The sequence below is a fragment of the Callospermophilus lateralis genome, chromosome 5 (genome assembly GCF_048772815.1).
Source record: "Callospermophilus lateralis isolate mCalLat2 chromosome 5, mCalLat2.hap1, whole genome shotgun sequence".
Lineage (NCBI taxonomy): Eukaryota > Metazoa > Chordata > Mammalia > Rodentia > Sciuridae > Callospermophilus > Callospermophilus lateralis.
Genome location: NC_135309.1, coordinates 21,851,074 through 22,139,431, shown reverse-complemented (window position 1 = coordinate 22,139,431; position 288,358 = coordinate 21,851,074).

The window sequence follows — 288,358 nt, the reverse complement described above, 5'->3', positions numbered from 1 at the left end:
AGATTAATACTTGATACTTTGTTCCCTAAACAAGAGCTATGGAGATGGAAATGTGATTCCTGGTGTTGGTGATCACAGCCAGATCTACTCTGCTTTCTCTCAGGGTGGTTTTCACTGCTTCAGGGCACACTGATGGCTCTTCCCAACAGGTACCTGAAGCTTTCCACATATAGCCTTTCTTTGGCCTCCTGAGGTCTAACTCTGGAGGGTGAGCAAGTTCATGACTCTGCAGGAAGCATCTTCAGCCAGTGATGAAAGGGAACAAGAGGGTAAATATTTCTATACATAAGTGATGAATCCACTGAAAGAGAAATTAGGAAAACTACCCCATTCAAAATAGTCTCAAAAAGTATAAAATACTTGGGAATCAACGAAAGAGTTTTCAATCTACAATGAAAACTACAGAACAATAAAGAAGGAAATTGAAGAAGACCTTAGAAATCGAAAGATCTCCCATGCTCTTGGATGGGCAGAGTTAATATTGTCAAAATGACCATACTACCAAAACTGTTATACAGATTTAATGCAATTCCTATTAAAATCCCAATGACATTCTTTATAGAACTAGAAAAAGCAATCATTAAATTAATTTGGAAAAATAAGAGACCCAGAATAGCCATCGCAATCCTTAGCACAAAATTGAAGCAGGAGGCATCACAATACCAGAACTTAAACTATACTACAGAGCAATAGAAACAGAAGTAGCATGGTATTGGCACCAAAATAGACTTGTAGACCAATGGTACAGAATAGAAGATACAGAAATCAAACTATTATCTCATACTAGACAAAAGTGCCAAAAACATACACTGGAGAAAGGATAGCCCCTTCAACAAATGGTGTTGGGAAAACTGGAAATCCATATGTAGCAAAATGAAATTAAGCCCCTGTCTCTCACCATGTACAAAACTCAACTCAAAGTGTATTAAGAACTTAGGAATTAGACCAGAGAATCTACACCTAATAGAAAAAAAAAAAAAAAAAGTAGGCCCCAATCATATCACGTTTGATTAGGCCCTAACTTCTTTAACAAAACCTCTAAAATGCAAGAAATAAAATCAAGAATCAATGAATGAATGGATTCAAACTAAAAAGCTTCAGCTTCTGAACTCATTAGGTGGGACAGTGGAGACATCCTAGAGATGGTCAGCAGGCTCCCGCAGTCCAGCTGCAGCAAACTAACCGGGAGGTGACGAACAACTTGTGTAGCTTGATACAGCAGGAGTAGGAGCCGTTTATTGTAGGACAGGAGTGTTATTTATACATTCCACACAGCTTATCTAATTAACATAAACTAAATATAGCAGTCAACCAATAAGGAATCTCCACACTTAATGGCTTGGTGGAGTTACTTCACAAACCTCTCCCTCTGGCATTTTGCCAGGTGCCATCCTGACTTGTTTACAGACTCTAACAGCAGGCTGAGGCTCAGCTGTCAGCAACTGAACAATCATCCCTTAATCTTCCTCTCTGGTTGTCTTCCTCTCTGTGTCTTACTTTCTCACTCCCCTCGGTTTGATCCTGAGATCACCTCTTAAACAAACTTCTTGAACTCAACTCCTTCCTGGCCGCTGGATCTGATTCTGTCACAGTATGGGTATCCAAAACTAAACAGTGGAGGGTGAACATAATAGGGCAAAAACAATAAAGAAAATTCTTTGTAAGAAAAGCATGAAAACAACAAAATTTAAATTGGGAAGGTCAGAATGAGGTCCACATCTAGGTGATCTGGGATTTAATGAAAATGCCTATTGATAAGGACTTGTGGCAAACACCTGATCTGTAATGTAACACATTTTATTAATTTGTTTTATGTATTTTTAAAAATTACTTATTTGTTCTAATTTGTTATACATGACAGCAGAATGCATTTCAATTCATAGCACACATATAGAGCACAATTTTTTCATGTCTCTGGTTGTATACAAAGTAGAGTCACACTATTTGTATCTTCATACATGTACTTCGGGTAATGATGTCCATCTCATTCCATCACCTTTCCTAGTCCCCTGCTCCCTTCCTTCCTCTCCTACCCCTTTTCCCTTTCTAAGGTTTCTTCATTCCTCCCATCCTCCCCCAACCCCCATTGTGGGTCAGCATCCTCATATCAGAGAAAACATTCAGTATTTCGTGTTTTGGGATTGGCTTACTTAGCAAAATATTCTCCAACTCCACCCATTTACCTGAAAATGCCATGATTTTATTCTCTTTTAATACTGAGTAATATTCCATTTTGTGTGTGTGTGTGTGTGTGTGTGTGTGTGTGTGTGTATCTATATATATATACCACATTTTCTTTATCTACTGAAGGACATCTAGGTTGGTTTCACAATTTAGCTAATGTGAATTGCTTGCACCAATTTGCAGTTCCATCAGCAATGTATGAATGTGCCTCTTTCCCCACTTCCTTGCCAACTCTTACTGTTGTTTGTATTTTTAATAGCTACCATTATGAATGGAGTGAGATGAAATATTAGAGTAGTTTTGACTTACATTTCACAATTGCTAGAGATGTTGAGCATTTTTTCATATATTTGTTGATTGATTGTATATCATCTACAGAGAAGTGTCTGTTTACTTCCTTGGGCCCATTTATTGATTAGTTATCTTATTATTATTATTTGATGTTAAGATTTTGAGTTCTTTAAATATTCTAGAAATTAGTGCCCTATCTGTGTGCATGTGGTAAAAATTTGCTCCCATTCTGTAGGCTCTCCATTCATCTCACTGATTGCTTCTTTTACTGAGAAGAAATGTTTTAGTTTGAATCCATCCCATTCATTGATTCTTGATTTTATTACTTGTGCTATAGGCCTCTTATTAAGAAAATTGGGGTCTAATCCGACATGATGAAGATTTAGACCTACTTTTTCTTCTGTTAGGTGCAGGGTCTCTGGTTTAATTCCTAGGTCCTTGACCCATTTTGAGTTGATTTTTTCACATTGTGAGAGATAGGGCTTAATTTCATTTATCTGCATATGGATTTCCACTTTTCCCAGCATTTGTTGAAAAGGCTATCTTTTCTCCAATATGTTTTTAGGACCTTTGTGTAATATGAAATAATTGTATTTATGTGGGTTGGTCTCTGTGTCTTCTATTCTGTACCATTGGTCTACCGTCTATTTTGTAGCAATGCCATGCTATTTTTGTTAGTATTGCTCTGAGTATAGTTTAAGGTTTCATATAGTGGTGCCACCAGCTTCACTCTTCCTGCTAAGGATTGCTTTAGTTATTCTGGATCTTTTTATTTTTCCAGATAAATTTCATCACTGTTTTTTCTATTTCTATAAGGAATGTTACTAGGATTTTGATTGGAATTGCATTAAATCTGTATAGTGATTTTGGCAGTATGGTCATTTTGACAATATTAATTCTGCCTATCTAAGGACAAGGAAGATCTTTCCATCTTCTAAAGTCTTCTTTAGTTTCTTTCTTTAGAATTCTGCAGTTTTCATTGTATAAGTCTTTCATTAAGTTAATTCCCAAGTATTTTATATTTTTGAGGCTATTTTAAATGGGATAGTTTTTCTAGTTTCTTTTTCAGAGGATTTGTCACTGATCACTGATGTACATAAATGCCTTTGATTAATGGGTGTTGATTTTATATCCTGCTACTTTGCTGAATTAATTTATTAATTTTAGAGGTTTTCTGGTGAAAATTTTTGGATCTCCTAGGTATAGAATCATATTCTCAGCAAATAGTTATAGTTTCAGTTCTTCTTTTCCTATCTGTACCACTTTAATTCTTTCATCTGTCTAATTGCTCTGGCTAGACTTCCAAGAACTATGTTAAATAGAAGTGGTGAAAGAGGGTGTCCCTTTTTTCAGATTTTAGAGGGAATGCCTTCAATTTTTCTCCATTTAAAATGATGTTGGCATTGGATTAGCAAAGATAGCTTTTACAATGTTGAGATGTGTTCCTGTTATCCCTAGTTCTTTACTGTTTTGAACATGAAAGGGTGCAGTATTTTTTCAAATGCCTTTTCTACATCTATTGAGGTGATCATATGATTCTAATTTTTAAGTTTATTGATATGATGAGTTGCATTTATTGATTACCATATGTTGAGCCAACCTTGAATCCTGGGATGAACCCCACTTGATTATGATGCACTATCTTTTTGATATGTTTTTGTATTTGATTTGCCAGAATTTTATTGAGAATTTTTGCATCGATGTTCATTAGACATATTGGTCTGAAGTTTTCTTTCTTTGATGTATCTTTGTCTTGTTTTGGAATCAGGGTGATATTGGCCTCATAGAATGAGTTTGGAATTGCTCCTTCTTTTTTATTTCATAAAATAATTTGAGGAGTATTGGTGTTAGTGCTTCTTTAAAGGTCTTGTAGAACTCAGCTATGTATCCATCTGGTCCTGGGCTTTTCTTGGTTGGTAGGCTTCTGATGGCATCTTTTATTTCATTGCTTGAAATTGACCTGTTTAACTTGTATGTATCATACTGACTCAGTTTGGGAAAATCATATGGCTCCAGAAATTTGTCAATGCCTTTGATATTTTCTATTTTATTGGAGTACAAATTTTCAAAATAATTTTTAATTATCTTCTGTATTTCTGTAGTGTCTTTCATGATATTTCCTTCTTCATCATGGATGTTAGTAATTTGAATTTCCTCTGTCCTTGTCTTCATTAGCATGGTTAAGGGTTTATCAATTTTATTTATTTTTCCCAAAACCCAACTTTTTGTTTAGTCAATTTTTTCAATTGTTTCTTTTGTTTCAATTTCATTGATTTCAGTTCTGATTTAAATTATTTCCTGTCTTCCACTGCTTTTGGTATTGATTTGTTTTTGTTTTTATAGGGATATGAGATGCAATGGTAGGTCATTTATTTGTTGACTTTTTCTTCTTTTAAGGAATGAATTCCATGCAATGAACTTTCCTCTTAGTATTGTCTTCACAGTGTCACAGAAATTTCAATATGTTGTATCAGTGTTCTCATGTACCTGTAAGTATTTTTTAATCTCCTCTTTGATGTCTTTCACAACCAATTGTTCATTCAATAGCATATTGTTTATTTTCCAGGTGTTGGAGTAGCTTCTATTTCATATTTTATCATTGATTTCTAATTTCATTCCATGAAGATCTGATAGAATTCAAGGTAGAATCTCTACTTTTTTTGTATTTGCTGAGAATTGTTTGGTGGCATAACATATGGTCTACTTTAGAGAAGTACCCATGTTCTTCTGAGAAGAAAGTGTATTCACTCATAGATGGATGAAATATTCTATGTATTTTATCCCATAGAATATATCTGTTAAGTCTAAATTACTGATTGTATTATTAAGTTCTATAGTTTTTTGTTTAGCTTTTGTTTGGAAGATCTATCCAGGGGTGAAAGAGGTGTGTTAAAGTCACCCAGAATTATTCTGTTGTGGTCTATTTGACTCCTGAACTTAAGAAGAGTTTGTTGAATGCAGATGCTCCATTGTTTGGGGAACATGTATTTATAACTGTTATGTCTTGTTGATTTACGATTCTCTTAAACAGTATGAAATGTGCTTCTTTCTCCCTTTTGATTAACTTTAGCTTGAAGTCCACTTTATTTGATATGAGGATAGAAACCCCTGCTTTTTCCATAGTCCATGTGAATGGTGTGTTTTTTCCCAATTTTTCACCTTCAGTCTGTGGCTATATTTTCCTATGAGATGAGTCTCTTGAAGGCAGCATATAGTTGGGTCTTTTTTTTTTTTTTAATCCAATCAGCTATGTCTTTTGATTGGTGAGTTTAGGCCATTAACATTCAGCGTTATTATTGACACATGATTTGTATTTCTGGTCATTTTTGTTTATTTTTGGTATTTAACTTGACTTGGTTTCTGCTTTGATTAGTATTTCCTTTAGTGTTATATCTCCTTCTGCTTATTTTCGTTACTGTTTCCTATTTCATCCTCATGGAATATTTTGCTGAGGATGTTCTGTAGTACAGGCTTTCTAGTTGCAAATTCTTTTAACTTTCGTTTATCATGAAAGGTTTTTACTTCATCATCAAATCTAAAGCTTAATTTTGCTGGATATGATTCTTGGTTGGTTTTCTTTCAGAGCTTGGTATATGTTGTTCCACGATCTTCTAGCTTTCAGGGTCTGGGTTGAAAAATCTTCAGATATCCTAGTTGGTTTTCCCCTATATGTAATTTGATTCCTTGTTCTTGTAGCTTTTATAATTCTCTCCTTATTCTGTATGTTAGGCATTTTCATTATAATGTGCCTTGCTATGGATCTTTTGTGAATTTGTACATTTGTTATCCTATATGCCTCTTGTATTTGATTTTGCAATTCATTCTTCATGTTTGGAATATTTTTGATATTATTTCATTGAATAGATTCTTCATTCCTTTGATTTGTAACTCTATGCCTTCTTGTATCCCAATAATTATTAAATTTGGTCTTTTTATGTTAGCCCATAATTCTTGAATGTTCTGCTCATGGTTTCTTACCATCTTCACTGTGTGGTCAACTTTACTTTTAAGATTATATATTTTGTCTTCATTTCCTGAGATTCTCTCTTCCAGGTGACCTAATCTGTTGGTTGTTCTTTATATTATGTTTCTAATTTGGTTTATTATTTTCTTCATTTCAAGGATTTCTTGTTTTTTTTTTTCAGAATGTCTATCTCCTTATTGAAGTAATCTTTTGCTTCTATATTTGCTTATGTAGCTCTTTGTCAAAATGATCTTTTGCTGCCTGTATTTGCTCTCTTATATTATCCTTTAGTTCACAAAACATTTTAACTATGTACTTCCTGAATTCCTGCTCTATCATTTCTTCTGTTGGTTCTGGCCATAGATTCTAATAGTGTAGTATCTTAGTTTATTTGGAGCATTTCTTCCCTTGTTATTTCATGTTGTTCATGTGTCTTTTCTTCTATCACTGTGGATCTGAGGCATTTCAGTTTTTATCCTATAGGTTTATAGTGCCTCTGCAGGATTCCAATACCTCTTCTTTATGGGGGAGAACAATATTAATAGATCCCAGTACAAATAATATACAATCTTAAACCACATAGCTACTATTAAGTCGTTTACAGTTTTATTACAATATACAGAAATGATAAGTTCAATTATTATCTACAATATAAATAGTAGGTTTGCAAAAGGGTCTACAGTTTCTGATGGTGGACAAAGAACTGTTGGTGAGGTGTAGGATGAGATGTTGAGGGTGTAGAAAGTGATGATATAGACTTATTAGATCTTAGAAGCATAAAAGAGGAATTGAATGAAGTTGGTTAATAGCAGGAGAAGAGAGAGAAAGTGATTTTGGGGAGACAAGTAAGTGGGAAGATAGTAGAGTACAAAAAACAAACAGAAATACTAAGAAAAGTAAAAAATGGAAAAATAGGAGATAAAAGAATATACAACACAACTGTAATATACTCTTCAGACATCCTAGTCCTCAGTAGCCTAATTCATGAAAAGTACTTGGTTTCACAAATATTGGGGATGTAAAGGCAGGGAGGGAGGGAGGGAGGAAGGGAGAGAGAGAGAGAGAGAGAGAGAGAGAGAGAGAGAGAGAATGAATATGTCTAAGGAAGATACAAGGATTGTTTTTTCTGCTTCCCTTCTCATCCAATAGTTGGGGTTGTCTGTTGTTTGCTGATATCTCCATCCTCAGAATGGTGAAGGTTATTAGGGTGGGAGAGTTGGTCTTGTGGGGTGAAGCTCCTAGAAGTCAGGTATTTGCAGGTCCCTGATGGGAGATTGCAACCCAAGGATATCTTTTGGGACTGGCCGGTGTGATGTGTGTGCCTGGTCTTATCTTCTTATATTGCCTGTAAACCTCACAATTCCTGGTCTCTAATCTAGTCTCTAAACTGTATCTCACTCACCCCCTCCCTTTTTACTTCCCAGTCAGGAACCTTTCTCTCTGGAGGTCTTGTTGGCTGTGCTCTGGGGGTTGTGCACTGGTCATGGAGAGCTGTTTTGTATTGGGCAGTTCAGGGCCAGATTTTTTGAGCATTGGACTGGCCATGTGGCTGCAAGCACTGCACCGGGTTAGCAACTGCCAGGGAGATGGGGGATTTGGGGGCCAAAGATACCTTGATATTGCTTATAAGCCCCAACCGGTGACCCAAGCTGGGGGTTGCCCCCAACTAAAGATGAAGATGAAGGTGTCCCAAGATGGAGGTGGCTGCTTTCAGCCATAGGGTGTCAGATCATGTGGGGCCCGGTGGTAGCATTGGGTAGAATCTTCAGAGATGCAGCTAGTGGCTGTCTGTAGACCCTGTGCAGTGTCCCCAGGTGCAGGCTACCACATGTGATGACTATGGCGGTTGGAGCAGTATCCCAAGGTGGAGGCAACAGGGGGAGCCCAATGGGAGTCCACATGGGAATAGAGGCCAGAGTTCCTGTGTGTGGGCAGCAGCTGGGAGTCCTGCATAGGGAGTGGCAGCTGGGAATCCTGTGTAGGTACTGATGCTGGTGGTGCTGCGTGGGCGAGTGACTGGGAGTTTTGCACTGATACTGAGGCTGAGAGACCTGCGCAGCACGGTGGCTGTGATTCCTGTGGGAGCAGCTGTCAGGAGTCCTCTAATAACTCCCAGAGAAACAGTGTTCCCACTACTTGAATCTCAGGCCACAGAAAAACACAGAATGCAGCCCCCACTCCCACCCCCAGCCCACTTCTTGGATCCCCCATAATGCCACATTTTAATCTTGAACATAAATACATTTGACTTTTTTCCTATACCCAACAAACTAGTTACAAGGTCAGCGTCCTTCTGTTGTTCTGCAATGTGGCCTCTATGTAGATAATGAGCATACACTCAGTTAAAGAAATTGACCAAGTAAATTTTTATCTTTAAAAAAAAATCTGATAATCTTTTCTGTAGTAGATTGATATGCTTTTTTCCAGTAGATAATAGCAGAAGAGTTACAGTCAACTTAGGCAAACTTTACGATTTCAGAAATCTGAGAAGAAACTGTCAAGAAGTCTCAACCTAAAGTTTAATAGCTTGTGAACCATAACTTTTTTTCCAGTAACTAGTTCTGCTGGTAATTATCTGCTTAGGAATAAAAAGAGCAGGGGCTGTTGAATTCCTAATTTTTAGAAAGATGGAAAGAAAATCCCAGAGGAGTTTTAAAAAGCCCAAAGATATCTATGCTTGAAATAAGGTAAGATTTGAATACCTGTCCTCGGTAGTAATAGGTTCAATCCTAGATGGGAAAGTTTTACAATGGGATAATGATAGAACTAGAAACAGGCAGGAAAAAATGCACTGGAACAAGAAAATATGGCCCACAGGAAAAGAGAACCATTTTTTTAAATTGAGCAACAGGATATTAATCAGTAAATTGATCCCCGCCCCCAACACTCTGTTAGTATTTTACTTTAACTTCAAAATAAGGACAAATGCTATATCCTCTGCCTCTTGAAAAACAGAAATAAACATAATAATAAAATCTATTTTAATGGCCAATGATCATTATATTTTCCACTTTGTAATCCCATTACATTTTTTTTTTTTTTTTTTGGTTCCCAGATCTCTCTTTAGGTTGGCATATTGATTTGAAATTCAATGAAAATCTCATTAAAAATATTTTTGGAGGCAATCCAGAGAGCAAGAAGGAGAGAATGACCTGTGGGTAGTCTAGAATGCAGTGAATACTGTGCTGATTCACCCTCATTCTTTCTGAACGCCACCATCCCTGATCTGTTGTTTATGTACTACGTCGTTATTCCTGTGACTCAGATGACACATCTGTCCCCTAAAAGAGAATGGAGAATCTGGAGCTCCTAGAGGTCTGCCTGACCATTTCTTGCAGTGATTAGCAATAAACTCCCAAGACTTGCCATAGCGATTGGCTGTGACCCCAGGATGAATATGGGCACGGTTCCAAGTGGAAAGCTTGCTTTCTTAGCAGTGCCAGCATTGAAAACACACTGTGTATCTAATGGGTTGGTTGAACAGCTTCATTCCATAGCATGCCATGTGTGTACACATGATAAAAATGATGAAAGAACCCTAGTCTAAGTTGGAAATAAATACATAGAGGATCGTATTTTACCTAATTCATGTAGGCCCTGTTGGAAAGTAAAAGGTAACTGTTTTCTTTTTTACTTTTATAAATTGTATTTTTGCATTGCTATTAACACAATGCAACACACACACACACACACACACACACACACACACACACACACATACACAACTGGAAGATTTTAATCCAAAGCTAAATATTTCAAATTGAAGAAGAGATTGCATTGAGGTGTAGGGGAAAATAAAATAAGTTTTCTGAAAAGAAATTATGAGGCATTCACAAACTATTATGAATTTTTCCTCTTTTCTATTTTAAAGGACATGAGGCATAGGAAGTTAGAGGTAGCCTAATGTAATTCATCATGTTTGAATTTATACTCTTCAAAATTGGGCAATTTGTACCCATGGAGTGTGTTTTATCTTTTATTCAAAAGAGATTGAATTTTTTCCCCCCTCATTTTATAAATGGAGAAAATGAGTCACAAAAGGTAATGTTTCCAGACCATTACCTATCAGAGAAGAACTCAAAATGAAACTCTTGGCCCCAAAGAGGTAGCATGGTATCATAAAACTATGCCTTTTGCAGCAAGGCAGATTTATGTTCACATGATACTTTTTAAGATATCTGAAAACTGTGGAACAAGGTATTATAAATGGGAAGGCTTTGGGAAATTTTCATGCAAGTTTTGGGGTAAGAAGTTGATATGGTACTCTCACAATAATGTTATCAGGTTAAAGCATAATATATCAGGATTCATTCTACAGATGGCAGATACAAACTTAAAAACATTTTAAATGCTAACCACATCTTCATTTTTAGTGTTCTTAATCCAAGAAATCTGTAGATTTACCAAGAATGGGAACATTAGTTATGTAATTAATAGTACCACCACTCACTAATGCTGTCACAGAATGTCCGTTTCCATTCAGCAGGTGAATTTTCTCAGAAACAGTGAGAGAGTGTATGTACATGGTGAAAATGACCTTACGAATCATCAGACTTAAAGTTAATTCAGGTTCCCTTTGGAAGAGACTACCTAAAAATAATTTCACAGTATATATTATTTAATTTCATTAATTCTTTTTTTTTATTGGTTATTCAAAACATTACAAAGATTGCAGAATCACATCGGTTACACATCCACATTTTTACATAATACCATAATAGTAACTGTTGTATTCTGCTACCTTTCTTATCCTCTACTATCCCCCCTCCCCTCCCCTCCCATCTTCTCTCTCTACCCCATCTACTGTAAATCATTTCTCTCCTTATTTTTTTCCCATTCCCCTCACAAACTCTTATATGTAATTTTGTATAACAATGAGGGTCTCCTTCCATTTCCATGCAATTTCCCTTTTCTCTCCCTTTCCCTCCCACTTCATGACTCTGCTTAATGTTAATCTTTTCCTCCTGCTCTTCCTCCCTGCTCTGTTCTTGGTTGCTCTCATTATATCAAAGAAGACATTTGGCATTTGTTTTTTAGGGATTGGCTAGCTTCACTTAGCATAATCTGCTCTAATGCCATCCATTTCCCTGCAAATTCCATGATTTTGTCATTTCTTAGTGCTGCGTAGTACTTCATTGTGTATAAATGCCACATTTTTTTTATCCATTCATCTATTGAGGGGCATCGGGGTTGGTTCCACAGTCTAGCTATTGTGAATTGTGCTGCTATGAACATCGATGTGGCAGTATCCCTGTAGTACGCTCTTTTGAGGTCTTCAGGGAATAGTCCGAGAAAGGCAATAGCTGGGTCAAATGGTGGTTCCATTCCCAGCTTTCCCAGGAATCTCCATACTGCTTTCCATATTGGCCTCACCATTTTGCAGTCCCACCAGGAATGCACAAGAGTACCCTTTTCCCCACATCCTCGCCAGCACTTGTTATTGTTCGACTTCATAATGGCTGCCAATCTTACTGGAGTGAGATGGTGTCTTAGGGTGGTTTTGATTTGCATTTCTCTGACTGCTAGAGTTGGTGAGCATTTTTTCATATACTTGTTGATTGATTGTATGTCCTCCTCTGAGAAGTGTCTGTTCAGGTCTTTGGCCCATTTGTTGATTGGGTTATTTGTTTTCTTATTGTTTAATTTTTTGAGTTCTTTGTATACTCTGGATATTAGGGCTCTATCTGAAGTGTGAGGAGTAAAAATTTGTTCCCATGATGTAGGCTCCCTATTTACCCAAATCCATATGCAACAAAATGAAACTGAATCCCCTCCTCTCGCCATGCACAAAAGTTAACTCAAAATGGATCAAGGACCTTGATATCAAATCAGAGACTATGCGTCTGATAGATGAAAAGGTTGGCTCCGATCTACATATTGTGGGGTCGGGCTCCAAATTCCTTAATAGGACACCCATAGCACAAGAGTTAATAACAAGAATCAACAAATGGGACTTACTTAAACTAAAAAGTTTTTTCTCAGCAAGAGAAACAATAATTTCATTAATTCTTTACACACTATTTTCTTTTATTAGTTTAAAAATTTTTTAAATTTAATTTTTTTATTTTTTTTACATCTATGTTTAATTTTAACGTGATTCGTCAGGATGCGGGGAGATGTTCTCCATTGATGGTAGTCTCAGCCTTCTATCTTACCTTTGCATGCATTCTTCCCCTACCCACCCCAACCCAGATATTTTCTGTTTTCTTCATTTTAATAGTGTTCTTAGTTCTGAATATTTTAATATAAAGCACAGTTTTTATATCCTTTTGGAACAAAAAAGAAGTAATCTATTTTCAGTGGATAATGTCCTAGTTGTTATTTAATGGACCAGGATAGTTTATATGCTTCCATAGTATTTTGTTCTTCCTTTCTGTTTTTTTAAAATATTTTTAAATTATAGATGGACACAATACCTTCATTTTATTTATTTATTCTTATGTGGTGCTAAGAGTAGAACCCAGTGCATCACTTGTGCTAGGCAAACACTCTATCACTGAGCCACAATGCCCACTGAGCTCTTACTTAGTGATGTTTCCAAGTGTTCTGACTGCAGCTTTTTGTCTTTCTAGGTAACACATAACATTTACCCAGGTGCTTTTGATATCTCTTCTCCCATAAGTGATAAAATTGATGCACAGACAAGTTAGTAAAATTCTTCCAAGGTCCTAATTCAGTAAGAATCAGAACTTGAATTTGAACAATGTTCATCTTCCTTCTACCACCTACCTGTATCTCTTTGGTGCAGGATAGGCCATGGTAACAAGACCCACACTGTTTCTACGGCTTAGGCGATGTTCTCCTCTTGCTGCTGCACATATTGCTGCTTGTCAGAAATTCTTTACTTTACATGGCTGTATTCCGAGACTGTAATTTGGCAGAAACCGCACCATCTAGAAGGTTGCTGATTTGGGTGGCAGGGAAAAGAGAACTAGGAAGTTGAGCCACAGTAATTAAAAACATAAACGCTCACATTTCATGAGCTAAGGTATCTAACATGGCTATGGATCCAGAGAATGGACTTTCAAGAGGGTCTGGTCACTGTGAGTGGGAGCAGAGCTCAGCAGTTTCCTATGAGGCAGGATACACATCATGTATTTTATAACTCTAGCAGAATCTTTTACTTTGTTTTTGCCTCCTACTTCCATTACTTCCTTCTTAATAACATCACAGTAATTGGTAGGCAATGATTTCCTCTACAGTATTTTGTGTGTTCTTATATGAAGAACTGAAAATAGACAGATCCAGTCTAGCACAGCAAAAAGCTGGTGTAGAACCTAAGCTGAGTCAATCAATGATCACTATAAACCCCTTGCTTTCTGTTTCCCTTGTTTATTCCATGAATTCCCTTACAATCACCTTTCAGTGCTTTTTGTTGTTGTTGTTGTTTTGGCAGGGGGTGGGGTTGATAGTGTAATTAGATTGTGTTGCTTATACACAAAGAATCTAAATTCATACACAGTACTTATTAATATTCTGAGAATATGCTGAGGATAGTTAAGAGTATCCAAATGTGAACTTATAGGACATATGTGCCATTATATAAAATGTATAGAATTAGCAATAAACAAATAATAATGTTGATATTTGTATAGCTTTAATTAATAATACAACATGTGTTAAAAGACTGTGAGAAAGCCAGTGAGAGTCTCCTAAGGAAATATGTTGACCTCTTTACTGTAGGATGCTTCGACTCATCTTGCTTAGCACCTAGGTTAGAATCAGCTTAGTGATAATAGGATAAGCACTTCACTAATGTGATTCTGAATGAGCAATTTTCATATTAATGGCTTTCTCACTGTATTAATGAAAACACAATTTGCTACTATAATGGGGACATCACTTAAATTAGATCAAAATTGCTAACATGAACAGGGCTGTTAATAAAGCAATACTATTGTATATGCTAATGGTTCTCCTATTGTATTAACAATGTTCTTATATCCAAAAATTTGTATTACATTAGAAAAAAATGTGCTGTTTTATTGATGGCTTGAGGATGTCACTTACTGTATTGCAAGCCATTGCCATCACAGTAACACTATAAAGATCTGCCCGTAGCTGAGCAGGAGTCAAACTGAAAAGAAAGTCTCACAGTGAAATTGACAATGAACATTTTATCAGCTAAGGTTTTTATTATTATTATTATTATTATTATTATTATTATTATGGGATTATTGTTCTCAATCTTTTTGTATAGCTATAAGCTACTGGAGAGAAACAAAATACTATAAAAAAGAAGAAAAAATTAAATAATGTGATAAGCATATATGTTTGCATATTTCCACCTCTATGTTAGGTTGCTAGGACTTCCATAACTGGGTAGCTTAAACAACAGAATCTGTTTTTTCATGGATCTGAAGGCGAGGAGTTGAAGATCAGTGTGTCATCAGGGCTGATTCTTTCTGAGTGCTGTGGGGAAAAGATCCATTCTAGGCCTCTGTCCTTTTATTGTAGATGTACAATCTGCACTCTATATCTTCACATTATTTCTTCAGTACATCTGTGTCCATATTTCTTCTTCTCATAAGGATGCTAGTCATATTGGCATTGGTCTTAACATAATGACCTCATTTTAATTTAATGACCTCAGTAAAGACCAAGTCTCTAAATACATTTACATTACAAATTGCTGGGTATTAGGGCTTCAAGCTGTGAATCTCATGGAGTAGGGGAGAATTAGATACCTAATATCCTTAAATTTTAATATCCTAGTTAGGTAAACACATGTATTTATGAAATATTTATATGTAAAGTTTGGCAAACCTAAATTTACCAAGTTGTTTATAATTATTCAAAGGGTTTTAATTTATATTTATATATGCAAAATGAGATAACTAGTTGTTATGGTTTAGATATGAGGTGTCCCTCCCAAATTCCTGTGTTTTTGTAGAAATGAACATTCAGTGTGGAAATGATTTGATGGTGAGAGCTATAACCTCATTTGTCCATCTTAGTTCAAATGGCCTGGGTGGTAACTGTAGGCAGGTGGGGTGTGGCTGGAGGAAGAAGGTAACTGGGGGCATTCTCCTTCCTGGCCTCACCAAGCTGAACAACTCTCTTCTGTTGGATCCTTCTCCCATGATGTACTGTCCCATTTGGGGCACAGAGCAATGGAGTTGGCTATCTATGGAGTGACACTTCTGAAACTAAACCCCAAATAAACTTTTTCTCCTCTAAGTTATTCTTGTTGGGTATTTTGGTCATAGTGATGGAAACGCTATCTACATAGCTCATTACTTTGTATACCACAAAAGGTCACTAAAACTATAAATGGCAGCTGTACTGTATATATAAACAGTAAAGAAAACACAAAAAGAGAAAACATTTAAATAATATGTAGTGTCATCTCTGTATTCTTTCACCTTGGAATATAACTTTTATGAGTTCAATTTTTGAAAAAAATCTCCCCATGTTATTCCTTAGGAATGAAACGTGATTTCACCACTACCAGTTAAGATGAAGTGAGGATTTCTATCAAAATGCAGTGCCTGATTGCCCAGTGCAGACTCAGCCTAAATTGCAAAGGTAGGGAGCAGGGTAGAAAGCAAGTCATATTGACATGAGTGCAGTCCCTTCATTCATTCAGTTAAACATGTATTCCATGGACAAGGTACATTCCAGATACTGTTGTAGATACTGAGCAACAGGAGTCAATAAAATAAAGTCCATGCCAAATTGCCTTTTAAAATACATGATGGTATTTCTTCATATAGTAGTTAGCCCCTTATCGCAGTTTTAGTTACTTATAGCCAAATGTGGCCCAAAAATTTTAAATGCAAAGTCTAGAAGTAAATAATTAACAAGTTTTAAATTTTACACTATTCTCAGGACATTATGAAGTCTTGACAAATCTGGGATGTGAATCATCCTTTTGTCCAGTGTACTCACACTGTATTGGCTACCTACCTGTTAATCATCTAGTACTTAGGTATAGAGGATTATAAACAACTTGGTAAGTTAGGTCACTTGTGGTATTGTGGTGCTTGTGTTAAAGTAACCCTTATTGGGCTGGGGATGTGGCTCAAGTGGTAACATGCTCTTCTGGCATGCACTGGGTGCTGGGTTCGATCCGCAGCAATACATAAAAATAAAATAAAGATGTTGTGTTCACCAAAAACTGAAAAATACATATTAAAAAATTTTTCTCTCTCTCTCTTTAAAAAAATAAAAAAAATTAAAGTAACTCTTATTGCATTTATCAATGGCCCATCAAGTATTGGAGTAGTGATACAAAAGAGATAACAACACATGAAACATAGATGAATGCGTTAACTCTGGTACTATGTGGCAATCCTGCAGGGCATGAAAGAAACAACACCATTATAGTAGGATTTTTAACTATGTATGATTTCAGTTTCAGGTGCTTACTGTGGGTTTTAGAACACATCCCTGTGCATAAGGGGGACCGACTTTATAGGTAAAATTCAAAAAATTACCACAGTAATATATAGTTAATTTTGAATAAAACATTCAGTTGAAAGTGTTTTACAAGTTAATATTTAAAGCCATATGTTTTAAATATTTCAATTTCAAGTATCTCTTCACTTCTTTTCTAAATAACTCCCAAGAATCTTAGTATACTGGCTTTTAATATTTAAAAATCTTCTAAAAATGTACAATACCCTAATTTTTGCTTCAGAGTAAGAGAATGAATAGGTATTTTTCCATAAGACCATTTCATCTGAAGCCATAAAGATTGACCTTAATTATTAAAGATCTTTCAAACAATTGGTTTTAGTTTCTTCTCATGCAATATTTTACCAGTTCTAATGAAAGTGGCAGCATTCATGTTAAAACATCTTTTAATATTATTTATTTTTACTTATTATTTTCTTTTTGCTATTGGGAATTGAATCCACGGTCATGTAACTATGGATCCAGATCCCAGGGTCTTTTGTTTTATTTATTGACTTTTTAAATGTTTTATTACGGGTCTCACTAAGTCCTTAGGACTTCACTAAGTTGCTGAGGTGAGTCTTGAACTTGCAATCCTCCTGCCTCAGCCTCTTGAATTACTGAGATCACAGGCATGTACCACCACACTGGCTCATTTTCTTTTTAATTTTGTACAATCTGGGGATATTATCAAACAATAAAAATACCATACAGATAGTACCAGCGTGAAGAAGAGAAATGAGAATTTTAGATGCTTTAAACCAAAACTCAGAAAAATCTTAGTAAATTAATCTTCATATATATAGATAAAAAAGATGTATCAGATGATTTTAAATTGTGTTTCATATAATTCAATAGGTGATATGCATCTTTTTAGTACTGCAATTGATTTTTAACAAACTTTTTATCATTAACATCTGTAGAGATTCTTTTTAGTGTTTCCTCAGTTCAAAGGGAAGAACTTGCCTATTTACTTAACTCAGTAACTGGTACCAACTTAGATAAAACATTTGCAACTTGAGGAAACTGGATGCAGGCTGTTTAATTGTGAAGTGATATAATGTAACATAATCCTCAAAGCATGTATTTGAATATAGTGCGTATGTATTTGCATAGTAATGAATCCACAAAATAAAGTATATGGAATTAGGTGAAAGCTAAAAATGAAATAAGATATTGCCAGCAAGAAAACATGTGGCTGCATTACATTAAATTTAAATGGAAACTCTTCCTTTGAAACTCATTCTAAATGCATTTTTGTACTTAAGGAAAATAGTATTTGAGGAAAATATTTTCTAATCTTAGAGTGTGACAGATCACATTATATTACATATTATATTCTTGACTGGAATAAGAATTGATGAATGTCCCAAATAATAATACTTTTCATTAGTAAGGTTCTTCGTTTTATAAAGCATTTTCACATATTAAACAAAACAATAGAAAAGAAATACATATGCTAAACATTTACGATATGGTAGAAACTGCTTTGGTTTTTTTATATGCATAACTTTATTTAATCTTCACAACAAGATTCATCTTATGTCTGAAAGATATAAACAATCCCCAATTTTTAGATGAGAAAAACCTGACATAAAAAGATTAAAAAAGTTTTTGAAAGTCACAGAATTAGTAATTGTAGAGGGTTTAGTCTTGTGGGTGTCACCGTAGAGCTAGAGGCACAAGCCGTCAAGTCACGCTGTCTCTGTGTGGAGCTTCTGTACTGCATCCACTGGTCCTCAGGAAAGCTCATGACAGGGCTGGGGTTGAAGCTCAGTGGTGAAGCACTTGCCTAGCATGTGTGAGGCGCTGGGTTCGACTCTCAGCACCACATAAAAATAAATAAATAAAATAAAGGCCTTATGTTCATCTGTGACTAAAAATATTTTAAAAGAAACACAATAGGCATTTACAAAAAGAAAGGTGCATCTACAACTTAAATTAAAAAAAAAAAAAAAACAAGGCTGGTGACATCATTGTGAGTTGGTATTATCATAGATTTTTCAGTATAGTTTTACAGCTTCTCCTCCTGTGATACAACTAGTAAATAGTAGGGCTCATTTTGGGTCCCAAGCCTGTTGGCTCAGATTCTTGACAAAGCAGATTACCTGGTCAGCATGGCTTTTTCCTGTTTCTTCCTCAGGGCTCAGTATATAAATGGTTCCTTTCTTCCAGTTCCTGGACTTGGAGTTTTGTGTAATCAAGTGATGCTATGGAATATCATTCTTACCCTCCATAGTAACTACAGAGTACCTTGAATTTTATCTGAACATATGACAAAATTATCCATTCTACCATGTGATGGCACCTAACCTGGAATGGAGCATCATAAGATCCTTTTCTCTGTATCTGTATAAGACATTGACCCCCTCTCCCTGGGTGCTTTCAGGAACAAAAGCATAAGCATGTGAGGGGATATATCGAAATGTATGTGAGTGCTGGCCATGTTGGCAGCTTCTGTTTCACTTTACTGGCATCCATGTGTCCCTCATTCAATCAACTAATAATCTGCTACTGTATTAGGGTTCTCTAGAGGAATAGAATCAAAAGGAAGTATAATTATTAAAAGAGGACTTATTAGGTTGGCTTATATGAACAGAAGTTGGATAGTCCACAATGGCTGTCTGCAGGCTGGAGAGCTGGAAGAACCAGTAGCTGTGCAGTCCAAGAGGCTGACGCCCCAAGAGGGATCAACAACTGTTACCTTAGTACAAGACCAAAGCCCTCTGGACAATCAGTGGCAAAGTCTGCTTCGAAAGAGTAAAGAGCCAGAGTCTGATATCCTCAGATGATTGAAGGAGCAATCAAGAAGCTGTTCAAGAAGAGTGGAGCTTGCATCTGCTGCTGGTTCCTTGTTCTTCCAACATTTATTCCATCCAAGCCATCATCCTGATGGATGGAACTACCCAACTTTGGTCTCCTTTCAGTTAGCTATCCCACATGCCAATCATTCCTAGACACACCCTCATTGACACACCCATAAGCCTCTTAATCCTCAGCATCTTTTAATCTAAACAAGTTGACAATTCAAATTAACCATTACAGCTATACTAAGGCACTTTCCTAGGCAGTGGGTTTCATGGAAGTGAATAATATGGGGTTATCTGTCTGCGTATAGCTTAATGAGAGCAGATAGTTGATAAACAGAATAAATAAGTACAGAATATAAAATTAAAGGTGATAGCAATTGCTAAGAAACTAAATATAAAAAAGTAATAAACTAGAGATACCAGGAACATGACATTGCACATGAAATAAGATGGTGAATTTACTTCCTATTGCTGAGACACAGCTTATCAAAGTCATTGGTAAAAACACTCCTATTTATTATAAAATTTATTTATTATGTTATTTATTACATTGCGTAGGAAGTCCAGGGTTTATTAGGTCTTTTATTAGGATCTCACAAGTTCAAAACCAAGATTGTGTCTGGGTTCCAGTCTTATCTGAGGACTTAACGAGATAAGAATCTTGGTCTGTGCTCTCTCAAGTTGTTGGAGGAGTTCACTTTCTTGCTCCTATAGGATTCTTGGTAGCTTACTTATTCAAAACCAGCCATGGAGAGACAGAATCTCTGCTGATGAAAGTCTTTGACTTCAGAGAAGGCCTGGACTCTATTTCTAAAACCAAAACAATTTAGGAGTAAACTTAGTAAGAGAGGTGAAAGGGTTATACACTGAAAACTGAAAAGCATTCCTGAAAGACAGCTCATGTTCATGGATTGGAAGACTTAATACTGTAAAATGTCCATACTTTCTAAAGTGATCCACAGATCTAATACATTTCCTACCAGATTCTTAATACCCATATATATTTTTTAATAGAAATAGAAAAAAATCCTAAAATCCATTTGGAATGCAGAAGAATCCAAAAAATAGCCAAAACAATCCTGAGAAAGAACAAAAAAGTTGGAAGCTTCACATTTCCTGATTTTAAAGAATATTACAAAGCTACGTGGTCTATACAGTGTGGTACTTCACAAAGGCATACAGACCAATGGAACTGAATAGAGAGCCCAGAAAAAAAACAAACACATATACAGTCAAATGATCTTTGACAGGAGTGCCAAGATACCAGAGTGGGGAAACCATAGTTTGTTCATTAAGGAAATCCTACAGCTCAATAACAAAACAACAACAACAACAAAACAATAAATAACCAGATAGAAAAATTGGACAGAGGACTTGAGTAGATATTTCTCCAAAGAAGAAAATACAAATGTGAAAAGTTGCTCAACACCACTGATTATCATAAAAAGGCAAACTAAATCACAATGAAGTTTCACCTCACACTTGTTAAGGTGGCTGTTATAAAACAACCAACCAGCCAACCAAAAAACACAAAATAGCAAGTATTGTTGACGATGAAGAAATTGAAACTATTGTACCCAGTTGGTGGGAATATCAGTGTTGCCACTATGAAAAACTGGAGATTCCTCAAAAAATTAAAATTGGAACAACTCTGTGGTTTAGCAATTCAACTTCTGGTTGTACATCCAAATAATTGAGGTCAGTTCTTGAAGAGATAGCTGTAGTCACATTGTCTTAGTGTGTTATATGGCAGAATACTTGAGATTAAGTAATTTACAAAGAACAAAGGCATATTTCTTTCAGTTGTGGAGGCTGGGGAGTCTAGGATTGAGCAGCTGCAGATGGTGAGGAATTTTCTGTTGTGTCAGAACCTGGGTGAGAGAACAAGATTGAGAGCAAGAGATTGAACTCCCAGCTTCAAGCCTTTTTATGGAAAGCATAAATCCACACATGTGGGTAGAGCCCTCATGATCTAAACACCTCCCATTAGGTCCCACCTCCCTACACTGTTGCAATGGGGATTAAGTTTCCAATGCATGTTTTTTGGGGGACATGTTGATACCAGAGCACCCATGTAAATTTTATCATTCACGATAGCCACAAAGTGGAAACTATCTAAATGTCCACTCATGGATGAGTGGATAAAGAAAGCACAGGCACACACACACACACACACACACAGGAAAATTATTCAGCTCTAAAAAAGATATTCTGACATGAAACACCATGGACAACCCTTGTGGGCATTATGGTCAATGCAATAAGCCAGTCACAAGGACAAACAGTGCATGATTCTACTCTCATGAAATATTCAAAGTCATCAAACTCATAGACACAGAAGGCAGGTTGGTGCTTGCAGAGCATGGAAGGAGGGAGAAATTGGCAGCTGCTGCTCAATGGGCATAGAGACTCAGTCATGCAAGATAAAAATGTTCTAGAGATGTGACATACAATACTGTGCTTATAATTAAGAAATATACATTATACATGAAAAGAAAAAAAGAAGTTAGTTTCATTAAGTGAGGCTCACTCAGGTTAATCCCCACTTTGAACTGCTCAGTAATCAACTGACTGAGGACCTTCATTACATCTGCAGAATCCCCTTGTCTTTGCCATATCACCTAATATGACAGGAGAAATGTCCCATCTCCCTGTGATATACTACTCGTTAGAAGCAATTCGGTTTCAAGCCACACTTGGGGAAAGGGATCACACAGAGAATGACCCTAGAGAAAGGATTATAAAAGGGCATGGCAATGCAGGGCTTGTCCACCACTGGTGTCAATGATCTCACTGAAAGGGTAAGTTAATACTTGGTAAGTTAAGCTAATACTTGAAAGAGATGAGGGATCAAGACTTGTGGATAGAAGAAGGAGGGAGATCATAAGCTGTAGGAATCCTAAGTGCAAAATTCTTGAGAATGAAACTTCACTTGTGCATTCAAAACAGCAGGGAGCAAGGTAGCTGGCTCAGAATGCACAGCATGAAAGACAGAAAGGAACGAACCGAACTGGTGATGGAGGGCAGGGTACACAGAGCCTTTGCAAGATTTTAACTTTAAGGGAGACCTGAAGGCACTTGAAGCATCTTAGTGGAAGGTGACAAGATGCGTCTTACTGTACTAGGAATATCATTCTGGCTGCTACTGGAGAATATATAGTCAAAGTCAAGGGGGAAGCAGGAGTTTCCTTCAAAGACTTTTACCATAATGTAGGCATGGAGCACAATAGCAAAGGTTGATGATAAGTGTCCAATTCTCATGAATTTGACGGTGAACGCATTAGGATTTCTTAACTGATTAAATGTAGGGGATAGACTAAATGAAAGAGCCAGAGATGACATCAAGGTTTTTATGTAAACCCTTTATCACAGCAGTTTGGCTTAAATAAATCTCTCCTACAAGTTATAATATCATGCATGTCAAATGATCTGTATACAAGACTATTTATAGTAGCACATTTTTAGATAAAATTTCTCAGTTTGATATAGTTGTAGATTTACAGAAAAGTTAAAAAATAGAACACAGAGCTTCCATGTGTGCTGCACCTGGTTTTCCCCACTGTTAGCATCAACCTTACGAGGAGAACATGTGCCACTATTAAGGCACTTACATTGTCTCACAGTTCTTAAAGGAATGCTGCACTTGATTTAGATTTTTACCAGACTTTTTTCCTAGTGTCATTATTCTGTTCCAGGATCTCACCTAAGATACCACATTGCATTTCATTGTCCTGTGTCCTTAGCGTCCACTTCTTTGTTTCATTTTTCAGACTTCCTTAGTTTTGATCATGTTGGTAGTTTTGAGGAATGCAGGTCAGGTATTTGTATCATGCCCCCGTGTGTGTGTGTGTGTGTGTGTGTGTGTGTGTTTATGTCTTTCTCATGGATAGCCTAAGATTAGGCATTTGTGGGAAGACGACCATGGAAGTAGAGTGTCACTCTGAGCATAGCACATATGTACTATCAATATGACTAATCACTTAAGGTATTAGCCTCCATCATGTTGCTAGGTTTCTACACTGTGAGTTACTTTACCTCATTTCCATGTTATATTTCTTGGAAGCTTACATCCAAATGTAACTTACTCTAGGAGCATAAATTCAACTCCCCCTCATTGAAGGTGGAGGATTCTTCTCTATGCAAGATTTGTCTGCACCCTCCATTTATGGCATTTACATACTTTTGTATGAATTCAAAGATATTTAATATTTTATATACCTTGTATAATTTGAATATTTCTGCTTTATAGCCCAGTACCATATTATTTTTTCAGGTTTACATGTGTGTCCCTTTGACATGTTCGCAATCCTTTTGTTTTTTGGGCACCTACTTAGTTTTTGGAGCTTACAAAATGTATCAAACTCTCTTGACCTGTCCTTACTTCCGCCCTAGATGAAGCCATTTCTCCAGGGAACTCTAGTGCCTTTTATTTCAGGGTATTACTAGGAATACAGATCCCTGGCACTGGGTGCTATCATTGCCACATAGTATTGTTTTTAATACATAAACATTTAAAAACAGTCTGCATTTTCATTTATAAGGTTAAACACATGATAAGTTCTTACATAATGCACTTTAAGAATAAGGCAGTACTCTGTTTATATGAAGTTAGTTCCAAGCTTCAGCATTACATGAAAAAAAAATTGTGAATAGCATGCTATTGAGTATTTGCATACATTATAATATTTATCTAAGAGGAATATGAAGAATAATTAAACATGTGCACAGAAAATATCCTTAGGAGAGTACACATAAAATTTTTAAATTTAGTTGCTATATAAAGAAAAACTTGGTGACTATGAGGTGAAATGGGTGGGTGGGGGAGACTTTTTATTGTGAATGCATTTTTAACCTTTGAATTTAAAGTTTTTATCTACTTAAATGTATATTGACATCATAGCTCACATATTTTAGATATGGTTGCATACTACTCAACATCTGAAAAAATAAATAAGAGAAAAAAATCCTGGTCTATCAAATGTTATTTTTCTTTTTATAATTATTGCTCTCTCTAAGGAGGTTAGACATTATTTTATGGCCTGGACTGACTTATTTTTTTTAAAATAAGTCAGTTCTTTCATTCTATACCACATCTTCTTTGGAGTTAGGCAGGTTTAATTGCTTTGTCTATTGTAGGTAATTCCTTTTATTTAACACTAAAACAAAGTATGGTGTCTCATTGTGGAAAATTTTTCCTTTTATTGTCACATTAACTTCCCAGAAAGGGTTTCTGTCTTGAAGAAAAATATCAGAGAAATTAATAAACCCAAGATCTGAGGGTGCTTGAGGCATGTAATGGGGAGAGCCATACTGCATACAAGAAGACTGATATCCAGAAGGTGACAGTGGCTTGTGATGTAGTGTGGGGTTGGCAGACTACTATTTTTTTTAGAAGGACCTCAGACACAGAAAATCTCTGCAAATGTTTTACTTATGGAAGCATTTAGACCTCCATGATGTATTACAGTTGTTTTAGTCAGAGTTTTTACTGCTATGACTGAAAGCTCTGACAAGAACAATTTTAGAGGAGGAAAAGTTTATTTGGCACTCACAGTTTCAAAGGTCTTAGTCCATAGACGGCCAACTCCATTGCTCTGGGCCAGAAGTGAAGAGGAACATTATAGCAGAAGGCATAGCAGAAGAAAGTAGCTCAGGACATCTCACCAGGAAGCAGAGACTGACTTCCTTCACCACTGACAAAATGTGTACCCTCAAAAGCACACAAATGACCCACCTCCTCCAGATACATCCTACCTGCCTACAGTTACTGCCCAATCCAGTAGGGATTAATACACTGATTAGAGTTAAGTTTCTCCTAACCCAATCATTTCACCTTTAAACTTTTTGCATTGTCTCACACATGAGTTTTTTTGCGGACACTTCTTATCTGAACCATAACAATAATGTATGGAAGCCAAGAAGAGACTAGTTTTAAAAGATAGAAGGTGTTTTCAAGTTTTCTTTCTGGGACACCTCTGCTGAACCCTTCAGAACCTGTCATAACCCGACTCACCATCACCTGCCTCAGAGTTTCGCCAGTTCCATTCACAAGGGTCTGTGTATTTAGTTCCTTGAGCCCTGATCACACTGAATTATTATTTGTTTGACTCTGTCCTCCATAGATTGTTAACTCCTCAACATCAGTGGCTGTTAGCTTACAGCACAGGCCTTAGAGGATATCATTTAAAAATATGCCAAGAATGAACAAACACAAAAGGGGAAAAATCCAATTTTAAATGCAAATATCAACTTTGGGAAGAAGAACATTTAGCACGTACCCCTTAGTAAGTGGAAAACAAATTCCACGCCAAGCCCTACAAGAGATAAAGAAAGGAAGAATAATAACAGATAGAAAGAAAGTGGGTGGTAAAAAGAATAGCAAAATGACAGTACAAGCCATTTCTAGAAATACTCTTTCAGCACACTAGAACAAGTGAGAATTCAAACAAATGGAAACAGAGATGCCAGAGTAGAGCTTAAAATTCAAATATACGTGCACTGGGTAGCAACTCCCACAAACCACTATATGTTCTGATTTAACAAAAGTACAGAGTATAGTTTGCTGTCTTTAAATACACCCAGATCTCTCCTTTCCCTAATTTTACCAAGAGTGTTCTCACTTAGCATTTGGGATTTATCTAAATATGTCAGAATAAAAAGACTAGATTTTTTTTTTTTTAAGAGAGAAAAGGTTAACAGGGACAAGTAGAAATTGAGACAAAAAAGAAACTTTAAGAGAAAACAGTGTAGAAATGTAACAGGGAGAGTACAAAAAATGAAAGGGACGATTTTGCAGGGAATGACAAGATGTTTCTGTCAATTATTTTGTCCATTTCCTCCCTTATTTAAGAATGATCAATGATTAAGATAATACTTACACTGGCTAACATTTTTTTTTTTTTTTTGGTTTACTCACCATGTGAAAGGTTTACCTGAGATAATATCATTCTGTTGTTAAATTCTCACAGCATGTTTTTCTGGGAATAAACATTAATATCTTGTTTAACAAAAACCAAGAGGAAGGAGGGCTAGCTATCCACCTGCCACACCATGCACTTTGCCTCCCACACTCTCTTGGAATGAAAGAGCACTTTGAGACTTCTATGTGTACCATCAGCATGTACACACCTTTCCTGTTCTAATTTCAAGTCATTTCTTTTCTATCTCTAGTTTATAACACTGCTTTCATATTTACTGTGTGTACCCTGGGTAGGGAATCTCTTATTTTAGACCCAGATTTTTATACCCGAAGATTGCATCTAAACTCCTTTATTGTACCTTTAAGTTTTCTGACTTTCTCATGAACTAATTTCTTCCTGGTTGCTCTGCCATAACCTGTGTCTACTCTGATGAGTAACTTATTTGCCTGTGTTTGTCATTGTATATTGCATAACCCCAGCTCTACCTAATGCAGTCTCCTCTCCCTTATATCCCTTCACTTAGGAGTGCAAATTCTTTTTATCTCCTAAGTTAACTGTCCCTGGGCTTCTTTATTTATCCTTATGTTCTTTTGTGGTTGCATTCTATTTTCCCCCTATTTATGCCCTTCCAGAATTAATTAATCTCTATTTGTTGTGAATTGAATTACCTTATATGTTATATACCTAACTCCTGTGCCCAAATACCTCAGAATGTGAACTTTTAGGAAATAGGTTGTTGCAGATATAATTCTTTTTAAGGAGTAATTTTTAAGATGTAATTTTTTTTTAAGGTTCGTTAAATCATGTTGGAGTAGGATTGGCCCCTAGATACAGTGCACTGGTAACCTCATAAAAAGAACTCACACAGTGAGAACACCAGGTGAAGCTTTGAGTGATGATTCCACAAGCTAAGATATTGTCAGAAGCCAAGAGAAGGGCCTGGAACAGATCCCACCTAATACCTGCTGCCTGAGTGTGAGCCTGCTGACACCTCAATTTCAGGTCCCAGGCCTCCATAACTGAGACACAAAATCATGGTGTTGTTCTTAGTCACTCAATTGGTGGTACTTTGGATAGTCATAATACCATCTGTGGAGACACTATTCTGATCATCTCCTTCTTTATTAATATAATTTGTCACTCATCAGTAATATTATTTTAAATCAAATCAAAACCACATACATTTCATGAGTTTTCCTGAACACTGGACACTACTTGAAGAGCTTGACACATGTGATTTCATTTTACTGTTATATAGCCAGATAAGATAGGTACTATTATGTGAATTTTAATTACAAGAAAATAAGGCTTTATAACATTTAAACAACTTGCCTATTTTTACAAACTAGGCATAGAATTCAATCTATGTCTTTCTAGCCTTGATTTTTAGACTCATTTTTTGAGTTTTGAAAAGACATGATTAAACATTTTCTCATACAACATATTATGGTCAAGGCACTTCCACACCTCAAACTCAAATTGAGTGGCCTCATGCATTCTACATTGACTCTTTCTTAATGTAGTTCTAAATGTAAATTCTTATAACAAACTTACATGATTCTAGGTAGGCTTAATTTACAGATGAAGAAATTTAGGCATGATGTTTTAAAAACTAGCCTGAAGTCACACAACTCTGGAATGCCAGGGGTGGAATGAAGCCTGTGAATTGTGGCCCCAAAGGATCTCCTCCTGACTGTTGTCATGTACTAGGTTTTTAGGGATGCCTTCAAGAACATGTACCATATTTCATGTCTTCATTGTGTTCTTCTAGATCTACTATAAAGCTGAAAAAATAGTAAGTTTCAAGTAAAAACTTAAGGGGGAATGCAATGGAATTAATTGTGCTTATTGCCTCTGGAGAAAGGTTGGGATCCTTCATGACAGGGAGGTTTTCACAGGCACATTTTGCTGTTTCCCTCCTTTTCAAGTCTCCTCCAAACCTGGTCCAATATTCAACATGCAGTGCTACTTCATCAATATTTATGATCGAAAACCTCTGATAAAAGTGTTGCTTTTATCACAAAAATCCCTTTAAACAAAAGGGAAGCCATTCACCTGCAAGTATGATTTTTGTATAAAACAGCTAATAAAATAGTCTAGGCATATAGGAACTAGATAAAGTTGAAGCAGTGTAGGGAGTATAGCTGCAGTAGTACAACCAACAAATTAATTTTTAAAGAGTTTTTTTTATAGTATGAATTCCCCAGGATACATGAAAAGATGCCATAGATATTTGAGAAGGAAAGCACCTACTACACATCTTAGTATTTGCACAACAGATGGACATTTGAAATTGCACAGGTGATTATGAATGTCCCTTATGAAAGTGTGTAAGTGTGTTTATACATGGCAATGCTGAAATATCAGCCAATAAATTACACTATTGACATAAAATAGTGAAAAACTGAAAGAACACTGCTTTACCTGGCTTTTTTTCCATCAGTGTAACCAAAAGACTTGACAAGAACAATTTAAGGAGGAAATTTTTATTTGGCTCCTGTTTTCAGAGACCTCAATTCACACACTGCTAACTCTATTGCTCTGGCCTAACTTAAGCTGAGGCAGAACATCATGGCAGAAGAGTGTAGAGGAGCAAACTGACTCAGGACATGACAATCAGGAATGAGGGTGGGTGGGGTGGGGATGGAAAAATGAGTGCTTTGCTCACCAGAGACAAAATATAAACCCCAAAGGCATGTCCCCAGTGACCTCCCTCCTCCAGCACACATTACCTGCCTTCAGTTATCATCAGCTAATCCCTATGCACTGATTAGGTTAAGGTTCTCATCGCCCAGTCATTGTACCTGCAAATTTTCTTGCATTTTCTCACAATGATGTTTTGGGGGACACCACATGTATTCAAACCATCATAAGTGACAAGTATGATATGCATTATTTACATAAAGATGTGCAGGGTATATTTCTTTTATCCAACTTTACTCCATGAAAACTTTTTAATTACTCCAGATGTGACTCCTATGTACTCCCTACTTTCATTTTTAAGCCAACGGGAAATATATTTCCTACTGTTGTTGTGAAACCTCTAAAGTTAATTACTGAAGATAGTTGGATTATTTTTTGCTTATCTTTATTCTAGTGGGACTGTACACCATTTGCATGTAGTCATGTAGGGTGAGTTCACTTCCGACATAGTCAATTATATAAGTCTATCAACAGCTATTTTATTATGGGAACAATAGAGACAGACGGCTCGGACTCTCTGATGAATGTAGATTAGACAGAGGTCACCCTGACATACATAATTAGTTTTAGAATGTTAAATTAATAGGTAGAATGCCCCTAAGGCAACCATACATTTCGGCTGGAGCTGCAGGCTTTAGAGTCCAGCTCCTGAATGCTGTTGTCAGCACTGACATGGCTTAATGCACTGCTTGTGAAGTGGCAGAAGGTATTATGGAAAAACTAAATGGCTGTAAAAACAAAATTTGCATAATACTATGGTCAGACTACATATATTTCCTTTCAGAAACATTTGTGCAGCTTAATTATTATGCAAATTCTTAATAGGGTTTTGGCTAAACAGATGATTCTTTTGGTACCTTCAGTAGATTTTTAAACAAGTGCTCAATAAACAATCCATGAGAATATTCAGAGAAATAGCAAGTTTCTGGTCACTTAAAATGTGAAGGTGAAGTAAAAGACATTTTCCATTTGAGAATGTGTATATACTTTTCCATCTATGTGTAACTAAAATATTACAATATCAATGGCAGAGCTCACCTACAAAAGAAGAATATAAGATGATATTCAAACATTTCTAAGGTTTTAATCAATGGATTAATGTATTTTGCTTGGCATTATTATTAACCTGTTTGAATGAAGAGAATCATGATTTATATATAAAACAGATAATAAAATTGTGTAGACACATAAAAAATAGATAAACTTGAAGCAATCTAGAGGCTTATCCACAGTATAATTTTTGCTATATATTATATTATTTTATGTCAATAGTGTAATTTATTGGCTCATATTTCAGCATTTATTGTGTGACAGGCACTAAACTAGACAATCCGTTATGTCCTCACTGTCATACACAGGTAACTGTCACTTCCCACATTCCACTGATGACGTAAATGACACAGCTATTGGTTGTGACTCCTTGATCACATAACCAGGTACTGACAGGACAAGAACTGTTTCACTCTGAAGCCCATATTCTAGTTTCTTTCTATGATAATTTTCTCTTTATATCATTCCAATCTCAAGCGGTTGATTATATTTATTCATTTTTAGGTTCAGATTAAACAATTGGTAACCTTATTAATAATTTCAGCCACAAGTAAGTCACTTTTTCAGATGATTCTGATATTTTACTTCTTAGTCTATTGTACAGAGAAGTAATATAACTTTCTCAGGAGTCTATACATGGCCAGAGTTCAAAGATCACGCTGGATTTCTAAATGTTCATTTTATAATTATTATAACCTCTAATTCAGTGGATACTCACCCAGCAAAGGTTTCAGTGTTTCCAGATTGCTATGAAAACATTTATCTTGCACCAAATAATGAATAAATGATATTTTAAGACATTATATGCTCAAATACATACTAATATTCACAGTCTTCTAATATTCTAATATTTATCTTCATCTTTCTGTTTGCTAACTTTTGGACTAACTCTTAATTCTCCAAAGTCAAAGTCACAAAATATAAGTGATGCCTAGTCAACCATATTTTTCTAAGGAAAGAATGACTTTTTTTTTTCATCTTTACAAGGACAGAGACACAGAGAATTTATGCCTGCGTAACAGTGAACAGGAAATTGAACAGCAATCTTGATACCCTGAGGTTTGTCCCTGTTCCACTTGGTGATCTACCACCAAAAAAACTAAAACTTAGCACATGCACACACAAAATCATATTTTCAAAAGACTGTGTTGTTTCTATATATAAGTGTGATAAATAAAACACTTGAAATGTTGCCATGGAAGAGATACCAGTTTCTAATTTTCAAATCTGCATGTACAATCTTTTTAATTGAAAAGACACAGTTGGTTCTGATTTTCTTCTTAGCACATTTCTGAATTCCTTTTTAGTTAACCATTCCTGGAAAGCTAGATCCAGATTGGATTTCCAGAGGTCAGATTTTGGCAGAAGTATGTAGGAGTACTGCCTTACAATTTGCAGAGCAGTAAGTCATATTTTAGCAATAGTTTCAAAGATAAAATTGAACATAGCCGCTTAAAAGTTAGAATCTAGAATAAGAATAGAGAAGGAAAATGTTTGTGCTTGCATGTTAACTTGCAATGGGCACACACCCAGCAGAGAGTAGAGGTAAGAGCCACTAGTTTCCAAAGGACATCAAAGGTGGTCCCTGGAGGCCTGACTTATGGTACATCACATACCCCGTTTTGTAGATTTCTTGTTACCATGTTACTTAATTCAGGCAGAAAACTTTAAAGACAAAACTTTAAAGACAGTGATGACCCAGACATTATAGAAGAAGATAAATTTCATAAAATTGCATAGAAGATACCTTATTTGCTTGTAACCAGTAGAGTCAATCCACTTCTCTCTTGCCTAACAGATTTTCTGAATCATTTCAGGAATGGGTTGAAGACTGCAAAACAAAACAAACAATTGATGATGAAGAAAGAATAAAGTCAAGGATCAAGTTTACAAAGAAACAGAGTCATAACACATAAGGGACTTTGCAAGAGACAGAGGAACATATGCCCATTGTGTAGATAGAGATAAACCCTGGTGGTTGGATACCTATGAAATTGCCATAATTTAGGAAGCTCCATTGTATAACAAAATAGTTTTAAGAGTAGGATTTGCAGAAGATAGATAAGAACCAGTGGCCACTGAGCAGAAGATAGATAAGAACCAGTGGCCACTGAGCTAAGTGTGAGCCTCTATATGCCTCATGTTTGTCCAGTGGTGTTTAATTGGGCTTGTGATTGGTGTCTTGGTCAGATATCAAACTCTGTAGAGCAACCTAGTTGCTAAAGACTTGTATTTAAGTGAGTAGTCTGCCTACTGAAAATATGTGTGGCTCTCCTCATAATATAGACACAAGATGCTGCTGATCTCAAGAGTTGGCATTCATGGCTTGGTGAGTGGAAGACAGAGTTAATGTCAGCTCTATTTCACCTCTTTTGCACAATTTGCCATCTTTATACCCATACCTAACATCCCTCTATTTCCTAAAATTATGCACCCTCAGCGGAAGAATTTTGTCCAACTATTTTCTGCAGTTATAAAAGCAACCAAGTTCTCCATTTGTTTCCCATATAAACTCATCCTACTGAATAAGTCTTTCCCAACAATGCAGCACTTCCTTCTGTCATCCATGAAATGCAGATATATTCAAACCCATAACCATCCCATTAAGAATCACTAATCTAGAAAATGCCTTTGGAAAAATAACTTCAAATACATCTGTAGGTCATCTTTCCTTGAGTTCCACATGTTTTTATTTTTATTTTTTGCCTTAATGTATCTCTTACCATAAGGTGGCATCCTTTTATTATGATATGTTTGGAGAACATCTGACCCTATTAATCTTTTTCATAGACCCAGAGGTGCTCACAATAACCACTCATTGCCTCTTTGGAAAGCCTTCCCTTCCGCCATTGGAGCATCATGTGTTGCTATAACATTCAGCAATATCTACTAAATTTAACAGTTTACAACATGCAGCTGTGCTTTGTTCCTAAATACAGCAAAAGAAATTGTGAACAAGCTCAAACTACAAAGAATAATTCTTATGACTCCTAATAAAATGTACCTATTATTCAATAGGAAATAACCCAATTGAGGGTTCTTTTTTTCCTTTTCATGACTGAGCTCATTTTCTTTTTTTATAGTTCCAGGAAACAAATGGAAACACTCACAGAGCTGTTGTTTTCTTTCTTTCCCCCTCTTAAATCTTGATGTTGCTAAGACTCTCATCAAATGCAATAGTTTGATGACAGGTACAAGGAAATGGCAGACATTTAAATGATCCAAATTATAATTGGTAATTAGCTCCCAAATTATTTCTGTCTTTTTCTATTGAAAGGGAGGCACTTTTAACAGTTATGTAATTGCCACAAAGAAATATAAATATCCTAATTGGGCCTAAAATTCACATGGAATGTAATTTCTAGGAGCTAAAAAATATATGTTTCCTCATACACAATAGAAATAGAGACAAAGGCATTTTTTAATGTTTTGGTTTGTTTTAATTTTGCAAAGTTTATAATGAGTGACAGACTAGAAGATTAACACAGAAGTGATAAAAGTTAGCATCAAGACTAGGTGAATTATTCCTCCAAACCCCTTCTGAAAATCCAGGTAGTTCCCCAAAGGAGATTTCCATTCCTTATTTGTTTGGTTGTTTTTGCAGTACAGGGGATTGAATCTAGGATCTCAAACATGTTATGCCAGTGCGCTATCACTTAGCCACATCATTAATCCAGACAATTTTCTTTTAAAAGTTATATCATTAGGAATAAGGGTCTTTAAAACAAATTTGAAATCATAAAGTATCATTATAAACTACATTGTTAGTTTTATCTAGAATATCTCTGTACTAGGAAAACTTATTTCTTTTTTGTTCATGATTGCAACTACTGTACATATTTTTCATTTAAGTCACGATGTTCTCTAATCAAAACTAGCAATATCATCTAGAGAGATCTCAGGAATTAATTAGGTACATCTCATTTCTATTTTGCTAATCTTCTCTGTCTTTAGCTTAGGGAAAAGGAACCCATTGTTGACTGATAAACCAAGAAGATTCTATTTGCTTTACAGAAGGATCTACTAAAAGGCTAGCTATGACTTATTAATCTTTTAATGTCCTAACAGTACACCACTTGAATGCTGACCTTGAGATGGAAAACATTGTACTCCGTGTGAAAATCAAGCAGGGGTATTTCCATATTGCTGGATTTCACATAAATGATTTGTCTATTTTAACAGGCTAGAGAAAAAGAGTATGTATGTGTAGGCACTAACTAAAGCTATGTGGAAGAGGTGGCATTGAACTTCGAAGGTTTAGAAGGGTAATTCATGACCATATAGTACTTTAATTGTAAATAATTCCAATGCAGATATTTTTGACAAATCTATTTATTGCTCACTTCAGTATCATGTATCTAATTCATAGAAATGTTGGAAACATAAACCTAAGCTATAAATTTTTCATTTGAAGGGTAAAGGAAAGAAAGGATGTTTTCTTTTTCCTTCAAAGTGATCAGAAATATGCCAATAATTAAGGACATTACTCTAAGTCTGATGAGAAATCTGGGAATTCCTGCTAAAACAAGTACCCAAAATGCCACAGGCCCATCATGAATCTTGGAGATAACAATGAAAGCCTATAAGTGTAATGATTTTCTACACATTTGCATAATGGGATTCAATTACCTGGAATCTTGCTGTATTCCATTGGTTGTTTTACCCCTAATAGTCAATTATAACTTAATTATCAAATGTACTTATTTAGTTTAACAAACTTATTTTTGATTATTAAATGTGAATTGTGTGCTTTTTGTTCTTTACCAAAATCATGTTAAATTTCCTTTGTCTTGGGAATATTTACCATAAGAAAGTATAAAATAAACTTTTGTAGTTTAAATCAATATTATAATTCTAGAGAGAAAAAAAATAGCAAGTTTGGGGATAAAAAGTCTATTTCAGGCACATAAGATATTTAATAAAAATTAGCACCATACTCCAATTAATTGTCATATCCAGATTGATGCCTTTAAATAGTTACCCAAATACTTGGTTTTTAAGTAGTTATAAGGGAAGTATTGATTTCAATTCCTCCTGAATCTGACACAATGCAGATATATCTTATAATTTAGGTAAAGAAGTGCTTCCTGGCACTTGACCATATATTTGAACATGGTTAAAATGGAAAAAAAAATGTATGTTTATGTCTTTTTTTAAATGCATTTTTTTTTAGTTGTAGTTGAACATAATACCTTTATTTTAGTTTTATGTGGTGCTGAGGATAGAACCCAGTGCCTTGTGCATGCCAGGCAAGGGCTCTACTACTGAGCACCAACCCCAGCCCTATGTTTATGTTAATAAAAATTTAAAACTATTTTAAAAACTAGTTAGTCTGACAAATATTCTAAGTGAAGCATTAGTTTGAGCAGCTATTAGAGTCATTTGTTTATGTCTAATCTCTGGAAATTGTCCTACCAGTCATCTTTTTTATAGTTATAAAGGTGTCTGCAGAATCTCTGTACTCTCAAATGTCAGTGATTGTTATTCAAAACTTTGTTTCAAATTTCACTTTCCATAGCAGGCCTAGGAAAGATGTGATCCACATCCTTTTGTTTTTTTGCAGTCACCTCCCACTCTGCCAAGACCAATTATATGGTAGTGGTAAATTGAACACAGAGATATTGAAGCACTGACAACTTCCTTTCATGTTTTAGTTGCAGTTGTAGCTCCTTCAATCAAATTTTCTGCAGAACATAATAAAATTGTGAGTCTCCTGTCCTCTAGTGAAAGTGGGAATAACTTTGTTACTAGCTTTGAGAAATTTGTTCTCCAGCTGGTAATGGATCAGGTTTGCCCCTGGAGAATGCTTGTGAGCAATGTCCCAGTCTTTATTTGGATGTTCTTAGACTATTTTTCCATTGCCAGAATGGAAGTGGCCTCAGAGCACTGAATTTATGCCTCCATAATGAATACGGGTTAGTCCACAATCACACGCCAAGTACATGTTCATATCGTCTTTATGACCCACATAATATATCAAGCAGCTACAGGCTGAAAGGAAACTCATTAACCTTTAATGAGATGAGGACACTGCAAGACAGTTGGCAGTGTAAAAGGGCTGAAGTTCCCAGAGTGGGACATTCACCTGGGCTCCATGCCACTGAAGATCCACTACCTATGTTTGGCACCAGCCTTCTATTCAGGGTCTACCAAGTCTGTCCATGAAAGCAAAGCAAAATAAGTCAAAATTTTACCTAAGGGAAGTCTATGCAGCTGGGCTAATACGGAGAATATGAAAATAAGTGAGATTTCTAATATAGCTGTCCTCAAATCTTCTCTAAAGGAAATTACACACTTTGTAAGCTCATCACAGATCATTCTGCTTTAGAGGACTTTAACCATGAGGTATGAAATTAAAGAACACTCTCAAACCAAACAGTGGTATTAATATGCTCACTCTCATCACAATGGAACCTGACACATTTTTCAATACTGTTTGATTTATATTAAATTTCAATTGAAGATAAAGGTTTGGTGTGTTGATCTCTACCCAGTTTCTAGGATTCACATAATTTCTGAAATTACAGGAACAGAATCGGTTGTCTGACAAAGGTGCGAAAGAATAATGCTCACCAAGTGTGTATTAATGTTGTGAAAGTTTAGAGAAAAATCTCTTTGGAATTGTTTGACCTTCATTCTTACCATATGAGTTGACAGTTTGTGTAGAAAAAAAAATACAGAGCCTGTAAAACAACTTTGTCTTCATATTGATCTTTCTAGTGAATCTGGACAAACATTTTTATCCGGTGGCACATTAATGTGGCAAACACTTAGGTATTTATCTGAGAAAAAGTAATGATGTCATCCAGGGCTGCTCTGAAATCACCTGCTCAGTTTTCCACAGGTGAAAGGGATAATTTCAGTTCCCTGCTCTGATCTCAGATAGGCTGAAGTAAATCATAACTGATTAATTTCCTTCCTTTATCTAGTATACTTAAATAAGATCAATTTTCAATTGTCATTGTTTGTAAAATGGGTGCACATTATATAACAATATTAAGAAAGTTAAAGCCTTATATTTTATGGGCAATTTATAAAATAATATATTATATCATTACCAGTGAACACTATTTTATAGCAAATTTCCTTTCTTTTCTTTTTTTTTAAAAATAATTCCAGTATCTTCTCAAGTCTACTTTTTTTTATTTTGTTTTGTTTTGGTACTATAGATTGAACACAGGGGTGCTTAACTACTGAGCCAGGTTCCTAGCCCTTTTTATGTTTCATTTTTAAATAGTCTCACTAAATTGCTTGAAGCCTCACTGAGTTCCCAAAGCTGGTTTTAAACTTGTGATCCTCCTGCTTCAGCCTCCTGAGCCACTGGGATTATAAGCATGTGCCACAATGCTTGGCTCAGAATTGGTTTTGAAGGCCATATAACCAAATACTTTTTTTACAACATAGTGTGTTTACTGATTAAGATATTGGATTTTCTGAATTTTGTTTAGAAGAATGGAATGGCATGGTAGGACTCTGGTTAATATAAATTTAAATCAGCCTGATCAAATCTTTAGTGTCTGGTGAGTTGTGTGTAAGGAGGGGTTCTTATACGGGATGTAATGGTTTGTAGATTCATTGCACAAGTGGCAGAATCCAGGTGAACCCCCATCCCCACCACCACCATTATATGCAAAATAATGGCTTTCTTCATTTAGTAAAAAATTCTCTCCTGGAAAGGAGAGAAAACTTACAATCTATTTCCTATATATATTTCTTATGAATACACACTGAGTTGTATATATAGATTTTTGAGCAATCATCTAGTTCAGTCCTTCTCAAATTTTAGACCTAAATATCACCTGAAGAATGAGTAAAAGTGAAGATGTGCTAGGTCCTACTGCAATAAAATTGAGTGCATCTGAGGTGAGACCCAGGGATCTGCTTTTTGAATGAGCATTCCAGGTACTTCTGATACAAGTGAGCAACAGGTCACTGTTGAAGAACATGAGTTTACCCCTTCATTAAAGAAGATGAGTTCTGATGCCTAAAATAAGACTTCCACCAAGGTTCCACAGCAGCAAGGTGCAAAAGACTCCTAGATTAAATACAGCTATGAGAGGGAGAGTGATTAAGTGGTCCTGAGTATACAGCAAGAAATTCAGAATTTGTAGCAGAGTGTCACTAGTAAAATGATAGACAAACTCTTTGTTTTATAGTATGTCTAGTCCTTTTCCTCTTATAGAGGAGAAAAAAAAATTCTAGGATGTATGAACACATAGGAAAGTAAAAAGGGACCTAAGAAGAAACAGGATCCCACTAATTGAGGCCAGTCATGGATCAGATGATTATTTGAAAAAGAAAGGAAATTTGTCCTCAGTTATAAGTAGGTCAGGAAGGCATCAAAGCTCAAAGGAAGAGAATGAGCCCTTTATTTGCCCTTTTTACCTCACCCTGTTTTTACCTCTACTTGCTAATTCATCGGAGAAAGAGGACAAACATCAACTTAATCTAACCTGTAGTTCAGGAGAACATCTGCATGAATTGTAGCAATATATTAATTTTAATATAATTTGTTCACCCCTGAATGATATGTATTGTATGTTATATAGAAATTTTTACTCTTATTTGATTTTACATCCAGGTAATTCTTATCAAATCAATTTTTCATAATTTTCCAAGTTTCATCCTTTCTTAAAATATTTTAGCAAATATAAACTCATATTAACTGGTCATTTTTCTTTTGTGTTTTTTCAACTTTCTTGATCCAATAAATCAAAAACACCAGAATAAATTCTTCTTTCATTTTTCCAGTTACAAAAATCTTTCTTCATCTTGAAACTTAGATATGCTTTTATTTTTCTACAAAATACATCTCTATCTTATAATTTATCTTCAATAGCAAAAAAAAAATGTTTTTTTTCTATTATAAGTTATCCTATTGCATATTTTTTTTAAAGAGAGAGAGAGAGAGAGAGAGAGAGAGAGAGAGAGAATTTTTCTTAATATTTATTTTTTAGTTCTTGGCGAACACAACATCTTTCTTTGTATGTGGTGCTGAGGATCGAACCCGGGCCGCACGCACCCCAGGCAAGCGCGCCACCACCTGAGCCACATCCCCAGCCCCTTGCATATTTTATCTACCTGGTCTTAACCCTTGCTTTTTTGAGGCTATCCCTGGTGCATTTAATGCCTATTTAAAGTATCAAGTTTGATTTATTGTCTCTATACACTTACCTAATTTTTACTTTGACAAAGTAACAGAAAAGATGTTAGAACAGAGTCTATTCATTTATTCAAAGAAGGCTCATGAATCTACTACTGTGCATCTCATACCTTTTGGTTGCTGCAACACTACAAAAGCTGTTACAAAATATCCTCTATAACCCAACATTTGAAGCCAGAAAAAACACATAACCTGGATATTATAAAAGGCACAGCAACAAAAACCCAACATATCTTTATTAATGCCATAATAATCATCTTTGAAATTTTTGTGAAATTTCTTTGTGATGACTTATCACTGCTACGTTACAGGAATGGCTAAAGTTGAGAGGCTTTCTCTTCAAAAGAAACAAAAGTCCTCAATGCTTTTATCAAGTCAGTTTCATCCTTCTCACAAGTGGTTGTGCTGAGGAAAAAGAAAATGTTTAATTAGGAAATAGCTCTGAGCAAGCAACTAGAATTGCTTCCTTTTTTACTCTCTGACATGTTGCATAGTGCTTATGAATAGGTTTTAAAAAACCAAAAACAGTTTAAAGACTTGTATTACAATATATGGAAAATGTACTTTCTACACCCCTTTATCCTTCTTTGTCCCCTAATCCTTCCTCAGCATCTTCCCTAGGAACACATTCATAACTACCTTCCCAGCACTCCTGGACCTCAGATAATGTGTGTTTAATATCAATTTTATTAGCATAGTTATCATTACAATTTCTTTCTGTTTTATTGTAATTATACAAGAAAGCAGAGGCTATAGTTTTTACTAGTGTGTGCATAAATGCTAGTACATAATAGGAGTCCAATAATTATTTTTGAATAAAACAAAAATTTGTAAGAAACATAAGACATATATATAGATCTATATATTGATATGAAACACATATATAATATATAAGCATAAAAAAGCTCTTTCAAGATAATCATAGATAATTTGATTATGGTATAATTTTGAAATGCTTGGGAGATAAGTACATGGTTCAATAATAGATATAAATGAATATGCATCATATTTTCCTTAAGCTGATTATGTTTTAACAAGTTATGTACACCTTAAGTTTTTCATTTTGTGTTTGCTTGACATTTCTTTTTTATTGTTTTAATTGTTTTACATTCATGTAAGTTGGTGAATTTGTTTGTTATTTTTCATTATTTTTGGTGTAATCTTTTGGGTTTTCTGTGTATGAGATTATGTTGTCTCCAGTGACAGTTTTACCTCCTTTCTCATTTGGATGCCCTATATAGAGCATCTTGATTAAAGGTTCGGGTTGGGACTTCCAGTACCACATCAAGTAACAGGTGAAAGCAAGAATCCATGTCTATTACAGGTCTTAGAAAAATTACAGGTTTTCTCCATTTAACATGATGTTAGTTGTGAACTGGTTTTATATGACCCCTTTTACATTGAAGTTTGTTCCTTTTGTACCTAATTTTTTCACCGTTTTTTAATCTTGAAGAGAGGTTGAATTTTATCAAATGTATTTTCTGCCTCTCTTGAGGGGATCATATGTTTTTTATTCTTTATTGAGGTAGCACATCGGATTCATCAGGATGTCATAGCGCATAACAATTTTGATGTGCTATTGAATTTAGTTGACGATATTTTCTTGAGGATTTTCACATCTGTGTTCATTAGAGATAATGGTCTGCAGTTTCTGCTATTTTATTTGTTCCTTTTAGTTATACATGACAATAGAATGAATTTTGACATGGAGTATAAATTCCTATTTTTGTGACTGTACATGATGTGGAGTTACACTGGTTATGTATTCATATATGAACATAGGAAAGTTATGTCTGATTCATTCTATTGTTGTTCCCATTCCCATCCCCCCTCTATTCCCTCCATTCCCATTTATTTCTCTTTTTGTGGTGTCTTTGTCTGGGTTTGATATCAGGATAACACTGGCCTCTATTTTGAATTTGGAAGAATACTCTCTTCTTCATTCTTTTGAAATAATATGAGAAGAAATGGTATTAATTCTTCTTTACGTGTCTAGTATAATTTATCAATAAAGATATTTGGCCCTGAGCTTTCAACCTGTCTGTGTAATTATGTGTAGATTATGCTTCTTATAAAGACAACACATTAGAGTTTTGTATTTTTTTTTCAATCCAGTCTGACAGGCTTTATCTCATTATTGCCATATTTTGTCTATATATGTTTGATGTAATCATCGATGTAGTCACACTTTAGTCTAATACAATACAATACAATTTAGTATATCTTTTTTATTTCACTTCTCTTTTTATTTTTGAGTCAATAAGCATATTTTTGTATTATTTCTTTCTATGTCTGAAGTTAGCTTTTCTATTATATCTTTCAGTATTTTTCTTTCAGAGTTCACCTCAACAATATGCCTGTGCTTCAGGTATATACAGTTGCACAACAAACCATTTCAAAACTTTGGAGTTTTGAAAACTGGTGAGTGTTAAAACATTCGCCAGTAAGTTATTTTTCCTTGAGAGTGTGTGTTATGAGCTGAATTGTATTCCCTCAAAGTCATATATTAAAGTCCTCACCTCTACTTAGTACCTCAGAATGTGACTATATTAGGATGCAAGGTTTTAAACTAGGTAATTAAGTTTAAATGTGGTCCCTGGAATGGGCCATAACCCAATACAATTGGGTGTCCTTAAAAGAGAAGGGCATTAAGACACAGATAGGTTCACAGAGGGATAACCTTGTCAAGCCATAGGGCAAAGACAGTTACCAACAAGCCCAGGAGCGAAGCGAAGCTGGTTTCACAGCTCCAAAATGTTCCTAAAAATGTGATTTTTATATTTCATTCATTTCTTTTAGTGGGAATGATTGCTTCAACCTATTACATCTTACTTTGCAACAGAAATCCCAAATTAAATATAAGCCTAACTGATACATTTAAGGGCCTGAACAATATAAGCTCTCACATACCTTTCTGCCTTTCTCTATTACAACTCCCCAGCTCACACACCATGCTACATAAAAATTGGATTTTTTTAGTATTTTTTTTTTAATCAACACACCAATTTTTTTACCTCTGAGTCCCTGATGATGCTGTTCTAACCAGCCTGTGCCAACTGATACGCCACATGTTTTTCAAGTCTCATTTCAAATGCCACCTTTTTATCCATCCTTCTCTTAAATCCTCAATTGGAAATTATGTATTGTTGCTTTAAAACACTTTTCACATATATTTTATGCTCTTGATTATATATAATATTTTGTCTGCTCTCTTAAAAAAAAGGCGTTTCCTTCAATAGATTATAAATGCCTTACAAGTGAGACACAGACAAGTACTTACAAGAACTGACCATTTAGGTCTTTAAAAATCTTGCATATGAAGTGTTGAGATTGGGCAACTTATCTCTTGTCAAGTTCCCATTGTGTTATGACTACTTCTGCCTCTACTTGGAATAGAGCTGCCTTTTCAAATCTAGCTTTACTGAGGGATAATTGACTTAACCTAAATTGTACACATTTGATATGTACCATTTGGCAAGTTTTGATATAAGTATATGCCAGTAAACCCAAAACCACAGTCAAGACAATAAATAAGTAGACCACTCCAACATTTCCTTAATCACCTGTGTAATCTTTTCCATGCAACTTCAAACCCCAAATACCACTAATTTACTCTCTCTCAATATAGATTAGTCTATGTTTTCCTGAATTCTCTGTAAACAGAATCATACAGTGAGTACTCTGTTTGACTTGGTTTCCTCAGCATTATTATTTTGAGATTTGTGCATGTTATTGGGAGTTGATAAGTATTTGGCTTGCTTTTGTAGTGTGATTATTACAGATGAAGTTATTATGAATGCTCATGGACAAGTCTTTGCATGGATATGTTTTCATTTCCTTGGATGAATACCCTAGGATTGGCTGGGCCATATGGCCACTGTGTATATAACTACTATTGATGAAGTTTTGAAACTGTTTTCCAAAATGCTTTTACCCTTTTAAAATCCCACTAGCAGTTTATGAGTTTCTGTTTCTTCTTATCCTTGCCAACACTTGCTATTGTTAATCTTTTTTTTTTTCATTTTAATTATCCTTGTAGGTACATGGTAGAATCTCATTGTAGTTTGAATATGTGTTTCCCTACTGACAAATGATGCTGTGTGTATGTATGTGCCATTATTTGCTACTTATTCACTTTTAACAAGGTGTATATGCACAGATACACACAAAGAGCTGTTGTTGATTCAACTTTAATTAGTTGCCTGATCCAATATAGGCCAGAAATCCTAATTAAGGAATATATACTTGGACTTAAGAAAGAGATCTAATTTATTTGATCTAGTGCATAAAATCCCATCAAAGACATTGTGGAAAGCAAGCCTTATTTATTTCTTCATAAGTCTTTGAAGCTAAGGCAGTTAATTTGTGGAGTGAGAAAGAGAAAAAACAAAGTAGATGTTTGGAGAGGCAGAGAGGTGGGTTATAGAGCATTGTTTAGCTTCTGTGTATCTTTCTAAATTCCAGTTCCTGTCATTCCTAAGACCCAAGTGTTTGCTGACCTCAGGTCTTGGAGGCAAAACCTTCTTCCTGTTGACATACATAGATCCAATTGTTTACTAAAATTTGCAACCAGAGGTAATAAGAAATGCACACTTAATTTATTGAAATACCACTATAGTGGTGCAATACATTTTAAAGGTTGAATGATTATTTTAGAGCAATTCAAATATTTATTCTTTAGTTAGGCACCATATTTAGCAAGTATAATTTTATTGCATGTAAATAGACCATACTTCATTGTTTTTATTTCTAGCTTATAATAACCTCTGTATATAGTGTTTTCACAGGATTAATGGTTGGTTGGGGTTAATGGCTCTCAGCTATGCCATGGGCCATCAACTCTTCTCAGTTGGCCATTAATCCCCAGGAAATGCCTTGTACTTCAATCATTATGGCTTAATTAGGTCATTAAGAAGCTGCTGGTTAATTGCCACATTACAGTCATCAGAGATGGGCAGGTGGCTGCAAAGACCGGAAGAATCACAGCAATCGCAAAAAAAAAAAAAAAAAAAAAAAGTAATTCATACATGTATGAGCAGGTAGAACATAATTATTAGCAAAATAAAAGTTTATGTATTTACCTGATACTTGATAATTAAGATGTTTACATGATTAGGTTTATTTCTCTGTACATATTTTCTGGATGGCGCAGTTCATCTCATTCTTATTCATTACACCACACAGATTTTTGGTTGTGTATGTTCTACTTGGAAACATTTTGTACCCAAGAGACCAGTACACTACACACATCTGAAATGCAGATAATAACAATTGACAATTTCAAGACCAGAGAGAGAACAAATATATTGGAAGGTTTCTGTTAATTAGTTTACGTGGCTATTAGGGCAAAGGTGCATCTGAATTATAAGTTGTTTAAAACTCAAAGGAATAGGAGTTGTGGATTTTTTAATCTAAAGAATAATTCAGCCTAGGTAGAAATCTGTTCTATGGTTTCAAACGTCTTTCCACAGCACATCATTCTCAAAATGAGTGTTTGGGGGCAAAAGGAAGGCTGATGTTTGGGAGTAAGGAAGAGTGAAAGAGACCGTGCTGCTTGCTAACTTCCAGTGTATTGTGCCAACTTATTTTTGAATTCTCCTCCACTAGGTCTCATTCATTCAGCCAATTACGTTCACCATTGTGTGCCTACACTTGTTCTAAAATCTGGAAACAAGTGTTGGACCAGACAGAGTAGAACCCTGCTCTAATGGAGCTTATGTTATCACAGGGGAGAGGAGCTGAAATAAGTTACCAAGTATGCTTTCTAAGTGTGATTAGTGCCATTCTGTGAAATAAGTGGGAAAGGTTAGATCATTCAGATGGGTCATCCAAGAAAGATCTTTTGGAAGAGGTGCTATCTACACTGAGATTTGAGTAAGCAGAAGATGCCACTCTGTGATCATCAGGTGGGAGGACATTCTGAAGCAGGAGTGGTGGTGCTCAGGTAGTGATGTGGGAATGAGAAAGCAGGCCAGGTACAATGCAGGGGGCAGGAGAGAGGGGAGAGGTAGAGGAGCTCAATGTAGGGCTTTAGAAGTAGCTGAGAGACTGAGGCTTTACGCCAAGTGCATTTATATGCCATGTGAGAATCCTAAACAGAGTTAAAAATCTCAGAAAAGCATCAGAGCAGACTGTAAAGATTTAAGAGTCAATGATATATGGATTGTATTTAGGATCATGAGATTGAATGAAAAGGTGCCAGTTCAAAAAGAGAAAATTCCCAGGATAGGGAACTATGCTATTCCCGCACCATGATTACATGTTCTGATGCTTTCAGTCAAGTTTAGAGAGGAGTGGTCAGATAAGATAGGGCAGACCAATGAGTACAGAAGGCCCAGTTAAGAAGGTAGAGTCCAGTTTAGGAAATTCGAGAATTAAACACAGTGGCAGTAGAGAAAAAGATTGAATTGTATGCCAAGGACAGAGATTGCCCTGTTTCCTGTAGTTCTGCCACCTTGGAAGCACAACCAGCATTTTCATGGAGCTTGCCACACTTATAGGCATGAAACAGCCAGCTTCCTGCCTGAACCTGAGGGCTCTTCAACCTGGAATAATCTCAAACTGCGTTCTTCCATCTCTGGGAGGTCATTGTTTGAGGGGAAATTCTCAGTTATCTCCCTTAACACATGGTGCAATATTAACAGCTTTTAAGTGATTTATATTCACATAAATCCCCACTTGATCCTTTGTGGATTTTTTTTCTTTAATTCTAGTATCTACCACAATTACATTTACCACTTTTTGAATGTTTATTTTATTTGTTGTTATAAATGTTTCTTTCATGTGTGTGTCAACCATTTTTTTTTTAATTCACATGTAATGAGAAAGAAAACAGTAGATAAAGAAAGACATAGCAAAGGCCAGTATTTAGGAGGTTTTCATATTCTCTCTTTGGTGTTATGGAGTATTCTCCAGTATTCTTACAACATCTTGCATTCTAATTTCATCTAGAGCCTTTAAAAATGGCTCAGTGGACCATTCATGGTGGTGCATGTCTATAATCTCAGCTTCTCAGGAGGCTGAAGCAGGAGGATCACAGGTTCTAGACCAACCTGGGTAATTTAATAAGACTGTGACTCAAAATAAAACTTTAAAAATAGGCTGGGGGTGTAGCTCAGTGGTAAATCACTTTCCTACAATATGCAAAATCTTGGGATCTTCTATATTGGGGAGAAAAAAAAAATAAAAAAGCCTGTGGCTGAGGCTGATCTGTCCACATTGAGAAATTTCTTATCCTGTCAAGCCCAAGAAGTTGAAGGCTAAGAATCTTCTGAAAGCCATCTTTTCTTTTCCCAAAGGAGACTAAAGTAATAACACTCCACAATCTGTCAGGGTCTAAATAAGAAAACAGAAACCACTATCTGTTTTTAGAAGTGATAGATTTAATGGAGGGGTTTGTTCTTTCTAGGTGGAATACCAGAATCTAGGAAATGTTTAGCTAACCGTAATTCTTAATTAGTAGGGAACAGTAGGGCTGGAGGGATAGAGAGAGCAGTGCTACTAGAACCCAGAAATGGCCAGTCCAGTGGCTACTGAAGCTGCCCAAAGCAGTGAGAGAGGAGAAGCATCCAGGTTTCTCCTTTTCTGATTCTATCCAGTCTACCATGAGTAGCTATTAGGGTCTGTAAACAAGTCAAGATGGCGCCTGGCATTTTGCCAGAGGGCGTGGTTTGTGAAGTAATGCCAGTGAGCCATTAAGTGTGGAGATTCCTTATTGGTTGACTGCTGTATCTAGTTTATGTTAATCAAGATAAGCTGTGTATTCAGTAATGTATATATACCCCTCCTGTCCTACAATAAACGGTTCCCACTCCTGCTGTATCAATCTACCAGCCGGGCTGCGGCAAGTAGCTTTCACTGGCCAAACCCAGAGAGAGAGAGAAAGAGAGAGAGAGAGAGCTGGCAAAGGAGGCTATGAAACATAGCTTGCAGTGATCACCTCTTATCATTAAGAGGAACTGAGGAGAAGGGCAAGGACTGTCTGAGGGCAGACATACATCACCACTGCATTTTAGCTCATAGTTCAAGAGCCACACATGAACTCTCATCACTATTCGGTTTCAAAAGGTTAAATGCAGTAAAAATTTGCAGTGTTTGTGCTTTCCCTATTTAATCAGAGAGATACCATTCTACCAAACTAGAGTGGGAATAAAATTCATCTTTTGGCACCTGTCTTAAAATTTCTGTATTTTCTAATTTGCTATAAAAAAAAGTTATCACTAATAATTTAATATAGCCCAAATTGCTACATATCAGAGGAAAGACTATGTATCCAAGTAAGATTGGGAAACAGAAAGCACATTTGATGCACATGTGGTTCTCTATTACATTTACTAAAGCTCCCAACTTAATATCAGATTTTGTTCTATATATTGGTTTGCTTGATAGAGATATACCAACTATAGTTTACTGCTACTAAGTCTGTTCTTTGCTCTAGTTTTCCATTGATTCATAACACAGGATAATATATCTGAATATCTCTGAAAGCCAACCAGTTGAATTTGACTTCTGTCAGAGATGTTCAATTTAATTAGTGGGGCAATGAATCTATTCTGAATAACAAAGGTTAATCACAAAGTTTTTCATGTGTTATATTGATGCTATTTATTTGTTTATAAAATGCAGTTGACATACCTTCCTTTGCTACATAAGAGGATTATTGTAAGGGAAGGTTAGACAATGCTTTGAGAATGTGTAATTGGGTACAACTTTGGGCTAATATTGTCCATGCTAATTTCTTGCCAATTGAGAAGTATATAATACTCAACATTTTCCATCGTACAGTCACTTACAAGAATTAGAGCTCAATAAATAATGTTCCTGTTGCCCTACCATGACCCATAAGATATGCTTCAAAAATAATGACTAACAGAAATTACCAGAAGAAGAAATAAGGATGCAAATGTCTTTGGGTACTGCAAATGGTCATTATGGATGACTGTTGTCCATGTGCTTAAATAAACAAAGAAAAAGCTATACTCTACCCAACTAAGACTCTGCACCAAATAACAGCTGCAATTTTAAAGAAATAAGCTCTTGAAGGAATAGCCAAGCAAATCATGCTTTATCTTAATTTTCTCTGGCTCAGAAGGGAGTTTTTACTCCTACACATAATGAATGGGAGTATTTCCAGGGTCAGATTGATTCCATCACTAACATTAGAATTCAGGTTACACAGAAATCCATCTACATCCTGTATCTTTAACTAAATTCAGTCAACTACCTCCTTAACTACATTTCTCAAGCTCTCTGAATCCTTTGTGTTTTATATAGGTAAGGCCAATAAAGATTAGAGTCAAAATATAAAATCAGAATTCTTATTTTTTAAGATAGCAGAGCCTCTCAACTTTTCAATATTGTAAAGGATCTTAGTGTATGGCTAAAGAGACTACGTATGGGTTTCATTTACTTTTCATTTACATTTGCCCCTATTTGTCTTCTGTTTTGTTTTTCATGATTTCAGTTACCTAGAGTCAAATATAGTAAAAAAAATACTAAATGAAAAATTCTAGAAATAAAAAATTCATCACTTTCAAGTTGGGTTCCATTATGTTCTTGGTAGCATGATGAAACCTCCTGGTCTCCCCCACCTAGAACTGGAATCATCCATTTGTCCAACGTGTCCACACTGTATGTACTACCTACCTGTTAGTCAGTGAGTAGCTATCTCCATTATCACATCAACTACTTCAGTACTGCTGTGCTTGTATATCAGGTACAGTGGTATCTGTGTTTGCAGACATCCCTGGGGGGCCTTGGGATACATTCTTTAGTGTAAGGGGTAATTTTATTTCTCTAGAAGTTTTTTTCTCAGTGTACGATTTGTTTAGTTTTTAAGGAGTGATGATTTACCAGTCATTCCTTTAAGCAATAGTTATTAACAACCCACTATGAACTAGCTCAATGACCCTCATCACACCCTCACCAAGGGACACCTAGCAGTGTCTAGAGATATATTTTATTTGTTTCCAAATTCTGATAGGAAGAGGCCCCAGGCGACCTACAGGCCTTCAATGCATAGGATACTTTTCCACCCTGTCCCCATAATAAAGAACTATTAAGCCTGAAGTATCTATAGTGCTGAGGCTGAAGGGTCCGGTGAAGGGTCGGAGGAAGAGACCACCAAGAGACTGACTTTATGCAATAAGCAGGAGGGAGTTTATTGAGGATCCGATTCAGTGCGCTGAGGCTCCAGGCAGGCTCGCTCAAGAAGGGAGAGCAGCCCAGAGCCCAGAGCAGAGGTCAAGCGGTGCTTAAGTACACTCTTTGGGGAGGGTGGGGGCTTTGCATACATCAGAACAAATCATCATGAGGCGTGGGAAAATTGAACAACAACTCTGAGACATGATTAGTACATTCATTGGCGGGAACAGATTGGACGGGGGTGATTGGTCATTCCTAAGTGGGGTATACATTCAAACTGACTGGTTTTAGGGCCTAAATGCCTATGTGACAAACTACTCAAAGTCCCAAGTTATTAGACAACCAGGGAGTGAATGGAAATATTTACTGGGCAGTTCGGGTATTGTCCTAACAACTACAGTAATTATAGGTTTTGGGGGTAGCAGAGGAATTTAAAATACCTGGTCTTTTACTCTTTAACCCAAGCCTCGAAGCTTTACAATGCCCGGTCTTTTACACTTTAACTCAGGCTTTGCGGCTTAGAAGCAGCTTAGAAATTTACATCTTGGTTATAAGAATGAGCAACATCAGACATTAAAGTATCTTGCTTTCATGGTGCTTTCAGTTCATTTTGGGGAAAATTATTATTTAAATAGTTTAAATTATGTTTTAAAATATAAACTCTGGTTATTATTTTGAAGAGGAGGTACAACATATTATGAGAGCATAAATAACAGAAGAATTTGACCTGTTTAAGAAGTCCCCAGGGATTTCTAAGATAATGACTAATAATAATCAAAGTACTAAAGTTTTTTTAGTAATTTGCTTTTTTCCCTTGAATTTATAGATTTATGTTTATATTTATAATCATGTCACTATTGTTCAACTAGCTCTGAATTATTCTTTATTAGGATAATAAGATTGTACATAATCAAAAGCTGATCTTTGGTATGGTTCTGAGTCCCATATCTTAAATTTACCATGTAGTAGTGGATAACACATTAAACATATTTTTTAGATTTTAGATTTAGATTGTTTGTTTTTTTGCTCTATAGAGGACTGGTTAACATAATAAAACAAACTATATATTGTAAATAAATACATAAAGATATATATTTGAGATCTGTACATTGCTATAGTCTAACATTCTTTAGGTCTTTGTTTTTATTTATTTTTTTGTCCTTTTCTCACATAGAAGAACAGAGCCCCCCCCACCCCCCACCCCCCCCAAAAAAGATGCTCTATAACAGTGAGTTATTTGTCAGTTTGAATAAATTATTCTTGTAGATAATTCCTTTTTACTTATGTTGTATGCATTTTTTTTCACTTACAGGTCTGCTTTGAAAAATTGAGGTCATTTTGAGCTATTTAATGAAAAGTTTTTATGAAAGTTGAGGTCATTTTTAGCTCTCCTTCTTAACTGGGGACAAAAGCAACTCCTTGGTGAATGTTCTTTAGCTGAGGTTCCATTGTAGCATAGTTTCTCCTTTCTTCAATTCCCTTGCCCCTTCCTTCTCTATCTCTTCTCCTGGGTGTTTGTCCTCTTCCTGATCCACCCGGAATCCATGCACAAAGCTCAGTGGGGAGGAGTGTTCCTCTTGGATTCCTGCAGAGAACTTTCTCACCCCTGTGGCTCCTATGTTTCCTTCTTACTATGTTGGAAACATATTGGTAGTGACAGACTCTGTGTAAATGTCTAATGATCTAATCATTTACATATCTGAAGATTTGATATACACATCTATTCATACTCAAATAACTCTGAGCACTGCAGCAATCCAGCTGGAACCTATTCACATCATCCCACAAGATCATAACCAAAGTCACCATCTTCAGTCTTTACCACTTTCACCTTCAGGATCTTTCAAGTTTCTAAAACCGATCATTTCTATCTAAGTTTCAAAATCAACATTTGGGGAAATGAAACTTTCCAGTGGTTCCTCAGATGGAGCTGTCTCAGTCGATTAAACTCACAGTTGACCATCACCAAAGCTCCCACTTCTAGCTAGTTGTCCCTGGTAGTATCTCTACTTCTTTGGTGGTGGTCTCATGATTTCACATCTGACCAATATCATTGTTCTCCTAACTGGACACCCCTGTCCATGTATATTCATGAATATTCAATACCCTCCCCAGAGTTTATTCCCATATTGATAAAGTAGTCCAGTATTCCCCAAACACTAGCAAACCCAAGAAGTCTTCCACAAAAACTGATCAGTTAATTCCTTTTAATATCATGGTAAGTTTTAATTTTAGAAATTATTTTTCTACCTATATCCTCATACAAATAATCCCCTTGCAATCTTCTTGAAGGGTTTCCTTCTTAAAATTTCCATACAATATTCCTTTTTGAAGACTTCTGAATATTTTTGAATATTTCAATTCCTTTGAGATCACTTTTTTCTCAATATTTATTACATGCATCATTTACAGTATATGAGACTTCATTAAATTACCATATACTCATAGGCATCTTTGTTCTGTTCAGCTCATTTCTCTGAAATTAGGCTGTAAGATCCTGTGATGAGATCTAGGCCTTAAGCTGCATGAAACTTCTTTTTAAAAATATATTTTCTCTTCAATATTTAGCCAGTGCCTCAAGACTAGTGAGCATAGAGTATGTATTTGGTGATTATTTTAATGACGTTATTTGTCAAGGAGGAAAAATTATTGCTCACTTTCATGCAGAGAGAATTTTTTAAAATGTGGAAATATTTATTTCTAGATTACCATAATGAATATTTCAAAGTATCTATATTAGGCAGTGTTTACTCAGCAGATTTCGGGAGAATCTGAGTTTGGCATCATCTCTTAGGTTTTCTTTGTTCTTCAGAGAAATAAACTTCAGGATGAACTACTTTTGAATATAAATACAAATTTATTTCTTCTCATAGAGAATAACTCCATAAATATTTCTAAAAAGAAGAGCAAACAGCTGTGTTTGGCTGTGTTTATTGTTTATTTTTTTCCACCATACTTTATCCTTCCTTCAAATTCTAAAACAGTAGAATTGAGATATACATACTATAGTCACATTATCCATAGTCTACTAAGCCACATCCCCAGCTGTTTTTGTATTTTATTTAGAGACAGGGTCTTGCTAAGTTGCTTAGGGCCTCAAGAAATTGCTGAGGCTGGCCTTGAACTCAAGATCCTCCTGCCTCAGCCTCCTGAGCTACTGGGATGACAGGCATGTGCTACCACACCTGGCCTGCCAACAGAACTTATATTCAGTCTTCACAAAACCCCTAGTTATTGAGATGAAAGGATCTAAATTCACTCCTGTAAACCCAAGTACAAAAACTTATCCTAAGAAATGTCAAAGCACGCATTGTGAAAGTGGCTTTCCCTTTCCCTTACTAAGCATGTAGTATTCTGTATCCTGAAAATAATAAAGTAACTATGTGTACATGGCATAGATACAAGCATTTGTTAATGGACAAGAGCCACCTGATCTGGTTGATTTAGTGTGGTGTGCAGCAAAGAGCTGATCCTGGCTTTCTCTGACTCTTCGACAGCCAACAGCACATGAGCATTATTTGTTGAACTATTCTGCCCATGCAATTTTTCACTTTAGTTTAAAGAAATAAAAACTGACATTGCTCTCCCCCACATTGATTAGAAAGAATCAATATGATAGTGAAAATATTGCTGATTCTAGGGCTATGGAACATCAAAATGTTTCTATACTTCAAGTAGTCCTTATTATGAGGCATGAACTTGAAGTCTTTTTAAAAAGCAAATTACCAGGAACTTTTAGAGCAAATTTAAAATAGATGATGGTAAAGCATTCTTATGAAATTGTACATAAATCAATGGCAAAACTCTACATGTATTAAGAGTCATTATTTCATATATCAAGTTCAGAATGTGGCAAAGAAAAAAAATTAGGCACAATCCAAAATATGACACTTAAATTTCTGTTACCAGCTGTGGTCTTTTGGATGCACCAAATACCAAAACATAGATGGAAATTTACCAACATAGACATAGATCTTAAAAGATGTATGAGTTGGGTTATATTTTAGAGTTTTATCAATTATTATTTGGTATGTCAATAGTAGCAAATTATGTTTTTATATTGCATATTGTTTGGCATTTCACATCTCCATTCATTCAGTCATTTTATTGTCTACAGAGAACCCTGTTATACTTCATTTGTATTGCTGATACTTAAGTTTGAATGTTAAATACTTAGCATCGTGGAGATTCTAGAGTCTAGCCATAATGATAAAAAATTAAAGGTAATATTAATAATAAGAAATTACTAAATAATTTTAGATTAGTCCTTCAGTACCTTGTATTTTATTTTCATTCATGTATGAGTATTTCATCACTACAAATTCATTTTGATGTGTACTTGCTGAGACTACTACAAATGTAAGCTTTAACTTCACTCTTCATCCACAAATTTACTTCATTTCTACACAAATAAATTTATTCCTATGAAACTATGAGCAGTTTCAACAGAAACATTATGATCTTTTTCTCTTTAATCCTAGAACCGAGCCTGGCATGTGGCAGGCAGTGGGTTAATGCTTGATGAAGGATCAATTGCATAAGCTAGAAATTTGAAATAGAAGTTGGCAACCAAGATGTTGTGGTGGAGAAATTAATTTACAAAATTAAATCTGTCAGTCCAATGTGGTTTTTGTAGGTAAACATTTTTTCTGATTTATAGCTATGAACTGCTGTTCCAAAAATAAAAATGCAGTGATTATTTTAGATCCATATTTTTAATGTTTTTATGACTCATTAGTGACAGTGAAAAACATATATTTGGGCATACTTTTTAAAGTATATTATTAGTGAAGGATATGCGAGCTACAAAGATGTTTATCACTCCATTGTGATAGAGGACATTTTATAAAGTATAATTGTCACAGAGTAGAAAATTGGTTTGATAAAATGTTGAATAAATAAGAAGATGTAAAAATATTGTCATAAAGAATATTTATTGGCATGTAAAAGGTACTTATATTAGGAAAGGCTATAATAAAATGACATGCATAGTATGATTCCATATAAACTAGATGTGAATGAATGTCAATTGGGCTAGAAGAATACAGATTCAGAAGTAAATGGAAGTTTTCTCTGGGTGAGGAATTTGCATGGTGCTTTAATTTTGACCTTTGACTCTTTAATGTTTAACACAATAATTTTATAATTAACACGTTCCTTTTTTAACTGTAGGTTTTAAAAGCGAAAAAGTGATCACTGGTGCAATGAAAAAGGTTTATTCCAAATGATTACCATAATTCACCAGAAGGTATTCTATATACATTGTCCATATAATATTGGGCAAAATCACTTTCTAATTATCTTGCTTGTTCTACCTTTAATCACCTCTAAGCCAAACTAAATTGGAATCAAGATATTACATTTTCTAAAGTAAAGTACTTCTCAAAAGCAATGTAAAATTCCATCAGAAAAATCCAACGAGTTCAATAAATATTTTACTTGTGCCATGATCTCTAGACTCAAAGACACCCAGGTTAGCAAGGAACAACCTCTTTCCTTACAGACTCACATTGAGAAGGGAAAACACATGTGCCTTGCCTTAAAAATAGGCCAGAAAAAAAAAAAATGGAAGGAAGAAAGAAAGGAAGGAAGAAAGGTAAAAGAAAAAAAGAGTCACTAAAAAGATTTGGCATTAGATGTAACACTTTCAGGAATTTTCAATGTTTATCAAGAAAATCCTAAAATACATAATGTGTCAAGGAAACTCACAAAGCTTTAGGATCAAAATCTTATAAAAGATTATGATGTACGGATGTCTGCAACCTGTTTCTTTTAGGATAATTATAAATAAATAAAATACATTCCATTCTGTTAGTTTAATGCTTTCTGTGGCTCCACTTCCCTTCAAACCACACTTGTGGCTATTAATGGATTATTCTCATCCAGTGCTATATCAATTAGAGGAGCAAATTGGAAAAAGGCAGGATGTAAATCAATCCTTTTTCAAAGATATAGAGCAAGTAGAAGAACCAATATTCATCCTCTGAAGTCTTAGCACCAAATAATTTCTTCCTCTAGGAAGAATATCAGAAAAAAATATGTCATTTTTGTATCAGCTTCTGTTTCCTTTAATTTTTGTTTTAAACAAGATACTCTGAACAATTTGAATAAGTAAAATTTGGGGAAGATTATAGTCACCTCTGGATGCTTTTCCAAAGAAACTAATAATAATCCTTCATATGGATTAAATTTGAGTAATTCATTAAGCTTGCAGTAATTTACTATACCACCTTCAGCATATATTCCCAGTAGCTCCAATGTAAGTGTAAAGAGCTAAGGATACATACCAAATTGGAGAATATGAGTGATTGTCTTTAGAAAACTAGCCAGATTTTTAAGATATAATGAAAGTTCATGTAGGATTTGCAAGAGGTCAATGAACTGTAACAAGTACTTGTTTTTTTGTTTCTCCCAAATTGTTCTATTTCTTCCTATATTTATACAGTGCAAGTTGCATTTTGTAGTTGTATAATTGGAAATTATCCAGTTGGACAAAGACCAGAACTAGCTCAATGTTGTATTCCTCACCTAGAGCACTGTTGGCCTTCAGTCAATGTTAAATATTAATAACAATAAAAGCTTCCTTAAGCAAAGCCAGACAAAGTACAGGGGAATATGAGCAATCACTCACTCCAACACCAGCTTACCCTCATCAGAAAAGGTCCTCCACAAGAGAAGAACATCGACTTGTTCATCCTGTTGAGACCCACTCCCCCTGGAGTTGGCCAGACTGCATTATGGTGGTTTTATCGTGAATCAACAATAAGGTCTAAAAAACGCTTCAGGAAATGAATTGGGACCCTTTAGGAACAGACTTCTCAAGGTGTTATATATTTTAATGGTTCTTGTTTGTTTGGTTTTAGAAGTACAAGCAGATTCTCCGTGTGGCTATAAATGTCACCTTGGCCTTTTAAATTTGAACCATTTCCTCCACTGCTCTCAGATAAGCAAAGGGACAGACATTCCATGAAAATTTAAAAATGGAAAACTGACAGTCCACAAAGACTTGCAGTTTCAGCCTGGATCCTCTATCTTGTGTTCTAGAGCTGCCTCTTACCAACACATGGGAAAGACATCAAGTGCTCCCCTACATGACCTTGGCAAACCTGTAACTGTCAGATCTCTAGCAAAAACCAAGGGCTCTGTCTGACATCTTGTTAAATAAATGGATAGATTTTGGCAGGGTCAACAATTCTATGGTCTGTTTTTTTTTTTTTTTTTTTTTTTTTTAAACAACAAAAATAAAGCAAGAAGTCCAGTAGTATCTTTGTACAAGTGTCAAATCATCTAAAGGAAGCTTTTATGTAACTGTCTTTTTTCATTTATTTCCCTTAATTTTGTCTGTGTTATTTTCTGTTGTTACCATACAAGCCAAAGCAAACACAAAACAGAAGTCCTGTCCTAATTACTCTACTGAAGTGGTCATTGCTCACATTGACTCAGCTTATCAATAACATTCTTCTTAAAGGTTAAATGCATTCCACTCTCGGTATCCTAATTCTTTACAGTTCCTGTGGAAGCATAATGTGACAACACAACTCTAGCTCCGAAACCCTTTAGTGGGCTGATTAAAGAATGCTGAAGGGAGGTCAAGATTATCCTAATTGATCAATTGATTCAGTTTTGGAGATCAGCAGACATCAAGGAGTTATAATCCTTTATAGATAACACAAATGCTCACAAGATACCTGGCACCAACTAAATGTGACAAATACAAATACAAATGTGACAAATAGTATAAGAAGTCTATAACCTGTAGCCATTCGATAATGTTCTCAGAAAATACATATTCTTAGTTAAAATGAATTGTTCATACACATTGGATATTTCCTCCCATGAGCATTCTTACACTTGGACTGTCTCACATACTGAATATAAAATTGTATCTTGTTTATGAAAATGATCACATTTAGGTAGTCGTCCCTGGAGTACGGCAACCTGGCATTGCTACCTAGGTCCCATCCTTTGTGCAGCCCCACATGCTGTTACAGGCTCTGGGCAGCTGCTGTGCAGAGACCAAGCAGGCAGCATGGAGAGAAAAGGTGGTCTCTCGACCATCTGGTGATCAAAGACCCTTGGGGGGCTCATATTAGGTCACAAGCTTCTGTGCCACCATATGACAGGATCTTGGCCAAACGCTCTTTTTCCATCCCTCACAGCGCTCTGGAGGCAGCATGTGGGGTGTGTGGCTGTGTCCCTCGGTATGCATATTTGGCCTTTTCCAATGCAATCTCAACAGAGCAGCCAGAATCATCTTTATGAAACATAAATCAGCTCAAGTCACACCCCTGCTGTCCCACTGCACTTAGGACCAAATCCAAACTCCTTTGGTTACGAGATTCTGCCTAATCTGGCTCTTGCCCAATTTCAGGGTTTTTTTTTTTTTTTCACACCACTTTCCCAAGTGTGTATTATAGTCCAATGCCTCTGACCTCCTTCCTGCTTCATGTTGAAGTCAAGATTTTTCTTTTGAGACTTTTCTTATGCCTGGCCTTTGCTCTGTAGGATTTGGTGCGACTCCCACTTCCTGCTCTTTAGGTCTTGATTTAAATGTCCCCTCCTCATAAGGTCTTTTGGGACCACCCTCTATGAAGTCTCCTCCTGTAGTTAGTTTACATCTTTGTCTGTATTGGTCTTATGTTCCTGTAGTCATCTGTTATTATTTTAACTTTAACAAAGGAGGCTTTTGAGTGCTGTTATTGTTTAATACTCCAACTAGAGTGAAATCTTCTAAAGGGCAGAAACCATCCCCTTTCGTTACTGTTATATCCTTAGGCAAGGGACAGAACGCTTGTTTCTTTGCAAAACCTATATTAGGGTTTTACTATTAATTATCATTATGGGGCTCAGATTCCAAATTTAAGTGTAGGTTTTAATCCTAACTCCCAGTACAATGCTGTTAGGAGGTGGGGTTTTCAGGAAGTACCTCCATTCTGAGGGGGAAGCCTTCCTGAATTGGGTAATGGTTGCATACAAAAACCACAAATAGCTCTATCGCCCTCTTTCCTCCTCGAAAGGGCACAGCAAGGAGATGGCTGTCAACCAGGAAGTGGCCCCTGCCAATCTCCTGGAGCCTTGATCTTGGACTTCAAACCTCCCAAACTGGGATAAATAAATGTTTGTTGTATTAGCCTCCCAAAACATATTTTTTTTTTTTGTTCTAGCAGTACAAATAGATTAAAAGGCCTCAGTGGTTGACACTTAGTGCAGATTCAATTGATACTTGTCATTAAAGAAATGCAAAAACAAATAATTCACTGGCTGAAAAAAATAACAGAAATTAGGAACCCAGAGTCTTTGAATATAATTCATTCCAATCATTTTTTAAAATACTATTTCAAGTCTCACTTTTAGTCAGCTAAGGAAATCAGTTTTTCCCTTTTTTATTTACCATTCCTAGAATTCATATACTTTAGTTAAAGAAAGAGAAAATATCTGTTTGGAGGTTACACATTTGTTGTTATATATAAACTAATTTAATCAACACAGTCATGCTACATGGAGCTATTCTAGAGATGAGGACACAATTTCATAAATTTTTCACACTTTTTAAATTGTGTACTTTTTGAATTTATCTACTACTAATTACAATTATGATGCTCAGAGTCAAATGTAAGTGTATTTAACTGTTTGGACTGATTTTCTACTATGTCTTGACTGTTTTTATTGTCAATGATAAATAGTACCAGGAAAAACATCTAAGAAAAAATCATAAAACTTTCTAACTATGTTGACAAAAAAGCATGCCCTCTTACCAGTAGATCTAGACAAATAAACAGTGAAAAACAAAACCATGTGGTATACTATAGTAGTCCACATTTTAAAATTTTTCAGTTATCTTGTGAAATCAGGTAAACAAAGAGAACTAAAGATAAGAGCTTCCAGAAAAATGAACCATGTTAGCTTAGATTACTAAATTATACGCAAATGATCATAAAGGATGCATTCCTTGCTAAGGGAATACATCACAATATCAGGGAATGCTTTATTTATTGCAACTATCTATTCAATTATAAAATTTATATTATTTCTTAGTTTTATTGATCCTTATAATGAACAATAACGTTTGTCTGTAATTTAATGTATTATGTTATTATAAGTGAGAATGAGAAAATTTCCCTGGGGGGAAGAGATGGCTAAAATCCTCCATCAGCAAATATGTGTTTTACTGTGTTATAAAGGTTTAAATTTTCTAATAACTTTAACTCAATAAGTCCCCAAATTTCAATTCTATGCATATTTCAATGAAATTGACCCTTGACACAGGTGAATTAAAATAGATTGGAAATCATAATCTAGAGCTTATATACCTTTATTATTATTCAGAATGAAAATAGATTGTCTTATAAATAGGACACTGAAACAATATAGGATCTCTTACATGGCCATCCTATAAATAGGACATTTGTCAAATATAATATCTGGGACACTGAATAAAATGAGTTAAGGTGGCCTTTCTAAATAAATCCTTGTCAGAATACGTTAAGGTAAAACACAAGGTTATGGTGAAAGTTAGTTTCTTTTCTACGTATTTCAAAACTTGGGTCAGAGCACAAAGAAATGAAGCCAGAGGCAGATTTGCATAGAACTTAATAGATCCAGACAGGTGAGACAGACAGCCCTATATTCTCCTGTTTTCAAATGATGGAATACCAGTTCTCCATTTCTTATTAGCAGTGCCATGAGGAACCAGGGGCTTCTCTACTGAGTGCCTTCTGAGATCATCCCGTCCAGTCAAAACACTGGCAGAATTTGTTGAAATCATTTTTAAAAGAGATTTGGGAATTAACTAAGTGCTTGAAAGGATTTGAGAAACTTTCATTCAAGAGAAAATAAACAGCTAAAAATGGTATGGTGTCTGGACTGAATCTCTAAACATCATCCTTACCACAGCTTTGTGGTAGCTTTGAGACCAGTAGCCTTGCAACCAAGGCAACTGTGGAAAACATCATTCTAGTAGACACTCGAGAAATCAGAATGGCTCTGGCCCTTTCCAAAACAATTGCATCTGCAATCTACTGTTGCTATTTTGACCTTTCTTTTCCAGAAAGAAAAGCCTCATTCATGGCCCTACCTTGAAAAGCCTCATTCATGATCTTGTCTTCATTTGACCTGACAGAGGAAAAGAACCCATCTCTTTGTCAGAACAAAACAAAACAAAACACACAAACAAACAACAACAACAAAGCAATACAAAACAATTGCTAAACATTATAACTACTTGAGGCTTGATACCAGTTGAGACAAATGTCATTGCCCAAGAAGCATAAGTGGGAAATCTGGGAAGTGATATGTCTGTTAGGGACTTTGAAGCCTTTGTATTATTGATGTAGAGGAGCACACACAACTAAGTGTATGCTCAGGAAAGGGCATCCCTAATATCAATGATCTGGGACTCTGCCTAAACACAAGGCAAAGGCTAAGGCACATTATAATTTACTAGAACATTGCAATTATGATTTCAGCCTACACACAGAGAGCTCCTCAGCCAATGGTAGGATGCCTTACTACTGGTCTCAAAGCACTACTAAAAACAAACAAAGCTAAGGAAAGATGAATAAAGTGTAAAAATCATATTTCACTAAACAAATAATTTAAGACGAAATATGTATTTTTAAGTGGAATTTCTAGAATTAAAGAGTACAATAACTAAAATAAAAAGTTCAATAGAGTTTCTATAAAAAATTAGAGAACTAATTAGGTGTGGCGGAGAATACCTATACTCTTGGTGTTTTAGGAGCAAGAGACAGGAGGATCACGAGTTTCAGGAGAGCCTCAGCAACTAAGCTTGAAACTGTCTCAAAAAAAAAAAAAAAAAAAGCTAGAAAAAAGAGAAAGAAAAAAAGAAAAATCAGAGGCAATAATAGCATAGTGGTAAATCATTTCTGGGTTCCATACACTCTTGGCTTCCATCCTGAGACCAAAAAATGAAAACTCAAGCAGCAAAATAGGTCAGCAAATTCAAAGATAGGCAAATTTCAAATAACCAAAAGGAAGAATAAAAAGTGAAAAGATCCCTAGAGACTCATGGGGCACCAGCAAGCATACCAAATCTTATACCATAGCAATGTACAAAGGACAGAAGAAACAAAGAATTAATAGCATTAAACTTCCCATATGAGTGAAAAATGTTACACACCCAAGGTCACCAAAAGTTAAGAAGGATAAACTCAAAGGTGACCTACATACAGTTACACCAAAATCAAACTTTCAAAAGTAAAAGCAGAATCTTGAAAAAAAGAAAAAAGACTCATCATGAAGAAAGGACAGTCAATGTTATGGTTTAGATGTGGTGTTCCCCAAAAGCTCATGTGTGAGACAATGCAAGAGGTTTGGAGGAGAAATGACTGGGTCATAGTCTTAAACCAATCAGTGGATTAATCCCTGATGAGATTAATTGAATAGTGAGTGAAAGATGGTGAGGTGTGGCTGGAGGCATGACTATGGAGTATATATTTTATATCTGGAGAGTAGAGTCTCTCTCTGCTTTCTGATTACCATGTAAGCTGCTTCCATCTGCCACACTCTTCCACCATGATGTTCAGTTTCACCTTGAGCCTCAAGGAATGGAGCCAGCCTTCTATGGGTTAAGACCTTTGAAACCATGAGCCCTAATAGAACCATTCTTCTTCTAAAATTGTTTTGGTTGGTCTTGTGGTCACAGCAGGGAAAAAAAAAAAACCAGTTGATTAAAACAAGTCAATAAGACTAAACACAAATTTCTCACTGAAAACAATGTGGAACAAAAGGCTATGGGGGACAAATTCTAAGGGCTGAATAAAAAATAATATCAATCAAGAATTCTATATCCAGCAAAACTATGCTCACAGAATAAAACCATAAGACTATCCATGTTAACTTTGATTTTATTTATTTGTTTGTTTATATTTTTTGTTGTAGATGGTCACAATACCTTTTTTATTTTTTATTTTTATGTGATGCTGAGAATCAAACCCAGTGCCTCACATGTGTTAGGCAAACACTTTACCACTGAGCTACAACCCTAGCCCTTAAATTTGTTTTTCAGATGACACATTGTCACTAACTACTGCTATATAAGAAATACTAAAGGGACTTCCTCATACTGAAATGAAGAACTACTAGACCTGAATTAAATTCTAAGTTAGACTTGAATCTAAACTTACAAATTAAGAATCTGGGAAGGATAATTGCAATGGAAAATATAAAGTAATGTATAAATGTACTTTTATTTATAACTTTTTTCTATCTGATCTATAATAAATGCAACAATGTAATATCAGTAAAAGGGTGTTGATTAGCTTATGTTATTTAAATTGGTAATTTTTAAGGTAATAGCACAAAGGAACAGAAGCTCTATTTTGGTCAGCTTTTTCCACTGCTATGACTAAAGGACCTGACCAGAACAACTACAGAGGAAGAAAAGTTTATCTGAGGGTTCATGGTTTCAGAGTTCCTAGTCCACAGAAGGCTGGCTTTAATTTACAATGTATATTTTCCTCAGGACTCAAGGTGACATTGAACATCTTGGCAGAAGAAGGTGGTGGAGGGAAGCAACTTACATGGTGATTCGGAAACACAGAGAGAATCTCCACTCTCCAGATACAAAATATATACCCAATAGCCATGCCCCCAATGAACCACTTCATCCAGCCACACCAACCTGTCTCCAGTTACCAATCAGTTAATCTCTATCAGGGAATTAATTCACTGATTAGTTTAAGGCTATAACCCAATCACTTCTCCTCCAAACCTTCTTTCATTGTCTCACACCGGAGCTTTTGGGGTTCACAACATTGTGAACCATAACATGCTCTATGGGGTCAGAGTTCTTGTATATTATTAGAATTTAGTTGGTATTATCCAAATTGGATATTTTAAATCAAAACATTATCTTTAATTTCTATGGAAAAAAACTAAAAGAAAAATAACTTTTAAAATATAGTAGAGTAAATAATAAATAATGAAAACCCTATAATAAAATGTCTATTTAAGACAAAGAAAGATAATGTGAAGAAACAGGGAATAAAAAGACAAGGCATTTTGAAAACAAAAAGGAGTAGCTATAAACCCTACCTGATCAATAATTATATCCTCAAACAAAAATCAGATTATAAAAATGTATAACAACATCATCAATATGGTGATCCAGTTATATGATTTTTACAGGAGACACATTCCAGATTCAAAGACACAAATACATTGAACCAACAACCAAAACAGAACTGAAGTGACAGTACAAATATTAGACACAACAGACTTTCAAGCGAACACCAGAGACAGGGACATTTTACATGAAGAAAAAAAGCCATTTTACATTAAAATAAATTGACAGGAATATTATCAATTATACATTTATATACACCTAATGATAGAAACACAAATCAAATGAAGTAAAATCCGAAAAATATAAAGGAAGAAATAGAAATTCAGCTATGATAGATGGTATATCTATACTCTAGATTAAAAAAATGGATAGAAATACTAGACAGGAGATGTATGAAAGAATAGGAGATTTGAATGAGTATCAACAGACATTTCTAGAGTACCTCACCCACCACAAGCAGAATATATAGTTTTCTCAGGCATCATTGGAATATGCTCCAGTAAAGACTATATATTATTAGGCCATAAAATGCCATGGTAAATTGAAAAAATAATATTTATTTTATGTATTTGTGGCACTGGGGATTGAACCCAGGGCTGTACACATGCTAAGAATTCTACCAGTAAGCCCCATCCTTAGCTCTTGAAAATTATTTTAATTTACAATATATATATTCCAAAGATTAAAAAAAAAGGAAAGAAAAAGTAGAAATCAGTTAACATGAGGAAATTTGAAAAATTCAGTGATCTGAATAACATGCTTCTACAGAACTAATATATAAAAGAAAAAAAATTGTTACAAAGTACTTTGCAATGAATGAAAACAAAAGGCAGCTTACTAAAACTGCTAGGATACAGTGAAAGCAATCTGGGAGTAAAAGGGCTAGCTATATAAACCTACATTATAAGAGCAGAAAGATCTCAAATTTAAACCTAATGTGACTTTGAAAAATTAGAAAAGCAAGAGCAAACTAAAAGCAAAGAAAATATAATAAAGGAATTTATAAAGATTAGGGAAAAATAAATGAATCAGGAATAAAATGATGAGAGAAAATTATTTGAAATCAAAAGACACTCTTCAAATGGATGAATAAAATTTTAAACATTTGGCTAGACTGAGCAAAAAAAAATAAGATTCAAATTACTACCATCAGGAATAAAGAGAACACTATATTTTTACCAAAATAAAAATATTACAAATGGCATTAGATATGTGAAAATGTACTAAACAGCATGTTTATCCCTCAGGGAAATGCAAATAAAAATCACAGGTTCCCTATTACCATTAGGATGTCTATAAGAATTAAAAAAAAAACTTGAAAAGCATTTTTTGGCCACTTGGTAGAGAAATTGAAATCTTCATACATTCCTGGTTGGAAAACAGTTTGGCATATCCTCAAAAGTTTAATCCCTAGAACTATTATATGATCAATAATTCCATTCTTAGTTTTGCAACCAATGTAAATGAAAATATGATTCCACACACAAAAACTTAGACAACAATGGTTATAGCAGCATTATTCATAATATCCAAAATTTAGAAATAATCCAGATGTCTATCAATTGATGAAAAGATCAACAAAATGTGGTATATCTACACAGTGGAATATTATTCACCCTTGGGATGGAGTGAGTAATGTCAAAATGAATGAACTTTGAAGACATACACTAAGTGAAGAAGCCAGTCAAAAGATAGAATGTAATGTGCTGTGTTGATCATAAGATATTAGGCAAATCCATAAGGCAGAAAATGGATTAGTGGTGACTGGGGCTGGAGAAAAGAGGAAATGGAAAGTGACTGCTAATGAGTTTGAGAACTATTTCTTTATTTCTTTCTTTTAATGAAGTAGTGAGGATCATTGCAAAAGTCTGATTATATTAAAAAAATACTGAATTTCACATTTATGTGTATATGTTATAGTAAATAAATTATACATCATTAGAACTAATTTTTTTTAAAATATGTAGTTGTAGGGAATGAGCAAGATGTGCTTTTTTCCTGGTGAGATTTCAAGTGAATTGCTATAATATTGCCCTGAGGTGTAATTGCTTCAAGATCATGCAGAAAGACATCTTATGAGATATATCCAAAATGAGGGCTGTGTTACCAAGTAGTAGTGATACATAATCAGAACTCAGAAGTTGTTCACCATAGTGATTAGTAACCTACACACACACACACACACACACACACACACAAGCCTACATAAGTAACTGAAGGTTTTTAAATAGCTTTGATATCTCTGATATTTCTAGGATATCTCCAACCCCAGATTTACTTGTGACTTGCATGGTTAATCTGGAGCAGAAGAAAAAAAATTTTATTGGATGAGTTGATGGTTTCAAAGCAGTAGAAATAAATGCGATCAAAATGTTTCAAAACTATGTGCAGAAAATATAGAGAGAAGGTAATATAGAATTGTGATTTTATTGAAAGCGAGTATGTTGATGAAATATTTGGCCTTTTTTTATAAATCTCCAGGAATGTGGAAATATAAGCCATGAACAGAGTAGAAATTTTACCAACTCCAGTAAAGACTTACTTGCATGTGTCACCCCAGTTTCTCATGGCAATGTAGACCTCACCTCAGGTATTAAGATCGCCCATGCATGAGTGCTTGCAAAGTAGTCCATAGTGATTTGAATTACTAGCTCCTCTTTAGATAAAGTTTGGGGAAGAGTATGATTTTGAAGGGAAGTATATCTCATAAAATATAATAAAAATAAGTCTATAAAGAAAAGAATTTGAGTAGCGTGTATAACAAGTAGTGTTTGAAGCAAAAACACTTGTGGTGACAGAAGAGTTTATTTTCTTAGTGATTTGGTGAAAGTCCTTAGGGATAAACAGTTTATTTGTTCATGAGCATTTTTGTGCCAATCCAACACAATGCAATGACTAGAAAGCCTTATGGCCATACATCATAGTAAAGCTTATTTTTCAGACCATCTGTGTGATTTAGGATGGGCACAGCCCAGGTAGTGTAGCAGTCTTACTTGTTGGGTAGCTCCTCCTATTCCATGCCACTCCAAGGATAAGTGCATCACCCAGGCATGAAATAGACAACCCATCTCAATTATAGGTAAAACTGTGTATGAGCTAGATTACCAAAGCCACGGCCTTCTCTTTATTTGTATAGTTTAATTACATTTACCAACCCCTTCCATCCATTGTACACCATCCCTGATACATGCTTAGTAGGAACAGCCAACATGGTTTATATATACCATCTAGCATATCACCTCACACATAGCTTCAAAATAGGTTTATATAATTAATCAATAGTCAATAAAAGGAAAATAATGCAATCTAAAATACATCTTACATTTACTCTTCTTGTATTTGTTATTTGTGTATTTTATTTTCTTGCCTTTAAAACTAGAATTGTATTATTTTATTGATTCTTCACTCGAGCATTTATTTTGCTAAGAAAAATCAAACAAGGATATATTGGTGATTGTCACACTCAACTTCTATTTTTTTTTCATTTCTAAAAATGCTAGTGTACTTTAACCAAATTTCTACCCTTGAAGAATTATTCTCTTGCTGAAAGTTTTAATCTTTGTCTGTAGTTTGAATGATCACTTTTATTAGGCATATTCCAAAATATCGATGCTGAGCTTAGATTCTGAGCTGCAGTTGAGTGCATCCATCTTGTTTAAGCCCCCTATATGCCCACGGTCCTCTCAACAACAGTAGGTACACTTTTAGTCACCGCTCCTGTGAACCAGTTCTCTTCATTCAATTGCATATGTAAAGGTGTACTGCCTTTTTCACACCCACCTACTCCAGGAACCTAAAAGTGATCCCACAAACTTCATACATTCTCTCCTTGTATACAGTCAATCCCATAAAGTAGTTTATCTGTCCCTTCTTATTAATTGCCCTCACAACTTTGTTGAGAACATCACATTTGCTTGGATTGTGGTACCATAGCTAACTCCAAGCTCGCCCTTTCCATTCACTGCCTGCTGGTTGCCAGAGTCACTTAGCTAAACATTATGAAACTAATTATGCTACTCCCCTAATTAAAATATGTCAGCAGTCCAAGACTCCTTAGCAAGGCCCAGTTCTTTTCTGATCTTGCCTTCACCTACCTCTCCAGCTATTCTTCAACATTTTCCCCTTTACCAAGTTAGTTCTTCTAAACATCTTTAACCCTCCTTCACAGATACAAGATTTCACCTCCAATCTTTCTCTGGTGTTTTATTCATCATATAGCTTAACACAGCAGAAACCACTCTCCCCACCCCTGGCCTGGTCCCCCTGCTGGTCAGTGGATCTCTACTTATGATAGCCTCATAAGTACCCAGTTAGAAAGGGACTTTGAAGGACTCTGCACCTATGGCCCTATCAGCAGTGTTAGACACAGAGAATAACTGACTGGTTTCTGAAACTGCTGCATGGATGTGAGATGCACAGAGTATTCTCCCATGGCACTTTGGTCAAGCAGGCCATGACCACACCCTACTCCAAGCAGGCCTGGGAGTGCATTCCTTCCATGTGTCTGAGAGGCACAGAGCTTGGGTTGCTATATTTAAGGATAGTACTAATGAAATCTTATGTTCACACTGCAGTCGTCCTTTAAGATTCCAATCAGCATCACTTCAGTGGGAAGACTTCTCTGCTCATTTGGTTTTTGCATATCTGTGTGAGAGTGAGCTTCAAATTATTGCAATTATTACTTTAATTTTATTTTGTCTTTGGTATCCTCAATTAACTCGACTCCATGAGGACAGAGGCTGGGTCTGGTTTACATATTCCCAGTTCCTGTGTTCTATCTAGCATAGAGCAGCTATATTAATATGCATTGAGGAAAAGTAAATCTTAACCAGTTTTTAGAGATTTTATTATGTAAGAGAGACTGTCTCATCCAGACCACCTCTCAGAAAGGTATTTTATCTACAGATAAAGTGACCCAAATAGGACTTGGGACAAATTCTAATGTATCACATCTTATATTTGAAGACAATTAAAGCTTTATGTATTCTTGTAAACCATTTGAGATAACATGTTTACTAAAGCTTGTATATCACACTCCACCCCACAATGGTGATGTTAAGGAAAACAGATTTTATGAACCCTAAGGCTTATTGAGGATTATGAAACCAAAAATAGTATAAATTAAAATCAAAGATTAAAACAGGTTAATACTTAAGGAATTATTTTTGTTTATGTCACTGAATTGCAATAACTATAAGTTCATGGTAAAATAACAAATTCATCATTGAAAACATGCAAAATATACACATTATGGATTCATAGTTTGGGGGATAATGTATTTCTCACACACTTATACACACATACACATGTATTATATATATATTCTATTGGATCTTAATCCTTGACAGAAAATAGTTTTCCAGTTGTTTAAAAAAAAACATTGATATAGCAAGTGCCAGCTGAGCTTAACCTAACTAGGTTTTGTCATACAAGAATGAAGCTTCCAGAATCATGAATCTAGGTTCAAGGACTCCTGAGCCTTGAATTGATAGCCATTACTTAGTATGAATGCCTGCCAGGGTAGAGATTTGGGTGACTTGCCATGTACTGTTTTCCTATTAAATTTCACTATAGGTTATATTAGTTAACAATCCATAACTGTCAGGATATAGTAAGTTTTTTAAAAGTCTGAGTCAAATTGTGATTGTTCAGAATTGACAGGTCATCAGAAAAAAAAATCACCTTTTCAATAATAAAAAGTAGCCAACTTTTTAAGTGGTGATTCTATACCTGACTCTGTATATCTGATCTCTTTAAATTTCCATTGAGATATTATTATCTTTACAGATGAGGAACCTGGGACTTAGGGAATATTAATAAATTATATTTATACTAAGAAACATCTTACAGAGCAGTTGCCCTCACTACTAGATTATCCTGCTGCTTCAAAATATTAAGTGTAAGGATAATACTCTGCTAACAAACCAAAATACCAAAACTAAAAATCTTAATGTTTTGTCAAGTCCTTTCTTGATTTACTGTGTTTGATTGATTAGACTAGTGTTTAAGGAAATGATTTTTAATGCTTTGAGGTTGAGGAGGTATTTCCCATTCTTATACAATCATTTTCTGTTGTCATGTATACCTGCATATTACATTTTATTATTTGCATAGTCTCTGAAGACAGTTGAGTTTACACATTGCCAGACACAGACACAATCAATTATGTTCCCACCCATGGGGTCTCCTTGGTTTCCCCTAATTATACTCAGTTTATCCGTGGACACAGTCCTGATTTCATTGGCAAGACCCATAATCAGTTCATACTTTTTGTTTTTCAAATAGAAATCTACATACTAGCCTGATCATATCACATGCATTCATTCAATATATTCTTTCATGAGATATATTGTGGTTTTATTAGAAAATGTGCTGAGAGGAAGAGAAAGCCAATCTCACAAGGTAGAATTTCAGACTATTAGGTTTATGTGGACTATTTGGGGTGGGGGGGATATGGGAATTTTAGAAAATTCCTCAAATACTAACTTCTTAGTATCCATTTCTGTATTGTTAAAAAGCTTAGAAATGATCCCAGTCTCAGTGCTGGCAGTTGTCAGGGTAATTACTTTTGTTAATGAATCATTGACATTCTTTACTTCAGCTAAATTGGAAACAAAGATTGAACAAGGTGATAGTTTTTATTCCCATGTTTATAATATGGGAAGAATTACTGCATTACTTTTGCCCCTTTTGAGGGCTTTGACTGACCAGTTCTCAAGAAATTACTCATTTAAGGAATATTTAAGAACTATCTATGTATGGGTGGTAATGTAGGTACTATAGTTGAGTTATGCATATTAAAACTTGTTGGCAACATTCTAAAATTTTATTGAAAATTTTATTTTGTGAATTTAGATTCCATAAAATGATGTTGGAGAAAGTATATAAAAAGTCTACCAAGACAATTTCTTTGTTTTCTTTTTTGTAAATGGAGGCAGAACTATTTTATTCTAACTAGTGTAATGAAATTTTTTGGAATACTTTTATAATATATAAGAGATATATCTTCCATGGCAGAAAATAACCATATCATAATGAAAACATTAACCTTCCTGTCAGTTTTCAACTTTTTAATCTTTTAGAATTTAGATCAAATTCTCTGCATGAATTGACAGTCCCTTCTTAATCCTTCCAAATTCTGGGAGCTTTACACAATATCATCTTAGCATTTAATGGAATATAATTATATACAAAGCCAACATAAATCCTAAATGCCTATAATTAAAAAGAATAAACCCATTTTTTAGGGATATGCTTTCATGCCCAAGACTTCATCCAAATTAGTTGAAAAATTTTGTAAAATGTAATAAAATACCTTTAACATATATTTCCTTCAATTTTTTCTCAATTACCTAAGGTATGTACTTTGAGGAGCATTTTCATAGGAAAGATTTACCTTACTGAAAAAAGATATAATTTGTCACTAAATGATGTGCTTAGGAGCTGCATAAATATTTCTTACCCTCTTTGGTCAATCTATTGAGAAAAGTGACCTTTAAGAATTCATCTGACATTATCAGAAGCTGTAAACCAGTCTAAATTTATCTACAGATTATTAATGTACTGTTTCAATTCAAAGAGGCTTGATTCATCAGGAAAGCATGATATTATTAGTATGAAATGTCTCTGCTAGCTCAAAAGATCAGAGTCATTATTATGTGATATTTACATTGCCTGGACATAGGATTCCTAGATTTTAGTGTGGAGAAAGATACTGGGTAAAGTGGGCTGTGTCTTATCAATCAAATATCATTTTTACTTCTAGAGTGCATTTACCTCCATCCAAATTAGAGGTTCTCTCCTCAATTGGATATGATTTAGACAATTTAATAAGGTGTGAATGAAATTTCATCTCTGCAGTAGAAACACAGGGGTTCTTTCTTCTTATGGATTCTCACAATGCTATTTTATAAATTCCTGTTAGATTTGTAAAGCTTAGAGAAAAGGTCATAAGACATTTAGATTATAGTAGCTAAGCAGAATTATATTTTGTTGGTTTATATCCTAAAGATGTTTTTTTCTTATGTGTACTATTTAAATATTTCCTGATCCCTCATTGACATTAACCTGAATAAAACTTTGAACTGATATAGTGTGAAATAGAAAATTATAAAGTTATATATGCTTATACACACATAAATTTGAGGCTTATCAAGACCCATTCTTGTTTTATTATTGGGGGGTAATTGTGTATGAGAGCAGTGTTGGAAATTGAACCTAGTTCTTTGCACATTCTAGGCAAGTGCTTTACCACTGAGCTGTTTTTTGGCTGTTTCTGAAACCTTCATTCTTGTATATAGGAAATATATATGTCTATATTTATAATAAATTAATATTGTATAAAATATAATTATGTATTTATTTTGTATAATAGTAAGATTATGTAAATATCTTCAGAAAAATCCCCATGTCTAAAAGTTGACAGCAAATTTTACTACTTTAAAAGCAAAAAAGGCAGGTGTGGTGGCACATGCCTGTAATCCCAGTGACTATGGGAGGCTGCAGGGGTGTTAAGACAGGAGGGATTTCAAGTTCAAAGCCAGCCTTAGCAATTTAACAAGACTCTAAACAACTTAGTGAGACTCTGTCTCAAAATATAAAATAAAAAGTGCTGGGGATGTAGCTAAGTGGTAAAGCACCCCTGGGTTAATTAATCCTCTGGTACCAAAAAAAAAAAAAAAAGCAAAAGTATAACAAAATAACACTCTTAAAGCATTTTTAATTATATTCCTTCCCTATCCCCAAACTATTCATAGATTCTATATAGTTAAGAAAACAAAAGACCAGCCAACTTCTACCCTGACACTGACAGCCACACTCTGTTCACATTCCACCCCTATTGACAAGCACTTTTCACACTGACCTCGTACAGCATGCATGTCTTGCTTCACCATAGACCATTCTCTTGTTCCACTCTCCCTTTTCAAACAGTCATTCTTGGATTACCTGTGTACATTGTACTCACCCTCCAAAGAGGCGGTAAAAATGCCACTTTGCCCATGAATTTTCCCCAGATTTTTTCATACTTCTAAACTTCCAAAGGACTCTGTTTCTGAAGCCTTTTTGTATACTTGTTACCATTTATTTTTAAAGTAAAATCAGTATCTGAGCATGATGACCTTCATATTCTTCACAATGTTGTGTATCGCAGGTGTTCAGTAAATTACAACTGAAACAAGGGTATAAGAGCAAAAAGGTCATCATCACAATTATACCAGTGGCTGCTAACATTAATAGAGTAATATTTAAGTGCAAAACACTGTATCTACAGAAATAACTTCTTGTATACTTACATACTTGATATGCACAAGGAAAAACTAAAGTTCACCCAGTGTAAGAATCAGATTCCTTGAATCTAAGTATTCTGCCTGTGTGTCTCTCCAAATTACCTCTAAATTATTTTAGTAATGAATAACAAAAGTACAAAAATATTTCCAGCATTCAAAGTGAATAATACAACCATGTTCACTATGTCTGTGGTATCTCCAAAACCTAAGTGTTCTCTACTTCTTTACAGTGTGGATTTTAAAAAGATCTATGTTTTTCAAGAAAAGATCATCCATTCTGTTGCTGTTCGCAACTAAGGAGCCTGAGAAGGTGGAGGGAATGCTGTTAAATGCCACTGAAGCTTAGAAAAAGTGCTTCAATCCCTCATTCATTTTCTGCCAGTAGGAAAATATTGTGTTCAGACAATGGAAAAAGACACTAGTGGTGGAAATAGCTGCAGTTTCTGTTTGGGTTGATCCTTTAAGTTCAATTTTTTCTTTCATGGACTTCAGCTATTAAAAGAGAGCTGGAGAACTAGATAATTCATTTATATAATTAAACATTTATCCAATCATTACAATGTAATGCCCTTCTCTGTGACTGACAACAGCTATGATTGGATGTTAGCAATAGATCACATTGAAGATGAATTCAGGTAATCTCCAGGTTTCTCTTTTTTTCCTCTCTTTCTTTCAGAAATGCCTCAAATTGACACTAATTTGATAGTCTCAAATCCCAGAGCCCCTTGGAGACTAAGAATGGAATGTAAAGAAATTCTCCTTGGTGTCAGTCAGTAACTTTGCCTTTTCTTCAGGTTACAAAAGGCAGTTGACAGGAAGAGAAGGTCTGTGTTCTGCCACAACAGAGATGAACTTGAAAACTCGATTGACAGACATCTGCTTGGGACAGGTTTTTTTTCCCCCCCTAATTGTGATACCAGTGATGATGAAGAATAGATGATAAGAGTTAATGAGGAGATAGACACCTTTAACTGCCAATGTCAAAGTCAGATAGCACAACAGAGACTCTGCAACCAAAATAAAGCCAAGGTTCATTACACAGGTTTTTTTTTCCTTCCCCTTTTCGTTCTATCCACTCAACACAAAATTAAGAATTAGACATAGAAATACAGTCCAGTCTGTCCTCATTTCCCAGGACTTCAGAACATATAGTATTCCCAGCTCCCCATTTTGCAAACATTGCAAATAAAGGGTATGAGCTGAGTTAAAGAAAGCAAAAAACAAAAAATGTTCTTCCTAGAGAACAAAATCAGAATTGTCAAAGCAAATTGCCTGTTTGCACCATTTTAGATGAATCATACAGATGGCCATAAAGAGGCTACAGAGACAGGCATACTGTAGGTGCCAAGGACAAAGATGGTCAATAGAGCAGAACTAGATGCTGCAGATCTCAGGGCACGTGGCTTTGCCCTGCTCAGTACATCTTTCCACATGGAGCCAGGACTAGAGCTTGGCTTTTGGTTTCTTCACAGCCATGCATACTTTAACCACTAGCTGAAAATCTGCACAAAATACATTTCAGCGAATGTTAGTATCAACAGGGCTACTTTCTAAGGAGGAAAAAAATCAGAGCAAATATGCAAACATTACCAATGACTATAACTGGTAGCCTAGAAAGCAGTTGACTCAAAATATGGCACTTTCCAAGGACCAGGAAATCTAATCAAAAAGGTAAATTTATCATATTACTAGAAGTTAAAAATTACAATTAATTCACTAGCTGGTGTTTAGGACCCTTAAAGGAAAATATCTGTCAGATATGCTTTGGAGTATAAGTTCCATGTGTTGCTAACTGCTCTAACCTCAGCACTAAGAAAACTTCCTAATATAGCTGGCTTTCAATTATCTATTAAACTAGTGACACTGTAGTTTGAATGTGTGTCTCAAAGTTTATTTGTTGGAAACTTAATCCTCAATGGAGCCGTGTTGGGACGTAAGATCTAATAAAAAGTGATTTAACTTTTGAAGGTGCTGTCCTCATTAGTAGATTAATGTTATCATGGAAGTGGATTAATGTTATCATGGAGAGTGTAAATTTCTTACAAAAGCAAGTTCCCTGTTCTCTTGCTCCCTGACTCTTGGTCTCTTGTCTTTCTTTCTGCCATGGGGTAAAGCATAATGGCCAACATCTTTACCTTGGTCTTCCCAGCCTCTGAGAAACGTTTCTTTTCTTTGTACATTGCTCACTGAGAAATGGTTCTTTTCTTTGCACATTGCTCAGTTTGGGATATTCTGCTTTAGCAACACAAAACAGACTAACACAAATGAATTTGCAAAGGTATATTCAGAATGTTGGGCTATCTTCCAGATGTTATTAAGGCCTCAGATGCTAGAAACTAGCCCAGAAAAGAAAACAACCTGGGAACTTCCAATTCCATACACAGTCACATTTCCTACTTGATTGTTTCAGAACATTCAAGTGGGGAGTTTAATTAGCAATAACGCAAATTGCTAAAGCCACAAGTAGCTAAAAACACAAGTTCAGCTCCCTTCACTGTTCTTTTTTCTCTCTGCTATCTCATTCAAACTTTCTTTGTTCCTTTATCCCAAGGTCCTCCTTATACATTTTGAAGAGAGAGGATGCATAGGGAGTTGTCTTTGCACTGCAGATACCATCTTCCTCAGTGTGGTTCTTTAAGGAGTCTTACTGACTTCTATTAAAAAAAAAAAAATGGCTTGTCAAGCCTGCTAAGAGAAAGAGTTCAAGGTCAGGAATAGATTGTTAGCTTTCCAAAGATAATGTCACCCATCCTGTGGGTAGTTTATTTTAGCATAGATAAAATGAAATGTCAGAGGTGCTGAAATGATGATCTGCCATCTGCCAGATACAGCAGTAGGTACCTTTCAGAGGGAAAATGTGTACCCTTCATTCCTTTACTTAAATATTTGTTGAGCATTTAAATCATGCAAGATCTGTGCTAAAGGTACCTTTGCAAAGAAGAGTACACACAGTTCCTGTCCTTAGGATGCTCACAGTCCAGGGATAGAGGAATGGGGTGATTCTAGGCTGAACTCTACTTAGAAGACAGACAATGCTTGTCATGTGCTGTCAGACAAAAGAAGAAATGACTTTCTTATAGAAATATTTATTTACACAGAAAGTAAACTGCTGAGTATACTTGTTAAGTTAGTGATAGTGATCTCAGTGTACAAACTTTCCAAAAGGAAAATAAACAAGAAGTACTATAAGAAAAGTGAGATGTAATATATCAATTTACTTTTTTATAATACCCTTTAAATAAAACTGTTTCTGTGTTCTGTTTTAATATTGCCACAAAATAGCAGATTTTATTTGTTAAAACTGCTCCAATGTGGTAATGGAATGTTAACTGAGGTTTACTACTCTTAGTGTTTCTGCCTCAGGGAGAACAATGAAAAGGCAAATTCTTCCTCCCTCCTTGAATTACTCACCTGCTCACCCTTAACCTTCAGGAAAGGTAGGAATCCAAATTGTGCAGACCTAACAATTCCTGACTGGCAAGTGGCTTAAACTGATGAGAATTAGCGTAAATACTCTTTAATAAATAATAAATAAATTAATAGTAGAAAAACATTTTCTCAGGTTTCCATCTCTTCATGACCCAGAATTTCATCTCTTTGCTCAGTACAAAGAAAGACAATTGGGCCCAACCCAAGGAAAAGCACCACCTCTCTGCTCAGCAATTTCTCTAAAACAGCAGATAGGCGAAAGGAGAGCCAAAATTCAGTGAAGCAGTTGTCAGGATGGGTAATGTACATGTTCCCATAAAAGGGACTTCATGCACAGTCTTCAGAGAGAGGGTCATTGCTGACATGATCCTCATGTGCTGCCTCTGAAGGAGTCAGAAGGAGAAGGGCTATCATGAAAAATTAGAAGGTAGTACAGGAGGAGAAACAGCATATGCCTAGTGTCAATAAGCAGAATTTACAGCTTCTACCAGGGAGGAGAGGATATGTCACACTCAGGGCACCAAGAGAAATTAAATCCAGCTGAAGTATAAATCTTAAGAAATTCATATATGAGGAGGTAGTAGGACATCAATAGAAGGTGCAAAAAGTTAGACCAACTGTGCAGAGAAAAGACGTGTCCAGTGGGTAGGAGGGAAGCAAGGTTGGCCAAGACCTCAAAGAAAATACTGCCATGAAACTTGAACTTGACCTGCTGAACATTGACCCGTAAATGGTTTTAAAGCAGCTCTCACACATAGGATTCAGAGCTGTCCTTGTGACCCCAGGAGGAAGTGGTAGGGGTCTGATGAGGCTGAGACCCAGGAAAGAATCAGGAGATTCTCAGGCTCACTGAAGATGGGTCTGGAAGGAAGCTGAGAGCTCAAACATTTGGATGATAGAGAAGGTAGAATATGAGGGAAAGAGAAATCAAATACGTTATCAGGAGGAATGCTAGATTTTACTAAAGTTTACTATTCCTCTCATGAAATTCACTGCACTTATTTCCCAGTAAACAAGATATAAAGTCTTTACGTAAGATAAGCAAAGAAAATCCCTATCCTCATTATTAAATCCAATTGCATGAAAGGACATGCAGAATTAAATATGGCCCAAATGAAATAAATGCCATGTTTAGCATCCTACCATGCTCTTTGCTATGCATGTATTTGGTTTTTGTTTGTGTGTGTAACTTAATAAGATTTATTAAGGTATCATTAAAATACAATAAAATCTACTCATTTTAAGTGTACAATTTAAGGAGTTTAACAAACATATGTATGCATATACACCAAAATAAAGTTACAGAGTATTTCTACTATCTGAAAATGTTCTCTCTAAATATATTCAATTTCACCACAAACTTCATCCCCAGAAAGCCATTTATTAGTTTTCTCCCAACATAAATTAGTTTTACCTGTTCCAGAATTCTATATAAAGGGCTGGGATTGAAGCTCAGTGGAAAAGTGCTTCCGTGGCACTGGTTTTGATCCTCAGCACCACATAAAAATAAATAAATAAAATGAAGGTATTGTGTCCATCTACAACTAAAAAAATATTGTGGCTCAGTGGTAGAGTGCTCGCCTAGCACATGCCAGGTGCTGGGTTGGATCCTCAGCATAAAAATAAAATAAAGGTATTGTGTCCAACTACAACTAAAAAAAAAACCCAAAATATTTTTTTAAAAAGAATTCCATATAAATAGAACTGTACAGCACAGACTCTTTGTATCTAGCTTGTCTAACTTAGCATAATGTTTTCCAGACTCATCTTTTTATTGTTTTGTATCACTAGTATGTTTCTTTGTGTTACTACAAAGTATTCTATTGTAGAAATACAACAAAGAATACTTATCTATTCTCCTGTTGATGAACATTATGGTTGTTTTCCATTTTGGACATTCTGAATAAAGCTGCTAAGAGCATTCACGTACAAGCCTTTTAGTAGATACATGTTTTCATTTTGTTATATTTAATTTGCTTCTTCTGTTCAGAATTGCTGAGTTACATCGTATTTATTCAGCTTTATTTTTAAGAAAAACTGCAAAATTGCACTCCAAAATAATTGTACCATTATCCATTTCCACCAGCTATTTATAATAGTTCCAGGTGCTCTGTAACCTTGCCAACATCTGGTGTTATCTGTCTTTTTAAAGTTGACTCTTCTGTCAGGTGTGCAGTGGTATCTCATTTTAGATTTAATTTGCATTCCACAGATAACTTAAAATTTTAAGCATATTTTCATGTGCTTATTGACCATTTCTATATTTTCTCTTGTAAACTCTTACTTCAAAGATTTTTCTGTTTCTTTTTACATATTATTATTTGTATTTTAAAAATCAAGTTGAAAGAGTTCTTTAAATATACTGGATATAACTATTTTGCAAACATAGGAATGGTTAGCATTTTTTCCCTAAGTTTTGCTTTACTTTTAATATTCTAAAAATGTCTTTCAAAAAGAGATACATAAATTTTGATAAATCCCTTTTATCAACTTTATTCTTTTATAATTAATGATCTCTTGTGTTTCTTTGTTTCCTAAGACATTGGACTAGGGCAAAGTCACACTGATTTTCTTCCATGTTTTCTCATGGGAACTTTATCATTTCACCTTTAAGTTTAGGTTTGTTACAGATTTTAAGTTAATTTTCATGTGTGTTAGGAAGTAAGAGTTGGGGGGGGGGTTGTGATTGTTTTTTGTTTTCTTATTTATAGAAATTAGTTGAAAATAGCATCTTTATTTTCTGAACTACCTTGGAAACTTTGTTATACATCCTGTCCAATTAGGAATAATTTCAGAAATTCAAAGTTGCTTTAACATTTGGAAATTAATAATTACACTTTATCATATTAACTGAATACAGAATGAGGTATTTGATTATTTTAGTATTTCCAAAAGTCTTTTAATGAAATTCAAAACTTATTTTCAAAAATATCTTTACAAAAGTAGAAAAAGAATGTCTTTAAACCTGTAAAGCACAACTATAAATGTTTTCTAGCTGACGAGGTACTTAATGAACTACTTATAATATTTTGATGTAGAATCCTTATGATTATCTAGGTACATAATTATCTAATTTGATAAGAAAGATAAATATAAGAGTACTTTCAAATTTATATAACTATTATTGCCTCATCACACTTGCTGAAACTCCAGTATCATGTTGCATGGAAGTGGTAGGAGAGAGCTCCTTATCTTTTTCCAGTCTTGGAGGGAAAGCATTGCAAATTATATTCAAAAGTTAAGCTAGCCTTGCATTTCTAACCTGAATCTCAGTTGGCTATGTTGTGTTACTGTTTTCTTATTTCTGTACTCAATTTGTTAATATTTTCTTAAGGATTTTTAAAATTTATGCTCATGAGGTGTATTTATCTCAATTTTCTTAAAATTTTAAAATAATTCTTTCATATACATTTCTTAGTTTTCTTGTAATTACAAATATATCTACTACCACTTACTCCAATATGGCCATTAGCAGAATTCCTTAAGTAGATTTATAGTGGAAAAAATGTCATATAAGATACAAAAATGACAAATGATGTTATGTATAATAACCTAGGAACATGAACGTTTTAAAAAAATTTGTAAGGTTTATGAGTTTAAGTGCACATAATGAGTTTTTACAAAAAAATACTATTCTTTCTGAGAAAGTTTGCTAATAAATTCTGTCAAAAAAAAATCTATATAAAGCAAGGGTTTCTAAAAACAGCTGAAATCCAGAAGAAGGTACATGGGAAGAAAGCTAGCAAGATGTATGGACTGAAGAGTAGATAGTGGTGGGTTATCTCATAAAGCAACAATCAAAGCATATTCCAAGGACCCAGTTAAAAAGATGTTAAGAGTAAGAAAACTATGTCCCTTGTGAATTATACAACCAGGTAAAATTTTCTTTCAGTCTAATTAAGTGGAGTGGGAAAATAAAAATTCTTGGATACACAACTTCTTAAGGCATATAATTTCAGTGTCTCCTCCAGGAGACCAATGGGTGAAGCTGAATTAGTTTAAAGGTAGAACTAGGTTTAATACCAATTATAGATGACAGAAAAGCATATGTTACATGAACCCCCAAACATATGAATGATTATATTACCCCAAAAAGGGGACAAGAAGTAGAACAGTTTGGTAAGTTCTTAGGTTACCTATTAATACTGGATATTAAATTACTTGTTTTAAATTTGATAAGAAAGAGGAAAACAATAAAACTGAACACAAAGAGAAAGAATTAATTAGCTAATATCAGGAGGCAGAGGAGGGGAAAGTGGAGGAGAAAGAAGAAGAAATATTCCAAATTTATCATTGCTTTAGAATGCCATAGAAACTATTGAGACAAGTAGAAGACTAAGGATATAAAGTAGTATTTACCAAAACAAAACTAAATTATGATTTAATACAAGATAGAAAAGGTATGCATGAAAGTTCAAAGAAAATACAGCTGAAATAACATGACACTTGAAAATACATAAAAATGAGAGAATAAACATGTTTTTTCATATTAAATGGGAATTGACTTTACCCAGCTATTATGAGGGACAGTGTTTTTCAGATTAGATCAGAAAGCAGATACTTCAACACTTTCTGTACTTTAGGTACACCTAAAGAATGCAATTCAGTGTAGTTGTAAAAAAGAAAAAAAGAAAAAAAAAAGAAAGAAAAGAAAAAAAGAAGAAAAAAGGACAAATCAAGTGTTTAAAACAAATGCAACCAAAAAGAAGGCAGGAGTCAGATATTAATATTGGATAAATTTTATTTAGGGCCAAAGAATGTTAACTGACAAAAATAACATTGCTGAATGTTGAAATCTATGATGATGATGATGATGTAATAATTACACACATATTCTATAGGTGACATAGAAATAGTACCCCATAATGTGATTAAAGGAGACACATTCAAAATTAGACTACACCAGGTAATGATACAACAGTTTGTCAGTTTTACATTTCCAAAGACATCTTGAAAAATTCCAACAATATATTAAATTGAGAAAATATTTCTAGTTTTAAAGAAAAAGAGCAACACAAATTTCTCATGAAGATGCTCTTGATCCAAAATACCCAACTTAATTCTACCCAAACTATCTCATACTTAATCTTGTCATTTTTTTCTTTTTAATTGTACTTGGCACAAATACACACTTACCATATTCTTTTCACATTTATTTATTTCCTTGCTGTTTCATTGACTCATAAGAAAGCCCTAAGAGAAAGATACCTTATCTACAATTTTAGATCAAAAGCAAAACAATACAAATAAAAAGCAAGGACACTGAGGTTCATAAAGACAACATATTTGCTCCACATCTCACTGCCCATCATGATGGAATCAGGATGTAAAGGCAGCCATTGGACACCCAGTTCATCTCTTTACCTGGGATGTGACTAGCATTATCCTTTTTCTGAAATCCCAAAACTTTATAGACTTCAGGGGAAGTTAAGAATGTTAAGTACTCATTTTATCTTTCCTATCAGCTTGTTTATGTGTTTTGCTTCTGTCCATTTCTCCCTCCAGCGGTATTCCCTTGGGAGAGAGTGCTGTATCTCACATATTCTTTGTATTCTTCATTCTGGGTGACATAGTACTCTCCACCTTCCAAGACAGAAACTGAAAAGATCAGTATTGTTTTAATGATTTGTGAAGAAGTGAGATTTTTATAGGACTGCTTGCTTTTTATGTTAGAGTTCTGGGGAAATTCACAGCGGGGCAAAGAAATCAGAAGATAAAATGTATAAATTGAACATCAAAGTTTTCTTTCCATTCACTTTGTATTTAACATCTCTTATTTCCTCCATTTCTTTCCCTCCATCTCTCCCTCCCTCTGGTCCCTATGACCCAAGTAGATAACCTTCCATTTTTCCATAATGTTTTTGATAAGCATCTTTTGTATGTTATCCTGTAAGATGATTTCTTTTTCTTGCACATGTGACACATGCCATATGTCTTCTCGACTTGAATTATCACTTCTTATTGTTTCTATGAGTGTCTATGTAGATATTTGAACCTCTTTTGTGTTTTCTTTTAATTTTTGGTTCTGTGCAATATCTCTGTATCATTTCACATTTTGCTTATCCATTCTCCTAAAATGGATACCTGGCTTTTCTTGAACAGTATCGCTGTGATAATAACATAATTCCCTTACAGAGCCATGGGAGAATTTCTGTGGGATACATACTCAAGGGTAAGGTTTGTGGGTTAAAGGGCTCCAGTAAGAATACTTAGATGAACAAAAACATTCTTATATTGCTCTCAGAAGGTGTCACTACACCACATTCTCTGGAGTAAGGAGGGTTATAATGATCCCAAGTCTGATGTACTGATTTCTGCAAAGTAGATAAAGTAATTTCACATTGGCCTTTTTCTTGCTTTGTGTAGGATATTCTCTTTCAGTAGAAAACAAGATCGCTGACATCATCTTTTACAGGAAGTACAAGCCAGAGTCAGAAATCTAAGAGCAAAATCCTTCTGTTGAGCACTGATCATTTTATCAAAAATAGAATGTTTTGCAGCTAATGAGGGGATCAAACATGCATGTGTGACTGTACCAACAATTTGTTCTCTGTGTTGCTACCCTTGAAAAGAGCACAGAATATTTAATGTGCTCCTTCTAATTATATAGGAAAGTAAATTGCAGTTCTTTAATTGTAATAAAAAAAGAAGAATTTGTCAAACAAAATACTTCTGACAGATACCTAAAATAAGACAGAAATTTCAGACCAGCTTAGGATTTATGTGAAAAAAAATCGTCCATTCATTCTATAAATTAAACAAGGGACTATTACTCCTAGATTCTTGTCTTGAAAGGATTCAGTCAAAGGACTTGGAGAGCAAGCGCACAGAGCTTCTTCAGTGTAATGGAGGTGTGCTCCATGTGGAGGGGCTTTCCAAGTGGTGGGATTTTTATTTCATCTGAGAACCTCCTACCTGTGTTGTGTATTTGGTGCAGTTACTGTGGTTTCTGTACCATGGCCTTGTGGGCCTGCTGCCCTGTTTTCGCCATGTTGTAAAGTTTTCTTTAGTGCCTGAGTGAGACCTGTGGGGGTTTAAAGCCTTAGTGGAAATGACTCCAAACAAAGTGCCTCTTTACTCTGTGCATGGTTTGAATTTGGAAAATCCCATCAAGATGGTCACACCTGGTTCCTATTGAAGGAATTAGGTGTTACCTGACTGTGAAGGAGGGGGATTCATGAGTAGGATTTCTGTTACTTGAGGGAAGATAACTTTTTATCACTCAGCATGAGGTAAGCCTGTTTCCTTCCCCAATTCTGCCCCTCCATGTCTACCTAACCACCCACTCTAACATTAACTTCTGTAAAATTAACAGAGGCAAAACACATACAACTTTGAAGAATTTTTGCCTTCCAATTCTATCCAAATATTATCCACTCATCGAAATTCTGAAATTCCTTTAAAACAAACTGCGATATTGAGTGAGGAATCTATTGTCCCATAATTTATTCTTCAAAACAATTGGACAACTGGTATAATTAGACTTATAAATTATTATTTAATTTATAAGTAAATATATAAAATTATTTCATCTTTATTACCCATGTATATACCAGATTCACAACTGGAAAGAATTGATTATTGACTAGAAAAATACCAACTATGACTCCACTATTTTATAATAACTTATCTTTATTTTCACTGATGATAATATAGTTACATAGGCCATGAAAACAGAGATATCACCATATTATTCATCTATATATCTTCAATACTTAAAAAATATATTTGGTACAGTTGATGCTTAATAAACATTTATAAAACAAATTATTATGGTATGTATTTCTGATATCAAGTGTATAATGGGTTTTTAATTAGGATTCATGGATTTTAGTTCAGAATCATTCATTTACAATGAGTCAAGTAGATACTCAAATTTTGTGTGATCTAGCTCCCTTCAGTTGGGCATTGAACCTATTTCAAAGCCACTCTGTTTTCATAAAAGACATATCTGGATTCTTTAATAAGGCACATTTTAAATGAGAGACATTTAACAGAAGGGCTTCTCTATGAGACAGCTCTCTGCTTGGCTATCCTGTGGTTCTTTGTGAGGAGAGTAGTCCTAAGAAATAGGGGAGAACAAGGGTACACAGAGCTTCAGACAGTAGGTAACAAACAGCCCTGGATCCATGGAAGAGCTTCATTACACTGAAGAAAGCAGGTTCAGAAATGAGAAGTCAATGGAATTTCTCTGGCTACCAACATAGGTTAAGAGCCTTCAAATGGCCTGGGTTGTGGCGCAATCCTGTAATGCCAATGGCCTGCAAGGCTGAGGCAGGAGGATTATAAGTTCAAAGCCAGCCTCAGCAACTTAGTGATTCCTTATGCAACTTAGCAAGACTCTGTCTCAAAATAGAATATGGAAAGGGCTGGGGATGTGGCTCAGTGGTTAATCACTCCTGGGTTCAATTCCTGATGCCAAACAACAATAAATAAATAAATAAAAAAATAAATAAATAAATAAATAAGAGAGAGAGAGAGAGAGAGAGAGAGAGAGAGAGAGAGAGACTGACTTAAAGTGTAGCACCAAATTCAGCTGAAGTTACTGATGAGATTAATATTGCATCTTCATTTTCTCTGGTCTTTGTAATCTTAGAAGAGATTTGAAACAAGTTCCTCATATAAAACTGGAACTAATAACACCAACTAGTTTGGGATATTGGGAAGATTAATAAATTGACATAGGTAAATTTCACAAAATGCTAAATGCACTCAATAAATCTTAACTATTTTTGTTGTAATATTGCAACTGTCTTTTCAGGATGTTTGCCCTCCTAGGGCATCAGGATTCTCTGAGTATTGTATCAATCCAAGTTTTACATGAGATGCTGTCAGGCCTGTTCTTTTCCTCCTTGTGATGGTAATTCATCGTTGATTAGATCTGCAGAGGAGGTTGAGGGTAGTGATGGAGAGGAGGAGAAAAGGCTGGGAGGAAGAGCAATATCTGACCCAAGCTGGATCAGGTTCTGTCTCTCAGTAATTTGGAACTGGTACTGAAAGGAAGTTTCTCAGAGAATTCAGGAGAAGAAAACAAAAATAACACTCACTGCTATTGGGGCATCTAAAGAAAAAAAATTAGTACTGTGATTGTAATAAAATAGATTCCCTTTAAAAGAGCAGTAAAAGATGATTAGTAGTAGTTTTCTCACAGTTTTTATCATTTTTCTGGCCATTGAAATTCAAGAGACCTTCTTACCTGATCTTCTACAAGACTATTTGGAACCATATTCACACCAGAAAGTAAATTACATTGTCTTCTATAATCTGCAACCCTGAGGAAACATTCCTGAATAAGATATATTAGTGTTTATTGATTAATAAGAGCTGATACATTTTTCTTATTTTCATCCTTATTCTCTATAGTGTATTTTAAGGCAGGCAGTCAGAAAGTATGTGTGGATGTTTTGTCATCAGTCATTCAAGCCTTAAGGAAGCATACAACTGGGATAAGCTACCTTGAAAAGTCCAAGTGCTCCCTTGGTAGTGGCTGTTACAAGGGCTTGTACTGACTTGAAATGATCATGCCACTTGTGTCATGTTCCATAAACAAAGATCATGTGCTCTTGGTCATTCTTTTTCTTGAAAACTAATGTAACAGCAAGTTCCAAGCAATTTTGTAAGGGAAAACACTGCGATTTTGATAAAGAAAATAATATATACATATGCATTATTTTCTTCTTATTATCCACCTCTATAAATTAGTTTCCATCAGTTAATATGTGTATTGTCCAAGAGAAAATTATTTACCTGATTCCAAAGTCTATTTATCCATTTTTTTCAGGAAATAGCAAATATCACATTATATTTTCTCTTTTCTTTACCAAATGCTGTCTGACACATCTCCTTCTATTTAAAAATCAAAGGCTCACTCAAGAAACTGCATCATTCCCTTGGGCATGAATATCTGTAACAAATATACCAGTACTTTGGTTGCAAAGAGAATTAAGAATGCATTAGCTATTTAGCATTTCATGAATGACAGGCATGCCAGCGCCTCCAATGTAGAACAGAACAGAAGCTAGCTTATATGCTTCAGGATCAACTGCTTTGGTAATTTGACATTGATAGTGATGATGTGAGCATATTGTAGCATTCTTGAAAATGGAGCCCCTTTTGTGATATGATAATTGAGTCACAAGATAAAACAAATCCCTCAAAAGAAAGCTGAATAGATGACCACATTTCTGGAGAAGTATTTAACAACATGTATCAAAAGATAAATGTCTGCATGATCTCTGAACTAGATTAACATTTCCAGATGTATCCGAAGGGATAAGAGAGGTGAAGGATTCTCTCTTTGTCTACAGCTATAATCTTAACAATAACATAAGTGGAAAAATATGTTTTTGACAAGTGAGAACTGGATAAAATAACTGTATTAGTTTGCGCTAGAAATACTACTTTATCAATAAAAAGAATTTGTTGAAATACATGTATGTAAATACATTGTTGATAAAGACACAAGAAGAGTGTATGTGTTTGAGTTTGAGTGTGTCTTTTTGTGTGTATTTGCAAAGATGTTTACAATACATTTGTAATGCAAATCACCCAATGATTTATCACCTGTCTGTGGTATTATTTTCTTCTAAATACCCAAGACAAAGTTTCTAGACTCTTCTTGATGTAGTGTGGAAAATCCAAAGTTCCATCATTTTTTTTTTATTTTACAAAAATAGTCTTTTTCCACTAAAGTATTTTAAAACAAACTTGTTCTTAGCTTTGCTATTGAATTAGATTTAAACTTCAGATTTTAAAATTGTGTTTGATTTGTAAGAATTTATATATGCATGAGCTTAAAATAAAAAAAAAATAAGAATATATATAGAAATGCCTATCTTCTCTTGTTTTCTACTTACTCAGGAAACTTCTAGACAACATGATCCTAAACGGACAGCTATTTTTTCTATATTTGTTCAATTTCCTTGGGTATATACAAATAAATACAAATGTAGATACTTACCAACCCCTAACAAAATATCTCATGTTCTATTGTTGTTGGGTTAACTATTCTGCTTATGTGAGTTAGGTCCTATTGGTTGACAGTGTTTGGTTTTTCTGTATATCACTGTTCTCATCAATTATCATTCCTATGAAGTTCAAGTCCACAACTATAATTGTGAATTTGTCTATTTCTCCTTTCAACTCTATGAGTTTTTGCTTCATGCATTTTGAGGTTCTGGTGCTTCATGCACATGTTTAAGATTGATAAATCTTTTTGGTAGACTGTTTTGATTATTTTGTAATCTCTGTTTTCTATAAAATTTTCTTGGCTCAGAAATTGACTTTATGATGTTAAAATGTAGCAACTCCTCTTTTGGATTGTTTGCAGGCTTTCTCTTTTTCACTTGTTTACTTTCACCCTATCATTGTCACTGAAGTTGAAGTGATTTTTTTACAGACAATGGATGGTCAGATCATGCTTTTTACATACTGTGTCAATTGCTATCTTTTAATTGACATTTACATCATTTGTGTTGAAAGAAATTATGTTACAACTGAAATATATAATTTTATTACTTGTTTTCTATTTGTTTCCTCAGGTCCTTGTTCCACTGTGGGTTTTTTTTTTTAATATTACTAAACTGTGGGTTATTATTTCATCATTTAGGATTTCATCCTGACTTATTAGTAACGTTCTGAAGTATGGCATCTGCATCATTTCTATGGGGTATAATTTCATATTATAGTAGACACACATAACTGACCAGGACCAATAGAATTAACATTTACAGATTTGAGTGAAATGTAGAAACTCTGATTCATTAAGTTTCTCTTGCCCAACTTCTTAATTATAATCATCTTACAAATTTCCTTTACATACATCGGATACCACATCTTGTGGTGTTATGATATTTGTTTCACCCATCAGATTTCATTCAAGAAACTCAAGAATGAGAGTTTCCTATGTGTCCCCAGTTTTTACCCATATTCTTTCCTTTCTGAAGTTCCAAGACTTCTTATATTATATTTTCATCGGTTTAGAAAACTTGCTTTAGTCACTTTGAGTAGGTTTGTTAGCAGTAAATTATCCTAGTTTTCTTTTTGCTGAAGAATGTCTTTATTTCTCCTTCATTTCTGAAAAATATTTTCATAGGATATAGAGTTTATATTTCAAGGTCATTTTCTTTTAGAATTTGAAAATGCTGTGTTCTTCACTGCTGTCTCTCCTATTCCTTCTAATCTCCAGGCTCCTGTATGCTCAAAAGATCTGTCTCTCAGTGATTTCAAATTGTTATGTTCTTATGCAAAGCAGTATGTCTGCTGTCTGAAGCTCTCCCCATGGAGCCTGGGCTTTGTCAACAAAAAAGTGGTTGTTGGGACACCTTTCCAACCAAGTCATCCGCTCATACCTAAGATTTAATAAAATAGAAACCTAGCAACCAATTCTATAGTTTTCATTTTTTTGTGTTTTAAAAGTAATAAATTTTATTTGGTTAAAAAAGTATCACAAAAACTTAAAGAGATTTTTAAAGGTATCTATTCATTTTAAAGGTATTTATCCATCAGATTCCATTCAAGAAACTCAAGAATGAGAGTTTCCTGTGTGTACCTGTGGAGAGCCATTCTCACACGTGACTGGGCAACTCCCGGTTTGGGTCTGAGGCGCTCTGGCTGTGTCGGAGCTTTCCCGGCCCTCTCCTGATGAGAGAACCCGTCTGTGTCGGGGTGTGACTGACCGCTGACCCCAGGGCCCAATCACTGACCCTGACCTTGGAGTGCGGCCCCCCTCAACCTTCATTAGATGGAATTTTCCCCTGAATTTTTTGTTCCTCAATAAAAGGCTACTCCCTGGCGTGTTCGCTCTCTCTCTCTCCTGTCAGCCCTGAGTAATCCTTGCTGTCTTACGGGTGGTTTGAGGTGGGAATCAGAGAGGGGAGCACATACTAAGGAAAATACTCAACATGTAATTTCTCATTTGCCTAGCAGCCTTTTCTGTGTTAGGGTGCCCTATACAAATTAAAACAGATAATGCTCCAACTTATGTAAACTCTTCTTTTCAACAATTTTGCCAAGAGTTTCAAATTAATCATAAAACAAAAATTCCTTATAACCCCCAAGTTCAAGCCATTGTGAAACAAACTCATTTATCTATTAAACTTCAATTACAAAAACTAAAGGGGGGGGAATAGGGTTATGACTCCCCAAAATAGCCTTAATCATGCTTTGTTTGTTTTAAATTTTTTAAACTGTGACGCAAAAGGTCACACTGCTGCTGAGAGGCAAATGTCTCCCTCAGTAACAGGCCCTTGAGGCAGAGTTTTGTGGAAAGATTTACAGACCGGTCAATGGAAAGGCCCAGATCCAGTGATCATGAGGGGCAGAGGTCATGCTTGTATATTTCCAGAAGGTGCTTTTCGTCCTATTCGGGTGCCTGAATGCGCAATCAGACATGGAAGAGATAGAACCCAGATTCAAGCGACTAAAGATCGACCCGGAGGAGCCCCTATCCAAAAGGAGGAGATATCAGAAAAGGATGGAGAAAGACCAGATTGACCCAGCAGAAAAGCTGATTTCATGGGAAGACATGAAGAAGCTAACAACCCAGGCTTCCCGAATACTTCGGCACCTAGGAGAGAACAGGACCCCAGTGATGATGGTAGCAACAGTAATTGCCCTGCTGGGCTGTCAGGTAAAGGGGGATCAAGTAGACACTTACTGGACATATTTCCCAGATCCACCCCTTGTACACCCAGCTGTGTGGACTGGAGAATCTATTCCAGTATTTACTAATGACTCATTCATGATGGGAGGATTTACAGATACTCATATTACTCCCAATCATGTGACTAGATTTAATTACTCTGGCTGCAGTGCCCAATTACCTTTGTGTTGGTCATACGATAAACATGCTGGCTGTCTGAAGGTATCATTCGAAGAAAAGACAGCGATTGGTAGACCTAGACTGACAAATAATTTTATTTATGGGGACTTAAAACCTTATACTAGATCAGTAATTAAGATGGGACTTTCCCATAACAAGCCAGTCATTTCTGCAAAACCCCCACGGATACCCCACTGTCCAAATAGTTCTACAATTGAGATTGGCACCTTTCCTAGATGGATGGATTGTGTAAATACCTTTCCTGTACAACATAAGGTGTCTAAAGATAGTGGGTATATTTTAGACTGGTCTCCAAAAATTGGTAAGAGAGAATTAGGAAGAAATTCTGCTATGACACCTGCAGGATTTGTTAGTAATATTTTGACTTATAGTGAAGGTGGTGTTCAAAAGGATGTTTGGCGTTTAATTGCTGCCTCAAAATATTTACATTTTACAGATAAGCCTTTATCAAAATTTGTTGGCAAGAACTGTAAAGAGGGATCTTGCTATGGCTTACGAGCCTGTGTCCAGTCTCCTTATGTTTTAATTATTAGAAATGTAAAAGTTAAATGGATAAATGACAGATATATTGTTACTTGTAATAAATGTAACCTAACCAATTGTATTACTAGATATAATGGAGGAAAAGGAGTGCTGATACTTCATCAGCCCTCTTTCATTTTATTGCCTGCAAATATTTCAGAGCCATGGTATGTTGATACTGGTTTACAAATCTTGCAGCAAATTCATGCCCAGCTCGCAAGACCTAAACGTGCTATTGGAGTTATAATCGTTGGTGTTTTGGCGCTAGTCTCTTTTATTGCCTCAACTGTCTCTGCGTCTCTGACATTGTCTCAGAATATTCAGCATGCAAAATTTCTTAATAATTTATCTCAAAATACTTCCAAGGCTCTGCGTAATCAAGTAAATATTGATGAAAGGATTGAGACTAAATTAAACGCCTTTGAGGCGACTGTTATAGACATAGGTAATGAACTTTCAGCCTTAAAATTTAAAGAAAGGCTTAAATGCCATGATAATTATAAGTATGTGTGTGTTACAGCTGCCAAGTACAATGCTTCTCTCTGGGTTTGGGAGAAGGTTAAAAACCATTTGTTAGGTATTTGACAAAATAGTAACAATAGCTTGGATATTCTGGAACTTCATCACCATATCCAAGACATTCAAAATAATAGAGCTATTTTTTCAGATCCTTCTTCCTTGGCTAACCAAATATTGAAGGAGTTGAATGGATTCAACCCTGGAAATATTCTTAAACACTCAGCCTGGTACATTATTGGATTATTCTCTTTGCTGTTAATTCTCTTTTGTGTTGTAATTATAGCATGGCGAGCTTCGGAACAAGAATACAGAAACTCCAAAGAGTGAACCGCCGCCTCATTTTTAAGAAAAGAAAGGGGGGATATGTGGAGAGCCATTCTCACACGTGACTGGGCAACTCCCGGTTTGGGTCTGAGGCGCTCTGGCTGTGTCAGAGCTTTCCCGGCCCTCTCCTGATGAGAGAACCCATCTGTGTGGGGGTGTGAATGACCACTGACCCCAGGGCCCAATCACTGACCCTGACCTTGGAGTGCGGCCCCCCCCAACCTTCATTAGATGGAATTCTCCCCTGAATTTCTTGTTCCCCAATAAAAGGCTACTCCCTGGCATGCTCTCTCTCTCTCTCTCTCCTGATAGGCCTGAGTAATCCTTGCTGCCCTACAGGTGGTTCGAGGTGGGAGCCAGAGAGGGGAGCCATCTGGGACCTGGTCATAGAAAAAGGTAACTGAGTCTGTGTGTTTATTTCGATCTCACTAGTTAACTTTTATGCCAAGAACCTCATTAATGAAACCAGTGCACTGGTCGCATAGTGGATGTACGCACTTTTTACCCACATTCTTTTCTTTCTGAAGTTCTATATATGTATATAGAAAAAAAAGTCTTAACAATTCTCAATATTTGTGATATATTGGAGTAATCTGAAGAATTTTCAAACAGTGCTGATGCTAGGACCCTAAATGAGCAGATTCAAACTCAGTTCATTGGGGTTGGATCCCACATTTTGTATACTCTCAATCACAAAGGTTAAAACCTCAAGTCGGATTGGGGATGTGACTCAGTGGTAGAGCACTTTTGTACCTAGCATGCTTAAGCCCTCAGGTTCTGTCCCCAGAACCAGAAACAAAAATAATAATAATTTTGGATTCTTCTTGCATCTTCATTTTCTATGGAATAGATTCTTATGTATTCTTCTGTGAAATTCTTTGCAATGTCTGTTTGCCTTTCTGTTTACCTAACCACTATGCTAATTCATAGTCTCATTAATGTTTACTAGAATTACCATAATAATAGCCTCCTAAATATTCTCTCTAATTTTTCTAAAGGCACTAGTTCTATAATGAAAATGAGTAATAGTTACTGTGTACTGAGGATTTCTAATGTGCTAGGTATGGTCAAGATATGCCATTTTATGTCTATGACCTTGAGATTTTCTTTCTGGGGTGAAAACTGAAGCAATTAAGAGTCTACATACCACATCTGAAAGTGTCAAAACTGTGAGTAGAATCCAAGCCCATTTGATTTTCAAATATTTGAAATCAATTTATTCAAAATTTCTCTTTCTTTTTTTCTCTCTCTTTTCTCTCCATTACGTTTGAGCTGTTTCCCTGTGTTAAAATTAAAATATTTCTGTAGGGTTCTGCACTAAATTACCTGCTTGTGAGGGCAGGAATTTAGGTATTTTTTTGCATTAAAAATTCTTTTTGCAAATTTTACTAACTTTAAATTTTTTAATGAAATTTAAATAATGGAATATTTTTCAATACAAAATAAAGTGTAGTGGAAATTTGCAGCATTATTTTTTTTATCTTCTCTGAGATTGTATTTTCCTCTTAAGTAGAATGTCCTTCATCTTTATGTAATTGATTTACTTAGAATACCCATTATTTAAATATTACAAAAATATAAATGTCAGTTTCTTCTTGATAAAGACTTTATTATTCCAAATTAGTGAATAAAAACATCTAGAATGCAATTATTTGGCTGCCAAAACTGATTCTTCAAAATTAAAATTGTATAATGATTAGATACCTCTGTATCTAATTGTATAAAGATTAGAGTCTAAGACATACATTACTTTTATAAGCATAAAAAGATTATTTTAAGAATTGGCAAGTAAAGTTTTGCATCTATTGCATTATCCTAATTACATATAAAATATTCACAGAAAAGGGACTGACAGAGTATTGTACCCAAGTATTCTTTGTGTCATAAGTAATTTGCTTTAATTTCTGCCTCTGTGTTTAATGTTTTAAATAATAAATATATATTTATTATATATATTTTATATATTTATTATATATTTTTATATATTTATTATATTTTTTTATATATATTTTATACTTGAATGGAGAATAGGACGTTTATGCTAAAATGGCATATAAAAAATAATTACAGGGTCTGGGACTGGGCCACATAGAGCACTTGCCTGGCATGTGTGAGGCACTGGGTTCGATCCTCAGCACCACATATAAATAAATCAGTAAAATAAAGGTCTAAAAAGTCTGATTTAAAAAAATATACAGAAATCCACTGATCTAAAAGGTAAGATCCTGAGGCAAACCAAAAGTAATTTATAGTTTCACTTTTTAATGAGGAGAGCCAATAAATCTAAGAATGATGGGGATGAAACCCAAGTAAATTTTATCATTGACTGAAGAATGTTAGGAATTGGGCCAAGACATGAAAAATTTCAAAATATAAATATTTATAAAAGGGAATGACAAAAAAAATCAGTGATAGGATCCAAGAAATATCTCTTTCCATATTGTCTCAAGGTCACTCAAATGATCATAGCTTATCTTGGTCTGTTTTCTGTTGTTACAACAGATTACCAACAGATAAAGTACTCTTAACAGACAGAGTACTTTAAAAAAAGAGTATATTTACTTAACTCACAGTTCTGGAGTCTTAAAGTCCACATCTCTCCAGGGCCTTGTATTATGTCATAACATGGTGGAAAAGCAAAAGAGCAAAAGAGCATGTATAGAAGAGAAAGCCAGACAGTAAGCTAAGGAAGATAATTTTGATTTTGTAACAACCCTCTTGTAATGATTAGCCATGTCCCACAAGGACTAACTCAGCCCTTTGAGAAAGACATCAATCCCTCTTCATGATCTAATCATCTTAAAAATCCCCATCTCTCAGCACCCCAATACTGTAACCCTGAGAATCAAATTTACCATGAGTCTTGGAGGGTACAGTCACTTTCAAAACATGCCCTGGGGTCCAGTAGGCTGGTACTTTTCTGGAAGAAGCCACAGCAGTTCAAAAACTCGCTGGGAAATATCCCAAAGTATACTATGTGAACCAAAGGAGCAATATCTAAATCAGAATTAAACGGTTTTGATATATTCCACCTAAACATCTATCCAAATAAGTTTAACATTTGAGTGGAATAATGCTGTCGTGTCATTATTAAAAAAAAAAATACTATTAGCTTGAGATAGGTAAAAATGTTGAAAAATGATTTTAGATACCAGTTCATTAACAATTTCCCAATAGGCTGATGATAAAAAATAAAATATAATCATATCAATGATAAAATGTTCATTAAGTAATTTTACAAATACTTCCTGTGTCCCAAATATGGGTAGGGAGGATATGTGTTTCTGGTGCAGGGCAGAGTACTATATACACCCTAAAGCAGAAACCTTCAAGCATATTAAAAGCTGAAACAAGGCCAGTATGATGGAGCACAGCACCGGAGAAAGGAAGGTTCAGCAAGGTACATCCCTTCAAACAGTGTTCTATAGAGGAAAGTGTCAGAATATAATTCCAATTGTAAATGATGGGTTGTGATAAGCAGGTGTGGAGGAGAGGTAGGGACAGCAATCAGAATAGAGCAAAAAATAGATGACACACTTAGAGTGCAGATTGAAGAGTGGTTCCTAAAGGGACTTTCTACCAATGCAAGGTCAGAGTTAGAGGAAATCAGCAAGAGTTGCTGAAACATCCTTGACTAGCAACTACCTGGAAAGGGCAAGGAAAGAGCTTAAAGAAGAATGCTCCTATTTATAGAAGCTGTGACAATAAGCAAGGGAATCCATCATTGTCAAACCACAGCCCACTAAGTAGGAAAAAGGTGACTAAAATCCCACATCACATCTCCTGCAGGTGAGTTCCACTGGCCAAACCCAGTGGAAGCCAGAGCCTGTGAATGCTGTCCATGGAGGTGAGCTTCCTGATACCCAAAGCAGGATGGAGAAGAGTAGAGGATAGATCTGGAGATGCAAATGGAAACTACCTCATGTGAGAGGGAAGGTCATGGCGAGTGGGATGGTTATAGTCTGAAGCAGTAGCAGTGGGCTGGGTTATATATGGTGGCACTTAGACCAGAAACATGGTTAAGGAGATGCTGAGAAAAACAGAGAAGCCAGAGAGATAGTGAGGTGGAATTGTCAGAATAAATGCCATTGTAAACTATTCCCTTTTGGTAGCCCTGACCTAGTCACATTGTCTTTAAATTCATAAGACATATTCAACAATTAAAAATGTTGAATATATGATAACACATATAAATAAATTCAATAGCAATTTTATTACCACACATGCTTAATTGTATTGAGTCCAATTTGCCAATCAGAGAAGGTGTTACCATTTTAGTTCAGTTCTGTTTTTACCATGTGGTCACCATAGCACGCTGCCCTAACATTCTGTCAAGTTATTGCTCTACCTTCTGTTCCTGTATACAGATAAAGTGGGGCTGAGAACTTGAAAAACATATGTCTTCATTAAGTGGAGTGGCAATCTGGGTGAAATGAGGGACAGACCTGTGCTTAATGACCTGGCTATATACTTGTGCTTGCACACAGAGACTCGATTATTCAATATGGCCTATTCTGCAATGTCAAGTCACAAATACAGTTCCACCTCTGGTATATTTTTTTAACAATTCAGAATCGTATCTGACCTATTTCTATGCACCCAGTCCCTGCATTCCAGTATCAAATTGTCTGAGAACTTCAGGCTATATTTATTCTAAAAGCTGTCATTTTCGTTTTACATACCAAGAAGCAGCAGAGTGGAAGAGGGCTTACTTGTTTACTGTTGCCTTTTACTCTCTGCTGCCCTATGCTGTCAGTAGAGGACACTGCCCATCAGGGGCAGCATACACTTTTCCACAGATGGTAGTAATGTCCTTGTTGGTGTGTCTGCTGCTCACACCAACGTCATATTCTGTGCTTCAGAAGCACAATTACAGGTCTCTTGCCTCATAGTCACAACTCAGGCTTTATCACCCAAAGCACTGACAGGGTGCTCAAAGCATGGGTCCTGACCTCGACCATCCATCCTGGTGCTCTTCCCTCAGCTCATACTCCAGCAGACACACCTTCCAAAGAAGTCTTCTTTTTGAGTGTTCTCTATTGTATATAAAGGAATTTATATATCCTCTCAGAAAACCAGCTTTTTAGAATAAGGACATGAAGCCTTTTTAATTCACTGAGGCAAATACAGTCTGATTGTTCTTCACTTGTATGTCTAAGTGGATTTGTTAATGACAATTGACAGGATTTTGAAAGCATAAGAGTTTTAAAATTTTAATTCTTGTAAACATTTTCATGATAAAAGATCCTACCTTATTTTACACACACACACACACACACACACACACACACACACATATATACCACATGACAACTTCATGTAAAAAATCATCTAAAAATACAGTGATAAAACATAGAAATTTATACAAGAAATGATAAAAAGAGCTCTGTGTCAACTGGTCAAATGGGTCATAACCATGACTTTTTTGTTTGTTTTGGGTTTTGTTTTCATTTTTATTGTTTCTTTTGGGTTATAAATAACAATAGAATTTATTTTGACAATATTTGAAAAGCATATGCAATTGTGAGTTTTCTGCAATACAATTTGCTCAAATTCAGTCCTCATATTTCCCCTTCCCCTTTTTCATTCCTTCTGCCTGTTCCCTTCCCTCTACTCTACTCATCATCCTGCTGTTTACTTTTAATGATGGTGAGTTTTGCTGTGGTAAATTGATGTACAGAGGAAAGTTAGGTTAGATTCATTCCCCTCTTCTTCCCTTATTCCATCCCTTCTTCCTCCCCCACTTCCAATTCATCTAGCTTACCAGTCTTTCTTCTTTATTGATGACACCACCAACATGCCCCCCCCAAAAAAAAACCATTTTACCTTTCTCTTTCTCTTTGTTTTCCTCCTTAATTTAGACTAGCTTCCACATAGAATAGAAAACACTCAACACTGGAATTTCTGAATCTGGCTATTTTCACTTGGCATGATAGTCTGCACTTCCATCCATTTGCAGCAAATGCCATAATTCCATTCTTTTTTATGGGTTAGTTATACTCTACTGTGTATATATATATTGCATTTTCTTTATCCATTCATCTCTTGAAAGGCAGCTTAGCTGGTGCCATAGTTTGGCAATTGTGAGTTGTTCTGCTATAAACATTGACATGGTTGTGTCACTATAGTATGCTGACTTTAGATCTTTTGGATATAGACTGAGGAGTGGAATGGCTGTACATAATGGTGGTTCCATTCCTAGGTTTTTGAGCAATCTCTATACTGCTTCCCAAGTGATTAGACTGATTTGCAGTCCCATCAACAATATATGAGTGTAACTATTCTCCCCACCAAATGTTCACCAACACTTAGTATAATTTTTATTTTTGGTAATTTTTGTTCTGACCTGAATGAAATGAAATCTTAATGCAGTTTTGATTTGCATTTCCCTGATTGCTAGAGACTGTGAACATTGTTTTCATATATTTGGCCAGCTGTGTTCTTCTTTTGAGAACTATTTGTTCATTTCTTTTGCCCATTTGTCATGTCTTTTTTTAAACACTATATTTCAACCATAATATAAAACCCATGGAAGAAGACTAAAAAGTAAAGATTAATTATTCAATCAGATAATCATAATTAAGAAGTGATGTTTGGAATTTTCAATTTTCATTGGGAAATTATTAAAACTACATGTTTTAATAAAAATGAAATGGTAGAGGAACTATAACTGTTTGTAATTATTAGGTTATGAGGATACTGGCAGTTATTGTGTTGAACCAAAATGATAGCTGTTAGGGTCTGTAAACAAGTCAAGATGGCGCCTGGCATTTTGCCAGAGGGAGTGGTTTGTGAAGTAACACCAGCAAGCCATTAAGTGTGGAGATTCCTTACTGGTTGACTGCTGTATGTTAATTAAGATAAGCTGTGTATTCATTAATATATATATATATACCCCTCCTGTCCTACAATAAACGGCTCTCACTCCTGCTGTATCAATGTACACAAGTTGTTCGTCACCCCCTGGTTATTTTGCTGCAGCCGGACTGTGGCAGATAGCAATATTAATGGATCTGGAACTGTATCATAAAGACCTAAGCAAAAGAAAATGAAAGGGTAGAAGAATGGGGGTAAACATTCAGTGATTGAAAACAGTAATGAATGAGTATGTTTGGGGGAGAGGAAAGTTTTTTGTTTTGTTTTTGTATGCATCTTATAGACAAAACTCAATAAGTTGGAAAGTTAGGACTACATCCCAAGATCCAAAGTGTCCTGGATTTTCAGTTGTTTAAACATCAAAAAACAAGTACCAAAAATATGCTTTAGCACTCTGAAGTCAAACCTAATACATTTGTACCATTCAAGACTGAAAAGCCAGTAACTAGGGAAAACCTGATGCTGGTACTCATTTATAATGCATTTCGTTTATTTCATAAAGATACTCAGAGTTTTTTCCCCTTCTTTAATAATCTATTTTAAACAACTGCCTAATATTCCTTGTCATTCAATTTAAAAGCATAATTGAGACTGGTGCACAGTGAAATTTAAGAGTTGTTTTTTATTGGATGGATCAAAACATTATCATGCCGTTGGTGCTACCTGCCCCCTTCAACATAAGCTACTACTGCTACCACCCCCATTCACGTAACTCTGATTATGGATTGCATTTGGGAAGGAGTAAAGGATGAGGTATGAGAGAAAGAAAAACAATTATAGATGTTAAAAAATAAAAGAACTTGTAAGGGGCTGCGGCTGTAGCTCAGTGGTAGAGCTCTTGCCTAGCATGTGTGAGGCACTGGGTTCACTCCTTATCATCACATAAAAATAAAAAAATAAAAAAATGAAGGCATGCTCTCCATCTACAACTATTTAAAAAAAATAGTTGTTTTTTTTAAAAAAAGAACTTGTGGTACAACACACAAAATATTAACTAGTGCAAAAGGAATAGATTAGAAGTTCCTGCCATTAGAAAGCAAGCTTGAAATAGATCAAATTATGCTATGTGCAGGTATGAATGTATCACAGTGAAGCCTGCTATTAGATATAATTATAATTCACCAATTGAAATATATTTAAAAATAAGTACAAAAGGATATGCCTGAAACTTGAAACACATTGGAATGTAAAATCAGTTCCCCCTCCACTTTATCATTAGGTTATTCCTAAATAGTAATGGGAGGCTGAATGCATTCTAATGGAAGTGTTCATATTTACTAAGAACCTAAAAAGCTTGAAGAAAATGAGTACTAGATGTGGGGAATGACATGAAACCATGTTGGAAGTAGAGAAGGTCAGGTGCTAAACACAGGCTCAGGAATGATCCCTAAATGATGTTATAGGGAAGAAAAAATCTAGATGAGTAGAGAAGACTTCACAGGAACACAATTGTGTTAAATGTGGTTCAGAAGTAGAGGTAAGATTAGTGGAAGTCTTTCTAGGTGGAAGGTCCATTAAAACTGGACTAATTGTGAAAGCAGGAACAATGTTCTTGGAATACTATTTTGGCTAATATTAAAAGAAGAGTTTTCTTTTTTTTTTTTCTTTCAGAGTTTTCTTAAGAAACGTGAGAGAAAATAATAGGATAAAAAAGTACTTAGCATTTATTTAACATCACTATCTTGCAGATGCTTTACATGTTTTCACAATAACACTATAAATTAGCACTAGTATCTCCATTTTATAGAAAGAAAAAAGCTAAAGAAATACATTTGGAGTCATATTAAGAAGACTTTTATAAAAGCAAATACTATATTGTTTGTACTAAGTAAAAGAGACCATGTGTGGAATAAAATTCAGATAGCTAAGAGAAAAGAGATTATGAATTGGGAAATAGGAGCAATATACATTTATTGTGAGTTAAGTTTCATTTTTCATAGGCCACTGACTGACTTATTATTTTAACTAATCTGTAAGGTGAATTAAAGAATGCCAGTCTAGGGAAATTCTCAGCTCCAGTAGAATACATTCACAGTATTAGCACTGAACAGTGAGAAAGTGAAATTGCTTCTCTGAGGTAATGACAGATCTCATTTGATACATTAAAAAAAAATTCTTCATCCATCATGAAGATGCAAAAATCTACAGATTCTACTATCAGTAACAAAATAAATATTGTACTCACATCAAATCACTTAATTATCCAGGAGATAAAATGGTAGAATTACAGAGGACAGAAGAACAGGTTGATAACCTTGTAGAAGATGGACATACCTATAGAGGATAACAGACCTTGGCCATTCTTGTTATCTTTGTTATAACTTTGTAGCTCTCTAGTGTCAGCCCCATCATCAATCCTGCCCATCTTCTGTCCTTCTTCCTCCTTCCTTGTTCTTTTTTATGGTTTCAATACTGGTAAATCATAGGAAGTGTGAAAACAAAATAATGATTATTCAGTTGTAAAAATAAAATCATAAAGTCTTGCAAAGATTTGAAGTAGATGAAGATGAAACTTCATTTGAAGAATATACAAATAGTATGTACAGTTAAAATGTTTAAGATATACTGAAGAACAAGTGCAAACATTAGAAAAACAATAATTTCACCCAAGTTCATATCTCATAATTTGTAATTATGAAGCAAAATCCCCCCAAGCCAAAAAGCTTTTCTAAAATTTGAATGAGTGATATAGTATCCATGGTTTTAAGGCACTGTTTTGAAATTTGATGAGTTTCACAGTTATAGATGTACTGAAAAGATTCATTATAATACAAAAGATGAAAAAAGTTGGCATTTTAGCTCAGTACATGGATATTAGAGAAAGTAATAGTACTGTCAGTCTCATATAAAAAACTTTTTCATTTGGGTCATCAACTTCTTTACAAAAGTTGTCTGTCAGTTGTCAGCAGTCAGCACCATCTTTTGGTAACATTCACATATTTTCAATCTAAAGGAGAAAGGTTCTCTTTCTAGGTTATACTCTTTCTAATTTGAAATTTTAATACGAAATATATATTGCCAGTTTTCAAAAATGTCTTTAGTATACCATGGAATATAGGGAAAATGAATCAATATTTGGAATATAGAATATAAGGCATTGATTTATCAGAATATTTCCAGAATCATATGGGTAATATGAGATCAATTGAGCAATTTTAAATATATGACATATTTTAGATTAAGGAATATTGAAGTATGAAATATGTGTTCGAAATGATGAAATAAGGAACTTTCACCCCTGGTCAAACTGTTTAACCGGCACTAAATTTACTCTTCTCCCTGAAGCAAATTTTAAAATGCAAAATATTTTAAATAGTGGTTTTCAGGACACTCACTATGAGGAAGCCACAGTCTGTGATCTGTGAGAACTGGTAAAACACTTAGTGGGGGTGGGTGGACTGTGTTTACCCCAGCTTCCTTCTCTGAACTTGTTTCCAGACCCTGGGGCAAGATGAGCAACTATAGTTGATCTTTTGGGACTCTTTTAAGTACAGAAAATGGAGACAAGAACACAGAGAGACTGAAATAATTTTGCTTGTTTTGTGGTGCTAAGGTCCTCACACAGATGCTTCATCAATGAGCCACATCCCTAGCTTGAGACTGAGATAAGTGAAGACCAAAATGAGGAGAACTGCGTAGAGAGGGAACATTGGAGACCTCCAGAGAAGTCCCCTCAAGTAGGCAGCTGAGTACTGGGGGAGACAATTGCTGAGGGCCGGAGAAGAACCATCAGGAGAGACAAATGAGAAGAAGCCTAGTGGTCAGCCAACAAAAAAGAAAAGGAAACCCTTCTGCTTGGGAAGAAGTAATGATATTGCTTTATATACTGTCAGCATTTTTCTCTAAAAACAATATCTTAAGGAAAATTTGAAAAGTTATTACAAATAGTAACCAAGTTTGGCAAATTTCGGGATTCAAAGCTGTACATAAAAATTATTTTTTCGTATATTGGAAATTTAAATACAAAAACTAGTACCTTTAAACTAGCATGGAAATTATGAATTACTTTAGCATAAGTATGACAAAATATGTAGAAAACATATCCAATGGAAACTGCAAGTTTAGAGAACATAAAAGGAAGAGAGATCCATACATTTTAGTCAGGAGGTAGAAAATGTAATATAGTTAAATGCCATTGATTCTTAAATGAACATAGATTCTTTGAAATCCTCCTTCCTTTCTTCCTTTTTCCTTCCTTCTTTCGTCCCTTTCTCTCTCCATCCCTCCCTCTCTTTGTTTCTTTTTTTTTCTTTTTCTTTTTTTTTTTTTTTTTTTTGTAGGAATGGCCAAACTAGCTCTAAAATTTACAGAGAAATGCAAAGTATCTGGAGTAGCCAAAACAATGATGAAAAGAATATTAGAATGATGTCAGAGGATTTTGCCAACCCTACTTGATTACAAGTTTTATTGTTGAATCTATAATAATTCAGCTATAATGATCGAACATGCCAATTAGTGGAAAATTATGAAATTCAGAAGTAGACCCCAAAAGATATGGAAAACTGCTGTGTAAAAGGGCAAAAGGCATTCAGTGAAGAAAGTTTGCTCATCATACGGTGTAGGAACTACTGTATACACAGATATGTGCACACATGCATGTACACACACACACACACACACACACACACACTTGACTTTGATCCATGCTTCATGCCATATGTAAAAAGTAATTTAAACTGAATTAGAAACCTAAATATAAATCCTAGAATTACAAACCTTCTAAAATAGATGAAAACTTTTAGTGAGACACTAGAAGCACTTCCCATTAAAATATAGAAATATAAACCAGATTTCTTCAAAATGTAAGAAGTGTTGTTACTATTTGAAAAACTTTTTTTCAGAGAAAGACAAACCCTAGAGCAGTAGAAAGCATTTACAAAACACATACCTGTTCAAGGATTGGTATGAAGAACATACTACAAACTTTCAAAATTCAATAAAGAGGAAACAATACAAATACATGAAATGGGTAAAAAATTTGAACAGATACCAGACAAAAATGACCTAGGTATGCCAAATGAGCACATGAATTAAGCTACAAATGCTTCACATGAGGGGAATACAAATTACAGCCAGGACAGCAGACTAGTACCTCTAGGACAGCTAAAACGTAAATGCTGAACTGCCAGTTGTTGTCTAAGACAGAAGAAATAGAACTTTAATACACTCTGGTGTGACTGTATCATAGAAGAGCTATTTTGTATATATTTTGGCAGTTTCTTAAAAAGTTAAGTATGCCCCTGTCCTGTGATCCAGCCATTCTAGTTCTGGAGATTCATCACAAGAAAAAGAAATAGATTCCACAGCTGTACTGGGTAGAGATGTTCAGTTGCTTTATTTGTGATAGCCTGTCCTGGAAGTACCCCAAGTGTCCATCATTAAGTAGAAGAGTGAGCAGATCGATGTGTCTTCACAGAGGAGCGTTGCTCAAGAGTCAGAAGGGACAATTATTGATTCCTCAACAGTGTGTCTGAATATTCAGTTATCCTGAGTGAAGGAAGCCAGAAGTGTCATAGAAAACAACAGCATGTCCTCTCATGTATTCAGAGCCATATAGTAAAAGCATAGGGCCAAGTGCTTGCTAATAATTTGGGCAGATCCTTGGCTTTTCTGAAATTTCTTTGACAGTTCACTTGTTTATAGTCACTTTAAGCTACAAATATATTCAATTCCAGAATTAAATATATTCACATAAATAAAACTTGTATATTTGATTCAAAGTTGTTCAAATAATCTTTCTTCCCACCATCAGAACAGTCCAAAGTAGAAAGTGGAGGAAAAGGACACAGGCCACATCTTCCTCACTTGCTTAGGGAGTTTCTGATGTGGTAACTTCTTCAAAATAATTTTATTGTTATATTCTTGTTAATTCATTTTATTGCTTCATGTACATTATTGAGTGTCAATGATGTGTCATAAATTCTGACTATTTGGCCTTGTTTTATTTATTTTCCCCTTAATGTAGGACTCTTTTAAAAGCTTAATACACAAAATATCATTCTAATTAATTTAGCATTTGTGTTAATTGTAAAATAGCCAAGCAAAAAAATATTTATAGTGAACAGAATGATTAAAAGAGGGGCATTATAGAGATAGTTTATTACTCTACTCTTTCAATATCTTCTTTCACAAGCTGGAATACACATTTTGAAAAGGTGTAGCTCTGTGTGGAATTGCATGGTCAAGAGATAAGAATCAAACCAAGGAGCTTTGTCCTCTAGTTTAACAAAAGCATTTAATACTGTTAGTTGACTTGGGGATTAGTCGTTAACTACATCATTAATATTTTAAAGTATTCTCAGAAGAGCATATCCTATTTGAAATTTTACTGTCCAACCTAATCACCTTCAGCAACGAAATAATACAACAGCCACACTAACAATAGGCAGTTGCCCAAGCTGATCTGTGTGGTTTCGGAAGATTTTATCAGCTTAATCATTGATCTTCATCCTAATGAGTCCCCAAGAATTTCAGCAACTTAGTCCTTGATGTTCATGTTCACAAGTCCCTGAGAAAGTCATTCAGAAGCCTTAAAATAATGTCACTTAAGAAGCACTTTCAAGTTAATATTGAAAGTAAGGTGGTTTGTCATAACTAAAGCTGTGAAAGTCAACATCAATCACCAAAATAACTTTAGGATGAATTATTAATCAGAACATTTGTAAATATTCGGAAGAGAAAGTGATACTTGTTTGGCAGCCACTTGGTTCCACTCATACTAGTCAATACTCTCTTATTTTCTCATTCTAAATTGTTTCCCAGAGAGGGATTGAGAAAACACACAGTGAATGTGATTTCAGTAAGATTTGTGTCCATGTCTCCTACCCTGTCCATGTACATAAGATCAAGCAATGAGGCTTTAATGAAGGTGGTCAAAGTACCCAGGAACTCAGACCTTCTGGGATGGAATCATTTGGCATCTTTATCTCTCACTGGCCCTTTGAACTAAGAGAAGCATTTTAACTGCTCCAGATGAAAACTTGGGCAGATTTTGATTCTTCTAAACCCTCTTTGACACCCACATGTTTTACAGCCAATTTAAGCTACAAATGCATTCAGTCTCAAAATTAAATGTTTACATAATAATAAAACTTCTATATTAGATTTAAAGTAGTTAAAATAGTCTTCTTTCACCTTACCAGGACAGTGCTAAGTGGAAAATGGAGGAAAGAGACATGGTTCTCTCTTCTAACCAGGTTGTATCTGACTTAATTAGGGTCAAATGAGGAAAAATAATGTCATTTCAGAGGGTGAGAACATCTTAATTATCTGGAGTATCTTGATATGAGTTTACACTCTCCAGATCTAGTAAGTGCTGGAAAATGAAACATTTGCTCCTGCCTTTGCAGTTTCTCCAGAGGCCTGCGGTACTAAGCCTCATCTGCATGCTTCAGATGATGCTTCACCCTGGTTGGGGCCATCTCCCCTCAGAATGTAGATTTCTGGATTGTTTTAGACAGTGCATCTCACCCAGACTCTCACTATTGGGAAATGGAATATTTATTGTCGCTTCTGGTGGTCTCCTTGGAAATGTTTCTAAATGGCCCTAGACCTCCTATCTGTTTCTCCCTCTCCTCCCTTTCTCTCCTCAACTCTCTTTTCTTCCCTTTCTCTGCAGCACATCTTGCTATAGAAAACACATATATAGTCTTTAATATTAAAAACAAAAACAAAAACAAAACAAACAAACAAAACACCCAAGGAATGAAGTCAAAATGGCAAATTCCAGAGAAATAGGAACCCATCCTTTACCATCAGCCAAGCAGCCTATTTTTCATCCTCTAGATTTTTTGAACAGCAGTGTCCTTAACTGCAGTGGCTTCTCTCAACCTAAGTCTTGTGTAATCTTTTCTCTCATGATTGAGTTCACATTGCACACAATCCCAACCCCTGTCCCTCTGTGGAATGGGATAGTGCCATCTTCCCAAAGAAATGATATTTACTATCTTCCCAAAGATAGTAAATATCATTTACAATAAGCTTTAGGTATGAAAGTTACATGAAGTAGTTTATTTCTGAATCTAATGAGTTCAAATTTAGTGCAGGTATGTTTATAGTCATGGATTTAGGTAAATAAACTACCTTCATGGGGGTAGCAGAAGAAATTAGATATCTAAGGGTAATGAGGCAAGCTGGTGGAATCCAAGGAAGCTCCATCAATCATGATGTCTACACTTGGTGAGCTACTTTAGGATCATCTCATGTTTTAGACTCTTCAAGTTGCTATTAAAAAAACAAAAAAAGTTATTAAAATTACTTAAGAATGAAAGCATGTTTACACCAGATGAAAAGTCCAAGGATAGCTTCATTCCCAACTAGATCTAAGTATTTTCAAGGATCTTTCTTCACCTATCACTGAGCTCTTCTTTCCTCCATTGTACATTATTTCTTAAGTAAAATTAAAAGCAAGATAGCCTCTAGTAGATCCAGTAAACATTAAAAGAAAAAGATTTATTTCCTCCATAGTTCTAATTTCAATCTAAGTTTAGCTCAAAAAAAAAAAAAATGAAAAAAAAAGAAAACCAGCTTGAGTGTATGTATCCATCTCTGAAGGACTTACTGTAGACTATGGTTAGATTCAACTCCACCTCAGTTATTAGAGCCTAAGGATCACTTAAAAAGAAAGAAAGAAAAGAGGGTGGGTAACTCAAAGGGAATTCTGTATTTTGTTATGCAAAAAAGCGAGGAAGACTTTTCATAAGGTAGGCAAAATGGAGGCTATCTACTCTATGTGAAAATGAATTTTAAAGGAATTTTGATAAAACATAGTGAGTTCAGCTATGATAGTAAACAGCTTTCTACTACTGCAACAAAATACCTAGATAAACAACTTAGAGTCTAGAGCAGTTTATTTTGGCTCATCAGAAGCTTGCAATCTGGTCAATTGGTTCCACTATTTGGGAGCCCGTGGCAAGGTAGAATATAATGTTGGGGAACAGATGGCAGAGAAAAAGTTCTTACCTAGTGGTGGGCAGAAAGCAGAAAGGGATAAAAGGTATTTCAATATTTTTCTTCAAGTCACACAGTTCAATTCTACCAGTCCTGCTTCCTATAGTTTCCATAATTTGCCAATAATGCCATAGGCTGCTGATAAAACCTGTAACACAGGGTCATTTGGGAGACACTCCATATCCAAGCTATAATATCAGTGACTTATGGATAGAAATTTAAGATCTGTAAGTCATATCATGTGCAAAATTTGTGAAAATAGTCAAGTTTTGTTTGAACAAGAAATGATGGGGCAAAAATAATAATGATGGGTTTTTTTGCACATATAAAATATAGTTTTTTCATATCTCTGGTTGTATACAAAATATATTCACAACTATTTGGTCTATACCCAAAGGACTTAAAAACAGCATACTACAGGGACAAAGCCAATCAATGTTTATAGCAGCACAATTCATAATAGCTAAACTGTGGAACCAACCTAGATGCCCCTCAGTAGATAATGATAGTTCTTTAGATGAAGATGGCATATAGAGTACATAAAGTGGAAAATCATCTATTCTTATTTGTATCTAGAAGGTGAAACTTAGACTAGGGATCAGAATTTACAGAAAATTGATTTTTATATTAATTGGTTTTTATAAAAATGCATGGCAATATCAGCCAATTGAAAATAAGATCTATGGTGTCCTAAGTAATACATTTCCTGCTATCAGTTGTATTCAGCATAAAATTTCAAGTGTTTAGTTCAAGTATAAGGCCAAAATTATAGTAATGAACTCACGTTCTATTAAAAATGGCAGAACATAAGAAGAATTAGGCCATCCTGCCTACCCAATTTTGGCTTTCCTACCTACATGTAAGGACAGTAATGATAATACATTAAAATATAGAAGTACATATGTCCTCATGAATGTTAATTTTCCACCCAACTTATATGCCTTCTTCTAGCTTTTAGCATTTCTGGCCTGTACAAAGAAAATTGCAGATTCAAATTTAGTTTTACTGAGGTCAAATATTCTTTATTTAATAATTTTATAGTTGTATTTTTTTCTCATTTAGTCATAACACAAACAGATATTCAGGAACTCAAATGAAGTAATGAGAGTTTTCCTTATGATATTAGAAATTAATTTGCTAAGCAGAATTTTGAAAGGGATGAACTATGTGTACCCTGTTCAGTAGGCATGACTAATGTTCATTTATTAGCCTCTTGTGTTGTCCTAATTATCTATTTATGGGTCATCATTCACTAATTTGACTTGCGAAGGAGTTTTGAATTTAGGGGGGATGAGATGGGTCTGAAAATACAACTGAGTATTTTTAAGAGTCTTAAAAATGAAAAACAATCTTATCCATATGTCAAGAGTCCTACCTCAATTAAACCTCTTTAGAAAGTAAAATGTACATTATTTTACTGTGATATCTGAGAGGATTAATTTTTTATGACTGAGTACACACACATGCAGAGATAACATATGCACATACTCTTAAAAGTTGCAAGAAGGAGAACTTAAATAAAAAGGATAGGATGGGACGATAGGGAATGGAAAGAATATGGGGTCTCACAAATATTGGCAGTGATATATGAGAACATTGAAACTGATATACTGTATTAGACATGTCAATATCAGCATCTGTCACACTTAGAATTCCATCCAAACCGCCATGATTTTACCAAATAAACCTTATTGTATGAGGTTGAACCCCACACCTAAAGAAAACCCTTATGTCACTTGCTTGTAACTTATGATAAGAATATTGTGAATCAGCCAAAAATTACAGAATCAGCTGGGTTCCCTTTTTTGAGGGAATTTCAACTAGAAAAAGCAGAAAAAGTTAAGCTGAGAAAGAGGAGCTTCCTGAGGGATTATGGCAAATTGAAGTTATTACAAAGCAGAAATGGTAACAGAAAAATCTACAGAAAGTCAGAAAGCATGAAGTAAAATATATTTATAGATAGCAGGTGAGATCAATAAGATCAAAATCAACAGGCAAGAGTCAGTAATATCAGAGAGAACTCATGGAGAAACATTGATTGGGATGCTGATCTCTAGAATTGTTTCAAGTTCCAGTGACATTCTAGTTCTTAGTTAGGTCATTGTCTACTATTCTCTCTTCTCTTTTTTTGTCTTATTGCTTAACTTAAAAATTCTGATGCTTGCCGCTCAAAATTCTTTCTGCACATATTAAAAGAGAGTATACAAAGTGGCTATGAGAAAAAAAAATTAGAGTTTAAATCATAGTTCTACCATTTACTGTGTGATCTGAATCAAGTTTCTTCTGGATCTTGGCTTATTTTCCTCTTCATTTTTTTTTTAGTGAATTTTAGTGAATTATTCTTCACATAAAATAAAGGGTACATTTTAATCAACGTTAGAAAAGTGTAGAGAACCGTACATATTCATTGTAACTTCCATGACAAGCAAGCACTGTTTCTCAAGTCTTTCCTGTCTTTTCAAACTAACTCTGATAGTTAAAATTAATACTACTCTATCCTTACTGATACAGTTTGAATGTAAAAGTCTTTTATGTCTGATTTTCCTTTGAAAGACTAATTTGGTCACTCTAGATCCCTTTATATTCATATATATTTTTAAAAATTCATCCATTTACCACAAATACAGCATTAATTATAATAGAAACTGAATTAATTTTTTGGTCAGCTTGGGGAGAATTGGCATTTTAGCAATATTATCACATAAACCATTAACATTGATTTAGTCTTAGATTTCTCTTGATTACATCTTTAGTTTTTAGTGTTCAAATATTGTACATATTTTTTAAAATTTATTTTGGTGTATTTTCTGATGATATTTCAATTATTTGTGTATGTATAATCTGTGTTTATATATGATTATGCTTTTGTTTTACAAATGTTTATTGATGTTGACTTTAGTATATTTATATTTTTTGTTATTGCTAAATTATTAATTCTGAAACTTTCTTATTTTGAAGTCATATGATTATTTTTATTTGTATTTTTTGCCATTGCTAAATTCATGCTAATTCTTATACTTTTTTAATTTGGAAGTTTCTTAGTATATATATTGTGTGTGTGTGTGTGTATACATACATATATATATATATACATATATATATGTATATATATAACTAGATTGACTGATAGTGTATGTTTTCTTCTTTCTTTCCAATCTAGCTATCTTTTATTTCTTTTTCTTATCATATTACAATGACTGGATATCCAATCAAAGTTGAATGGAAGGTTTAAAAATTTAAGGCATTATTTACTATGAATAGATGTCAAATTTTTCCAATGTTTTTCTATATTTATTAATTTAATAGTATAGCTCTTCTCTCTAATTTGTTAATATGGTAAATTATGTTGCTATTATTATTTTTTTCATATTGTCTCAAACTTCAATTCCTGTGGTAAAGCCTTATAGGACATAATATATTATCCATGTCATCTACTTGTGGATTTCTTTTGTTATATTTTGTTAAGGACTTTTTTGTCTTAGTTTATGAGACATACTTGTTTGTTGGTTTCCAATTTTTCCTTGTCTTTTTCTGGTTTAGTTATCCAGGTAATCTGGCACTGTAAAATTAATTGGGCAGTGTTTCCTCTTGCAATATTTCGCTAAAAGGGCTTAGAAGTTTGATGGCAACTGATATCATTTCATCCTTGAATACTGAATTGAAATAGAGTCATCTGAGAACTGAGTGTTTTGTTATATTTGTGGGAAGGATTTTTTATTATTATAGTATCAACTTCTTTAATAACATTTGGCTATTCACATTTTTTATTTCACCTAGTACCAGTTTTAGTTCTGTGTGTGGCAGTTTTCTCTTCATATTGTGAAGTGAAAATAGAATAATATATTCCTCCTAAAGCCATTGTAAAGATTACATGAGTTCATTCATCATAAGTATATAAAGCAGGATCTGGCATAAAGTAAACATGCGTATGGACATATAATGTCTATTAAAATACATTGATGACTATTATAGACTGAAGTGAGAGTACACAAGGATAGTTTGTGATTCTCATTACAGTCTGAGAATAATTGCAACACACAACATGCAATGTTTAAATTTATTGAGCTTGTGAAATATCCCCCTGTCATCAACACATGACTTTCTAGTAATTCTAATTGAATGTGAGTGAAAATTAAATTGTTAGAGACCATCTGAAAAAGTAAGCTGAAAGTTTTAAAAGCTGGTAAAAGTAGAAACTTAGCATACTCTTTAAATATTTTTTTTTAAGAATAGATATTGCTAAGCCATGGAGTTTCATTTATCATGTTAATACTGGGGAAAAGAAATTGTATATCAAATGCTTTGAATTAGGAAATCTTTGTTCACTAACATAAAAGCTTATCAAAGTGGCTTAAAAAGAAATGTAACATATTAATATGCACACACTTAGAAGTTCTGCATTAATGTTGACTATAGAGTTGGTTAATCCAAAGTTTGTTGATTTCTTAAGTATTCAGTTACTTTTTCTCTAAATCTTCATATTCATCTTAAAACTAAATCCTAAATCCCCTTTCTACCTTTAATAATTCTTTCCTTTCAGTCTAATTGAGACAGTGATTAGAAAATATGCCATGCTTGAGCTGATAATTGCCACCAAGTATATACCATGCTCTGATTGTCCCCGGCTGTGGTTTCTTAACCAGTTACTTGGAAACATGATGCTATTATCATGAATAGCTTAGAGCAAACAGGATCTCCTGCTGAAGATGGGATCAATTTCCTAAATTACTTTGCAGCTATACAATGGAATAAAGCTAGAGTGGATAGTGTATTATTTGCAATATACACATTCCTTATTATGGCCTGTACTTCTATTATTCCCTATATTCCATTGTTTCTTACTAAAAGATTTTCATATCTTTAACCATGCATATGACCATTTCACAAAGATACTGTACTTTCCAATCTAGAATGTAGCAAGCTACACCCATATGGCTAATTTCTGGCAAAAGACATGTCATATTCAATTTACAGGCAAAGTCTCTACCAGGCAGCATTTCTTCCTTATTCTTCTTTCTTTTTTTTTTTAGTTTGGGTATAAATTTCATGGCTAAATAAATTGATCTTTCACATCTACACGTGGATTAACTAGCTACAAACTTCATTTCCATGATGGATAGAAATAAATGCATATTGCATTCCAGCTATTATTTATTTCAGGTGTTTTAGAATTTAGAGATATATCTTATCTCAATTGACACTTAATTTCCCAAAAACTAATGTGTGGATTATATTACTGTCCTTTAAAAAATATCTTCTGATAGTATAAGTTCCTTGGGATCTTCATTTGGAGCTATGTACCCCAAAGCTCTGTATCTGTAGTTTCATAGCTTTCCATGTTTTCTTGAAAATGAATTTCCCCCCCTTAGGCAAATACCTGCAGGCTGTCATCTCCTAAATCTTTCCTAAATACAGGATATATGTTAGCCAATGTTTATTTATATCTTAGTACATTGAAAAGCTTCAATAAAACATAAACTGTATAAATAGGATCATTTTCAGTTATCAAAACTGAGTGATAGCTACAGGAAATCAGAGAATTCCACTTGTTTGTTCTGTTCATTTCTTTGTACCGATGTTCTTTCAGACTCATTCATCAATTTCACTTTACTTTATCTTAGTTTCTATTTTTGGCACCTGTGAGATACTGATGCTTCTTGTTTGTGTGTCTGCTCACCCATCCCTTACCCTCACATCCCCTCTCCAGGCAGTCCCTCAAGAATACTCAGACTAGAGAAATCCATCTTCCACTACCATGAAAACATTTATTTGGGGGCCCAAGATAGCTGATCATTATCTTCATTTTCTAAAGTTAAAAAAAAAAAAAAATCCAGCGACTTTGGCAACAGTTCAAGGATCAGCTAGGTTCTCCAAGTTTAACATAATAGAAAACTATCTGAAATACTTTCGTTCAAGGTGTCTAGACAGTTAATAAGAGAACTTCTACCCACAGAAAATATGATCCCCTAGAGGAGAGGCACGGTCCTGAGCCAAACTTTATGATGATGTACGTTCCTAGGAGGAAGAGCCAGGGCTGTGTGAACCACCTCGCTGCCTGCTGCCCGCCTGAGCTTGCCTGCCTCCTGCGGAGTTTCCGCGCACACTATGATTGCGGGTTTTTTTTTTTTTTCTCAGGGAGTAACGTGCTGCACTGGTTAGGGGCTTTGTCTTTATTCACAACACATTCATGTGTCTCAGCAGGGGGGAACTGCACAGTTGCCTGCCAGCCTGTCCTCTTTTGACTGTCTGCCGAATAAGCCAAATGATAACTCTCCATCAGAGAGAGAGAGAGAGAGAGAGAGAGAGAGAGAGAGAGAGAGAGAGAGAGAGAAAGGCACATATTGAGATACAGAGGAAGAAAGACCACGCAAAAAGAGGGAGGGGGAGTGCGGGGCGAAAGGATGCTCTCCAGCACACTCATGTATTAGGTCTCTGTGCTAAAGCACAAGGCTGCAGACGCAGCATCAGCAAGCTTTGCGGGCAGTGATTCTAACTAGTGCCCATGAACACCGTGGTCAGGACGACTCTGAAGAGGCAATTTATCACTTATGCCTAGAACACTCTAGCTCTGCTCACACTGAGAGCGCAGTCACCCCTTGTTCTCTAATTTAGAGACTTGCATCTTTTTGGCACTCAACACTGTCAAGACACTCTGCTACTACAGGTAAGATGCAGTTAAGATTTCTCTATTTGTGACATCATTACACTTTCACACACTTTAAACCATGAGCACTTTTAAATGGAATGCATGGTTTATGTTGAAATGCTCCCCCCCACCCACCCCCTTCATGTTAGTCTTCCTCCGTGTAAATAATTTCACAAGAAAAACTGCCATTAAATGAAGGAACAACAACTGAATTTCTCTTACAAGGAATCTACTTGATTGTTTGCATTTCCAGGAGCTCCACATTCGCAGTTGGGAAGTTGAACTCAAACTGTGATCTGTGATGCAATTCATAATATACAACCTTTCTAAATGTACCACTTTGTTTGCTACCATTTGTATAAGTCCTAATCCTTCCCTAGCTACAGCTTTGTGCTCTATCTGTATTTAATAAGTAGTGTTTTATTTTTCTAAGTTTTATAGCTTGGTGGAACCAATGTAAGACACATAACTTGTAGAGTTTGATCGGATCTTTATAATGTAGGGTAATTTTCTCTTTCAGAAACATGAGCTGTGACAGTCTTTACCAAGAAAGTCTTATCAAGAGAACATATGTGTACAATTAACAAGCATGCAAAATGGTTATGAGATTAAGGGAAATGCAAGGAGGTTGATGATTCATATACATCATGATATCACTGAGTTACAAGTTTTTTTTTAATTAAAAAAAGTTCCTTTGTTCTTATGACTCATCTCCATTTTCACCTGTCATTTATTTTAAATCATAGGATTAACTCTTAGAGGGGGTCAGACAATTTTGCTGATACTGCAGGGAAATCTGTGATCACAAAAACATTATGAATATCTTGTGAGTCTATAGAAAATATAAAAATAATGTTGTCAACAGGTCTGTAAAATTTTACTCTGCTCAGTTTTGATAAGAGAATGCTGTAATGTTAGTCACTTGTAACTTGGTATTCTGCTGTCCCATTCAGAGTCCCAGTATACATATTGCATATATGATCAAACTATTAGCATTAGACAGACTTAATAAAAGCAACTTTTTTACTCGACACATTAATTTATCTCAAATTTATATATACATATATATATATATATATATATATATATATATATATATATGTATATATATTTTTTCTAACCTTGTGTGTGTGATGTTCTTTCTGTTATTTTGTATAGGGGTTGCTCCTGATCTAATCCTCCTACAAGAAGTATTTAGATACTGCTAATCTGGAATCATTATAGTGACACTTACTTAGGTAATTAATGGCTTCAACTCTGATGTACAATAAAATATGTAGCATAAGATTAAAGCAAATCCTAGCAGAGCACATGTTTAACAGTGAAGTATTGTGAAAATAGAAGCATTTGCATGCAAAAATACATAATTCATTGGAAGACTTGTGTTCCCGTGCATGACTTATTTCATTTTCCAATTTCACTTACAAAAGGTTTAAGTCCAAGGGGAGCGTATGTAAAATATTCAATTGAATGAGGATGTGAAAATTAAGGGAGGAAAAAATTATTACTGCAGTGACTTTTCTCAGGACTGTTGGGTAGCTGTCATGAATGTAAAAATTCATTTTAGAGTCTCTGCTAGGACACACTAAAAATTTTTTTTAAAAAGTTGTTGTGATACATGTCAATATGTGAACTTATTCATACAAAGAAAGTTATAGATGGATGAAAACAGAAGTTTTGAAGTCTATAAAAGGAAGAATATTTTCAGTACATATGGGGGAAACTCTGTATTCTTACTTTGATAACTTGCAGGAAAAATGTGTCAAGAAGTATTTGTCAGGCATGAATAAAATACCAATGATCTAATATCAGGTGGGAAAATAAAAGTGTTCTTGTACTCATTTACCAAATATGAATGTGCAATTTTCAAAATTATATATTACATGAAAGAATTCTTAGAATTCTATAGTTGGGAAAGTTATTTAGAAAGTATTTAGATTTTTAAAAGTTTTCTAATGTTCATATTTATTTGTTTCACATGATTTATATAAATGGTTTTCCCAAGGAATAACATATATGCAACAAAATGGTGTATGTACTTTTCTTCTGAAACTTTTCAATGTCAGTTTTAAAATGTGTAAAAAATTATTTAGTGCACTCATCTCTTTCTTCAGAAATAGACATATTCTAGGTTTTTTGATGTATTACAAAAGCACCTACTTTGTATTTCCATCCATAAAAACAATATGTATGATTATTTATGAGCATTCATTATCATGTTCATTTTATTTTCATTTCTCCAAACTTTCTGGTTTTTCCAGCCATATAAGAACTTTTAAAATGTCTGATAATTGCAAATTCATCATTAATGTGTTTTTTAAATACTTGGTATTTTAAACTTATAAAAGTCTTCAAATTGTAGGGAATATTCATCCTTTTAAAAGTAATTTTAGGTAATCATCCCAACGGTGGCCAAAATATGTACTCAGGAATATGTCCCTGTTATTTAGAGTTTCAACACTTTTGCTGTAGAAAGTTTGGAAAAGTTTCCTTTCAATGGCATTTTATGCTGAGCTAGATCACTGTATGGAAGGTTATCTGGATTTTTAATAATGTCACTTGAACTGGTATTGTCAATATTACACTGTTTTGACATTGTTGGGTTTTAATGTGGCACAGAGTATTTTAGCTGATAAGGAGCTTGGTTAGATTAATTTTGAGGCTTTGGCTGATGTAACAATAGTTAAAAAGAAAAAATGTAATTTCTTTGTTATCTGAAGGGATTTCAACTCTGTCCTCAGCATGTACATGACATCAATTATTTATAACTTGTAGAAATAGATTGTTTTCATTGATGAGGTATTGTTCTACTAAAATATTCCTTCATTTTGACAGGAATTTTATTTTGATAGTTCTGGGGACCCCATGAGTCATTCATTAGAATCCTGGACAATAATAAAATTAAAAAGAGAGAGAGAGAGAGAGAGAGAGAGAGAGAGAGAAACCCCATTATGACATTAACACTAAAGCGTGGGTAGAAATAGTTACACCTTACAAAATACTGAAATAACAAGTAATAATAAGTAATAAGGGGTCTCCAGTTTATTTTCTGGTTCAGTTACTACATTTAAAATTATTCTTAGACTATGGTTTGGATTCTAGAAATCAAAGTTCTTTGTGGATCTCAGTGACATACAAGTAACAAGTAGCTTCCTCACACTGCCCATGGGTATGGGTGGCCAAGGGTGGCCCAAAGGATGAAATTTTAGACTGAAACAATTGTTATGCTCTAAGTCATATAAAAGTAACATACAAGAGCTTGTCCGGCTAAGTTAAGAATTATGATAATTGTAAAATGTTGATTGGCTATTTTGAAGTCAGTAGCAGTTTATATTTTTAAGGTCATATTACAGGAGAATGAAATAGCCATAAAGTTTAATTGGCCAAAGTATCTGATCTCTGTATTCTTTTCAAGAAATGATTGATAATATTTATGTGCACATATTGCAACCATTATTACAAATTTGGTTACAGGTGTATTCTGTTTCAGGGAGTTCTGACACAGGAAAATTTGTTCGATAAAATGCAAAATTGCAAAGTTTATTCTTAAATTTAACAATATTTTCCCCTCAAAGCTCGTCAAAATTCTATGGAAAGAACAATTTTATTTAGATACATTAAAGAATATTAATACTAAGCCATTTTACTAAAAGGATTGTTTTTCCACCACTCTTCAGAAACCTAAACTAACCTAACCACCAAGGAAGTAAAAGTGGATCTGTAACCACAATTCTATGAGTAGAAACAATTCTGATTTAAAAACGTAGTGACCATTCATTTGCTTTCCTAAAGTTATGCACATGTGCAATGGCAAAATCTTGGTTTATGTCATAGTTCGGATATTATGTGATAACAACATACATATCCTGGTAATAGACATGCACACATGCAGGAAGGTTAAATTGTTGGTTTTGTAGGAGAGATTAAAGAGTCTTTCCTGACATGAACTTTCTTTATTAGATTAAAGGGTTCCTGACATTTAGAAAAGTTCTGTTTAAATTAGCTCTCAGTGTTTTTCTTTAATCTGCACAGGCAAATATTAAATGCTTTAAGGTTCCTCTTAGAAGGTAACAGATTCCAATTAATTAGTGTCTGCTGACAGATACATACATTGTAAATACAAACCATAGGGTTCCAGTAAAGAGGTTAATTCAATTTTTACCAGATGAGATCAATATTCTCTTTTGAGTATTCTAAGAAAACATATTAAACATTAGGCAATTATGTAATTAAGGCAAATTTCTAATTATGACTAAGAGAAATTACATGTGTGCCTCAAAGAAAGTATAGGTTTCTTAATGTGTTTGATGGTCACAAACTATGACTTGGGGGTATTTGAAAACTGATACTTATCTCAAACATGATTTATATTTTTGAAGGTAAATAATCACTGATTTCCCACAGAATATATCATAAAAACTGGATTGTCATAGAATTCAATTTATTATTATTATTTTCAAACAGTAGTCAGAATATTTAATTTTGTGAAATAAGGGAAAGACATGATAAGACTTTGAATAAAAACTACTTGAGTTTAAAATATCATGTTTATATCCTATTTGCTATAATAAATCCCAAATCATATGTGCAGAATCCATTTCTCATCATCTGGAACACCTATAGAATGTCATCACCATATCTTCCTTTTTAAAAACATAGGTCTTCTAAATGATGTTTCATTTCCAACTGAAAACATGTGGTGAGTCCAGATGTTCAAACACAATCACTCCCCACAGGCTTACAGTTACAGGTTGATTCAAGAATGGTTACGTATAAATATACACATCAGAGTCCTCATTTAAAATTAGAACACAGGCTGTGAAGTGCATAAAAATGGTATGAGACCACAGTTGGCATGTAAATTCCTTGTTCAAATGAAAATGTATTCTCCACCCCACAACAGTAGCACATCTGGTACATTCAATAAATTTTTACAAAAGCTTTCATGTCTATGTAAAAGCATATATATAACAATAGTATATGAGGGGAAAAAAAACCCTGATTTGCCTAATAACCCTATTTTACATAAATTTTGAGTGACAACCTTGGTCCAGTTGGGAAATTCCAGGGGTCCAAGAATTCACAATGATTCATTCCTCCAAAATCTAGAGTGACTGAGGCATAAGCGAAGAAGTCGATGGTGGGAATAATAACTTAATTGTGTTGACTTTCTATCAGTTTATTCAAGCCCCAAACTAACAAGAAATCGGGAGATCTTTCCCTATGGAAAAATAGCACTTGCTATCTAAGGATATTTATGATGCTTTGCTGGCTAATTTATCTAGACAGATAAAACCAAAGAAAGTGGTACATGATGGAAGAGTCGAAACAGCAGACAGATTTATGAACACAGGGAGACTCTCCCGAGGCTCCCTGTAACTGAGTTCTTTAAAATTATGCATTTCATTGCTTTATATTTTCCTTTTTCTTTCTATCCTCCTTTTATAGTTACATTTGCCAGAGTTTGAACAAGAGTAAGGAAACTTACCTTCAGCATTTTCTTAGTTCAAACTTATTATGCATGCTGTAAACAGATCTCCCCAAACCACTCAATAGCTTTGCTTCTAGGCACAGCATTTGTCACCTTGCCCAAACTGCAAGACTGAAATAACCAAAAGGAACTTTATTTACAGCAACTAGTATTTGCTGCTTGTTTCTACCTGGATGGAAAGGGAGGCTGGCTGCATGTGGGTCGGTTGAAAGAACCAAAGTCTTAACAGTCTACTTAGAGTTGACTCTTGAACACTAAGTATTTGAAACTTGTGGATCCACTTATACCAGGATTTTTAAAATAATAATAATAAAAATTATTATTATTATTACTATTATTATAATACTGAGGATTGAACCCAGAATCACTTCAGCACTAATATCTATCCCCAGTCCTTTTTATTTTTTAGTTTTGAGAAAGGGTCTTACTAAATTGCTGAGGCTGGACTTGAACTCCCAAGTCTCTGGATTACTGGTATGCACACCATGCCTAGCCCTTGCACAGATATGTTTTGGTGATGTATTGATTTGAAAAACCACATAGGTGAACCATTTAGCCTATGAACACTGGAAAAAATAGTAAAAATTGTACGTTATGTAAGCAAAAATATATTTGTAATAGTCTTTTATCATTTTCTATCATAGTATATTTACAAATCAATTATAAGACATTTAAATTACTTAGAATATATGCATAGAAAAATAAATTGTACATGATACCATTTGCTGTCATGGGAAATATAAACAAAAATAAATATGTGGCATTAAATCATAACTTCATAAAATTAACTGTATTGCCTATTCTATTACTACAGTAATTTTGTAGCCACCTCCTGTTGTTATTATGGAGGAATCAAAAATTTTGTGTGGATTTTCAACTATAGGGATATTTCCCCTAACTCCCCTTTTGTTCAAGGGGTTAACTGTAGTTGCCTGCTTTAAATATATTTTAGGTCAATGTATGGCTCCAACTGCTTAAATCAGTTAAAGATAAATCTTTAAAAGTCTGGGAGGAGGGAGAGTAGATATCACATGCACTGCAAAATTCCAAAGATTAGAGATGTGTGTCTATTAAGACAGATACCAAACAATGTTCCTTATGGGATGATTGGGATGAGGAAGAAGGCAAATATATTTACCTAACTGCTCCCACTTTCTGACCACCAGAGTGAATAGGTCCTCAGTCAAAGTCTAACAGGAGAAATATTGCCTGATTCAAGGGAACTTTCTTAGTAACTAAGCATTACAGTACTTTGTCTGATGTTGCTGCTCTTTTACAATATGCCATTCCAGACACATTATATGAATTATCCAATTACAAAAATTACATGAAGTCCAAATTAGTATCCATGTTTAAAAATAAGAAAATAGGCTGAAGTTATATGCTGCTCAAGGGTTCACCTGAGTTGGAAGAACCAGGGCCATAATGGAAAGGCAGTACTGCATACTCCAAATTCTATAGCCATGAAGATTTAGGATTTAATATATTATTCTAGGAGTTTGCATACTTTTGCATAGGAGTTAACAATCCAATAGAAAAACAAAAAGGAAGCAATCAAAAGAATATAAGACCCAAAGTTTTTTTTTTTTTTTTTTTTTTTAACATTTTACAACTCGTTAATCAACTTTGGTAATTAATCATGGATGGCAACTATGCTAAATTTCTTTTTTGCTCCACCCCTTTTGTGTATTTATTTTACAAGTCTGCATTATATATGGCTTCCTAAAAATGCTGATACTGAACTGAGTGTACTTTTCCTTTTCATTCCCAGAATTTATGAAGTAGTTATTTTTAATCAAATTGTCTAAATCATGGAAATGTCAAAACATCAGTGCCTTTCCTAAAAATGAGAATAAATTCTTCTTATTGTAGCTTAGTGCCTCTAGCCAAAAACAATGTGTCTGCTATATTTAAGTAAGGCTGGTTCATTGGCCAGAGTTACTCTTCCCTCAAACATTCACAAGATTTTGAAACTAGTGCCATCTGTGAAATGTATATTGCAACATTATACTTGGTACATGTCTTCAATCGAGGTCAAAGTTACTGAGTCAGTGCCAGTGTCCACCAGATATTCCCATTTAAATCCTTTTGGAAATCAAGGATGCTGGTTATTACATTGTTAGCAGCTCCACTGTGATTCATTTCATGAAGTCATTTAAAAATACACATATAGAATTTACAGATACATCAAACAAACTGCAGTGTCCATCTGCATTGAAATTATATTTGAACATACTTATTTTTTAAAATGGAGAGCCTCCAAATATCTGCCTAATTAGTCCTCTAATTTGAATCTGAAAATTTTAGAGTTCACTTTATTTAAAATAAGGAAAGTCAAGGCTTCAAGTCTTTCTTCGTCATAATCACTCTTCATTCCTTAGTGAATTAATTTGTGTATGTGTGTGTGTGAGTGTGTGAGAGTGCAGGTATGCACACTTTCGTGGATATTTTTAAATTAAAACAATCAGATGAACAGATGAAGATTATCTCCTCCTTGAAACTTAAGACTTACTGATTGACTCACTTTAGGATAAATACAAAGACTACAACAAATATCTACATTTGGAAAAATTCAAAAGTTTTGTCCACATCTAGCAAAATTCAAACTATTAGGAGGTATCATAGGAGGTCATAATGAAGAGTTATGATTTAAAAGTAGTTCCTGTCTTTAATTTGCTGAAGCTGCAATAAGAATCAAAAGCCCAGAACACTTACACACTTCCACTGAATTGTTTTTAACCATATTATGCAATAACTACTTGCATGTTTTAGGAATTGTCAAGGTTTAGTTAATCTCCAATTGTGTAGATTTAGATTATTTGCTTTTTATTTTTGGTAATAGAGGTTATTATTATTCTGTTATTCTTCATCCTTAGTATCAGAGTTCTTTGCTAGAATTTTTGAAGAATACATGGGCTGGTTGGATGAGTGAGTACATAACAGATGAAAATTTACTACCTCCTTGCCTTTGATGCTGTTTTTGACAAGGTGACCTTGGTCACAGTTCTCAGCTGCCTTAATAGTAAGAAACAGAAACAAGTTGATTACCAGTGGATCTCCCACAGGATTCCTTTGGTTCCAACATTAGCATTGAGGAAAGCAACTACAATTGCAGGTCCCACACAGATTCATCAGATGTGTAGATCAGTGACACAGTAACCACATTCAGTTAAGACTCATGTATATATAAGAGTGAGCTAAGTGTTGACTTAAAATATAGATGTAAAGCTAATTTGATAATTATACAATGAATTTATGTATCAAAACATCACATTAACTCCATAAGTTTGTTTCAAAAAAATAAAAATAATAAAGTAGTTTTAGATTTTAAGTATAAATAAATATGTGGTTCAATATTGATATAAATAAATGCCTGAAAAAATAAATATGATAATACACCGACCTCCTGTACAAAAAAAAAAAAAAAAACTAAAAATATTTAAGTCAGTACTCTGTTCTCAAGAAGGGAAAAGTTTCTTAGCTCTAAAATGTTAGATGACCTTTTTGACTTCTTTCCATATAATAAAGTATAAAAGGTGGCGAAAGCAAGGATTTTATAGTGGGGTGGCCTAACCAACACTAACTCAGTCAGCATCACCAGTGTGTCAGATGAAAACAAATCCAGACTTGTAAGGAACTTTGTTTAAAAAGAAAACCATAATAGAATAGAATAGAATCTCTGGTCTCAGAAATCCACAAGTGTCTCAAAATCATGATTAACAATCAAGTATAACAGACTGTTCCTTTACGGTGAAAGGGAAGATAACCAACACAGAAGGGAAAGTTCTGTGCTACGGGCTGAACTGTGTCTCCCAAGGTCAAATATTGTTGTTATAACCCCCAAAACTTCAGAATGTGCCTCATTGGAGAGGGGGACTTTATAGTTAAGGTTGAATGAGGTCCTCTCCATTATGTTCAAATAGAGGAAATTTGGAGACACAAAAGGAAAGGGCCATGTGAAGATACAGACAGAAGGTGGCTGTCCGCAGGCTGAGGAGAGAGACCTCTTTCAAAAGGAACCAATTCTGGGGCTGGGATTGTGGCTCAGTGGTAAAGTGCTCACCTAGCACACATGAGCCTCTGAGTTTGATCCTCGGCACCACCACATAAAAATAAAATAAAGGTTATTGCATACAACTAAAACAAATATTTTTAAAAAAATTTAAAAGAAGGAACCAAACCTGCCAGCACCCGGCCCTTGGACTTCCAGATTCCATTACTATGAGAAAAATCATTGTCTTGTTTAAGCCAGGAGTCTGTGGTGTTTTTTTATGGCAGCCCTGGATAACCAGCATATCAGGCAAATGGGGGTGGAGGATGGTGGGGTTGGCAATGACTAGGAGATATGTCTCTCTGAGTTCAGGTTTCTCAGGATGAGGAGATACTAAAGGCATGTCCTGCAAGCTAGTGTTGCCTCAGACTTGGAGGAAAGCCAAGCTCAGAGCAGGAGAGAACTCTGACTCAAGTCCAGCGGAGACAAAGTAGAGGGTAAGAAATGGACAGTCATGAGCATATGGTCAAGTGATTGGCCATGGTGACAGCACAGACACTTGCTGTGATGTGATGAGCTTGGCATTTTGTGGGTTTCCTCTTCAAAACCCCGGTTCAAGTCTAATCCTGAAAAATCAACTCTTCCCAATTGATAATAGTCTATAAAACATCTGACTTCTATCTCTCAAAACTGGCAATATCATCAAGAACAAGTCTAAAAAACTGTCGTAGTCAATGGATGCCTACAGAGATAGGACTACTAAAAGCAATTAGGTACCTTGAATGGAATCCTGGAATAGAAAAAGGACATTAGACTAACAACTAATAGTTAATAACTATGAAGAATGAAGTATGAACTTTAGTTAATAGTGTATAGGATACTGTTTTATTAATTGTGACCAAAAAATTATACTATTTTATATAGTAGATAAAACTGATTATGGGTATAAAGGAATAGTCTGTACTACAGTCCCAACATTTTTGTAAATCTAAATTTACAAAATTGTAAAATAACTTTTAAAAAAACACAATAAACTGCAAATAAAAAAGACAGCACATATCAACAGTGGTCTCTTTCAAAGAACAAATTCATCATTAAAAAGTTCAAATCAGCCTTAAAATGCTGCTATATCTAATAGTAAACACAACTGCCACTTCAGGGGGTCATGATTTTGGTAGAAAGTAGAATATAATCTGCATTTTTAATTCTATGAAATTAACACAAAATTCTATGCTAGTAATATTTGTTGCTGCAAAATGCTAATCAGAGCATAGAAATTAGAGTGCTGACTCAGATGCATTTTCTTTTAGATCAGTATTTACCCTTCAGTCTCCAGACCCCCTTTCATTTGGCCTGCATGGAATCAGTTGTAACACCCATGGCCTTCAAAGATTCATTTTAATGATCAGGTTTTCAGGGCCTTGTGTGACAGCATCCTTTGCTGGCCTCAATGATAAGTCCCCCTTCATTTCTAAACTTATCAGTTGTCCCATGTGTCACTCTACTAATTTAGGAAGTTATTTCACATTCATACAGTTAACACAACATGAAATGCAATACATCTAATAAGTATACTACCCTTTCTGTATACAAAATTCCAGTACTAGCAACTACAAAGTCTATTCCATATGAATTTTTTTAAACATAGGAAAAAATAATTTTTTTTCTACTTCTGGTAGTGTTCTTTATACATTGAGGGGAAAAAAAAAGCAAAACACAAATGAATGAAATAAATGCTTACCTTTTCCCGAAGTACCAGAAAGCACTGTTTCATTGCAGGGTTTTCATTGATGAAAATACTCTTAGGAACCATTGTCAAATCAGAGCTATCTCCCAATTATGAAATTGCCATGCAAGGATAACAGAGAAATAGCTTTGTGTCTATAAATTAGAAACTGTTATCACCTTCTTCACTGGACATTTGTATTGAATTCTGTTATGCTTTGAATTTTTAAAAATATCATTTTGCTTTCTTAAGGATAATCATAAAGAGGGAGCAAGAAGAAAGCTGACTGGACAAAAGATAGTCATTTGATTCTACTGGCTATTTGTTATAGTTGATGCTTGCTTCATAATTAAAGTGTGATTGCTACCGGAAAAAAAATCTTCCAAGAATAATATCACTATTATTTAATAGGCTTTTTTAAATATGAAAAATGGGCTCATTCTGGCAAGTTTGAATTATTATATCTATAGAATTTTACTTAGGTTCAATAATTAAAAGTGCTCAACCTTTTGGAAAAATATTTCAGTAGCTCAAAATCAGAATCGGTATGTATGTATTACACTTACATTTTAATTAGGAAACTAATGAGATGCGATTGACAATCTGATTGTTGAGGAACTGGTACAGTAAATTTCTATTAGCTGGTCTGAGTTATTTTTTTCCAGTTTTGTATTCACCCAACCTCAGAGTACTGAAATTATTATATTGGGCACCTGCCATCCTGGACTTTGTAAACCATGCTCCTGTAAAACCACCAAATTAATTAAAACTCATAGTAAGGGCAGGAATAGCAGGATCAAGTATTTTTGGGTTTACCTTAGAAAAGTAAACTATGGAAGAGATTAAGTATTGCTGCTAATTAGGTGTGGAAAACTAATTAATAGAAATAAAGTTTGTGCACAGAGTAATATCGTTTGTTTAGCTAGGGCTTATATTTTACAAGGGTGCATCTGAACTTATAATAGATACATACCTGTTTGTAATGTATTATGCTGTAGAGTTGGTAAATGGAAGAGATGCGTGTTTTCAGTGTCATTAACTTTGCTTTGAAAATCAGAACTACTTGCCACCTTTACAGGCAGTTCACAAGCCTGTTGATGTAATTATTCTCTGTCACATTTTGTCTCCTGTTATCACTAGTACACATCTTATAAGTTACAGGGAATCCAGACTTTAAAGCTTTTTCCAAATGTCCCTTCCAACCGTCGGAGCCTAGAGCCTAGTGCTCACCTACATTATCAACTCCAATGATAATCACACCACATACAGAGCAGAGTCACAGGGAGAATCTACAACTTCATCAGTTGTTTTGAGCAACCAACTTTGCCTCATTAGATTTCATTTTCATCTTATTGAACCAACTCCATTACACACACACACACACACACACACACACACACATATATATATAAACCCACTGGCTTTTAAATCTAATCATTCAATAACTTAAGTTTGTTTTGTTTTGTTTTGTTTTTACTTTCTTGCTGAAGGTGAACATTCCAGTTTAGACAATGAAGCCTGATTCATAAACACCATAAATATCCAAGTATTTACTTAACTGATTCAGCAGATAATGACAAAAATAATACTAATAAATAAAGCTACCATATCTCAAACTTTGAGCTAAGTCATTTAACATTATTATATTTCATCCTCTCAAAAATCCTGTGACTTATTATCATAACCACTTACATTCATTAAGATTAGAGAACTGGAGGCTTAATAATTTCCTCAAAGATGCCAATATAGTGAGTATCGACCTTGAATCTGAACTTAGGTCAGCCTGACTCCAAAATCATGCCTTGTATTATTTTAGGAGGACTAAAATTTAATTCCTCATGAATCAAAAACTGCTTTCCATGTAGAAAGAAAACTAATGAAAGAAGTATGGAAATTCATTTAAAGTGAAATTAAATTCATCATTAAAGAACATTGGTGATTATCATAATCACTTCAGTGTAAAATAACTCAGTACTGTGATTATTCTGTAATAAACAACTTTCCCCACAAGCTACTGCTATAGAAAAAGAAATATATCTCCTCTTAACAAGTTGACATGGAAGGTTGAAATGTCATTTATTAGTAAATTAGGTGGTCATTTGTCTTCTATTAGACCATATGTATACACATTGTGTCTTTCTATCTAATCCTGATTGTAGTAGTAGTGGAATTCTTTTTGTGTAGTGGTTGATTTAGATCACTAGCTACTTGAGATGGATCAAATTAGGGCAAGTAACAGAGAACTTCAATTAAAGAAAGATTGAGGCAACTGAGGATCAATCCAAAATGAAGACTAAGAGCTCTGAGTAGATAATGTAAATCAATATTAAAAATGATTGGACCATGAAAGGTGTGATTTTTCAAGCTGCTTTTCAGGAAACCCTTTATTGTGTAATTAAGGACCCTACACTTTCTTTCTGAGGAGTTTGCAGGAAGCATATTCTTGCACTCCTCTAATCACCTTGCCAAAGTTAATCGCACATGTACCAAACATTGTGTTGTGTAAACTTTCATTTCATGTCCTAGGGCTCAGCAAACATCTGAGCACCTACCAAGTGCAACATAAAATGCTCAGTGCCTGTAACCCGGTGGTGCACAGTCATTCAGCACCATGAGTGTTCATTAGCACACAGTCAGCACACAGTCATGTATAGCCCAGTATTGAGCTAATGATTGGAAATCCCTAAAAAGACCGTGTCAGTGCACTGATACACTGTCCACCAAGCCAGGCATTAGGTGCTGTGGATGTCCTCCCCATGTAGGCCTTGGGAATGCATGAGCTCTTGTTCTGTTTTAGCTACAACCTGGACAACGGTAGATATGAAGCATGCTGCACCTCTAATTCATGCCTGGCCCTCTTACAGACATTAATTTCAGAGCTAATAATAGCTGGTACTTGAGAAAGTTACCTCTCAAAAACCCTTTTAGTTCAAGAAGGTGGAGTACTGGGGTTGACCCATTCTGTTTCTTACCAGCTGCATTTTATATGAGCAGGTTGCAGTGCCTTCTTTAAAATGAAGCTAAAAAAAGTAAGTTGTGCTTACTTTCCAGTCTGGTGTGAGAATTGACCAGGAGTGTGTGAAATGCTTACAGTACTCAGTAGCTCATGTGTAAATATCAGCAAGAATTAGTAGGCGACACTTACATAGTGTGCTTGCATTTCAATGATTAATTGAAAAGAGTAATTAGCTGATTAGGTCTATGATTTATGGAGAAATAAAATATGACCCCTCAACATTACAGAATAACACACATGTGCACTCACTCATTTTGATTGTGAATTCTTACAGATAATTTAATGAACTAAAATCACATGAAACCTCAATCTTCGATGATCCTTAGAGAAACTGAAATCACCTTATTTTTCATGGGTGAAAGCAAATATTTCATATTTCTGTCCTAGGAAGTATTATAGAGGGCATTTGTCATTGTTATTTAATATCATTCTGGGAAAATAAAATAACATCCATCATTTGCTTTTGACTGTAGTCAAGGCATTGAGTGAAGAGTTGTGGTACATGAACATAAAATGTATACTCAAAATCTGTCTCCCAAACCAGATAGAAGTCTAGGGAACCAGTATGGAACAGGACATTCTTCTTTCCCGTAAAGTCACTTCTTATACACTGGATTTTCATAGCTCCAGAAATAACTAAGTATGTGTTTCCATACTGACATAAGCTATTGAAAAAGCTGAATTATTCAGAAACACTCTTCTACAGCAAGGCCTGTGTACCTGGAGCAGATGGTTGATCTGGATTCTGCTCATGGATGGGTCTAGGGTCTGTGCACTATTTTAAATTGTACTGATGCTTGATGAATAGGTACACATGTGCATTTTGTTGTGTTCACCATTTGCCAGTTTCTAAGAGAGCATGACTAATGGATTAAAAATAGCGGTTATAAGGGACATCTTAGCAATTGTATCCAAATGCTGTTTTCTTTTTCTCCCACAATTTTATTGGTGCATTATAGTTGTACATATTGATAGGATTTGTTGTTACATATCCTACATGCACACAAGATAACAGTATAATTTGGCCAGTAACATTCCCCAACATTTCTCCTTACCCTCCCACCCCTTGGTTCCTTTCCTCTACTCTCTCTTGTTTTTGGAGGGGCGTGTGAATCAGGGCTTGAACTCGGGGATACTCTACCACTGAGCCACATTACCAGCTCTATTTTGTACTTATTTAGAAACACGGTCTCACTGCATTGCTTAGTGCCTCATCATTGCTGAGGCTGGCTTTGAACTCTCCATCCTCCTATCTCACACTCCTGAGCCACTGGGATTAAAGGCATGCACAACTGCACCCGGCTCTCCATTTGATTTTTAGGGGATCCATACCAACACCTTTATTTCACTTTTTTCTCTATAGCTTCTGCATATGAGAGAAAACATAGGATCCTTAACCCTCTGAGTTTGACTTATTTCGCTTAACATGATGGTCTCTAGTTCCTTTGCATTTACCTGCAAATGCCATAATTTAATTTTTCTTTAAGGCTGAGTAATATTCCTTTGTATATATATTCCACATTTCTTTATCCATTCATCCAATTTTGGGCCCTAGACTGGTTCCATAGTTTTGCTCTTGTGAATTGTGCTGCTATAAATGTGGATATGCATGCACCCCTGTAGTAAGATATCTTTAATTCTTCAGGGTAAATACTGAGAAGTAGTATAAATGGGTCATATGGTGGGTCCATGCTTTATCTTTTGAGGAAACTTCATATTGATTTTCACAGTGGCTGTACTAATTTTAAGTCCCACCAATAGTGTAAAAATGATCCTTTTTCTCCACATCCTCTCCAGCATTTATTAAATTATTTGTATTCTTTATGCCTGCCATTCTGAGGGTATGAAATAAAGTCTCAGTATAGTTTTGATTTCCATTATCCTAATATTGATCATTTTCACGTATTTATTGGCCAACAAATGCTTTTTTCTCTGCCTTCATTTCTTTGAATCTACAACATCTTTCAGCAAACATTGTCATATTCAAAGTTCTAGGATCATTACAAAGTAAAGAAGTCACAAATATTTTCTCAGGCCCCAGTTTTTGTCTCAAGCATCATCTAGTAGTTAAACATCATCAACTGAATTAGTCTCAATTATTCCAAAACTTGAGAGCTGAACTTGTCTTCCAGACATGAATTCTTAATTCTTATTAATGGAAATACTTCTTAAAAATTTATCATGATATTTCTAAAACATTTATTGAAATAGCTGGTTTTTCTTTAGTTGTGTTGATCCATTCCATTGTCCCATAATGAAATGGGATGATGAAATAAAGATAAAGTTTTATGCACAATACTAAAATTACTTAAACTAGATTTACTATGATGATGACTACATTCAGACAAACTAGTGTTTTGAGGTTGGGTACTTTTTACACAAATGTACACTTTGTTACACATTTTCCTAGAGATTTCAAGCAATACAAAAACTAAATTTTAGTCAGAAGTAATAAGAAGCAATCAGGATGGCTTACTAGAATGAAATAGAGATTAGTTAATGTTAATCTGACTGTGCCATATCTTGCTCTTGCTAGTTGCCCAAAACTTAGTGACCTCTTTTCTTCCTTGCAAGTCTGTAAGTTCATTGGCTATTTCTGTTGAGTCACTCCAGTCATAGTTGGAAAACTTAGTCTTGCTCATGTGTCCCTGGTCACCTTATCTGTCAGCCAAGAACTAACTGATCTCGAATGGGAAAATTAGCTCTATTCCATATGGTTTCTCTTCCTCCCCCAGCCTAACCCAGGCATGGCCTCAGGACTGTAGCAAGTGCTCCCAAAGAAGAATTAATATATGTAAATACTTTATGAAGTTGCTCCTGACATCATTTTATTATTAAATAGTGTACTAGAACAGTTCACATGGTCAACTCAACTTCAGTGTGATAGGGCTTTATGGATGGGTATAAAAGCAGAGACATTGGTAGTCGAAGCCATCAGTACAATTATACCATAGCTAGTCAACTTATCGCAATTGAAGCAGATGATACAAAATCTCAAAACTGACATACGCACAGCAGGTATGCGTCTTTCCACTATAATAGTCATCCATGTATACAAATGGAGGCTCAACTCAAGGTGATATATTGTTTTTAAAGAAAATTACTGGCAGCAGAGTACAGTGGCACATGCGTGTAATCTCAGCAACTTGTGAGGTTAAGTCAAGAGGATCTTAAATTCAAGGCCAGTCTGGCCAACTTAGAACCTATCTCAAATTAAAAATAAAAAGGGTTTTGGGATATAGCTCAGTGGTTGAGTACACCTGGATGCAATCCCCATTACTGGTGGGGGAGGGGAGAAAATTATTGGTAACAAATTCACATCATGTTGGGTGCTGATTAAATGAATTGGTGTATATATTTCATTGACCATAATGTAGCCATGAAATGTAATTGGTAAACAATGTGCTAATATGCAAATATGAGTTGAACATATACTTTAGGAAGATGGATAAAATGATTTCAGTATGTTAGCCCTGGCATAAAAAAAGGAGAGGAAAAAATAATATATACACATACATTCAAGAGCATAGCACAGAGGCTTGAGTGTATGTAATCTCTAAAAGTAAAATTTTTAAGAGGAAAAATAGTGGGGCTGGGCATGTGGCTCAAGTGGTAGCGTGCTTGCCTAGAATGTGTGAGGCACTGGGTTTGATTCTCAGCACCACATAAAAATAAAATAAAGATATTGTGTCCACCTAAAACTAAAACAAATATTTTTTTTTAAAAAGAGTGGTATGGAAATAAGCTAGAAGAAAACCAGAAGTGAAAGAAAGTCTTTCCAAAGAATATCTTCTTATGCTTCTTGAAGGAGGGTTACAACTCAAAATTTTGATATTGGTGAGTAAGTAAATAAACAAAAAGTGAATTATTAAAGTAACAATAATCATGAAGTGTAATAATAGAAGAGCATGGAGTATTGCCAGGCTTTTGTATTGTAATCCTGGTCCACCTCTTACTGACTGTGAGAATGCAAACATATATAACCCCTGTGAACTAGGGTTGCCACCCTGAAGGTCAGGGGAAGCAATACCTCCCCTACACAATTGCTCTGCAGTTGAAGTGATAGAATCAAGGTAATGTACTTGGCTGGTATTTGACACATACCAGTAATTATTTAATAGGGGTTTAATATTTTTTGCTGTCATCATTGTTCTTTTCATTATTCAGTTATAACTAATATACTGTAAAGGAGCTAAAATACAAGTGAAATGGGATTTCTGCTGAAAATCTTTCTCTAAGTGGTTTTGTCTTCTCTCTTTTTAATGCCTTACTTGTAATAGAACCTTTGCTCTCTTTCTTGTTTCATCCCATCTTTATGTTATCAAAAGGTCAAAATCAATGATTAGGACAAAGCATGCACTGTAACCATGTTTATACCATGTTAGGTGTCTCAGTTGCTCCTTGTTACCTGCACAAAACAAAATTACAACAATTGATGAGAAATTTCTCCTTGTATAAAGTCAGTGGGATGATATGTTCTTTTCCCAGAGAAGGGTTATTTAGACCTATTCATTAGTTTGCCTGTTTTGGGATCTCAATAGTTTCTGATAGAGCAAGCATCAGTTAATAATATGGTGTCCTTCACTGGATAGAAATTCTTAATTACTTATATAAACAGACATATTGACTTTTTATTTTAAAGCTTGTACTAAATATTTCTGAACTAGTCTGGGAAGTTTTTTGGTAAATAATAGGAATGTCTTCCTCTCCCTCAAAAAAGTTGAACATAAATTGAACATTAATGACATCAAGGAATAAATGTTAATTCATATTATATCAGTGTGCTATCTAAGGAAACATGGTTTTAGAAAGGCCTACCAAGGTTTTATGGAAGAAGAATAATACAATTACTAGTATTAGTTTTACTATTTCAACTGAACCATACAAAAAGTAAAACTAGAAAAATAAGTGTCTTAGTTCATCTGGACTGCTGTAAAACAAAAATACCATAGATCAGTAGCTTATAAAAATTAAAAAATAAAAATAAAAAACAGACTGAGAACAGAAAATAGTTCTGGAGGCTAGGAACTTTAAGATCAAGGCACCGACAGATTTTGGAATCTAGTGAGTGCAGTTTCCTGGTTCACAGAAGGCATCTTTTCAGTGTACCCTAACACGGCTAAAGGAGATTTCTGGCTTTCTGGTCTCTTTACAAGAGAACTTACTGCAACCCGCAGAGTGGCCTTCATGTTAAATCACCTTGGGAAAACCCCACCTGCTAATGCTGTTACCTTAGGGGTTAGGGTTTCAACCTAAGAATTTTAGGGTGGTCTAAGTGTTTGGGACACAGCAATGGGTGTGGAAAATCCTTGATATTAGTTCAATCCTGGTGACATATTTGTCATGTCATAATTTTGAAGTTATTTAAAATTTTTCATGATAACATTTGTTTTTAAGTCTGGAATTCAGCACTCAGATTATGGATGTCATCCTTATCTGATCTTCAAGAATCTCAACCTTACAATTTCACCCTGTGTTTTAGGGATGTGATTTATACAAGAAACCCATCTTTAGAAATCTAAAGAAGAGTTTTCTTACAAAATCAAAAACGGAAGAGTTTTCTTACAAAATCAAGTTGGCATGAGAATTGACATTTATTTCTCTTATGTTCAAATGAAATAGTGAACAACATCTCGAGCGAAATCCTAGGCTCATGAAACTTATCTCAGTTTTTCCAGAGAGTCTGTTCTTCTTCTGTGACTTCATACATGTTGTCATTTCTGCCCATGTGTGCTTCCTTTGTCTGGCTCCTTGAGGTTGATGACACACCTTTCAGCAGGGTGTACCTAACTACCCTTCCTGTCCCAGAGCACAAATGGGTTTTAAACATTCCTCCTGTAATGACACTTATATTTTTATCATTTTTACTTATTGACGTGATAGTGCAAAGCTGTGCAGAACAAATATTTTTTGAATAAATGAATCAATGAAGGAATGAGTAATTTTCTCTAATATCAGACAAACTCAAGCAAAAAGATTCCAATGCTCAATGCTTCAAATCCATAGAAGAATTTTTTAAAATGTTAAAGATCAAATCTTGACTTCTAAAATTTTACTGCATTTATCTAAAGCCAAGATTAATCCATAAAGTGGCCACATCGTAACAGATGGCTGCTATACCAAGAAACTAGTGCTTTCGTTTTCCACCAAAACCTGAGTTTTCCTGTAGACAGTCTTTTACACAGCAGGTCTGTGAGGAGCAGTGATACCTAATGACCCCTGACATGTTCTTCATATTGAACTTTCATGTCTTACAAGGGACATCACAGGGTCAGATCACATTAGTTATTCTGGATTTTTTTTCTTTCTTTTTTTTTTCTTTTTTAGCTAAACACTGAATATAAGGAAAAGATGGAGGTGGTTGTCCAATGCTTATAACCTAAGGCAGTTCAACATATACATTCCTAGTCTCATTGTTATTTATCTTGTTAAGAGGAAAATGAACATGGATGTAAACAAAGACAGAGTTTTACAATTACTATTTAAAAACGAAGCAAATGCCATGCCGAGGATAAACTAGGGAACTTCAATAAATAACCAACAGTGCATATCTGTCAGAGGACAATTCATTGCTTATTAATCACAAACCAGGTTTTATAATTGTTTATACTTGTTTCAAAATCCTATTTCTCCAACCCTCAAGTTAGCGGTCTTTCTTCCTAATTAAATTGGATGTCTTCCAGTATGCCTCAGAATAGCCACCAAGATTTATTATTCTTATTTTTTTTCTACGTGGTAAGAGTAATATAAATAGCAGGTATGAAGATTTTCCTTCAACCATTCTTAAAATTTTAACTGAAGTTTCTTCCTGTATTAACATGTTCTAGCCACTTGACAAGATAATGCTTCTGTGATGTTGTACATTTGATCTAACCTTGTGTCTTTATCTGGAAAAGAAATATTTGTCATGGAGATATCTGAGTTTAAAAGAATGTAGTTCATCACTTTCACAGTAGGTCAGAGAGTTTTGGCATGGTTTGTGTTAGGTTTGGCACAGTCACATGCCCTTAAAATGAAATGCTTCATTTATAAAGTAGTATGAACATTAATTGTGAATGGAGAAAGCAAATAAAAGTTTTAGTTCAAACAACAACAACAACAACAACAAAAATCCCAGCTGGTGATATTGTTAGGTTTTTGACAGTTGCCAGTTTAATTGGTCATCTTTCATTAGTCACAAAAAGAATTAAAATTTTACTGAAATATAATTTTATCATCAGTAGAATCAGCTGTTGTTTTTCTTAAGGCACGCTTGGCTTGTTTTTCTGATTAGTCATAATCTTTAATATTTTCTTCTTATTCATATCTTAATAGAAAAATACCTCATTAGAATTTCACTGACAAGTTCAAGAGAAACATTTTATTTTCAGTTTTCATGTCTTCTGAAAAACAACAACGACAACAACAAAAATGTGCTTTAAAACCCAATAAGGAGCCAGATGTGGTGGTATGTGCCTGTAATCCTGACTGCTTGGGAGGTTGAGGCAGGAAGATTTTGGGAGTTCAAGGTCAGCTTGAGAAATTTAAAGAATCAGAGAAAAGAGAGAAGGAAGCCGGGCAGTTAGTGGAATAAACTACTCTTAAAGAAATTAACTTTACCAAATAATGAATACTAAATCTTTGTGATTTTTACAGAGCTATATTGTCAACCTTCTTATCAACTCTATAAAAGTAAAATATATTTCAGTAATATTATATTATTTGAACAAAATTATTTTGGTTATTAATTTTATTAATAAATTATCAATATTTATTATTTTATTATTAATTTTATTTAAAGTATTTTTAGGATATTCATCTAAGAGAGTATGATGTAAATGGTATCTTTAGACTAGTGTATCATTTATTTTACAGCAATTAGTCAATTCACAGCTGTCATTGAAAATTAAGGCACTTGACTTTTTTTTTAAGAAGCAGAAAAATGTTTGCAACATGAACATATGCCAATATCCAATAGCTGGCCCCATTGGCATACCTATATAGTAAAAAGTACATGGAATTCTAGTTAATCCTAGTATTGCATTATTTTTCTTGACCTTAACATAATTATTGTACTATAAGATTCTTCCTAGTGGCTAGATTATCCCACTCTCTTTCCCTTTAATTTTATTGACATGGAAGTTAAAGATTAGAACTACAAAAAAGTGATTTTATGGTATTAAAAAAAAGATGAAAATTTCATTAATTCTTTAAATGAAGTAATCATTGAGGAATGTTTATAAATGATCTTCCCTAATAAAAGCATCTTTTATTTCTGGTCAAAGTTCAAATTTTAAATGTAACTTTCAAAGATAAACTACCATAATTAAATAAAGTGAAATAATTTTTGAGAAAATGAATGATGTCAAATCAGATTCAGATCATGATATGATCTGCTTTGGAACACGCATCATCTTGTAAAGTTTTAAGTTTTGAACTATGATTATTGTGAATCTCTTTTTTTAATATACTTTTTTTTTTTACTTGATGATGGACCTTTATTTTATTTATTTTTTAATTATTTGAATGCGGTGCAGACAATCAAACCCAGTTCCTCACATACATTAGGCAAGCACTCCACCACTGAACCACGACCCCAGCCCTGGGAATCCCTTTTTAATCACCCAATCCTGCCAACCTCAGAAAACAGGAGAAAGGGCAGTGCTGTTCATTTAAGGATTCTGATTAATATGGAATGATTTTATCATTTTTAAAATATTATAAAATACAAAATATGTTAAATCAATTTCAATCTTTTTTGGATAAATCAAAATATAATTTTATATATATTTGTCTTCCTCAAAAGTTTCACTCTAAAATTGCTGATGAGCTTTCCACTTTTTGGTGTACCACATAAATAGAAATTGCTCTTGTGCATAATTAGTCCATGTGTGATTACTATGCACATCACAACTTGATATAGTAATATAGTCTCAGGAAATGGTGGAAGCCCTAGGGATCAGCTGAAGCAGTGGCTACACTGTTAAAATGTCCCACTTCAGATCATCCTTTGGAGGCTGCCAGAAGAAGTCCCAATATCTAAAGTGATTATTGTTCTCTGTCTCCAGAAGCAGCTCAGCCTATTACTGTATCTTAGGTTACAAGAAGTCTCTTCCTTATAGCATGCAAAACCCTGTATCTTGGGTTCCTGCATGTTTTTTCTTTATTCTGGGTTCTTCCATGTTTTCTCTTTACAAACTACTGCCCACTATTTCACCATCTCAGGGATTCTCCCTACCACCTGGTGGGGTTGTGTGAGCCTTACATTCTCTGACTGAGACAAGGAGAAGCAAGATGTTTGGTTAAATCATCAAGCCATGTAGCTGAGCAAGTATACTCACTAGTTTAATTTCATGTTGAATATTTAAGACAACTAGTTTTGCTTTTTCTTATTTAAATAAACCCAACAAGTTCCCACCAACATTTTATGCACTAGTCTCCTCTTTCCTGCAGGGAATACATTCCAATACCCCCAGTGAATGCCCCAAACCATGGATATTACCAAACCTGAAGTATTGTAGTTGTTCCTATGTGTAAATATCCAGGATACAGTTTATGTTATAAATAAGGCACAGTGAGAGATTAACAGCAACTAAAAACTTGTAACAATATACTTTAATAAAATTATGTATATGTTCTTTCTCTGCCTTCTTGTGAGGCTGTGAGAGGATACAGTACCCACTAACTGAGGTTAGTGATGTAAGCAAGGTGCTTAGGTTTGGACTACTGTCTACCTTATGAGGATACATCAGAAGGAGGAACAGGCTGCAGATAGCTAAGCCACAGAATGTAACACTGTGGAAAAGTGGAGACTATTGTATGCAGGGGTGAATGGATCTTATGACATGGTTTGGGTTTCTTTACCACTTTAGTCAAGTTTTTTTCCACAATTTGTATTCATTCTATGTTAAAATTTATCTCCTTTCCCCCGCTCCTTCCTTTCTTTCATACATGCTTCCAGCTGCCTATCAATATTAGTGGGGCATCAAATCTGTCCTAGGTATGAGGCATAAAATAATGCATAAGACTGAAATTTCTCATGCTTTCATGGAACTTACAGTCTAGAGAAAGAAGAAATTATCTGTTTGTTTATGTTTTATTAAGGGTGGTAAAGAAAACAAAACCAGCACGAGCAATGATAGGGGTTGTTTACACAATTGGATAAATGCAAAAATAGGGAAATCTTTCCTGAAGATGTAATGTCTCTTCACCCTTTAGCTGTAGCCTAAAATTCTAGTGTTTGGGACCACCTTACCTGACATGTCTCTTTTCAAATATCCTTTTACTCTACTTTTCCTTTATTACCAGCCCACCTTCATATTGTCTGCATTTCTCTATTCACCCATGGTTGAGCTTAGGGTATTGTTACTTTTTTGGCAATTTCATGTCTATATCAGACATGATTTAAAAAAAAAATTGAAGGTAAATATCTACCTGGGAGAATACAAAGTCTTTGAAGAAGCGAAACTTATTCAGGTTTCATAGAGGCAGTGTTGGTATGAATCCCAGCATTCAATATGTGCCCAATAAACACTTTCCTGAAATGAAATTAATCATCCTTCAGATAGGGTCATCTTTCATCTCATATTTTGCCACCTTTTTATTAATTTGTTCAATCAATATTTGCTGACCACCTATTATGAAGCAAGGAAGATGGTAGTCTCTGAACAAGATAAGTAGAGAGTCCTTGATACCAGTGAATGAACTTCCTTGTGCTTTATGTTTGTGAATATACGGCATAACTGAGCAATGGAGTCTGTTATTATCTCCAAAGATGTTTCCCAAAGTCTCACTACTGTTCCCTGTCAAAGCTGGGTTGAGTTTTCTCCTGCTGAGAGCGTGATTTGGGGCTCATTGAATATTCCCTACCACCCATGCACAGGCTAGACATAACTTTGGAAAATGAATCAAGGAGACTTCTAATGTGGGGTTTTAATCAATTGCCAGTTCATTAATAAAATATCATGGTAGTTGTTATCAATATCAATCTGCATGGCCTTGGTAGCCTTGGAATCCAAGGTCTTGTATCTGGAGTTTTTTTTAACTTGCTCATACCTGCTGCAGTCTCTGAAACAAACTGCATACTCTTCCTCAAACCCTATTTTTTAAGGAGCACATGAGTAACATAGCATGAGATACTTACAAACATACAGAGGAATTCACCTTTTTCTTCATCCTGTCACTCATTACTAGGAAGGAACTTAAACAAATGAGACGGGAGTAAGCATGTGCAGTAGGCAGATGCCATGAGAGCAAGTAAATCCTTTTGGATGTGTCTTGGGAGATGTGGAAACTTGGAAGCTTGTTTCCATAGGCCAGGTCGGAGCTCCTTTCATGCAGAACAAATATGCCTTTATCCACTAAAATAGCTACTTTGAGTACATAATCAGGTAAGTAGAATAGTTATGTTATAACCCCCTGAATTCCTAAGTGCTTATTAGGAAGCACCAGATTTAAGAGAATTCAATGGCTATCCTAAAAGAAGTATTGGGTTTTATAACAAAAAGACAAGGTATATGTTGGGTTGTTGTTATTGCTGTTTTTTAAGGTTTTAGGTTTAGGCTTTTTTTTTTTTTTTTTGGCTTCATATATTTGACAATATTTCTCAAATGATTATCTAAGTAAAAATGTCCAGGGATGTTTCATGTGATAAATTGCTAAAAAATTCATTACTAGGGAATAGAGTTAATGAAAGATTTTCTGAGCAAGACACTGTGTGGTAGAGTTTAATATGTATAAATTAAATCTTCTACTTGGAAACATACTAATAAAAGCAATGAATTAAACATCAGGACCAAGAGATTCGGGCTTATTAATATGGTGTAACTCTATTTAGCAAACCCTAATTTGCTGAATGCTGATGCTACCAGTAAAATTAATAAGTAAAAAAAGTATATCCAGCAAAATTGAGTATATAAAATATTAAACTTTAAAATTTAATAAAGACATACTACAATATTAAAAGTTGGAAATTATAGAAACTTGATAATTTCGAACAGGTGTCGTGGCATTCCAGCTATAGGAAAACCCATTACCAATGTTAAATTGCCAGTCTTGCTTTGCAGGCTGTAATCAGCAAGGATGAGTTCTAAGAAAGAAAAAAAAAAACCATCTCATTTATCTCTCAAAATTTGAGATTTTAGATATTGCATTTCAAAGTCATCTAGGGACATGCTGTATACAGGCGTTGACTACTGATGTTGAAATGAACAGCTTCATAGTGCATTAAAGGCGGGACAGTGGTAAATGTGTTGTTTTCCTTTTTGCTATCTATTCATCACAATAATTCTTTCTTAGACTAGTGGTTTTAATGAAATGTGCAATAGAATTTTGAATGCCTTTTAAATGTCAAGCATTGTTCTAGGTGATGGGAACACAAGGGTGACTGAGACAGCCATATATTCAGCCTTTATGAACATGTATTTTAAAGAAGTGACAGATAAAGAACAATTAAATATAGAAAGAACACACAAGAAAGAACAATAAAAGTGATCCGTAATAAGAGAAAAAATAAAATAAAATTGCATAATGAAATACAAAATATGCCTGGTGGAGGATGACTTTTCTGTGACCTATAATGCTTTAAATACATAGGATGGCAAATCAAAACTGTGGTTATAAGAAATTTGCTTAATCCTATTTGATTAGGATATATGAGGACCAGTTGGGAAGAATTTACATATTACTCTAAATACAGGAAGGATTCACCTTGATGTGATTTTGACATACAAATAAATTTAAACATCAAATTCTGTGAAAAACCTAGACCTACCTAGTATACCCTCATACAAATCAACACTTAGATTTTGTTTTCCAGAACAATTCCATTGCACCTTCATTTTAGAAAACCATATTAAAGCAGGTTTTGTATTATCTTTAATAAAAGTATCATCCATTGGGTTCTAATCAGACCAAGCGGAAAAAATGTATCATTTATAAAATTATATATATATATATATATATATATATATATATATATCATTATATATATATAAATATGTATGTATATGCATATATATATGATGTGTTCGATGGATTTTATACATGTATCTGTGTATTTATATATCTATTTCTGTACATAAATTGAAAGGGGAACAGTTTTTCTTTGTGGGCATTGGTGACATTAAGAAGAAGAGAGGTCTGAGAATTACAGGTGCAAATTTTCAGGAAAAGAGTATGAATCAATTTGGTGAAGGAGGTGGTGCATAAAGATCACCTTTCAAAGAAATCTGGTGGATAGAATGCCTGTGGTAACTCACCATATTGCTTCTGGTTTAGATAGTTAAAATATTTGAACATCAATGAAATTGGGACACACTATAAAATTAATAATATCTTAGGTTCATTATAAGTACTTTTTCTTAGTGAAATGTAAAATGATGGTGAGTCCCTTGTTGATGGTCTTTTACATTTGATTAAATAATGTTTCCTTCATGGTAAAGGATAATAACTAGTTGGGAAGCCCTGGGCAGGATAATTAACCTCCAAAAGCCTAAGAGTCTCTGTTTGTAGAATGGGAATAACATAAAAGCAATCCATGTAGTTATGGAGGCCAAATAAGATAAATTATGTAAAATTATTCTGTAGGATGCAAAAGGTGACAAGGATGTAAAGATAGAGTTGTCCTCATTATTAGTCTTTGGCTACAGAGGGCTTGTTCTGTGGCTCGGGGGTATGGGACATTCCAACAAGGAAACTAAGATTTATTATTCCAAAATTAAATTAAAACATCTATCAGCTGTGATTTGTCCTAGAAGGCACAATGGAACATAAGCACAAAACAAAATAACACACAAGATTTTATCCAAATATAAACATACTTATATTGAGATCAACATTTAAATATAACCCATGGACAACAGAACACACAAAGTGAGAGGATGTTCACTCAATTGAATTATTTGATTGGAACTAATTTTATATAATTAAGTAAACATTCCCAAAGTGAAAAAAAAAATTTTTTTGGCTATATTTTCTTTTCTGGCTATTTGACCATGAAATATAATGGATATTCCTCTGTTTTTTTTCTCCCTAGTTCCTGTACTGTCCAAGAAAGAGAGATGTCACTTCAAATATAGTATTTTCACTTGTCAGAATCTCATACTAGCTTAAGATGTAATAGAGAGGATGAAGAATCTGAATCCACAGTTTCTAACATCAAAATGGATTGAATGATTGCAGGAACAAAACACAGAATTACAGAACCTTACTAGGAGACAGCCTTAGCTTTTGACCTTAGGCAATCTACTTAATCTCTCTTGCTCTCTATCTCCCTCAGACACCTAATCTGTAAAATGAGATTTATGGCTTCTGCCAGTAGATGTGGTTATCAAGCCACAGCACATATATTATTATTGGTTAGGATGTAATCTGCATAGTTACTTACATAAAGGATGTAGGATTTTGTTAAAATAAAATCATATAATACTAAGTTGAGTATTTTCTATGTAACTGGAAATTTGGGGGGGGGGGGCAGAAATGTAATTGTGCTGACCTAAAAATTGTCACATTTTAAAGAACATCCCATGGACAGAAAATAGGGAAGAAATGGAGGCGCGGAACAGGGTGAATAAAAGGATGAGAATTTATCCAGCTGATAAATACTTCCCTCTGAAGACTGAATCACATGTGAATAAACACTGGAAACAGAGTGACCACTGAACACATACATGCTTAGGAAAATTAATTAATTTTTTTTTTTTTTTTTTGGTTAGGGCCCTCATCAAGATGACATGAAGTGGTGCTTTTATCATAGGAGATGATTTCCTACATCTACTTGCCTTATCTTAAAATTTCAAAAATACTTTCTGACATCAATCCTGGCATTTTACAATAAGTCCTACATTTGAAAGAAAGTAAATGTGATGCCATTTATAGGAAATTCCCTATAGACATTCCTTCTTTGAGTTCTTTCCCCGTTTTCACTCTCTTTCTCTCACCAATGTCACTTTAGAGACGCCAGTTGTTGCTAATAGTGAAGATCATTCAGTTCCCCACTCATTGACAAAAAGGGTATTTTCTTGCTACTTTCACTAGGTAAGGGTGTAGCATTCATCTCCTTAAATTTCATAGAGCATTGAGAAATGTCAAGTGAAATATATGGAAATCTTAAAAGAAATCTCAATTTTTTGGATAGACATTTACAAACATTGATCATGGAGTTCCCTCTTTAGAACTGCCTTTGTCTAGGGTCTACCCTGCTCAACTCTTTCTGGATTTCTCATTGACAGAAATTTCTATTAACTATCCATTCCATTTTATCACCTTCTAGCTCAAGAATCTTTCCCAGCTAACCATATCGATGCAGAATAAAGTCCAAATTTATTTTCTCTTCAAGGGCCACTGTTTCTTCAATTCATGTTTTTTTCCCAAGAGCATCTTCCTTGACTCCTGAGAAATGCAACTGTGGTTCCAGTCAGACGGGTTGGTTTAATGAGTAGCCACAACCTTTGGAATACTTGCAAAGGAACTGCAGTTCAAGGAAAATGGAACGATTTGACTAAATTTACATGATTCTGAATTGGTAGAATCAAATGGTCCCAAAACAAAATCTGTGTTTCTCTCTACCAGGGCTAAGCACAATCCAAGGAGTGTCATGTGTCTTTTTCCACCTCTGTGCATGTGAAATGCTGTTTTCCTTCCTTTTTTGCTGCCCATCTACATCTCCCTCTTCATCTTGGATGTAGTTGAATCTCCCAGCAATGAGCCCAAGCTGAGCCTCTCAGTCCCACAGCAGTTACTTCCTGTATACCATACAGCATATACTGCCAATGCCACCAGTAGGACATCTAACCCAAAGATGTGGCATCTCTGGTTTTGTGATTTTTTTTTTTTTTTTTTTTTTTTTTTGTCCTTTTATTAACACTTCTGTTTTAGGTTTCCCACTATCACCATGATTTTGGCAAAAAAAAAAAAAAAAAAAAAAAATCCAGAGGAACAGACACCTCCATGACTCTTAAGTTGCTTTGTTGAATTACAATAGACTTCATTATTTCGTCTCGGTGTGAACATAAGACTCTCCTATTCAGTCAGCGAGAGTCTAAACTTTGCCTGAATACAACTCTTTCAGGAACAGACCTGTGGAATAATGGAAGCACCAGGACTTTAATTTGACTTCTATTTATAAAGAGAGGAGCTCTCTCTTCCATTGGAATTGTGATGCAGGAAATGATGGAAACCCAGAACTTACTCAGGTCTGTGCCCCAAATTTCAAAGCATGTAGCAGAAGCCTTAAAACCTGAGATTTGGAAGAATATTTTATTCTTGATTTGAACCCTAAATAGAGTCAACAGATTACCAGAGTCAACAGATTCCTTGTTTTATATAGATCAGTTTATGCTGGGTTTTCTGAAGACCCAAATCAGGGTGTGGACAAGTAAATAGTTGCTACTGTATGGCCTAAAAAAGTCTAAGGTATTTTCTATCTTGTCCTTTATAGAAAAAAGTTCACTGATTCCTGATGAGTACTTCATAAGGGATTAATATATATATTTGAATTGCTTTTCCTAAGTAGACTTTTAAAAGATCCTATATAGATTCCTTTTAAAACAAGGATTAAAATTTTTATTATTTGAATATCCACCAACACTTTCCACCCATAATTGTAATGGTTGACATTGTTAATAAATATAATATGAATTCAATGCATTCAGTTTACAAATCTATGCTGTTCAAATTGTGATCTGCAGACTGTAGACAGTCTCTGAGTTATTTGTTAGATACAGAATAGGCACAGGATGAACAGAACATTTATAATGTTTAAAAGCAGTTTGGTATGTTTTGTCTTGAAGTGTGTGATCACTTTCCCCCCAGTAACTTAATTTTTTGAATTCTATAAAAGAATCACTCTGCAACAGAGTGGGGGAAAATAGCTAGTGTTTCAACACAGTGTGAGAATCACTGTTCTAAATGACTGAGCCCTGGTTGTCTTCGAATATGTATACACATATTAAATATGTATGCCCGTTTCCCTCCCTACCTTCTGAATGTATTAAGGACAGACTTATTTTTCGTTCATCTTTGGATTTTTCTCAACACCTTCTCCATCAAACATAGCTGACACTGTATTCTTATTTACTAAATTGAAACAAATTACAAAGCCCTTGCAAACAGGAGGAAAAGACTCGTGCCTGAAATACCTGTTTACCTGGTTCTGTGTTAGAAGGGGATTTTTGCTTCCCAACACAGCAGCCCAACTTCTTTCAGGGATTCATCTCTTGTTAAAAATAGCCTCAGGGTTCATTTGGAGATCTGCAGCTCCCCCTGCTGCGTTCCATGATTTGGGTGGGTATTATTATCTAAGTATTGGGTTGATAACATAGCACAGGGCTGTGGCTATCAGCAAAGTAGATTAGGAATTCTACTTATCCATAGTGACTGGTTCAGTCATAAGTTGGCAAAAGAAGTCTGTGAATTAGAGCTTCTGTTGGGATTGCTTAGAATAAGGTCCTGATTTCTTTAAACATTGAGTTTCTCAAAGTCTTTCCTTATAATCATGAGGGAAGAGACTTCCAGGGAATGAGATGCATGGAAATGAATGGGGTTTAGGAAAGCATCGGAGCTCTTGAATACAGCTGAACCTGAAATCATCCTAGCCACAATGCTTTCTAAATATGGGCCGGGTGCGGGGAATCCTATTTGCTTGTTTGTTTATTCTCATAGGTTGTATTGTGCATGGTAATGCTTCCAAGGGCACAAAATCCTTATAAAAATACATAAGTTAAAGTCACATTTTGTGTTTCTTAACTTTCTGTTAGTGTAACAGAATATCTGAAGTAATCAATTTTTAATGATTAAAAAGTAAATGTTTGATTTGGCTCATGATTTTGGTGTCTTTGGTCCACGATTAGTTAGCTCCATCGTGTTGGGGCCTGTGTTAAGGCAGCACATCCTGATGACAGTGTGTGCTACTGACCTCATGACAGTAAAGTCAAAAAGAGAAAAAGAAGAAGAGACTGTGCTCCCATAATCCCATTCATGGACTCACCCTCTACAACCTAAAATCTCCCATTAGGCCCCACCTCTTAAAGATTCCACCAGCACCAAAATGGGAACCAACCCTCTAACACATGGGACTTTGAGGGACACTCAAAATCCAAACCATTACTCATTTGTTAGTATTTCTCTATGATTTCTACTGAAATAAAGTTGAATGGAGAAACCTAGAACTCCACTTAATATTATTGAGGTACTAAAGATGAAAGATGCTGCATCTAAAAAAAGTATATTAAAATATATTGTAAAGTAAGACAAATTCATGATTAAAGTATGACAAACACTAGAAATATTAAAAGATTCCTGAAAAGACATTGAACAAATATAAAAGCATCTCAAGTGTTTCTTTTGCTTCTAATCCAGACACATACATTTTTAAAACTGTGTTTAAATTTTTCTTTACTCTCTAAAATTTTGTTCAGAGTCTAGCCTTAATCTTAAAAACTCATATTGAAGGATAAAATGAAGGACAAGCTCTTCCAATTAACTTGTAATGATACCCTATCAAAAGAAATTTGAGAGAGCCACAGTTTCTTTTCATAATAATCACAAGTGTATATATGTACATAAATAGCTGAAACAGTCCGTTGCAAGACACCTCACAAATTACATGGTTGTTGCCATTGAAAACTTTGGTTGCATTATGGACCACATACACATACATACAAGAGAGAGCTGTTTTTATGTCTTTTTTTGTGCCCCCAGGATACTCACAGAAGCAGAGAACCCAAATATTACCACCCCATACCACACTGATCAATGCAAGCAATCCAGTGTAGCTGTTGTTGACAAATTGCCTCTGGAAAATGGCCCTGTCATCAATTTTACCTTCAAACAGGGTGGGCTGTACAGACTTTTTGTGTCTCCTACAGAAATTTGGCCCAGAGCCCACTGAGCAAATTGACAATCTTTTCTAACAATTTCCAACTATACAGAGGTTTGAGACTTAATATTGTAATTGCACTCTAAGCCTCAATTCATTTCTAATATGATCCTCAGAAAGGTTGAAATCCTCATCTTACAGGTGTTTATGTATTCATTCCAAAGCAAAACTGTTAACTCAGCATTATGGCTTAGAATGCAAATCTACAAAAGCCATAAAACTCAACATCACTTCTCTCAGAGCAATTATAACTTCACCCCTTGCACTTATATAGCTTTTTATTTGATTAGATATAATCTGAGCTGGGTCCTTTCTCAACATCTACATAAAATAAATTTATTCCATTGAAAAAATATGGCCTATGTTTAATTTGTTTCTACAATTAATTGCTAAAATTTGGTGGGCCAATGATAATTTAAATCTGTGTATTGATGAGAAAGGTATAAGAAGAATTTGAAGTTATGAATTCATCCTTAAGTAAAAGATGAAGTGGGAGAATAAGTGGGATAGTTTGCTGATAATTCTGAAGACTATAAGAAGTTCATGTTTTTTTGAGTCCTGATCCAATAGCAAATCCACTTTATAGTGTTCCTTATATTAATATAGAAATAAAAATCTGGGAACTTATTAAAAATAAAGAATCTCTGTACTCTCAGAGGTTTTCGATTAATTTGATCTGTAATGTGATCATTAATTTAATTTTTCACAAGCCCTTAAAGAGAGTAAGTAGCATTGCCATAACTCTATTCTGGCAGACAGGTAGAAGAATCCTGTTACAAAATTTATGTTTAGTATGTGTAAACCCAGCCTAAAATGTTTGGGTTTACAGAAGCTGTTGAGTACACATGTTATCACATATAGAAAAAGAATGTGGGAGTGCTACTTCATTTCTTTCAAAGAATACTAGAAATTAGATATTGTATTTTAAAAATTTTTATTTAAACATATAACATTTGTTCAGGATTAGTGTTAGGAACATCTAAACTATTCACACTATCAATATGTCTTATATTAATAATGGAATTTATATGCACAGGTATACAACTTTTCAGATTTCAAAGGGGGGAAATGAGAATTGCTTCTGTGAATAATTCAGAAATGAGTATTGCTAGTTGCTCTGTTTTAAAAAATATATTATAGAAGAAATTATGTGTTAGAGAAAAAATTGATATATTACAGAAAAAAATCAATGTTTGATAGAAGGAATTAATTGTGTGAATTCCCTCTTGGGAGAAAATATCAAAAGTCCTTAACTCTTGAGAAGACAATAAAGTCCCTGATTAAGTAGATCTGTGAGCATCTTGTCCAGAAAAGCCAAGGATTTTTCAGAGCAGAGTGATTGCTCATGGAACAAAATTTGTAATTATTTTTCCTTAAAGAATGCAGATGGTAGAATTGCACTAATTGCCAGTAGAGATTTACAGTTTTTAAAACTGAAATTGTACCCTCATTAGGCATTATACATATTGAACAAGAAAAGAAAGGCCAAAGTGGATAATACTCTTTGGAAAATTGCTGTATAAGCTCTCCAAGACATTATAGTTTAGCTGATAAGTGCTAAGAGTGGTATTTTACATAAATATTCCACAATATTGAATGTATTTTTTCCTGCCTATAATTAGAGCTTTGATTTACTCAGAGAAAGAATAACTATGGAATAAAAATTAGAATGCATGTCTCATAATTGCCAGAATACATATCCAGTTTCTTGGATTAGGAAAAAAAAACTTAAAGAAATATACACAGATACTTGCTCAACTGAAAGCACAAAATATTTTTATATAAAATATTAACTCTAAGCATGTGATACTATAACTTCATTTGAATTAAATGTGAATTAATTTCATATCTACATATACAACTACTACTACATATAGATATAGGAGAAGTAAGGTATTTTAAACCAAACTTTTAGTATGTAAAAGTCTTGGAATTTTTTTTTTCAATCTAGGCCAGGGAAAAATGGATTGACCATTTTTTCCTCCTTTACACAAGAGCGTATTGAACTTTGTGCTAGTGTTTGAATGCATTTGCTAGTCACACAGGCAGTACATTTCTTCTAGTAGAACATTTGGAAAATTTTTTATATTTTCATTTACATATACTTAACTTTTTTTTTCTTTTAGGGTTGGGAAATGTACATTCAAGACAAAATATCTAAATGAGGCCAATCAGGCTTTTCTTCAAAGCAAATGGGCATTTACAATTAGCGGCTGACATTTTTTTATGAGCAAACCAAGATGCACTATTAAAATGCTTTTGAGCCAAGTTGAATTTTTTTTGTGTCCCAAAACTAATCCCATTGGTGAAAGGAAATAGAAACTATATTATATAAGGCCATAATAATGAAGTCTAAATGTTGCTGTGATTTTCTTATTTGAAAAACCCATCTTTCTAAAATGAGAATAAGTTCATTTTAGAATTATATCTCCCATTCCAAGAACTGAGGGCTTCTTCAAACGTTTCCTTATGGTTTAACTCCTTCACCTTGTAAATGCAAAGTTGTTCCCATATTTATATTATAACAATTATATAATCTTTTTAAAATCTTATTTATTCTAATTAATTTATATGACAGCAGAATGCAATTCAATTCATTTACACAAATAGAGCACAATTATTCATGTCTCTGGTTAAACACAAAGTATAGTCACAACATTCGTTTTTTCATACATGTATTTAGGGTCATGATGTACATTTCATTCCACTGAATCTTCTAGCCCCACACCCCCTTCTGACCTGTCCCTCCCCTTTGCCTTATCTAAAGTTTGTCTATTCCTTCCGCGTTCCCCCTGATCCCCATTATGAATTAGCATCCTGTTATCAGAGAAAACATTCCACATTTGTTTTTTTGGGATTGGGTTACTTCATTTAGCATTATATTCTCCACCCCCATCCATTGACTTGAAAATGCCATCATTTTATTCTCTTTTAATCCTGTGTAATATTCCATTGTGTATATATACCACTCTCTCTCTACACACACACACACACACACACACACACACACACACATATGTATATATATAATTTAGTTGTAGATAGACACAATACCTTTATTTTATGTGTCTTTATGTGGTGATGAGGATAGAACCCAGGACCTAACCCATATGAGACAAGTTTTCTACCGCTGAGCCCCAGCCCCAGCCCATATACAACATTTTCTTTATCCATTCAGCTACTGAAGAGTTTCTAGGTTGGATCCACAATTTAGCTATTGTGAATGGAGCTGCTATAAACATTGATGTGGCTGTGTCCCTGTAGTGTGCTGTTTTTACATCCTTTGGGTATAAACCAAGGAATGGGATAGCTACATCAAATGGTGGGTCTCATTCCTTTTTTAAGTGCTTCTCAGAATTGCCACCTATACAAAATAATGTTCACCGATTAATAATGCAGTTGTGTAGCAGTTTACAGTTTATAGTATGTGATTTTTGTCCCTTGGTATAAAACTAGGACAATTTGGAAAGTGCTATGAAGTACATGTGAATGTCCTTCTTTCCAGGTTCTTCCACTCTGCACTCCAGAATTTAAAAGTGTTTTCTAGAAGAATAGGGAAAGTAAAGGTAGGAAGGGTTGGGAAGGTGTGGGTCAGTGAGAACTAAGTTATGGTTAGAAGTTAAATTTAATGTTCTTTGGAAAAGTAGAATGACCACAGATAACAATAACATATCAATGAATTTAAAACAATACCAGAAGAAAGATTTCTAATGTTTTCACCACACACACAAAAAAAAAATCAGATATGTTTGAGGAAACAGATACGTTTGCCATGATTTGAATGTTATGCAATATATACATGTGTTGAAATGTGACATGCTATCCCATAAATATGTACAATTTTTACATGTCCATGAAAAAAAAATTGAATTTTTTTGAAGTTGTCCATTTTTCAATGTTTTGAATTTTTTGATTCTAAGCCTGGTAGTTATTCAAAGTAGACTTTCTACTCTTCCTTAGGTGGTAGAATGAGATACAGCATAGTCAAAGACTGTTCAGGCATGGATCTATTAAAATAAAAAGTGCCTTTGTGGTTCTAAATTGTATTTGGGACACCTCCATTGGTTTCAGTCTGATTGGATCCATGTTTAATTCTGTTTTTAAAAGTACATGCTGCTGGATGTTTTATGCTATTTTGTCATGTAAGGGTGACTTTGGATGAGAAAACAATGGATTAGCTGAGGAGTTGAGTATGATTGTTAAAGTCATTATCTGACTTGGAAAAGAGCTGAAAGGCACAGGGAGGTGAGAAAAGAGGAGGAAGAGAAGGAAAGTGTGTTCAGAATGCTTCTTAAATATTCCAGATAGTACCTCTGATTTTCTGCAGGGCAACTTACATATTATTTAAACCTTACTAGGTTATATTTTGCTATTATGTCACATTAGATTATATGTTTCAAATATTTGGTTAGACTTTGAGAATCAGAACCCCTGAAGTCTCTAAACATTGTCTCACCAAAATGTAATAATTTTGTCTTATGAGAAATCTGGATTTTTTTTTTTATATAATGTATGAAATGTCAAAGTCCATTAGAGAATTTAAGGTGGAAGAAGAAAAACAAGTATGTTCTCTTGGAACACTTTTATATATTTATTTTTTTAAATATTTATTTTTAGTTGTAGTTGGACATAATACCTTTATTTTTTAATTTATTTTTATATGGTGCTGAGGAACAAACCCAGGACCTCACATGTGCTAGGTGAGAGTGCTACTGCTGAGCCACAACCCCAGTCCCTCTTGGAACACTTTAAAATGTTGTCAACAAGGGCAATAATTTTTAAAGGGGCAGCAGATTAACTTAAAACTTAAAAGCATCTACCAGAATACTGCCCCAAGTGTCCCATGGTAGTCACAAACATGTCTGTTCACACAGTGGAACCTGACATGGTGCCTGCCGGGATGAGGAGGGTCAGAGCTGGAGAATACCTCGGCTGAACCCCATCATACTTTGCCGAAAGAAACAAGGAGCCCTTCTGCCTCCGCCACACACAGGCTCCTTTTGATTTGATTCCAAATCAGCTAAGCTCTTTGGCATCAAATAAACCTTTTCACAGGAGTCCTGTGACAACACTCATTTCCCAGGTTTGTTGTAATCATAATTCACTGCAAGACCTCAGCCAGCTTAAGAAGCATTTCCAAATCTTTCCTGGAGGAATAGACTTTTCTGTGGATTCTTCCTGGGGAAGAGCAATACCTGCTCTTGTTGTGGTCGGTTTTGCATTTGAAAGTGGTAAAGACAGGCCTATTTTCCCCCTTGTCACCATCTTAAAAAAAATTCATCATGCGCTTCTTTCCATATTTTAAAGAATACAATTGCTTTATTTCTAAAGCAGCTCTATAAACAAATCCAATTCGTTGGATTCTTGAATTTAAACACCTTTTGTATATTTGGGACATATGCAAATGAAGGGATTGGTAGGCTTGTGTTACTACAAAAGTGAAATAAAGTCACCAGCCATGAACACACAAGATAAAATGAACAACAAAGAGAAGAGGTGGCTGGGCGACAGAGAGAGGAGCCGGAGGAGACTGTCATTATTGACCCTGGCAGAGAGCACAGACCCGGGAATAATGGGCAGAATGCTAAAAGCACAGGGGGAGAAGGCATCCTGAGAAAATGTGGGTAGAAAATGTTCTGACAGAGAGAATTGGATTCTGAAATCCTGTCCTAACGGAAACAGTTGGAAATCCATTACTTGGTACATGTGTACCAGGACAGGACCCGGGCCTGCAGACAGCTGTCCATCACGCTTATGCATCAGCTCCCTGGGGAAGGCAGTGCACAGGTGTTCAGAGCTGTCTTACTTCGGACATGATTTTTGACCAGTTCCTAATAACTCAACCATTTTTGAGTCAATGTACCTGGAAGAACTGAGTCAGAGGGAAATTTCCAATGAGGGATGGGTCTGTGCCCTGCATTTCTCAGAGTGGTTGAGTTCAGGCACGTTTATCATGAAGATGGGGCATAGGACATGAACGTGACATGAGCCCAGTGAAGCAGAAAGGAACCTAGCATTCCAGGACTGTCCCCAGAGACCTTGGTAAGGTTGTCTTCCTCCGCTGGAAGGGAGGTATCTCTGTAACAGGTGGCCATTGGCTTTTCAATTGCCAGCTGTTTCCCTAATTGAGACATTGTATCATATATATTAGGAGTAAAGAACAAGAACCAGTTTTCTTTTTTTAACCTAAGTTCGCCATAGGCTAATAGAATTTTTTTTTTTTGTCCCATTCTAATAGAAATGAGTATTTATAGTCTTTTTTGTTTTTTTTTAATTTTTCTTTTTAAAAAATATTTTTAAGTACTTGCATTAACAAGTGTTAGCTGAGGCTGAACATTGATTTATCTACTACAGCTGAAGAGTTTAGTAGAGCATGCACCAAAAATATCTGGGCAGATTCCTGTGGACCAGAGAGATAAGATCACTACTGGTGACTACTGGACTTTCATCAAGTGTCTTAATTTCTCAGATTCAGCTCTATCAATATTGAAATCACATTAGTGACCATCCAAGAAGGTTTTTGAAAAGATTAGGTAAATAAATAACCTGGCATCATCGTTAGCATTCAGGAGGATCTCACCAACTGTGGTTTCCAGCTTCAGAAATTTACCCCCACAGTGCCACCCTGGGATTTGTTTTAATGCATTTTGTAAATGGGGTTCCTGTGCATGGTTCCCTCTCTGTTTTTCTCATCTGAAAATTGATGGGCTAGGAAAAGAGAATCTGTAATATTAGCCATTATTGCATTTCTAAATTTCTAGTGATAGTGTGAAGGAACTTATGTAATAGATTTAAAGGGTAATTTATCATTGGTAGAAAAAACAATGGGCCTGTCTTTAACCTGAGCAGCTCCATTTTTGCCATTACTGCTCTCTTCAAGTGGATCGGGCAGCATTCCCCAAACCTAGCTTTACCATGGAGCCCTTTTTTTCATATCCCACTTGAGTCAAAGTGTGAAATATGATATATCAAGAACTATGTAATGTTTTGAACAACCAACAATAAAAATTAATTTAAAAAAAAAAAGTGTTCAATTGAACATATTTTGGGAAAACCTGGCTTGGGGAACAGGCAAAATATGTGCATGGAAGTAGAACAACTCACACTTGCAAATTTGTTTCCACATGGTAGGCTCCCAGGTGGGTGGAAGAAGACAGCAGCACAATGGCATCAACAAGCTCATAATGAATATGAATGATTGGAATTGTCCCATTCTATCCTCATAGCAACCTTGGGAACTGGGTATTAGTGCCCTATTGTTTTCAAAGAGAAGCTTCCAGAAGTTTAGTCATCACTCCAAAATTGAACAAGTCTGCTTCCTAATCTCATTTATATGCTTCTCATTATGCTGTCCTGGAGAAGGTCAAATCAGGGTCATGGGAAGCAGGGAGAGAAAAAGATTGTATCATCCTGAAAGACTATTTAACACAGTTAAGAGAAATTTATAAAGTCAAAATGGATTAAATATGTTGAACATAGAGTTACTCAGTTTTGGGGTTACTTTGGGACAACAGTGCATCTTAAACATTTTTTAGTGAATGGAAGACAAGTTCAAGTCACATAGCAGTTAATAAAAACATCAATCATAATTCTGAGAAGTTATTCAAGGTGAAAAAATTTGAATAAAAAAGAGTAAGTGTTCCAAACATATTGATTGCATTTAGAAAAATGAATGAATACTGTTTTAGTTAGCTTTTGTGCTGCTGTGACTAAAAGATCTGACCAGAACAACTATAGAGGAGGAAAAGTTTATTCAGGGTTTACAGTACCAGAGGTCTTAGTCCATAGAAGACTGGCTCCATTCCTCAGGGCTCCAGGTGAAGCTGAACATCTGGCAGGAGAGTGTGGCAGAGAGAAGCAGCTCACATCATGGTGACCAGGAAACAGAGAGAGAGAGAGAAAGAGAGAGAGAGAGAGAGAGAGAGAGAGAGAGAGAGAGAGATCTCTATATATAATATGTAGGTATATATATTTATCGCTTTCTCTCTCTATACCAAGCCACGTCCCAATCTCCACCTCCTTCAGCCACACCCTACCACTTCAGTCACCACTCAGTTAATCCCTATCGGAAGATTAATTCACCAATTGAGTTAAAACTCTTAAAATGCAATCATTTTTCCTTTGAATCATCTTGCATTGTCTTACATGTGCGCTTTTGGGGGGACACCTCATGTCCAAACCATAAGAGAGGTAACCATTCATGCAATGCCGACTCTTTCTACAGTATTTTGGACACTTTATGTCAGTGCCTTCTAAATATCTTACTAATAGAAAACTAGCTCTCTATTGGTAAGTTGAATAAGATGCAAAGAAATAAAGCCACTTTCCTAGGTTTCTTAGTGAATAAGCTGACATTTGAATTTGGTTCCAAAAAGTTCTAAATTCCTTATGCCTTTTATAATCTTTTGTGTTCTTAGGTTAATTGGGCTTTCCTGTGGCATATGTTTTCAGTTTGTGTTTTGAGTCAAAATGTGTGCCTGCCGGAAAAGAGGGAAGAATTGTGTGATATAAATAGGGAAGGGTGGACAAGTTAGGGGAAGTAATAAAAGAAAAAAGGAAACTCAGGAGGCTGAGGCAGGAGGAACACAAATTCAAAGCCAGCCTCAGCACTTTAGCGAGGCCCTGATAAACTTAGTGAGACCCTGTCTCAAAAAAAATAAATAAATAAATAAAAGGTCTGGAGATGTGGCTCAGGAGTTAAGTATCCCTGGGTTCCATCCCTGGAACCAAAAAAAAAAAAAAAAAAAAGAAAGAAAATGAAATCAGAATAAAAGAAGGGAGAAGTTTCTATTTTAGAGCAGACTATTTATCATGCATTGTTAATGTTAATTTTGAAGGGAAATGGCCAATGACGCAGGATGTGGAGGATTGTAAATTAATGTTGGTGTATTTCCAAACCTAGAATCTCTCTTTTGTAATTGTGGGCATTTCATTCAGAAGTACATCATGCATCTCAGCTCTCACATTTTAAATTAAATTTCCTTATTACTTTTTAAGTAGCCTGTCATGGATTATTGAGTATTTACTGTACGTTTATACTGTAATTCTCTGAAATGACATACAGTAATTGCTTTAGCTGCTGCATCTGATGTCTAATTACTATAAATGTGTGTAAAGAAGTAATTAAATGGAAAAAATAAACTCTCTCCCCCCCCCCAACTTTGTATTACAGATGAAGCAGAGGATGTTAGTTCGTTCTCTGATTTGGGGTAAAAACAAATAAACTCATGTGTAAGCGGAGTGATAAATATGTGCAGCAGGGAAAGGCAATGAAATATGTGGCTTCCTTCTGGCTGAGATGTGCAGGCAGCAGCGGAACAGTACTGAATCTAAGCAGGAGTGGGGATCTCAAGTTGTCCCGTCCCATACCCTAAAGTTAAGCCAGGACTTTATCTGCTCAAACACGTTCCTCCTTCACCTTTACTTCTATTCCAGAAGGCAATAGGACATGTCAGGGTATTTTACATAAAGGAAGCCTCTAGAAGTATTAGTCAAGTTCATACAAGAGTCACCACAAACAAACAAACAAACAACAACAACAAAAAGGGTAACATTTTTGCCAAATTTTTAGTTGTGATTAAAGTTTTGTTATTTATTTATTTATTTTTCAAGTGAATGACAAACCAGAAGCCCTTCAGAGATTTGTTGATCATATGTATTATTCAACCTGGTAAGTTCTGTCAACCAGATAAGGAACACCTATAAAAACTTAAGCAACAAATATACAACTTATGGCAACTTTTGAAATAGATAATATGTTTTTAAAGTTCTGTCCTTCTGAGAAATGTATTAGGTAATGATTAGATTTCATGTCTATATATGAAAAAAATATATTTTTATATCTACAGAGGTATATATAAAGTATGGAATCTCTAGATAATGATTTCCAACCTATTTTAGTGTACTTATATCAACTTTGTTGACATATTCACAGAATTGAAAACTTGGGACTTAATGGATTAAGACCATGATAGAACCTGGTGTGACCTGGAGTAGAAGTAGCAGGGGTGGGAGTCTGTCTTAACATCAAAAACAGCAGCACTATATTGGTTAGGCAATGCCCCAAATCATCAAATAGTATTTTTTTTTTTTTTCCTGCGGGAAGAAGAATCACAGCTGGATGGACTTAAAGCAAGATCTGAAATTAAAGACCATATTATTCCTCTCTTCCTTCCAAGGGCAGGTGAACACAGAGGGGCATTTCAACCACTGAGATAATAATAAAGGCAGACACAAAGAGCCCGTTGCAATCTTGCTGCTATAAAGTTTAAGTTGATCCAATCTCTCTCTGACCTTTTGAATTGCCAATTGGAAAAACACACACAAATGGCTCTCAGCTGAGAAGCAGCTCAGTAAGCCTTCTGGACAACCTGTGGTCAGCCCCTTGAGCAAGGAGTTTGAAAAGGGACCCAATCTGTTTTGTGCTCCTTGTAACTGGCAACTTTCCACTCAGTGGCTAGGTCTGGAAGTGAGTCCCATACTGCTGTGAGTTTAAACTAGACTCCGGTATTCACCGCTCCTTTTGAGGTGGTGTGATAGGAGCGCTCTGATACTGAGCCCAGGCTGGCAAATCTAGGAGCCAGTGGTCTGTATTTTATCAATCAGGTGATTGTGGGAATGAAGGTGGCATTTTGTTATGTTATAGTGGGTAAAATTTATACTAAAATATCAAGGAAATATATCCTTGGGTTAATCTAAAGAATTGGAGTGAGGAAGAGAAACACTTCAGATTCTAGTATTTGAAAATTTTTAAATATACCACCTTACTTTTGCAAGATGCTCCAGATATAAGTTTTTAAAATAGCATACATTCTATCTTATTTCTCTTCTCCCTCCTCAGTCTTCAAGTTTCTGAAGAAACTGTTTGAGGCATATTTTTGAAGTCCCTAGGGCTTTCTGGAACACTGTGAAAAGGTTAATTTAAACCCCAAATTTATGTATTCATTTATTTTTTTTAGTATGTTTATTCTTTTGTTCAATCAACAGATGTGTGTGTATGTGTGTGTAATGTGTCAAGACTACTCGTCTGTTTTTGAAGGCCAAAGCACAGAAAGTCACCTGTCACAGGAGGAGTTCCTGGATAATTTGGATGCACAGACTTGTCCACCTCTTCTTCATCCTCTGCTTATAAGGAAGTGGGTGCTAACAAAGCTTCAATGTTATAAAAGGACCATGGGCATTGGGGTTATAGCTCAGCGGAAGAGCACTTGCCTAGCATGTGTGAGTCACTGGGTTTAATTCTCAGCACCACATATAAATAAATAAAAGTCCATTGACAACTAAAAAGTTTAAAAAAGGGACCAGAAACAGTAGGACAGTAGGGTTATGAACAATGTAGTTCATTATTTTTTAATGTTTGTGGAAAAACAATTATTTGTCTTGAAATCTTAAAACCGCATGTATAGAGTTTGATGAATTCATCTTCATTGCAAGAAAAATAGTGTCAGCTACCATTGTATTTTTATCTAACATATATGGTACACTTTATTATATGCTTCCAGACATGCATATTGCAATTGTGTAGATGAGGAACCTGAATGGTTAAATGGTTAAATAAGTTACTCATTAACTTATTTGTTTAAGTCACTTAACCATTCTTTGTTGTCACACAATGGTAGCAAATAATCATGGTGGGACTGAACCCAGACACATCAACCATTGTCCCAGGACTCTAACTGATGAATGTGAGAGGCTAAAGGCTTTGCCATGCTTCTTCCCACCAGCATCCCTTTACACTATCCATGCTGATTCACATTACAAACATCTTCCATCACTACAGGTTAATTTTTATATATGACAGAAGCAACAGTTTATGCGTTTCAATTTAAGGTAAACTAGTTGTGAGTTGTTTTGATCCACTTCAACCGACATTGTTGAGCACATACTGTACTGGGATCTGTGCAAGCGTGTGGGAGCCTGGATGTCCTACAGACAACACATAGTGATGAAATTCTCTCTTTCCAATACAAGCTTTCGAGGATTCCATGGACCCTCAAGGATCTGGGTAAATCAGTCTGTATGATCATGATCGAAGAGGAACCGTGTTCACAATGCAAGCGATCTGTTGTGTCATTTAAATAGGGAGAGTCTCACATTTGCTTGAAACTGATACTCGTGGGAGTGGAGGTGGGGGAGTGAGCTTTATAGGAAAGGGGAAATTTGAATAGAGTCCTGAAAGACAAATTTGAGGAAAGTGTGAGGAAGTATTCGCAGAGATTGTTAATTCTAGAAATGAGGCTGAGCCACAGCTGAGATTGGAATAATACTATAGCTTCATACCTTCTCTCTGTTTCCCAAGTGCTTGTTCTCATAGTTTTCTAATGTGTTTCAGTCTGTATCAGGCAGGAGACAATTGGCAGATAACAGGAACCATTTTTTTTTTCCTTTTTAGTTTTAACAGTATCAATTATGTGCTTTTTTAAATGGGTAGAAAGCAAGCTCCAGAGTCAGCTTCCAAAGTTGGCTCCCAGCAGCATCACAGGGAACTGCTGCCCTGGGAGCTGTTTCCCCTGCTACAATAAAAGCTGGGGAAATCTGAAACTACTGGCTGCACCTTATCTGTGATCTGGGAATCAGAAAACAGCTCCCAATTTCTTCTTCTTTTTTTTTGGGGGGGGGGGGGATTCATGTCTTGCCAGCCACAATCTATCTAAGCCAATATGGCTTTCTTGAACACTGCATTTCTTTCCATATAATTAGGTTCTGAAGTCAGGTTTCACAATAGTAGCACTGTCCTGTCAATTACAGAACACAGTCACATCTACAACCCTCCAAGCATGGAAGCTGGAGATGCTTACAGTGTCTGCGGTATAAGAAGAATCATTAAAAGGAAACTGGAAGACATGTTAAACAAGCCAATCTATTCTGTTTATCAGAGTATAAGAAGCTATCATGTCAATATATTACATTAAAATATTGGAAAAGGTCTACTTTTGTAGAATGCCTTCTACAGAATGAGTTTGGAGGAAACTTTAGAGATGCAGGTACCATAGCAGACATTGCAAATTGATCTTTGTATTTTCCCCTTGAGCCTCCAAACACTTTTTACCCAGCCTTCCAAAAAACTGCTCCCAATCAAAACTGACATAATAAGTAAAACTCTGCTTGGCATTCCTGGCCAAGAACCCAGAATATGCAAGCCAAAGGTAGTCAAAATAAGGCACAGGAAAATCGGAAGTGTTGGAAAAGCATAAAGCTAAGCCTGCCTTGCCTCTTTACAATTTTGTTTGAGGCTAACTGCAGAAAGAAGAGTTTTGTTTGAATCACAAAAAATTATTTTGATCTTCCTCAACCAAAGAGTATTATTTCTCAGAACTTGGCTAGAACCTTACGCAGTCACAGAGAAAGTAGCACAATGACCTAGACAGAGGGAATGCATCTCACTTAACCATGCCTGCATAATTGCTGGCAGCAAGCTCAATTCCTGCAGTTAGGGCCCATCAGTCAGACTGGCAGCCTCCCAGGACAATGTGACTACACTCCATTGAGCCTGTGGAGAGAGCCAGAGTGCAGGGGCTGGGAGACATTGTCAGGCTGCTTCCATTTGAGTTACAAGAGGAGCCGATGTGTGGACCATGTGGATAATTGTTTGTTTGCTTTTTGTCACATTTGGAATCAATGTAAATAAACCCAATCTGTAAAAGAGAAAGCAAAAGCCCAAAGCACCTGGAGTGTTTTGATGCAACTCTAGGAAGCTGAAAGCTTCTTGGCAGCCATGAGGGGGAAAATGACAAATGCCACACTAGTGGGAATAGGAGAAGGGATTGAATGGTCACTCCCTGATGATGCACTGTTGTGCGGTTTTCTTGAAAGATAATAGGGACCCATTAAGATACAGCCCAGCGAGTGGAAAGAAAAGGTGGCCTGCCCTAGGGATGCTGCTTAATTGCTCCATGTGAAATACAAAATATCTACTTAAAAAAAAAAAAAAGTGAATTGGCATTAAGTAATTTGTTTAAATCGACATGTTCATGCGGCCATAGAATGAAAATTTAGAATTAAGCAAACAAAAACCAACTTCACTTGTAAGGGAGTAACACAGTTGTCTGAGGCTCAGTGGTGTCTCTAGCCTACTATGCAGAGGAACCTGAGCTCTGGAATAGAGACCTGATGGGGTGGAGTTCAGGGGGCTCATCTTGGAATAGCATTCACCGACCTTCTCATGTCAGATAGAGAGATAAAATAAGAAGGCAGTTGTCTCCAACTCCCCACAAAGAGGTGGAAAGGAAGGGCTTGTGTGAGCTACTCCTCCTCCCCACACTTCTTGGCAAGTGAACTTCCCTTTGGTATTGCCACTGTTGTTTCTACCCGGCTTGAAAATTTGGTGAAATTGAAGGTCTGCTGAGCTTGTCTCCTTCCATTTGGTTGACCTATATCCTTTCCACAAGTGTCCTATGTCCTTCTCCTCAGAGAGTGTCCCCATTCCCTGCCTTGCCATCACCACTCATAAAATATGCTGTTTTCTGGAAATTTTAAATATCCCTTCTCTGCACCTTGTTCTGAATTTTTAATGACACTATTTCTTCCAGAAGCATCTCTGGTTACAGGAATTGTGGGTCTTAAGAAGTTTGACTTTTTTTCAAGTTTTTATCCATATCATCTATATTCTTTTCTCTCTTCCCCTTCCACACACTTTTGAGCACATGTGCCATACTCTGAGGTTGCAGAAAAAAAAAAAAAAAAAAAAAAGATGAACACAGACTCTGTCTTCAAGGAAAACACAGTTTGGTGGGAGAGAAAGGCAAGTTCTAGACGCGCACAGTGCAGAGTGGGCGCTTCCAGGATTGGGGCTGGAGTGGGAGGGAAGGGACTGCTGTGCTCCAGCAGGTCTTCAAATAAGTGATATCTGAACTGGGTCTTGCAGGGAGCCTGGTGAGGCCAAGAAGATGAAAGGAACCTCGGATATAAAGACACAAAGTCCAGAAAATCCAGTATTCTGGCAATGCAGTCACTGGGTTCAGTTCAGCCAGTGCTCAGGGATCTGGTGGAGGCTCAAGTTGGAAATTTAGATATTAAATTAGGGCTGGGTTAGGAGGTGTTCCTGTGCATTCTTGAAAGGTTCTGCCTGTGTTCTGAAGGTATTGAGAAAGCTCTGAATGTTTTGCAGTTAAAACAGATTAAAGAACAATCCACTCTCCAGGGGCACTTAAATCAACCCCACTCTTGCTTGTGTAAAGCTGTGGTTCCTTTTGTGCAATAACTGCTTTCCTTGGCCCAAAGACAAGGTACTGTGGCTAATGACCAGTGAGAAACCCCAGGGTAGAGCCAAGAACGCACTACAGAGCTGCTCAGAGGTTTTACTATGCTAATGCACCTGTACTTACTCCAAAAGAGGAACCAATGTGCTGAAATGGAAGCAGAAGAGTCAATTTTCCAAGGAAAAGACATTGAAAGTTAGTGCCAGGAAACTTTTTTAGACATTCAGGTAGTGTATCTAAAATTTTAGCCTTGTTTGGTCTGAGAGAAATAAGATTCCAAGGAGGAACTTTTTGGTATTTGAAACTTTTAATTTTTAAAGTTTGTATATAAGACCAGAGAGGAGGATTTCTATAATGAATAAATGTATACCTAGCTTCAGATTCAATAGCTGTCAACATGTTTCTAACCTTTCTTCATTTATTACTCCCTTACTCGTTGTGCTCTGTATTGCCACATACTTCAAAGCAAATTTATCCTCAGGAAGCATAAATGTCTGGTGGTGTCAATTTTAGTGATGCAGATTGATCCTTGGTTCAAATGGCTGTTGCCTGATTCTTCTATTGACAAATTTCCATCAGTCTTGTAGCACTAATATTTCATTTGGCTACAGCACTACTATTTCATTGTGCTTTTTTTTTAAAGTCGTTTTCTCCTTCTATAATTTTCCCCTATAATTATTAGTTGGAGTTGTTGAAAGAAGGCTTTCCTTTGTCCTCTAGGATTATTTTGTTATTTTGAAAAATTCATATAAAGCAGGTAAAAGAAACGTACAGCTCCCTTTCATTACCAAAATGTTTTATGTAAGTGGTTGATGCTTTAGCTATGGCCAAATGTAGGACAGTGAATTTGTGTTTTGTTATGATTGTTAGCAGCCTGTAATCACTCCCTTGTTCTCTTCCCCTCTCTTTTGAATGCATCATGAACTCATGAATTTTTTTTAAATGTATTCAGTATGTTTCATTTGTTTGTAGTCAGACTTTTAATGCTCAAATTGTCCTATTTGAAAGCCATTTTCCAGCTGGTTCCTGTGCAAGTTCAACATAACTTTCTTGCTCCTTGAAATGCTTTTGCTCCTAGCCTTTCAAGATTCCCTGTGTTCATCTACTATGTTCCCTGCCCTACTCTGTGTTCAACTTTTTTCTCCCCTAAGGAGTCCTGGTTTCATTTATTGGGAATGGATATTTTATGACCTCCTTCTAGGTGCAGAGATTGTTTATTGCTTTACGCACTCTAAGCTGTCCATAAGTAGCCTTAAAAAATTGCTAGTAGCCTATAGTTAAACATTGTTGTTATATATAAGTATATATACTCATACACATATATATTTGTGTTTTTGGTCTTTCATGAAAACATCATCTTATATTCAGTATCCTACCCCTTTTTCGTTCATTTAACAATACCATAGTTCTCATATCATGTCATATCCATATGAGTTTTTCCTCACTTGTATTTACAGTTTGCTATTGCTCTTTTTGATGGATATAGCAGACCCTAATTTATTCATCCATTCCCTCTACATAAACACATGGTGTTATTTCTTTATTTTGTTATTGTTACTAATGCCACAGTGAGTACCCTGTTTATAAATACATTTGTAGTTTTTTTTTTCTACTATGATTTTGAGTAGGATTCTCAGAAAGAGGATGGTAGAGTCAATTGGTACCCGCATATACAATTTTGTTAGATATTTTAAGATTCTCTTCCTTGGGAATTGTGTCATATGCATACTTTCCAACAAAGTATGAGTAAACCTTTTCCCAGATATTGTCTCAATAGTAGCATATGTTGTCACCTAAGTAGAAATTTGGTGATCTGATGGGTCAGAAATATTATCTCTGTGAGGTTTTATTTGGCTCTTTTCTCCCTTTATTAAGAATGACCTTGAATATCTTTTAACCTATAAGGGGCAGTTGCATGTCCTCTTTCTGGAAAAAAAAAAGTCCATAAATTTTATGGAACGGGACTTTAGTAGAGGAGAAGAGGTAAGTTTGAGGGTATGGTGCCTTCCAATTTCCAACTGGTGCCCCTCTTCTCAGCCATTTAAATAAAATAAAAAGAGAAATAAGGGGCCCTTACTTCAGAGTGAAAGTTACAAATTCACTTTGTTACAAATTCACTGTTACAAATTCACTTCTAGTCCAGGCAACAGATGGAGGTTACCACATCCTTGGAGGGTACTTAAAGCACATCACCCCTGGGTTAAATTGCCAAGTTTTTCTTGCTTTTACCTCCTAATTACTCTTTTTCATAGAACATGGTATTCCTAAGCAGGCTAGATCCTTTAAGTTCATAGAATCTAATACTTATATTTTGTGGCTAAATCAGAGTCTAGCTCAGGCTCTTGTTCTCATGATCAGCTTCTTCTCTCTGATCTCCTTAGTGCCAACCCTTCTCCTCTTCTTCACAACAGGTTCACTGATAATAATACCAGTGTTGCTTTGATAATACCAGTGTTGCTTTGTTCCCTCTGGGGTCATAAGAAATAGGAAAGATCAATTTATCTCTTTACTAAGATGGTAATATTTCTCTTCCATGCTCTGTTACAAATTCATACCTTTTAATGTATATGAGCCAATAAGTGTGCCATTTCCCCCAATCCTAAAGGCTTAGACTTTCCTGCAGTCTCCCTGTATTTGTCTTATGATATAATTTGCCCTTTATTCAAGAAGAATGGATCAATGAAATCTGCTTATAGCTTCTCAATGCATTGATTATCACATGCTATTAAATGCTAGGAATAATGAAGAACATCTCACCTTCTTTCAGCTTTATAAACATAATGAATAAATGCTACTTAAGCAAATTAGAGAAGCACGTACTTGGATGTAGTCATTGCAGTCTAGGAAATTATGACCTAGTTGGGAAGGTAAAGTATTTAAAGGAAATTTTTGCAATGCAATGCAGAGAGTGATAACTGTTATAAATGCTGCCAAGTTAATAGAGAGAAATGCAGAACAACATAAAGGTCTACCAAATAGAGTATGCAGGCTAAAGAGGAAATTTCTTGTATTGCAAATGCATCTGCATGACTTATTTCATTGGTGTGAGCCTTAGTTGCTCATCTACAAGTGGATATTAAACAGTATTCACTTCACAGTGTTCTCTGAGGCATCAATAAGAAGAGCGTACAAGCGCTTTGTAGTGAAAGCTCAATAAATGTTAGCCAGAACTATTAAGGTGGCTTAGAGAAGTAAAAAAAAAAAAAATGTGGGAGGAGGGGGCCTGAGAAAAATGGTTGGGCTCAGTCATTAGCAAGTCTCAGGTGACTTTCTAAAGGGCAGTTTCCGCCAACTGGAAAGGCAGGAAGGCAGAGTGCACCAGGTTCAGGGGGTAAATAGGCAATAAATACTTGCCACAGAGAAATCAATAGAAGCAGAAATCAATAGAGCCAAGGAAGTTCATCCATTTGAGGCATTGGAGAGTGAAAATAAAATAATAAAGTAAAATGATAAAACAGGTTTCCTCTCTTTTATGGAAAGAGTGATGCAGGGCAGCAGAAAGCATTTGACAGGGTGAGAGTGTTCATGCCACAAGAGCCCCAAGTGGGGAAGGGAAAGAGGCCCATGCTTAAGAGCACACCATCAGATTTATATCCTGAGGATCAAGGGCATTTTCTTAAGAGACAAAGTAGCTTTACACTATATATAAAGCTAAAGGACCACAGAGGATAGGTGACCCTGACTAAAGGTTGTACCAGGCTGTGACATTAATGAATTAAGTCGTAGGACCTTAAAATGTGTTTAGCCGTCATTTGAACAAATGGTCTTAAGTACAGATTAGGCCCCATGTTGTCTGCAGCAGAGAATGTGACTGGCATCATTGTGAGCCTCGGGGATTTCAGTAGAGAAGATCTAAGTATGGCAAGTATCAAATATGACTATTTTGCCAATATAGACACATTGAGACAATAGGGAAATAATCTGTTTTGTTTCTGGCTTCCTTACAAAAAAAATGACCTAGAATATAAAGTTTTATGTTTACTCTTCAGATACATTTTCCCATTCTTATAAAGAGTTTGAGAGACTCGGATTATCATTTTCTTTAATGTCAAAGTCTATTTTATCAGCAATTATAAAATACATTAGCAAGCAGATGTCCATTCTTTCAGGCTGTTGTGATAAGTCAAAACAAATCTATCATAACAATTGTATTAAACTGTATAATCTGCTCAGTGAAGCAAGTAAAACATAATGAACACAAACAATATCCAGAGGGTCATGATTACAGTAGTTATGAGAGAGATATAACAGTCCAGAATGGCTAAAAATGTGAGGTCCTTGGAAAAAAGATCAGAGATAAAATTCCAGTTTACCACTGGGGAGTTTTCTTAACTTTTCTGAGTGTCAGTTTCATCATTTCTAGAATGAAAATGATAATCCATGACCTCCAGTACTGTGAGATAATAAAGAAGATGAGTAAAAAGTACATAGCACATTACTTCTTAAGAGAACAGCTCTACAATTCCTACTTTCACCATTTCTACTGCTTTATTTACTAATTCTTTACATTTTAATCCAAACTGTCTGAGGATATACATCTCACGAAATGTCATCCAAAGCCACTTTTGGAAAATGCCTTAGGATGATATATCATTGAAGATAGAGACACTGCCTGCCTGCTCTGATATGGGCCACTGTTTCTTTGGTTAAACACTAGGTGTTCTGCTTAGAGTAACTGGTTTACATATTTTAAGTGTGTATGTGTATGTGTGCATCAAGTTTTAAAGACACATCAGTCCCAGGAGCTGACTAAAGAAAGGGAGATTGACATCTTCCAGATTATTCATATTCTGGAATTATTCAGTTAGAGGAATGGCTTGGAAATTCACATGTCTGACAGTGTTAATCCCACTTTTTCCTCTCTGAGCATGTGCATTTGGACTGGCATGTAATCCTGAGAAAATACCCATCTTAGTTGCTGTGGCTGGTCAAAAACAAACAAGTTTACAAACACCTAGCAACTGAACTCGAATCCAGAAGGTCATTTCGTGCATATCCCTGCTTTCAAAATCATATTTCAGTTGTTGTAGACGTGTACATCTGTGGAAAATTTAGGGGGAAAAAAGAAAGAAAAGAAAAAAACACCACCAACAAAAACCCCCCAAACCAAAAAAATATAAGATATAAAATTTCTTGTAAGTCTCTTTTGAAGTCTGCCTGAATTTATGTTGTAATTGAAGCCTACCACTTAAATGTTTTTCTCTCCCATTTCCTAAGATGGCTTTGCTAAATTTCCCTGCCTCCCAGAGAAGATCTTTGCCTTAAAAATCTCATCTGCCAAATGACATTCCTGTGGAGATATACTGCCAAGCCAGCAACAAAAAATAGTAAACATTAGAGACTTTTTTTTGTTGTTGTTACTGATGAAGCCCCAGAAGCAACAATATTATCTTGAAGTCTGTAACACAATCAAATTAATCTGATTTGCATGCCATTTGAACAGAGGATGGGTTTGGATAGCTCTGTATCATCTCAAGTAAAAACTAGATTAGCAGTGTGTTTTAATGTAGGCCAATAAAAGAGAGAGAAGGTATGTTTAAATAATTTTAAATTTAAAACAGTGGAAGAAATGGAAATGTACAGATCTTTCTTTAAATAAAAGGTACCTGATATTCTATCACAATGCTATAATACATTGTAAAAGTATATAGCCTAACTTAGTAAGATAATAGGGGTTGAGAGTGGATTTTTTTTCCTGGAACAGAATATAAATTGGGATCTTACACACTGTAATGGATCTATAACAGCCATGAAATAGTACTGTACGTAAAGCTTAAAATAAATGAAGGAGATTAATGACTGATAAAGCCCCTACCCATTTCACCTTGTGCCATGCTTTCTCCATGTTTAATTAAAATAGGGCCCTTTGGGAAACAATTGTTTGGTCAAGGACACATTTTGGAGTTGATCATGCCATTATCAGTATTATAACTTAAGAAAGTGGGATGACTCTTGCATGGATATTTTATATAAACACAGGAAAACCCCAGCTTCATTTCACTTTATATATCTGAGGAATGCTTCATGTTCCATCCAGTTTCAAACTGGGCATTTATTTTTTCCAATTTTAAACATCTTTTCAAAAGATTACATCTTACTCTATTCAGGATTGATTCCCACCATCAACACCTCCATTTCTTTCCCCCAAAATAAAAGATGCAATATGCAAAGTAAATTGTTTTCTTCCTTGGTACCAAATTAAATTTAATACAAAAAACACCTTTCTCAGGATCCCCTGTGTGATTGTTCTAAGAGAATTTAGGAGGGTGAAGTCATGCTCCCTGACAGGAAGGGTCATTCTGCTTCATTTCATTATTAAATGCTACTGTGAAGCTCTTCCCAGTTTGAGGAGAGGGATACTAGGCTTCACTTTTCAACAGAGGCGTGACAGTAACACACTGTAAGGGATGCATGTGAGATGAGATAGATATAGGTCAGCCTTTGGAAAAGACACCTGCCACCCTAGGGTTCCTACCTTGTTGGATATAATATAAGCTAAAGTTAAGCCTTTACTTTGCTTATTGAGTGTCACCTGTGTGTGGTGAATGACCTTCAAAATCATACATGGAGATCTTATGTAAGGGTCCAAAAGATCTTTGACAACTTATGTTCCCCTATAAGTATTGACTCAGAAAAGTGACTTAAATTCTCCATGTCTAAATTTCCATAGAAAATTGTAGTGAAGATAAAATTAGGGAATATACTTAATATAAATAGCTCAATGCTCAATAAATGTTTCCTCTTAATATTTTTGTTTTATTTTGTTGTTTGGTGCTAGGGATTAAACCCAGGGCAGGGATCAAGTGAAGAACAGGCTTTACCAGTGAGCTATACCCTCAGTCCTCTTAACTTGCATGGACAAATTCACTAGTTTTAGTAACATAAATTTGCATCTTTGAAGATACAAATGTTAATATTAGCAATTGCAGATGATTCAACCCAATATATTTTAATGGAAAAATTGGTGCAAAATATTGTATTCTGTTAAATCACACATAGAAAATGTGTATTGACCTATTTATAACTTGAAATACAGATTGCTTTATTCTCAATTCAAGAAAAAAAATCTGTATTGGAATATTGGCACATTTTCCTTTTTTCTATTTGCTTTTAGTTACTCAAATTGATTCTTAGTGTAGGCTGACCCATAAGCCAGAAGCATATGATTACCTCTTTTATTATTATCACGTTTTTAATTGGATTACGATTTATAGTTTATATGTTGGCTGAATAAAGGGAATTAAAAAATTTGCTACTTTATTTTCTCTTCAAACTTAAGATGTTTCTGAGCAGTTTATTCTTTTATTTTATTAAGTTCATACCTTGCCTGCATTCTTTTGAGATCTACTCTTTGTGTCTAAATGACCAATTGTTACCTCAGTTTCTCCCCATGGGCATCAAGATTTGAACTCATACCTTCAGCAGTGACAGATTAGCCTATTAATCCAGTGTACCTCCTTGGCCCTCTGCCCAGGTTCGCACATTCAAAGTGATTCACAATATTGAAATTTTCTGCATTATTCAGCACTGGTGATCCATCATCTGAGCAAATTATATCTCTAGCCTCCTATCAGTCCAAATGGGTTTAGATAATGAGCCTTCCTCAGAAGCTTCGGTCATCTCAAAACCATGTTAAAGAGAAGTGCATAATTCACAAAGTCATATTGGAAACATATTATAAAGGCAGGAAGGGTCTCCCCCTGAAAATTGTTTAAAAGCTAGAGAAAGAAATAAAATATTGTCTATTAATTTACTTCTTATATTGTCTGTTGATTTATTTCTTAAAGAACAAGTAAAAATATGAACATATGGAAAAAAGGAGAATTTTAAATTTTATCCTGACTTGATGCTTCAGCATCTTTCTATTTTATACTAAAATATTAACTACTTAAAGGGTTATCTTTTATTGTTACATTGATATGGTAACCCATCATCAATGAGAAAGAGAAAATGCCAAAAAAACAACATGGGTGCATTCAGAGAAAAACACATCTCACCTGAAAGATCAGAGTCTAACACGGCAAGCTCTTGGGGAGGTTTTTCATACTGTTTTGCTTTTTCAGTAATTACATTTTTTTTATTAATCTGAACACTAATTATTTTTGTCAATGATATTTGGAGTGAACATGCATTCTAGTTTTCCTCAAGTGTTCTGGATTACAGCAGTTATCCAAGCTGCCAATCTTTTTTTTTTCTTCCCTTTCCGCCTCAACATTATTCTAGTGTATATCTCATACAATAATATGTAAAAAGAACCCTTTCTGAAATATTCAGTGTTTACATCATCTCTCCAATAACTGCAGCAAGCAGTTTCCAATCTCTACTTGAATATTGGCAGTCGTATGGCTACCCCTCTGGAATTCTCCTAGGCAAAGCTGTTAATATGGTCTTACACTGTGGAGAAAACTATCTCCCTGTGACTTCTGTGTATTATACAAATTCTACATTAGTCTTTCTTCCTGCAAGGTGGTCCTTGGAAGTTTCAAATACTTGGAAGTTTCAAATAAAGAGTTATATAGCTCTCCGTTACTTTTTGTCATAATTCTATGTTTTGTCAGTGCCTCTGCATAAGATTTAGTTTGTTAATGTGGTACTCAGATATATAAGATTTTATGATGCTTAGGTAACATATTATTTCTTCCCTCCAGGTAGTGAAGTCTGTGAGATACATTAAAATAGTTAGTAGATAACACTAATTTCATACTTAATTGTATTCTAACCTCCATGCTAAAATTTTATAATAATTATTAGTCAACACTAATTCTAAGAGATAAATGCTCAGGGCAATTAGGCAAAATGCCAAAATGCACTTATGTAAGAAGTTAGGTATACAGGGCTTAATCTACATCTGCCTGATTCTAAAGCTTGACACTTAACCATCCTACATGTATTTCCCTGTTTTTCTCAAACTGAACATATTTCCAATAGGTGCCTTAGTAATATTAGAAGTATTGAAATTTGCTTTTTAAAACTTTGTTGGGTAAACAGCTCCCACAGATGTAAATTTTTTCATCCTACGGGTTGGATGGCCTCTGCATCTTTTCCTCATCTGTATGTACATTTGCTTTATGTGCACCAAGCTTTCCACCTCCCTCATGAACAGGACTTGAGAAAGGGCTGAAAGGCAGGTCACTGGATATTTCCCCCAAAATTGGTGTTGTAGATCCTTTAGAATATATGCTAGTTTGTATTTAATCCGATGATTGTGCTGTTATTTACCTTTCCTTTCTTTTAACAATATTATTTTTAAAAACTTTAATAGAGTACTCATGCATTGTTTCTTCTGAATTTTGATGATTGGAATAAAAATGTTCACTTTCCATTCATTCATTTACTTCTGGTTCAAAACAAGCAAGCAAGCAAACAAACAAACCAGGACACCTAGGAACAAATCATTTGCCACTCTTACTTAGTGAAAAGAGAGGATTGGCTTTCTCTGTGTCTCATTGGCTACGCATCAATGGACAAGTTATTTTAATCTTCCTAAATCTCAGATTTCATGTATAATGAAGGAAATTTATGTGGCTCAAATGTTGGAGCTGTGGAAGAAGTAAAGAAAGGCAGATGGTGAGGTGTTGCTCTCTGGTATGATCAGGAATCTAGCATGTCATTGAATATTTTGAGGAAATAATTTGTCACATGTGACCAATGCTTTTCAAAGTTAACTCTATGCAAGTGGTTCTCAAACTTCAACATACACCAGCATTATCTGGCTTGCAGAAACAGATGACTGGTTCCTGTCCCCTAGAGTTTTTGATTCAGCATGTCTGATATTTGGTCTATGAATTTGCATTTCTAACAAGTTTCCAGTTATTTTGAATACTGCCAGTAGGGGCACAGGACTTGGAGAATTGCTCAGAAGATGTAGAAAGAGGACGTGCATAGAGTCTTTAAATCATGAGAGATAATGGGCACCTGGACTAAGACAGTGGCAGCGGAAATGGGCTCAAGATACCTGTCAGACTGTTGATTGGTCAGATATAGAAAAAGAAGGGAAAAGGCCAAAGCTATCTTCATTGTTTATAGATGGGATAAAGTGGTTGATGTTGGCAATAAGATATGGAAGAAGAACGGGCTATGATTCTGAAACAAGCTAAGATTTGAAGGACCTGAGATCAGAGCTTGCAGGACTATCATATCAGACAGACAGACATCTATGGACGGAGGTACCACATGTTTTGGGACTGGTCTCATTAAGGACTAACTTTGCAGCTTTCGAGAGAGAACTGAAAATAAGTATTTTTCCCCCTCCAAATAAGTCGACCTTTGTATGTATAACACAGACCCTCCAGGTATGAGGAAGATACACACAAGCTTAATGCCCCTGCCTTTCCTTTACAGATAATAGTTACAGCAACTGATCAAGTTAAAAAGAGTGGCTCAAACCAGTCATAAATGGCACCATGTCTATGGAAGGTGAAAGTGGCCTGGTGCTGTGGGTCCTCCATTTTTTGGTGGGGAGAGTAACAGATTTTCTCTTTGAGTCACATCAAACACACTGTAGCATGGTGGGTTGTAGGGGTTCTGTGTTTGGGATTGGGGTCTCTGATAAACTTCGTGATTGTGCCATGCTTGGTGACTAGGAAGTTTCTGTGCAAAGACACAGGATGCCTGTCTGCTATAGCATTGTCCTTCATGAGCAAACTCTGTGTTGGAGTCCTAGCAGTTTTGACCTTAATCTCAGGCACACAGCTCCTGGCAGTATAGGGACTTGTCAGTATTCTTACCGTGGAAATGTATAGGGAAGCGTTCCTCTGGTGAGCAAACTCCCAGGGGTAACAGGCGCACTGTCTTGGAATGCCCAGCAGTTTCTCCTTGAAGCTAGTAAGATAACTATACAGGTGCAGTATCTAGTTTCTATGGTAATGTCCTTAGAGAAAAGGGCTCTGTGTTTTAATCAGCCTGGATTTTGATCTCAATTATCTAGCACCTGGGATTAAAGGAATACTACATAGTAATGTAGTCATGGTACTAACAGCCTAATGTAACTTTTGATGTAAATAAAAGCAGCTGCTTGGAGGGGCAGCCCTTCTTTTCCTGCCTCTGCATCTTTCTCTGTGTCTCCTTTTATTTTCCTTACAGTGGGTATATCTCCTGTTGCCACCAACTGCCATGAAGAGGGAATCGCCAGAGCTTGCCTTTGATGAAACCAGAGTGTAGTCTTGTCTCTTCTTAGAGGTGGCCAGGTTTCCCAGACAAAATGAACTTTTTTCTTTATAATGTGTAGTAAAAAAAAAAAAAAAAAAAAAAAAAAAAACAATCAAATTTTCACATTTTAAATGGATTTGTTATTAGTACTATAAAATGTTATACTATCTGAACTTCAGCTACTTTGGAGTATAGCATGTTGGCCAAATTAAGTAAGTCTCATTCAGAGGTTTATTTAGTTAGAGGTAGTTGACCCCTTTATAGGGGATTTCAGTGTTCCTAAAACTAAAACGGGGACTGGGGTGCTGGACCAAATAAAGGCTAGAGATAAAGATGTGGAAATAATTAGGATTAATTGGAACCATTGGAAAGATGAAGCCAGGTAGTATTGGAAGAAAAGATGCCTGCTGACATAATTCTGGGAGAAAAAAAAATTGACAACATGCAGAAGGCTAAAAAAAAAAAAAAAGAAAAATTAAATGAGGGAGAGGAGTTGTCAGAGAAGCTGAAGCATCAGAAAGAGAAAGGGAAAACTTATTATTCCGTATTATAGGTTTTTTGGATCACTGCTTCTAAATATTCCCACAGCTTTCTCTCTTCCATTTTTTTTAACTAATGAAAAAAGTTTAAACCTTACACTCTAATTCATTTTATTCTACAATATGAAAATGAATTAAAATAAATTTGAACTCATGGTGAGACTCATATGTTCTTACCTTTTCAACACTGACTACTGGTACTTCCTAGTGTATCTAGCTTTTTCACATTTTAGACATTCAATTTTTTTAAAAAAATAAATTTGTAATCAGAGCAGAATCCTTTAAAAATATACCTCCCAAATAGAAAAACTAATGCAAACACAATACAGATATCTAATTTATTTTGACAGATCTCTAATCCTAGTAAAGCAATTCCTCTGAGAGCTCCAGGAAATCCAGACAGAGTCTGGAGCAGACCTGAGTCCTGATGGACTAGGGGTAGGTCTGAAGTTTCAGCTTTGAAAGTCATGACTGATGTTGTTATAAGAAACTTGAGGCTCTTATCTAATTTCAACAGTTCAAATTCTCATCAAAGTGGGAAAACATTTTGATGAAAACAATATTATGTGGAAGTCCAAATTGATGATTACATCCACAATGAGCTCTTGCTATGTCCCATATGGACTGAACCATGAGCCCTGCAGAGAAATGATGAGCTTTGAATATGCCACAGCTGCAAGTGATGCTGGCAAAGCAGCTCCCTTTGTGTGCAGTCACGTTTGCTGGCCCTTCCTAAACAGCCAGAGAGGAGGGAGGAACAGCAGGGCAGAGGGCAGTGCTTCAGCCAGGCAGAGATGCTGCCACCCGTGACGTATGGCAGCTCACCATTGAGGATTCTCTTTGAAACATGGTGCCGGGGTAAGGATTTAGGAAGTGAGAAATAGAAAAAGGGAGGTGACTTTAGTTTGGGTTCTGTGCTGTCCTTTTGCAATGTCCATTCCTTTTTTGTGACCTGGCATTCCTAGTTGGTGAGGGATTGGGAAACTAATCTCTAAAATGAATGGCTTCTCTGTAGCAGCAGACTATGCATAAATCACCCTCTTGGCTCTCAGGAAACATAAACCTCTTTTCAGAAAAGTCACACTAAATTTAGCCATCACAACATGAAGAAGGAAATCACAGAAGGTTTTCTAAGCAAACTAAGGGATGTTTATGTGCCTCAAATAATGACTACCTCATTGAAAACTATCCAATTCACTGACGCAAGGAAAATATAGTAGACATACCTTAAAGGGTAATTAATATCATTGCGATAGAATCATTTTTGTTTGATTCTTATCTCTGTCATTTTGAGCCTTGGGTTATATATGTCAATGCAATCAGTGCAACTAATTATATTGAGCAAACTTGTGGAGAACATTGTAAAGAATGTGGATGAGCTGGGCCTGGTGGCTCACACCTGTAATCCAGCAATTTGGGAGGCTGAGGCAGGTGGATTACTGGTTCCAGGCCAGCCTCACCAATTTAGCAAAGCTCTAAGCAACTTAAGGAGACCTTATCTCAAAATAGAAAAGTAAAAAGTTTGGGGATGTTGCTCAGTGTTCAAGCAGCCCTAGGATCAATCTCAGGCACAAAAAAAAAAAAAAAAAGTGAATTAATTGCTGAGTGAAGTATATAGCAAATAAATTCTAGGGGTCTAATCAATGAGATAGGTAATGAAGGCATGAAGAAGAGGAGGAAGAAGAGACAACTTGAGAGGAAAGTAATATCTGTGTGCCTAAGTAGAAAGTGTGCTTAAGAGCAATACGATTATCTTTTTCTCCTTCCTCTTGTTTCTCTTTCTCACTCACTCCTCCTATTCTTTCCCAATACCACAAAGAGATCTAATGATACAGAGTGGTTTCAGGGTAAGTTATCATGAAAAAGGCAGTAGCTGAAAATATATAGATCATAACAGGCAGAGAATGAAAGAAAAATATTGCATAGCTGGAAAAGAAGACAACTCGTGCACATGAATCAGAAAACTTAGGGCATAGACTGGGAAGGTGGTAATCCTGTAGGACACGAGGAGGTAATACACATGGGAGCAGGAAGATGGACAACTGCAAGTCAAAGATGAAGGCAAGAGTTTGGATGTAATTAGGTTGAAAAAGTATAAGGAGGTCAAAAGATTGGGGGATTGGAAAACTCAAAATGATGCATCATTAAAAAAAGGGGGTTATCAGGTAAAGAATGAATTACAACAAAATCTGAATGCAGGCAATGCTATTTATAATAATATACCAAATTAAGGCAAAAATATCACAATTATGATTCCTTTGCCAAACAATTATATTGTTTATATTATACAAGTATATATATTTATGCAATCATTGAAAATGAATTTTTTGTGATAAAAACATTTAGAAATTAAAGATATTGAAATTGTTAAGATTTGAACAATATAGAATTTCTCATTTAGTTAAAATTTCTAGGAAACTATAACTTACCCATTTATATTAAATATGTAGTAACTATTTCAGATTCAGAAGAGTCAATAAATAACAGGTAACAAGTTTTTATGAAAATAGAATTCTTCAAGCAGTGCCATCATTTAGCTCTAGGAATTTGAAAAATTTTGTTTTGCCTTGCATTCCGTTTTTTTGTTTGTTTGTTTTTAAGGTTCAGAGAAGCAAAGAGTGACTCATCTTCACACAGGCTTTCCTAGTTTATTTCAATAGTTTTCAAATATTATAGTGTTTAAAATTACTGAAGAGGGTTGCATACCCAAGTCCATGTACCTTTTATAAAAGATTTGAAAATTTAAAAATATGGAAACAAATCTGCCCTTAAAAGGTAACCAAAAAAAAAGAAGAAGAAGAAGAAGAAGAAGAAGAAGAAGAAGAAGAAGAAGAAGAAGAAGAAGAAGAAGAAAAAGAAAAGAAAAGAAATAGAAAGCAACTGATATTAGAGTCTTGTTAGAAGTTTTTGGTCACACAAATTATTAGATTTCCTGTTTCATTCTGAAATTTGTCATTTAATGTAAACCTATGTCACAGTAAATTTGTGTAGACAGACATTATGTTGTTCTAAAGGAGACTGGCAAAGGACTCACTGCTAATCTAGTAAGTTTGAAAACACTGGTTATTTTGTTAGAGCCTGTTGTTTTTGTGTAATTCAGCGACAGTTTAGCATTGATACCCACTGCTGGCCTTATGTTCCTGCATCTGCTGTGTGAAGAAAACATTTTTCCCTTAAAGTAGCATCCACCATACTAATTGTTTTCACTTTGGGTTCATGTTAAGCATTAGATGAGCAATTTGTCTTTCAAGGCATGTACATGAAATCATTTGACTGTGGCAATGACTTTCTTTACAATAGGATTCAAAGAGTTTGTAGCTCTAGGACATTGAGATCACCTTCCATCTGTAGTACTTGACTCTATTAAATCTAACACAACCTGAATTTATACAACAATGAATGAAGTGGCTGAAATGCAAAATACTCAATCAATTGACTTTTCCGTGAACATGACACCTCTGTGACTGGTTAGGATGAACATGTTTATCACTGCTTTTTGTGTTGTTTAGATACCATTATCAAGATACATCTATGCTATTCCTTTAAGTGCTTTCAAGTTTTAGTCTTCTGCATACTATACTTTTAGAATATTTTTAAAATACTTCTATTGTCATTTCTCACTTGACGCATGTGCTGTTTTGGGTCTTTCTTCATTGATAGACATTGGAAAAGATTCACATTGTCTTGTTGATATCTAGCTTTATTCTTTTATGTTCAGGTGCAATGCCAAATACGATGTCATCCCTTGTCATTTATTTAGACTTGTTACACAGAATGTGTTTACATTTGGTAAATGGTCCATATATCACTGAGAAAAAGTACATCTTCCAAATACAAACTACAGTGTTACTTATTTGTCAATTAGGTTGTTAATTATGCTATTCGAATCTTCTGTGTCAATTGTCTTTTGAAGTTGTTACCCTATTCTATTAGAACATGTGTTCTGATGTATTAATATCCCTTACCATTTGCTTTTTCCCCTGCCCCCAGCTTTTTTGTTCTTATTAATATGGATTTTAATTCTTGCATTTTAAGAAAGCATAGCAGTATTGTTTTATGCAATCAATAGTCATTTAGATTTCTGTACATGTTTACTCCCTCTCTATGTTCTTTATTCCTAGAGTGTTCCTCCTCATGTCCGGAATCATTATCTCCTGCCTAAAAAAATTCTTATACTTATTTTGTAAATGTAGGTTTGTGGTTGATAAATTCTCTCCCTTGTTGTGTTCCGTCCATTTCTTTTTGTAGGAATGTCCTAATTTCACTTTGATTATTGGAAGGGCAGTTTCACCTGATGGCAGCTACTTTCTTTTGGCAGTTAAAATATGTCACTCATTTGTCATCTGCTGTACATTCATTTCTTCTGAAAAGGCAGCTGCCAATCTTATTGTTTGAATTTTTACAGATAATGTGCTTCTTTACCTTTATTCACTCTAAATATTTTATTGTGTGTTCCATTAGGTTTTACAAAATAAGTGTTATGATGTGGAAACATATGGGTTTCTTTGAATTTATTCTGCTTGAGTTTACAGACATTTGCTATCAGTGGCTCAAGAACTTTTTCATGTCCAATATTTCTATAAATATTGCTTTGATCACTTTTCACAAGATTTTAATTATAATGCTTTAGACTTTTTCACCTGATCAGATATCTCATATTCTTTTCCGAACGTTTCAAATTACTTTCTCTATTCTTCAAGCTACATATCATCTATTGACCTATATTCTAGCATTAATCATCACTTTTGCTTTTTATAATTTTTCTGTTGAAAACATTTGTCAAATTAGTGATTGCAGTTTTTCTGCTTTTTCTATCTAGAATTTTAATTCAGTTCTTTTTAGAGATTCTAGTTTGCTGATAAACATTTTTTATTTATTAACCACTGTTTTTTTTTTTTTTATTAATCACTGTTATTTTAAGATCTGATCAGCTTGGGGGTATCTGATTTTTTTTTCTTTTGGATTGTCATTATTTGTTTTACCAATGGACTTTAGAATTTAAATGCCATTTCCTATTTAAAGGAGTCTGGTTTCCTTGGAGAAATGGTTACTTCAAGTCTGGAGAAGGACACAATCAAAGTCAGTCTGGAATGTGTTGTAATACCAGGAGGCAAGGAAACTTTGATAGACTAATAGGATCTCTTCCAAAGGCCTGAGGAATCAGCTAGAATAATTTCCACTAATAAACATTCAAGAGTTCAGACATCAGTAAGAATAATAACTGCAATACGTTTAAATCTATCCATTATTAATGGTACTAAACATAAAAAACAAACAAAACCCCCATTGTTCCCTTTGTAAAGCCTATAGGGGACAAACTCATTATTTTGAAAATCAGCAAATAAAAAGAAAGAACTGAGTATTTCTGTTGCATTTTCAGTATATAAACTGAACCTTAAAGCTTCCACTGTTAAGGAACAAAATTTTCTGTTTCAGTATTTCAGTTAATAAATAAAGAAGAGATGACAGGATTAGAATATCACTGTTTTGCAATCTAAAATGAAACCATCAATCTAGGCAATGATAATCAATGAGGACTAACATTTAAAAATAAAAACCAGTGCACATTTTGTACTTCCTGATGGAAAAATGTAGATGATTTTTTCATTAAGGAAAATAGTCCTCCCTTCCCTTCCAAAATCAAATCCAAGTCTCACCAGTCCTTCTGATGTAGTTTTACCATCAACACAGAGAAAATACAGGGGACAAAGTGATAGTAGCATTATCAATAGGAACCTATCAGTGATATCTAGCCTCTAGGATGGATGTTCTTTTATTTTAAACACAAATTTATAAGAACAAGAGAGACTGATATCATTTTATTAGCCAATAATGAAGACACTCATATATCAGTGAACTTTATTCAGGTCCAATTTGAAGGAAATTTATAAGAAAATTAGAAGAAAGCAAATATTTATTCAATGTTTACCTTAATTATTATTAAATTATTTTAAGAATAATATCAGCAAGTAGTTATATGTTTTTATTGCTCCTGGTCTTTTATGTACATAAGCTGACATGTTTACAGATAAAATTATATATTTTGAATATTTTCAAAATTAATCCATGACGGAAAGTATTAATAGAAATATAGTCATATAAGCTCATAGTTCTTGAAGCTAGGGGATGGGTGCATGCAGCTTCATTATTTAATTCTCACACCGGTTCACAGACACATGAAGGAAGAGGAGAAGTCTGACACTAATATGATAAGCAAAATAAAATAGGCAAGGAGTATTTAAGAAAAAAAATTAGATAGTACAATTTCCTGTAGAATTTCTCTCAAAATTTTTTCTTTCAAAGTCTGATAATTGTCATTACCAGATGGTTTTCAGAAAGTGCTATTTCATGTTGCCCTGTGTAATCAAGTTCAATAAGCTTTGGCAATTTTTAATCAGAAGAGGGAAGAACCACTTAGGGAACTTTCCTGCCCACAAATACTCTAATGGGAATCAATCACATCCAATTAAAATTCAAGGAATTATGAATCTTTAATAGGTTTATCACAAGTAATTTAGCCTTTAAGTCTTCTTTAGGTTCACGTGAGGGATGATCCAGCTGAAAAGGAATGATCTTCATGACGTCATTGTCAAAGAAGATTTCTTATTTTATTTATTTATTTTTTTCTTTGAAACAAACACAAAAGGGCTTTGTCATTTGTGCCACTATTTGAATTCTTTATGTATTCTCTACCATGTTCCTGGGAGCCCATGTTACATTAAACAGAAGAGTTTTGACTCTGTGATATATGAGTCTAAATCATCTTAAACACTCAAATACGTTGTATATATTATTCCCTTCAGTGACTTAACCTTCTCTGATCTACGGTTCATAATAGAGCCTGTGTTTTATTTCATAACAACAACAACAACAACAACAACAAAAAACTGGGATGGCCTGAGTGACTTGAACCTTTCTCACCTGTATCATTGTAACATAATTGTCAAAAGAGCAGACATTTCAGCTTCAGGCCATCTGGCTCGATGTTTTCTAGGTAAGCAACATCAGCTTTCCTCTGTGAAGTCATAATAGTATTCCCCTTGGATATCTGTGGTGAGGGTTAAAGGAGCTATTGCATTTGTAACATTTTAGACGGGACCTAGTGCACAGTGGCTTTTCAGTAATTGCCTACTGGTAGCATTGCAGAGTAACAGAAGCATTTTCTTCTGTGGCAGAGAAACATGATGTATAAAAGGCACATTAGAATGATGTCCTTTTTTATATCCCCCAGGACAAATCATTTCCTTATTCAGTGTGAGTGTGCTCTGTGTGTGTGTGTGTGTGTGTGTGTGTGTGTTTAGTGGGAAGGGTTATATGTGGCGATACAAATGCATCCTGTTGATGATTGCTTTTAAAATATTCTGAGAGGACGGAATTAGAGAAAGGGAAGTTCTAATCAGATTATTTTGGGCAAGAGTATTTACTTCTATTTATTTTTAGACCTGATGAACATTTAAAAGCAACTTTTCACAGTGTTAAGAGGAGCAGTCAAGGAGCCCTGCTGGAAGCATTTGGCAAAACCCCAACTAGCAGCCTCATCTTTGCTGAAGTTTTCTCTGCATTGCTAATTTTATCCATGAGCATCTATTTAGAAGAGAATTTTTTTCCTCTCAATTTTCTTTTCATTTTAGCTATGGCATATAGTTTTGGAATATAATTATGCTTAAATAATGAGTATAAATGAGTCATTAAGATACACAAACACAATGCATAATTAATTGATGTGATTATAATAAAGAATGAGCACACAGAATACATATTTGTATATCAGCACATTCAACCACATAGGCACTGCAAATGCTAAAGTTTAGTTAACATCGAGTAGCAAACCCACCCGTCTATGCCTACAGCAGATACAAGATGTGGCTAATGAAGAATTTTCTCATTCTTACTCGATACATATAAAAAGTTAGCACTTTTGTAGGTGCCATATGATTTTAACAATTTTCTAAAGAGGTATAATGATCCTGTACCATCAGGCAATATCCTTATTTTAGTCTGAGATTATCTCCAGATTCCAAAACAGTTGGTAAATTTCCCAAGAATTCCATTTGAATGTTTTATATCAAGTCCAAATTACATTTGTTTTTCAAACAGATACAAACACAGGAATGTTTGTTAACTTATGAGTAGCTCTCTCTTTGTGGTAAGCTAATAAATGCATTTCTACATCCATTCTTTCATTCATTCATCCATTCAAGAATCCAGCAGGTACAAGGTGCCAAGCTCACATGTGTACATACCACACATACATGTATTTTTCACCCAAGGAACAGGTTTCATAATGCTGAACATGGCTAATACGATATGGACTTATTTTTCATATTAATTTTTCTTATGCAAAACCTGAAAATATGATGGACCCCTTAATTATAAAATTTTAAGCACATTCTCTTCTGTAAGTACAAATAATTCTTTTAAAGCAAGTCATCAAATCAAGTATCATTTCTCTAGTTCCCTAGTACTTAAAAGATTTATGGAAGGAGTCGGAAGCTCTGCTTTCATCACCTTGTGTTACAGTGTCTGTCACATGTCAAAGTAGAGCATGTCATTTTCCCAAGACAAACACTTAGGTTTTACATAAAAAAATGTTAAGTACTTGAGTTTTTCCAAGTGTTGGGTAAAGTCTCCTGACATATATTCCAGAGAAGAACATTGCTTTACTGATAACAATTCTGTAAGTCAACTTATTGGAGTTTGCTTTCTGAGAGGGCAAGAATAATGGCCTTAATGCCTAGTGCCATTACTAGATATCTGGCACCATATGAACCCAATTGTCCTCCCCTAATATGCCAGGGTTCTGCCCACACTTGCTAAAATATTTCCCTGTCTCTGTCATGGCCCTTCTTTCCCCTGACATTAGAAGCAGAGTATCCCATCTTCCTGCCTGGCTTCTGTTTTGTTCTCAATTCAAAGTGACTTTTATATCATCTGCATCACCCTGGAATCTCTCTCTCACCTTTCGCTGAGACCCTAGTCTTAACAATCATTACCATAAATTAGTTTTTATTAAAAACTTAGAAGCAATCAAAGATAAAATGTTATGATAAACTATTTACCTCCAGGAAAAATGATGAGGATGTGTTAAGTATTGGGACAGGTTGCCAACAGATGAGGTACAGACTTGGCATCACTTCTTCCTCGCAGAGTGACCTTGGGAACACTAACTGAATGTTTTGTATTTCAATTTTCTGTTTTGTAAAAGAGAGATGGATAATAATAATGCTTACCTGGGGACTGGGAATGTATATCAGTAGTATAGCCTGTGTTTGCTACACAAGGTCCTGAGTTCAATTCCCCAAACCAATAACAACAGCAACAATAATCATAATACATGATACATTGAAATGTGCTTAACAAAGTACCCACTTAGAAGGGCAAAAACCTTTTAGTGTTATTATTTATAGGAGTGATATTCAAAATATTTGACAAGTTGTATGAATAGGCATTTGGTTTCGAGGCTGTCAAATTCACTCTCTAGAGTTCCACCTCCGCCTTCAGTCCCACACATGTCCATTAGGGCAGAGACTTGAATGGATACCCAAATGCAAGAGTTTCAGAAGGTGTAGGTCCCAAGGTGGCATCAGAACAGTGTCTATTGGCACAATAGAGGCCATAGATACCTTTTGGGGTTCCTTGTGGGGAAGGGGGAAAAAGCTATTCACTAAAAGCAAGAGTTTGACGGTACTGACTGAAACAGGTACCTGTCAATTAGATGCACCCAGATCATATACCTAGCCCCATATGGTCCTCATTGTGCCTTTAATTACTGAATTGAGAGAAATGTAGGGATGAGGTGAGATCCAGGGTATTGACTATTTTACCAACAAGCGTGACTATCCCTGAATATCCATAATAAAACAGTTCTGATTATTTCCTAAGTTATATTTAGTAAGGTCATCACTACTTCAAAACAAGAGTTTTCCAGCAGGTCAAACGTTGTATCTTTTCTCTCATATGTGGAAGCTAGAGAGGAAAAAGGGAAAGAAAGGCTGGGGTTAGATGTCATGAAAAATCAAAAGGACATCAATAGAGGAAAGGGACCAAGGGATAGGAAGAAGGGAGGGAGAGGGAAGTTCTGGGGAGTGATATTGGCCAAATTATATTTTTATATTGTGTGCATGTATGAATACGTAACAACAAATCCCATCAATATGTACAACTATAATGCACCAATAAAAAATACCTGGAAGAAAGAAACAGAGTTTGCATATTTAAATGCAGAATGTAAATTGGACATATAAGTGGGCTACAGGTAACAGTATATTAATCCTTAGCAATTTATTACTTAGAATCTCAATCCCATTTGGAATATAAAGTTTTGAATATTTTTACCCTGCTTTAAGTAAAACAATAGTACTGCAATGCTGTGTGTGGTTAGATAATTTCCCCCCAATATTAAAGAGAGCAAATTTAATCTTGAAGAGAACGATATGATATTCAACTCAGCAAACACCCCTCCTTGGTTGTACAGTACCAGACTTACACAAACTCAGAACAAGCATCCAGACAGAACCCCTGGCAGTGATAAGAGATGATCTAAGAACAAAAACTGAATGAAAATGCATTGTTTTCTGCTTCAATGCATTTGTGCCCTGGGATATCTAGAAATAATTATTGAAACAAGCCTCTTGTTAATAATAATTACACTTCATTCTATGAAAACAAGAACAAACAGCAATTATCTATAATTTCTCATTTGCAAAACACTCTCATTATGCTAAGGCTCCTTGTCTGTGTTTGATAATATTATGTTATGTGTGTTGGAAAAACTCTACAGTATTTTTTTAATGTTCCAAACTATACTGAGCAAAACTTTATCAGTATGGTGTGTACTTAAATGATTCTGTTTTAAGACAGAACAGCTGCTTTGTACAGCATAAGTTATTGAAAAATATCATCTTAGAGTCCTCTGAAGAAAATAAACTCATTGACCAAAATAAATACTTATTGTGCCTATTTCAGAAAAAATAAATAAAAGGAAAAGACGAGTAGCTATCAGCATATTGTTCAGGAATTCCTAACAAATAGGTTTGTAAGAAAACAATAAATATGAAAACTAGAAAGCATTTCCATTTTGAAACCATTTTGTATACTAATATGTTATCATACCACCTCTACTTTGAATAATCCTTATTCTGTATTGCTTCTATACTTACGTACCTAATTAGAGCACAGTAGTTTCATACTTCTCAATTTTTTTCATGTACATTATTGCATCTCTCTTGAGAGATGAAATGTTCTTTGAGGAAAAAGAAAACATTAATTCTCTTTTGTTTCAGTCCCCCATTAACTTACTCAAATTAATGATATAAATAACAGGTTTAAATTTTTATACTTTAGTGGTTGTTTATCAATCAACTCCTTTGGTTAATTTTAACATTTTGAGCAATATTTTCCTCATCTATTAAAAAAAGAACTCCACTCTTTGATATTTATCCAAATGATCTAAAATCAGCATACTGTTAGTAAAACATACATACACATTTTTATAGCAACCCAGTCAATGGTAGCCACATTATGGAACAAGCCTAGGTGCCCATCAAGATGAGTAGATAAGGAAAATGGGATATATATTCACAATGCAGTTTTACTCAGACATAAAGAAGAAGGAAATTATGCCATTTACTGGTAAATGGATGGAACCAGAGAACATCATACTAAGTGAAATAAGTCAGATTCAGAAAGTCAAGGATCAAATGTTTTTTCTCCCATATGGAACCTAGAGAGAAAAGTGGGAAAAAAAAGTGGGGGGTGGATATTGTGAAAATAGAAGGGAGATCAGTAGACTAAAAGTGGGGGACCAAGAGGCAGAGGGAAGAGGAGGGAAAGAATAACTGGGGAGTGAAGTTGACCAAATTATGCTAGGTGCATTATGAATATACCACAATGCATTGCAAATTTTATACATTATTCATCAACTTAAACTATAAATAAATACAAGGAAGACCAGTTGAGTAGAGTAAGGGGCTCAGAAAAAGGGAAAAGGGAAGGGAAGGAAATAGTACTAGAGATTAAAATGGAGAAAACTATGTTATTCATTTAGAAATATACCATAACGAACCTGACTATTATATATAACTACAATGCACTGAAAAATCAAAAAATTTAATGGCTTAAATGAAACCATACATGTAAAGCATTTAACAGTGTCTGTACCAAAATCAAGCTCTCAATACATGTCAATAACTGCTCATTTTACAATCAAACTGTAGAGATGAAAATGTCATAGGGCTTAATTTCATTTTTCTAGAAAAATGAATTCTACCTGATTCCATTGAAGGTTAAGAGTATATAAGGAAGCCTCTGCAACAAGCTTTGGTTACTAAAAGAGAATCACATAAACATAGATTTGATATGAGTGACCTCAGATTTGATCAAATGGAACCAAAATAGACAAATGGAAATATGGGTCAGGATTTCCATTTGATAGTGATCTTCATATCTTAATTCTTCAGATAATTTTTTTCTTTTCTTTCTTTCTTTTTTTTTTTTTTTTTTTTTTTGGTACTGGTGATTGAACCCAGGGGAACTTGGGGAACTTGACCACTGAGCCACATCCCCAGCCCTATTTTGTATTTTACTTAGAGACAGGGTCTCACTGAATTGTTTTATTGCCTCTCTTTTTGCTGAGACTGCCTTTGAACTTGTGATCCTCCTGTCTTAGCTTCCAGAGTCCCTGGGATTACAGGCATGAGCCACTGCACCTGGCCAGAGAATTATTTAAATTCTGGACTAGCTTACATAGTTTACACAATGTCATTTTTTAAATCTTGGTATTTATCTAAGTAGGAGAGTTGTATTTTTCACTTATGAATTAATTGTTTGTTCCCTTCTTGGCATTTGGTTCCGGGGCAGTTTTTCAAAGTTTCAAACCAATTTTCCATAGTGTTGGTATACCATTCATTTCACAGGTGAGGTGCTATGAAAATAAAACTGCTAAACCATTACATCACCTGCTGAATTCATGAAAAAAAAAAATCCTTTCAGCTCTTTATGTGACAAACATTTTCCTACAGAAAAATAAAAGGGTAGGAGAATATATTTTGATGTTAATTCTTACTTGTAATCTTAGTGAATTTAATGCTGTAGCAAGCTTTCTTATCCACCAAAAGGAAATATTAGAATACTTTAAAATATATCTATCTAGAATGTAAATGTAAGGTTCCTACAGATGGCTGGAGGTGGTTCAGTTATACTAAAACCATACTAATTTAAATTACCTAAGAGAACTGCCCTGAGCATAGAATGCTTTTAAAAAAATACAAGTACTATTTTTTTTTAAAACTAACCAGCAGATCAAAATAACAAGTAATAATGTAATTGGTTTGTTTGATTAAACAGGAACTTGTTTGCCACATGCATTAAGATAATTATGATTAAATACCTTAAAAAGGTTTTAAATAGATTATCTGCAACATATTTACAGAAATCGTTTGGCCACAGTTTTGTTCATAGTTACAGAGATACTATCATCAACTGTCATTTTCACATATCCTGAATTTATATATTTGGTTTATAAGCTCTTGTCAATTCTGGAGTAGGTATGTAATTTTGCAAAAAATTAAAAAGTTGGTCAAAAGATATTTTCTCATTTAAAAACATGAATTCTAATATTTTAATACTTTTTAAATAAAAAAATAGAAAAGAAAACCTACGTGTACCTGTGATAAAAGAGAGCTGGTATTCTTGGAAATCAGTCCAGATTCTGGTATTTGAACCATTTTTCTTTCCTGTCTTGTAACACCATCCCCAGTATGAATTTAAGGAAACCACTGATTTTAAAATTATAGAAATATCCTGAGAAATTTTATTTTCTACAAAATCTTTCCAAAGCTTAGGAACAAAGGTAATTTGCACTTTTTTATAAGTTACATGGCATTATTATTTTTATTTTATGTACTTATTTTTATTTTTTATTTTTGTTCTGTTTAGTTATACATGACAGTAGAGTATAACTTGATTCATTTATGCAAACAAGAGAAATAAAAAGTGTGATGAGTTGAGAAATTTAAAATAAATGATTCTAAGTACCAGTTTTGTTAAAAAAGAAAGAAAGAAAGAGAATAAATACTGAGTTTGAAAACTGTGAATCTCATAGTCATAATTATTGGGCATCTGTCTCTCAGAGAGACTTTTGTGTTAATAAATGTGAATTGTAGTCCAATTAACCTGTGTACACACACACACACACACACACACACACACACACACACACACATCACGCATGTGTGTGATTCTACCAAGGAGTAAGATTTCCATCGTGATCTTATGTGGACTTCTGTGGCATTTTGAAGACAGCATGGATCTCTGCTGCATTTATTCAATTCCAGACATAAGTGTATTCTCAAGGCCAAAAAGCAAACAATAATGACAACAGCAAAAAGGACTCCAAACCAGAGCCCAATAACCCCAGGGTCTATGGATTTCTCTTTCTGCTTTCAGCTTTCTCACTCTCGGCTGTGTTTTCTATTGCAGACTTTAAGTTGTCAGAGTAAATCTGGAAAACTGGAAAAGTCGAGGGCAGTGTTGAAACTGCAGAGAAGTTTAAACTTTATGAAAAGTTAACTTCTAATACATTTTAATAAATTGGAAAGAAACTTGAATATAAATTAGAGTTATACCTCTGGTTCTCAGCCATGATTTTATACTGTTCATCTGGGGAAAGTTTCATAAATTGGGAAAAGATGTATTCAATCCAGTTAATAGTCTTGCTAATGATAAGCATACTAATCCTCCACTTGTTCTCTTGGTGTAACACCTGGGAAATTTTATAAAATATTTTGTGGATGATTTTTACCAGATGTCACATCCAATTTTTCCTTCTTTTCTTGATCATAACTTAGTCCAATTTTTGATAACATTTTCTTATGAGACCTGGGATAAACTTGCTTCTGTGGAGCAAAAATAGCCATAATAAATAGACATTCATTGGCAATTGTTCAGTTCTTTTCATGGATTAAGTCAATAAATAATACTCCTCATTAAATAGATGAGAAAGGTAAGAGGGTTATCTTTATTTTAAGAATAGAGTTCACATATCCTTCTTAGTGTCCTATAAATAAATGATGGAATATATGGACTTCAAATATGCAGGATCTTGAACTTCAAGTTGTCTCATTCTAGTAGGGAAGCTGGGAGCTAGCCTGTTCACTGAAGTCGGCCTTGTATTCCTCAGAAAACTCTCAGAATAACCTGGTAACAAGTCAGCTACCAGGTTCAGCCTTTCCATGAATTTCCCAACACATTTTATTCTCCAGCTAACACTATTCATATGTCTGTCAAGCAAATGGTTAATATGAATACCTATATATGCACATATACATATATACATACATATTCTTCAAGTATTACATATATCATGCATGAGTCCATGAGTATATATAATACATATCTTTCTAATATATAATGCTTATAATATCTTATTCATTTAATGCTCATTTACTTAACCACCCACTTCCCAAAGTTATATTGGCAAATGATCGATTTTCTTTCTTTTTTTTTCCTTTCAAACTGGAGATTGAACCAATGGACCCTTTATCACTGAGCTACGTCACCAGTTGTTTTATTTTTATGTTGAGAGAAGGTCTTGCTACATTGCTGAGGGTCTTGCTAAATTGGAAAGGTTGGCTTCAATCTTGGAGATCATTCTGCCTCAGCCTCCTGAGTCACTGGGATCATAAGTGTGCACCATCACGCTCAGCAAATGTTGATTTTCTTTTAAAAATTCATACACATGAACATACTTTATGTACAGAGTTATGAAAAATGGTGTTGTGAATGGATAATTATGATTGTAATGCATTCCACTATTGTCATGTATGTAAGAAATAAAAAAAGAAAAAATCTATATTCACGGGGAAAAAATAAAATTATTCCATCAAATACTTAAAAATTTTAAAAAAACAATTGCTGAAAAAAAATTTTTGAGTCTCTTACAGTGATTAATATTTTTGAATCCAGAGAGTATTGCCTAGTTAAAAGGAACAAAGGATGCTATACATGAAACATACCACTACTTGCAGTAGGATGAGAATCATTTCACATACCTATTTTTCAGGATTCCCAGCATGTTACTGTGTTGACAGATGTACAAAGGCTAAAAACTACCTGTTTTGCAATTGTTTCCTCAATGATTAAGCTATCAATGAGCTTTATTTAAACATGTGCTTAATTCTTTACCAGGACACTAATTATTAACATGAATGTATTTCATATGTCTAAAATTCATCTTAAATGTAATAAAACATACTGACAGGCCAGTTTTACTGAAAATATAACTAAAATTTCCACTGATTAAAAAGCTAAATATCTTACTATCAATTCAAAGGAAGAAACACTTGAACCATTTAGAATTCCTGAGATAGGTTCAGAGTTGTACCATCATCTCCACAATTTTTTTTTTTTTTTTTTTTTTAATTAATTTTTATTGTAGGTTGTTCAAAACATTACATAGTTTTTGATATATCATAATTCACACTTTGATTCAAGTGGGATATGAACTCCCATTTTTACCCCATATACAGATTGCAGAATCACATCAGTTGCACATTGATTTACATATTGCCATTCTGGAGTCTGTTGTATTCTGCTGCCTTTCCCATCCTCCGCTATCCCCCCTCCCCCTCCCCTCCCCTCTTCTCTCTCTACCCCCTCTACTGTAATTCATTTCTCCCCCTTATATTTTCCCTCCTTTCCCCTCAGTTCCTCTTGTATGTAATTTTGTATACCCCTGAGGGTCTCCTTCCATTTACATGCAATTTCCCTTCTCTCTCCCTTTCCCTCCCACCTCTCATCCCTGTTTAATGTTAATCTTCTTCTCATGCTCTTCTTCCCTACTCTGTTCTTAGTAACTCTCCTTATATCAAAGAAGACATTTGGCATTTGTTTTTAAGGGATTGGCTAGCTTCACTTAGCATAATCTGCTCTAATGCCATCCATTTCCCTCCAAATTCTATGATTTTGTCATTTCTTAATGCAGAGTAATACTCCATTGTGTATAAATGCCACATTTTTTTTATCCATTCGTCTATTGAAGGGCATCTAGGTTGGTTCCACAGTCTTGCTATTGTGAATTGTGCTGCTATGAACATGGATGTAGCAGTGTCCCTATAGTGTGCTCTTTTTAGGTCTTTAGGGAATAGACCGAGTAGTGGAATAGCTGGATCAAATGGTGGTTCCATTCCGAGCTTTCCAAGAAATCTCCATACTGCTTTCCAAATTGGCCGCACCAATTTGCAGTCCCACCAGCAATGTACAAGAGTACCCTTTTCTCCACATCCTCGCCAGCACTTGTTGCTGTTTGACTTCCTAATGGCTGCCAATCTTACTGGAGTGAGATGGTATCTTAGGGTGGTTTTGATTTGCATTTCTCTGACTGCTAGAGATGGTGAGCATTTTTTCATATACTTGTTGATTGATTGTATGTCCTCCTCTGAGAAATTTCTGTTCAGGTCCTTGGCCCATTTGTTGATTGGGTTATTCGTTATCTCATTGTCTAATTTTTTTAGTTCTTTGTATATTCTGGATATTAGGGCTCTGTCTGAAGTGTGAGGAGTAAAGATTTGTTCCCAGGACGTAGGCTCCCTATTCACCTCTCTTATTGTTTCTTTTGCTGAGAAAAAACTTTTTAGTTTTAGTAAGTCCCATTTGTTGATTCTAGTTATTAACTGTTGTGCTATGGGTGTCCTATTGAGGAATTTGGAGCCCGACCCCACAGTATGTAGATCATAGCCAACTTTTTCTTCTATCAGACGCCATGTCTCTGATTTGATATCAAGTTCCTTGATCCACTTTGAGTTAACTTTTGTGCATGGCGAGAGAAAGGGATTCAGTTTCATTTTGTTGCATATGGATTTCCAGTTTTCCCAACACCATTTGTTGAAGATGCTATCCTTCTTCCATTTCATGCTTTTAGCCCCTTTATCAAATATAAGATAGTTGTAGTTTTGTGGATTGGTTTCTGTGTCCTCTATTCTGTACCATTGGTCCACCTGCCTGTTTTGGTACCAGTACCATGCTGTTTTTGTTACTATTGCTCTGTAGTATAGTTTGAAGTCTGGTATAGCTATGCCGCCTGATTCACATTTCCTGCTTAGAATTGTTTTTGCTATTCTGGGTCTTTTATTTTTCCATATGAATTTCATGATTGCTTTCTCTATTTCTACAAGAAATGCCGTTGGGATTTTGATTGGCATTGCATTAAACCTATAGAGAACTTTTGGTAATATCGCCATTTTGATGATGTTACTTCTACCTATCCATGAACAGGGTATATTTTTCCATCTTCTAAGATCTTCTTCTATTTCTCTCTTTAGGGTTCTGTAGTTTTCATTGTATAAGTCTTTCACCTCTTTTGTTAGGTTGATTCCCAAGTATTTTATTTTCTTTGAGGATATTGTGAATGGGGTGGTTGTCCTCATTTCCATTTCAGAGGATTTGTTGCTGATATACAGGAATGCCTTTGATTTATGCGTGTTGATCTTATAGCCTGCCACTTTGCTGAATTCATTTATTAGCTCTAATAGTTTCTTTGTAGACCCTTTTGGGTCTGCTAGGTATAGAATCATGTCATCTGCAAATAGTGATAATTTGAGTTCTTCTTTTCCTATTTTTATGCCTTTAATTTCTTTCGTCTGTCTAATTGCTCTGGCCAGTGATTCGAGAACTATGTTGAACAGAAGTGGTGAGAGAGGGCATCCCTGTCTTGTTCCAGATTTTAGAGGGAACGCCTTCAGTTTTTCTCCATTCAGAATGATGCTAGCCTGAGGCTTAGCATAGATTGCTTTTACAATGTTGAGGTATGTTCCTGTTATCCCTAGTTTTTCTAGAGTTTTGAACATAAAGGGATGCTGTACTTTGTCGAATGCTTTTTCCGCATCTATCGAGATGACCATATGGTTCTTATTTTTAAGCCTGTTGATGTGGTGAATAACATTTATTGATTTCCGTATATTGAACCAACCTTGCATCCCAGGGATAAATCCTACCTGATCATGGTGCACAATTTTTTTGATATGTTTTTGTATCCGGTTCGCAAGAAGTTTATTGAGGATTTTTGCATCTAGGTTCATTAGAGATATTGGTCTGTAGTTTTCTTTCTTTGAAGTGTCTTTGTCTGGTTTAGGAATCAGGGTGATGTTGGCCTCATAGAATGAATTTGGAAGTTCTCCCTCTTTTTCTATTTCCTTAAATAGCTTGAAAAGTATTGGTGTTAATTCCTCTTTAAAGGTTTTGAAAAACTCTGCTGTATACCCATCCGGTCCTGGGCTTTTCTTAGTTGGTAGTCTTTTGATGGTATCTTCTATTTCCTCAATTGATATTGGTCTGTTTAGGTTGTCAATATCCTCTTGGCTCAATCTGGGCAAATCATATGACTTAAGAAATTTATCGATGCCTTCACTATCTTCTATTTTATTGGAGTATAAGGATTCAAAATAATTTCTGATAATCTTCTGTATTTCTGAAGTGTCTGTTGTGATATTGCCTTTTTCATCCCGTATGCTGGTAATTTGAGTTCTCTCTCTTCTTCTCTTTGTTAGCGTGGCTAAGGGTCTGTCGATTTTATTTATTTTTTCAAAGAACCAACTTTTAGTTTTGTCAATTTTTTCAATTGTTTCTTTCGTTTCGATTTCATTAATTTCAGCTCTGATTTTAATTATTTCTTGTCTTCTACTTCTTTTGCTGTTTTTTTGCTCTTCTTTTTCTAGGATTTTGAGTTGAAGTATTAGATCATTTATTTGTTGGTTTTTTCTTTTTTTAAGGAATGAACTCCAAGCAATAAATTTTCCTCTTAGAACTGCTTTCAATGTGTCCCATAGATTCCGATATGTTGTGTCTGTGTTTTCATTTATCTCTAAGAATTTTTTAATTTCCTCCTTGATGTCTTCTATAACCCATTGATCATTCAGTAACCTATTGTTCATTCTCCAAGTGATGCATGATTTTTCCTTACTTCTTTTATTGTTGATTTTCAATTTCATTCCATTATGATCAGATAATATGCATGGTATTATCTCTACTCCTTTATATTGTCTAATAGTTGCCCTGTGACATAATATATGATCTATTTTTGAGAAGGATCCATGTGCTGCTGAGAAAAAAGTGTAACTGCTTGATGTTGGGTGGTATATTCTATATATGTCAATTAAGTCTAGGTTATTAATTGTGTTATTGAGCTCTATAGTTTCCTTATTCAACTTTTGTTTGGAAGATCTGTCCAGTGGTGAGAGAGGTGTGTTGAAGTCTCCCATGATTATTGTATGGTGGTCTATTAGACTCTTGAACTTGAGAAGAGTTTGTTTGATGAACATAGCTGCACCATTGTTTGGGGCATATATATTTATAATTGTTATGTCTTGTTGGTGTATGGTTCCCTTGAGAAGTATGTAGTGTCCCTCTTCATCCCTTTTGATTAACTTTGGCTTGAAATCTATTTTATTTGAAATGAGTATGGACACTCCTGCTTGTTTGCGAAGTCCATATGAGTGATATGATTTTTCCCAACCTTTCACCTTCAGTCTATGTATGTCTTTTCCTATCAGATGTGTCTCCTGAAGGCAGCATATTGTTGGGTCTTGTTTAGTGATCCATTCTGCTAGCCTGTGTCTCTTAATTGGTGAGTTTAAGCCATTAACATTTAGAGTTATTATTGAGATATGGTTTGTTCTTCCAGCCATATTTGTTTATTTATGTTACTAAACATGGTTTGTTTTCCTCTTTGATTATTCCCCCCCACCTTTACTGTACTACCTCCCGCTGTTGGTTTTCATTGATATTTTCCATTTCCTCTTCCTGTAATATTTTGCCGAGGATGTTTTGAAGAGCTGGTTTTCTAGCTGCAAATTCTTTTAACTTTTGTTTATCATGGAAGGTTTTAATTTCATCTTCCATCCTGAAGCTTAATTTCGCGGGATACACAATTCTTGGTTGGAACCCCTTTTCTTTCAACGTTTGAAATATGTTATTCCAGGATCTTCTAGCTTTCAGAGTCTGTGTTGAAAGATCAGCTGTTATCATCTCCACAATTAAAGGATTTGCTCATGATTCTTCTGTCTGCGATGTCATAGTAACTTGTAAAATTATAATCTGGTAGAAAGTGGATGTGCATGGTAAATGGAGAGAAGTAGAGATTATCATGGTAAGTGAAATACGCCAGTCACAAAAAACCAAAGACAGAAGGTTCTCTCCAATATGTGGATGATAATCCACAACAAGGGAGGGAAAGATTAGAAATTCATTGTACTAGACAAAGGGGAATGATGGGAAGGGAAGGGAATGGGGACAAGAAAGACAAATCAATGAATTGAACATACCTTTCCTACGTTCATATATGAATACAGATCCAATTTAACTCCACATTATGCATAACCACAATATTGGAATCCTAATGAAACACATTATATGTATAATATGTCAAAATATACTATCATGTATTTCTAGAAATAACAAATAAATCATTTTAAAAACTTTGAAAAAAGAAAGTAAATGTGCATGTTTCTGTTTTAAAAGACAGAGTATAAATCTTCTAACCCATTACTCTGCAAAGATCTTTTAAAACTATTTATTAATAGAAACGTCTCTTACTGACCGATACTATTATTCATGCCACCTGTATTTCCAATAAAGAAATAAATAAATCCACAAACCCACTTATGACTGCAGTACTCAGATATTTTCTTTGCCTTGTCCTTCTCTCATTACATCTTTCTACCTCTTACCCATGTTCAAGTTGATGCTGTCACTTCTAACTACTGAAGTTTAGTTTTAATATGAAGGGAAAGAATTTCATTTTTATATCAGTATTTTCACAAATCCAATTTTGTCAATTTATTCATCAATTGTCTTAACTGAAGGGTTTTTCCATTTTAAAACATAGCCATGATAATTGCTTGGTAGGTATTTGGAAATTACAGACCTTAGTTTTGTTATTCTGTGCAGTTATTGTAAAAATGAAGACACACAAAGTTAAGATATACAGTAGTAGACTTATGCACAAGGAAGTATTTTTCACCATGGCAATTATCCTGCAACTAATTTGCTTTTAGAGCTTTATGCCTGTAGGCTAACAAACAATCTAAGTTTATTTAATCTTAATTAAACTTTTCTCTCAAAATTAACTTGCTCTACTGGCAAGTGAAGAAAAATGTTTTTCCCTTCGGACTTGTACATACATGCATTAAAATGCAGGATGGCTTGAAGCCCTTAAGAGAAAACCCTTTTCATTCTGTAGGCAGACAGCTTAAGTGTGCAATGATGTCCACCTAGCTATTATTTTTTATAGAAATAGATGTTCCTCTTATTTGATGGTTATCTTGATTTAAAGACCAGAGTAGCCTGGTGATGTTATGAAGAAAAGATGTGGATTTCATTGGCTATAACCCATTTTATTAAACTGATGTTAACTGACATTTGGTATAGTTCATTTAACATTAATGACAACTTCACTGTTGTCAGAACATCGGCAGTGATGAAAGTGGACAGGGGGAGCAACAGGAGTGCAGTGACAGGTGTTGAAGAGCACTGATTGGACCTGGGAAGTCTTACTGCTGTGCCAGTTCTTTGGAACTGCAGCAGTAGCCTCTGGAACTACAGAAAGAGATCTTGGTCACAGACCCGCTATTTGACAGCAGTTCTTATGTGAGGCCTTCAGAAAGACTCTTTCACTATGACATCTCTTTGCCCCTAAATTTTGCTTTAAAAGGTTATGAGGTTAGTGTCACATATATCTTATTCGAGTAAATATATGAATTAGTCAGCCTCTCTCTGAATTTTGTAGAATGAAATAAAGTGAGGCAAGCGGATGTTGTACCTCATGCATATGTCCTTATAATATTTGTCTATTCAAGTTTTGTCCTCCCCCACTCATTGTTAAACAAATGTCAGTCAAAGAATGCTGCTGATGCTGTCTTTGACTTACCACTGACGTTTTCTTTTTCCTGCAGAATCAGCTGGAATGATCAAGAGAAGTACTAGATGAAATTTCAATAATATCTCCAAAGGGATTTTAGAGGATTTAATAAATTGAATTTAAAGTTCATTGGGAAGTAAAAAAGGCATATACAGCAGCAATGTATACAATATTGACATTACACCAATTCTAGCAATCAATTTTGCAGGACTAATATCTTGACCAGATCAGACTTAAGTATTCAGGGATATGCATGATTTCAAATTTTAAAATTTCTTTTTAATATCCTTCAATATGCTTTTGTGGTTGTCTACAAAAAGGCTTTGGGGAACTCCTATTTTATGTAAATTAGTTCACAAGGATATAAATTTTTGCTATTGTTCATCGTCTAATATATATTTTCCTATGATGCAAGAGAATAAATTATTTAGAACATTTTTTTTGGTAACCAGATACCTTAGTGAACTTTTCCAGGTATCTCTTTTGAATAGTTTATGTGCTCAATAAATGAAAATACAGATTTTGTTCTCCTTTTTCAAAGAATGAAGACTTTTCTTCCTCATTCTACCTTCTAAAATGGACTAAATCTTGAAAGCTTAAATATAAAAGGGAATATTTTTTTCTGTTCCTTGGTTTTACTAGAATCGCTTCTAATATTTCACTGGTAGGATTGGTACTAACTATGTTTGACTATATACTAATTGTGAGGACTTTCATATAGAATTTTATCAGGTACACTTAAAATCAATTCAAACAATCAGTCAGAAGTTTTCCAATATTACAAAAGATGGTCAAATTTATTAGAAGTCCTAAAATTAAATAGTTCTATATTTTAGTGCAAATTCTTCTTGGGGATGATGCATTTTTCTTTTATCACACTGGTTAATTTGATATGCTAAACTTTTATGTAACATTTTTGCTTTCATATGTGTAATTATCTAAGCTCTTCTGGTTTTGTGTTTCCTCAGATTTTACCAGTACTATTTTCACAGAATAAGACAGATGGGGAAATTTCTCTCCAGGGGGCTTATATATATATAAAAGACATTAATTGTTTTCTTGGGTTTTGTTTTGTTTTATTGTGTTTGTTTGAAACCTAGAAAGAAACTGGACATTAAACTGCCTAGACTTCAGGCTATTTGGAGAAGCAGTTCTTAAAATACTTTAAAATTTTTTCTTCTCTATTTATTGATCTAGCATCTTCTGTCTTTTGAACATGTTTTAGTTTTTTATGTACTTGGAATTTTTCTCATTTTAGTCCAACATTTTTCCTACCAGTACCAAAATTGAACAATGACTTTTGCATTATGATCGTATTCTTTCCCTCTTTTTTTTTTTTTTTACAATTTTTCTTGGTGCATTATAGTTGTACACAATGATGGGATTTGTTGTTTCATATTTGTATTTGCACACAATATAACAATATAATTTGAGTATTTCTGCTCCCGTTCTTTCTCTCATCATCATTGAACACTTATATTTTAGTTAACAATTCTTCATTATCACCATTGTTAGCAGAAACTAACTTTGACATCTCAGCCATCCACTGTGCACTATAAGGAAATATTTTAAATCCATAAATCACAAGTATATAGACCTAATACATATGCATGATAAGATTCTAGCTAAATAATCAATTTTGTCAACACCTGAAGAGTTTTTTTACATGCCTGTAAACATCTGCTTGTTTTACAACATTTTTAATTGATTAAATATTTATCATTTTATGTAGGTGTTCCATATAACTGACAAAGTCATTGAAGCACACCATGTTGTTGATTAAGAATTCCAAATACACTTGGGAATTATTATACAGTAATTGAAATGATTGAAATAATTATCACGTAAAGGAAATCAAGGAATTTCTTTTTAATATATGTAAGGCTCATGGATCTTTCCTGATTAAATTTGTCTTAGTTGGTATCATGAAATAGCTAAAGTTATATGAAAAATTCTCTTAGAAGATGGTAAAATTCTGTTTCTTTTCTTCTTCTGTGGGCCAGGCTCTGTCCCAGGTGTTGAGAATAAAGACAACATCATATGAAACTAACATCCACATTCAAAGAGCTTTTATGAGGACAGAGACATTTAAACAAAGCACTAAATGTCAGCTAAATAGCATGAGAGGATACAGTGCTGTGGTGGAGTGGGAATGGGATGGTCAAATGGGTCTTTTCTAAAGAAACCTCTGAGTAGAGATTCATGTGGAGAGCAAAAGGAAACCTTGTGCATATTTAGGAAGCTAGGCATCTACCTGGAAGAGGCACTTTCTAGGCAGAAGCAGAGCAAGTTAAAGTCATCCATGTGGTCAAATGTCGAGCATGCTTAAGAAAAAGTGTAAGGGGAGGCTAACGTACCTGGAGCACAGTGAGTAAGGGTGGGAGTTGGGTTGCCACAGGGGGAGAGTAGCAGATCATGGTGGGCCTCATTGTCCATGAGGAAGCCTTGGGATTGAGATGTGAGTATCAGAGAAGTTGTTTAGTGGTCTTAACACTAGAGTTCAAAACTACAATAATTTTCATGGCTACAGAGCAATCATCTACTTCTAGAAATTTCTCATGTTGATGCAAATAGTAATAAAAACATTATCTTTCTTTGGAGATAAGCAGGGAGGGTAGATCATCATCTCCCAGGGAAATGCATGGCAGTTATTTGAGTTAGATGGGCCTAGTAGTTATTTCCTACTTTAAGAGCTGATGATTATATGAGTCTGTGGGATGAGCACTACGTATCCTTAATGAGATTTGCCTTTTTAAGTTTGTTTTTTGCAGCGTAGTATACTGGCATAAGGAAAAGGACTTAAGACTCAAACTCTGCAAACTTTAATTTTAGTCTAGTCTGCGCTTCACCATCAGCTGTGGGACACTGGGGACAATTCTTACTTTCTCTTCCACATCCAAACCAAAGGTTTGAAATAGGTCAACTTTGGGATTTTCAGTGACACTAAAATTCCATTATGTGATAAAGTGCTCATCCACATTTACTTCTATCCTTTCTCCCTCTCTTATCCTCATGGAATTTGTGTCTCCTTATCAATTCTCCCTAGAAGCTTGGAAAAAAAAAGCTGTCTTCTAAAAATTAAAAAAAAAAAAAAAAAAAAAGATTGTATAAGCAACAGCTGGGAATTGATAACATGAATTTTCATGATACTTTAGCTTATAAAATTAGATCATTTCATTTCTATATCAAAATAAAATTTTATCATTGTAGGACAAGATTTGCTAAGATTTCTACTAGAGAGGCAATTTGAAATATCAATGTTAAATGATTTGTTCCTTCTTACCTAGCCTTATGCTTCTTAATTAAGAAATAAAACCTTGCTTTTAAATAAACTCTGTGTGTGTGTGTGTGTGTGTGTGTGTGTGTGTGTTTTACTGGGGACTGAACTAGGGCCTCACATATGAGAGGCCAAAGCTCCACCACTGAAATACATCTCCAGACCCTTATGTAAGTTTTAAAAATAGAAATTAAAGCTCTGGCTGATGTTATATAAAAGTATCATCCAAACCTATACAGTCTTCCCAAAGACATTTGGTCAGGGATATAGGTAGGAGGAAGGCCTGGATCTTTATTTCACTGATATTTAATATGCATGATGGAATGAGACCAGAGAGGGATGTTCTTCATATTCCCTTAACTGTGGTTACCTTAATTGATCACCTAGATTGAATTAGAGTTCTTAACATCAAGGCTGCTCTTATGGATATTTGTGGAATAGAATTTGCATTTTCCCTGGGGCATTTTTTTTTTTTTTTGTCCTAGGCTTCTTTCCTCCCAATCAGTACTTTGGCCAGATACAATGTGTGACTCTGCTGCAGAGGTAAGTTGTGGGTGTTAAATATTTAACTATTAACTATGACTCCGAGATGTGTGTTGCATAACCTGTAGTTTCAGGTTGTTCGCTGCTTCCCAGAAAAGCATTGTTTCCTGTCTTAGGCAGTTTTCTGGTTCTCCATCACTGTGGTCTTTAAAGGACTCTTTGTCTGATACAACAAAATCATTCAAGAGCAGATGAAGCTATAATTACAATCAGAGTTCATACTTTCAGGAGATGAAATAAAAATTAAAAGTACTAACTCTGTGACATTTTGATTATCTGGAAATTCTCCCAGTTTGACAGATGACTGTAGGGGCACATGGCTATATTTAAATGTAGACACAAGAGGCTCCTTTTAAATCAAACAAAATTGTTCCGGACTGGCTTTCATATGTTTTTGCCAATTCACATGTTCTTGTGGAATTCTAGGTTTTTGATTGAAGATTTAGTTATGAATACTGGATGTTTTTCTTTCAAATTATGCTTTGATTAAGTGAAAATAATATACATTTTACAAATAAAAAAAGTCCAATTTCTAAGGAGGGATGGGAATGGAACAAGTTATGATGCTGAAAAAAAATTTACATATTCTTGGAATTAAAGAGTAATCCTATGGGGTAGGTGTGTATTCAGTGGTAGAGCACTTGTCTAGTATTTGTGAGACCCTGAGTTCAATTCCCTGCACCAGAAGGGGATAAAATACAGAGTAAACCTAATAACAGATTCCTTCTGATAGCCCGGTGCCTCTTCAATTAGGACACCATTGTGTTGAGCAATATACATCAGCATTCATGAAGTCAGAATCACTTTTTCCAGTCCTCCAACTGGCACAGCAGGGTCTTCCTACATTCCCAAACTGAAATGATAACAGCCAACCAGCTCAGTAACGTCAAGAATCACCAACACTCTATCAGCGTTTCAGAAAGTAATACAAGAAATTCTAATGCAACTTGTCTTCTTTGTCTCAGCTCAGTTTCAGTGAGTGATGACATGGTATTACACTGCAAGACCTTGCTGCCCAGTGTGCAAGGAAGCCAATATGATATCACTGGGTTTCTGAATAGAGAAAAGGCTTTACTGCATGACCAACTGTCAAGAAGGCCAGGAGCTGTAAGCTCAAGTCTGCCTCATCATGATTGGTGGCTGGGGATTAACAAGGGAGAGGGAAGACGCTGCTTATTGGGTGGTTGAGAAAATGGGGCGGGGCCAGTGCTCTTCGGCAGGTGTAGTGGCTACCCCTCTTCACTAGTTGCCAGTTTCTTTTCTGGGAGGCTGCGGGTTCTGACTTCAGGATTTTGATCTGTGACTTCAAAAAGCTCGCTAACCTGATCTGCTGACTGCTTCTGTGCATGTTGTTTCTTGAACAGTAAGTTCCAAACCATCCATCAGTGCATTCTGGAGGATTTCCCTGAAAAATTATTTAAGAACTTTGATGTTTAAGGAGTTGACACCTGGTTGTGTTCAGACCTTAGACGACTTCAGTGGTTTGCCAAGGAAGGAGTACCACGAAGGTTAAAAACCTGTTTGTCTTCTTGGCTGCTCTAAGAGAATCGAACAGTCGTGCTAATCTCCCAGTAGCTTAGTGCTTCTTTCTTTCTTTCCTTCCTTCCTTCCCTCCTTCCTTCCTTCCTTCCTTCCTTCCTTCCTTCCTTCCTTCCTTCCTTCCTTCCTTCCTTCCTTCCTTCTTTCTTTCTTTCTTTCTTTCTAATGGTCAGTTGTTTCTTGCTTCGTGATAGAAAGAAAAAGTGACAGTTTGCAAGACAAATTTTAAAGGTTTGACTGTATTATATAACTATAAAGCAGAAGCACAAATGTCTTATTGGTACCAGATCTACCTGATTCTTCTTTAAGGATTTTTGCAACACTTCTGTTGTTAAACAGATAGAGCATACAACCCAACTAATAGTTTTCTCCTGAACTCAGAAAATAACATTTGCAGAAGGAAATACAAATTTCCTTTATTTCATTGCTTACTTTATGATGACACTCTGATAAGAACGTTTCTCATATTTATTAGGGAGCCACTGCAGCCAAGAGGTTACATCTCATAGTGAATGTAATGTGTATCAAAACCAGCTTTGTTGCCCTCTGAAATCTTTGAAATCTCCACCATTAACCTCTTTCATACATTTGCAGGCTCCGTTTTAACTCTTTCAGGTGATCAGTGTTTCACAACTAACTGGGATGGGATACTCCTTTGTTTCAGTAAGTCACTAAGAGAAAAGGAGAATAATTAAACATTTGAATATGTCTAAAAATATGAACTAGAAATAAGGTGACAAAAGTATTCATTTAATTAAATTACATCACATTTTCAAAGTGAGCAGGTTTAGGAGGGTTTAGATTTTGGAAGTGTTTAACAAAAATCTATTTAAGAAATGGTTACAGAAGAAATACTAAAAAAATGGGAGCAGAAATGAATAGTTACATCCCTTAGCTAGAGAATACTATGTTACATAGTTACTAAGTTAATATTTTTTTTAACTTATTGATCTTAAAAGAATCCCTTCTTAGATATAATTTGCACATCTGTAGATTTGTTTCTCAGTGGAGAAGTCAGGGCTGTATGTTGGATTTATGATCCAGGTAATTTCTTTCTTTCTAACCCAAATTTGTAAGAGAATAATTTGTCTTCTCTTTTTTTTCCCAGTAAGAATAACAAAGAAGGCTTTGAGAGTTGTGAAGTTTTAACGTTTTACAATTGGCTTTATGGATTGTGCTTAATTAATTTAAGGTCTGTACTCCTAGTTGGCCTACAAAGGTTGCAGGAGACAAGGTGCTAGGAGCTAAATGAAGAGCAAAGAGCTCTGTCTTGCAGGGCTGACCTGTTCCAATGCAGAGCCAGAGTTACTGGCTCTTTTTCTCAAAGACAGGATTAGAGTTGACTTTTCTAGGAATATCGTTTATAGATGAGTCATTATTATTGGAAATTCTTTGTTTTATGGTTAAACAATCATGGAAGAAATTTTACACCTTAATTAAGAAACTAGAAAATATAAAATAACTCCTTTGAAATTTGAATTAAATTTTCATTGTAAAGATTTTTTTTTTCTTATTTGGCCTCTTCCCCTATTACTGGTTACACAATGAAGTTTTCCACTGCATTTTTTTCTACTCTTCCCTTTTTCTATGATTTACTAACTACAAAAAAACTCAGCATGGAAAATGGTGAACTCATCCTGCTTCACACTCTTCCCTTATTATCTGTTAATAGCAACATTGTTCTTTAAGACATGAAGAAGCAAGAGTGTAAATCAAAATCATTCCATTCAATTCCCTCACCCAGTCGACCACAGGTTTCTTCATTCTTCATATCATAATCAAACTGAGGTGATGGTTTCCCTCCAAACTATACTAGTTTGAAAACATGACTTTCCCAGGGAATTAGGGGCAGCTGGGCTGGAAGTGTCTTTCCAAGGCAGAACTCTGATCAGGTTGCTACTTTGTTTAACCAAAATGAGAAGGGCTGAAAACAATTACTCCTAGTGTTACCATTCCACTAACTATACTTGTTCAAATCAGATGGAAATTAGGAATGGGCAAAGTATAGCTCCCTTAGTGTTGGCAGCTCTTAGTTATTACTAGTGACCCTCCCACTGTTCTGGTAGTCAGCAGCTACCAGAAACTGTTAAAGCCTTATAGCAGCTGGAGCTAACAGGTCCCAGGAGCTTTCTGCTGCTACCCACTCCAACTCCCATTATCTAGTTGATAGATGCCTTTAGTGTTACCAGCCTCGGATATTGGCCCTTTTTAGCATCAGGGGCCTCTGTTGTTACCAGTTCTTAGTGCAACCAGCTCAGCCTGCAGTACTTGAGGTATAATTCATGAACAGGCAGATTATAACCACCAGAAAGAGGACTAGTGCTGCAACATAGGGGAAGCAATACACAAACTGTTACCATAAGGTTAAAGGGGAGACTGCTTCTGTAGGAAAAAGGATAACATGTGCATGCATTCATTATCCTGTCAAATAACCCCAGACTTTATGTCTCATCTTGAGTAGGGAAAGGATTCCTTGCAGTTCTCTGGAGGACACCTGAGGAGGTTGCAGAGGGAAGCAGTCATCCAAACAAGCTACAGGTTAGAGGTATCTGTGGCCAAACCTGCATTAGCCACACCAAAGTCTCTAGTAGCTGCAATGTGTTTATGTCAGGTGTAGTTAGTCACAAGCCATGTGAAGAAGAAAAATAAAAACACCTCTTGGGTAACATTGGGTCATCCTTCTTTGTCCCACTGTTAGCATCATTTATTTATTTATTTATTTGCTGAATAATGGTCAAAAGTATGGATAATCAGTGTGAACTGCAGTGCAGTATAATCATGTTTTTCTTATCCAGCCTTCCTAGATGCCCATTTTCTATACTTACTACATACTCACCGAGTACTAAAAAGGTGTGTAAAGGGTACTCCACAGCAGCCTCCAGAAGATCCTGGAAATAGTGGGTGTGCCCCAATATACAAGTCAAGAATTCTGGCTTCAGTTTCATACTGATCTGCCTGACAAATTAAGTTGTTATTGAAGTTTTTGTTTAGAGATTTGAGATTTTCAATTTGAAAGCTCCCTGTGCCATGACATACATTTATGTTAGGCATTTTCAATCCTGATGTCCATTGATAGCCCATCCCTAAGTGTCCATGAGAACTATTTCCTCTTACAGAAATCCCTTCTTTCATAGTAGCTGCTATAAAAAAAAAAAGTTATTCATTCTTCTGTTTCAGACTCAAATGACATTTTTCCAAGAAGCTGTGTCCCCCCGTCCCCCTTGTAAGCTGTAAATTCTCCCTACTCTGGAAACTTTCAATACCCTTTGGCTATGTCCCTCTCTTGTATTGTGTATTTATATTTGTGTGTCTGTTATTCCTTTGTGGGGGATCTGGAAGCTCCATGAGAGTAAACACAGGGTCTTCCTTTGTCTTCATAGTCTACCAGTTAAGTTGAGGGGAATATTTTGAACGTGGTTCAAAATATTAGTTCATTTTGTGCTATTGAAGCCAAATACCACAGACTGAGTAATTTGTGTAAACATTAATATATTAGCTCCTATTCCTGAGGCTGGGAAGTCCAAGATCAAGGTGCAAATATTTGATGATCCCTCCTTACATAACATGGAAAAACGAATCACATGGGGAGGAGATATGAAAGGCAACTAAACTTGTCCTTTCTTAGGAACAAACTTCTCTGATCCCCAAACTACCCGCCTGCTCTGAGCATTGATCTGCTCATAAGAACAGAGACTGGAGAGCCTAATGGCCCCTCATTAGGCCCAACATCTCACAGGGTTGGATTGGAGGTGAGGTTTCCAACACAAGCTTATGGCAAACATTTTCAAACCATAACACTCATACAGGCCCGGATTAATTGACTGGATACATAATAGAAATGATGTTGAGGCCTTAACCATGTTTTTCAGAAACTCATTTCCTAGAAATATTCCAACCTGTGACATTACTCCTTAAGTAATTTGTGAATAATTATTTCTAGAGAATAAAGAGTGTTTCTATTTGACATTTATGTTTTCAAAAATGCCTTTTCATTTATTTATCTAGAAAAATGTTCCCAAACTGATACATGCACCACTATTAATATCATAGTCTATTCAAAATAAAGACAATGAAAATATTATCTAATGTCAGAGTCAATAGGAAACTTTTTGAAATGTGTTATATTTTTCTATGTAACTTATTCCATATAAAATAGAAATTTACAATATGTTTATTAGACAGTTCAACACTTTCTTCGAGGAATCCATTTCAATATTTAACTGAGTGGGCTAAGACTAGCTTCTCTCCTTTGTGCTAGCTGAAGTAGCTCATGTGCTCACCTTGAGCAGACCAGCATATCCTCCCAGTGTTGTATGGAACAGTTCCTCCCTTTTGACATTCTTGTACCATTCTTGTTACTTTACATTCTAATCAATACACACTGGGCAACACTGCAATTACAATTAATCAATGTTTATATTGACAGAGACACAGCAATAATGAGAAACTGCTGATCACTAATAAACATGTTTGGACCACATTTTATAAATAGCTGGCAATAAGAGAGGGCTGGTCATATTGACTAACTCATAAATGACTTACAATCTATTTTCCAGCCTTAACCAGGCAAGGGTATCTCAAAAGAAACACTGGAGTAGCTCTATTTCTAGTGAGAAAGCAAAATTTTTTCCTTATATTGGGTGTGTTATTGAGGTAGTGGTACAGGTGGGCCATGGGAATGGACTTAAGAATTTTGTTTTCTCCAACAACACAACAATGGCATTTCAAATTTGTAATTCCAAGTCATTCTCTACATCTGATATGATTTTAGTTTCTTTTCTAATAATTAGACCTCACATGTTCCTGAGAATTTAATTTTTTTTAACTGGTTAACTTTTATTTGTTCTTCTAACTTATTTATTCTTAAAGCTACATTATTTTTCAGTGTTCATACTTTGCTTAATTTATTCTCCACCCGCCCCTGCTTTCACTTATCAAATTCAGCATGTTAAGTTCCAACCATATGTGATCTATGTTTACTGACAGCAGAAGCTACCCACACTGTACAATTAATATGTTACAATGTGCTTTTTATTCTCCAAACTCTTCGTAGGTATTTTATCATCCTCAGCAAGAAAGGAAAATACTTGAACACATAAAAAGTGGGTTTAAAACTCATTAATATCCATATAGTTTTAGAAAAACGCTAAACACATAAGAAGACTTAAATTACATACTGAGAGCTAGGCTTGATAGCTGGGATTGTAAATTCAGTTTTCCAAGGACCAGGTAGGTGACACAAAAAAGTAAGACTGGCCAATGCAAGAAGCTAGTGAGCAACTCAGCTTCTAAATGGAAACATTTTGCAAGTGAATAGGATTGTGATTGCAAGGAAGAGAAAGGCCCTCCCTGTCCCCAAACAGTGGTCACCTCTTACCTACAATTTTTTTTTTTTTTAATTAATTGAGGGTTGAGTCCAGGAATGCTTTACCACTGAGAACCTCTCCAGCTCTTTCCATTTGTTTATTTTCATTTTGAGACGGGATCTAAGTTGCTTATGGCCTCCCCAAGTTTCTAAAGCTAACTTTTGGGGATGTAGATTAGGATGTTCCTCAAAAGAAAACGAAATGGAGCTACCACATTATCCAGTAGTCCCAGAACTGGCTCCATATCTAAAGGAAATGAAATCAGTATTGTCAAAGATAAATTTGCACTCCCATGCTTATTACAGCATTATTCACAATAGCCCAAATAGACAATCAATCTGAGAATCCATCCGTTGATGTTGATGAATGAATAAAGAAAATGTGGTACGTACACATGATGAAATGATAAAATACTATGCAGCCGTAAAAAAAGAATGAAACACTATCATTTGTGATGTTATGGATAGACACGAAGGACATTACAATAAGTGGAATAAACCAGATAAACAAATGTCACATGTCTTACTCATGTGAAATCTAAAACAATTGACCTAGTAGTAGAGAAGAGGATAGTAGTAACTAGAAGCTGGGAGGGAAAGAGGAGAACGGATGAGAGGTTGATCAGTAGGTACAAGTTAAGTTAAATAAAAGCAATAATTTCTGCTGATTCATTGCACAATTGGGTGACTATATTAATAATAAGGTATTGGATATTCCAAAATAGCTAGAGGAGAGAATTTTGAATATTCTCATTACAATAAATAAATAAATAAATAATTGATAAATGGTTGAGGTGATGGGTAAGCTAATTACTGTGATTTGATCATTATACAATGAACATGTATCAAAATATCACATTGTATCCCATAAATATTTATAATCATTATGTATGAATCAAATACAAAATTTAAATTTATAAAAGAAAAACTAAGGTGAAATTAATCCAGTGTTAACATGCTGGAGCTATTTAAGAGTACAGACTTATTTTAGCAATTGAAACATTTTCTTTTTGTTGTGGTATTATTTGCTTAGAAAATGTGTTTTTAGAAATCATAGTAAAAAGAAGCATAAATGAATAATTCTTTACGGTATCAAAAGAACACATTTGAAAGAATTAGATGGCAAAAAGCATATCTTTCTCCTAATAAATGATACCTTTACTATGAAATATGCTGTCTGGTGATGCACTATATTTACTTTAAATGAAATTCTTTGATGCAATATTGCTTTGATTTATTGGGAAGTTTTTTGATTTAGTAGAAGACAGTTTTGAATCAGATGGTAGGACTGATTTACTGGGGAAGGTATTTGATTTGATAGATGATGTATCTTCTTCAGTATTCAATAAGTAATGATTCAATAGTGGATGTCTGATTTGGTAAGTGAACTATTAGATTTGATTTTGATCTATTTTCTCAGTAAGAGATACATTTATTTTAATAGTTGATGTATCTATTTTAATGCAAAATGTGTCAAATTTATGATTCCATGTTCTTTTTTTCTGCACTTGTGATTTATGAATTTTACTACTAAAATATATGTTTCAATTAAAGGTAATATGGAACATTCATTATATTCTACCATAGAGTTAAAATATTCCAAAAGGCATTGAAAAGTTTTCTCCTTTCCTCTGATAGAATATTTGCCATTAGTAGGATTATAGCATAAATCTCAGCTCAAGGAAATACACGCATGTCTTTGGTAGAAACCTGTTGAATTGTGTGCTTCTTTGAGATCAAAGTTAAATTGTATCACACATTTAAATTAATATATAAGCTTCCCATTTCTCTTTCTGTTTCATCTTAAATAAAGAGCTTGCCAAAGATTTTGTTTTAATGTAGAAATACTGACAACCATGGCTACTACCTTTGTTAGGATTCATTTTCAGTTTATCTTATCACCATGACATACCTGTCTGAACATTATAGATCAATAGATGAATTACTGTAAACTTCAAGCAATAATTCTACTCCTTGGCATGTTTTTGAACCAACATTCATATTATTTGCTTAAGCTATAACTCACTGGATTTGATTTGAAAAAAAATCACATATCTTTACCATTAAAGATTAAATATAAAATGTGACTAAAACTGGAAAGACACATATGTTATTTTACAGAATTTCACAGCATCTAAGAAAGTACAGTGAAAATGATAACACACAAATTTGGGTGTATCTTTGCTTAATTATGGGGTTGTGTTCTTTGGTTGCATTTGATTTTCATTTATGTCTTAATAAAGAGATGAGCTTTGCTTATTTGTACATTAGGAAAGTATAACTTCTGAGTAGCAGTACAGACTCTGGGTTCACCAGCCTGGTTCAAATCCTGGCTCTGCCTGCATTGATTCAGTCCTCTTGAGGAGTTAGGTAATCTATGAATGATAGTATCACTTTCTTCATTTCTAAAATTTGAGTAAAACTGAGGATGGCTATTAAGATTGATATTTGTGAAGAACCTAGAATTGTGCCTGGCACAGAGTTGGAACAATAGAAATGTCTGTTCCATGAAGGCATTTGCAAACATAAATAGGGTTTTCAGAAAACAGGAATGAAGGCAGCTTATCCTAGTGAAACTGGAGTTTTGAGATGAAACTTGATTCTCTGCTGGCTTGTGGGACTGGACTTTCTCTGTTTCTGCTGTTGGGTGGGGTCTGTGTGAGTTTGCAGGGCTCTGCAGCTGAGAAGTGTTGCAGCTCTATATGGTGTGCTGTGTCCTCCAGTGCTGCAGTAGATCCCAGTGCTGCAGTAGATCCCAGCAGCTCAGCATCCATTTCATCTTCTTTCTGGGTTCTCAGTCTCTTGAATTCAAAGAGATGAAAACCACAGATCAGGGTGAGTGATTGTAAGCACAGTATTTATTTACATATGCATAGAAACATAATTCCAGCAGAGGGGACCCAAGAGGGGTTTGAGTGCTATTCTAGGTATTTATATCGCTCCTGAGTCAATGCTCTTGGTCCAATCAGTGTTTTTAAAAAAGAACCAATGCTTTTGGTCCAAAATATGATAATTAGGGTTTGGAAAAGTACTAACACTGTTGGTTAGTCCTGAATCTCACTCAGGTATATCTTATTTCCATTTTATCTCAGCATCCCAAGTGAAGATTGAAGGGATTGAATTGCACATGTTCATTAGGGGGTCTGAAACTGCACCTCTGCCTGGAGCACTACTTGAGCTTGCTTCTGAGTCATCTGTGGGTCTGTAGGCTGGGCTGCAGTAGGTAACAGGTAGACTTGTCCTGGCTTACCTGGAGCTGGCCCCCTGCACCTTAAACCCACACTAGTCTGGCAGGCTCCACAAGGCAGTCTGTGCTTGCTGCCTGCTTTACAAATCCCCTGCTGTTTCTGGGCCAGGACCAGTGGGCTGGCTGCATGGCATGGTGGCCAGGGAGCCATGTCAGTAGGAAAGGAGCACCACCTACTTTTATTGCGCAGGAATTTTGTGTAATCTCATCCTTCCATAGAAATTTTGAAATCTTAAACAGAGTCATGAAACATTGAATTAGGTATTAAGGTTCTCCAGGACTCTGATATAACTTGAAGCTCTTAATTGGAATGTCCATGAATAGAAAAAAGTAATTAATAAGTTTTGGGAGTTCCTACCACAGATTAAAAAATCAGCATTTAAAAAAAATTAATTAACCCTACATGTACGAACATTGGTATATGTGTGTTTATTTATAGTAAGTGTCAAAATGAAAAAATGAAGAGATATGGAAATATATTAGGTAGTAATAGCATTTATCTTGAAAAGTTTAAGGGGATCAAAAAAGAGTAATGGTCAAAGGATAATGTAACTTTATTTGTAAAATTCTTTTCTTTTTTAAAAGCATGTATTACTATATTACATTAATATTTAACATTAAAATTTAACATTAAAAAATTGATATGCCATAAAGATGGTCTAATAGATGAGAAAGATTACCTATATTGGCTTTAATTTGTCATTAGTTTTGACACTATGCTATAAACTAAGAAAAATATTTTTTATATGACAATTTTTATACAAATTTTTAAACTACCTTAACACCAATTTTTGCTTATCTCTGCAAATTTGCTATCTAATCATAAGCCTAACTGAAATTGATGTCATCAAAAGAATTAGTCTTCTGCTTCCACTTCTTAGGTGGTGCCGCCTACTTTCAATAATGTGTTATTTTGGGAGACATCTGGGGAATTTCTAGGGAATATATTCAATCCTGGCAATATCATCACCAAGGGTCAATAATTTATTCTTTATATTGCTGTTGTTAGTGAGACCCTTGTACATTCTTGCTCTTTTTATGTTTAAAGTATTGGTATGCACATAGCAATACTAAATCTACAGTATGTCTGTGATGTTTCTATTTCACATGGGGAGGGAAGTGGTGACTAGGAAAAAAATCTACAAAACCTTCTCAGAGGGACAATGAAGAATAGAAGATTGAGAAACCCTGCTGTGGGTAATGAAAAAAAAATGTATTTGCTTTTGAATATTCCATGGTTCATTTTATATGTTTGAACACTGAATTATGGTACATATCCTGCACTAGACATGCGTCCACAGGAAGCCTGCTACTAGTAATGGTAGAAGCAGCTCTTGCATCCTCCATATTTGTTTATGGAATTTCATTGTCATTGGAGGATGAGCTGAAATCTAATGGGAATTATATAGGAAAAAGTTACAGGCTTTCTTCCAGGCACTTAGGCCACACACAGAGCAAGGGGAGTGAACTCTATCAGGCTCACTGGGAACAGCAAAGGGAACATCATGTGCTCCTCACGAATGTTTACAATTTCAGAGATGCATTCCCATGAAACCTATTGGCTCAGTGCTTCGAGAAACTAGCTTGTCTCTCATAAACAATCCATATTTTCTTCTTGAAAGTAAGAAACTTACTAAGAAAATAACATAACACATTTTATTCTCAAGGGAGACACAATATCTTTTCAGTAGGAAAATAAATAAAACATACTTCTTTTTTTAGTAAACAGAATAGAAGCAGTGGTAGTGGAACCTCTAGGGCTGACCTTACTCCAGGCAGCAGGCCAAGCATTGACAAGTGAAACAGTCCCTGATTGACAGAGGAGGACATAGATGTTTGGAGGATTGAGGAAAAGGTTATGTGACCATTTCTTAGGGATGACATAGACAGCATTATTACAACAGAAGGAAAATCCTATTAAATGATCTCAAAGATTCCATTTAACTCAGACTTCCTAGATTTTGCATTATTTTATTCCATTATGATTGAAAATGCTGCCTTTCATTATGCTCATAGGCAGATGGACATTCTTAACTACAGTCAGGAGTCAGGAAGCAGGGTCCCCACTTCAATGTCCTGTATCTCAGACCCTATTTATAATCATAGTATTTGTAACCATCATGCCACCTTCTCTCTCCCTACTCCCCTTGATGGCATCCTCCTGAAGCTGTAGCATGGGGAATAGAGTAGTGGTAGTGTTAAACTCCCCAGCATGGTCTTTCTTGCCACATTTAAATCTCCAAATAACCCCACATAATACTTTTGATGGACATTCTGCATTATCTCCATCTTATGGCTGTGGACTGAAGTACAGAGAAGGTAAGTGACTGATTAAGTAGAATTAAGACCCCACAGTGCCTAAGTGAACAGGATCCCAGCATTCTGGCTCCAGAGGATCAATGAATAATTCGTTTTTGAAACAAATGTCCTGAAGAGGAAAAATGTATACCTATATTTCTTCAAACTGCCCTTCAGCTGTTAGAAAATTCCTATTCCTAAACTTGCTGTGTGGACCAATCCCACAATTGACTCTTAGGAAGCTTCTAGCCCACATCTCTCCAGAACCTTCTTCCTGCCTCTCAGATCTGTCATTCCCCCCCCCCCCCCCCCACAAAACAGTTCTACACTCATACTGTCAAATCAGCTGCACATTGTTACTGCTCCTCTCCACTGCTCTCTCCTTTAAACTATTCCCTCAGGTATGATAAAACCCTGTGTGGCAAAGCAAAAACAAAGAGATAGAAAGATTGGTAGATCATTCTGTTTTCAAAATTTCTCAATGTCCAGTGAACATGCCAATCCTCATGACGTATAGAAAAAGCACTGAACCAGGCACTGATTTCCAGCAGTTATCACCATACTCAAGCATATATGCTAATCTTCCTTGCAAAGCCTCTGCTCAGGCTATGACAAAGTCCTGAGAGAGGCCGTTTATCAAACTTCAACCTGTCCGAATCATACCTGTCCTTAAGGACTCCCCCCCAGCTCCTTCCTGCACCAGGGAACCTTCAGTGATTTGCTGTTTAATTTCTTGCTTCTTTGAGTTTTTACTCCCCATACATAGAATCTAATAAAATTCAATACTCAACAGACTTCTAACTTATTTCTACGTGTTCTATTTTTTTTTTCTTTTCTCCATGTTACATATATGGGACATTTCTGAGGAAAAAAAGCCATATTTTACAGATATGTTAATTTTATAAGTGAAGATAGAAAATTAAAAAAAAATATTTTGGAGATCCTCAGGAGAGAGGATTATAGCTAATTGTCTTCCTTGCTCCCCTATTCTCACCCACGGTATTCTCAACCATTCTCTATAAATAAACCATGGAGATAGTGAAAGAAAAGGGCGAAAAGAAGAGATATTTAAAGAGGAGATATGTTAGAAGACGAGGTAAAATCATTAAAACAAGGAGAGCTGAAGCTCACATTAAATTACACCCAGCCTTGAGATGGTTCTGACATCTTCCCTGCCCTTACTTTTTAATAGTAGGACAATTTATCCAGTTTCCACAGTAGTATGAAAATGCTGTACCCCTGAAATGCAGGCACCAGTGTGGCCGAGAAGTTGAAGAAGTTTTGAATTGTCAGATGGTACATGGATCATTAACCAAATGCAGGAAGAAAGGGTCCCCAAATGGAATTTGACATAAGTAAAGTTGAGAACATGATTCATGAGCTTGTTCTAAAGACTTTTTCTGGGTTATTTAAGGTACCTGGATGGAAATAGATTTCACCCGTTCATTTTTCTAAGCAAAGTCATATTTCTTGAAGGGCAGGAACAGTAAAGGGGACAAGGAGCAAATTACCAGTTTTACATTACAGTAAATTGTGAAGATATGTGACATTTTATGGCTTACAATAATTTTAAAGAAGACGGTTATGGACTGAATTGTGTCCTTTACGTTTCATACATGGAAGCCCTCACCCCCTATACCTCATAATGTGACCGTATTTGGAGACAGGGTTTTAAAGAACAGTAATTAAATTAAAACGAGCTGTTAGAATGGGATGTCATTAATTCAACCGGTGTCCATCTAAAAAGAGATTAGGCCACACAGCCTTCAGAAGGGCCAGTGAAGGGGCAGCAATGTGGTGGGCATGTGCAAGCCACGGAGAGATGACCAGGGAAACCAACCTGCTGGCACCTGACTCTTGAACTTCCTGCCTCTACGGCTGAGAGAAAACACATTTCTCTTATTTGACCACAAATTCTGTGGTATCCTGTTATGACAGCTCTAACAAACTGATACAAAATCTAGGAAAAAAATTATTGTCAATCTATTCTACATACCATATCAGAATTTTCCAAGTATAATATTCTAACATCAAATTACATATATGTAATAACTTAACACAGATTTTACACAGCTATTTTAAAAGCCAGAGTCTATATTTGTCTTCAATTTTCAGATATTTACTTTGAAATTAATTTAAACTGTATTATTTATCATTTAAATAACTTCCTAGCTGGGTTCACATCCTCACTGTACCATGAATGATTGAAATTCAATAAAGCATTGAAGTTGTATATATATATATATATATATATATATATATATATATATATATATATATACACACACACACACACACACACACACACAATATTAAATTTTAGTTTTTCTTTTTAAAAAGTCACCTTAAAAATTTTTTTAGACATATGGGCCTTAATTTTTTTCATTTATTATATGAGGTGCTGAGAATTGAACCCAGTACCTCATACATGCTAGGCAAGCGTTCTACCACTGAGCCACAACTCCAACTCCTAAAAAATTCACTTTTATGTGAAAGCAGAAACCTGGTTTGGAATATAAGAAATACACTCAACATTTAAAAAATAACTCAGTTTCTACACCAGAAAATGAAAAATTGAATAAACAAATATAATATTGTAAAACATAATTTACAGACATTTCATTTGTCATTTATCTTTTCCAAAATTGCATGGCTCTTTTGAATTCACAGTTAAAATTAAGATAATCATAGAATAATAATAGTTGGCATGTATTGTATACATTACGTGTATGACACGGATAAGCAAATAGCTATGTCTCATATCCCCATTTCACATACAAGGCAATTTAGACACAGAGAAATTAAATATATGATTTGACCATTAATAATTATATTCCAGAGTTCCAAAGTCTTCTATGCTATATTGAATAAAATTAAATGTCATTTGTAATGTCTTTTAGAAATCAATTGAAACAAATCATTTGCATATAGACTTACCCTTAGTCAAATTTACCCTTTACAATGTTCTAGACAAGATATCCTAAAATCCAAATCTGATTAGGCTATGTGACTGAAATATGCACCCAAGGAATATTTTCTTCTATAAATTTTATTTAGGAAAAATAACAGATAAGACGTTCTCTACCTGTTCTTGTTTTTCTACCCTCTTCCTACCCAATTCAAGGAACTCTCTTTTATATTCATTAGCTCAAAAATTGCACTTTTCTTCCCCTTCTCCAGGTCATTTGTATTAGATCCAAGTTTGTCAAACTCATTCTGTTTATGCTTTATGTTAATTTAATTGGCTCCTCTCTTTCCTACCTTAAAATTCAAAACTCCACTTTCTGACTACTCCGAGTTTTGCAGCTAGCCTTTCCATTTTCATGAGATTCCATTCATGTAGCACATCTCCCTTTCTGTTTCTGGTTTTTAGTCAACACTCACTATCTAAACCTTCCAGCCTTTTGTAACATTCGCAAGTTAGTTTAAATGTTGATAATCTTCTCTCTAAGCTCTATGTTTCAAATTACTCTGGTGGAATTCTGTGTACTAGGATTTTGGATTGTGAAATCCGGATTCCATGTTGCTAGAAGGGTAGGAAATGCCTGCTGACAGGCAGCCTCTGGTTCTAAAAACATACTTGGGTGGAGGTTATTCCACAGAGGTGTGGTTTCTTCTTTAAGTGAACATGCCTTCACTAGGAAGTGATTTGTTTCATGTTTCATACATTTTCATCACTTTGAAATTGGCCTACTCTACCCCAGTGGGAAATTATGAACTTTTCAGGCTAATAATGTCATTTTATCATTAAAGTGGATTTTGTTGACCGATTTTGTATTTACACTATTTTGACTTAGAAAAAGTAAAAAAAAAAAAAAAAAAAAAAAAGTGTATTAAAAAGCTGATCATAGCTCTTAGAAAACGTGCAGTTAAAGGCTATTTATATTACCTTTGAGGCTGCTTCTTGCCCTTGAATTAAAAAAAAAAAAAATGTTCAATACAAAGCCACTTAATTGTCTTCATAAAGTCAATTTCTGTTATTTGTAAAACAGATGTCTTCCTAATGAAATGGAGCTTTTTAAAAAGTGGATTTAGCATAATTAGAAGCATAGTATATTTACCGGCTCCTTTGATTTTAATTGTCCTGTGTTCATCTGCCTTTCAGTATAAAATATTTTTCTACTGTCACTGACCCGATACTGTCAGTCCTGAAGGAAAAGCACCATCTCACATAAACTACCAAAAGAGAAATTTCAACCTTGGATAATATATCCACTAACTCAATATTTATTCATTTTCCAATTATTTTTTTGAGGAGGGCCCTACTATATACCACGTATTAAAGTTATGAATGTTAAAGGTTACATCATTAGAGAAAAGAAACAGAAATGTTGATTGTATAGCACAAATACAATTTCTTGGCATATTTTTCATCACAGTTGACTAAGACATCTACAGATATAGGACTTGGGCATGTGGAGGGCTGACCACAAATCACATTGATGAGGGATGTTGTGGGTGGAGGGAGATATTACATGAAGCTCATGGTAAGAATGTGGATTTTGTATGACTGCAGGCATGTGTGGAGCAACGCTACATCGTGTTCAACCAGAGAAACAAAATGATGTGCTGCAATTGTGTACGATGTATCAAAATACATGCTGCTGTCATATATACATAATTAAAATTAATTAATTAAAAAAAAAGAATGTAGATTTTAAATCAGTGACTTGAGGGAGTTACTGAAAAATGTTCATGAAAGAGTAACATAAGCTTGCATTTCATCTGCTGTGGTTTTGTTTGGAGGAGGTTTTGGGTTCTCTGAAAAAGTAGAGTTTAGTTGACAAGTTGGATGACAGGGAAACAAAAGAGGAGATGAATATAGGAATCATAGAGGGAGAAGAGGATGACTGACTGATCCAGTAACAGACTGACAGGAGAATGGAAGTGGTCAGATTCCAGAGGCAAGCACACATGCAGACACACTCAATCTTTTCACAGGTATGAAGGAAATTCAAGTGTACAGAAAATTTGGAGCAGCATAATAAACATTTATTACCTAGATCTAGTAATGTTTAATGATCTTTGCATAGTATTTGAATGTGATAGACACATATCTCTTCCTGTTGCCAATCTTGAGCATCTGAAAAGAAAGTATTCTGCCATGTCACGTAATATCCAGAACATTTTCAAATTTGGGGAATTATTACAGAAATATCTTTTACAATATATCATGTGTATGTGAATGTGATCCCAAGTCAGCATCTAACCCAAGGCTTATGCATTGCACTTGAATATTAAATCTCTTTTAATCTTGAATGGTTGTTTACTCCCATTATGTTTTCTTTAAAAGTTGAAACATTTGTCTTGTAGAAAGCTACTCACATTAGATTGGTATGATTATTAATTGTACTATTAGTCAACTTTTTCCTGTGTTTTATGTGAATTAGAAGTTGGTTTTAAGTTGGTTTAATGGCTTGATTGGATTTAGGTTAAAATTGTTGGCAAGATACTTCATGAACTTGACAATGCAGCCTATCAAGGGGACAGTAAAGCGACATTGGCCTGTTGTTAGGGATGTCAGAAGGATGTCTCATCAGAGGTCACTCGATTCATTCTTTATTCTTTGTGGTGATTTTATCGATTTGCTATTTGCATGAGTTATTTTGATTCCATCTGTTTGTAATTTTAAGGATAGCTTTTTAACTTTTTATCTCTCTGAATGTATAAATCATTTCAAGGTTCAAAGTTGAACTTTAGTAAGTACAAGTAGAGAAGTCTTGCTCTGATTCCTATCTGCTCCAATCCATACACATGTATGAATATATGTACATTTGCATGTATTCTATTTCACTCTGATATTATAAAGAGCCAGTAACCTTAAACAATATGGAATAAACAGTTCCAGTTAATCTATAGACAGATGCTGGAAATGGTGTTACATTTCTGTAATTCTATCAACTTAGTAGGCTGAGGCAGAAGGATTGAAAGTCAGAGGCCAACCTGGGCAACTTAGAGATATATGAACTCTAAAAACTAAAAAGAAACTTCTTCCCAGCCTGCCCTACTTACTGTGTGTTGCATCTACAAATCAGAGATAACATTTGACCTTTGGTTTTTGGGGGAACTGGCTCATTTCACTTAGCATGATACTCTTCAGTTTCATCTATTTAACAGCAAATATCATAATTTAATTCTGAGTAATACTCCATTGTGTTTATAAATGTATATATAAACAGTGAAATTCCATACCATGTACAACCACAAGAACGGGCTTCTAATTAGGCTAAGTCTTACTCCATGTATGTATAACATGTCAAAATATGCTCTACTGTCATGTATATCTAAAAAGAACAAAAAAAAATAAATTAAAAAAATGTAAAAATGCTTTCACTATAAAAAAATAATAAAATGGGATAGGGATATAATTCAGAGAAGCAACTCTGGATTCAATCCCCAATAACAAAACAAAACAAAAATAGCAATGAGGTAAAAAAAAAAAAACTGTATACAAAGCATACAGAACAGTGTATTAAGCCTATGGAACATAGTTTACCCAACACTGCTATAAATGATCATTTTCAAAATCAGCCTTTGTATTGTTTTTCAAGTGCTTTTGTTTTGTTTGTTTTGCAAATTATTTTTCTTCTTTAAACAAAATAGTAGAGAAACGATTCCATACTTTTTTCATGTTGTTTAAAATCATATCCCAACATACACATATACAAACACATTATTCATATACAAACGCATTATTCATGCATATTTTCACAATTCTTTTTTTGAAACTGTGGGTAAATGCACCCCAATTTATCCAAGTAATTTCTCACTGATGGGCATTTGGTTTGTTTTCCGTTTTTGGCTGTTAGAAATGTCTGAATAGTTTGGTGTCTGAGAAAGATCTACACTAGATCTATCTATCTGTCTAGAGTAAATTCCTAGGGGTAGAATTGCTGGGCTAAAGAGGAGATGTACGTATAATTGCTCAGCACTGTAGACACCCTTTCCATGGGGGCTCTATAACTTGCATTCAGTGTCACAGAACTAAAAATGCCAGTTTTCATAACCTTGGCAACAGGCTGTGCTTTCAAGTGTCTGAACTTTTGCCAACATGATATATGAGAAATAATATCTCAGTGTAGTCTTAATTTTCATTTGTCTTATTGTGAATGAAATTGAACATCTTTTCATATATTAAAGGGCCATTAGCTCTTCTGCTTTTATAAATTCTATCTTTTTGCTCCCCTGCATCCCCCCCCCCCTTTTTTTTTAACTGGGTCTCAGAATGTATTTTCAAATTAAGCCCAGCTGGCATCCCAACACTGGATGTGTGGTGTGTGAAAATAGTAAATCAAGTCTGCTCTGGTGTCTTTATATCCAGTAGCTGGAAAGGTGAAGCTGGATGAGTGTGGTGAGAGCAGTGTCTGGGTTGTCAAGGGCCAGGACTTTAGATTTGGATACTGTTGAGTTAATGCCATCTATTGGCCATCCAAATGGAGAAACAGGGGCATTTGGAGATGAGCTTAGATCTGGGTGAGAAATCTGTGCTAAAGATGAAAATCTTGCGATGGCTGGAGTATACACATGAGTGAACACCGTGAGACTGATGAGGTCACAGGGTGAGTGTGGGTAGAGAAGAGGAGAAAACCAAGCATATACGGTCCTTAGTATTTACATGTTAAAGGGTGGAGAAGAGGAAGCTCCAGTGAATGAAACACTGGAGGAGTGAATAGAAGGATGTCCTGAGGCAAGTGAAGGACGTGAATCAGGAAGAAAGAAGTGAGCCAGGCCCAGCGGTGCACACCTGTCATCCCAGCAGCTCAGGAGGTGGAGGCAAGAGGATTGCAAGTTCAAGGCCAGCCTCTACAACTCAGTGAATACCTGTCTCAAACTAAAAAATAAAAGGGCCTGGAGATGTGGTTCAGTGGTAAAATGCCTCTGGGTTCAATCCCCAGTACAAAAAGAAGGAAAGGAAGGAACAAAGGAAAAACACTGCTAATGGGTCAAAGAAGATGATGACAATAATTTAGCATGTTATTTTTAAGTGTGATGGGATTTAATGCCCTTGGAAAGGACAGTTTGGGAGGAGGGAGGGAGATGAAATCTGATCTAAACCATGCTTCTTCTAAAACTCAAAAGCAAATTAAAAACTCCTTGAATGTAGACATGTTAGCCAAAAGAGAAATGTGACATGAAGCTATTTGCATTTTATATCTGTAATAAATCCCACTTGAACCTATTCAAAACACTTTGAAGTGAAATTTAATATATGTTTTTCTCTTCCCTTCAGTTCAAGTCCAGTGTTTGCTATACAGACACATCTCACAAACACAAAGAATAAACACTCCCCTGTCCCTGAAGAAAACTAATTTGCATAGGTAAAAATATTAAAAAGTCCAAATATAAAGAATGACCTTTATAAACAAGCTATTTATAGACTTCAGTGGGAGAAGTGTACAAAATAGTACATGATTAACTGGCACAGAAATTATGTAGATAATCATTTAATTTCTATGAGGAAATTAAAGAAAAAATGTCCCTCCAGGATGAAATATTTTCTGCTTCTCCAAGGGCCGGACTAATTTTCAAAATCGAGAGAGACATTGGAAATCATCAAGGAAACAAATAAATATGAAGCTAATAGTACTCTACTCTCATGACCTCTATTAAGAAGCTCATTGTCAAACTGTTATAATTAGGGTAGGGTCAAAAAGAATTTGAACTTCAGGCAAATGCCAGGGAGTGGTCTTTCTGTTCTCCTGGGTCAGTGGGCACATCACTGAGTGCCTACTGTGTCAGGCCAGTGACTGGCTAAGGGAACAGTCATGGCCTTGAGCTTCCTCTGGTCTCAGTTTCACCCAGCAGGTCATCTGTCATTCTTTTTTTTTAATATTTATTTTTTAGGTGTAGATGGTCACAACACAATGCCTTTATGTTTATGTGGTGCTGAGGATCGAACCTGGGTCCCCCCCATGCTAGGCGAGAGCTCCACCACTGAGCCACAATCCCAGCCCCATCTGTCATTCTTAACATTTATCTGCACTGCAAAACCTCCTTCAGTCTCCCAGACGAGCAAGCATGCACCCTATCCTTTGTCCTCTTTGCCCTCAGAAGTCTTCTTTGTGGAACTTACTAGCCCATTAACCTATGAAGTCCTGTGCTTTCAGTTCTGTTAATATTTCAACAAAATCAATTCAGATGCTTTAAATTAGGATGCAAATAATTACCTAGAGCTTTCATGTCATATTAATTAATATTATAATTGTTATTATAATTAACATTATAATAATTATATTCTTATTATACAATTATCTTTTACATTGTAAGTTTTTAAAGTGTTTTATGCATCCATATTAGAAACGGTGGGACAGTATATAAAACCCTCTGTCTCTTGCACCAGAACTTGAGCTCCCTGAGGGCAGGAGCCATGCCAGTCTTCTTCCTTGCTAATTCCAAGGAGTCTTTGTAGCTAGAAGGTGCTCTACAAATAGTTGTTGCATAAATAAAAGAATAAATATTGGCATTTCATATGCCATGTTACCCATACATCCCTTTGCTATCTAGACATAGCAGTGCCACTCTTTATTCATAAAGAACTCTCAGGACCCACTTTTTCTACAAAGAGGTTATATGAATGATATTCGAATGATAGTAATATGTCATTTTGAGATATATTGCCAATGGGAGACAATGCAGTCACATAATAGATAGAAAATGCTGATTTTTATAAATAATAAAAAGTGTCAAGAAATAAGAATAAATCTTAGGTGCCCACTTCATTTTGAGCACAAATAAGCATCTAAGGAAGGTCCATATAAATCTTTCTGGGGAAAATTTTAAATTGTTCCACATTCTAAAATAACTATTAGTGGCCCAGCACATAGACTGAAAATTACAACTATCGTTCACTAAAACAATTCCGCACATTGCCCTCTCTGTGAATGGAATGGTGAAGAACCAGGGTCTTTCAGGTGGTAAAATCTGAGCATTATGTTTACAACAGCCCAGTTTTTAACTTAAAGTCATAAATTCCAAAATTCCCAACTTAAACTTTTGGGGATGGTGTGTTTTGTGGGGATGTAGGGGAACATAGGTAGAGCAACGTTTACAAGGAGGAGATTTACTGTCCTAAAATGCCAAGAGGCATCAGAGAAAGGAGATATCAATGTTGACTGTGGTGGGAAAGAATATGATATAACCTGGATACTGCTTAGGACCAACAGGGGCTGTGTAGTTGCACAGAGCCCACATTTAAAAGTTCCTGTACTCTGTTTAATGCTGTTTTTGCCATCTTGAAATTCTTAAATAATATGTGAACAAGTGTGTGTGTGTTTTCGTCTACACATATTTTGCTCTACAAAATAGGTGAGAAACTTGAGGACGAATAATTATGGAAAAGATAATTGAAAAAAAAGTTTAGAAAATAACACCAGCAAAATGTTATTAGGGAGAGGGCTATGAGTTCAATTTTAATAGAGTAAAAAGTTCATCGTGAAGAAAGGGGTGTTTTTGATAGGGAAAGGATTCTGGGCCCCACCAACATGGTGCAACTCGGGTCTCTTCTCTCTCATCTGTCACCTGTCCTTTCAGGTGTTAACCTATTAGTTTAAAAAATGATACCGAGTTTGTGAAGCTGCAATTTTTAACATCTGCATCTACCTATCTATATGCATTTTAATTACTGGGTTCTGATTTACACAGCTTGATCAAAGCTGCAATGATAATATCCTGAGAACTCAGGATTCATTTCATCATGAGCTAGTTATGCTAATGAAATCAAATGACTCAGAAAGGGAAGGAGGGGAAGAAACACTAACAAAGCCCTACTCACCTGCACTGATTGCATGCTGTAGCTTTCTTCTATCCTATCTTTCCAAGTGGCTTTGTGACATCTTGATTCTCCAAGGCAATACTTTTGATGTTATCAACCAAACTTCTAAGTGTTCATCAGTAATGAGTAGTCAGAATTACCATTATGTGCCTGATATCCAAGATATTTCCTACTATTAGCTGACACAAATGTGGAATGGTGAAAAAACAACGTGTGGCTAGGGCATGGTAGCCTTACATGGAAGAGGGAGGTTACTGTTCACCTTAGCAAGATTTGACCAGTATGGTATTTGTCAGAGTCATTGTTCAATTGTGGCTCATTTTTAACTTGAAATGCTTCATGGAGCTTACGTTAACTTTGAATAAGTTTTCTCAGCAATAGTAGAGCTCTGTAATGTTTTGAACAACCAATAATAAAAAAAATACAAAAAAATAGTATCACAGTACATGGTTCAAATAATTATAAATAATTACATAGTGACATGATCAAAAAAGGGCCCAATTTTATTTTTTTTGTCAAAAAAGTAAAAGAGCAACCATGTCCACCTAAGTGATCTTTGACAGAAAAGAAAAAAAAATCCTGCAGAAAGGATAGGCTTGTCAATAAATGGTATTAGATCAACTTGAGAGAGAGAGAGAGAGAAGACATTGACCTTACATGTTTTGTAAAAACTAACTCAAAAGGATCATATATCTAAATGTAAGACACAAAAGCATATGTGTGACTCATGCAAGGTAACAGAGGAGAAAACCTAGGTGCCACTAGGTGGTAATGAGCTTCCTGAAACATCACTACAGTACACTGGATGAGGAAAGATTGACATGTTGGACTTCATTAAAATTTCAAACTTGTGCTCTATGAAAGACAATGTTAGGAGAACAAAAAGACAAGCCAGACATGGAGAGAAAATATTTGCAAAACACATGTTTGATGAAGGGCTGGTGTCCAAAATATACAAAGAACTCTTAAAACTGCACACTAAAAATTAAGCAACCTAACCCAAAAGTGAGTCAAAGATCCCATGAGAAATCTAATCAAAGAGTATATGGAGATGGCAAGCATGCATACATACAAAAGAATAATCAGAATAATACATCATTAGGTAACTGCAAATTAAAATAATGAGATAACATCGCACACCTATGGGAACAACTAAAATCTAAAACACTGAGAATACCAAGTGCTGAAGAATGTGGTACATTGGAGCTCCCAATCATTGCTGGTAGGAATAAAAAATGATCCAGTCACTTCTGAAGATAGCTCCATGGATTCTTACAAAGCTGAACATTAACATTAAAATATAACAAAACAATCACACTCTTAGATGTTTGTCCATCCTGTATATTAATATTTATAGCCCCTTTATTCATAATTGCCACAAATCGGGAGCAACAAAAATGTCTCTCAAGAGTTTAATACATAAGGAAGCTGGTACATCATACAATGGAAAACGATTCAGTAAAAGATGTAGAAACAAACACATGATCTGACTTACATCTGAAAAAGTAGAATTTATAACAGCTGGTTCCCAAGAGCTGGTGCAGAATGCTGGAAATGGAGGTTTGGGGAAAGGCTCTGTCCAAAGGCTCTGTTATTTCTGTCTGCTAGGACAAATAAAAGAAATTTATTGTTCAGCTTGGTGATTATAGTTAATAGTATTCTTGAAAAGCAGTAAGAGACAGATTTAAAGTGTCTTCATCATAAAAATTGTATGTAAGGTTACACTTGTTGCTAATTAGCTCTACTTAGATAGTCCACAATGTATGCTTATTTCAAAACAAAATGATGTCCATAATAGATACTTATGGCTTTTATTTGTTAATTTAAAACTAAAGAAATGAGTCATGATTTCTTGATGAAACCACAAGATGAGTAGCCCTTAATACATGTTGCTAAGTGAAGGAAGTCATTCTGTAATAGCTACATACATTCTGAAAAAGGCAAGCTATAGATGAATAAGAAAGATAAGTATTTATCAGGTGGGGAGAGAAAATTGAATAGGTGCAATGTAGGGGATTTGTTTTGGATGGGTACCGAGTATTGAACTCAGGGGCACTTGACTGCTGAGCCACATTCCCAGCCCTATTTTGTATTTTATTTAGAGACAGAGTCTCACTGGGTTACTTAGCACCTCACCTTTGCTGAGGCTATCTTTGAACTGGCAATCCTCCTGCCTCAGCCTCCTGAGCTGAGATTACAGGTATGCGCCATCACACCCAGCAGGCTAGGGGATTTTGAGAGTGAAACTATTTAATACATTTAATACTGTAATTGAGGAATTGTAATAATATGCATTTGGTAAAACCTATAAACTATACAACACCAAAAATGGACCCTAATGTAAACTGTGGTCTTCAGTTAAAAGTAATATCATTGTTGGTTCCTCAAGTGTAATCAATACAACATGCTGATATAAGATGTTAATACTAGGGGTAAGTGTGTAGTGGTGGGCTATGAGGACTCTCCATACTACCTGAATAATTTTTCTATAAATCTAAAACTTTCAAAATAAAATGTAGTTACAAATTAGTCATGGTAGTCTTCAAAGGAAGGATACAAATTAAGATGGATTATTTTCACTAAACAAAACGTCAAATGATTTTAAAGTGTTATATAACATTTTATTTGTAAAACTATGCTTTTAAGCATTGAAAACCTATGAAAAGGGGGAAAGATATAGCTCAGGCTTTGTGCTGTAGTAGAAATACCAGAAACTGGAGTTTTGATCCTAAGTCTGCACCTTATTAACTGTTTATATTAGATGAGTGGCTTTATCTTCTTGGGCTTTACTTTCCAGATATATTAAAATTAAATAATACTGAATGCAGTAATACTATTGCAGAAGTACAGATAATGATCCAGAGGAAGTGACCAGCAGGCAGCCTCAGTCATAAAACTTGCCGTTGAGGCTCAGAAAACTGACCATGTGGACAGTGGCTCCTTTGAGAGTACTGAATAAATACACAGAGACATGTTATCATTTAGTGGAGGAAATAACCACTTGGGATATGGAATATTGCAAGCCATAGGCCAACTTACTTTCTCCTCATAGGTAAAACTATAGAAAAGAAGTCCTTATCAGAAAATTCTTTAGAGGGTTTAAACTTAATCAGACCCAATAGAGTTCAAGGAAAGGAGAGTTTAACAGTGTGAGCAGAGGAAGCCCTAACTCCTCCCCTTCACATTATGGATGGCCTGGGTGCTCCAGGCTCCTTAGCTAAGGGGTTCCCTGTTGCTGGATGGTCATGAAAGTACTTGCTCTGTGGTCCTTGACCTCACATTCCCATAGCTTTCCTTTTGAGTAATACATTATTTCTTCAGGTTGGTGACCAGATCTTCAATAAAGAAGAGATGCCTGCCTCCAACAGTGAGATGAGCTTTTCTGTGTCAAGGCTCTGATGAACTTTACTCAGATAAAGTTGTGTTTCAATTCCATGTTCTTCTGTTTGACAAGTTGGGCTCAAATCTTGGCTTTAATCTTGCACCACTTGGCTCTCCCAGCTTCAGCAATTTGCTTAATATTCTAAGCATCAGTTTCCTTGCCATTAATTGGTGCTAATAGCAATGATTGTTTGGTATTAGCTGTTATAAAATTGAATAAAATTATGAAAATAGAGCATATAGCTCAATTTCGAACATCAGTGAAACACTCAATAAATTTTATACTTTTATTATTAAAGACTGAGCTTATTTCTAAGTTTCTGGTGATGGCTTTATTATTATTTTCAAGATGTGGATTAAAATACACCTATAGTCTTTTGCAGAAAAACAATGTTTTGGCTAGCATTCCTTTGTGTTTGGAATGCGCATCTAGAATTTAGAGGGCTATGGCTCTCCTGTGGAGCCCTTGTTTAAGTAGCATTAAAATTGTGCTTCAGAGGTAGAATATGTTGATCCATATTCTACCATATGTGAATCAACCAATGCTCCAAAATTCCATGGCTACAGTGGATAGAAACATCACTCTGGCACCAAAATGCAACAATAAGTTGGGCAACACAGCCCCATCAACACGGAATTGGGTGTTGGAGGGTAAGTCTGACAATGAAGTTGAAGGGAAATAGAAATGATTGTGGAATAGCATCTGAGTAGCAGGATCAAGTCATACTCCAAAGAAAGTAGGCTTGTCACTTAGGTGAACTGACTTTTTTTTTTTTCCTTACACTAGTTTGAGTAGAAATTTGCATGGCATAAAAGTTGAAGCTTCTTAACTGACAGCATTTGTGCAGGGTTGTTTTACACCCAAATGAGAGACCTTATAACTACTTTTAATAAATTGGTTAAAATAGAAATAAATATAAAATAAAATGATGCTGCAGGACACAGTGGCCCACATCTATAATCTTAGCAACTCAGAAGGCTGAGGCAAGGGAATTGTAATTTGGAGGCCAGCCTCAGCAACTATGCAAAACCTTGTCTCAAAACAAAAATAAATAGATAGATAGATAGATAGATAGATAGATAGATAGATAGACAGACAAATAAATAAATAACACTAGGAATGTAACTCAGTGGTTTAGCACCCCTGGGTTCAATCTCCATGCATATAGGTATGTACTTACCTGTGAATGTATCTATTAGCTTGATACTTTGTCATTGTTGTCATTATACCACAGAGATGGAGGCTTATTCAGCACAGACAGTCCAGATCAGCAGAGAGAAAGCTGTCTTTGAAGTTGGGGAGAAGGCTGTAGAGCTCCTGTGTCTGAAAAGATTGCAGTTCTGCCTCTCAGTGTTCTTCGCCTGTGCATTTCCCATTCCAAGAGAAAATAGGTGGACAGGTCATCTACAGAACTGAGGGGATCAGGGATAGGGATGATACCCATGTTTGAGCAAAAGCTCAACTAAGTAGCACTGTGTTTGGATAGGCTTTTTACAAGGTCTTAGCAATCCTTCTGGGAAAGAGGTAATATGTTTATATTTAAATAAATAGGCCTTAACTATTTTTTTTAATTATATGACTCAGGATTTGTTTTGTGGTTTTGAATAAGTTCTTATGGAGATTTCAAAAGCTCAGCACAATTCTTGTAAACATGTATTAAAATATCACTAACTGGACACAGTGGTCTATGCCTATAGTTCCAAGTACTGCTGAGACTGTGGCAGGAAGATCACTTGTACCTAAAAGTTCAAGGTCAACCTGAGCCACATAGAAAGATCTCATATCTGGGAGCACGGTGTGAACACACACACACTCTTGTATACATGTACATATATATACATGCTACTTCCAGGTATAATCGCTTCTCATCTTGTTAAAATAAATGGATTTTAAGTGATTTTTTTTCCTATTATAAATGAAAAACTTTGTAAAGGTTTAGCATACTTTTTAATCTATGGTGATATATTTGTCTACAGAGAAGAAATGTACAGAGAGGATATTCTAAATCTGAGTAATGGAATCCCATGGCTCATTTTCACTTTGCAATACCAAGGCTCTAATCACAATTTTTGGATAAAAATAATGGTCTTAATCTAACATCTTTTTCTTAACATAGCCGTTCAACACACAAACATCTTGCACACACACATACACACATAATATTTGTATCATTTTTATCAATGATCTTATGATTGTGTATTAACCCCAGATAAAGAAGCTATTTTGTCCAGTTTTGCTCTGATTAAATATGCTTCACTTAAAAATACTGAACTTTAAATTAAAAATGTGCTCTAGGACATTGGTGAACTCAGATAATGGTGGCCTCAAAATTGGTCAGACCAAGAACAATCAGTTAATAGTAAAAATGTTCAAAATGGCTATTGAGAAAGCATAAATAAATAGAATGACAGAAAATACTTGCATGCACACACCCTACCCAACCCACAATGAACCTGAATGTTAGTAGGTACCCTTAGTACTGAGTATCTCACAGCTCAGTCTTAAACTTCTCTTTTCCTGTTAGGGCCCAGCCATCTCTTCCATGATAATTGTTCTAACAGGAGAGAAGTGACATCTTGTTGTGGTGTGTGTGTGTGTATTATATATGATGATTAATCATGTTGAGTACTTTTCAACATACATGTTGGCCTTTTGTATGTCTTCTTTTGAGAAATGTCTACTGAGTACAGCCTTCATAGAAAATAGTGTAGAGGTTCCTAAAAAGTTGAAAGTTATATGATCTCACAGTCTAGCCCCACCACTGGTTATACAAACAAAAGCAGTGAAATCAACATGTTAAGAGATATCTTCACCCCACTGTTTACTGCATCTATATTCACAATAGCCAAGATTCTGAATCCATCCTTCATGTATGGATGAATGGGTAAAGAAAATGTGGTGTGTAAGCACAACAGAATACTGTTCGGTCATAAAAAGGACAAAGTCCTGTTATCTGCAACAACATGAATGGTCCTGGAAGATTATGTGATAAATGAAGTCATACACAAAAAGACAAACATCATACAACCTGCCATATATGGAATTAAAAACTTTGGTCTCCTGGAAGTGGAGAGTAGATTGCAAGTTATCAGAGGAGGGCAGGAAGAATAAAGGGGTGGAGAGAGGTTGATCAACAGGTGCAAAGTTATAATTCAAAAAGAGAACTTTTGGTGTGCTCTTGTATGACAGCGTGACCATAGTTAACAACAAAGTATTGCTCATTTAAAATTAACTGAAAGAGAAGATTTTACCACAAAGAAATGATATGATGAATGTATGAGCTGACAGAAATGCTAATTACCTTGATTCAATCATTACACAATATTCACATATCAAAACACTCCATTGTACCCCATAAATACATACAATTATTATGTGTCAATTAAAAACAGAATAGAACTTTAGAAAATGACTTATCTCTTGTTTTGTTCACCACAAACCTTGCAAAAAATGAAAAAAAAAATGTGTGATAGGATCTCTAATTAATTAGCTCATATAAATATGTTAATGTCTCAGAATTTTGTTTTTCTCATTTTTCTTATTGAAAACAAAAATGTTTCCTGGGAGTATTTGTTTTCCAAATGAGTACTTCTAGAGACCAAAAACAATATCATAGATTAAACCATGATTCCTAGGACTCTTCAGGCCTCAGAGACGGAGACACTATGAAAGGAGGGAATCTATTATATTTCTCAGGCTTCCCCAAATAACTGCCCTTCTGTTCATGGGTGAGACAGGCCCTAACTCAAAGCCACTAGACCTGTTTGATGATGTCACTCCCAGCATAAGTTCTTTGTAGTTTTTTTTTTTTCCCCCAAAGAAGAAAAAGCAATAAAGGGACAACATAGAATGTGAAAAGATGAGTAATATTTCTTTCTAAGGAATTTATGATTCAGATACAGGGTCACTGAGATTTCAAAGCTGGCACATTAGTAATAGAACAAGACAAACGAAATACAAAATGGACATGACAAATTTGATTTATTCCAGGCAGAGGTTCACCAACTGAGAGACATCTATTGTTGTATGAAATTATAGATGCTACCATCACATGCTGAAGAAGATAAACAATCTTTTATTCACTTTGATTTTCCAGGTCTAAATTTAAACTGGAAAAAAAATGCTTCTCATTTACTTGTATATAAAGGCTTAATCCTATGACCAAAATAAAAATAAAGTAGCAAAGTAATGGAGGGTTATTTAAATAGTGCTACTAAACCTCCCCAATGTCTTTCCAGTAGACGTGATTCATTGCTTGGTAGTGAGTCAAGGCACTTGATCATTAGCAGAATATTTATTTATTTGATCAACCTTTTTTTTTTTTTTAAACCCTAAGCCAAGTCCAAGCTATGTAAATTAGGTCAGGATTCTGGGTGGTTCCTGTACATGTTAAATCATTTCTCTCCTTCAGGTGCTTGCCCTTGGAGAAATTTCTGCACCTTCCCCAAGGAAACAGGAAGAGGGCCTTGCTGAAAAGGTTAGTGGATGAATCAGTGGTTAAATTACCTCCAAATATTTAGTTGGTCTCTAAAGTATTAAAGTTCTGTGTGATTGTGTTTGACTGCTATTATCAATTTTTGGTGACTAATTTTCTTCATCAAAGAAATGGAATCTCTGCTGGCCTGTGAAAAATATGCTTAAACTTTCATTGTTGACATTTCCACTGGTGGATTAATCAATGCAATAATTGGGATTATTCTTGGGTTCTGCTGAAGGAAATCAAAGTTTGTAAAATGAGGTTTTCTGGAAAAATTGAAAACTTTTAAAAGCACTTATTTTAAATGCTTATTTAGACTGATCTCAAACAATATCCTAAATGCATATATACATAAATACAATACACACACGTGTGTATATGTGTATATATATATATATATATATGTATAGATATATATAAATATATATGTATATGTAACAGAGACCAAAATATTTTAGGTTAAATATTTATAAGACATCATCAACAATAAAAACCTCTACGTATATGTGTTAGTCATGAAATACACTTGTCTGTATTTGTAGTCTGTATTTGTCTGTAACCCTTGTAGTACTTGTGTCCCTTTCTGACAAAGTGAGATGGGGTTGGCAAAACATATTGTGTCAGTATGATTCTGGTGGTCAAAATGATAGGAGCCACACCCAAGCAAACTTAAAAGCAGGAAGTAGAATTTATTAGCTGGTACAGTGCTGAAAGAAATTAAACAACCAACACAAGAGGAACTATGGGTCTGCTCCTTGGTGTAAGAGACTGATGCAACCAGCAAACCAAGAAGTCATTGATATTCTTTTTACCCCTCTCTTTCACTAAGATCAGCTTCTTCCAGAGGACTATGTTGGAAAAGAGTCCATTCTAGTTAGTGTCATCAAACTGCATTTATCACATTAACAGCTTATAAGTTATTAGGGGAGACCAGAAAGATAGATATTCTCTTCTGAATTCCTGGCTCATCCATTTGCATATCTCATTGTGTGCATTTAATTGGCAGAAGCCAGCTCCCACTTAGAACCCTAACTGAATGTAAGTCTGGGGGAGCTTTAGCAGTGCGCTTTAGCCTGTCAGCTTTAGCAGTGCATTCAGATTGAAGGAATTCCACAGGAAGTTGGAATGTTTAAAGAATACTGAGTCGGTGCACAATACACTTGATGGTCAAGAAGTGTGCCTGGAATGTCCTGAGTTTACACTTTAGAGATTGAACCACTGAAAGGAGATTGACTTAACATTCTTGCAAGTTTGAAAATTCCCAAAACAAGTCCTGAGTATGTATCTCTTCTTCATGTAATGCACGCTTTAGACTTATCAACTCTGGTCAGTGCAAAGGATCACCCTGTATAAAATGTTTATTCTTTTGGGACTGCTGTTAGTGGGATGATACTTGCTGGAAAAAAAAAGCTACTCAGCAATCCCATGGATGACCATTTTGTGTTTATGTGTGTATGGTAGATATAAGCATGCATTTATTACTTAAGTTATATATGGCTACACTTTACACATGGATGTTGAATGACTGTTTAGATGTTCAGTTATTTAAATTCAGATATACTGAAGTGGATAGTAAATGCCAAGCAAGTGATAGTGGGATAGGAATTTGGAGTTAGGAATGAATTTAAAAGCTACAAAAGTATGCTACCTCTTCTGTGACTTAAAGTTGCCCGTTTCTTGGCAAGGATCATATTTTATGTAAAAGTGCAATTTGGATATCATAACTGATTTTTCCTAGAGGTACAGAATAAAGGGAGAAATTTTGGAAAGGTAAACCCCAAATTGGAATTCACTAGCCTTGAATTACAGGAAAACAAATTTAATTGTTCTCTTGTAAGTAAGGTATTTCTTGTGAAAGTACTATTTAATTTTTGAAGGTTGATGGGGGAGGGTGGGTGTCACGAAAGAGAAGTTTAGGAGAGAACAGATGCAGGAAGACCAGAAAGGAGAGTAACGCCACTATTCTAGGGAGATAAAGTTATCATTATACTGACATGGTATTGGGAACAATGAGAAAGGTGGGACACATGAAGTATGTCTTTGATCCAACATAGCATTACAGTTATAACACTTCTTATACACCTCACACTGTTTGGAAAATGTATAAAACTGCTTTAGGTTTAGGTAAAAGTAAAAATAGTCAAAGGAAGGCTTATGTTAATGCAATAACAAACTTTATTGCTAGATGTACTTAATAAAATGGGAAGTTTAAATTTGGAAACCCATCAAGAGTTAGATAGTCCTCACTTTATGAAGCAAAATTATGGAAGTTCCATTACTGAGCAGGCGCTGACACAGCTTCCAATTAGAGAAGGGAGAAAATAGAGTCCCTAGAGTTGATTAGGGAGTTGGTATTCCAAGTCTCCCTTTCTGAGAAAAGCAGGCTGCAAAGACAGGAGGAGCATGCCAATTTCTGACTCAAAGTTTTCTACCTGGTGTTAGAAGAAGGACTTGAAAGGCTCACTGTCAGTTTGGGACAATAAGTCTAAGCTAATTAGATAGGAAAAAAGTAGATATCTTGTGCTAACAATCTTGGCCACCACCCTATTATTTGTTTTTTGTTTCTGCAGATCAGTAGACTCATTTCAAGAGAGTTTTGCCCTCATGTAAGTCCTAAACATATTTTCCCTCTACTTGGTCTCTGCCACACACCATTCTAATGGTTGTGTGTCTTTTATTAGACAGAGCTTTGTGAGCAAAACCAGTGATGACAAGCAGAGAAATAATTCTGCTTTCTTGCTTGGCTACCTTAGGTTTACTTTGCTGATTACAGGAATTAGAATTCAGGATGATTTTTAACAGTTCTTTTAATTGTGTTTCATCTCTCCATATTTTAAACTAGAGTGTCAGCCTGAAGTAAGAGGATTTGTAATAGCTGTGTTTCTCTGTGTTCTTAGAAGGATACCCATGAATAATCAATACACAGTAATGAAATGGAACACTTGCTTCGGGGATTTTTTTTTTTTTTTTTTTTTTTTTTTTTGGTATTCAAATTTCACTGGGAGCAAAAGCAAGAGACTTGTCCTTTCTGAGCTTTTGCTTGTCCATCGGTAAACAGACACAGCAGTATCTTACCTAGAAACCTCTCCTGGTTCCTGTGGACTGAGACTAGCCTTTTGCAATGTGTTGCTCTTCATTCTGTAGCTATGCGTGTGTGTCACTTACTTGACCTTCTCTGGAAGTTGTGCCTCATTCCAAGTTGGGTAATTTCTGGTTTGTAATTTTAAGAACTTAGAATTTAACTCATGGAATGATCCTGAAAACGATATCTGGGAAAGTTATGTGCTTATTTCTTTCATACTACTTCCCATAAGAAAAGATACCTGAAGCATTTCAGTAAGGAAATAATTCACCTTTATGTGACATCTTAATTAGTACTCTTAAGACAGTCTTTTCATATGAATTTTTTAAAAATGTTTTTTAGTTGTAGCTGGACACAATATAGTATTTATTTTTATGTGGTGCTGAGGATGGAACCCAGTGCCTCACACACATGCCAAGCAAGTACTCTACCACTGAGCCACAAACCCAGCCCCCAGATTTTGATTTTCTACTTGAACACCTTCATCAATAGTAAATGGCCCTGTAGTCTAAACATTTTTTTCTTCTTTTCTGAAAAACAAAAATGAAAAATAAAACCGGTATAAACATGGACTTCAATATTAAATGTAATTTAACAATAAAGAGGATAACTCTAATTTCTTTTCTTGCTTGACATATTTCACAATATAAATTGGAAGAGGCTTAAAGCCTCTAGTTCAATTGGCCTTGCTTATTCTCAGTGCGACCTTGAAATAAATTTATTGTTTTTCATTTATACCTAAGGTCAGATGAAAGATAAGTTAGGATCTATTACACTGGCTGTAACAACCAATAAAATATTTCACCACAGTTTGGGGAATACCTACAACCTAATCAAAAATGGTGTGAGACACAGTCAGCTTCCTAGGTTACTATTCTGCACTACATGTATACTCTTTATAAGAAAATAGCTTATATTATTATCTGCCAGCTAAGGTTCATATGATAGAAAAGAACAGAATGATAGAACAGTTTGGAAATTCTACTATCTGGACTATCTGGTAGGTTAGAATATAGCAGCATTTTTATGAATCATACTTATGAAATAAATTTATGTTAAATGTAAAAATGCCTTCACTAATAAAAGTCAAGTATACTTTTATTTTTCATCTACATCACTTATACAAATATGTTTGGGATCATATTGTTTAAAATAAACAAGGTAGAATCAATGGCTGTATTGCTCCCTCCTAATACTATATTGATATTACTCTGTAGCATATTGACCATTTAATGAATATAATTGATTACCTTCGGGAAAATTTTAACCTTCAAAATCATATTTTCAACATAAAATTTACCTGCAATAAGTTTACCGGTTTGAATTGTACAGTGTGCTGTTTTAACAAACGTATGACATAGTGTTGTAATTCCCACCAACAGCATGATGTAGGATATTTTCATTGCCCCATGATGTTCCCATGTGCTCTTTTATCATGTCAAAAGATAAAATTATGATACATTTAGTTATACACTTAATTGGCTTTTATTTTTGAATCATAAATTGGGGCAGCCTCCATACATCAAAACAGAATGAGCTCTCCCACCGCTCTATGGCAGAACAGTGGGTTTTGTAAGGTGTGAACAAGGAAAACAAAATGATAGGGGGAAAAAGCTATTTAATTAATGCCAGATTACTTCAGGCTCCTTTTATTTTTTAATATTTTTTGCAAGGTTTTAAAATAGAGGGTACTTTCTTATTATGAGGACGCAAGTTGACTGGAATCTCTTGTTGTGAGGACAAAACAAAAATACCCGGTATGCCTCGTGATGTTTCTACTTCCTTGAAGTTTAAGTGAGATTATGCAGCAGTCGGTATAAGTGACTCCATTTTGGTTTGGTCCTATCTGTTGGGAGTCTAGTTTATAAACTGTTCAAAACAATGACCTCCCCAAAGTTTTCTGTAATGACAATCATTATTTTCCTTCCTTCGCCTTGGCAATCACCTACTTTCAAGAGTCTTATATTACATAGAATGTCCTATATAAATAGAGTCATACATGTGTGTAAAAATAGAATCATACATATATAAACTTTTGTTCCTGGCTTCTTTTAATTAACATAATCCTTTAAGGTTAGTGTATGTGTTAGGAGTTTTTTCCTTTTATCTATTTTTTCGTCTTAGTTCTATTTCATATGTCACTATTTCGGCACTGAATAAAAATGGGGACAGTGATAGTGATCATTTTGGCTTTGCTCCTGATCTAAGTATTACACTAGCTGTAGGTTTGGAATGTTCTTCATTAGGCTGAAGTAATTCCTTTAGATTACTGGTGCACTGAGAATTTTTATCATGAATGGACATATCTATTCAGATGATCATGACTTTTTCTTTATTATTTTGAAATGATAAATTATGTTCAATCCTACTTCGCTACAATTTCTTATTCCATGTATTGCTGTATTCAGTTTGCTGAAATATTCTTAAGAATTTTCACATCTGTGCTTATTAAGGATATTAGTAATTTTCCTCTTTGTAATGTCTCTGATTTTGTTAGCAGAATTTTTGAGGTTCCTTTTTTATTTCCATCTTGAACAAATATAGAATAGAAAGACAAATAGTTGTGACCAAATAATATTATTACCAGACATGTGTTATGATATTTAATTATAAATTTGATTTCTTGATGAATTTTTGTAGCTTTTCTTACAAAGAATGTATCCATTTAATCCAAACTTGTCAAAACCATCAGCATAAAATTGTGTCATGAACTCTGTGATTATTTTTTTCTAAATCTGTGAAATTCATCTCTTTCATTGGTAACTTGTTTCTTCTCAATTTTTTCTCTCATGAATGGGCCTAGTTATCCATTTTATTGACCCTTCAGTGAGCTATTACTTGCAGTTATTTGGGTTTCATAGTTTGGGGTTTTTTCCCTATAGTCTACACTATAATTTTTTTCTTTAATTTATTTCTTCTAGTATATTTATATAGTTCTTTTTAATCTTTCTAATAATATTTTTATTTCCTGGATTTAATTTGCTCTTTTATCAGAGTTTAATATTCCCTATTAAATTTTAAGTTTTTTTTTTTTTTTTTTTAAGTTAGAATCTTACATCCCTAATGTCGTCTTTTATCTCTTCTGACAGAAGCATTTAATGCTATGCATTGCCCTCTAGGGACTGCTTTTGCTAGACTGAAAATTTGAATATATTTTTATTTTTGTTCACTTCAATATATTTTCTAAAATTTCTTCCAATTGCTTTTTCACTTGTGATTTATTTAGTAATTTAATTTCTAAATATTTTGATGATTTTCCAATTTTTTGGTTATTTTATTCTAATTTAACTCCATTGTCAAAGCACATATTTTCTCTGAATTGATTCCTCTTTAATTCATTGAGATCTGTTTTAGAGCCTAAAATATGATCTGTCTTGGTGAATATTCTGTTCCCATGTGAAAAGAATGTACATTGTGAGATAGATGGTAGAGTGTTCATTGAGTTCAGATGGTTACTGGTATTAAGTTTTTCTTATACATACTGATGTTCTAACTACTTTCCTGTCCATTAGAAAAAAAGAGGTGCTGAAATTTCTAGCAGTAATTCTTCCCCCCAAAAGACTTCACTTTGTACATCACAAGTAACATAAATAGGTCCCCCAAGATGTGAATAAGAATTCAACAGGATGTTAATTACAGAAAGGAAATTCTAGAATAAAACATATGTTTATTAAGTGTTAACTGTAAAAATTACAAAATTTTACCTATTTTTAAACCAATGCTATCTTTTCAAAGTATTTTATTTATATATAGGAATAATAAGAGATTTAAAAATTGGATTGAGGGTATTTATGCAAATATCTTACTTTGTTATTTTTCATAGTACTGTTTTAATGCACCTTCTTTGATAGAAGAATATTTAAATTTTTGTTATGTTGAGGCAATAAGTATCTTGAAATGTTAGAGGTAATTACAAAAACCAAAACCAAAAAAAAAAAAACTTTCTGCAAGATAAGAAGTAGGTCTGTAGAAAGAGGGATCTGGGCAATTTTGCAGTTTAAAATAAGAACTAGATCATGAAATACCTGTAGTCATTTTAAGGGCTTGATATTTTGTTCTGATGGCAAAAAGAATCACTACAGGATTTTAGGGAGTGAATGAATGAAGGGAAATATATGGGATTGGTCAAGACCACTTTGACTGGCAGGTAGGAGATCAGGGCAGAAAAGCAGTTAATTATTTCAAAGTAATCTAATTTAATTGAAAGTCAATGAAAGCCTAAATGGTGGGGGGAAGTTGTAGGAACATAGGGATTTTATTTTATTTTATTTTATTTTTTATTTTTTGGTACTAGGTAGGGATTAAACCCAAGGAGACTTTTACACTGTTCTATATCCCCAGTTCTTTTCATTTATTTATCTTTAATTTTGAGACAGAGTCTCCCTAAGTTGCTGAAGGTGGCTTTAAACTCGTGGTGCTTCTGCCTCACTCTCCCAAGTCACTGGGATTACAGACGTGCACCATTGCAGCCTGTGGGGGAAAAACTAATGTACAATACTAACAATTATTGAGCTATGTACTTTGCAGGTAATTAAAGATGAGGTTCTAGTAAATCTATACTCAGTGAAAAGTTGTACCAGAAATCAAGAAAAGCACAAGAGAACCATTACTGCAGGTCAGGTGCCTGCTTCAGTAGGCTTTAAATGCATGATATTGGAGTTGCCTATGGAATGGTTAGGTAGAATGCAGTGGATAGCTTAAAATGGAGCTTTATGATGGTTCACTAAATACCCCAAACAGGTGAAGTACTCCAAAGATGGGAGAGGAGGGTTAAGGATATTAATCTGCATAACAGAATGGAGAAAAAAGTGACCTTGAGTGGTTTAGGCCAAAGACAGGAACTTGGGCACATTGTGGCATTTATTTTGGAGCAGGTTATTGGCTTCGCTTAATGAAAATTAAAATTTTAACTAATTTGTTGCATGCTGTTTTAGACCAAGAAAAAATAAAATGAAAAATCCTAACCTTACATTTGTGAATCATTTTTAGCTTGAGAGGCTTTCACTTATATTTTGGACCAAATTTCCAAGAGTGTTTGGGTTTCCTTTGTTCTTGTTTATTCTTTCCCCATTTCTAATTACAGGAAGTGGTATAATTTTCTATAAATTAATTCTATTAATCTTGGTATTACAAGCCTCCTTTCCTCCTTTTCCCCCATCAAAAAGACAATTTTACAGCAAAAGTACTTATGAACCTGAGGGTTTTGCTTCTTTGGGCAATTGAATGATCTAATTGGATAAGCATCATTAAGTTTAAGAATTTGTAATTATTGTGTTTTTTTTTTTTTTTTTTTGCTGAGTAACTTTCTTTTCTATAGAGTCTGTTAGAGAACCCAAACTCATTCTCATCTCCTCCTGATCTGCATCACCTATCATCACAGATGAACCATTGTTGAAAATACTGGAGGCAAGAGCATACTGATCTCTCATAGTAGAAGCAATTTCCTGTTTTCAAAAACTTGTAATGAGATTTTTTTAAATGCAAACAAATCTAATATATCTACAAGAGAGATTAGAGTTGCATAGACACAAACTGATGTTTAAACTTTTGTAACCTTCTCTTACTTTCCAATGTTAATTTGATATCGGGGTTCTCTACAGAGAGGATGTAAATGACCCAGGGAAGAATAGGTGGTTCCTAAAATATATGTCCTAAAGCTAAAATTGAAAACAATTTACAGTCATTTGAAAAGGGAGGACCCTATTTTAATAGCCTCTTAACTACTTTAAAGATTAATTTTGATTTCATAATTCATGAAAGAGAAATTTGTTACATCTATGGGACTAATTTTCTATTATTACAGTATGTGTTGCAAGAATACTCAGGGCCATTTTCCCTTCAAAATAGAAAGCTTGTGTTTATTACATTATTAAAGACTGCATATATTAAAACTGTTAGAAAAATTTGGATGTTCAATTTTGGAGATTTTTTTTTAGTAATTCAGCATTCTCAGCCTCCTCTACTATAATAACTGGACCATAATTACATCAGAGGTGGTGAAACACGCCACAGTTAATGCTTGTGTTTGCAATAAAAATGAAATGAGGGGCTGGGGTTGTGGCTCAGTGGTAGAGCTCTTGCCTACCATGTCTGAGGCACTAGGTTTGAATCTCAGCACTGCATATAAATAAATAAAATAAAGGTCCATTAACAACTAAAAAATAATGTATTCTACTTCTTCTCTTGTACAGAATGTAGATACCTCTCCCCAGACACACACACACACACACACACACACACACACACACACACACACCATGTACTTTATTTCCCCTTGGGCCAGGATGTTTTCTAAGACCTTCTCCACCTGTCACTGAACTGATGATGTGATGTTTCTCCTGAGTCTCTCTCCTTTGTCTTCTAATCTGTTCAAACCATCTAAAATCCCTCTGTTTGATGGCTATTCTTATAAAAGCTCTCCTTCATCATTTCATCAGACAAGGCGGTCAGTCTGCCTTCCATGAGCTTCCTATCTAGAATTTTAGGGAAGATAGCATATATTTTAAAGGGGAGACAATGAACTGAACCTGCCCGGAACTGAACCATTCATTATAGGGAAGATTATTGATAGTCCAAAGAAAAACATATTTCCTCTGTGACTTTTTTTATTCTAAATTCAAACTTACTAAATTTCCTCCAAAAATGAAAAATAAATTTCTTTTTTTTTATTGTGCTGAAGATTAAACCTAGGTCGCACTTATGATAGGCAAGGGCTCTACCACTGAACTACACCCCCAGCCCTGAAAAATAAATTACAATTATTTAACACCATATCTCAGAAAGTTTCATTGCTTAACAATGATGGTTTAACATCACTTGCTAATTCTTCTGCTCCCACCCTCTCTCTGTTCACTAACTCCTCTTTTCATTTAACTAGCCATGAGCTCTTGTGGTTTTGCAGATACAGCTCATACTGTCACCACTCTATCCCTTTGCTCATGGAGTAGTGTTGCCACAGGTTATGTGCACTTCAAGACATCCATCTGATGGGACAGCCCTCATATACTTGCATGCATGATTGGTTGAGGCTGTTAGACAGACATAGCTTCTTGTGTCTTACTCTTCATATCATCAGGTTTATAAATCTCTGGACTACAGCAAACTGTATGTGCAATTAGGAAATGAGTAAAGATACAGTGGAACCTCCAACCACAATTACTCCTTTTATTAAAAACATTTCCTGGAAATTTTCCATCTTGGAGAAAACATAGTTAGATGCACAATACTAATAGTTACTGAGTTCTTGGCTGGGCTGGTAGACACACCTGTTATCCCAGCCACCCAGGAGGCTGAGGCAGAAGGATTGCAAGTTTGATGTCTCCTCAGCAACTTAGCGAGGCCCTAAGGAACTTAGCAAGACCATGTCACAAAATAAAAAATTAAAAATGGGCTGGGAATGTCCTTACTTTCTCTTTCTCACACTACTTCGAACTTGACGTGCACCGCCACATTTCCTTTAATCCTGAAATAACTTGCAAAGACAAATGTTCTTAGCCCCTTTGACAAGATGGAGAAAGTGAGTTAAAAGCTACAAGTTTGCTAATCCCACCCAGTAAGGAAAGGCAGGCACCCTTGTACACAAAACAACTGTCATTTCTTCTGGGCAGTCCTCGCTTTATTTCATGAGTCTCCAGGAGCAGATTGTTAAAACTATGAGCAGACTTTGGGGGACTACAGAACTTGGTTTAAAGCACAGCTGATCTGTCATAACATCTTTTGAGAGTAAAGACTATAATTTTTCCACAACCCCTTCCTGTCTTGCACTGCTGTTGCTATAGTTCTGATTGGAATACCCCACCCCTCCCCAAATCCTTGTGTTAAAGGCTTGGTCCAAGCTTCATGCTACTGGGAGATAATAGGAATGTTAGGAAGTGGAGCCTGATGGGAAGTTTTAGGACTACAGGGTTTGTATCTTCAAAGAGTGCTGTGGACTGTGGTCTCTTTCTTCTCTTTCACTTCCTGGTCACAGAATAACAGGTTTACTCTGCCACACATCTCTCCTGTGATGTGCTGCTTCACCATGGGCGCAGAGCAATGGAGCCAATCAATCATGAATGAAACCTCCAAAATGTGAACCAAAATAAACTTTTTGTCTTCATAGGTGGATTTATCTCTAGCATTTCTTATAGCAGTGGAAAACTTACCAACACAGATGTCCTTCATTTAGTAATTTTGACTTTCCAATGATCAGTTTCAGTAAAAAAAACACAGCCTGTTCAATTGTGCATGTTTTAAAAAATAACTGTCTTTTCATTTCATAATTTCACTCAAGGTTTTATCGTGCTTGAATTTCCATTTTACAAGTCAAGAAAAATTATGAATTCACAGATAACACCAATAACTTTATAATGTCACATTACAAAATGTGAGTCTATAACTCCATTTGTCTAAAAGAAGTTCCTTTGTCTGAGCTTTATTATATGTTTCCGAGCTAAATGAAATACAGAAAGCAATGATTTAGTATGCAGCATGGATTTGCCAACACTAGTTCAAATTAGACCTGCCAGCTAACCCCTATTTCTCACTTGTGATTCCAACAAATAAATTATAAATGTTGGCACAATATTTATATTATTATTTTTATAGCCTACAATTTACAACCCTGGCTGTCCTTGAGAGGCTCTATGTATTTGTTACAATCCCCTCCAGGGAGGATTCATTGAATGACGACTCCACATCTGGGCTCAGGGAAAAATCCAGGCTCATTCCACTGAATTCCATTTCCCTAGAAACATTACTATTCCTCATTGATTGTGCAACGGAGGATTAATTATGCTGTCACTTAGTGTATTTATGTCCTTGGTGGTGGTATTGGCTTGCTGACTTTAAAATGGCCAGTATACATCCTGCAGCAGGACATATTCGTTTTCTAAGCTGTTTCACTGCTGTGGATTGCAACCGAACAGGTGCTGTGTCTGTATTTCAAGACAACCCGTGGAATAAGAAAAATCTTCATCAGCTGAAATTTTTTAACTCTTCAAGAGAAACTAAGTTGTATTGTTTGTTTGTTTCCCCCCCGCCCCCCCAGCTAAATTAACTACCTAGTACACAGTGATTAGGAGCGATGGTGTCTAGGCCCGAGTCCCCTGTATTGGTTACTGACTAGGTGACTTGGTATAGGCAGGTAACTGTACTATTCAAGCATAGGGTCTGCAGAGTGCCTCTCACAAATGGAGCCATCATTTTGTGCTATTGTTATTTCACAGTGCAGCTCTTTAGTGGAACCGTAAATATACGGTCACTCCAGCGGTGAATGCAGGCATTTCTTTTTTTATGTTTTCTAATGATATATCTGGGAGTTTTCTCTCTGTTTATGTATGTGTATGACATATCTGCTTTGTTTTTTTTTTTTTGCCTCAGAAAGCAGAAATGACCACCAGTCACAATACTCCTGGAACATATTTTCCTTCCTAAACCCGATGTAAAGACTATGTTTAAATAATTGTGAGTTTCACAACTGCTAAAAGCAAGCTGGTGCTTAACCCTGAAACATGATTTCTTCTTTCCTTTCTTATCATTTCAAGAGTTCTTTAAAAATAACCAAACCCACCAAAGAAATTCATGTCCCTTCCTGTCCCACTGAAAAAGAAAAAAGAGAAAGAAGCCACAAAACTAGGATATTTATACAACATGATGATGTCATGCATCTCACCAGCTGGAGCTGGCCCATTTCCACCATAAGCGGCATCAGGCACACCATTTCATAGTCTGTCCATAGCCTCGGTTCCTTTAGTTCCCTTTACAAAACTGGAAATGAAACTGCACCACTATTCTACTCAGCACTCACCGTAGCTTCCCTTCACACTTTGAATAAAGCCCAAACTCCTGACCACAGCCTTCATGCCCTTCCATAAGTCAGTCCCCATCTCTCTCATCTCATTTCTTTTCTTTCATTCTTGAGGACTAGATTCCAGTCACCCTGACCTTGACTTTCACATCCACCAAGTTCTTTCCTGATATAGCAACTGTATTCCTTCACCTTGAAGCCTTTTCCAGATCCTTGAATACCTCACAAAGTCGTATCCTCTAGGTCTCTGCCAAAATGTCACCTCTGTTAAATTGATGTTCCTGACCACTCTCCCAAAATAGCTCTACTCTTCCATTCCTGCCTACTTATTTTTCCCCCCTTTAGGGCATTTATCACTATTGCAATTTTAAAAATGTAAGTGTTTATTCACCTATTTTCTGTCTCTGTCACTACATTGTGACTATAGAAAGATAAAGAATTTCAGCCTTTTGTTTATGGCTATATACCCATAGTCCAGAGCCTAGAACAGTGTGCTAGTCAGATTTCAGTGACTGTAACAAACCCTTTATACAATCAACACACACAGAGAAAAGTATGTTTCGGCTTGCAGTTTGGGAATTTTCAGTCCACGAATGCTTGGCTCCATTGCTTTTGAGCCTGTGGCAAAGTACCACATCATAGCACCATAGCAGACCAAAACCACTCACCTTGTGGCCAGAGAGCAAAAAGAAGAGGAAAAGGAAGAAACTAGGCCCACAGATCCTGTCATGACCACACCTCTAATGGCCTGAAGACCCCCACCTCTTAAAGGTTCTACCACCTCCCTTGGTCCCATGCTGGGGACCAAGCCTTTACCACACAGAACTTGGGAACTCTTTGGAACTATAGCAAACGGTAACTAAAAACAGCTCACAGAAAGTAGGTAGTCAGGAACATGACATCATTCAAACTCTGAAAAATAAATCCATTTTTTTTTGTCATACAGTTAGTTACCTTGCTTTTATTGTGATGAGGATGTCATCTACCCCATTTATCCTAATTTGCTATTTAATCATGCAAATATTATTTAATGAATAACACCATTATTATAAAATATGCATTTTATCATGTAATGCTTTAAAAAGCTGCTGGATGAAAAATTAAGAATCATGAATCATTTACATATTTTCAAGGCTATGCTTTGCACCCATATAGGAACAAAAATCTGACCTACTGTTTTAGTAATCATCAATGATATTCCTCTCTCAAAACAGTGTGTCCACTCTACCTGAGTTTCTTTTTTATTTAAATGTAATTATAAGAAGGTCAACTCTTTTGCCTATGATGTCTTACTATTCTGGCTAAATTTTAATCAGAACTTGGATTTATGTGGGGTAAAATTCAGTTTGTATATGATTCAATACCATCAGCTATGGTAGAAATAATTAGATCACAGTACACAAATATGGAGATTCATCATAAGTACACTTTAAAGCAGTTATTGATAACAAGCAAGTAAAAAAAATGAAATTTGTACTAAAGTTGCAAACTTAAGGAATGGATATTAGAGCAATTACTCTCTACTGTCCTGCTTATGCAGTCAGCCCTAAATATAGAACAATTTAGTGAACTTTTTAGAAATTATTTCCCTCCAAAGTTAAATTACAGGTTTATCCCTTTGTAATCTATTCATTGTAGCACATTTCAACAAAAAAACAGTGTAGCCTCTAGCAAAACTTTAAAGAAGCCCCTTTTATTAAAGGAGAATTCAAATAACATACCCAGTAATCTGGGAGACTATAGACATAGATTTGTCAGCATATGAAGGGTCTTAGAGAAATAACAATATTTCTAGAAATAATTATAATCTGCTTAAAAAGAAGAACCACCTTCTTATGAAAGCTCTCCTTATCCCATGAGAAATGGATCAAAAGAATGAAAGAGTCACTTGTTTCTCCTGTAATTCTCTGCTAATTTTTTTTATATGTCCCCATGACTCATACAAGTTCTGGGAAATCAAAGGTCACCATACCTGGAAGTTTTCAGTGTTTACTAGTTGATCCAGGCACACATGCCTGAGTAGAAAATGCTTCCCTCCCCAACTCTAAGTTAGAGTTGTAAGGCTTCCAGAACTTGCTAGAAATTATCTATCTTCTGACGTGCTCTACGCTTGTGTCTTCCTGTGTGACATTTAATGGGACATTTTCTCCATTCTCTTCATGTATATTGTCTTTTGTTCTCAAAACTAATAATCCATATTTTGTAATGTGGAACCAGGCTTAATTAATATTTTTTATTCATTCAAAATGCCTTGCATAATGAAGGACTCAGAGCAGACAGTAATCAAACAAACAAAAATCATGATTATGTTCAATCTAGGTCATAGTACCAATGAGTCATCTTTTACATTAGAATATCAAAGGGAGGAGACTAAGTTATCCATTTGATTACCTAATTAAAGTCACAGATTTCTAAATTCATGACTCCCTTCCTTTAAAAACAATGCATTTCTCCACATTTATTAACATTATCTAGCTTATATTTTACTTAATCATTTCATTTTTTGAAAGTCTTCCTCATCAGAAAATCTTCCTCAGTTCCATAGGAGCAGGAATTTTCATTTTGTTTTGTTTTGTTTTGTTTTGTTATCCCAAAGGACTACTATGGCTAACATATTAAAGTTGTTCCATAAATATTCTTAGAATGAAGGAAAGAAAAAGGAAGAATTCCTTTCTTCAAAAAAGTCAGGAGAATTTTATCAGTGCATTCTACATTATATATAGAAATTACATATATGAGAACTACAAAAGTGTGTGTATATATTTGTGTATGTGTGTATACACATGGAGAAAAACACACATATGCACATATCCCCTTAAGTGAGCAAATAAATAACCAAACCTTCGTGATGAGATCCTAAAGATCAATAAAATGTTTCAGTATACTTTCTCAGTACTAACATGCATATAAAATATCTTAATATTTTGCAAATTATAGTGCATCTTAAAATTAATTTGTTTAACAAGGTGTGGTGGCCCACCCATGTAATCCCAAAGTTTTAGGAGGCTGAGGCAGGAGAATCACCAGTTCAAGGCCAGCCTCAGCAACCCAAGGAGGCCTTGAGAACTTTGCGAAACACTGTATCAAAAAATTTTGCTTGTAAATTCATTTGTATGTACAATATGATAGTGTTTTAATTATTTTTCTCCCCTGTAAAGAACTGCTAATCCACTTATGGCCTGTGGTATTGTGATTGAGTTTTATTAGAATTCAAGGAACACAGTCCTGCTGTGTAAAGATGGTCTGTATCAAGTCATATTTCTAGCTATAACCATGGTTACTTCTAACTTTCATGATCAACATCACTAACACTGCTAATGTAAAATAGGTCTGATACCCCGGGGGAAGGCACTTCCTCTCTGGAATATTCTCAGTAATTCAGCTATCTGTCCCTGCATTGTTGCCATATGTTATTGTGTAACACAGTCTAGGGATACAGTTAGTTATTTTTAGGTGATGTTATTTAAGAAAAAAAATGAGCTCATCTTTTATTAACTTTATTTCAGTGTTTTTTTTAAATGCATATGGTAACAGCAGTAATTCCCTCTTATATTATCACATTAAATTAAAGTGCAGCATCAATAAAGATAACAAAAGAAAGAGAACTATCCAGATACAATCAACTTTCTGGCTTGGCATCTACTCTAAAGTTGGAATGTTAGAAAGTACCCAGGCATTTGGGGATTCCTTACTGCATGGAGGTGCAATGAAAAGTGTTGCTCTTCATTATCATGTCTGTAGATGAGGAGACTGAGACTCAGGAATTTGAATAATCTGTCCAAGGTCACATAGCCCACAGTGGAGCCAGGATTGTAATCAGGATGCACCTCCATTCTGCCTTACAGTCCTTGCTCTCTCACTTAGGGGCTTAATTTGAGAGAGTCTCAAGCCAGATCAGAAGCTGCCTTCAGGAGCAAGGCCGAATGCATAGGCCTGAGACATCTATTAGTTGCATGGTTCCCCAAAGTTAGAAGAGCCTCCTTCTCCAAACCCCAACCCACATAGTTTGGGTCTCTGCCCTCACCATTGTAAAATTCTTAATAATTTTAAACAAGGAGAACTACATTTTCATTTTACACTGGTCCCTACAAATTAAAAATGGGTCCTGGTTGCAACTTCTGTATAGAAATTTCACATAATATTTCACTTTTGTTATTGCTTGTTGAATTATTTACCCTTTGAAAACACTCAGGTAGACTAAAATTTCTCCCAAATAGGAACATGTCAATCCTCTTTTCCTATAATCCCACGTACAGTGAATATAAGCTATCTGTGCATTCTAGGCAAAGGCTCCGTGGCCTCTCTCTTTGTCTTTGGGGTCTTCAGTCTCACTTAGGGTCAACCTGTGGATTTACACTTCATTATTTTGTTCTTTTACAAAAGTTGTATTATAAGCCAATTTTTTCCTTTCCTTTGAATTATGACCAAGAAAATTAATTCAATTATTCATTCCAATAGAATTTAAAACAAATTATTGCAAAAGTCATCCACAGTCACTTGTTCTAGAATCTAGTGTCCTTCTTTGGAACCAGCTGAAATTCAGCTTCATGAACAAATGAAATGCACCAACTATATGCTGTTATTGTGTTGAGGTTATTCCTGTTTTGTTATTTCTTCTCTTTTTTTGCCAGCCAAAGTTATTATATGATTTTAATTGCCAAAGGGGCTTTTTAAAAATTAGGAGAAATGCATTTATGTGGTATGGAGGCTGCTTACTAATTAAGAATCCGACAGGGTGCAACATAATAGAAAAGCATCACCAAAGAGTTAAAAAAAAAATGAGGAGAATATGCAATTATTTTATGAAAGAGTTTCATTCCTTGAAGGGAAAAAAAATCTGCATGTTTACCATCTGTAACAAAGGAGATGTTGAACTAGGTAAGTGAATTAACCCGGCTCAGTGTGCATGTGTACATGGAATGGGATGAACTTGAAATGACATTAAGTAATTTTGTTATTATCAAAAAATAAAAATAAAGAACACTACAAGGCATGGCTAATATAGTAAATTCCAAAGATGCATTTGGAAAGTTTCCCGTCCCCCAAGGGCTACAGTAATTCATATGAGGAATCAACTGTGATACAAAGTAATATAAATTTTCCCATATTAAAAATTATATTGCATAAAGCTTTCATTACTCTTCATAATACATGTGAACGGAGCATCCACAACACACTGCAAGGAAGAGGAATCAGTACATAAAACTCCAGCCTGGAGTTAGAAGTTTTGAGGCTAATAGAATATTTACCCAAGGAGTTAATCTGGTTAATCTCGTGAATCTGTCTCTGGTTAACATTTAGAGGCAGTCATCACTTTCAATAACCACAGAGTTCAAGGGGTTTTGCGCTGACTTTTAAATATAACATTGTTTATCACAGTTTCTCTGAGTCCCTTTCCAGTGCTGCCTGAAGAAAAAGAGAGAAAAAAAAAAAGTTGCTTTTCCCAATTGCTCCCAAGTTGCTGTGTTAATGGGGAATGGAAAAATACAGTCCAGTATTTCTGTATCCTTAGATGTACAACCTTTTGTCTTTGTGCTTGTGATTTAGGATGCTTATGAATCCTGATGGATATTATTTTACAGTGAGAAAGGATATATCATTAATAACATGGAGTCATAGACTTGTATTAATATTGTGACTTCCAACACCTAGTGACATCATAACTCCATATCATCATCATAGGGGCAGAAAACAAAAATCCACCTCTGTCCTCTTAGGGTTCTGGCTGTGTCCCCATTGATTTAAGTTAGGTTAAAAGAAAAAATGAATGATACAAAGTTTTACATGGCAGGGGAGCCTAATGAAATGAGGACCCAAAGAAAGAGGTAGAGTGAGTGAGTTGCAGAGTAGTGAGTGGTGAAGAAGCCACTGCATAGCGTATGGAGTATGGAGCTTAAGATAGGAGTTATTGCAACAAGGCTTGTACAGGATTCCTTCAATTTCAACTACCTGTCCTTGAGAATAAGATGCTACACTTTTCCAGTGGATATGGTACTACATCTTTCTAGGTAAGAAGGATGTCATTTATGTGCGAATTTCACCTTCTGCTTTTTAATAAATAGCACTGAGGTCTCAGTGATCTTTTTGTACCTGCTCTTATCCAGGTGACTTTGGCTTAAACAGTCAGTATGCCAGAATGACATATTTTAACTCCTTCACTACAGTCTAGAACTCTCAGGTAACTTCAGAGAGCAACTCAAAAGATTATACCAGAGGTTACGCTAGATGCCAAAACTATGATCGAAAGTTTGGAGGCATGTTGAAGAAGAGAAGTAAGAATCATGTACTCTCTGGTTACCTTTCCTCTTTCTCTATCTTCATGTACATCTTCACAAAGATTTGGTTATTTAATTCTTTGCAATTTTTTTTTCTAGTTAAAAGACCATTTTACATGTAAGCCAAACAGTGATTGCCTTAAGTAGATGTCTCTGAACTTCACTGCGATTGGCTTGTGCTGTGATCACCTCAGGGTATAATCTTTCTGCCTTGAAGACCCTCTGTATGCGGCATCAGTTTGAAAGTGGAACTTAAGCATATTTATGTAATCTCCCTCTGTTTGTAAACATTTGGAAGACAGGGATGCAATCTAGATTTTTACAGTGACAGGAACAGATCACTGTGCATTCAACACACAATGATAGGAAAAAGGCGAATGCTTGTCTGACCCTGTTGGTGTCATGATCCTAGAGAAACCACAGTGCTCACACACCACCAGATAGTTGCACACAATTCCTCAGTTGTGAACCATTAAAGAACTGGAGAGCTCCTCTGTATGCCCTATTGTGTTATCTGATGTTCCTCTGCTTTCTTAATGAGAGTAGTCTATTGAAAGTTACTCTCATAATATACTTAAGAATAAACTCATTTGTCTTTATTTGTCCCTATGTCTACATTATTTAGCATCTTGGAAACAACAAAAGAGGTGCAAGTGAGATTCTATCTTAAATTCTGTTTTATTGAGAAAACTTCCATCCACATCAATTTTATTTAATACAGTATATGTTCATGAATCCTTGCTGGACCAGGGATGAAGTGGGAGAAGGTGAAGATCTAATCATTTATTTCCTTCTTTACTATTGGTACCCATTCCTAATCTCTCCTAGAATTTCTTGTGCTAACTGACAAAGGACCATTGGATTTCATTTAGTAGAAGCAGAACTTCTCTGAATCTATGGGCATCCAGGATGTTTATCCTCAACAGCCACAGATAAACTGATTTGGTCCTCTGAGTTTTTATGATGGTTTCATCTTAAGGTGCAGCTGATTCACATTCTGTGGCTCTAGTCAAAGCTCCAGTTTTGTTCTATACTTTATTCCTGTGATGTTCTTTCATAAGAGTGTTTCAAGGATGTTGATAAATGCAGGCTTAACACCCACTCCTTCAGTCAAGAACTATTTTGGATATCAATAAATCTTGACTTAAATTATTTATTAATGTACTTATTTTTACCCATAGAACTATGAAAACATGAGAAATAACTGTCTAGTGTAAGTCAAATTTCTGGTTGTCATATTGTATGGTTATATAATTTTTGATAAAAAATTACTGATTTTCAAACATAATCAAAAGTCAGTTGCTGAGAGAGCTGGTATGGAGAGTTTATACCTCTACTTAGTACTGCTTCTTATTTCATAGCTGAAATTTATTTACAGAATTAGAGGATTTCAGTTGTTCTGTCTCATTGGAATTAAGAAAAGAGAGAATTTTAGCAAAATCTAGTTTTCTTTAAAAATTCACTATTTTAAAATTTGGTGGTCTGTTTCTATATAGTATGTGACACATTCTCAGTACTCAGAAATTATCTACCTTTTCAGTTTAAGAGTTATGACAAAAGGTGTCCTGTGAAAAGCAAAGATTAATCAAAATTATTGAGAATTGAATATTAAAATAGTCTGAAAACTTTTTAATCCATCAGTCAAAATATATTTTGCCTACTTTATTTAATTTGATTCTCACTGAAATCCTCGGACAGCAGTATTATTGACCCATTACATAGACTTGCAGACCAACTCATATGTGAAAAAAGTCATGGCCACGTCCAAAATGTTTGTCCCACAACAGTTCATTAATGAGCACTATAAGGAGGCATGCATATTTCAGTTATGAGATTTTGATTTTAAGTGTAAAAGAAGAAAAAATATTAGAGATTTGAGCCCAGCTCATTTGATGTTTCTTTCATGAGATCTTGCCCTCTCCTTTCATCTGGTCTCTTCTCTCAACAAATCTTCCAAATGCTCACCCCCATCTCCGGGCTCACTTTTGCTCCCCTTTCCAGGTTCATTGGACCCTTGAAGTCTCAGCAATTCTCTCAGAATTTTAGTTCAGATTCCAAGGCTGGTAAAGTTGATTGACTCAACGTAGTTTGGAATAAAGTTGATTGACTCAACGTAGTTTGGAATGATGTTAAAACATGAGCCACTGCTCAGTGTATTATTTTGTGCCCTTAAATCACATCTACTCCTGGTCCAATCAACTTGGGATGAATATGGAGAATCACATGCCAAAGTTGTCTATCTGCAAGTCATTCCTTCAGCAGGTAACTTCAGGATGATCAAGGACATTTAGAATAAGCCATGGGTGAAAGGGGGTGCATTGGCACTTAGGGCTGCATGATTATCTTGGTGTTTAAAATGACAAAATTTAATATAGTCAAGGATATCATATGTGAAAATGACAGACTGTGTCCGGAGACATTTTGCTGTTAGGAATGACAAATGACACATGTATTCTTCAGTGTTCAACTTTCATTTGATACCGAGAACTTATACTGCCACTCAGATAAGTGCTGTAACAACAACAACAAAAAATCTTGAAATGAAATCCTTTTTAATCTTTTAAAATTCCCTGGGAACATCTCTAGATGAGGACACTTGACTGTTACATAAGACCTCTTTTGTGTCTATAATTTATATTCTTGGTGAATTTCTTTATGAATGTACAGTAGAGAACACTTTAAATTATAACCACAGCATTAAAGCTGAAGATTAGTGGTTCAGGAAAGTAATCAACATAGAAAAGGTTTATCTAACCAGTTACAGCCAAAAATTCAAATACTTGAATTATGAAATGTGATCGTTTTCTATAAACCCATGCCACTTCTACTCAAAGCCAAATTTTAAATATTCTGAATAATATGGGCATATCTATTATTTAACATAGCTGGAAACAAGGCAAACTAAATATACTAAATGTTCTGTGTTCTGAAAAGATTTTATATCTAGAACTTGGATAGTTAATTTTCAAAATTTATAAAACAGCTATATTATAATGTACACTGAATTAAACTTATTTGGAATCTTACTTTGAAACAGTAGGAACTCTGCTGATACCTTTGCGAACAACTTTGTTCTGAATGGTTGTCTTCTGAAATTCATAAATTGAAACCTAATCTCCAATGTGATAGTATTACAGGGAAATTCTTTAGGTAATTAGTGAATGGGGTTAGTGCCCTTATTACAGAGGCTTGAGGAAGTCCTCTGGCCTTTGTGTCACATGAGAACATAGATAGAAGGTACTATCCTTGTGGAACAGGCTTTTACAAAATACCAAACCTGCTGACATCCTAATCCTGGACTTGCTAGCCTTCGGTGAGCAGTGTATTTCTTTTGTTTATTATTACATAGCCTAAGATATTTTGTTAGAGCAGTCCAAACCAAGACCAATTGGTACCAATATGTAGGTTACTGCAATGGCTGCAATGAATTCTTAAAACTGTACAAGTTAGTTTTGGAATGGGGTAATGAGTAGAAGCTTGAAGAGTTTGGAGGTGCACTATTGGAAAAACCTCCCTACATCACCGTGAATGGGACATTAAAGGTGATTCTGATAAGGCTCCTTAGAGATGACCTAAGTGGGTGGGATCAGAATGTTGTTAGAAATATAGGTGATGAACATTATTCTGATGAGGCCTCACACAGAAATAAGGAACATACTATTGGACACTGGAGGAAAGACCCTCTTCTACACTACAAAGTATCAAAGAGCTTGAAGAAATTGTGTTTGTGTTCTAATATTTTGTAGGAGAAACTTAGTAATGATGAAATGGGATATTTGGTAGAAGAAATATCTAAATGAAGTGCTGGGGACATATCATGGGGACATATCATGTTTATTTTTTTCTGATTATAGTAAAATGTAAGAAGGGAGAAACAAATTAAAAATAAAATATTTAATTGAAATTAAAGACTATGAAAAGATTTAGACAATCCTGGGCCATGTTGTAGGGAATGAAGAAGTGTGTTGGCAAGAGAACAAATGTGTGGCCCAGCCAACCTGCAACGGGAAGATTGGTGTGGATAGAAAGAAGCCAGGTGCCATTCATCCAGGTAAAAGAAGAATGACCCAAATCCCTTTCAGGCCCTCCCATCCCAGGGCAACAGGAGCCCAGTGATTTCAAACGCATCTTTTCTGCATTCTGGTGCCTAATTCCTTCACTACCCCATTGTGGCTCAAGAAGGCCCAGGAGCAACTCAGGCTGCCCCACTGGAGGGTACAGGGGATCAACCTTGGCGGTATCCAAATGAAGCCATGTCTAATGGGCTACAGAGTACACAAGCTGTGGGAGTCTGGCTACATCCACCTAGATTTCAAAGGATGGTTTGGACAGTCTTGGGGTTTAGGCAAAAAACTGTTATAGGGGAAGGACCACAGAAAAACCCCTCCACTAAAGCAAGGTTTAGCAGAGATGTGGGGATTGGAATATCCCTATGATACCAGACTGGTTACAGTCACCAGTGTACAACTCAAGCATGGGAGAATCACAGGGTTGGGACTCGCCAGGGCATGAGAAAGGCTGTGTGGGCTGTGCAAAGCCAAGAGTCACCAATCTGCCTTGTGGGTCACCTTGAAGAAGGCCCAACCCTCATCTATGTGTGTTCCAAGTGAAGCAAATGAATCAAAGATTATTCTTAAGCATTAAAATTTAATGTTGTTTACACTGTTGGGTTTGGGGCTTATTTGGGACCTATTACCCTTTTCTTCCTCACTGTTTCTTCCTTTTGTAATGGGAATTTATCCTGTGCCTGTTCTGCCATTGTACTTGGAAGCACATAACTTATTTGATCTCCCAGATTCACAGTTGGAAAGAAATTTGCCTCAATATGAATTATACCTTGAGTCTCCCCCTTATCCAATATAGATGGTATTTAGATAAGACTTTGATCTTAAACTTGATGTTGGCACAGGTTAAGACTTTGGAGGTATTGGGATGGGATGGCTTCCTTTTGCATGTTGGGATACATGAATTTGGGAGGGCTAGAGGTGGAATACTGTGTTCTGGTCCAGAAATTATATGTTGAAACTTAATCCCCAATGTGGTATTATTCAGGGGTGACGGCTCTTGGAGGCTCTGACCTCAGAAATGGTGTCAGTACAGTAAAAAAGAGGCTTAGGGAAACCTTTGTCCTTCTCATGTGAGGACACAGTTAGACCTACTACATGAATTTGGCCTTCACCAGATCCTGAATCAGCTGGTGCCTTGGTAGTAAGAGACCCAGCCTCCAGAACTGTAAGCAATAAATTACCCAGTTTAAAGTATTTTATTATAGCATCCAGAGTAGAAAAAGACAACCTTTGAATCCACACTTCTATACATGACCTAGAAACCATTTGGGTTATGAATGAATGCTTCAGTTTTGTTTGTTGTTGTTGTTTTGTTTTGTTGTAGAGTGCAGAAATTTCCACTTGCATAACCTCTGTATGTATGTTCTACTGGCTGGTTCCTGAGGATCACCCAGGAATCACACAGGGAAGAAAATGAAAGAAAAGTGTAATTATTTTCATCAGCTGTGCATGCTTCTCCTTTCCCCATCTATAGTGAGTTCCATGGGTATCTGGAAAAGTGCCCCATGTGGCCACATCTAGGTATGCATGTAGGTATCCTAGAGAGTCACTTCCTTCTTTGTCCACTTGCATCTTTTATTTATATTTATACACACACACACACACACACACACACACACAATTTTCTTTTAGTTGTAGATAAATGCAGTACCTTTATTTTTTTATGTGGTGCTGAGGATTGAACCCAGTGCCTCACACATGTGAGGCAAGCTCTCCACCACGGAGCCACAACCCTAGCCCTCCACTTTGCATCTTTATTTCTCAAAGACAAGAATTATTTTAATACAAAGAAATAAAGCATAGCAGAACAGAATTCTACTGGAACTGTCCAAAAATAACAGGGAGAACCACAAATTTATGTTTCAATTTTCTAGTGACTACACTGCAAAAGTAAAAAGAAACAGATAAAATTAATTTTGATAGCACATTTTTTTGCCCAATGTATCAGAATGTTTATTTTCAACATGAAATCAATATGGCATTATTAAGAACATATTTTATTTCCCTTTTTATACTACTAAGTCATTGAAATACAGTATATATTTTATTCTTACAACAGTTCTCAAGTTGAACCAGACTCATTGCAAATTTCACAAGTTACTCAGGACTACCATGCTGAACAGTGTGGACTTAAATTCTCACTGTAATCATTTCTAGAGGTGAGAGAGTAGGATGATTTTTGTCATTAATTACTATGTTATAGTAAAGCCTTATAATGATTATTTCACATAGGAATATGAAATACTGGGATTTTCCTTTAAGATATATGTAAACCTTTATCTAATTGACAGTGTTTTGCTAAATTATTTTTTATAAGAAAAAATGGCAATACAGAATTTAATTAATTGGAGTTTGTCATAATATTAAGTTATTAAAATGAATTATTATAAATAAGCACAAACATATAAATATTACCCTTGCATTTTTATTCGACAAAACTAGATGATACATTTTTTAGTAGTTTCTGAGAAGAAAATAATAATTTTATCATCAAAGAAGTTATAAAAGATATTTTAAATTGTAATTCTATCTGTGGATGTCAGATTTCCTTTGTGCAAACATATATCTTATTCTAAAGCCTCAATGAAAATATATTTTTGTTCCATTTTGGAAAAAAAAGATTAAATCAATGAATTTACTATGATAACCACTTAAAGGGAAATAAAATAGTAAAATGAAAGATAGTTCTATGCAACAATTTTATGAAAAGTATATGTAAGCATACATAAAGGAATTATGGAAGATACAGTAGGTTACTGGCAAGTTTCCTCTAAGTATTCACATTAGAAAAGAAAGTACAGAAATAACATAATTCTCTATTTTTTTCCTAATGTTGAGTGCTACTATAATAAAATTCAGTGCTACCATAATAAGTACATAGCATTTTCATATCTGACAAACTTCTGAAACGTTGAGAACTACTCAAATCACAATTAAAAGTCTAATAATTTAATGAGCAGAACATCCAATTCAGTACCTGATGATATTGAATCGAAGCAGAGTTTATCACTTTTGCCATTAAATATCGTCAAAAGAGCCCTTGATCTTTTGGAGCAACAGAAAATCAACAGTTTATGGTACTTAACAATACTGTGAGTATATTATATTTCTTTAATGGTAAGAGACATGTTTATATGAGTTTTCCTGTCTTTATAAAGCAAGTGTAGTTACCAAGGGCACAGGGACTCCTAGAATAAAATCTTAAAAAAGAAAAATCTTTTAAGAGGTCAGGACTTGACAGGATTGATGTTAATGAAACCATAGAGTGAAAGGGAGCAGGGACCCAGAAGAGAAGAGGGATCACAGAAGCACATAACTGCCTTTTCCTGGCAGCATCTGCTAATCTAAGCTAACTGGGTTTTGAGTTTAGTTTCTCTCTTGGGCAGAGGCGGGGAAGACAAAATCAGTACCTGCTTACTGGGGCTGAGGGGCACAGGGAATCCAAACCCATATCAAACAGGAACCCCAAAATACTACAGTCCTGACCATAGTCCCCAGGAATGGTGATGTGGGTGCAGAGAAGTTCTCCATTCTCTCTAAAGCAAGTAAAAATAGAAAGGAAAACAGAACTGTTCTGATTGTGGCTGCATCTGGTAAATCATTACAAGGTCTTTGTCTTCTACACTATACAAACTGGGGACCCTAGTAGGATTTGAATTAGGAAAGAGAAAGGATCTGAATTAGGCTTCAAAAGGATCCACTGGGCTGCTGTGTGGGAGCAATATGTAGGGAAGGGTGGTACAGGAGGGCAGCTAGTTGGTCGTGGCAATAACACATCAAGGGACCACCATCACATCAGTGAAGTGGAAACAGTCTAGCTGTCTTCCACAGGAACAGCAGCTTGAATTTTCTGACTGTATGAATATAGGTGTGACTAAAGTGGTGTCTGGCATCAACAGAGCTGAAAACACCTGCACCTTTACTCCATTCCACTTACAGTTATATATCATGGAGATGTATCTTACACGAGCAAGGAAACATGCACAAGAGTACATGATTCAACATTGTTATTGCTCATTTCATCTTGTTTCTGTTATGGAGCCACAGGTAAACAGAAGGTGATATCTGTACTATCCATATCATACTATACTATGATACACTATTCAACAGCTAGATTGAACTAGGTCTCAAGTTCAAGATCATGCCTGATCTCAAAAATAAAGTTGAGGAGGGATGACGTAGTAGCTCAGTGGCAGAGCACTTGCCTAGCACATATGAGTCACTGGGTTTGATCCTTAGCATTGCATAAAAATAAACAAAATCAAGGCATTCTGTCCATCTACAACTACAAAAAATATTATAAATGAATTTTAAAAATAAAGTTGATTGAAATAATAATAGCTGTAACATAAAACATTTCACATTGATAATAAAGTCTTTAATTCAATATTGTATATTGAGTATGTGTATATGTATTTATATAGTATGTATATATGTATTTATATAGATGTATTAAGAAGCACACAATCTTGAATTGCAAGGATATGTACAATCTCATGGAAATGACTATTTTTTTTCATTCTAGAATTGAACCCAGGGGTATTTTACCACTGAGTTATATCCACAAACCTTTTTAATATTTATTTTGAGATAGGGTCTACCAAGTTGGTGAGACTGGTATGGAATTTGCCATCCTCCTGTCTCAGCCTCCCAAGTAGCTGGGATTATAGGTGTGTGCCACTGTGCCCAGCTTAGATGTGATGAATTTTGAGAATGAGGAAAAGTAAGAACATGGAAATAGATAGGCCCATAGGCCTTTGCTATTATACTCCTTATTTCACTATACTTTCCAAAGATTTCCTTAAATTTATTAAAGAATCAACAACAAAAAAAACTGCTTTAAAAAGAATTTTTACCAAAAAAAGTGCAAGTTGCTTGATATTGTGAACATTGTTTTCTATAACAAGCTTTTTGTTACTCATATTCTGTTAGATAACTTTAGCAAAAGTTTATTGATAATCTGCTACGAGCAAGGTAAAATCACAGATATTCAGAGAATGCTCATAGAACACCATTCATCTCCAGAAACAATCAAATTCTGTTTCCTGTTTTTGATAATGTAGTCACATCTTCCTAAATAAGTAAAGAAGAGCATAAGCAAAATATGAGAGGTATGTAAACTCTTGATGGGGGAAAAGTACCTATGACACTATATCAGAAATATTTAGTTGTTGAAACAGAAGCAGAAAGATTGCTGGTTCTACAGAATTTTACAAAGAAAGCCAACTATTTCAAGTAAATAAATGCAGTAAATCAAGTAGCAAAGTCCTTAGAATAAAATCTCAAACCTAGCCAGCATTGCAAAAAAAGAAAGAAGGAAAGAAAGAAAAGAAAAAGTGTATTCTGCAATTTAAAATTTTTCAATGCAAGCAGAGTAGCAGCACCTGAAATTCACATGTCATTCCTAAGCATTAAATCATGGATGTTAAGTTCAGTTCATTGTATTTAAAATAATGGATGTCAAATAACAAAGGTATCAATATATAACACATAAAAACACTTGGAAAGTTCTACTATGCTACACAAATATAAGATTCTGATTTTTTTAAATGTTGATGTATGAATCTAGGAATAATAATGGAAACTATTTTAATGCACATTTACCAAGGGTCATACATAATAGAATTAAATTATTAAACCATCTCTAAGCATTATATTATTGAATTATTGCCTCAGCTCTAAGAGGTTGTTGGCACTAATATGAATGCTCTATTATAGTTAAATAACATGAAGTTTAGAGAGAATAAATGAATAGCTCAGTAAATGATTCCCTGAGGATCTCTAATCCAGTTACTGTTGCTTATACAGGTAAAACATATTTGTGTTCATTCCTATCAATGGTAGTATAACTTGGTGGTTAAATTTAAAGTTGTTTTTAAATATTTTTTTTAGTTGTAGGTGGACACAATACCTTTCAGTAATTAATTAATTAATTAATTAATTTTTCATGTGGTGCTGAGAATCAAATCCAGTGCCTCACACTTTCTAGTCAAGCACTCTTAACACTGAGCTATGATCCCAGCCCCAATTTTAAAGTTTTAATTCGAGGGATCTTGGTTCAAATTCTAGCTCAATGACTTACCATTTTGGTTACTTGAAAAATGTTAAACTTTCAAAGACTCACATTTCCTAACTATAAAATTATCATACTAATAATAGAGATGTTGTCAGAATATTGTGAGAATTGAAGAAGTAGTAGATAGGTTGAAAATAGCCCCTAATATCTTGTAAATATTTGTTCAAATTTTGTTTTCATCTATTTTAACACTGATCACCATGTAAATATAAAGACAATGGGTATTTTCAGGTTCAAAATTATCTGAATTACAGTTAAAGAACAGTAACTAATTAGGGAACTGTTTAATCAAGTGTCATTCTGTCACCAATAGTTTTGTCCCTAATGGGGATGGAGCATAATATTAAAATATTCAGCATGTTAAAAATCATATTAAAAATCTAAGCACTAGTAATAATCTGTTATTAAGCCTAGATTAAATTTTGATTGTTATAACTATCATTTATTGACATGAACAATTGAAAGATGATCATTATAGCATTTTCTTCCTGGTTTTAATCATTTATGGCATTCGCTCTAATATTCCACAATGCTCAAGCAACCACTAATCATTTGTTTTTAATGTAGGCCTCATTTTTTTCTTTACTCTTTCCCCTCATTTTTACTTACTTGACCTCTTCTTAGAACCTCACATTTATTAGAGACAGATTGCTATGCAATGGTCTATGTTTAATACACAACAAAGAAAATCACATGCTCTTAAAATCTGCTTTTTAGATAATTCTCTTTGACTTATGATCATTGTCACTGTGTGCAGAATTGACTTTGTAAAGTATCATATTTTCTATTGGTGTCCCTTCTTATATTTGCATGATAAATCATTGATTTTTAAATATCCTTTCACAAATCCTAAAGGAATAGTGAGTTTCCCATGAAGTGTACACATTCTGCCTCCCTCTCTCCTGCTTTCTTTTTCTGTCTTCCTCTATTGCCTTAACCTGTCAATTAAGCACACGTATAATAGCCTCAATTTACTTTTCTAAGTTAATTTATCTCTCACTATTCCTTAAATGAACTCTAGACTGCATGTGTGTATCTGTCTTCTCAAGAAGATCACAAATTGGGAGAAATTGTAATCTACTCACCTTTATGGAAAAAAATATTATTAATCAGTAATCTAAAATTACCACACTCTCCTGTAAAATAATCTTCCTTAAAATGAAGTCCATTAATAAGCTCAAGCACAGGGTGTTATACTGTGAGTTTAACTCACTTTGACTAAAAAAAAAATTACGTAAAATAAGCAAACCACTTGGTGACCTGATTATGAGAGTCAAATTTTAATGTCCCTGGCAAGAAATGTTTTCATGAAAAAGAAGCCTAGAGCAATGAAAAGAGCCAAACTAGGAGAGTCTTAGAGTATGTTAACTTGTAGTTCCTGGACACTCCTTAAGGCCTCAGTGTTCAATGCAAAAAAAAAAAAAAAAAAATGCCTGAAAAACAAACAAGACAAGCATATTCCAATTATAAAAAAGAAAAGTGACCACAATATTGAATAGTACTGTTAGGGAGAAAATATAACACAAGAGATGGCAATGCCAACTTGGAAATCTAATAGACATGGCTTCAAATCCTGGTTACTTATTTAATAGATTTCTTGTCTCACCTTCTTATCCAGCTCAAGATCCAAATGTAGGGTTTTCTTTTTTGTGAAGCCTGCCACATTGAGCACTACAGACCCCCGTCTCCCCCAGCTAAAGATCTTTCTAAATTCATTTTGAATTACGATATGACATTGATGTTTAGGGCATTTGTGTGTGTGTGTGTGTGTGTGTGTGTGTGTGTATACATGTATACACACTTACATGATATTTAGGTTTAGCCTTTCCAACTAGACTTAAAAGTCCCAACTAGACTTTGGGTGATGTCCTGGAAAAATGCTTTGCACCAAGTCTGCATTCAGTATATATTTGATTTCTAAATTGATTGAGATAGCTGTTTGGGTTCAGGATAGACGATTTTAAAAAGTATATAAAGCCTAATTTAAAAGAAGTGGGAAAATGTTTATGGATCAAAAACAATTTTAGTAATTATTAGGATTTCTAAAATTGGCATTAAGTCAAAATAAACAGGTTTACAAAAATGAAAATGTAAAAGGAACACTGAAGGAGAAAAGGAAAGGTTTACTAATAGTTGTATTAATCAATATAAAAGTGATTACTTGATCCTTGGAATCCTAACAATGTGTGTTCAATTTTAAAGACTCATTCTATTTCCACCCATGACTTGGGACTTATAGGTCATCTTTTCTTTTGTCTAGGTGGAAAGAAAAATGTGTGCAAGTGGTACTTTCAGGAAAACAAACAAACACTTTTTAAAAATGGACTAGCATTTCCAAACTATATCCCACCTACCACAAATGTCCATATTTTGCAGCCAAATAGTAAAGAAAACTATGTGCTCTTTGTAAAATTAAAATTTTACTTCAGCAGTAGGAAATCAAAGCTATTAACAACCAGTCTGAATGTATGAGAACACTTCAGATAAATTCATTGTCCTCTGGAATTTTCTATTTTCCCTTCTTCCTTGTTCCACCAAATCACTTGCCTCCTTCTGGCCTAAGAATCAGGTGTATTTTTCAGCTTTCTTTTTCAACATTGCTGCTCCAGACAGAACTCCTCTAGCTTCCTCTAAATTTACACCATTTTCCTCTATGATTAACTATCATAAATGCAAACTTCTGATTTGGAATTCAGATCTAGTTGTTAAATTTGAAGCCATTTGCTCATATATCTAACTTGCCTCCACATTAGACTGGTTGCTAGGAAGGTGGAAGATGTTTTTACTTATACAGTGTCAAATACATGGTAAGGAAGTTGGTCACTTATTAAATAATAAATCGGAGTAATTTACCTTAATGTATAAATTCATTTAAAGCACCGTAGCCTGTTCATTTCAATTTGACACAAATTTCTTGAAATTTTCTAGTTATTTAGGTATCAAATTCAGTACTGATTAGTATTTTTAAAATTTCTTTTTGACGTGAAGAATTGCTCACTTCACTTTTTCTATTTTTTTAACCTTAGATTGTTATATCACCATATGCCACTTGATAACAAGTACCCATCATTCTGAAGAAAATAAAAAAAGCAATATCTCCTAGTCATAAAAACATCACAGTCAAACCTAGATGGTCTGGGTCAATTCATCAAGGTAGCCTCTTGATATAGTCAAGAGGTAAAGACAACATATGTAAGTATCCTGCCTGTGTGACACAGCATACTGGTTAACAGTAGAACTTTTTTTTTAATAAGTAGGAACATACTCTAAAATAATGATAAAAGTACAGAATACCAAGAACATAAATCAGTGATAATTACATTATCATCCAATTGTTTGCACTGTGAATAATTTTATGTGCCATACTTTATATGACTGGCAGCCCAGTAGGTTTGTTTATACCAACAATCCTGAAAATGGGTGAGAAATACATTGCACTACAAAGTTATCATGGTTCCAACTTAGTAGGCAATGGGAAGCTTTAGCCATGGTATAATCTCATGGGACCACTGTTCTACATGTCATCCTTGGTTGACTGAAATATTGCTAGTAGGTGTTAACACTATGTTCTTCATAAATCACTTACTAATGGATGAATATATTCTTATTTCTTCCACTCATTTCTCAAAACCCAAGATATCAATAGGATTTTCTCTCCCACTTTTTTTTTTTTACACTTTTGTATTTATTGAAGCCAATTTCTTTAGGAGTTCAGAGCTTCTGGACATATCCCTGCTTCAGCTGGCCTTTTGAAAATGCTCAGTCTCCCACCCTCATTTAGCTGGGTTCTACTAATCTAAAGTTTCAACTTCCCACCTTCTCCCTGGCTCCCTGCATTACCTTCTATTCCTGCTGTCTATTGCATTTTTATGCTGTTCCACATAATTTAGCACTTACTTTACACAATGTCTTGTATTGTTAGAGGATTTTTTATGTGTTCTGTCTTGTATTCCCCAACTAAAGTACACACTTGCGGAGTCAAGAATTGTATAAAAGCAGTTCTGTCTCCAGAAGCAGTCGTAAGCAAAACATTGCTGGTGTCCAAGTTGCCATCCGGTCAACTGCTAGTCATTCATCAAGTTTTGGCTCAAAAATGCCTTTGTGATGTGTTCCTCCTCCCTTAATTCATGCCAGATATCTGCATTGGGTCATTTCCTCACTCTATATTGCCATCTTTCTCTTCCTTTATTTTGTTTCCCCAGAGAGAAAGAGCTTAGTAAGGTCAAGGATCTTCCCACAAGGAGAGTTTGCTGAGGTCAAGGATCATGCCTTTTAAACCTACTGTATCCTTAATAACTAGCAAAACATCTTGTGAAGGGTAGGGGTTCACTATGAGAATAAGCCAAGAATCATGATGCTTTCATTTGGCAGGTAGAAGATCTTCATAGTTTATTAGAAGATTAAGAAAATCTGAATAAACTCTAAAAAGTTTATCTGTTTAGATCCTGAAACATATTATCAAACCAAGTACATTTTTCATTAAGATTGTATTCTGTGCACAGAGTAAGCATAGCAGATAAAGACTTGAGACTTGCAATCAAACATATCTGAGTTCTGATTGTGTGTGACCTTGAGGAAGCGTCATAGCCCCATAAGACTCAGTAACCTCATGTGGAGTTCAAATCTGAGCAGCTACCTCACAGTGTTGTTGTAATAATTAATGGGTAAAATGTACATGAGAATGTTGGCAGACTGGCTGGCACAGAATAAATCTTCAGTACATTTGAATCAATTATTTCTTGTTAAAGCCATTTAATAGTGGAAAAGCTGAAGAATATTTCAATGTCTTCCACAGATGAGAAAGTGATCTCCTATTCCAGATGAACATATATGTAAAAATATAACATGCAAAGCATCAATACAAAAAAGCATAGTATCCTGTCTTACACATCTACAGATAATTGTAAAAAATATGCCCGTCTTGAAATACTATGTAAAAGTTTGCCAAACTTTCCCTGTTAAAGCCCAAATTGTGAGTATTTTGGCTTTGAAAGCTATGCTCTCTCTGCCACAACTGCTCATATTTATTATAACAGCCTGCACACAGCCATAGACAACATTTAAACAAATGAGCACAGTTGTGACCCAATAAAACTTTATTTACACAAACAGGTAGTAGGCCAGATTTGCCAGCCGTTGTAAAATATGGATACACTTATGTCTCACTATATTACTCTACCACAGGCAGTATTTTTGCATTTGTGTAATATATGTATTCAATGATGCCAAAACTTTAATGGAACACGAATGCATAAAAGGTAACCTTTAATAAATATTTATGTATATTTTGACCTTTATGTGCATTTGAGTACATGTAATTCCTAACTTCAATTGCAAATTAGCTATTTACCAGTGACAAGGTTTATGTTTTTCAGCTGATATGTGTATGTCAAATTTATCATCACCTTTTGCCTTGGCATAGTAGTTCGCAAATAGCAGATGCTCAATTCATATATAATAAGAGAAAGAAGGAATGAAAACCTCATGTCTAACTTGACAATCTTGCTCATGTATTTTAAAAATCAACCAGATACACTACCACTTAGGGCAAAAAGTCTGGGCTTTCAATCTGAGCAGTCCTAACTCCCTATTCTAGATGTTTATCTTGCTTCCTCTGTGTCCTACATGAGTTCTGTAGCAAGACAGATATAATAATATTTGTCCTAAAGCAATGGTTGTCAATCTGGGGACCATTTTTCCCTCAGGGACATTTGCAATGTCTGGAGACATTTTAAATTATTATAACTTGGGGGGAGGGGAATTGCTACTGGGATAGAGGCTAGAGATGCTACTCCATACCTTGTAATGGAGAGAACAGTCCCTCCCCAAAGAATTCTGCAGCCCAATGTGTGCCAAGTTTGAGAAAATCTGCTCTAAAAGTTTTGTGAGAATTAATTAACACAGAGTTGTAAAGGTTTAGCAGAATGCTGAGCTTGGTAGATCTTAACTATTAAAAATAAGATCTATTTATATTTACTGATAGAGAATAAATACATATGCAATTTTTGAAGAAACACAAACATATATAAAAATAAATGAACTATACCATTCTTTGAGCTAGAAACATATTGATGTATTTATTTAGATTAAATGATAAAATTAATACCTGTATGTATGTATTGACATCTGGATTCTACATGTCCTCTGTGAACCTTGAATGGTTGCAAATGATACATACCTATTCAGTTATTGTCATGGTAAATGTTTTTTCTTGAAATAATTATCTGACTTATTTTAAACCCATATGGGAAATTTCAAAGTTCTATTTCCTATCTTAAAAATCAATGACAACTTAATCAATGCTGCTAAAAACAAGCCCCAGTTCTTATGTAGTAGAAAAGTAAACAAGCCAGAGAATTAAAAGTGACAGAATCTTCCTGTCAAGGACAGAGAGCATACTTCCAGCCAGCTCTTCTGTGCTTGCAGCGTGAGAGGCTCCATCTGCTTGGTTCTTTCCTCAGGGAATTGGAGCACCTTGAAAGGGAAAAGAAAACTTCAGCACTGCAGCAATGTTTCATGTCATTAGGTTTAAATTAAGTAAATAACAGAACACGAACTGATGACATTGTGAGGTTGCATCATCTTAATTTGCCATGTCCATCACTGTCATTGGGACCTTCTTCTATAGCAAGAGCTCTGAGTCTGCTTATGTCACCACCTGCTGGGTGCACCTGAAGGAGGAGGCAGCCAAGAGAAAAAACAGATGTCTCTAAGTGGCACTTAACAAAAACAGCAACTATGACCAAGCGTGCATGCGTGCGCACAGAGACACACACACACACACACCTGGAAATGTGTATTCTTTCTCAAATGCAGATATCAGCAAGTCAGAGTGGTGGGGTTCACACCAGTCTCCCATTAACTCAGGGTTTGCAAACCTGTGCAGACAGGTGTCAGTCAGTACTAAAAGGGTAAGTTGGGTAGGAGTGATGGATGAAGGTTAAGAAGATTTGGACTATCCATGCAATATCTAAAAGTGTTAGTGGATTTTCTCTTCAGTTATTTTGGTCAAAAGGGTACAGTGTGGTCATATTTTTTATTTTTATTTCCCAAGGAAAAAAGAAATCTGAGTTTTTAAGGTTGATATAAATATATCAATCAATGGGATTGGATTTATAAGTCATGTAAAATGGTACAATCACCTTGGAAAACTGAAGTTTCTGCTGAAGCTAAACTACAGATAATCTGTTCTACTCTTGGTATTTATCCTAATAAAATGGTAGCATTTGTACAAATGGTAAATTTCCTTACTCTTTGGTTACTCTCCTCTGAAAATGCTCCAGTATGTCTATATTCCAATCCAGAGAATACAATAGCACTAATCTCTGCATTGTATTACTTTCTGTATTCCCAAATATACAGTTAAAGAAAATGTCATTTTTTTAGTTTTTATCTTTCTATTGACTTATGTTTTTCATATTTTCTCATTAGACATAGTTATATAATAGGTTCATGTACTTTTATATGTGCCTCTGATAATGTCTTTTTTTATTTTATCCCTGTACAAAGACAAGACTTGTTATGTTTTCTTCAGTTAGTATAATACAATTCATTTTAACCATGATGAATTGGCTCATTCATTTCTATAAGTTGTTTAACTTTTTTGAAATACTCTCTGTTGTTAGGAGACAGTATCATCAGAAAGACCAACAGTGTAATTGTCTCCATAAGGACCTATACCATATGTTAAGTTTGTTTAGGATAGTTATTCAATATAATCCATACAATGGAGCCATGATTTTTTGACAATTATAGTCTTAGAGATGAGGAGATTGAGGTTCCAGATGATAAACTCACTTGACTAAAGTAACACAACTAATATATGGTAGAGCCAGGACCCTGTTCTAAGTCTGCCACTTTTGAAATGTATGTTCTTAACTATTGTAATTATGTTTATCTGAAACTTGAAAAATAATTACTTTAGAACATTTTATTCATTGGTAAAATGTGTTCATTGTTAAAAAGTCCTAAGGTATTAAAAATGTTATTCTTGGGTTTTGCACACAGTTATCAGTTTAGCTTAAATAGCAACCAGTTAAATTCAAAAAAAGAAATTTCACCTACCTCACATAAAAATCTTATCCAGAAGGATATAGTTGGATAAACAAATCTGGGCTTCAGCATAACATTTATATCTACTTTTAGTTTTGGATGTTCTTCTCGTCAACTCATATGGTTATACTAAGACATTTTTCTTGCTGGTTCATACCGTCACATTTCTAGTGTCTAAAAATTGATGCATACATTTACTCTAATACCATGTCTCAGGGTGGAGTTATAACATGATGTCTCATTAAAGTACAAGAGAACAAAGTGGAATACTATATTTTATCTGAGATAAACAGTCAAATAGTCTAAAGGTGGCTAGGAGGTATGACATCCATCAGGGGAGTCATAAAAGAACTGGATCTTTCTCTCTTTGTAGCAGAGATCAGTTGTCTACCAAAACCCATTACTTTTTTGCTGATGGTCATAGAATTTTGCTAGATGCGTGGTTAGTCTATATTTTGACACTACATGTAGTAGGTAGAATAATGAGCTACATCTCCCAATCAAAAATGTGCATGTCGTAGTCTCTGGAACCTTAGAATGAGTTTGGTTATGGGTCAAGGGGACTTAAGGTTGCAGATGGAATTAGATTGCTGATCAGCTGAACTCAGGACAGGGATATTATCCTGGCTTATCTGGTTGAGGCTAATATAATCATAATGGTCCTTTAGAAGAGAGAACTTTGAAAACCCAGAGAAATGGCACCACGAGAGAACTTGTTCTGGTGATACTGAAGGAAGATGAAGATGAAGGAAGGGGTCTCTAGCAACTGAAAACATCAAGGAGATGGTTTCTTTCCAGATCCCCAGATCCAAGTCAGGCTTTCCATTTGCAGAAAACAAAACTTTTGTTGTCTACAGCTACTCTGTTCTTGGATACTTGTTATGGCACTGATAGGAAACTAATACTCCATGCTGAATATGCTCTTGGAGAACAGATGAGCAATGGCATTATATTTGCCTCAAGAGAGTTAGCCTGGAAGCAATGTATAAAATGCTTAAATTAAAGACACACTCATACACTGCTGGTGGGACTGCAAATTGGTGTAGCAAATAGGGAAAGCAGTATGGAGATTTCTTGGAAAATTGGGAATGGAACCACCATTTGACCCAGCTATCCCTATCTTTGATCTATATCCAAAGGGCTTGAAAACAGCATACTACAGGGACATAGCCACATCAATGTTTATAGCAGTACAATTCACAATAGCTAAACTGTGTAACCAACCTAGATGCCCTTCAATAGATGAATGCATAAAAAATGTAACATTGGGGCTGGGGATGTGGCTCAAGTGGTGGCGCACCCGTCTGGCGTGTGTGCGGCCCGGGTTCGATCCTCAGCACCACATACAAACGGAGATGTTGTGTCTGCCAAAAACTAGGAAATAAAATATTAAGATTCTCTCTCTCTCTCTCCTCACTCTCTCTAAAAAAAAAAGAAAAAAAAATGGGGGCTTTGGGTCTAATTTCAGAAATCTTCTTTAAAAAAAATGTAACATATATACACAATGGAATATTACTCAGCATTAAAAGAATAGAATCATGGCATTTACAGGTAAATGGATGGGATTAGATAAGATAAGGCTAAGTTAAGTTAGCCAATCCCAAAAAACCAAATGCCAAATGTTTTCTTTCATATGAGGAGGTTGATCATGGGGTATGGAGCAAGGACATGGGAGGAATAAAAGAACTCTATATAGGGCAGAGGGATTGGAAGTAAGAGAAGGGACATGGGGTTAGAAATGATGGTGGAATGTGATGATTATTATTATCCAAAAGTACAGGTATGAAGACATGAATTGGTGTGAATATACTTTGTATACAACCAGAGATATGGAAAATTGTTCTCTATATGTGTAATAAAAATTGTAATGCATTCCACAGAAAATTTAAAAAATTTTAAAAATAAATACAGGTTTTGTTTAAAAAAACAAATGCTTAAATTGAGTGAAGTCAGAAAAAGAAACACAGGAGCCTATTTTTTAACACATCTATCCTCAACTAAGATTTTGCAAGCTACCTAAAGGAGCAGAAATGATGAGGTAGAGGGGAAGAATATGCTATCCAGTGAGGGTAGCTTGCTTTGGGGTTCTGTTTCATCCAGAGTCAGGGACAGAGAGAGAAGCGTTGGCAGGGCCTGTGATGTATAGAGAGGGCCATGTATTTTACCAGGTTTTATAGGTTCAGGAGAATATTTTCAGTTTGGGGATACTTTTCAAGATAAAGCTACAAATATTAATAACAAAACCAGGATTTTCAGCTCCTGTTCATGCCTCTGAGACATTCGTAAATCTCCGAGATGCTTCCCTGTTGTGGCATTTTGTGCAGGATGCAGATGTGGACGCACCCTGAAAGTGCAGGCCTGTGTGAAAGTGACATCTTGTGTTGCTTTGAGGCATTGCATTGCTGAGTCCCCTTATCCAGATCCCTCTGTTTTGGAAGCACTTTTTGCCTTTTGTTTCTTTACTAAACAGAAAAGAAGAGGCTACACTAAAAATCACTGCAGCATGAAGGATATGACCCTCGGTGTAAAAACCCCTGTTATCCATTCTGTTTACAGGTTTTTTTTTAAAATGACAAAGGCAAATCATGATAAGGATTTTGTATCTAATTATGAACCTGAGAGAAAAGAATTTGATTTTTTAAATTAGATTTAGGAACTACTATGACCCACCGTAAGTAGAAAATCTGTTGACTTGAAATGGCTGGAAGCTAGCCTATTTTTAAAAAGCTATTTTCAGGAAGTGTCACTTTTCGTCTCTGATGGAGACCATGTGGTTCCAGGTGTGAGTCTGTTTCTTGTTTCTTGTTATAAATTCACTTCCCTTGTTAAGTGTCTATCTCAATGTCAATTATATCAAAATGTGCCAATTCATTGTAGGTAGGGCCCAAATAGGGATATACACTGGAGTAAATTTAAAATATCATACAAAGCCCTGGAAAAATATATCTCCGTGATTAATACAGATTTATAACGAGCATGGCAATGTTCTCCTCTTCTTCATGGATAAAAGGCTGGTGTTGGAAATGCTAGAGAAGGGAAATCTTTCCAGCAGGTTCATAAGGATTAAGGTGGGATGTTGAAATCTAGAATAATAGGGAACAGAAAAGAATACATGGCTGGAAATGAAAAAGAAAAGTAAATGAAAGAAACAGCATGGGCATATGACCAGGGCCCATGAAGAGGGAGAGAAAAGCCCACAGCTTAAAGCTAAAAAAGAAAGGAAGGTCTAAAATCTCGAATAATAAAACTGGGGGACTGCTGGGAAGAAACACGCTGCAGAGGAAAGAAAAGGGGCCTCCATCAAAGATAGATGATACAGAATCTTAAACGAAGAGGAAAAAATGGCCGTCAAAGGGAAAGAAGACCACAGAAGCTAGAAGCCCTGAGGTCAGAGAATTTGATTACACATCCCACCCTCCAGTGGGAAGGAGACTGAAAGAAACACAGATTCCCTTGTATAATTAAACTAATAAATGACAGTGTGGACAGACTCATCCTTCACTCAGAAGTATACACCCTGCCCCGCCCCCCCCCCAACAAAGTGCAATAAAACCAACCTTTTGCTGTGCTACTAACATAGCTGCTTCTAGAATCAGGCATCTTGGAGTCTGGCTTCCACTGTGTATTAATCTTGCAGGTCCAGGAACTATTCATCTTGTTTCCTCATCTTTAAGAGAGGACAATTACCCTTTCTTCACAGCTATTGTGAAGAGAGGTAAGATTAGGAAACCTCCTTGAGCTTACCTGACAAGAAATGATGGATACTAAAGCTGTTAACAATTGTCTGGGAGAACAGCAAGTACGGGTTTGGTGTCTTTCTTGCTTAAGTAAATCATGTGGATACAAGAAACCAATGTGAGAAGTGGAGTTGTTGAATTTGCTCCTGTATCACTTTTGTGGTGAAGGAGCAACAGTTACCCCCCCTTGGTAAAAAGCTTTATAGTCAAGGGCAACATAGAGGCAGATTTGGGGAAAGGTATTTGGCTAAAGATGAAAGAGGAAATGTCTTCATATGCCATTTCCCACTTTAGCATACAGAGGTTGTGGTAGGAAGAACATTGAGAGTTGACTTTGTTTCAAAGTTAATGGTACAAGATCAGGAATAATTTATGGGAACAATGTATGGTTTGGGGGATGCCTGCAACACTGCCCCTTTGTGGTATTGGTTCAATCTGAAAAGTCCTGGAGTCATAGCCAGAAGTCTTCTGAGCATTATTGTGAAGTTCATTCTGCAAGCATATCAAACTGCATTCTTTCAGTTTCTGAACTATTTAATCATTTAGAAGGAATAGAGTTTGATGGTGTTTGGGTGTATTTTTGTACAAGAAGGAGGCAAGCTGAGCCTTGGGCCACTTGATGAAATCTCTCCTTGGGATTCTGTTCCTACTGCATTATCTCTGTCTCTGGTGAGAACTACTGTTTTCAGTAACCCTTACTTATTGTGGCAGCAAACTGGATTTGCATTCTTGGCAAGTTTCCTCAACCTGTGTAATTACATACATTGGTAAAAGAGGGTCCACTTTAGCAGTGTTTCAATATCTCTTTGATATAGCTGATCATGGTATTTCTTGTTGGAAATAAAGTTACCACAACAAGGAACAGGGTAACCAAAGTGGATCCATGTAACAGATAATGGGTCAGGTCAGAAGTTGCATGGATCTAGATAAAATGTACTGCATTTAAAAAAAAAGCAGCTAGTGATAGAAAAATTAGGGTATAGACTCCATGCAAACTTTGTGCAGCAAATATTCAGAAAACTAAAGCAAAGTAAGAAAATAAGATAGAGTTTGCTTAACCAGCTTCAGTTTTATGAGCTATGTAAAGATCATTTCAAATAAGATGGGTAAATGGAAGGAAACTGAGCATCCTTCCTGCCTGGAAAATCTTCTACTCATCTTTTAAGCCTCTTACCTTTGTCAGTAACCACTGGTATCTTTGCTTACCATGCCCAGTCCATTCAGAGAAGATCATTTCTTTTTTCTTTTTATCACTGTGCATGTAGCATCTATTGCATTATTCTACAAATATGTCTTTAAGCATTTGTTTTATACCCTAGAAAACAGATTTTTGAAGACAGATGCTAGGTCTTCTTTATCTTTATCCTCCTTGCTTAGCTCAGGCCCTGGCACATAATAAGGAATCAATATATATTCACTTAATAACCGAAGTTATGGCAAGAAGTCGAATAAGTTTTCCCTGTCTTTAAGGAGGACCATTTTAGTAAGAAGTTAAAGGCAAGCATATGAATCACAATGTCGTAAGGTAGAGTAAGGTTAGAGTCATCAGAGATTTCATCTAATTAAGGGGATTTCAAAAGGCTTCACAGAAAAGATGGTGCTCTAGATAGGACTTAAGGAATTAATAGGTTTTCAACAAATGGAGTGTGTTTGGAGGAGAGTAGCTATTTCAGATAAATGAAACAGCATGAACAAAGGTAGAGGCAAAATCTCAGAATCAAGTGAACAAAGCGAAAGCCATTCTGAATAGAGTTCATTGTGAGAATGGCAATTAGATTTTATCTTGTGCACCATATATGACAACCAGTAGAGGCTGTATCTGCTGAAAATAATTCCTGGGACCAGTCTGAATGCAGCATGCAAGAATGTCATAATCATTTAAAAAAATAGCTTCCATGCATGCAGAATACCTTCTCTGGGGTGACACCCTTAAAGCCTACCATGGCTATATAAATATGAGAATAGTAACATTTCTCCCACCACTTATTTGTCATATACTGAGCGTCACCTGCATAGTGACCTCTAAACTGGCTGCTGAGCATATATAGTGGCAGCTAGGAGAGACGGTGATGGCACATACAAGATTACAGTCACATGGGGAATCCAGTCAACAACAAATGTTTGCACAAATAATTGTATAATTACAATTGTGATTATCACCATGAAGGCCAATTACAGTGTGCTATAAAATAGCAAAGAGAATTGGCCCTGATATGAGGGCCTGAGTAGACTTCTCTGGCCAAGTGATCTTTAACTGCTGCTGGTAGGATCTGTGTCCTTAAGTGAGGCATAGAAAAGCCAATACTCCTCTAAATCTGTTGGATGTTTTAAGGTCCAAGGATTCCCTATTCTTGGTGTTAAAGTTTTAGACAAAGGCTAGGACTCCCGCATTTCTTCTTGGTAGCTTCCCATCTTCATAATTACTGGAAACATTCCTGATGAGCAGAGAAACGCATGGCACTGTTTTACACTAATAGTTCTCGTTGTGTCAACTTCGTATTTGAACTCTGTGCTGCTCTGTGCTGTGGGATACCTGCTGAATCAGAAAATTCTGCAGGTGGCTCCTGGCAAGCTGAGGTTCAGCAAGCTCTCCTGGTACTAGACCCATGGCCCTGAATGACAACCACACTTGGGAACACAAGGGATTTTCCAGCAAAGTGACAGGCTTTACTTGAAGAGGTCTGTTCCCAGTTGCACAAATAACTTAAAGATAAAATCTAACACCATATTGAACACTTAGAAGGTCTAAGGAGTTTGATGGTAAGTGATTGAGATACACTAAGAGGAGTCATTTGGGAGAGAGAAAATGCCCTAGGCTTCTCTTCCTTCATGTAGGATTGCACAAAATATTATTGTTCTTTAGGAAAAAAAAATGGATCATGACTGCTATCTGGAAGTTAAATCAAGTTTGTTTTTCCTTCCTGCTTGTAGTCTGTCTGCCAGTGCTGGCTTTCATAAGATTCTCCAAGAGGTAAAGGGTAAACACACTTAAGGAGCCTTTGTCACATAGGATAGAAGGAATCACCACAGTGCCAAAAAAAATGTATCCTCAACATGCTCAGTCCAATTTGGAAACTAAGATAAAGAAAAAAAATATATGAATCTCTTTACACATACACATACAAAGAGAATGCAGTACAATCCACTAAAGATATTTTTCCATGTTAGCAATTTATTGTGCTTTAGGAAGGGAGAAAGAGAGAGAAATATTTGAGATTTGACTACAGTACTTGGCCCTTCCAAAGGTTCTGCTTAGGAGAGATCTTTGGTTTCCAGAAAGTGTGTGAGATTTGTAATTAAACACATCAAGCTTACTCTGGGCTTATCAGTGTCATGTAAACCATTGCTACTCAAAGTGGCATCAGCATCATCAGGATGGTTATTAGAAATGCAGAATCTAGGTCCCACCCAGACCAACTGAAACAGAATCTACAGGTTAACATGACTGCAGGGGATTTATAGGCCCCTGAAAGTTTGAGAAGCACTGCCACACTTGCTCATCCAGGGCAACATTTTGGCTGGGATATTCACCTAGTTGGTGGAAATCTAGGATCAATTCAAGCTAATCTAAAAGTGGTTAATTGAAAAATTTAATGGGAGAAGATATTCTGAATTTCAATATAAAATGATGAAAATTAATTTAGAAGACTCAAATCAATATAAACAAAGGTCTTTAAAATTTGTTTATTGCAAAAGAATAAATGATATCCATTTGGTCTATAATGCTGTCAGTAACCTTGGAGTTAAGGGGTAACATATAGAACATTTCCCAATGGATTTCATTAGTGTAGAAGTCTAAACAGATCACTTTTTCTAAAATGAGAAGCCTCAGAAGGTGAAAGAAATTAATTATTCCTGAAATCTGCACAATGAATTGAGAGCAATACACCATTGAAAACCAGAGGATTAGTGCAGCCTATTAACAGTAAGGATATCTACTGTAGTAGGGAAAAAAAATCTTAATTTTTACAGTTTATGACTATGCAATTCCCCAAACAGATAGTTGGGTGACATTTATGGTAACCGAGGAAAATTTTCTCTCTCTTTAAGCACTGGAATTTGCATTTTCTAATGTGACATACATGGTAAAACATTGTCATAGAGGGAATAAGTTATTCAGAAGTAGATCTAGCCTACAATAATATCAACACTTTCATTTCAAGCTCATTGATTTTTTTTTAACCTTAATGAGTTACTGGAATTAGTGGAGTACAAAAAGCCCTATATCGGTTGAAAATCTTCTCACAACTCAATTTAATTTAATTTGAAAATAGCTGTTTTACTGTCTCTCAAACTAAATTTAAGAAATCAAACAGAGCATTAACATGTTAATTAATAAGAGGTTCAGTGGGAAGGTAGGAAATGATTAGTTGCATTACGATTTCTTCAGATTTTCTCTAGGAAACTCATTAAAGGGCTCTTCAAATGTGCTTTTCTGAAAAGATGACAAACACATGGCACATGGTCTTCAGGAATCTTGAGGCCCCAATCTGGCTTCTCTCCATGGTGTGGAGGGTGACAGGCGTGTTTGCAAAGGAAGACTCACCTCTGTGGCACTTAGTGACACCTAGCATGTTCCAGGCCAGGTACCTGCACCAGTAAGGAAAAGGAGACATCAAATTCCAGACATTCCCTGCTTTGGGAAGTCGTTTTCTTTGGGTTGGTCAAGGAAGAGATATTCTGAATTTTTCTTCCGGCAATCAGAAATAATACAAGAAATTCTCCAAGTAACCTAGATTTTACAAGCGAATTTCTTTTCTTACATTAAAACTTTACATCTTACATTGAAAGTTTTTTTTTTTTTTTTTTTTTTTTTTTTTTTTTTTTTTACTTTTAAATATGTATTTGACCTTTATTGTTGTCATTCAGAAGTCAAATATAGAAAAGATACAAGTTATTTTACTTTCTGATAAATTCTAAAAAATGAAAGATTTTATTATTTCCTAAACATACTTCTATATATAACATGAAAATCTGTCCACATTATTCTTTTTTTTTTTTTTTTTTTTTTTTCTTTTTTTTTTTTTTCTTTATTTTTTTCATCTTTCATACATTTGATTCATGTGAGTTATGCTTTTCCATTTTTACCCCAAATACAAATTGCAGAATCACATCAGTTATACATTCACAATGTTTACATAATGCCATATTAGTGACTGTTGTATTCTGCTGTCTTTCCTATCCCCTACTATCCCCCCTCCTCTCCCCTCCCATCTTCCCTCTCTACCTCATCTGTTGTTGTTCCATTCTCTCCCTCCCCCCCCCTTTCCCCTCACAACCTCATATATGTGATTTCGTATAACGAACAGGCAGGTGGATCAATGGTACAGAATAGAGGACACAGAAACCAATCCACAAAATTACAACTTTCTTATATTTGATAAAGGGGCTAAAAACATGCAATGGAGGAAGGATAGCATCTTCAACAAATGGTGCTGGGAAAATTGGAAATCCATATGCAACAAAATGAAACTGAATCCCTTTCTCTCGCCATGCACAAAAGTTAACTCAAAATGGATCAAGGAGCTTGATATCAAATCAGAGACCCTGCACCTGATAGAAGAAAAAGTTGGCTCCGATCTACATATTGTGGGGTCAGGCTCCAAATTCCTTAATAGGACGCCCATAGCCCAAGAGTTAATAACAAGAATAAACAAATGGGACTTACTTAAACTAAAAAGTTTTTTCTCAGCAAGAGAAACAATAAGAGAAGTAAATAGGGAACCTACATCCTGGGAACAAATCTTTACTCCCCACACTTCAGATAGAGCCCTAATTTCCAGAATATACAAAGAACTCAAAAAATTAAACAATAAGATAACAAATAACCCAATCAACAAATGGGCCAAGGACCTGAACAGACACTTCTCAGAAGAGGACATACAATCAATCAATAAGTACATGAAAAAATGCTCTCCATCTCTAGCAGTCAGAGAAATGCAAATCAAAACAACCCTAAGATACCATCTCACTCCAGTAAGACTGGCAGCCATTAGGAAGTCAAATAACAATAAGTGCTGGCGAGGATGTGGGGAAAAGGGTACTCTTGTACATTGCTGGTGGGACTGCAAATTGGTGCGGCCAGTATGGAAAGCAGTATGGAGACTCCTGGGAAAGCTGGGAATGGAACCACCATTCGACCCAGCTATCGCCCTCCTCGGACTATTCCCTGACGACCTTAAAAGAGCATACTATAGGGATACTGCCACATCAATGATCATAGCAGCACAATTCACAATAGCTAGATTGTGGAACCAACCTAGATGCCCTTCAATAGATGAATGGATAAAAAAAATGTGGCATCTATACACAATGGAGTATTATGCAGCACTAAAAAATGACAAAATCATGGAATTTGCAGGGAAATGGATGGCATTAGAGCAGATTATGCTAAGTGAAGCTAGCCAATCCTTAAAAAACAAATGCCAAATGTCTTCTTTGATTTAAGGAGAGCAACTAAGAACTGAACAGGGGGAAAGAGCATGAGAATAAGATTAACATTAAACTGAGACGAATGAAGGGAGGGAAAGGGAGAGGGAAGGGAAATTGCATGGAAAGTTTTTTTTTTTTTATAAAAACAGTAGACTTCCCTTATTCTCAGATTTGTTGTCCTCCATTTCAGTTTCCTAAAATCAACTGTGGTCCGATGATATTAAATGGAGATTTCTCAACTAAGAAATTTGTAAGTTTTCAATAAATTTATTATAGTATTATAATTATTCTATTGCTGGTCATTGTTGTTAATTGTCTCATTGTGCTTGATGTGTAAATTAAACTTAATTATAGGTATGAATGTATAAGAAAAACTTAGTATGTATGGAATCCAGTACTGTTCATAGTTTCAGGCATGCTCTGGGGGTAGGGGTCTTAGAATGTAGCCCCATGGATAAGGCAGTGCCACTCTATGAAGTCCTTTGATGTTAACCACTATGGTAATTAAGGGGAACCAACAAAATTCCTAGAGGAAACAAGTTGTTAACTTACTTTACCATCCTGTTGCAAGAGTTTATAAACCTCAGTTTCTTTCTGTTTCAAAATCTTACTCTTTATGCCTATATTCATGGCTTTCAAACAGTATTTTAGACAAGCAAATATATATATATATATATATATATATATATATATATATATACACACACACACACATGAATATGTATGTAATATATGTACATATAAATATATAAACATATATACATATAAATATATTTAAACAAATATATATGTGTATATATTACACATATTTTTATGTTTGTCTGATATATTACACAGAAATGTATGCATATTTGTACATGTACATGCATATATATATTTTCTGATAAAATATGATTCATTTGTCAGCCTACCAAAGTAAGACAAATTCCAGTTGAGAAATTAGTATTCAATAAAATCTTTTTTTTTTTTTTTTTTTTTTTTGCTAGAGGAAGATCTCAGGATTGGATAGTGATTGGATCTCACCTTGTACCAGTCAGTGAATAAATACAACCAATAGCATTTTAGCAGTTCTTCTTAGGAAGTATGGTCCCCAACCAGCATCACTTGGGAACTTGCTAGAAGTGCAGATTCTTGGGCCCCACCCTAGACCAAGTAAATCAGACACTGTGGATGTGGGGCCTTGCCATCTGTAATTTGTCAAGTTCTGCAGGAGAATCTGGGACTGCTCACGTTTGAGAACTGCTGTGTTACAGAACTAGCCATAAGATAGATGTCAAGCAATTGCTGTGAGAGGATCATTCTCATCTCCTCTGGTGCTTGCCTTCCTACTACAGAGCCAGGCTCTTGCAGGTTCTGCACAGATTTTTCTGTTGCATCAACACACTGTTCCTCAGATTGACTTCTGGAAGTTCTTAAGCAGCAGGTGCTGTTTTACAGAGCAAACACAAGGGTAAGTGTAAGTACAGCAGCCCATTTCACAGGGTGTTCATAGCAACTACACATGTAGGCATGAGTGAACCAAACCAAGTGCACGGAGATCCAGCACTGTATGTAAGCCAGGACAGCTGTACTCACACCTGGCTGTTCAGACCCGGTTGGTTGTCAGAATCACTGTGGAGGGCCTCACAGTTCCCAGGCACACAGCATGTCCAAAGTGGAACTCCGGAGTGGAATTTTAAAATGGCCTCCAAATGACAGTTTATATTGACACATGTGCATATAAACATATACATTTCCATATGCTTATGTAACTTTTTAATTTTCTTCTTTAATAAGAAAATGAGTTTTATTCTCATAATTTTGTGTCACTTTAGAAATTTATGTGTATTATAATAATTCACACCTGTTTTTTTGGTCTGAAATAAATTTATTAAGAAACATCTCAGAAGAATGGGAGAAAGGACCCAGGAACAGGGGAGGGGAAGTGTCCCAGGGAGACCAGTCTCTGATGTCTTCTGCAGGTGGGGACGGAGGAGACTACTGATGTCCAGGTGAATGCAGACCTGCTCTCTACTAAAACTCAGGCAGAGAAACCTGAGATAGTTGCATGTGTAGCTTCTGCAGCTGTTCAGAGGCCACATGACCAATGCCCATGCAAGGTGTCAGGGTCCACAGAGCACAGATCCTTTGGCTGTTCACTGGTTTAATCTAGTCACCTCTCTCCTTCATTGAAGCCGTACTCTAGGAATCTGGCAGTTTTCTGTCCTTTTACATTGGAGCCACCTTACTGCTGACACATGTCATGCAACAGCACAGTTAGTAGACACAGGTAGCAATCCTCTCAGTCACCTGCTTCCAGAACTTTCCATTGGTGTGGGGTTTCCCAGAGTCAGTCTGGAAGGCAAAATCAGAGGTAGGAGTTCTTGTGGTTGATTAGAAGAAATGGATGGCAGGCTGGCTGGCCCTTCTGATGCTCCTCTGCCCTGACTGTTGGGCCTCCTCAGGCATCAGAGTCTCACGGGGCCAGGGGAAGGGGAGAAGGGCAGGCTCACTGAGACACCTTTTTGGGAGGACTAGGGAATTGGAAAGATCCTAGGGGCATGAGCGAAGTTTAACCCTTGGAGTAACAGGCTTCTCTGGAATATGCAGCATAACCCCTGGCTTTTCTGGTGCTGCCCTAAGAGGTAGGGAGCCAAGGCTGCATTGAACTTTCTCTTGGCCAGAGATGCCCAGGTCTAGTGTAGATCAGAATCCATATCAAACATTACTGTCAGTACTTCAGGGTCTGGGTGTTTGGGGAGGGCTGCACCAAGCAGTATATTGGGGTAAATACTGCTCACCCTACATCAGCCATGGGTGCTGAAGGATCTGCTTGGCTGTGGGCTGCTTCCTGGGGTCCAGGGTCAGTATTTGGCAAGTGAGCATTTGTGCTGCCACAGAAACACGGGGAGGGACGCGGTAGGTTCTGAGCACGATCTGCCTCAGCATCTCCTTAGTGGTGGGTCCCATTAATGGGCACCTCCCTGACAACATAAAATACAGAATGACACCCAGGATCTAGATTTCCACTAGGAGCCCTTCATACACTTGCCTCAGGATAATTTCCAGGGCAAAGTGTGAGAGAGTACCCAAGAACTCGTGAAGTTTCTGCCCAGGTGTGACTGTGGTGCTAAAGTCAAAGTGGATAAGTTTGATGTGGCCTCTGGTATTCAGCTGTTCACTGCCTTCAGGTCTCAGTGCACAATGCCCTTGTCATGGCAGTAGCCATGGCACATGCTATCTGCTAGAAAAGTCTGTGGGCCTCTTTCTCCTGCATGCCACCCTGTGGGACATGGTCCAATAGCTGTCCCCCACCTGTGTGCTTCATCACCATGTAGATATTTCTGTGGGCCTTCACAACCTGAAATAACTGAATCACATTGGGTTGCTCCAGGCTGCTCATCATATCCAGTTCGGAGAGGACTTGGAGGTTCTGCACTGTCTTTGACAGATTTATTTCACTGCCAATATACCCTCACCCCCAGGGGGATGATGGCAGGCTAGTTTTATCTGGTCAACTCACCATGCCCAGTGTCTCTCAGGAGTACTCTGGCTATACATCCTAAGACAGAACACCAACTAAGGATGCTAGCTAAAAAAATAAATAAATAAAGTTTATTTTGGTGCCAATACCATTTCATTTTTGTTACTATTGCTCTGTAGTATAGTTTAAGGTCTAGTATTGTTATGCCTCCTGCTTCAATTTTCTTGCTAAGGATTGCTTTGGCTATTCTGAGTTTCTTATTTTTCCAAATGAATTTCTTTTTCTAGTTCTAGGAAGAATGCCGTTGGGATTTTAAAAGGAATTGCATTATGTCTGTATAGTGCTTTTGGTAGTCTGGCCATTTAGAAAATATTAATTCTGCCTATCCAAGAGCCTGGGAGATCTTTCCATTTTCTAAGTTCTTCTTCAATTTCTTCCTTTAGTGTTCTATAATTTTCATTGTAAAGGTCATTCACCTCTTTTGTTAGATTAATTCCCAAGGTTTTTTTTTTGTTGTTGTTGTTTTACACTATTAAAAATGGGGTAGTTCTCCTAATTTTTCTTCCAGTGGATTCATCGCTTAGGTACAGAAATGCATTTGATTTATGGGTTTTTGATTTTGTATCCTGCTACTTTGCTAAATTCATTTATTATTTCTAGAAGTTTTCTGGTGGAATTTTTTGGATTCTGTAAATATAGAATTATGGTGTAGTCAAGCAATAATAGTTTGAGTTCTTCTTTTCCTGTTCATATTCCTTTAATTTCTTTTGTCTGTCTGATTGTTCTGGCTAGAGTTTCAAGGACTATGAATAGAGTGGTGAAAGAGGGCATCTCTGTCTTGTACCAGTTTTTAGAGGGAATGCTTTCAATATTTCTCCATTTAGAATGATGTGGGCCTGTGGTTTGCATGTATACCTTTGACAATGTTGAGGTATGTTCCTACTATCCTCAGTTTTTCTAGTGTTTTGAACATGAAGAGGTGCTGTATTTTGTCAAATGCTTTTTCTTCATCTGTTGAAATAATCATATGATTTTTAAAGTCTGTTGATGCAATGTATTATGTTTATTGATTTCTGTATATTGAACCAACTTTGTATCCCTGGGATGAACCCCATTTGATCATGGTGCACTAACTTTTCAATAAGTGTTTGTACACTATTTGCCAGAATTTTAATGAGAATTTTTGCATCTTTGTTCATTTGGGATATTGGTTTAATTATTTTTTTTCCTTGATGTGGCTTTGTCTAGTTTTGGAATCACTGTGATATTAGCCGCAAAGAATGAGTTTGGAATGGTTCCTTCCTTTTCTATTTCATGAAATAATTTGAGGAGTATTGGTATTAGTTCTTCATTGAAGGTCTTATAGAACTCTGCTGGGAATCTGTCTGGTCCTGGGCTTTTCTTGGTTGGTAGGCTTTTGATGGTGTCTCCTATTTCATTGCTTGAAATTGATCTGTTTAAATTGTGTATGTCCTCCTGATTCAGATTGGGTAGATCATATGTCTTTAGAAATTTGTCGATGTCTTTGAGATTTTCTATTTTATTAGAGTGTGAAATTTCAAAACAGTTCATCATTATCTTCTGTATTTCAATAGTGTCTGCTGTGATATTTCCTTCTTCATCATAAATTTTAGTAATTTGAGTTTTCTCTCTCCTTCTCTTTGTTAATGTGACTAGGGTTTATCAATTTTATTTATTTTTTCAAAGAGCCAACATTTCATTTTCTGTTTTTTCAATTGTTTCTTTCCTCCTCCAAATTCCATTGATTTTAGCTCTGATTTTAATTATTTTCTTTGGTGTTGATTATTTCTTCTTCTCCTTCTTCTTTTTTTTTTTCCTCCTCTTCCTCCTCCTTCTTTTTAGAGCTTTGAGATATAATGAAAGGTCATTTATTTGTTGACCTTTTACTCTTTTCATGAATGAGCTAAATACAATGAACTTTCCTTTTAGCATTGTCTTCACAGTGTCCTAGAGATCTGATGTGCTGTGTCAGTGTTCTCATTTACCTGTAAGAATTCTTTTATCTCTTCCTTGATGTCTTCTGCTACTCATTGTTCATTTAATAGCACATTATTTAGTCTTCAGGTATTGAAGTATCTTCTTTTTTATTTTATCACTTCTTTCTAATTTCATTTTGTTGTGATCTGATAGAATGCAGAGTAGTATTTTTTAATATATTTTCTGAGTTGCTTTGTGGCATAACATATGGTCTATTTCAGAGAAGGATCTGTGTGCTGCCAAGAAGAAGGTGTATTCACTTGATGATGGATGAAATACTCTATTATGTCCATCAAATCTAAATTATTGATTATATTGTTTGGCTCTCTAGTTTATTTGTTTAGCTTTTGTTTGGAAGATGGATCCAGTGGTGAGAGAGGTGTGTTAAAGTCACCTGGTATTTTATAATCTCTGCCTCTTTATTGAAATGATCTTTCACTTCCTATATTTTGTCTCCAATACCATCCTTTATTTTGAAGATCAGCTTAACTATGTATCTTCTGAACTCATTTTCTGACATTTCTTCTACTGAGTTGTCTATGTACTCTATTGTTGGGACATCTTGGTTCATTTGCGGTTCTTTGTTCCCCTTTTTTTCCCATGTTGGTTGTGTGTCTTTCCATCTAATTCTATGGCTCTGAGGCAGTACAGTTTCTACCCTGTAGTCCTATGGTGTCCCTGAAGGCTTCTAGTACCTCACCATTAAGGAGGAGACCACTATTAACAGCACCAAATGCAAACAATATACTCCTTTAAATCAAATACCTCCTATTAAGGCATCTGCAGTTTTGTCACGATAAACAGAAATGATGTGTTCAGTTATTGTCGACAGTATAAACAGTTTGTTAAAAGGGTTTACCATTTATAATGACGGACAGACAGTGAGGTAACAGAAGTAGTGTAAAATGTGGTGTTTATGAGGGAGGGAGAAGGAGAGAAGATAGAGGTAAAAATTTATAGTAAGAGCAAGAGAGTAATTAATAGAGGCTGGCTGCTAGTATGAGAGAAGTGTGAAAGAGAATCCAGGGAGACTGACAGGGGAGACAAAAATATAAAACAGAAAAGAAAAGAAAAAATTGTAATACAGTATCCAGATATCCCACTCCTCAATAATTTGATGCATGAAAAATATTTGAATTCAAAGAGGTAGAGATGTGAGAGAAAGTGGGAGAAAAAAGGAAAATCTCAATGGAAAGTTGAATAATAGCTTCTGTTGGCTTTCAAAATTTTTCTCAGCTTCTCTTCTCTGCTGATAGGTGGGGTTGTCTGAAGTTTGATGGAAGCTCCAGTCCTGTAGGTGCTGTTGGTCTGGTTGGGTGGGGGAGCCTATAGCACTATTCTCACCCTTTTCCAGACTTCCCAGCCATTGTAGCTGGCCCCTTCCAACCTGTGTACTTCAGGACTCACTGAGCTGGAGGGATCCTGGCTTCCTTCCATTTTTCCAACTTGTGCTCGCCCCAGATAATGGCCTCTGGTCTCTGGCATTCCACAGGCCTGCTAGACCCAGACTGGCCCACACCACCCCAGCTGCAATCTGGCGGATCTGGGCTTCCGATTCCCCAGGCCCTGCCTTGCTGCATTCCCAGGTTCTCAGTGCCATTTCAACTTGCAGAGAGACCACCTGATAAGAGACAGCCAGATGGTGGCCACTAGCACACCCAGCAGAAGATCTCAGGTGGAACCAGGCCCATAGGTTCCCTGACAATATATCTCTAAGCCCTGGTTGGTGTCTTCATACTGAGGTGACTGCTTCCCAAGATGGTGGCAGTGATGGAATCATCAATGTATAACCAAACCTGTGGGTACTATGACAATGGACTTCCAGGCAGCAGGGGACGATCTGCTAGTGGTCTGCAGGCTAACTGCGGGCAAACCACAGGTGGACATCAGGCAGGTGATGGGAAAGCAACAGGCAAAATGACAGATAGACAGCAGTCAATGATGGATCTGTGCACAAAAGGTAGGAGATATTCTGGTAGATGGCGGGTGATCCCTGTGGACAAATGCTGGGGCTGGAGGTAAACAGCAGGGAATCAATATGCAGCCAGGGCTGACATGCATAGAGACAGTATTTCCTCTGTTTGAATCCCAAAGGAATGCAGCCTCCCTCTAGATCACCATCTTGGATCCTCTCCATAATTCACTTATAATGCAACTTTCTCAATATCTTTGTGTAGAGGAATAGACTGTATAGTCAATTTGGAATTGTTAATTTTTAATGGCCCTTTTAGGATCATTGTGTTTTTTTTTTAATCAATAGTTAACATGTTTCTTGATCTTTCTTTTATCTTAATCACATTTTAGTTTCTTCTTCTTCTTCTTCTTCTTCTTCTTCTTCTTCTTCTTCTTCTTCTTCTTGTTATTATTATTATTATTATTTAGAGATAGGGTCTGAATTGCTTAGCACCTCACTTTTGCTGTAGCTGGCTTTGAACTGGAGATCCTTCTGCCTCAGCCTTTTCCCTGGATTTTGAGATTGAGCTAGATGTATATCTGTAAGATAGGCTATTTATTGTACTCATTTACTATATAGTGCTATTATTTATGAAATTAATCAAACTCCCTCCATTTTCAAGCATTTATGTTGCAGTTATTCATGTTTTTTTTTCAAAAGCATGATAGAGGACTTAATCAATGTGTTCTTCCTAACAATACTATAAAACAGAGGCTATCATTAACCCTTTATCAGTGAGAAAATAAAGAAACAGACGTTTTAATCCCCAGCACTACAAAAAAAAAAAAAAAAAGAAAGAAAGAAAGAAAGAAACAGAGACATTGAGTAACTTTCTCAGGATTTCTGCTAAGAAGCAGGCAAGAGATTTCACACCACAACAGTTCAGCTTTACATTCTGGGTGTTTAGCCTATACACTACTTCTCTGTACACTTTCAAAATTTTCATAAAATCTTGACTGAGCAAATTAATAGGTTTCATTTATTTTTATTTCAAAATCTGGTATAAGAGAACACAGTAGCTACACAAATATCAAGCCTAGATATTTTTAAATTATTGATGAATTTCCTGAATGGCTAAAGGAATGGAAAATAGAGAAGAAGGAAAAAAAAAGTTCAAGCAATTGGAGTAATTTTAGTAATGAGTGGATAGGATAACTTGTATGAAAAAGCATAGAACACAGTAAATAAGACCAGATGAATTGTTTGGTGGCTCGTAACTATGGGAGAATTCTGTCTGAGGAGGAAGATTTATAAAGATGAGTTGATGGGAATCAACAGTTAAAAACATATTAAAGTTCCTCTTTGCTCCAAGTTTTATGAATAGCATATATATAATAAACTAGATTATCTGTTGATGTGCAAATCATTCTTTTTCACCTGTTTTGGAAAACCATGAAGTGAAATGCAAAAATATAATGCAAATTTACAGCCTATGGAAAAGACTTTTCTATTTTGACAAATCAAATTTCTTATGTTTACGTAAACAGGAAAACTGGACATGGCTGACTTCTTCGTCATTATCTGCTAACCATATATTAGAAAGCACTATCGGTTTT